General features: G+C 66.0%; 32 protein-coding genes and 1 long non-coding RNA gene across 84 annotated transcripts in view; 17 read left to right on the top strand and 16 right to left on the bottom strand.

Annotated features, from left to right (window-relative positions):
* Window positions 1–996: 996 nt before the first annotated feature.
* FAM166A (family with sequence similarity 166 member A) lies at window positions 997–4,372 on the top strand. 2 transcript variants are annotated; one of them, XM_032309011.1, is made up of 7 exons: window positions 997–1,084; window positions 2,182–2,396; window positions 2,480–2,745; window positions 2,832–2,958; window positions 3,280–3,374; window positions 3,711–3,828; window positions 4,187–4,372. In XM_032309011.1, exons 1-7 carry the CDS (start codon window positions 1,029–1,031, stop codon window positions 4,273–4,275), a joined length of 966 nt encoding a protein of 321 aa, XP_032164902.1. In that variant the 5' UTR covers window positions 997–1,028; the 3' UTR covers window positions 4,276–4,372. The 2 variants fall into 2 exon arrangements, with proteins under 2 accessions (XP_032164902.1, XP_032164903.1); XM_032309012.1 differs by lacking the exon at window positions 3,711–3,828.
* TUBB4B (tubulin beta 4B class IVb) lies at window positions 4,268–6,789 on the bottom strand. Its single transcript, XM_032309009.1, has 4 exons — window positions 6,566–6,789; window positions 6,162–6,270; window positions 5,962–6,072; window positions 4,268–5,468 (listed from the first exon to the last, which is right to left on the bottom strand). Exons 1-4 carry the CDS (start codon window positions 6,620–6,622, stop codon window positions 4,408–4,410), a joined length of 1,338 nt encoding a protein of 445 aa, XP_032164900.1. The 5' UTR covers window positions 6,623–6,789; the 3' UTR covers window positions 4,268–4,407.
* A 3,571-nt stretch (window positions 6,790–10,360) lies between these two features.
* On the bottom strand, window positions 10,361–17,179 carry SLC34A3 (solute carrier family 34 member 3). Of its 7 annotated transcripts, none has more exons than XM_032309000.1 (14): window positions 15,912–16,381; window positions 15,324–15,514; window positions 15,092–15,215; window positions 14,719–14,808; window positions 14,170–14,298; window positions 13,950–14,093; window positions 13,760–13,871; window positions 13,490–13,685; window positions 13,239–13,328; window positions 13,069–13,156; window positions 12,706–12,873; window positions 12,506–12,622; window positions 12,260–12,384; window positions 10,361–10,914 (listed from the first exon to the last, which is right to left on the bottom strand). In XM_032309000.1, the coding sequence occupies exons 1-14, from the start codon at window positions 15,994–15,996 to the stop codon at window positions 10,450–10,452; spliced, it is 2,124 nt and encodes a 707-aa protein (XP_032164891.1). In that variant the 5' UTR covers window positions 15,997–16,381; the 3' UTR covers window positions 10,361–10,449. The 7 variants fall into 7 exon arrangements, with proteins under 7 accessions (XP_032164891.1, XP_032164898.1, XP_032164895.1 ...); XM_032309002.1 differs by having other exon boundaries at window positions 10,821–11,460; window positions 15,912–17,179; XM_032309001.1 differs by lacking the exon at window positions 10,361–10,914 and adding an exon at window positions 11,467–12,076 and having other exon boundaries at window positions 15,912–17,179.
* A 535-nt stretch (window positions 17,180–17,714) lies between these two features.
* On the bottom strand, window positions 17,715–20,054 carry RNF224 (ring finger protein 224). Of its 3 annotated transcripts, none has more exons than XM_032309014.1 (2): window positions 18,637–20,054; window positions 17,715–18,439 (listed from the first exon to the last, which is right to left on the bottom strand). In XM_032309014.1, the coding sequence occupies exon 2, from the start codon at window positions 18,435–18,437 to the stop codon at window positions 17,736–17,738; it is 702 nt and encodes a 233-aa protein (XP_032164905.1). In that variant the 5' UTR covers window positions 18,438–18,439; window positions 18,637–20,054; the 3' UTR covers window positions 17,715–17,735. The 3 variants fall into 3 exon arrangements, with proteins under 3 accessions (XP_032164905.1, XP_032164906.1, XP_032164904.1); XM_032309015.1 differs by lacking the exon at window positions 18,637–20,054 and having other exon boundaries at window positions 17,715–18,189; window positions 18,339–18,421; XM_032309013.1 differs by having other exon boundaries at window positions 17,715–20,054.
* Window positions 20,055–20,155: 101 nt separating this feature from the next.
* CYSRT1 (cysteine rich tail 1) lies at window positions 20,156–21,734 on the bottom strand. The gene is made up of 2 exons (XM_032309016.1): window positions 21,140–21,734; window positions 20,156–20,841 (listed from the first exon to the last, which is right to left on the bottom strand). The coding sequence occupies exon 2, from the start codon at window positions 20,831–20,833 to the stop codon at window positions 20,408–20,410; it is 426 nt and encodes a 141-aa protein (XP_032164907.1). The 5' UTR covers window positions 20,834–20,841; window positions 21,140–21,734; the 3' UTR covers window positions 20,156–20,407.
* Window positions 21,735–22,646: 912 nt separating this feature from the next.
* On the top strand, window positions 22,647–26,194 carry RNF208 (ring finger protein 208). Its single transcript, XM_032308930.1, has 3 exons — window positions 22,647–23,129; window positions 23,690–24,496; window positions 24,704–26,194. Exon 3 carries the CDS (start codon window positions 25,233–25,235, stop codon window positions 26,028–26,030), a length of 798 nt encoding a protein of 265 aa, XP_032164821.1. The 5' UTR covers window positions 22,647–23,129; window positions 23,690–24,496; window positions 24,704–25,232; the 3' UTR covers window positions 26,031–26,194.
* Window positions 26,195–29,017: 2,823 nt separating this feature from the next.
* Window positions 29,018–39,480, bottom strand: NDOR1 (NADPH dependent diflavin oxidoreductase 1). The gene is made up of 14 exons (XM_032308929.1): window positions 39,238–39,480; window positions 37,790–37,867; window positions 33,120–33,217; window positions 32,107–32,205; window positions 31,923–32,024; window positions 31,636–31,845; window positions 31,339–31,460; window positions 31,026–31,246; window positions 30,820–30,927; window positions 30,500–30,614; window positions 30,220–30,366; window positions 30,022–30,140; window positions 29,853–29,947; window positions 29,018–29,764 (listed from the first exon to the last, which is right to left on the bottom strand). Exons 1-14 carry the CDS (start codon window positions 39,370–39,372, stop codon window positions 29,620–29,622), a joined length of 1,794 nt encoding a protein of 597 aa, XP_032164820.1. The 5' UTR covers window positions 39,373–39,480; the 3' UTR covers window positions 29,018–29,619.
* Window positions 39,481–39,498: 18 nt separating this feature from the next.
* TMEM203 (transmembrane protein 203) lies at window positions 39,499–41,504 on the top strand. The gene has a single exon (XM_032308934.1). It carries the CDS (start codon window positions 39,743–39,745, stop codon window positions 40,151–40,153), a length of 411 nt encoding a protein of 136 aa, XP_032164825.1. The 5' UTR covers window positions 39,499–39,742; the 3' UTR covers window positions 40,154–41,504.
* A 1,782-nt stretch (window positions 41,505–43,286) lies between these two features.
* Window positions 43,287–51,303, top strand: TPRN (taperin). The gene is made up of 4 exons (XM_032308928.1): window positions 43,287–45,171; window positions 50,264–50,504; window positions 50,582–50,688; window positions 50,798–51,303. The coding sequence occupies exons 1-4, from the start codon at window positions 43,369–43,371 to the stop codon at window positions 50,858–50,860; spliced, it is 2,214 nt and encodes a 737-aa protein (XP_032164819.1). The 5' UTR covers window positions 43,287–43,368; the 3' UTR covers window positions 50,861–51,303.
* Window positions 51,304–52,571: 1,268 nt separating this feature from the next.
* On the bottom strand, window positions 52,572–54,074 carry SSNA1 (SS nuclear autoantigen 1). The gene is made up of 3 exons (XM_032308935.1): window positions 53,959–54,074; window positions 53,286–53,485; window positions 52,572–53,053 (listed from the first exon to the last, which is right to left on the bottom strand). Exons 1-3 carry the CDS (start codon window positions 54,008–54,010, stop codon window positions 52,949–52,951), a joined length of 357 nt encoding a protein of 118 aa, XP_032164826.1. The 5' UTR covers window positions 54,011–54,074; the 3' UTR covers window positions 52,572–52,948.
* Window positions 54,075–54,076: 2 nt separating this feature from the next.
* Window positions 54,077–65,179, top strand: ANAPC2 (anaphase promoting complex subunit 2). 2 transcript variants are annotated; one of them, XM_032308927.1, is made up of 13 exons: window positions 54,121–54,293; window positions 54,497–55,119; window positions 56,003–56,135; window positions 57,110–57,284; window positions 57,631–57,750; window positions 58,142–58,259; window positions 59,147–59,328; window positions 59,677–59,818; window positions 60,157–60,232; window positions 60,319–60,522; window positions 63,786–63,915; window positions 64,094–64,329; window positions 64,429–64,700. In XM_032308927.1, exons 1-13 carry the CDS (start codon window positions 54,189–54,191, stop codon window positions 64,639–64,641), a joined length of 2,457 nt encoding a protein of 818 aa, XP_032164818.1. In that variant the 5' UTR covers window positions 54,121–54,188; the 3' UTR covers window positions 64,642–64,700. The 2 variants fall into 2 exon arrangements, with proteins under 2 accessions (XP_032164817.1, XP_032164818.1); XM_032308926.1 differs by lacking the exon at window positions 64,094–64,329 and having other exon boundaries at window positions 54,077–54,293; window positions 64,429–65,179.
* Window positions 65,180–65,735: 556 nt separating this feature from the next.
* Window positions 65,736–67,929, top strand: TMEM210 (transmembrane protein 210). Of its 2 annotated transcripts, none has more exons than XM_032308933.1 (4): window positions 65,736–65,990; window positions 67,123–67,258; window positions 67,459–67,488; window positions 67,685–67,929. In XM_032308933.1, exons 1-4 carry the CDS (start codon window positions 65,966–65,968, stop codon window positions 67,884–67,886), a joined length of 393 nt encoding a protein of 130 aa, XP_032164824.1. In that variant the 5' UTR covers window positions 65,736–65,965; the 3' UTR covers window positions 67,887–67,929. The 2 variants fall into 2 exon arrangements, with proteins under 2 accessions (XP_032164824.1, XP_032164823.1); XM_032308932.1 differs by lacking the exon at window positions 65,736–65,990 and adding an exon at window positions 66,726–66,979.
* A 64-nt stretch (window positions 67,930–67,993) lies between these two features.
* Window positions 67,994–69,990, top strand: LRRC26 (leucine rich repeat containing 26). The gene is made up of 2 exons (XM_032307761.1): window positions 67,994–69,589; window positions 69,678–69,990. The coding sequence occupies exons 1-2, from the start codon at window positions 68,371–68,373 to the stop codon at window positions 69,962–69,964; spliced, it is 1,506 nt and encodes a 501-aa protein (XP_032163652.1). The 5' UTR covers window positions 67,994–68,370; the 3' UTR covers window positions 69,965–69,990.
* An 849-nt stretch (window positions 69,991–70,839) lies between these two features.
* GRIN1 (glutamate ionotropic receptor NMDA type subunit 1) lies at window positions 70,840–94,751 on the bottom strand. Of its 8 annotated transcripts, none has more exons than XM_032307754.1 (21): window positions 94,026–94,399; window positions 91,344–91,478; window positions 88,933–89,109; window positions 86,497–86,559; window positions 85,628–85,728; window positions 80,888–81,009; window positions 80,638–80,812; window positions 79,249–79,393; window positions 79,068–79,151; window positions 77,358–77,499; window positions 77,126–77,253; window positions 76,502–76,666; window positions 76,296–76,414; window positions 76,063–76,175; window positions 75,840–75,988; window positions 75,581–75,738; window positions 75,110–75,271; window positions 74,826–74,935; window positions 74,571–74,716; window positions 73,220–73,330; window positions 70,840–70,952 (listed from the first exon to the last, which is right to left on the bottom strand). In XM_032307754.1, the coding sequence occupies exons 1-21, from the start codon at window positions 94,281–94,283 to the stop codon at window positions 70,884–70,886; spliced, it is 2,832 nt and encodes a 943-aa protein (XP_032163645.1). In that variant the 5' UTR covers window positions 94,284–94,399; the 3' UTR covers window positions 70,840–70,883. The 8 variants fall into 8 exon arrangements, with proteins under 8 accessions (XP_032163645.1, XP_032163647.1, XP_032163649.1 ...); XM_032307752.1 differs by lacking the exon at window positions 70,840–70,952 and adding an exon at window positions 70,959–71,320 and having other exon boundaries at window positions 94,026–94,751; XM_032307756.1 differs by lacking the exon at window positions 86,497–86,559.
* LOC116570546 lies at window positions 93,296–98,512 on the top strand. Of its 2 annotated transcripts, none has more exons than XR_004277469.1 (4): window positions 93,296–93,773; window positions 95,423–95,618; window positions 96,209–96,369; window positions 96,993–98,512. It is a non-coding gene; the product is annotated as an uncharacterized LOC116570546 (long non-coding RNA). The 2 variants fall into 2 exon arrangements; XR_004277468.1 differs by having other exon boundaries at window positions 95,449–95,618.
* Window positions 98,513–107,017: 8,505 nt separating this feature from the next.
* On the top strand, window positions 107,018–117,948 carry LOC116569824 (endoplasmic reticulum mannosyl-oligosaccharide 1,2-alpha-mannosidase-like). 2 transcript variants are annotated; one of them, XM_032306154.1, is made up of 13 exons: window positions 107,018–107,218; window positions 107,538–107,646; window positions 108,301–108,404; window positions 109,962–110,116; window positions 110,407–110,516; window positions 111,645–111,830; window positions 112,468–112,616; window positions 113,005–113,193; window positions 114,912–115,102; window positions 115,768–115,888; window positions 116,444–116,641; window positions 116,715–116,846; window positions 117,035–117,948. In XM_032306154.1, exons 1-13 carry the CDS (start codon window positions 107,105–107,107, stop codon window positions 117,245–117,247), a joined length of 1,971 nt encoding a protein of 656 aa, XP_032162045.1. In that variant the 5' UTR covers window positions 107,018–107,104; the 3' UTR covers window positions 117,248–117,948. The 2 variants fall into 2 exon arrangements, with proteins under 2 accessions (XP_032162045.1, XP_032162046.1); XM_032306155.1 differs by having other exon boundaries at window positions 113,041–113,193.
* A 779-nt stretch (window positions 117,949–118,727) lies between these two features.
* Window positions 118,728–122,384, bottom strand: DPP7 (dipeptidyl peptidase 7). Of its 3 annotated transcripts, none has more exons than XM_032306165.1 (13): window positions 122,242–122,373; window positions 122,056–122,169; window positions 121,835–121,974; window positions 121,581–121,744; window positions 121,286–121,421; window positions 121,131–121,212; window positions 120,881–121,047; window positions 120,529–120,682; window positions 120,156–120,274; window positions 119,908–120,064; window positions 119,748–119,812; window positions 119,151–119,221; window positions 118,728–119,036 (listed from the first exon to the last, which is right to left on the bottom strand). In XM_032306165.1, the coding sequence occupies exons 1-13, from the start codon at window positions 122,321–122,323 to the stop codon at window positions 118,901–118,903; spliced, it is 1,587 nt and encodes a 528-aa protein (XP_032162056.1). In that variant the 5' UTR covers window positions 122,324–122,373; the 3' UTR covers window positions 118,728–118,900. The 3 variants fall into 3 exon arrangements, with proteins under 3 accessions (XP_032162056.1, XP_032162057.1, XP_032162058.1); XM_032306166.1 differs by having other exon boundaries at window positions 120,622–120,682; window positions 122,242–122,372; XM_032306167.1 differs by lacking the exon at window positions 119,151–119,221 and having other exon boundaries at window positions 122,242–122,384.
* Window positions 122,385–122,640: 256 nt separating this feature from the next.
* LOC116569833 (vegetative cell wall protein gp1-like) lies at window positions 122,641–133,299 on the top strand. 5 transcript variants are annotated; one of them, XM_032306181.1, is made up of 2 exons: window positions 122,641–124,484; window positions 132,975–133,299. In XM_032306181.1, exon 1 carries the CDS (start codon window positions 123,367–123,369, stop codon window positions 124,447–124,449), a length of 1,083 nt encoding a protein of 360 aa, XP_032162072.1. In that variant the 5' UTR covers window positions 122,641–123,366; the 3' UTR covers window positions 124,450–124,484; window positions 132,975–133,299. The 5 variants fall into 5 exon arrangements, with proteins under 5 accessions (XP_032162072.1, XP_032162071.1, XP_032162073.1 ...); XM_032306180.1 differs by lacking the exon at window positions 132,975–133,299 and adding an exon at window positions 127,386–127,941; XM_032306182.1 differs by lacking the exon at window positions 132,975–133,299 and adding an exon at window positions 127,389–127,941.
* Window positions 127,596–138,413, bottom strand: LOC116569825 (endoplasmic reticulum mannosyl-oligosaccharide 1,2-alpha-mannosidase-like). Of its 2 annotated transcripts, none has more exons than XM_032306157.1 (13): window positions 138,162–138,413; window positions 137,678–137,786; window positions 136,919–137,022; window positions 135,207–135,361; window positions 134,807–134,916; window positions 133,493–133,678; window positions 132,707–132,855; window positions 132,130–132,318; window positions 130,221–130,411; window positions 129,435–129,555; window positions 128,683–128,880; window positions 128,478–128,609; window positions 127,596–128,289 (listed from the first exon to the last, which is right to left on the bottom strand). In XM_032306157.1, exons 1-13 carry the CDS (start codon window positions 138,273–138,275, stop codon window positions 128,077–128,079), a joined length of 1,971 nt encoding a protein of 656 aa, XP_032162048.1. In that variant the 5' UTR covers window positions 138,276–138,413; the 3' UTR covers window positions 127,596–128,076. The 2 variants fall into 2 exon arrangements, with proteins under 2 accessions (XP_032162048.1, XP_032162047.1); XM_032306156.1 differs by having other exon boundaries at window positions 132,130–132,282; window positions 138,162–138,388.
* Window positions 138,414–139,240: 827 nt separating this feature from the next.
* UAP1L1 (UDP-N-acetylglucosamine pyrophosphorylase 1 like 1) lies at window positions 139,241–146,428 on the bottom strand. Of its 5 annotated transcripts, none has more exons than XM_032306171.1 (10): window positions 146,069–146,427; window positions 145,213–145,417; window positions 144,868–145,043; window positions 144,377–144,549; window positions 144,073–144,266; window positions 143,509–143,649; window positions 142,787–142,972; window positions 142,166–142,232; window positions 140,938–141,057; window positions 139,241–139,853 (listed from the first exon to the last, which is right to left on the bottom strand). In XM_032306171.1, the coding sequence occupies exons 1-9, from the start codon at window positions 146,355–146,357 to the stop codon at window positions 140,974–140,976; spliced, it is 1,515 nt and encodes a 504-aa protein (XP_032162062.1). In that variant the 5' UTR covers window positions 146,358–146,427; the 3' UTR covers window positions 139,241–139,853; window positions 140,938–140,973. The 5 variants fall into 5 exon arrangements, with proteins under 5 accessions (XP_032162062.1, XP_032162063.1, XP_032162061.1 ...); XM_032306172.1 differs by lacking the exon at window positions 139,241–139,853 and adding an exon at window positions 140,189–140,736; XM_032306170.1 differs by lacking the exon at window positions 139,241–139,853 and adding an exon at window positions 140,189–140,763.
* A 4,488-nt stretch (window positions 146,429–150,916) lies between these two features.
* On the top strand, window positions 150,917–157,451 carry SAPCD2 (suppressor APC domain containing 2). The gene is made up of 6 exons (XM_032306177.1): window positions 150,917–151,493; window positions 154,021–154,133; window positions 154,559–154,705; window positions 154,978–155,085; window positions 155,206–155,322; window positions 155,394–157,451. Exons 1-6 carry the CDS (start codon window positions 150,917–150,919, stop codon window positions 155,520–155,522), a joined length of 1,191 nt encoding a protein of 396 aa, XP_032162068.1. The 3' UTR covers window positions 155,523–157,451.
* Window positions 157,452–164,963: 7,512 nt separating this feature from the next.
* ENTPD2 (ectonucleoside triphosphate diphosphohydrolase 2) lies at window positions 164,964–170,327 on the top strand. 2 transcript variants are annotated; one of them, XM_032306174.1, is made up of 9 exons: window positions 164,964–165,163; window positions 166,443–166,560; window positions 167,060–167,210; window positions 167,389–167,548; window positions 167,628–167,855; window positions 168,333–168,587; window positions 168,669–168,788; window positions 169,537–169,671; window positions 169,756–170,327. In XM_032306174.1, exons 1-9 carry the CDS (start codon window positions 165,047–165,049, stop codon window positions 169,957–169,959), a joined length of 1,488 nt encoding a protein of 495 aa, XP_032162065.1. In that variant the 5' UTR covers window positions 164,964–165,046; the 3' UTR covers window positions 169,960–170,327. The 2 variants fall into 2 exon arrangements, with proteins under 2 accessions (XP_032162065.1, XP_032162067.1); XM_032306176.1 differs by having other exon boundaries at window positions 169,543–169,671.
* Window positions 170,328–171,866: 1,539 nt separating this feature from the next.
* NPDC1 (neural proliferation, differentiation and control 1) lies at window positions 171,867–177,524 on the top strand. Its single transcript, XM_032306190.1, has 9 exons — window positions 171,867–172,157; window positions 174,681–174,827; window positions 175,899–176,033; window positions 176,130–176,303; window positions 176,392–176,458; window positions 176,544–176,628; window positions 176,707–176,786; window positions 176,937–177,033; window positions 177,156–177,524. Exons 1-9 carry the CDS (start codon window positions 172,046–172,048, stop codon window positions 177,222–177,224), a joined length of 966 nt encoding a protein of 321 aa, XP_032162081.1. The 5' UTR covers window positions 171,867–172,045; the 3' UTR covers window positions 177,225–177,524.
* Window positions 177,525–180,241: 2,717 nt separating this feature from the next.
* C12H9orf139 (chromosome 12 C9orf139 homolog) lies at window positions 180,242–181,361 on the bottom strand. Its single transcript, XM_032306178.1, is given in 2 exon segments — window positions 180,242–180,624; window positions 180,627–181,361. Coding segments are annotated over 2 exon segments (1,104 nt in total). The 5' UTR covers window positions 181,360–181,361; the 3' UTR covers window positions 180,242–180,253.
* Window positions 181,362–181,436: 75 nt separating this feature from the next.
* FUT7 (fucosyltransferase 7) lies at window positions 181,437–184,786 on the top strand. 5 transcript variants are annotated; one of them, XM_032306186.1, is made up of 4 exons: window positions 181,437–181,511; window positions 182,533–182,672; window positions 182,766–184,386; window positions 184,668–184,786. In XM_032306186.1, the coding sequence occupies exons 2-3, from the start codon at window positions 182,660–182,662 to the stop codon at window positions 183,788–183,790; spliced, it is 1,038 nt and encodes a 345-aa protein (XP_032162077.1). In that variant the 5' UTR covers window positions 181,437–181,511; window positions 182,533–182,659; the 3' UTR covers window positions 183,791–184,386; window positions 184,668–184,786. The 5 variants fall into 5 exon arrangements, with proteins under 5 accessions (XP_032162077.1, XP_032162079.1, XP_032162076.1 ...); XM_032306188.1 differs by lacking the exon at window positions 181,437–181,511 and adding an exon at window positions 181,807–181,893 and having other exon boundaries at window positions 182,556–182,672; XM_032306185.1 differs by lacking the exon at window positions 181,437–181,511 and adding an exon at window positions 181,810–181,893.
* A 290-nt stretch (window positions 184,787–185,076) lies between these two features.
* ABCA2 (ATP binding cassette subfamily A member 2) lies at window positions 185,077–206,535 on the top strand. Of its 8 annotated transcripts, XM_032306148.1 has the most exons (49): window positions 186,131–186,286; window positions 189,838–189,931; window positions 190,241–190,243; window positions 190,943–191,054; window positions 191,158–191,321; window positions 191,610–191,737; window positions 191,874–191,984; window positions 192,325–192,543; window positions 192,871–193,238; window positions 193,498–193,657; window positions 194,433–194,561; window positions 194,639–194,806; window positions 194,881–194,977; window positions 195,724–195,897; window positions 195,978–196,080; window positions 196,157–196,271; window positions 196,411–196,601; window positions 196,801–196,951; window positions 197,032–197,236; window positions 197,345–197,509; window positions 197,596–197,776; window positions 197,862–198,074; window positions 198,176–198,372; window positions 198,459–198,641; window positions 198,874–199,058; window positions 199,337–199,457; window positions 199,727–199,966; window positions 200,048–200,254; window positions 200,525–200,627; window positions 200,730–201,049; window positions 201,133–201,346; window positions 201,441–201,546; window positions 201,642–201,753; window positions 201,874–201,934; window positions 202,013–202,187; window positions 202,415–202,530; window positions 202,612–202,759; window positions 202,903–203,026; window positions 203,147–203,279; window positions 203,361–203,478; window positions 203,635–203,813; window positions 203,892–204,033; window positions 204,103–204,237; window positions 204,345–204,448; window positions 204,534–204,626; window positions 204,774–204,876; window positions 204,944–205,081; window positions 205,148–205,354; window positions 205,751–206,535. In XM_032306148.1, the coding sequence occupies exons 1-49, from the start codon at window positions 186,221–186,223 to the stop codon at window positions 205,784–205,786; spliced, it is 7,317 nt and encodes a 2,438-aa protein (XP_032162039.1). In that variant the 5' UTR covers window positions 186,131–186,220; the 3' UTR covers window positions 205,787–206,535. The 8 variants fall into 8 exon arrangements, with proteins under 8 accessions (XP_032162036.1, XP_032162039.1, XP_032162037.1 ...); XM_032306145.1 differs by lacking the exon at window positions 186,131–186,286 and adding an exon at window positions 185,077–185,595 and having other exon boundaries at window positions 203,892–204,237; XM_032306146.1 differs by having other exon boundaries at window positions 203,892–204,237.
* A 4,313-nt stretch (window positions 206,536–210,848) lies between these two features.
* Window positions 210,849–212,866, top strand: CLIC3 (chloride intracellular channel 3). Of its 2 annotated transcripts, none has more exons than XM_032306194.1 (6): window positions 210,849–210,977; window positions 211,652–211,846; window positions 211,930–212,055; window positions 212,185–212,291; window positions 212,374–212,549; window positions 212,635–212,866. In XM_032306194.1, exons 2-6 carry the CDS (start codon window positions 211,791–211,793, stop codon window positions 212,791–212,793), a joined length of 624 nt encoding a protein of 207 aa, XP_032162085.1. In that variant the 5' UTR covers window positions 210,849–210,977; window positions 211,652–211,790; the 3' UTR covers window positions 212,794–212,866. The 2 variants fall into 2 exon arrangements, with proteins under 2 accessions (XP_032162085.1, XP_032162084.1); XM_032306193.1 differs by having other exon boundaries at window positions 210,863–210,977; window positions 211,737–211,846.
* A 636-nt stretch (window positions 212,867–213,502) lies between these two features.
* Window positions 213,503–215,132, bottom strand: PAXX (PAXX non-homologous end joining factor). Of its 2 annotated transcripts, XM_032306196.1 has the most exons (7): window positions 214,890–215,122; window positions 214,752–214,812; window positions 214,449–214,498; window positions 214,178–214,368; window positions 214,030–214,098; window positions 213,801–213,885; window positions 213,503–213,691 (listed from the first exon to the last, which is right to left on the bottom strand). In XM_032306196.1, exons 1-7 carry the CDS (start codon window positions 215,006–215,008, stop codon window positions 213,652–213,654), a joined length of 615 nt encoding a protein of 204 aa, XP_032162087.1. In that variant the 5' UTR covers window positions 215,009–215,122; the 3' UTR covers window positions 213,503–213,651. The 2 variants fall into 2 exon arrangements, with proteins under 2 accessions (XP_032162087.1, XP_032162086.1); XM_032306195.1 differs by having other exon boundaries at window positions 213,503–213,885; window positions 214,890–215,132.
* A 3,921-nt stretch (window positions 215,133–219,053) lies between these two features.
* LCNL1 (lipocalin like 1) lies at window positions 219,054–222,701 on the bottom strand. Of its 2 annotated transcripts, XM_032306192.1 has the most exons (7): window positions 221,626–222,701; window positions 221,093–221,232; window positions 220,595–220,668; window positions 220,315–220,425; window positions 219,910–220,011; window positions 219,683–219,708; window positions 219,054–219,423 (listed from the first exon to the last, which is right to left on the bottom strand). In XM_032306192.1, the coding sequence occupies exons 1-6, from the start codon at window positions 222,055–222,057 to the stop codon at window positions 219,683–219,685; spliced, it is 885 nt and encodes a 294-aa protein (XP_032162083.1). In that variant the 5' UTR covers window positions 222,058–222,701; the 3' UTR covers window positions 219,054–219,423. The 2 variants fall into 2 exon arrangements, with proteins under 2 accessions (XP_032162083.1, XP_032162082.1); XM_032306191.1 differs by having other exon boundaries at window positions 219,054–219,708.
* Window positions 222,702–222,805: 104 nt separating this feature from the next.
* Window positions 222,806–225,969, bottom strand: PTGDS (prostaglandin D2 synthase). Its single transcript, XM_032306199.1, has 7 exons — window positions 225,775–225,969; window positions 225,001–225,140; window positions 224,830–224,906; window positions 224,073–224,189; window positions 223,839–223,940; window positions 223,244–223,269; window positions 222,806–222,954 (listed from the first exon to the last, which is right to left on the bottom strand). Exons 1-6 carry the CDS (start codon window positions 225,886–225,888, stop codon window positions 223,244–223,246), a joined length of 576 nt encoding a protein of 191 aa, XP_032162090.1. The 5' UTR covers window positions 225,889–225,969; the 3' UTR covers window positions 222,806–222,954.
* Window positions 225,970–240,690: 14,721 nt separating this feature from the next.
* Window positions 240,691–247,907, bottom strand: LCN12 (lipocalin 12). The gene is made up of 8 exons (XM_032308427.1): window positions 247,803–247,907; window positions 246,414–246,927; window positions 244,596–244,672; window positions 243,858–243,994; window positions 242,232–242,311; window positions 242,026–242,130; window positions 241,784–241,829; window positions 240,691–241,134 (listed from the first exon to the last, which is right to left on the bottom strand). Exons 1-8 carry the CDS (start codon window positions 247,905–247,907, stop codon window positions 240,789–240,791), a joined length of 1,410 nt encoding a protein of 469 aa, XP_032164318.1. The 3' UTR covers window positions 240,691–240,788.
* Window positions 247,908–250,055: 2,148 nt separating this feature from the next.
* C8G (complement C8 gamma chain) lies at window positions 250,056–252,029 on the bottom strand. Its single transcript, XM_032306198.1, has 7 exons — window positions 251,421–252,029; window positions 251,182–251,318; window positions 250,996–251,066; window positions 250,822–250,920; window positions 250,461–250,562; window positions 250,345–250,383; window positions 250,056–250,263 (listed from the first exon to the last, which is right to left on the bottom strand). Exons 1-7 carry the CDS (start codon window positions 251,556–251,558, stop codon window positions 250,250–250,252), a joined length of 600 nt encoding a protein of 199 aa, XP_032162089.1. The 5' UTR covers window positions 251,559–252,029; the 3' UTR covers window positions 250,056–250,249.
* Window positions 252,030–252,061: 32 nt separating this feature from the next.
* FBXW5 (F-box and WD repeat domain containing 5) overlaps window positions 252,062–254,749 on the top strand; it is a 4,538-nt gene continuing 1,850 nt past the window's right edge. The window contains exons 1-5 of one of the 6 annotated variants that reach the window (XM_032306158.1): window positions 252,127–252,215; window positions 253,180–253,395; window positions 253,719–253,876; window positions 254,237–254,411; window positions 254,518–254,666. In XM_032306158.1, coding sequence (XP_032162049.1) covers window positions 253,203–253,395; window positions 253,719–253,876; window positions 254,237–254,411; window positions 254,518–254,666 — 675 coding nt within the window. In that variant the 5' untranslated portion in view covers window positions 252,127–252,215; window positions 253,180–253,202. The other 5 variants (XM_032306161.1, XM_032306160.1, XM_032306162.1 and 2 more) reach the window with 5 other exon arrangements.

The raw sequence follows: 254,749 nt of genomic DNA on the forward strand, positions 1-254,749 counted from the left end.
ACGTGGGGCTCACGAAGGTAGGGGGCTCACGGCCTGTGCTCCGGGCCCCTCCCTTGGTGCACGGTGTTCTGCAGGGGCAGCTTTCGCCACAAAGCCGCTTTCACTGGACATTTGAGATACGCTGACGGCTGACCTCACACAGACGTCCTCAGCCACCTGTCCGTGGGTTCCTGTGAGCAAAAGCGGCCCATCCAAGTGGGTAACTTTCGGTAAGGACTTGACCCGTAGCCCCTCGCTGCTTTCCGGACAGCGCTCGTGGCCATGCTGGAGGGAGCATCACGCGCCCCTGCTATCAGCGCTGGTGTGAGGTTCGACCTTGCTCTGTCTCCTGACTGTGGGTTCTTTCATTAAGTTGTCCACATTCCGTGTTCCTACCCCAGTGCTGATTTTTCTTGTTTTTGTGAGGTTTTTACACTGATAGCAGATCTCGGCCTAAACCTGTTGAAATCTTTTTTTCCCCACTTGTAGTGCGCTTTTTCGCAGTTTTTTGTGTTTTTGACACATACTAGAATCTACTTGCCTTTTCCTTTGATACTTTCCGTTGTTTTTATAGTTAAGAACGCATCCCTATACAAAAAAATAAAATCAGTTATCATTTAGGGTGGAAAAAAGGACCCACTTCCAGGGGAAAAGACTCCAGAACAGAGTTCCAAGAGCCCTGAGGCACAGACACCTGCCCTGAGGGTCCCACCATGCCCAAGAAGCTTTCCAGGCCGTCTGATCTGAGGAGCGCGCTTGGGAGCGGGTAGCAAGAGTCCAGGCCCAGTCCCTTCCCAGCAGGGCTGTCCCCAGTTCTCTGAGCTCCCCGGGGCCTGAGGCTGACCCTCCCAGCCTGTGGCCTGTCTGGGCCTCGGAGTTCCACCAGTAACACAGGAGCACTCACAGGGTTAAGGAACAGTCCTGGACCAGGTAGGACCCAACAATGGCAGGCCCCTTCACAATGGTTTCCAGGCAACAGGTTTCCCTTCTCTGAGGAAAGGGGGTCAGTCAAGGAAAGGGGCAGGAGCCAAAGGCGCTGTTGAGGCAAGATGACAGCTACTCCGAAACACAACCTCTTCACGCCAGAACCGCACTACATCCCTGGGTGAGTGCTGGAGGAGGCGGGGGGTCTGCGGAGGGCAGGGGAGTGGGGCTGGGGCCACAAGGCTCAAGGCCACCTGGGAGGAAAGCACCAGAGCCCGTGTCTGGGGAGAGGGGATGAGGCCCCCGCCTCCCCTCCCTGCTGGCCCTGTCCTGAGAGCCCCACCAGATGTCCCACACACCTGTGAAGAGCGGGACACCAGGGACGGCCCAACAGCTGGCGGAGGTGGCTGCATCCACCCCGGATACGCCTGGAGTGCTGCGTGTCTTAGAGACACAGACCTCCGGAGCAAGCTGAGTGGCGGGACGCCAGGCCACCCCACTAGGGGCCCTAACGTGGAAACAAAAAGGGAGCCCCCCACGGCGTATCATGCATGCTCCTCCATGCAAGCGGCTCCCTGGGAAGGAAGGGCGGCTGCAAGGAGTCAGGCCCTACTTTCCTCAGTGGTTCTAGGGGAAACGCTGGGCCAGGCGACAAAGGACGGGCTCTCACCCTCCGGGCCCTAGCGCTGCTCAGCTCTCAGACTAGCAATTCTGCGTTCACTCTGGCAGTTTTTTCAAAACCACTCGCTCTACTGGGGTGATCATACCGGCCCCAAGGCTCATCCGCTTTGGGTCCTGCACAATGATCCCCACGTTACTTCCTCTTGTATCTTTAAATGATACTCATCTCAACGGTCACCTCCTCCCAGCAGCCCTCCTGCCTGCCTCTCAAGTCCTGGGCAAAAGTCTCTGCCAAATCCCTGCAACACTTCCCCAGTGGGACCACCTTGTGTAGACTGGGCTGTGCCTCGGTCCAGGCCTGGACCCTGTCACTTCCCTGGGAATGCGTTGAGGGGGCGGAGTTCCCTGTTCCCTCCTTCTTAAGCTCCTGGCCTGAGGAGGGCCAGGCAGAGGGTAGATGGCGACCTGATAGCGAGGAGGACAGTGCATCTCACCTGCGGGCCCCGCCTGCTCTCGGTGCTTGGTCTATGCCACCTGTCCGTGCCTCAGGAGCCTCAGAAGGCCGGTGCTCCTGGTCAGGCGGCTCTGCGCTTGGCTGGGGGCCGGCTCCACACCCCGCGCACGGGGGCCTGCCTCCCCCTCCTCTTCCCTCTGCAGCTACGCGGGGTTCTATCCGCAGCTGCGCTATCAGGTGGGGAACACCTACGGGCGCACCACAGCACAGCTGCTCACAGACCCCAGCGTGCAGAAGAGCCCCTGCTCCGTGCTGTCCCCCATATCCAAGCCCAAGTTCATCGAGGACTTCAGCAAGCCCAAGCCACCTTGGATACCCTGCCGGGACTTGACTGAGCCCTATGTCCCCCACTACACCGGTGAGCTGCCCGCCCACCAGTCCTGCCGGCCCCAGGCTCGGCCTCCTGCCTCTTGTCACTCACACCCCACCCTGTCCGCACAGGTCTGAAGCCCTACAAGAACTTTGAGATCCTGGGCCAGTTCCCACCCCAGGAGGGGAACGCCCAGAAGGGGCCGCAGGGCGTAGAGAGCATATCCAGGCAGGTCCTGCTGCCTGCAGGCTTCATGCCCTATGCCCCCTACCCCCCATGCCCGCCGGGCAGGAAGGGGGGCTCCAGAGACCTCGGACACCCAGGCCTGCGGCTGGCGTACGGAGAGGAGGCCTGGAAGAGCACCACCCCCGTCCTCGGGGCCCCTGGGCGGGACCAGGTAACTGGGAACAGCGCGGGACCGAGCCTCATTCAGCCAGTCCCAGCTGGGGGCTGAGGCAGTGACTGGCTCCCCTCTGGCCCCAGCTGCACCACTACAGGAGGGATGAATCCCCACCCCCTGCTCAGCAGCAGGAGACCCTAGACGTGGGCAGGTTCCACAGGCTGCCGCAGCTCGACCACCCCAACCTGATCCAACGCAAAGCCATCTCAGGTCCGTGCCCGGGAACTGGGTATGAGAAGGCTCACTGCTCCCCCGCTTCCCAAGCACTCCCGACTCCAGAGGCCCAGGCACCAGGAGAGTGAGGGCGAGTGAGAACTGCCTGGGGGTCTACCCCAGCCCTGAGAACAGTTCCTTAACAAGGCCGGAAGCCCCTGGCCACGCGTGGCCGCCTGGCCCCAACCGGCCACTGATGACGTTTAGGGAAGGGAAGGAGCCCCGACAGGCGTCCCTGGCACACGTGGGAGCAGGTGGGTGTGCCCCAGGGAAGGCAGGCGGGAGCCCGGGCAGCACCCTGACCACCTCCTCCCCTAGGTTATGCTGGCTTTGTCCCCCGGTTTGCGTGGGTGATGGGGGTGAACTACCGTGACGGTGTCGCACAGGCCATGGATGAGTTCAGCAAGAACCAGGTATGAGGCCGCCACCCCCAGCCCGTTCCCCAGTGCCCAGCCTGGCCCACACGGTGCCACCCAGTCCTCAGGGTAGACAGGAGCAGGGCCAAGGCTTGCCTGTCTTCCCCGGAGGGGGCTGTGAAGGGCAGCCCCCCTTAGGGGCCCCGGGGAGGAGGCTGCTCCTCCTCTGCATCTGCCTCCTCCGCACGCGCGTCTACATTTGAGACACAAGGGGCCCCTGAGGAGTAAGAACCCAGCCCCACAGCCCCCCACCTCCTGCGCCCCTGTGAGCTTCTGTTTACTGGTTATGAGCCAGATAAGGCCGTACGTGTCAGCAGCTGCCCGTTTCTCCAGTTCCTATTCAGAAACCCCATCTGTGCCCTGGGGGAGCGGCTGCCCAAAACACACTGGCCTGGCAACACCATCTACAGCAGCCAGGGCCTGATGCCTTTCTACATGGGCTTCATACCATGTGAGTGCGCAGTGGGCTCCTCCCCTACCTCCTCAGCAAGGTTGCAGCGACCAGGCCGCTCTAGGGACGAGCTGGAAGACCAGGGCTCCCCGCTGCCCCTGCTGTACCACTGGCACAGGGCCAGCTAGCTGTGTGGCCCCCGGGTTCCCACCCACCCTCTCATTCCCCGGTGTAAGGGGCTCACCTCTCCCTGAACCCAAAAGCCACAGGCACACAGAGGCCAGCTGTGTCCAGACCACGCTGGCCCTCCAGAGGTTCAGTGTGCACAGGCCGGGTGGGCAGGAGGCAAGTGCCCAGGGCAGCTGGAGCCTGGGTGCAAGGCAAGGCCTGGGGCTCAGCGGCAGCCTTGCCCCCGCAGCCATGCAGGACAACTACGCGCTGACGTTCGGCAATAGCACCCGCAAGGCCTATCGGAAGGAACTGGAGAGGCGACACCAGACACTATGAAAATGCTTTAATGGCGGCGTCTGGACAGCAATGTGACGTCAAGACAGGAAGGAGAGCAAGCGCACACAGAGAACAGGTTGTGAGTGAATAAAGCGTTCACACCGCTTCCACGCGCTTCACCAGGTAACAGCTCTAGGCCACCTCCTCCTCGGCCTCCTCCTCGAACTCGCCCTCCTCCTCGGCCGTGGCGTCCTGGTACTGCTGGTACTCGGACACCAGGTCGTTCATGTTGCTCTCGGCCTCGGTGAACTCCATCTCGTCCATGCCCTCGCCCGTGTACCAGTGCAGGAAGGCCTTGCGCCGGAACATGGCCGTGAACTGCTCCGAGATGCGCTTGAACAGCTCCTGGATGGCCGTGCTGTTGCCGATGAAGGTGGCAGACATCTTGAGCCCCCGGGGCGGGATGTCGCACACGGCGGTCTTCACGTTGTTGGGGATCCACTCCACGAAGTAGCTGCTGTTCTTGTTTTGGACGTTCAGCATCTGCTCATCCACCTCCTTCATGGACATGCGGCCCCTGAATACTGCGGCCACGGTCAGGTAGCGGCCGTGGCGGGGGTCGCAGGCGGCCATCATGTTCTTGGCGTCGAACATCTGCTGGGTGAGCTCAGGCACCGTCAGGGCCCGGTACTGCTGGCTGCCGCGGCTGGTGAGCGGCGCGAAGCCCGGCATGAAGAAGTGCAGGCGGGGGAAGGGCACCATGTTCACGGCCAGCTTGCGCAGGTCAGCGTTCAGCTGGCCGGGGAAGCGCAGGCAGGTGGTGACCCCGCTCATGGTGGCCGACACCAGGTGGTTGAGGTCCCCGTAGGTGGGTGTGGTCAGTTTGAGGGTGCGGAAGCAGATGTCATACAGGGCCTCGTTATCAATGCAGTAGGTTTCATCTGTGTTTTCTACAAGTTGGTGGACCGAGAGGGTGGCATTGTAAGGCTCCACCACCGTGTCCGACACCTTGGGCGAGGGCACCACACTGAACGTGTTCATGATCCTGTCCGGGTACTCCTCCCGGATCTTGCTGATGAGGAGGGTACCCATCCCAGACCCAGTCCCCCCACCCAGGGAGTGGGTCAGCTGGAAGCCCTGCAGGCAGTCACAGCTCTCAGCTTCCTTCCTCACAACATCCAACACCGAGTCGACCAGCTCCGCGCCTTCCGTGTAGTGCCCCTTGGCCCAGTTGTTCCCAGCACCGCTCTGACCTGGAAGAGGGCAGCCAGTCATTCTCTGCTGGGCACGCGGCCACCACTGGCCACCCGTGCCAAAAAGCCCAAGTAACATAGCTCGAGGGGACACACAGAGCTCAGCCTGCGGGCAGACCGAGGGCCCCCCCACGCAGATGAAGCGGTAACCCACCCCTCTGAAACTTAAGCTAGGGGTCAAGCAAGACGGCCCCCCCCAAAAGCAGCCCTGCCAATTCTCAAGGACAGAGAAGCGGCAAGCACAGCTTCCCGCCGCCGCCGTCTCCGTGTCTGCAGCAGCGGACGCGCGCCCGCTGGGCCCTGCTGGGGGACAGCTGGGCCTCCCTCCCAAAGCGGCTTTAGGAGACTGAGCCGCTCCAGGGAGCGGTGGTGTCCAGGGGCCTGAGCTTCTGCCTGGGGAGGGCAGAGTGGATCAGCACCACAGCTCTGCGCTGCTGACGGCGCTGACCTTGGGCACCCCTTGACCTCTGGGTCGCGCGGCTGTCGGGCTCACCGAAAACGAAGTTGTCTGGCCTGAAGATTTGCCCGAAGGGTCCCGAGCGCACGGAGTCCATGGTGCCCGGCTCCAGGTCCACGAGCACAGCGCGGGGCACGTACTTGCCGCCTGGGGCGGGGGGGAAGAGGGAGCGGACGTCAGCGGGGCCAGGGCCGCGGGCTGGCAGGAAGGCGCGGGGAAGGGGCGTGGTGGCTCACCGGTGGCCTCGTTGTAGTACACGTTGATCCGCTCCAGCTGCAGGTCGCTGTCGCCATGGTAAGTGCCGGTGGGATCGATGCCGTGCTCGTCGCTGATCACCTCCCAGAACTGCGAGGGACGCGGGCGGGCCGGGCCGGGGCTGAGTCACGCCGGCGGGGCCCCAGCCGGCCCCGCCCCGGATGGGCGCGGCCCTCCCCTCCCCCCACGCCGCCGCCGCCGCCGCCGCCGCGGCCAGGGCAGGTCCGTCCCGGGGGCCCGCGCCGCCGCTCCCGCCCCGACCCCGCGCCGGGCCGCAATGCGGGTGGCCGCCCGCCCACCCGCCCGCCCGCTGCCGCCATCTTTCCTGCCGCCCGCCCACCCGCCCGGGACAGTCGCGCCAGGCCCCCGGCGCCCCACTGCCCACCTTGGCGCCGATCTGGTTGCCGCACTGGCCGGCCTGCAGGTGCACGATCTCCCTCATGGCGGCGGCGGCGGCGGCGCTGGCGGAAGGACGGACGAGAGAGCCAAGGAACGGGCGCGCAGAGTGCTACAACCGACGCTCCGCCAACGCTTATATATCCGCAGCGCCCGCCCCCGCCAGCCTTCTATTGGGCTGCCAGGACGAGGCTGGCAAGCGTCCTGGTCTGATTGGTTGAGTTTCCCGTCAATCCTGCCGCCTAACGCCCACCTTCCCAACGCCGTTCGCTTCTTATTGGTCCGCTTCGGCCTCCGCTCTCCCTATCAAAACCCCCTTCCTCGCGCTGCAGCGCTCTGTCCATTGGCTGTTTCAAATGATTGATTTGCGCTTTCATTGGCTGGCTCCGGAGAGCACGCCGACCGAGGGCCGGCGTCCTGGTAACCGCCGCAGTGCCGCGGGGACGCGCGCGGGCGGGGCGGGGTGGGCCTCCCGGGGAGGGGGGGGCTGGCCTAGGGGCGGGGGGGTGCGCGGCTCGGGGTCTGCGCCCTGACAAATGCAGGCGGGACGGGGCGCGCACGCAAGTGGAGACTGCAGCCCCGGCCCGCCGAGCGCCTTCCCCGGGGTGGCTGCCCGGGTCCCGAGGGCACAGAACGAGGGGTCTGGCCCACCCCGCGGGGGCTCGGCGCGGAGGAGGGGGCGGGCGGGGGGGGGGTCCTCTGCTGCCCCCTCGGTCCGCACGCCCGCCAGCCACGGGGGGCGGTCAGGTGAGGGAGCACGTGGGGCCGCTGCCCCCGGGGCCCCGGGAGGGCGGGGAGGGGCGGGGGCCTCCCGGCAGCCAGCGCACTTGTTGTGGCGACGGCGCTGGCCGCGCGCCGGTCGCCTGGTGCCCCGGCCCCGGGAGCGCCCCGAGCCGCGTGGGGACGCGCCCCCCGGCCTCCGGCCCCTGTGCCTGCCCCGCGGCCGCCCTGCGCCGACAAATGCCCTTTTCGCTGATGCGAGCGGGGGCCTGGGAGGGGACGCGGCTCCGCGGCCTGCGGCCGCACGTCCAGTCCGCCGCTTCCGAGCCTGCCCCGTGCGTTTCTGACACGCCTTTGCGTCTGCCGGGAGCGACGTCCCTTGCTGCGGCCACTGCGATCTCAGCAGAGTCCAGTTTTCTCAGCTTCTTGCCCCGGGGGTGGTGGGGGCAGTGCCTGGGTGCCCTCTTCGGGTCCTGCCCTCCCCTCCGTGCTGCGGCGGGAGCGCGCAGCGCGGTCTGAAGGCGCGTTACCGGCCCAGCGCAGGGTCGGGACGGAGTCGGTGCACCGGGCGTGCGTCCCCGGGAGAGGGGTCTGCCGCGCGGCTCCGGGACTGCAGTGCTGGCCCCCGCGGTGAGTCAGCACCGGCCGGTGCCCGCCGGCCAGCAGGGCCTTAGGGGGCCGGCCCCCTCCCGCCCACACCTGTGCGGGAAGGTGGGGTCTTCCCCGGCCGGCAGGTGCACAAGCATCCTAGGATGGTTTCCTCCCCGCGCCCGCAAAGTGGCTGAGTGGGCCAAGCAGCCCCCGGCAGGGCAGGGCTCCGCTCTGCGGCGGTCGTAAATCACAGATCAGTGGGGTGAGCAGGAGAAGCTCCATGTTTCCCCAGTGCGTCAATGAGGTGTTCGTGGAAGGCTTCTCTGTTCACCCACTACCCCAGGCTGTGTGGCCGCAGGTCCCCACTTTCTGCCCAGGTGTGAGCCCAAGAGCTCTGAGACACCAGGTTGTCCACCTTGACCCTCCCATGGCCTCAGGGACCTGGACCGTGGGAACAAGAACTAAGAAGTCTCCCTGGGGCCCTCAGGCGTGAGCCCAAGGAGCACAGTGGCTGTGGCTGCACAGGGCTGGTGTGGGAAGGCCCTGCAGACCCCCACCCTGAGCCGGGGTGCTCCTGCCACAGTGTGGGAGCTGGAACTGCATAGGGCAGGAGGGCCAGCCCCAGTGACCTGGGCCCAGTGAGGGTCTGTGACCAGGAGGGATGCAGGGCAGAAAGGGCCAGACATGCAGAGAAGCCCAAGGTGGAGCCGTGGGAGTGCTGGGCACCTGGCCCTCCCGCCCCAGCCTGCAGCTGCTGTGGCTTCCACAAATGCAGGCTCTGTTTACTGGTGGCCATGGTCCCAGCGGGAGGGTGCCTTACCGCCAGGCAGGGGCAGCCGGCAGACAGTCATTCTCGGCCTCAAAGGACCGGCAGTCAGGCTTTGTGGCCGGCCTCACCCGCCCCGGAAGGAGGGGTGCATGGGGTACTTTCTTCCCCTCCCTCTGTGTCCCCGCTGTAGGGAGGGAAAGCTCCCCACCGGTCTCCCCAAGGAACTAGCCAGGCCCAGCCCCACTTCAGGGAACTTCCATCCATGGGACTAGGAGGCTGATGTGTCTCCCCCGCTCCGCCCCGGGGAATGTCCTGAGGTCGTAGAAGTCGGTTTGCGGGGCGGGGCGGGGGGGGGCTTGCAAGCTGGAGTGTATGAGCCTGCCCCTGGGTCTTGCTCCTATGAGCCCCAAACAGGTAGCTGACTCCCTTGGTAGTCGGGCAAGGAACCCCACACTTAGGAGCCCTGGAAAATTGCTGGGGGAGGACAGGGGACATGGGAAGTGAGCGGACTGAGAGGGCCTGGGGGACATAGGGGGTCTGAGGGGACTGAGGGCTGGGAGTTCTGAGGGGAATGAAGACAGGACCGTGGACAAGCATTGGCCTTAGGGCTCCCCAGGCCGCCTCCCCCCCACACTGGGTCTGGGTGGGCAAACCTGGAGGGCTGGGGAGGAGGTGCCCCTCCATCAGGGCAGCGTTCTCTGGACGAAGAGAAGGTGACTGCCCACAGCAGCATACTAAGAACTGGGGCCAGCTGAACCCGGGCTCAGGGTCCCCTCCACCTCTGGTCTGTGGGGGTGTGCTCCTCACTGCGGGCGTTCTGGGGTTCTGGGCCATAGACTTAATCCTACTGGAGAAGCGTCTCTCCTTGTGTTATTCTGGGGGAGGCGTGTTGTGGGAAGGCCTGTGCTGGGATGGGGGTACACCCAGACCACTTCCGGGAGCTTCCTCACCGGCCTGCAGATAAGCCTTACCAGTACAAGGAGGGGCAGGGAATAGGTAGGAGTCGCCGTGGGGGACATCACCTCAGGTGGGGAGACAGCACTCGGGCTCGCCGTCCCTCACCTGACCTCCTCCTGCCTCACGGCCGAAGGGTTTGGAGGGCTTGGTGGCCTGGGACCTGGGTGGGGGCAGCTCCAGGGCTGCGCAGGACCCAGTTCCTGGTGGATCCTGCTGCGGGTGGGGGGCACTGAGAACCCGCTCTGCTGGGCCTGTGGCAGCCCTCCAGCGGCATCTCCCCGGACTCGCCCTGTGCCCTGCCCATGGCGGGAGGGCAGTACGGTGGGGGAGCCTGGGGCCTCCCGGTGTTCACTCATCCCCTCACCCCTGGGGCAGCTGTGGGACCCGTGAGGCTGGCCCCCAGAGGGACTACCAGCACCACATGGCTCCGAAGGTGCGTCCCCTGCGGCTGGGCGGAAGGATCCCGGCCGCGTCCGACCACAGATTCTTCCTGAGGGATAATCTTCACGCACCGGACTGGCTGCCGCTTGGCACCTTCTGTCCCCAGAGGCTCAGGAGAGAAAACAGAGTGACAGCCTGGGACTCCAGGCTTAGCTGTGTGCCCACACCACCGGGGCTTGCGACGGGCCCCAAGTGTTCCCCGGGGGCGGGGGGTGTGGGGGGAACAGCAGGCACTTGTCCACCTCCGGTTCGCTTCAGAGGCTGGTCAGGGGCCCTCTGCAGGCAGGAGAGGGAAGACCACTCGCACCTGGTCAAAGCCTTGTTTATTTGCAAGGAAGGCAAGCCAGGTGACTCCGAAGTCGCCTGCTACCGGGAACCCCCAGGGCACCCTCCCTTCACAACTGCTGGGAGGCCAGGACCTCGGGGTTCTCGTAGCAGTGGGCCTCCTTGGCAGCGGCGGGGGGTGGACTGCACACCCTGCAGGGGCAGCAGCGGCTGACCAGGCGGTCCCAGGGCTCCAGGGAGCGGAGCCAGCGTGGGAGCCAGGCCCAGGAGCGCAGGCGGCGGGGCAGCCAGGCGGGCCGGTGCCGCTGCAGGACGTTGATCAGGACGATGAGGAGCACCAGCCCCACCAGGGGTCCCCCCACGGCAGCCAGCACCGTGCTCCCTGCCAGGGAGAGCCCAAAGGCGGCCAGGGGCAGCAGCAGGAAGCTGAGGAGCAAGTAGGCAACGGCCACCCAGCGGTAGGTGGCCGTCAGGTCCCCAAAGCGCTTGGCCAACGGGATGGGCAGCCGCAGGACGGGCACCACGTACCACAGCAGGATGCCAGCCAGGTTGAAGAAGAAGTGGATGAGGGCCACCTGGAGGTCCAGAGCGCAGGCAGGGCTCAGGGGACTGGGACCCATGGCATGCAGGTCCTCTGGAGGCTACCCAAGACCCCTGCTACTCCTCCCCACCCCCCACCCCAGCCAGAGGGTGCTAAGTCTGAAGCCTGTTGGAGGTCCGCTTGTTGGCCTCGATGGGCCGCCTCGGAGGGTAGAGTCCCGCCAGACATGGGTGTGCCTTCCGGTTCCGCCCCACTCCCCACAGCACACCTAGCGTTTGGGAGCCGAGTCTAGCCTCCTAGTGGGGGAAGCACATCACTAGTGGCGGCGTCTGCTCCTCCCCTGGGCCGGCTTAGCTTGCCTGCATCTCATGCCTAGTGCCCCCGCTCCTGCTTATCCATGAGTGGGCTTGGCCACCCAGCCCTGGGCTCTGGCCGGGCTCCTATGGGGAGGAGGTGCAGGGCCATGCGTGCAGGGAACAGAGCTCCTGCCAGGGGCTGCCGGCCTTGAGGAGTCAGTGTGGAAGGTGCAGTCCAGAGGGCTTCCTGGGGGGGGTGGACCAGGGCCCTGCATCAAAAGGGTCTGAGTGGACAGAGCAGAAGCAAAAATGCAGGAGAATGGTAGGGAGGACTTGTGGGTAGAAGCCCAGCAGGATCTGGACCTTCAGGAGCTGCCCCTCTCTGGGCACCTAGCTAGAGGCTGTGGAGGAGAGAAACTCAAGCCAGGGCCGCAGACCACCAAAAGAGCAACTTAGAGAGGGAATTAGCAGGGCTAAGAGGACTGGGCGTGGGGCACAGAGCTAGGGGACCAGAGGGAGGCGTCCTGGAGGCAGAACTGTGGCCGTGGGCAAGGGCAGCTTGAGGCCCCCAGCACAGGTGAGGCGGAACTTCGGCCGGAAGATGGCAGGCCGTCCCAGTAGGGACCTGTTGGGTTTACATGGCTGTTGGGGTGGGGGGAGTTCATCCCAGAGTTGGTGGACTCGAGGGCCTTGAGGACCCCCAGGACCAGGATGCCTTGAAGGAACGGAGCCAGCAGCCAGGGCTGGAGCTGGAGGACAAGGGTTCCTCGAGCGAGTTTGGACGGGGGCTGCCAGAAAGGAGGAGCAGACAGCAGCCCAAGGCCAGAGGATCCTTGGAATGATCCGGTCCCAGGGGAGGAAACGTGGGGGCTGGAGGTCCAAGAGATGTCCACGGGGTCCCTAGGGTTCGAGGAGGCTGCAGGTCTGATCAGGCAGCCAGAGGCGGGTCCCAGGAGAGCCGGGGCCAGGGCCAAGCTGCCCGCAGAGCCGGACAGGAGGGAACTGAGCCCGAGGGGAAGCCCCAGGCCTGGGGTCGGGGTGGAAGGGGCTGGGGGGCTGGGGAGAGGCAAGGGACGGCGGTACCTGGAGGGCACTGAGCAGCATGTCCGCGGGGCTGGCCAGGGCGGCCAGCAGGGCTGTGGTGGTCGTGCCAATGTTGGAGCCCAGGAAGAGAGGGTACGCCCGCTCCAGGCTGATCACGCCAACTCCTGGGGGAGCCAGAAGTCCCGGGCCTGTCCCCTGCGCTCACCCCTGGGGCCCTGGGCCCCGGGCCTGTCCCCTGCGCTCACCCCTGGGGCCCTGGGCCCCGGGCCTGTCCCCTGCGCTCACCCATGAGCGGTACTATGGCTGCCGTGAAGACGCTGCTGCTCTGGAGCACGAAGGTCAGGCCGGCGCCCACGAGGATGGCCAGGTAGCCGCTGAGCCAGCCGAACGGGAAGGGGATGTCTGCGGGGGGTGGGGGTGTCATTGTCTGCCCGACCTCCCTGCCCCACCCCGCCCACATCCCCATGTCCCCAGTCTGGCCGCACCCGCGTTGATGACCTTCCTCACAGCCTGGGCCACGCGGCCGCGCAGCACAGAGTTGAGCAGCTTGACGATGAGCACGAGGCAGGTGCAGAGCAGGAGCAGGGAGGCGGCCAGCAAGATGAAGCCCACGGCCAGGTCCGTGAGCGCAGTCCCCACGAACAGGTGGCGGCCTGGGGTCAGGGCGGGGGTCCGTGAGCTTAGGCCAGCTTTAGGGGCAGTCAGGGACAGGGAGGGGGCTGGGGGCCTGAGGCTGGGGGCAGGGACGGGGCTGGGGGCGGGGTGTGGTGGGGCAGGGACAGGGCTGGGGTCAGGGGCTGGGGCTGGGGGGAGGGCGCGCAGGGCAGTGGCAGGGCGGGGGGCCTCACAGGGCAGCTGCTCCACCACCACAGAGCTATTGCTCTCAGGACAGGGGCCAGAGGCAGTGGGTCCACAGTCGCTGCTGTTCCCTGAAATCTGGGGAGGTGATGCAGGGCAGACTCAGCTCCTGGGGCCCCAAATGACCGGCAGGGAGGGGTTTGGGGTCCCAGGTGCTCACCGTCAGCTCCCTGGTACCACACCATCGCTTGATGATGCTGCCGTTGGTGGCGTTGCCTGTGGCACTGCTTGTGATCATATCGGTGTCCAGCTGGGGAACAGAGGAGCTGTGACCACATGCTGGACCTTCAGGGCTCTCTCGGGCCTCAGGCACCCCCGGCCCAGCCCACTGTGCACCCCCAGGGAGGACCCAGGACGGTGCCAGGGCACCGCGTCCCCCAGCCCGGACCCCGAGGCCGCAGCCACCCTCACCTGCACAATGAGGTGTGTGAGAGGCTTTGTTAGCACCTTGAGGATGTCGGGGGCCTGCCCCCCGGGCTGCAGGCCGCCTGCGCCCAGAGCCAGCCCGCTGAGCCTCTCCAGCAGGGCCGTGGCGCTCTCCAGCGGCAGCAGGATCAGCACCGTGAGCCAGTTGAAGATGCCGTGGACGGCCGAGCCTCCGAAGGCCCTGTCACGCAGAGCAGAGTGGTCGGTGGCCTCAGCCGCGGCCTGGCCGGCAGCCCCTGGCCCCCCCCCACTCACCTCCGAAACTCATCCCGGTCCCCCGACTGTGCCATCGAGACGAGGGTGCTGGTGATGGACGTGCCCACGTTGACGCCCATGATGATGGGCACGCATGCCTGGACGGTCAGCACTGTGGGGGGGCCGCGTCAGCCTCCCGCACTCTGCCCGCCCGCCACCGGCCCGAGGTGGGGGCGGGGGAGGCACTCACATTTGGAGGCCACCATGCTGACCACGATGGAGGAGGACGTGCTCGAGCTCTGGACCAGCACTGTGACCAGCACGCCAATGACCAGTCCTGCCACGGGGTTGGACAGCACCACGTTGTCCTTAAAGATGTCTCCGGCCATTTTGCCTGTGTCCAGACAGAGGTGCGCTGAGGCTGTGCCCGACTGGCTGCCCGCCCCACCCTCAGACCCCCAGTCACTCACTGCTCAGCAGCTGGAAGGCTGAGCTGAGGATGTCCAGGGAGCAGATGAAAAGATAAAGGTTGCCCAGGAGCCCACAAGCCTTGAGGAAGCCGACGACCACGCGGAGCACCCTTCCGGCCACGCTGAGCTCTGAGGACAGAGGACAAGCTGTCCTCAAGCGGCCCCTCCCCAGCCCTGCCGTCCCTGGCACCCCTCCCTCCCCCTTCCTCTGTCTCCTGCCAGGGCAGAGCCTGGTTCTGCCTCCTTGCCCCTCAAGGCAGGGTCTGTTCCTGTGCACCACGGCCAGACCGACTGCCCCGGGACCTCCCAGAAACCTAACGGTCATTCGGAGGGAGAAGGAGGGGCCGGCTGGGCGGGAGTGACTCTCATCTGCAGACGCGACAGACAGCCAAGCCGAGGGAGAAGCGTCCCTGGGCTGACGGCCCGCACAGTAGGTTTCTATACAGCCCGTCGAGGCAAACCTTGTCCTGCTCTCTCTCCCTAAAGACCCTCTCCACGCTCAGACCCTGGGGAGGGAGAGCCCCATTTGGCCGGCTCCCCAGCACCCACCTTTCCAGGACTGGCCAGTGTCCTTCAGCTGAGGGAGAGCCCAGGGGTCCACCTCCCCCTCTTCCAAGACTGGGGCAGAACCGGAGGTCCCTGCAGGAGCCAAGAGGAAGCAGGGCCAAGGATACTCCCAGGGGCCGGGGGTGGGCAAGAGGGTGTGGAGGGGACTATGCTGTCAGGGTTTGGGGCAAGAAGCAGGAGCAGGAAGCAGAGAGGAAAGCGGGCCTCCAGCTTGTCTGGCCCTGACCAGAACTGTCAGGAGCCCCGTGGACTCGGTGGGAGATGAGCTCCCGGAGCCCCCTCCCCACTCACACAGAACGGGCTCTTGGGTGTCAGGGAGGCAGGCTGAGGCCTGACGTCCCGGGACTCCTGGTACCTGCATTTCCTAGACTCCGGTCCACCAGGCCAACTGTGTCCAGAGTGAGGGGGGGGACCTGGCCACCCGTGAGGGAATTCGGCATGGATTTCTGGCAGGGACAGACCCAGGCCCAGGCCTGGATCTGGTGGGGGGGAAAGGCAGGTCAGCCATGTGTCCTCCCCTTGTCCCACCAGGTCCTCCTGGGGTCCTCTGACCTGGGACCTGTCCTCCCCTCCGCACCCCTGCTGGCCTTGGAGACTTCCCACTTCCTCCAGCTACAGGGGGATGGCTGCAGTGACCTCCAGCAGTTGTCAGGCGAGCCCAGTCCAGTTTCGGGGGCAGAGTCGAGGGGGCCCCGGCTCCCCGGATCCCTTGCTGGTCCTGGCTGGAAGAAGACTTGGTGGGTGGCCCAGGGCACAGGGTGCCGGGTGCCGGAAGTGCCTGGGAGCAGGGAACCCAGCGATCTTGCTATCAAGTGTCATCAGGGACACTGCAGATGGTCCCAGCTTAGACTTTGGCATTTGATACCAAACGGTGACGTCTCGGCTTGATAAGGGCCGCACCCCCAGGGATGGGGGCAGGGCAAGGGGCTTGGGTGTTCCCAAGCCCCCCAAGGCTCCTCTTTTCAACCCTCTGGGTCTGGACCCCCTGTCTAGTCTTCTGCCCCAGCTTCTTTCCAGGCCCCAGGGACCAGGTCCTGGGCAACCTTCTGTCACCCCTCCCTCCTCTTTCGTCCTCAGCTCAGGAGGCTCAGGGTGGGGCCTAAGCCCTGGGCTAGGAGGTCACCCAGCCCTTGTCTTGGCGTCCCCGGCCCCCACCTGGTTCTAGAAGCTCCTACCTGTGAGGGTAGTGAGGGGGCACCTGCGGGGAGGAGACACAGGGCGGGAGCAACGGCCGGTCAAAGATCTGCTGGGCGCACACATGACCTGCTATGTACCAAGCCCCATTAATGTTTACCCAGGACTCGAGGCCCCAAAGGGGTACCTGTCGTAGCCCCAGGTGCCTGCCTTGTCTTGGTTCCACTATCACCTTGGAGCAGGTGGTCCAGACCCCCAGCCCAGCCCTTTTAGAGTGGGGCTTCTCTCTGGCTGGGCTCTGCGCCAGCCCAGGGCTGTTGCAGGGGTGGGTACGGGCTCATGAGCAGACACAGATGGGAAGTGACGACCCTGTGCCTTGCCCGCCTTCGGAAGGATAGGATGCTGGTGTTCTGGCTGGTTGGCCGGGAGGCCCCTGGGGAAGTCCATCCCAAGCTCTGCGGGCTTTCCTGTGCTCGTCCCTACCCCATCCAACTGTGGGAGGGAAGCCCTTTGCACCAGGTGGGTGGGGAGGGCCCCAGTCCCTGAAGTCACCCAGTTCGGATCCGGGTTCAGGGCAGGGCTGGGCCCAGCAGAGCTCCCGGCGGGCTCGGCCCCAGAGGTGGGCAGTTATGCTGGAGAGCAGTTGCGTCTATTGGCAAGCTAGGAGGCAGGACCCATCCCCCAGGCCACCCTGCAGCCCAGCCCACCGCCCACCCCGCCTGGACCCACAGACTCAGCCCATCTGTTCACAGGAGAATGACCCCACTGCCCAGGGGCTTGCGGGGGCCTCTCAGGCTCAGCCCCTCTCCTGCTGCCCCTGTTGGGGCAGGCATCTCCCCCTACCCCTTGGGCCTGGTCACCCCAGGGGGCCTGCTGGCCCACAGCACCCTGGTCCGGGTACTGCCCACCAATCGCCGTGTGCCCGGGAGACTTTGCCCCAGAGGAGGAGGAGGTCTCTGTCTTCTCAGCACATTCTCTCCTCTCTCCCTGTCCTGCACCCACTGTCCAGGACAGACCCAACAGTCCCTCCCAGAGGCTTCTGAGGGGCCATGGGACAGCTCCTTTCCGGGTGTGGATAGGGACGATGCAGCCTGACTTGGGAGGGTGTCTGTGTCCGTAGCCCCTGGCCCTGCTCTGACCCCTCGGAAGGGTTTGGAAGGGCCCATGTGGGGCCACTGTGAGGCAGCAGGGAGCCAAGGGCCAGGAAAAGGGCGCGTGTGGGGGGTGGCTGTGCAACCCTGGGCAGGCCCCCACCCTCTCTGGGCCTGGAGCTGGCCTCACCAGGGCCCTCTCCTCGGACACCTGTCATAGCAGGGACTTTGCGCCTGCAGGAGAGCCTCCTGGAGTAGCGGCCCACGTGCTGCTGGCGCGCGCTCCCTGCGCTTTGCTGAGCGAGTGATCCTCACAGGGATGCTTGCGGCCGAGGGTGAAGGAGGTGGTCTGTCTCTGTCTGGCTCACACCGCTGGGACGGGGAGACGGGTTCCAGCACGACCAGGCACAGACTTGGCCAGACCCCGACCCTCTGGCCTGCAGCCGGACACCCAGGGAGGCATCTTCAGAGTTGAGCCCAGGCCCAGGCTGGGCCTGCCGGTGACCGCAGCAACCTCCCCCTACACACAGCCCAGCTTGAGGCCCCGGAATCCTGGCCAAGACCAGCAGGAGGTCACCCGCACCTCTTTGCAGAGTCTCCTAGTAGTGGGGGCACAGCTTCCAAGCTGTGGCTGCGGCCTGGGGAAGTCCGTGGAGGGCAGCCTGCCCGATGCTCGGCCCCCAGGCTGCTCCAGGCTGGCTGTGCCGCGGGTAGAGGTTCCTGGGATGGGCTGTGGGCAGCAGCTCCCCTGCCAGGAGGGGCAGCCACCAGCGCTCAGACCTCGGGACCGCCAGGGGCGTCCCAGCAGAGACCGCAGCAGCCCCGGGCCTGGGGGAAGTGGGGCTGGGGGCCTAGGGTGGGACAGAGCCTGGCCGGCTGCTGAGTGATGGCGGCACTGCCCTTGGGGGCTGCAGGGGGCTCCCTGCGAGATGGCTCCCGCTCAGCCCTCACGGCCAGGAAGGCGGCCAGGTCGAGGTCCAGCAGGGCCACTCCTCCCCGGGGTGTGGGTGTGCTCTGGCGGCACTGTGGGCAGGGGATCCAGCGCTGCTCGCCCGCTGGCGTGTCCAGCCGCCGCACGCACGCCTGGCAGAAGGTGTGGCCGCAGTAGAGACGGTGCGGCAGGTGGCCCGCGAGGTCGTAGGCAGAGCAGCAGATGACGCAGTCACCCCGCCGGGACCCCGCGGCCGTCCCCTCCTCAGAGGCCCGGGGCCTGTCTGGCTGCAGCATCCTGGGGGAGGTCAGGGAGCTGCAGCCTACCCGGCCTGCTCCAGAGGCCGTCTTGCTCGCCTGACACCAGGACTTGGCTCCGGAGGATAGGAGCCCGGGGCTCCAGGCAGCCCCTCTCCCCAGCCTGCCTAAGCCCCGGGCCTCTCTTACCTGCATCCGCTCTGTGGCCAGCTCTGCCCAGCAGGAGGACGTCCGGGGAACTGGGAGGGGCCCCAGAGCACCCTGCAGCTCCCGCCCTGGGGCTCGCATTACTGGCAGAGCACAGACGAGTCAGCAGGGAGGCGGGCGGCGGCTGAAGGCGGTGTGGGCTCCCCTTTCAGCCACAACGCAACTGGATCCAGCAGCACCACCAGCCCGGGGGAGATAAGCGCCCCCCGGTGCCCGGATGTGGCTCCGTGGGTACCCCCCCACGCCCGGCTTCCCAGCTCACCCTGGTCCCTCTCCCCACCTTGGCCAGCCTGTCCCGCCTCCACGCCACCCCGATGCTCATGGTCCCCAAGCCTGCTGGCCTTGCCCTAGGGGATGCTGCTTTAACTCCCTGATCAAGCATCACCCCTTCCAGGTAACCTGCTGGGACCCTCAGCAGCTCAGAGCCCTGGGGGGTCCCGTTCTCCCCAAGCACAATCACAGTGTGTGTGTCCACGCCGATCTGTCCCAGCACCTTTCTCCTGCCGGGTCTGGGTCTGTCGCGCCCCCATTACAGGGCCACGGTCAGCCCCATGAGGTCCACGGAGGTGCTGAGGCAGGGGTATGGAGAGCCCCACTCACACACTGTGGCTAGCCCTGATCACTCCCGTTAGAGGCCACCTCCCCGCGCCGCCGGCATCTGCCCGGCTATGGCTCCTGGGCCAGCACAGTCCCCTTGACGGCGGGCATAGCAGAAAGGGGTGTGTCAAGATTGGGCAGGACGGGTCCGGGACCCTCACTGCTCAGCTGTAAGGAAGCCAAGAATCCGCGGCGCCTCAGTCCTCCTGCCCTGGCAGTCCGCAGCCGACCTGACCGGTTCAGCAGGTTGCTGCGGCTGGCCTGGGTGGGGCCATTCTCTGGTGGAGGCCGGCCACGGGGCAGGGGCCGGAAACCTGGCCCACCTGAGAGCCTGCACAGGCAGACCAATGACATGGCCACCCACACCCAGAGGCAGGTCTTGCCCTGTGGACAGTCACCCTGGGTCAGGGGAGGGCTGGCACCGGGACCTGTCCATCCTGCAAGGCCAGCTCGGCTTCCTCCTCTGCTGTCTCTGCCTGGCCCTGGACATGTCAGTGTGCCCAGCACAGGCCTTCCCGCTCAGTCCTTGCCCTGGCATCACAGCCTCACCTCAGCAGTGAGATGACCCCGCGCCAAGCAGCATGTCTCCCCCGTGTCCCCCCAGGCCGGCATGTCGCGCTTCTCAGACAAATGGGAGATCAGTCCCCTGAGGGGCCTCCCCCGGCAGCTCCTTTCCTGCTCCCCTGGCTCCAGAGGTGCAGGCCTGGAGGCAGGTCAGCGGGTGGGCCGCCGGCTTGGGGGACACATGGCACGTGTTTACGGACTGGCCGTTTCGTGAGGAACCAGAAAACCCCTGGGCTAAGGTAGGGCCCTGACTCATGGATGGGCAGGCCCTGGCGCTGGCTGCCTGGGCTCCCACTCCCAGAAACCTGTCAGAGCCAGGCCCACCCGCATGGTCCTGTCAACGTGGTCCTCCTCCTGAAGGCCCCTCTCAGGGCCCCACCCCGGTGCCACGTGTAGCATCCTCCTCCTGCCTGGTCCCCCGCCTGATCTGCCTCCCCACCCTGGCCTCAGCCCCGAGGAACGCAAGACAGCTTGAACCCAGGCCTGGCTCCTGTCCCTCCAGTCCAGTCTCTGGACAGACCCAAGACCTACGGCTCAGGGGGGCTTCCCCATCGCTGAACGCCCCACAGAGGCTGAGGCCAGTGCCGGCAGCAAGCGCAGGACCCTCTCCCAGGTGCAGCAGTAAAGAGCCACCAGAGCAAGGCTCACTCTGCTTTATTGCCTGGGCCGTGGGGCTCGAGGGAGGTGGTCAAGGGAGTCCCCACGGCTGCCCTTGCCGCAGGGGCCCAGGCTCTCCAGCAAGGGGCTAGAGCTGGGCGGTCGGCCCCCTCGGCAGGTAGCTGCTCCCATCTGGGGTGGGAAGTGGCTAATACCCATGACAGTGGTCCGGCGGCCGCCCAAGCCACGGTGGGGGGTTCCACCACAGGCCCCACGGCCACGTGGGTGCTGGGCTAGGAGACGATGCAGCAGCAGCTGTGGCAGCGGCAGAAGCGAGGGCAGTGGCAGCAGGAGCAGCAGGGGCAGCAGCAGCAGTGGTGGGCGATGTCGTCACCGCGCCCGATGGGTGGCCGGCCGGCGTAGGTCAGTCCTGCCGGACGCTGCCCACCACTGCAGGGGTTGCTGGTCTGTGGCCAGGCCTGGTGTCCCTGGATCTGGCCAGTCCCCTTGGACCCCTTGCCACCTTTGCTCTCTAGGGCCGCCTCGGTGGGCTGCAGGAGCCGGGTGGGCTCTGAGGGGCAGGACCCCGCAGGCAGAGGCTGTGACCCCCAGGAAGAGGAAGCCGCTTCCAGCTGCTGCCCCAGGTCGGGCCGAAGGTGAGCGCGGGGAATGCTGACCTGGGCATACGGGTTCTTGACGACCATCTCGTGTGGGTCCATGGCCCAGCCTGGCAGGGGCAGGCAGAGGAGACAAGATTGGCTCTGGGGAGGGAGACAGCTGCAGCCCGAGAGAGTGCCCACCCCTCGGAAAAACCAGGCTGGGGAGATGCCAGAGTGCACCAGGCCTGGGTATTAGTGTGCCCGTGTGTGGGGGTGAGCAGAGTGTGAGGGCCAGCATCTCCCAGCTGCCCCCCCACCCTGCCCCGCAATGGGGCTGCAGATGGGCTGGGGAGGCTGAGAGAGGCCGTCTGGGCCGTGCCCACGGCTGAGCCCCAGTGCAGGGAAGCCCCTAGGCCCAGGACCCACCTGAGGTGGTGACGGCAGCAGTCTACCCTCTCGTCCTGTGGGTCAGGTCCAGTGCCTATGAGGTGAGCCACTGGCAGCTGGCTGCCTTTTCCCTCCTGGGGAGGGGCGGAGTCACGGGTGGAGCTCAAAGATGGGGTTCCCAGGATCCCAGGAGGCCCCGGCTCAGCCGGCACAGCAGCTACCCACCCTTCCTCCTGTGGTGGGTGGTGGCCCCCGCCGGGGCTCCAAGGGGCACTGACAGGCTGGGTGACTCAGCCTCCACGCATCTGGGGCACGTCCTCAGCCCTCCAAAGACCCGCAGCTCCTCAGGAAGGAGGACTGGAGGTTGGCCTGACGTCAGCCTCAGCCCCCAGGCCTGCTGGCAGTCTGGAGAACCCCGCCATCACTCACACACCTCAAAGCCCCTGCTTTGAGGCAGGGGACGGGGGTCCACTTCAAGCCAAGCCTCTTCTTGGCAGACAGAGACCAAGGTGTCTGAGACCACAGACTGCTTGGAGGTTTGTGTTTTTTAACCTATAAAAAAGGTTTGATTTACACACCTTGGCTACGACTATTCTTAAACTTGGCAACAACAGGGGCTTCACTGGCAAGTGATACTTCTGGCTCATTTCTCATGTATGTACGTATGTTTGTATGTAAGAGAGAGAACGTGATCCCAGGGTCCTGGGATCGAGCCCCACATCGGGCTCTCTGCTGGGCAGGGAGCCTGGTTCTCCCTCTCTGTCCGCCTGCCTCTCTGCCTACTTGGGATCTCTGTCTGTCAAATAAATAAATAAAATCTTAAAAAAAAAAAAGAGAGAGAGAGAGAACGGATGAACAGGGGTTAGGGGCAGAGGGACAAGTGGATTCCCCGCTGAACAGGAAGTCTGATGTGCGCTTGATCCCAGGACCCTGAGACCAGGACCTGAGCTGAAGGCACACTCTTCGCCGCCGGAGCGACCCGGGCGTCCCTTCTGGCTCATTTCTGGAACCGCAGTTTCCCTCCGCGGGTGAGCGCGGGGACGGGGAGCTCCTGCCCCACCCGCGTCTCCATCCTTGGAACGCATTTCTCCTCCCACCTTCCTCTGTGAGGCGGCAGGCAGCCTGCCACACAGGGTCGCCGTGTGTTGGGGTGACGGCGGATGGGAGCGCTTGGGTGTGGGCCTGGCACTGGTGACCTTCCCCAGAGCGATGTGGGCAGCAGGGTGGGGCCAGGACCCGCGCCTCCAGTCCTGGTGCGCAAGGGAATCCCAAGGAAGGGCGGGATCAAATCAGACGTGGCTCAGAGGCCAGGGTGACCGGGGTGGCCTGCGTAAGGCCAGTCAGACCGGTCCGGACACGAGTTCTACCGATGTGGCTCTGGGAGAGGAGGGAAGTCCGTCCGCGGCCGCGGACTCCGCAGGTGTAGGACAGACGCTCATTGCGCAGGCTCAGGAAGCCCCGCCCACTGCCCCTATAAGACTCCGCCCCTTGCTGCGAGGCGGAGGGTGGCGCATGCGCACAACAGGCCTGGGGCTGCCGGTGAGAACTTTATTCCCCAGAAGCCTCAGCGCTCAAAGGTTTCTCTGAAGACCCGGTTCGGCGTCTGCTGGCCATGGACGGCCCAGAACTCAACCTGGGCTGCCCAGCTCTGACCCGCGGGTCTCCGGCTCCCGGGGCGCGGACTTGGGTGGGCTCGGGGAGGTGGGCCAGCACGGGGCGGGACCTCACGTCCAGGGGCGGGGCCTCGGGGCAAGGGGTGGGGCTCTGTGGCCGGTGTCTCCTTGGGTGCGCGCCCCGAGGGTCGCTGGGAAGTGGACAAGTGGGGGCCGAGGCTCGCCTCCTCGCACCGCCCTGGCCGGGTCTCTTTCAGTTGCCCCAGCTTCACGCCTGGGCCGGGAAGACCTCGCTGCCCGCTCTGCCGGCCACCTGCACACACCCCACAGCCCCTCTCCCTAAATGGCTTTGGAAACTGAGATCCGCGGACACTAGGCTGAGGTCGCACAGAGCTGCCAAGTCCTCTAAGGCCCAGGTTCGCTCCTCCAGCCTGCTTTGTCCGCGTGGGCTTCCTCCCCAGGAGCAGAGGCCTCTGTGGGCTCGGCTGCCCTGAAGGACCCCTGAGCAAGGCCTCCAGCCAGGTGTAGTGGGGCCAGTACAGAGGAGAGGGGCTGATAACTGTCCAGGGTCAGGCACAGGGCCCGGTGCTGGTCACGGGAATGCTGGCAGGCCTTGTGGTAGCTGGAGCACGTCAGGGGGTGGCACTGTGGACCCCCGCCCCGCAAGCTGTGGTCCCCTGCCCGGTAGTTGTCACCATGTTCTCTGCTTTGTCTCTCACCTGAGGGCTCCCGCAGAGGCTATACCCCAGGGAGTCAGGGAGCCTGGCTTGAGGAGGAAGCGGAAAGGAAAAGGGGCCTCTGTGCTGGGTGGGGTCCGGATAGCACAAGTATGTGACAGCAGGGCACGTGCTGACTTGATGAGATGCCAGAAAGGGCCACCCCACCTTGGGTGCGTGTCCCTAGCGGGCTGCCCCACTGGCCTGTCCAGTTGTCCTTCTGACCTTCTGCATACCCCTCACCCCACCTGCCTGTCCAGCATTCCGGTCCTCGGAGCCCGCCCTCAACTACCGTCCAGCCTCTCCACCCACTCCTCGGATATCTTGCTCACCCTTGTTCACGGTCACGCTGTCCCTGTCCCCGTTGAGCACAACCTGGGTGCACTTGTGAGCCAGGGGCATGAGCACTGGGGACAGAGTGGAAGGACAAGCAGAGACCCTGACTCGGGGGGCTGCAAGGGGATGACACATGGCTGTCTCCGGGTGGGGCCCTGGGAACCAGCTTTCCTGAGACCCCTCTCCACTCCTCTTGCCTTCCTCTCTCCGGCACTGTGAGGCCCCAGGCTTTGAAAAACAGGGTTTCCCTTCTAGAACGGGAGGAGGGCATACTTGACTAGGACCCAGGTTCGGCCAGACAGGACTCGGGCCGAGAAGGGCGACGCGGGGGTCCTGATCCACAGGCGGCTCGCTGGGGCGGGCAACCCCGGAGCGGGCGCCAGGCCCGCGGCGATGGAGGGGCGGCTGAGCGACTGGCCCCGCCCCGCGGACCCCGCGCGGGTCCCCAGACGGGGGGTGGCGCTGCGGGCGCGGGCGGGCGCCGCGCGCACTGCGGTCCCCGCGCCTCCGCCGCAGAGCGCGCCACGCTCCGCACGCACCTGCCGCCGCGCCGCGCTGCCCGGAGCCCCGCGCCCCGCGCCCCTGGGAGCCGCCGTGCCGCGCCATCGCCCGAGGTCGCCGCCGGAGCCGCTGGAGCCGCCGGGCCGAGGAGCGGGCGTCGCATCCGGGCCTGCCTTTGAGCCAACCTCTGCGGCGGCGGCGCGCGGCCCGGGGACGCCAGGCTGGGGCAGGTGAGCTCGGGCGGGGCGGGACGGCCGCGGGGTCGCGCGACTCGCCTTCCTTTCCCACCGGGGAAGGGGTGGGCCTTGGGGGCGGGGGCTGGGAGGGGGCTGGGTCCGGAGTCCAGCGAGGGTCAGGGTCAGAGGTCGGGAGCCCTGTCTTTTGTGCAGGGTGAGGGTGGGCCCGGGCGCTGCCCTCACGCTGTCTTTCACCTGCAGCTCGGGCCTGGGCCAGGCTTCTCCTCTGCTCCCACCGCCGCCGAGCCTGTGGCCTGGGGCCTCCCGCAGCCAGGGCTCCGGCTAGCTGCCTTCCCTGGGCGCCCTGTCCTGGAGGCGTGGGGCCCACCTAGCCCCTGCCTGCCCGGATGTCCCTGCTCAGGGACTGCTGACCTCGGCTGCAGGGGGAGCTCCCCCCACGCCCCCTCGCCAACCTCAGCAGCCAGAGACCCTGGGTGAGCCCCTGGGCCAGACCCGCAGCCCAGGGCAGCCTCCCATACCCCCCTGCCCCCGCCTCCCTCCTCCTCCCCCACCCCTTCCTCCTCCTCCTAGGACTGGACCCGAGAAGCCACTGTGGCCACTGGGGGGGGCCCTGCCCCCCCAGCTCTCACCGGCCGCCCCCAGGAGCCCTCGGGGCGGCCGGGGTCCCTATCAGGCCTGGCGGGACCAGGATGCTGCTCCCTCTCCTCCCCCCCGGCCTCACCCAACACCCCCACCCACCCGAACACCCAGTCTGACTGGAGACAGCCGGATGCCGGTTGACCCCGGGCCCGAGGTGGGCAGTGGCTGGCCAGGCCTCCTCATGTCCTGCCTGAAGGGTCCCCATGTCATCCTCAAGATGGAGGCCATGAAGATTGTTCACCCCGAGAAGTTCCCCGAGCTGCAGGCGGCCGCCCCTTGCTTCCCACCTGCACCGCGGCCCACCCCAGCTCTGGCCCCCAAACGGGCCTGGCCCTCAGACACAGAGATCATCGTCAACCAGGCCTGTGGGGGGGACGTGCCTGCCTTGGATGGGGCACCCCACACCCCTCCCTTGCCACGACGGCCCCGCAAGGGCAGTGTGGAGTTGGGCTTCCCCCGCGTGGCGCCCGCGGACGAGGTCATCGTGAATCAGTATGTGATACGGCCTGGGCCCGCCTCCTCGGGGCCCCCTGCCACGGCGGCGCCAGCTTCGGGGGAGCCCCTGGAGTGCCCCACCTGCGGGCACACGTACAACGTCACCCAGCGGCGGCCCCGAGTGCTGTCCTGCCTGCACTCTGTGTGCGAGCAGTGTCTGCAGATCCTCTATGAGTCCTGCCCTAAGTACAAGTTCATCTCCTGCCCCACCTGCCGCCGCGAGACTGTGCTCTTCACGGACTACGGCCTGGCTGCACTCGCTGTCAACACGTCCATCCTGAGCCGCCTGCCACCCGAGGCTCTGACCGCCCCGTCCGGGGGCCAGTGGGGGGGTGAGCCGGAGGGCAGCTGCTACCAGACCTTCCGGCAGTACTGTGGGGCCGCGTGCACCTGCCACGTGCGGAACCCACTGTCCGCCTGCTCCATCATGTAGCCGGAGCCCCCCCCGCGCCCTGGCCTGCCAGCCCGTGCTCGCCGCTTCTCCAGGGATCCGGCCCCGCCCTATCGCCTGTTGACCCCTCGCCCACCACAGCTTCTGGCCCTCCCTGTGTGGCATTGTCGCTGCAGCCAACTCTGCCATTAAAACTCTTTGCCAAAGTTTGTACCTCGTTCCCTGAAGCCTGCTCTTGCGGCCAGGGCCCAGGGCTACGGCCCATACAGGGTCCCGCCTGGAGCTGCCAGAGGGAGGCCCGGTGCCACTTGGGGTCAGCCTGCTCTGCTTGCTGGGGCCAGGCTGGGCCAGGTGTGTGTGGGCTGGGCCGGGTTATGTGTGTGCGTGTGCACACGCCTGCGCGAATGTCCCACATGTCTGTGCAGGGCCAGCCTGCCTCCTGCGTGTGGGCACAGGGTGGCTGTGTCCTCTGCACGGGCCCTGGATGTGGGGGCAGCTGGATGGCGGACACCTCAGTCCGTCAGGCTCCTGGTATGCACCAGACCCTCTGAGTTGTGTGGGAATGGCCTTGGAGGCTGTCTGAGGTGGCCAAGACGGTGGTGGGGTAGGAGGACCCAGGGGCCTTCGATCCTGACTCCACGGCCTGACTCTGGGAAGGAAGCTTTGTTGGGGGAGGGAAGGCAGAAGGGCTGGGGAGACCTGCGGGGGCTGCAGAAGGGACAGAGGCGGTAAGAACATGGTGGCCAGGTTTCGGTAGCAGGTGCTGTGTATTGAGAGCCGTTTCTCGTGCTGGGCAGAGCACTCAGCGTGTCACCCGTGACCCTGGGCGGTCGTGCTGATTGTGTCTGTCCTTTAGATAAAGGCCCCAAGCTCAATGACAGGAGGTTACGGGGCACTCAGGGGTCTCGGGTCAGTGCCATCCAGTCCGAAGGCCTAGTTGTTCAGGGACGGGTGCCCGACGCCCAGCGGCTCCCGCCAGCCCCTTGGGTCCTGACCCAGTGAGTCAGGAAGCTGTCTGTAGCCTGAGCTGGCATGGCAGGCACCCCTCCCCTCTGTTGCCCTGCCCTTCAGGGCATACACACTGGCTCTTATCTGGAACGCAAGGTGGGGGCCCCGCAGCCCCTCCAGGACCCCACCCTTGCCAAGGAGTCCGCTCACTACCAGCCTTCTGGGTTCACTTTCGTGTCCGCCGTGTCCCTCTTGCAGATGGGCCGGTGGGGCAGGGAGAAGTGGTGAGGACAGTGAGCAGTCGGTATGGGGCCTGGCCACAGGCCTCCTCCAGCACTGCCCGTGGGCACCGGTAGTCCGTGGCAGGCGGCAGGGTGGTCGGAAGTCTCTGGCTCCTGGGTGGCCTGGCCCCAGACCTGGGTCTGGATGGAGGCCAGTCTCCGGCTGTTCAGTTCGGTCATCAGGCCTCAGGGCCAGCCTGGGTCTCCTGGTCTGGTGGCGGCCAGGACTGTCTGAGGCCCCAGAGGTGCCGGTCGCGGGCGTGGGAGGCCCCGCTCAGCGGCCGGAGCGGTCTAGCAGCATGAAGAGCAGCCCCAGCAGCATGAGTGGCGTGAAGACCAGCAACAGACCCAGCAGCTCCAGGGCCAGCAGGCCCGACAAAGCGAGGCGGCGGGGGCAAGGCCCTCGTTCCCGCAAGGCCCAGAGCCGTGCACCCAGGCAGGGCGGGCACGGTAGGAAGGGCAGGCAGCCCTGGCCGCCCACAGGCCCTGCCAGGAAGCGCAGCTGGTAGCGGTGCTCTAGGGAGGCCCAGGGCCCAGGGCCCCGGGGCGGGGGAGGAGCGGGGGGCGTAGGGGGCGGGGGGCCCTGGGGCCCATCTGCCTGCAACAGCTCCTCCTGCAGCCGGCAGATCTCCCACTCAAGCATGGGCGTCTTCTGGCGACACAGGGGGCAGCATACCTGGCCCAGGCTGGCGCTGGGGGCTGTGCCCAGCAACTGGTGCAGGCAGCCCACGCACAGGCCGTGGCCACAGTGCAGCAGGGCCAGGCGGTGCTCACCGGGCCCATAGGGCTCTGTGCAGATGGGGCACTCCTCCTTCCCCAGGCCCCCCGCCTGCCCTGCCGCGTCCTCCTCCTCTGCCTGTCCGGCCCAGGGGCAGGCTGTGGCTCTGGCCCCCAGCAGGGGCTCACTGTCTAGAGCCCCAGGACCCTGGGGGTTCCTAAGAACCCTGCCGTCCAACTCTTCGTCTGCCAACACTTGGCGTGGGGGGGCTAGGCATTCAGGGCTGAGAGAGGCTGAAGGCAGACCACGGAGTCCAGAGCTGAGGTCACAGGGGCCATGAGTGGGGGCCCTGGGGCAGGAGTCCAGATGGGTGGGTGCGGTCCCCAGGGTGGCAGCCAGGGTGGTTGGGGCTGTGAAGGTCAGCGTGGCCCTCTGGACACGGGCAGGGTCTGGCACTGACCTCAAAGCAGCTGTAGCCTAGTCCCAGCGCTGGGCTCCTTGCCCCGCCCTGGAAAGTCGCCGGCACTTGGGCCCCAGCACTTGTCCCGGGCTCCGGACAGCTCTTGGGCCCACGGGTGCTGTCTTCTCCGGATCTGCCCCGGCCCAGACGCGGCCACCGCCCACCCCTGTGTTCACAGCTGACGGACAGACACACAGACTCCAGGCAGCAGCTCTGTAAGTAGACCAGCCAGCCTGACTCCTCCTACAGGAATTCCCCTGGGGATCCTGAGGGCCCCTCCCAGGGGTGGGGACCATGGCTGCCCCGCCCCCACCTTCCCTCCCCAAGCCAGGACTGCTACGCCCGGGGCAGGCAGGGAATGGGCAGTACCCATCCTTCCTTCCAGGGCTGCCTAAGGCTGCCCTGGGCTTGACAGAAACTGGGCAGAGCTGTACAAAGTGGGCAAACAGCCAGCACACATCACAGCAGAATCAGACCCTAAGTACTGTAGCAAAGATGGCAGAGCAACGGTGCAGTGCCCACCACGGACAGCCGTCCCATCCAGACCCACTGCAGGCCCCAGCAACCTCCCCCCAAGGTACCAAGACAGTCAGAAGGAAGAGCATGTCAGAAACAGCCAAACAGAGCCCATGACCTTTTTTACTGAGCCTTTCCAGGACTGGGGCGGGGAAAGTCTGACTGGCTGGGGGCCTCCTCCCTCTGCTCTGACCCTCACTGACTTCCAGCCTGGCCAGAGCCCCGTGAGGCCCTGAGGTGGCACCAGGTGCTTGGTGGCAGAGGGTGGCTGGGAGCCCGTTGTCCCCGAGGGCAAAGGGAGGTGGCATGTGGCACTCCCAGAGACCCTGCACCACCTCCAAAGGTGCCCTGGGGTTCCCCAGCCCCCAGGTTCCTGTGTCGTCTGGAGAGTCCCGATGGCCATCAGGCTGCCCGCTCCTTCTTGAGGCACCGTCCCCACGCAGGGTGGCGCAGTCCAGGGCCCACCCTGACCAGGACCCATGTTGGGCCAGTGGGAAGAGGCCAGCAGGAGCCTGGAACCCTGGATGGGGGCATGGCGGGGTGCCACACGGGCAGTGGCGTCGGGGCTGAGGACAGAGCCCCAGGTAGACCAGAGCGAGGCTGTGCAGGGGATGGGGCGGGGGGGGGGGGAGCGGAGAGGGAGGCGGAGAGGTTGGCGGCCTCCTAGAGGGCGGTGGCTAGAGGGGCCCAGGCCAGCAAGATGGCTCCTCAGGCCCAAGTCTCACTCTGGAAACGCAGTGTCCGCTGGAGCCTGGCCAGGTAGGCGCCTGCATCAGGGCTGGAGAGCCCGCCCTCCTCCCGGAAGACAGACGTCAGGGCTTCCGACACGTCTGCGGGCATGCACTTGGCATTGCTGAAGGGACAGGCCAGGAGGGCTCAGCGCGTCTGGGACCCCCCCCGGAAGGGCTGGCCGCCATCCCCACCCAGCGGCCCAGGCTCACCCTGCCAGGTAGAAGTAGGCGCCCTGGTGCTCCAGCAGCTCCCACACCAGCGGCCCGAGCTCCCGGATTCGATGTTGCACATACACCTTCTGCTCCTATAGGGACATGGCAGGGGGCGGGGGGTGAGACTGCATTGCGGCCCCCTCCCCACCCCTCCAAGCACACCCACCTGCTCCCGGGAGAAGGCTGTGAAGAGGGTGAGGCAGCCCCTCTTCTCCAGGTCCAGCCACTCAGCCCCCCAGTAGAAGTCCTGGTGGCGCGAGCGGCAGCCAAAGAACAGAAAGTTTCCTGGGGGAACACAGGGTGGCCTTGAGGCTTGGCTCTGCAGGCCCCAGCCGCTGCCTTGCCGGAGATCCTGTGCGCTCACCATTCCGGCCCTGGGCCACGCGCTCCTGGACAGCTGCTCGGAAAGGGGCCACGCCAGTGCCAGGGCCCACCATGATTACAGGTGTGTCTGGGGTCTCTGGGAAGGTCAGGTCCCCGGGCCGCACCCACAGCGGCACCTGGACAGGTCCTACGGCAGGAGAGAGGTGGTGTGAAGGGGTGCGAGGACCAGTGCCCTAGCCTGGCACTGGCCGTGCGGGACAGGGGAGAACGGAGGCCCCAGGCCCAGTCCTCTGCGCGCCCCTCCAGAGAACGGGGGTCACCTTGCCCGGGATCCAGCGAGGCCAGCCAGGAGGAGCAGAGGCCCCGGCGGCGCTCCTTGAGGCGTGTCTGGTACTGCACCACAGCCACGAGGATCTGCAGCCTGGATGGGCGAGCCTGAGGGACGGGACGCTGGCTGCCGGCTCCACTGGGCTCTCCTGGCCTCCGTCCGCCCTGGCTTCAAGCTCGACCCACCCCCCCGAGGGCTGGGCCCAGATGTGGGGCAGACGTGGAGGAACGGGGCCCCCCGCCCCCCATACGCCTGCCTGCGGCCTACCCAGCGTCCCTGCGGCCAGCTCTGGGCCCTGCCCCGTGGCCTCACCAGCAGAGAGGAAGCGATGGAGAAGGCCCGCGGGCGGATCGGGGGGATGAGGTCCAGCAGGTAGTCCGCAGGGATGGCTCCCGCCGTGTGCGGGAAGTCGCACAGCACCTGGGCAGACACGGCCTCGGGTGGGCACGGCCGGCACGGCCCCTCAAGGCTGGGGCTTGGAGCCCTGGGCCCGCCCGCCTGCCCACGGCTGCTCACACCTCCAGGATGGTCCTGCGAGGCCGGTTGCAGTAGGCGTACAGCTCCTCCTGACCCTGGGGGGAGCTGAAGTACAGCAGCTTCTCCCGCTCCAGCTCGTGGGGAGAGAGACAGGCCAGGAGCTCGAAGAAGGAACGGCGGGGCACGCTGGCAATGTCCAGGTAGTGTGACACAAGGTGCCTCACGGAGCAGGGCTGGGGCAGCCGTGCCGGGCGGGGCACACCTGCAGCGGGAGGACAGGGAGGCTGGGCAGACCCCAGCAGGGCAGGGAGAACGCGTGCCCACGGCTGCACCCCCACGGGGCCCTGCGCTCACCTGGCTCCTGAGGCAGCAGCGTGAAGGTCTGATCTGGGTCCAGGCCCAGCACCTGGCAGAACTGCCGGGTGTGGCTGGCCGCGTTCTCGGGCAGGATCAGTACCACGTCGCCGGCTGCAAAGCTGTGCAGGAAAGCCTCTGGCAGAGTGGGCCGGGGTGCGCAGGGCACCGGGGGTGCAGGAAGGGTGCCGGCAGAGGGGTCCTCGGGGGCAAGTGTCTCCCCGCTGTCTGACCCGCACCCCCAGCCCCCCAGCCCCGGCCCTTGGCCTCCGCCCATTGGTGTCTCAGGCCCCTCACCTGAGCCCCGAGCCTGTGATGTCAAACTCGATCAGCCGAACGTCCTGGAAGTGCGAGGGGCCGGTGACTCTCTCGTTGCTGACCATGGGTGCCAGGAAGGGCTGCTGCTCTGAAGGTGGACCTGGAGGGTCTGTGCCGGCCCCAGGCTGCTCCTCAGAGCGTATCATGGGGGCCTCCGGGAGGAAGTGCACGGTGAACTTGGGGGGCAAACTGTGGAGAGGGTACACACTGGTCAGGCTGTCGTCAGGGCCCAGGCTGCGCCGCTGCACCTGTCGGCCCACACTCACGGGACTCCGGCGGGGATCACACCAAGGTCAAGGGGCACGGGGTACAGTGCCAGCACCTTCTCCCACAGATCGCGCAGCCAGGGGTCGATGGCAGCATCAGGCCTGGAGCGAGAGCAGGTGCGTGCGAGCCTGGGGGGCCCTGCTCGTGGCTGGGCCTGCAGGGGAGGGCCTCCACCCCACTCACCCCAGCTCATGCTGGTCATTGCCCAGGCACACGGGCAGGAGGGCGCGGCCCCCGAGCTGCAGCAGCCGACGGTGTAACTTCTTGGCCACAAAATTGAACCTTCGGAGAGGGAGCGAGGCTTGGGTACACCCAGCCCCGGCCGCAGGGCAGTGAAGGGGAAGCAGCCCCAAATGAGCCCACGGGGCCTCATGGGCTGGGGAAGGATATGGGCAGGAGGGGCTCCCCACCCCCACCCACCCTCCAGCCTGTGTTTGCCACCGTGCCCAAGTGTCTGCGTGAGGCACGGAACAAGACCACCACCCAGCAGAGGACTGTCATGCTGCCGTGGCTTCCCGTCGTCCTCGGCTGAGCCCTCCCAGCCCTGCGCCGGCTGCGCCTGGCTTTGCAGGCTGTGGCACCCGGCGCCGGCACCCGGTCGGCCTTCCCTCCACCCCTGCGCCACACAGCTAGAGGCTTCCACGTCTCAGTGACCTGACAACGGACATTCCCTTCAACGCAAAGCCCTCGGTGCTGCCCTGAGAAGGAAAGCAGGAGTACTCTTTGCTTAGGACGCGGGTGTCCTGAAAACCCGAGGGAGAAAGGCCAAGGAGGCCACACGGTGCTACGGAGCGGCTCCCGGGGCTGGGCGGGTCTTCTGTGCCCCTCGCTTGTTCCCACTGCTCTCTGTAAGCCCACGTATCTCCTATGTGTTTCTCTGAGAGTGGGGAGTCAGTGGGCCTTTGCTGCCGTGGGTCCCATATCAACCTAGGATGCTGGGCAGGTCCAGACATCTGCTCCTGCCCTAGAAGACCCCCCCCTTTGCTGCCTGCCAGTTTCCAGTCTGTGCCCCAAGCACTCTTTAATACCCAGATGCTCCCCGGTGGTCACTGCGGAAGCAGGACAGGCAGCCTGGTCCCCGCCCAAGGTCCAGCGGGAGCCCTGGGGGCCAAGTCACCATTCCCGGTACTGGGACACTTTGTGCTCGACCTGGAGGACAGTTCCTGCAGGCCAGTGGCTCTCCTGCCCCTACTTACTTGGCATACGAGGAGTCCCCGAGGCCCAGGACAGCAAAGTCTGTCTGACAGAGGGAGGTCGGTGGCAGATTCTTCCGGAATATGAACCTCCAGAAATTCTGCAGCCAGAAGCCAAAGTTAGAGGAGAGAGGCCCTGCTCTGAGCAACGGGTGGCAGGGCCAGGTAGAAAGGAACCGTCTCTTGGAGCCACGCTGTTCCTCTAGACCTTTGTTATTAAAACAACACCACTTTTTTATTCTATTACAATGGGGTGGGAGGGGGAATTGGGAAAAAGCAGAAAAATCGCACAAAAGAAAGTTGCCCCAGGGGGCTTGGTTTCATCTCCTGCCTCCCTCCTGAGATAGAGCCCCAGGCCGGGTACTGAGAACTGCGCGAGATACACTACCAGATACACTACCGCTGCCTCTCCCTCCCTCTCACAAATAAATTAAAAAAAAAAAAATGATAAGGGGCGCCTGGGTGGCTCAGTGGATTAAAGCCTCTGCCCTCAGCTCAGGTCATGATCTCGGGGTCCTGGGATCAAGCCCCGCATCGGGCTCTCTGCTCGGCGGGGAGCCTGCTTCCCCCTCTCTCTCTGTCTGCCTCTCTGCCTACTTGTAATCTCTATCTGTCAAATAAATAAGTAAAATCTTAAAAAAAAAAAATAACAAACAAACAAAAAAACAGTGAGCTGCCCCAGAGCCACCACCAGAACGTGGAGCTCCACCCCACTGGGGCAGAGGGCCCCTGGGACTAAGGTTCCTGAGGTCCACCCCAGGAAGGCCACAGCTTCTTCCCACCGCTCTCTCCAGGTGGGGGAAGCACCCGCCCCTGCTTGGGTCTCCCCGCGGGTGGCTTACTCCTTCAGACTACAGTCCTGTGTCCTGGACGCCCCACCCACAGCTCCGAAGCCCAGGCTGCCACAGGCACCCCTCTGGGCCGAGATGTCAGGCCCTGCGGCCCGTCAGTGGTCGGTGGAAGGGGAAGTTTCTCTCCTTTGGAGCCCACTCCTGGCCCCGAGCCCACATCAGTGTGCTTCACACTCACTGCCGCCCCACGGCTCCCCACCTCACTCACTGTGCTGGCCAAGGACCCAGAGCTGCCCCCAACCCTGGGCACCCTCATCTCCATGCATCTGCCCATCCCAGCAGCCTTACACCCGGACCCCCAGGGTCACAGCCCAGTGCCTCTCCTTCCTGCCTGGGGTCCTCATGGGAGCATGTCTTGGGCCACTCTGTCCCAGCCTCCAGGCATACTTGCCCAACATGGTGACGGAGTCCCGTCACCTTCAGCCATGGAGAGCAGAGCCCCGGCGACACCTGCTTGTGCGCGGCAAGACGTCAGGGCGCTCCGCCTTCCTTCTGCTGCTTATCTCCAGAAACAGAGGCCCTCTGCGGTACCGGGACTCTGGCCTGTCCTGGCTCTGCCCGCTGCACTGGGGACTGTGCCCGGTCTGCCTCCCGGGGCCTCTCCAGCGCGCACCTCCTTAGAGACCGGTTTCCTGAAGCCCCTTAGGCGCCGAGAAGAGGCCCAGCCAAGGGACACTTCTTGCAGCTCTGCATCCGAGCACGTCCATGTCCTCCCTCCGCAGGGGCCCGCAGGTCTGCGGGGCACGCTTCCACAGGAAACCCTCTTACCAAAGAGCCCGAGCCCCTGCTCCAAGCTGGTCCAGCCGGGCCACGGGGGCCGAGAAGCCAGTGTCCTCCCGTGTCCTGTGGTCTGTGCCCAAGGGCTGCAACCACCGCCGCATGCCTTGGCCGGAGCCGTTCCTCCCAGGCAGGCCTGTCCCGGGTGCCCTTCTGGGACACCGTGACTCTCCTTGGTCAGTTTCTTCCCACCCTACGGTTCACCTTCTGAGGTTACTCAGATGACCTTAGGGTTTTGATCTGCTTCGTGTCCTAGCTCACGGTTTGTTCAACTTTCCAGAAGATCTCAACTCTAATCTTTTCAAGTTTTCCGGTGTTTCCTCGGTTTCCAGGCTTGTCCTGTTTCGCGCGCTCTTGTTCCGTGGGTGCGGGCCCTGGAGGGTCTCCCCTGCCTCTGCTCCTCCCGCTTCTGTCCCTGGAAGCATCTCGGTCTCTTTCCACGGTTGTTCCTCGAGGGCATGGCGGTTCCTCCTGGTCTCCTTGCACTTAAGAAGCTGACAGGAAACCGTGAGCTCAGGCCTGTCACCCCCTGTGGGTTCCCGGCCAGGACCCTGCTGGGTTTCCCACTGTGGTGACTCCCTTTCCTGACAGAGGGCTCCGCCTGTCCACTGCCTGGGAGCGCGTGCCTGACCTCGGGGCTCTGAGGACCAAGGCCAGGCGTCCAGAGCCTTCCCGTTCAGTACACAGCCGGTCACCGAGCCGGGTCTCCAGCAGGGACCAGCCCCCTCCTCCGTGTCCCTGGGACTTCAGTCTGCAGCTTCTCCGAGGAGCCTCCGGGCCCTGCTTCAGCTGGGGAGGGCTCTGTCCTGACCTCCTCCACAGTGGGGTCTGTGCCTGCCGCCGAACGTGTCCACCACGCCCGGGGACGGCCGTCGCCTCCTTCGTGCTGTTGGCGTCTGATACCCGGTCCGCACCCCAGCCCAGCTGACCTCCCGGATGTCTTCATCTCCCCTTCCCTCCCGTGCCTCCTGCTTCCGGTCCCCTCAGATCCGGCTTCTCCCGTTCCTCTTCCTGTCCAAGAGGCCGCTCCGGACTGTGTCGGAGTCACGGCCCCAGGCCTCCCGCACTCTGCCGTACCACTCGGGCCAGGACCCTGCTCTTCAGTCTTAAGCCTCTTTCTCCCCGTCGCCCCACCCCCAGCATTTTTTTTTTTTTACTTGTTTTTTATTTTTTCACCCCCAGCATTTAACAGGTCTTTTTTTCTTTCTTTCTTTCTTTCTTTTTTTTAAAGTTTTTATTTATTTAGGGATGCCCGGGTGGCTCAACTGTTAAGCGTCTGCCTTCGGCTCAGGTCATGATCCCAGGGTCTTGGGATCCAGTCCCATGTCAGGCTCCCTGCTCGGCGGGGAGCCTGCTTCTCCTTCTCCCACTCCCCCTGCCCGTGTTCCCTCTCTGGCTGTGTCTCCTCTCTGTGTAATACATAAATAAGATCTTATTTATTTATTTGAGAGAGAGTGAGGAAGCAAGCAAGGGAGCACAAGCTGGGGGAGGAGAGTCAGAGGGAGAAGCAGGCTCCCCGCTGAGCCGGGAGCCCGATGTGGGGCTCAACCCCAGGACCCTGGGATCATGACCTGAGCCGAAGGCAGACGCTTAACTGACTGAGCCACCCGGGCGCCCTTTTCATTTAATGTAGAGACATTCCTAAGATCCTCTCCACTCACTTAGCTGTTGGCCCCGTGACCCACTTCTCTCCCTGTAGGTTCCTCAGACTGGTCTCCCCAAAGTCACCAGCAATCCCTTTGCTGATAAACCCCGCCAGTGCTGCTCAGGCCTTATCTTACTTTACTTCTGTGCAGCTCTGAGAGCTGGAAGCCTTCCTCTCAGGAGTCACCTCTGTGCCCTTGACCTTGGATTTGGTACACTCCCTCTGTTTGCTGCCCTCCCAGGCTTTCCTCCACCTCTCCTGCCCTCGGTGTTCAGGGCCACCTGTCTCCGAAGAGAGGGAGGAGCTTCCTTTTTCAAGCCTCACCCAGGATCCTTGCCAGAGCTGCCCCCTGACCTTGTAACCCCACCTGAACGACACCTAGCCCTTGACCCCCCTGGTCTCTATCTCCGTGCCTGGAACTTCCATCCATTCCGGCCCCAGTCCCCGTTTGAGTCCACGTCCTCTCGATCTCACCCTGCCATCTCTGGGGCGCCCCTCTTCTTCTCTTCCGTCTGCCGCCCTCCTGGTCCAGGCCGCCAGTCCTGCCCGTACCATGTGTCCCCTGGAACTGTTCCTGCTCCACAGCCCGCCCTCCCTACTGACAAGCGGCCGTTCTGCTGGAGTGTCCCCAGTGGATCGCACGGCGTCTCACATCGGGTCCGTCCCCCTTGCTGTGGCTGCCGGGCTCCCTGGGATCAGTTCCGGCCTCCCGCCCCGAGGCTCCCCTTGCCTCTGTCCCACAGAACCGCTTCCTACCCTTCCTGGAGCTGCTCTTTTCTCGGCTGCACAGGCTGCTCCTTCTTCCCGGGCCAGCCCCCACGTATCCTCAGGACTGAGCCTACATGCCTTGCTTCCAGAAAGCTCTCCCTGAGTGCCCAGGTTGGGCCACACAGCTTTTACGAATGCCCCCGTGACACCTGGTACTTTCGCCGGCGGCAGGGATCTCCTAGCACCGTAACCGCCTGTGACGGTGGTTGCTTTTGCTACGCCGTGAGCGCCGTGAGGACAGAAACAGGCTCGCGGCCGGATTCCCAGCCCTGGATCATGCTTGGAGTAGGTGTGCTCAAAAGATGTTCAAAGAATAGAAGAATGTTCTGGAAAGGTCTAACGGTTTTGAAATACACACAGAGACCCAGGCCCGATCCACAGACAGCCCTGGAGAAACTATTAAGGGTTAAAATGGAGATCAAGGCGATTCGGTGGCCTGTGAAGCGTTTATTAGCGAGGACAGCCACAGCCCCCGGCTCCTCCCGAAGAGACCCTTCCAAATCCATAGCCAATGGGCAGCAGGTACCGGAGGGGCAGGTTTCCTGTGCTTCCGGGACTCCGGCCAGGGACAACGGAGGGAGGGTCCGCGCAGTGACCTGAGCGCCTGGGCAGAGCCTTCAGGTCAGACTTACCTTCATGTTGTCGGGAGGGTCCCCTTGGCCCGCAGTCGCACAAACAAATATCACCAGGGGCTCCCTAATCAGATTCACCTCAACGGAAAGACACACGTGTAAGACCTCGCGCTGCAATGACTAGGCATCCCCCGCTTCCCTCGGGGCGGCGGGGCCGAAGGTCTCGGTGAGCGCCCGGGAGCGGCCGGCCCCCTCCCCGGCAGGGTCCCCACTCCCCCGCAGGGTCCCCCCTCCCCGGCAGAGTCCTTCCTCCCTGGCAGGGTCCCCCCTCCCCCGCAGGGTCCCCCCTCCCCGGCAGGGTCCCCCCTCCCCGGCAGGGACCCTCCTCCCCGGCAGGGTCCCCCCTCCCCGGCAGAGTCCTTCCTCCCCGGCAGGGTCCCCCCTCCCCGGCAGGGTCCCCCCTCCCCGGCAGAGTCCTTCCTCCCCGGCAGAGTCCTTCCTCCCCGGCAGGGTCCCCCCTCCCCGGCAGGGTCCCTCCTCCCCGGCAGAGTCCTTCCTCCCCGGCAGGGTCCCTCCTCCCCGGCAGAGTCCCCCCTCCCCGGCAGAGTCCCTCCTCCCCGGCAGGGTCCCCCCTCCCCGGCAGGGTCCCCCCTCCCCGGCAGAGTCCTTCCTCCCCGGCAGGGTCCCTCCTCCCCGGCAGGGCCCCCCTCCCCGGCAGGGTCCCCCCTCCCCGGCAGGGTCCTTCCTCCCCGGCAGGGTCCCCCCTCCCCGGCAGAGTCCTTCCTCCCCGGCAGGGTCCCTCCTCCCCGGCAGGGCCCCCCTCCCCGGCAGGGTCCCCCCTCCCCGGCAGAGTCCTTCCTCCCCGGCAGGGTCCCCCCTCCCCGGCAGAGTCCTTCCTCCCCGGCAGGGTCCCTCCTCCCCGGCAGGGCCCCCCTCCCCGGCAGGGTCCCCCCTCCCCGGCAGGGCCCCCCTCCCCGGCAGGGTCCCCCCTCCCCGGCAGAGTCCTTCCTCCCCGGCAGGGTCCCTCCTCCCCGGCAGGGCCCCCCTCCCCGGCAGGGTCCCTCCTCCCCGGCAGGGTCCCCCCTCCCCGGCAGAGTCCTTCCTCCCCGGCAGGGTCCCCCCTCCCTAGCAGGGTCCCTCCTCCCCGGCAGGGCCCCCCTCCCCGGCAGGGTCCCCCCTCCCCGGCAGAGTCCTTCCTCCCCGGCAGGGTCCCCCCTCCCTAGCAGGGTCCCTCCTCCCCGGCAGGGCCCCCCTCCCCGGCAGGGTCCCCCCTCCCCGGCAGAGTCCTTCCTCCCCGGCAGGGTCCCTCCTCCCCGGCAGGGCCCCCCTCCCCCCTCGCCCGCTCCTCCCTCCAGGTGCTGAGCCGAGCCACTGCCCCCAAGTCTTCCCGCCACAAACGAAGGGCCCGCGGCCGGACAAGACGCGGCGCCCTGCGGTCGAGGGCTCGGACGCGGCGCTGGCGCCCCAGGCAGCTCGGTCTCCCCGCCGAGACCCCAGGGCGCCCTCACCACTGAGTAAGAGTCCAGGGCCTGCACCCGGCACTCGAGCCGCCGGCGCCGAGCCTCGCGGCCCAGCCTCTCCGACACATCCTGAGCCGTGCCTGTCTGGCTGCCGAAGAGCACGAGAAGCCCCGGGCTCGGCATCCGGGCGGCCGGCCGACGCCCGCACCCCGGCACCGCGCCCCCTCACACTCGCGCGAGCCCGGGCGGCCCGGACCCGTTTGGACTTCCGACTTCCGGTGGCGGCCGGAAGTGACGCCCTCAGACCGCGCCCCGCAGGGCATGGCGTCCGGGAGAGGCGGGCGTCCGCTAGCGGCCGGTACGGGGTCTCGGGCTGGGGCTAGGGTAGTGGCGTCACGCCAGCGCCGAGGGCCGGGACAGCCGGAGCCGCTCCCTGGCCGCCGCTCGCCGCAGCAGCGACGGCAGCAGGCGCCGGCGAGGCCCGCGGGGAGAGGAGGCGCAGCCCCGCCGGTGGGACGCTCGGCCGCGCCCGGGTCCGCGCTCAGCCGGCGCGATGCTCTTCTCGCTCCGGGAGCTGGTGCAGTGGCTGGGCTTCGCCACCTTCGAGATCTTCGTGCACCTGCTGGCCCTGCTGGTGTTCTCCGTGCTGCTGGCGCTGCGTGTGGACGGCCTGGCTCCCGGCCTCTCCTGGTGGAACGTGTTTGTGCCCTTCTTCGCCGCCGATGGGCTCAGCACCTACTTCACCACCATCGTGTCGGTGCGCCTCTTCCAGGACGGAGAGAAGCGGTTGGCCGTGCTCCGCCTCTTCTGGGTCCTCACGGTTCTTAGCCTCAAGTTTGTCTTCGAGATGTTACTGTGCCAGAAGCTGGTGGAACAGACTCGGGAGCTCTGGTTCGGCTTGATCACGTCTCCAGTCTTCATTCTCCTGCAGCTGCTCATGATCCGCGCCTGTAGGGTCAACTAGCCCCGCAGAAAGGCCGGAGAGGGGACTCTGCATACCTAGGATGCTGGACCCCAGGCTGAGGTCCTACCTCCCTCGCACCAAAGGAGAAGTCTGGGTCTGAAAGCAAAGCCAGCTCCCGTCCTGGCCAGTGCCCAGTGTTCTCTGTACCAACCATGTCTAATACGGCCCCCTCAGCGGGGCTGGAAAGAGCAGCCTTGGTCCTTAAAATGTGTTTCTCGCTATTTCATGCTTTGAACAGCGAATCTTTGAATTGAGATGCCGAGAAGGACCCCGGCCAGAGAGTGCAGAATTCCTCTGACAGTTGGAAACTGCATATATGTAAGATGTCCTGATGGGCTCTGAGTATTTTCATGGATCTTGGGAAAGGACTCCCTGTGCAAAGGCTGCAAAGCCTGACTCAGGGACTCCTCTGCCCCGCAGCGCTCCCCTAAGAGCTCGCTGCCCTGTCCATCCGACAAGACTTACTTAGATGCTTGAGCTCTGAAAAGCGTAAATGAGCTTGCATCCCCTTCCCTGAGCTACTGGGGGAGGATGGCCCTGTCTTTATTCCAGGCAGACAGAAGTACGTTGAGTAAGCATGATTGGGACCCTGTACTTGGAGATCTGTCGCCTGAGAGAACTTTGCTTATAAAGCACCGCTTGGCTTCCTGTCCCAGCTGATCGCAACTTTTCTACCACCTTGTGGCCAGCACTGTTAGCACACCTGGGACAGATTTAGGCCTTCCTAAGGGACGGAGGAGAGTAGCATCTTTAACGCTCATAGGCATTGAGACCTGGAAATGGTCTTGGCTCACATTTGTTGGCCTGGGGTCTTTAATGCCAGTCAGGTGCCAAATGCGAACGTTTGCTGAGATAAAAATAAAATAAGAATGTTTTGCTGAGATGGGTAGTGATTGCCTGACCTCTTGAGGGTGAAATCACATGAGTGCTGAGATGCGCCCCCCTGTGTTCACTTAGCTGGTTACAAAGCTGACTGTGGGAGACTGGAATGCACTAGGGCTTCTTTGGTGCGTGGGGGCGCTCCCTCTGAGAAGTTTGTCTTCCTGGCCTGGTGACCAGGGTAAAGACAACATAGGGTAGGACTGTGTTGAGGACTGCTGAGTAGTTTGTGTGGCACCAGAGCCTTGTTTTCCTGCCAGTGTGTGGTCCTCGTAGGCCTTACTGTGCAGCAGGGGTCAGACTGTGGCCTGAGGGCTCTTTTTGTACTGGGAGTACATTAGCTGAGAGTGATTTCTACATTTCAAAGGGTTATAAAAACAAAATGTGACAGAAAATGAATGTGGCTTGCAGTTGGCACTCTTGGCCTTTTGGGTCAGATCATTCTTTCATTGGGGCGGGGTAGGGGTGCTGTTCTGAGCATTGTAGCGTTTCACCTCTACTCAGTAGATGCCAGGAGGCCCCCTCACTCGTAGCAAGTAGAAGGATCTGCATACATTAACAAGTCTGGGAGACAAAACTGTCCCTGATGAGAACCGCTAGCAGAGACATTTGCTGTCTGGCCCTTTACAGCACAGGTTTGCAGACCCTTACTTCAGTGAAACAGCTTTGGGACCCTCTGCCTGGAGTGGATGCTGAACGGCCTGAGCCACTGAGATGCTTGTGTTGGAGACTGGTCTGGTTTGTACCACGGCTACAACATAGCTTTCTACCGAGGACTGGCATATTTGTGTCAAAATCAGAAGCTGAACATTGTCAGGGTGTTTTCTTTATTTTATTAAAGTTTATTTATGTAATCTCTACAGCCAGCATGGGGATTGAACACAGGACCCCGAGATCAAGAGGCGCATGCTTTTCTGACTGAGCCAGCCAAGCACCCTGGGGGTGGGTTTTCTTTTAATGTTATTTTTAGGTTGCATGTTTTGTCGTATCCTGCTTCATTCTATAGTTCAGAATTGAGTGATCCTGTTGGTATAGAAGTAATGGGCATAGGAAGGCTTCGTTTCCTTTGGAAAAGTGATTTGACCAGAGTCCTGAGAAAGAGAAGCGTGACTTCTGGAAGGCTGAAATCCAGTGTTTTCTCGGCTTAGCAGAGTGGAAAGGAGTAAGTCACTGTTAAAGAGTGGTGGTGTGGACCACCATGGGACCCAGAAGCTGAGGAGGGCACCCCAGGTTGAAGCCTGCCCCCAGTCTGTCCAGAGCCCCAGTGTCCTTGGAGCCCTGTCCCCGAAGGGTGGGTGCTGTTGCACGCAGTAGTGCTATTACTGAGCAAGTGCTGAGTGCAGGAGAGGTGAGGGGGAAGGCAGGCAACAGGCCCCCTTGGCTCCCCTGCGCCTCCAAGTATGGTTGGTTCTTCATGGCACGTGGGCGAGGAAGCTGTGCCCTTAAGGTCATTGGCACCCCTTCCAGCCTTGGGATGAGGGAAGTTCAGAGAAAGAGGAGTGGTGTGGGGACGCAGGGCGGAGTGCACAGCCTGGCTCCCGCGGCTCTCCGCACCGGAGAGCTGTGTGCGGGGAGCCTTCTCTGCGCCTCCTCGCAGCTTCTGCCCTCCTGCCCTGCTCGGGGGGCCCTGGCTGGCGAAGTGTGGGGAAGGGCTTCTCCCGCTTGTGTAAGCAAGGGTGAGTTCTCGGGGCTGGCAGGAGCTAGGGGTGCCTGAGAAGCATCTCAGCGCTGCGTCAGGCTATAGCATTGGCATCTCCGCGACGTCCCGCGGAAGAGCTAGGACCACAGGTGGGCAGTCCCTGAACCAGCGCGGACAGCTCTCCAGTCCCGGGCAGGCCCTTCTTCCACTGGGTTCTGAGCGTGAGGAACAGGTGGACTGGGTACGGGCACGATGAGGAAGGACCGAGCCCGGCCAAGGTCACCCACCTGGCTGAGCGCGGGGATCCGGAGGGCACCGCCCGCCTAGACCCACCCCCGCCGGGCTCCGCCCTCCGGTCGCTGAAGGCCAATGGCGCAGAGGCGGAAGCGGGGTCGCCAATGAGCGGCGAGGGGTCGGGGGCGTGTCCAGGAGGGCCTTTCCCCAATGGAAGCCGGCTCGGGAGACGGGCGCTCTCCAACTAGGCCCTCGGGGAAAGAGAGGTCAGGGAGAGCCGCCTCCAATCAGCGCGGCCGGCCGCCCTCCCCTGCCATAGGTGGGCCCGCGGGCCGCAAGGCGGGTCCGAGCCGGCCCCTCCCCGACCGACGGCGGCCGGGGGGCGTGGCCGCGGCGCGAAGGCCGGCGGCGGGCGGCGACCGCAGTTCCCGGCGCGCGCTGGCTCCGGCGCCCGCTCCGCACCATGGCCGGCCTGGGGCGGCCGGGCCCAGGGCCCCGCGCCGCGCTGCCCGCCTGGAAACGGGAGATCTTGGAGCGGAAGCGGGCCAAGCTGGCCGCTTTGGGCGGGGGCGCGGCGCCTGAGACCGGGGCCGAGGCGGGCGCGGCGGAGCCCTCGGGGCCGGCGGCCGAGCGGCTCGTGCTGGCCGACAGTCTGGGCCCGCTGCGCGAGAACCCGTTCATGCGGCTGGAGTCGGAGCGGCGGCGCGGGACGCGGGGCGGCGGCGGCGAGGGGCCGGCGGGGGCGCGGCCGGTGCAGCAGCTGCTGGACCTGTACCACCGCGTGCCCGGCGTGCGCACCATCCACGCCGACAACATCCTCATCATCGAGTCGGCACCGGGCTTCCCGCCCGCCGGCCCCGGCCCCGGCGCCGGCCCGGCCGCCCGCATCCGCGCCGCGGAGGTGCTCGTGTACGAGGCGCCGCCGCCGCCCGGGCGCGTCAGCCGCCTGCTCCAGAAGTTCGACGCGCCGGTCCGCCGCGGGAGCCCGGAGCGCGGCCGCACCCCGCCGCCGCCCCCGCCGGCTCCCGGCCCCGCCGCCTCGCGCGTGGGTGAGCGCGCAGCCTGCTTCGAGCCTGAGCGCCGTGGTACAGGCCCCGGGGCGCGGCGCAGCGACTTCCTGCAGAGGACCGGCAGCAACTCATTCACCGTCCGCCCTCGGGGCCTGCACCGCAGCGCTGGCCCTCGCCTGCTCCCGAACGAGCCTGCAGCCCCCGAGACCCCAGCCGGCGCTGCCAACGGCCTCGCGGGCTCCGCACCTGGGCCGGGCGAGTGGAAGCCAAAGGTGGAGTCGGGGGATACCCCGGGCCACCCGCCCCCCAGCCCGGGGACCCCCAGTGCCACTCCAGCCGCGTCCCTGGCCTTGCCCACACCCAACCCTGCCAGTGCCACTCCTAGCCAGCGCCAGTGGGTCTCCGCGGCCACCAGCGCCAATGACTCCTTTGAGATTCGGCGGACCTCCAAGCCAGACATAGACAGGATCCCTGCTGGGGACCTGCAGGCCCGGGCCCTGGCCAGCCTCCGTGTGAACTCCCGAAACTCCTTCCTGTTCATCCCGAAGCGCAAGGACTCTGCCCCCGCCCCTCCTGAAGGGAGGCAGGCCGGGAGGCTGCCTGAGAGAGAGGTTGGCTGGTCCTCCCAAAGCCTGGAGCTTGAAGCCCAGCTGGTGCCTGGAAGGGACAACGTGCCTATTGGAGGGAGGAGCCCCTTGGGGGTCGAGGAGGGGGCCTGCGCCAGGCCAGCTACTGCCCTCGTGGACCAGGCTGTTGGGCGGCAGAGGCTGTCCTCACCATCCCTATGTCCGCTGGCTGCCGACGAAGCTAAGCCTGCCCAGGGCCTCGGGGTCCCCAGCCTGGCCAAGAGCGGCACGGAGCCTGGGAGGCCCGGACTGCCTGTTACCTTCATCGATGAGGTGGACTCGGAGGATGAGGTTCCCCAGGAAGCCAAACTGCTCTGCTCGGGAGCTGCTGGGCCTCCTTGGTGCCCCCTGCACCCCGCCGGGCCCGGGCACCCATCAGGGCGCCGGTATCTAAGTGGCAACACCTTCACCGTGGTGCCCAAGAGAAAACCAGGGTCCCTGCAGGCCAATGGGGAGCCCAGTCCACAGGAGGCTGAGGAGGACGACGCGGGCGACTCGTCAGTTCCCCCCACCGCCCTGGGGACCACACTGAAGAAGCGCTACCCCACTGTGCACGAGATTGAGGTGATCGGTGGCTACCTGGCCCTGGAGAAGTCCTGCCTCACCAAGGCCGGCTCCTCGAGAAAGAAGGTCAGTCGGGGAGCAGGGGAGAGAGGTGACACCTGGCTTGGCTAGGGGGTGGCTTCTGTGGGGACCAGAGGAAACCCCGGACTGGGCGGCCATGCTAGCTCCAGGAGGGCTGAGCTGGGGAGGGGCGATCCCTGGTCTGGGCTCCAGGAGAGCCAGCACCAAGGCGGCCTTTTTGTTCCTGTGACTGCACCTGGGGTTGGCGGGGCAGACCTGTCTCATCGTGGGTCCAGCTGGAAGAAGTAGTTCTGGGCCTGTCGGTTCCACCGCGGCCCTGGCTTTGAGGGTGTAGCCTGGCTGGGTCTTCTGGAGTCCTGGCCTACGTGGGTCGCAGGTGCCAGGACAGAAGTGGGAAGGCGCAGGAGGTCAGTGATTTGGGTGTGATCAGATCCCTACCCCGCTGTCAGCCTCAGGGCGCAGCACTGGGAACTATTCCATGGGGTACGATCAACTCCCCTCGAAGGCACGTGGCCTGGAGCTTAGCAGGAGCTGGCTTCACGAGAGCGTTTCTTGACCTCCTAGTGTGTGTCAGGCCTGGGGGGTGATGCCGGAAGCAGCGTAGACCCTCCCCCTCACCGGGGAGGCTGGGCCACAGGTGCAGAGAGACGCAGCTGGGGGACCAGGACTCCTGCTGGAGTCTTAATCCCCAGCGGCCCAGTGGCCCGGAACCCTCTGGGCACAAGACAACGTTCCTCAGATTCTTCCTGGTCATTCTAGCACCTGAGTCTGGCGCAGGGGCAAATGCCACAGCCAGCCCCACCGGACCCCGTCCGCAGGTGCGGGAGGATGGGCCTTCCCCTGGAACTGAGACGGCACCTAGCAGGCTTCTCCGGTGGCTCACCCTTGAAGCCACCTTTGCCACCACCCTCAGTTTCCTCAGGATGATGGGGGTGGTGATGTGCTCTGTGTCACTGAAGCCCCCGTCACCGGTGCCTGCTGGTTGTCTAAGCACGTGAGCCACCTCCTCCCTCCGCCGTGGGCTGGCCTTGCCCTGCTCTTCCTCCGCATACCCTCCCCTCCTGGGTGAGGGCGTTGGTGCTCCCGCCAGCTCCATCTGCTGGGACAGGCATCCACACCCACCTGCCTTGGCACTCCCGGTGGGCCCATCTTGCCTGCCTGACCTTGACTCACCCTTTCTGTAGTGCTGTGGGCCACAGCCCCACCTCCCTGCGCCTGCTCCTGATGGTTGACCCTGAACTGGGAGGCAGTTCCTTTCCATGCTGGCCCCAAGAAGTGGAGGTGATAACAGCCCCCCACCCTGTAGGTGAGGAACCTTAGGGTGGCTGGAGGTCGTGGAGCTTGTGGAGCAGGAATTGAGTGCTAGTTTCTGTCTCTAGAGCCCCCATTCACTCCTCCCGCAGCTGATGACAGCACTGTGGGGTCGTTTGTGGCAGGGTTGGGGTGAGAAGGCGGGAGGAAGCGGTGGGAGGAAGCAGGCGCTGGCCCCGAGTGGAGAGCAGTTCAGACCAACCTGGCCCATATCTCTGTGCCAGCCTGAGGGCGCTGGGGGTCCAGATGGATTGCCTGGCAGCACGATCTGTCGGAGGTGACTTCTGGCTGTGAGCACTGCCCCACCCCCTGCACCAGCTGCCCAGCCTGGGAAGAGCCAGAACCCCTGTTGCGTGGGGCCAAGGCGTGGGGCTGCCCAGGCCTTCGGAGCAGGATGCTGGCTTGGGCTTGGGCTACGGGTGTGCTCCGTTCCCCGACTCAAGCCTCTGGGCATTCCTCCTGCTATTCTTCTGGGCTCCGGGCTGCTGGACCACTCCAGCCAGCGGGTGGTTTGGACCATTGTCCTGGTGCCCGCATCCCGACTGGGGACCTCAGGGCCCGCTGCTCACCTTGACCCCCACATGGCTGGCTGACCAGGGTGGTGGGAGGTGCTGGGGCCTCTCCCAGGCGGTGCTGAGGTCCGGCTCTCCTGGGCAGCCTGCCCTTGAGCTGGCCGGTCAGTGTGGGCACAACCTGGAGAGTTACAGGCCTGTCTGGGGTGGCGGCGGTGCCCAGTGGACAGCGCACCCAGGAGGCCTGCCTGGGGGGGACTTGTCCCTACTGGTTGTCTCTTGGCAGAGTGGCAGATGTCCTCTCTGTCCCTCCCCTGATGGCCAGGCAGGGGCTGACCACTGTGGGGCCTGGTGGCCAGGCCTCCTCTCACCTCTGCCCCAGCCCACAGGCAGCGGCTGGGGGGACCATCCAGCTGGTGCCCTCCCCCGCCTCCCGCAGGGTCGTTGGCTTGGTGCTGTGTGGGCCCCGTTGCAGGGGCCACCTGGCCAGGCTCCTGAGGGTCTGGCCCTCCTCACCTCCCGACCTGTGGGTCCTCTGCCAGCCCGAACGAGTGCACATCCCCAGAGCTCAGTCTGTGACACCCTGGGCCATCTGGTCTCAGCTGTGGAAGAAGTGCCGCCCCAGCACCCTGCTTTTACCGGGTGGTCCTTAGGGCTGTGGTACGGCCGCTGGCCCTCGGAGCCCACTTCCCCACTGGCCCTTTCTCACCCTTCCCGCTCCCCCTAGGGCTTCTGCAGTGGCTTTCCAGAGCCAGAGGCCACGGGAGCACCTGCTCCGCCGCTTCCCCTCCCCCTGCTGGAAGTTCTGCCCTGGGCGGGTGCCGCCCTAGACTGGGAGGATCGGGAAGCTGCTGTGGGAGCTCTGGCAGAGGCTGTGTGGGGCGGCCTCCCAGAGGGCAGACTGAGTGGGGGATGGGAGGAGGCCGAGGGGGCTGGGGAGCGGGGGCAGGGCAGTCCCTCGCTGCCGGCAGGGACTGGTTGGACCCAGCTCCCAGACCAGAGTCCAGCGTGGACGCCCTTTGGTAACGCAAGCTGGGTGTGTACTGGTAGGGCGGGGTGAGGGGGGCAAAGGGCCTGTGGGAGCTGGAGGCGGGCCAAGCCAGAAACCACCTGCAGGCTACAGGTGAAGCCCCCCCACCCCCGCCAGGTGTGCCCAGTGCCGGCCCCTGGCCACGCCCGGCTCCTCTGCCCCGAGCCCAAGGCCAGCCCCTTCCTGGCAGCATTCGTCACAGGGTGTCCTGTGACCCAGCGACCTGCACCCCCAAGGAGGCCTGTGAGCCCCACTGGCTGCAAAGGGTGGAGACTGAAGGGGAGGTGGGATGTGACCCAAGCCCGGGGCCCCAGCTGGGTGCAGACCGTGGCCTGGGAGACCACCCCGCCCCTGCCTGACCAGGCCGTGCCAGGCTCAGTGCCCGTGTGTGCCCAGCCCCCTCGGTCTCCCCACTAGGAGCTGGTCATGTGGACAAATGAGGGCACGCTGATCCGGCCGGGCCCTGGCAGCCGGCCCTTCCTGTGTCTTCCGCGGTGGGGGATGGGCCTGGAGGGCCCAGGGTCGTTGAGGACAATGCCATGGACCCAGGGGTGACTGGAAGCCCTGTTCATGGTGGAGCCTTGGGGCAGGGGGAGGTCCCTGGGTTGGCAGTCCCATCCTGCCCTGGGCTTCTGTCCTGCTCGGCCCAGGGGGAAGCAGCTGGAGGGCTGGGGCGGGCCTGGGGGGGCAGGGCCGGTAGAGGGACGGGACGCCTTCAAGTGACAGGGACAGGTATTCTGCTCTTGCTTTTGGCTAACCTGGGTGGTCTGCACCTGTCTGCTCTTATCCGTGACCTCTTGTATGGGCGGCGGGCTAGGACAAAGAGGACGGGGCTTGGGCCCGAGGCTCGCCCAGCGGAGGTCCGTGTGTGCGCCACGCTGGGACGGGGACGCCCGTGGCCGTGGGGGTGCGCTCGTGCGGCCACGGGGGAGCGCGGGGGGGGGACAGGAGCAGGAGCCCTTGTTTCTGGACACCGACTCCGCCGGGTGCTGCCCCCCGAGGCCGGTGCCGCGGGTCCCTCTGCTGCCCAGGCTGCAAGTCCAGCCTTCCTATGAGGCCCCTCCGTGTCCTGCTGTCCCCGGGTCCCATGGTTCTCTGCCTGGGGGCCCAGCTCCTGACTGTGGCTCCTTCCAAGGCAGGAGGAGGAACCTGAGCTGCCTGCTGGTGTCCGTGCTCAGGAGTTTAATGTTTCGAGCTGCTGCAGGGCTGGTCCCATCTGCTGCAGGCCGACGGCTCTCGTATTCATTACCCGCCCGCTGGGCCTGGCTGGGCGCTGCTGAGCAGGCCTGGGGCTCTTGTGGGGAGGGGGTCCTGGGTCAGGGCGGGCGAAGGTCCGGCTGCAGTCCTGCTCGTTGCTGACCCCGCTTCCTCTCAGGACCAGCAGCCTGGCCTGGGCTCTGAGGCCGGTGGGAGGGGAGATGATTTGCTCAGGCGTGAAGTTCTGCGCGGCCTGCGGCGTCGATGAGGGCACGAGGGCCAGAGGGCGGTGCAGGTGGGAGGAGAGGCTCACCACAGCCCCACGGGGGGCAGCTCTGTTCCAATTCTGAGGCAGTTTGTGAAACAGGGTGATGGCCCTTGGTGCCACCTTCCTGGGGCTTAGGTGTGCCAGCCACCCTGCTTTGTCACCTCGTGGGGACCCTGGGGCTTGGGTGTGCCCAGTCCTTGCCCAGCCATGGTGGTCCATGCTGAACTGTGCCTCATTCAGGGGGCTGGTGAGCCAAGATGTGAGCTCAGCCCTGGAGAGAGGCCCTAGCCGACCACAGGGACTGCTCACCACTGGGAAGGCAGGGCCTCGAAGTACATTCACCTGGACCCTGCTCCTGCCATACGCAGAGCCGCTAGGAAGGCTGTGTGGCTGGTGCTGCCCTGAGAAGGCAGACCTTCCACCCTGGGAGCTGCCACAGAAGCTCTGGAGACCCCGAGACTTTGGGCTCCCGCTGGGGCTACGATCTGGTCCCTGGGAAGGGTAGGTTACTTGAGATGACGAGCCCAGGCCTGGGATAGGAAGCAGACGGTGGGGCCCAGGACGCAGGTTTCTGGACACACTGGCCCTGGGTTGCCATGGGCATCCGGACCCGATCCTCCTGGGGTCCTTCTGGCCTGGCCCTACAGGATACAGGTAAAGGCGTGGTCTCTGATGAGGGGCAGCTCCTCCTTCTTTCGGGTCCTGCCCAGGCCTGACAACCTCTGCCGTGTTCTTTGGGGTCGCTGGGCCCAGCTGTCGGGCTCAAGGTCCGCTGGTGGCCAGGTAGCCGGGCCCCGCTGATGTGCCTCCTGCCCGTAGATGAAGATCTCCTTCAATGACAAGCGCCTGCAGACGACCTTCGAGTACCCCCCTGAGAGCTCCCTGGTGCAGGAGGAGGAGGCTGAGGCCCAGGAGGAGGCCGAGGAGGAGGAAGAGGAGGAGGAGGAGGAGTACAGCTCGGATGGGGTGGTGGAGAAGCCCTTTGCGCTCTTCCTGCCCCGAGCCACTTTTGTGAACAGTGTGGGGCCTGAGAGCCCTCGCCTGCCGGACGGCAGCTCAGGTGAGTGCCCACCTGTGGAGTGGGTGCCCCAGGGTTTGGCCTGGGCCACACGTCCACATGTGCTTCTTGGCCCACAGGCCTGTCCAGCTACACTCCAAAGCACTCCGTGGCCTTTAACAAATGGCAGCAGCAGACACCGGCACAGGCTCCGAGGGAGGCAGAGCCAGCACCCAAGGAGATCATGGTGAGTGGGGCTGGGGCTAGGAGGGCTGACAAGGGACGGGGGCGCGGTGGGGGGGTTCTCTCTAACCTCTGGATGAGCCCCATCAGCTCTCTGTGTCCCTCTCTCTCAGCTCACCCCTGCCAGTCAGAATGACCTCTCAGACTTCCGCAGTGAGCCTGCTCTCTATTTTTGACCCCGGCCCTGCCAGGATGGCCAAGGCTGAGCCCTGGGAGCTGGGCAGTGCCCAGGAGCCCTGCCCTCGTTCTGCACCCCCTCCTGCCCCGTCAGGCTCTGCCCTGCCATATCCCACCCTCCCTTCCTGGGGTCTCGCAGCTGTGCTGGTGCTCGGCCTGAGTCTAGGGCCCTGGGGGCTCCTACCTCCCTTGGGGGGAGCCTTGCCCTCCAGCCCTGATTCGGGGGCACTGCCTGTGGAGGACCGACAGGGTCCTGCTGGACACCATGCCCAGCAGCTGTCCGATGTGTGTGAAGGACTAGCTTGGCTGCCTGTCTTCTGGAACTTCAAGCCATTCCCTGCCCACAACCCCCAACAGCAGACCTCAACCCACCCCCTTTGTGACGAATGGCGTCTTTACTTGCGTTGGACGAGGAACTCAATAAATAGCACCGGACAAGGCCGCCTCTGCTCTCCCATGTGGTCCTTGGCCTGAGAAGCAGGGAGTAGTGGTGGGGTCTAGGGGACTGCCTTGAGCCCCTAGCAGTGGGGAGGAGGGTACAGTGGGAGCCTGGCTAGGACGTCGGTGACCAGCTGCGGGGATGGCCCAGTGTCGCCCCCCACACGCCGCAGTCCTGGTGGTCCCGCCGTTCGCTGCCGCAGTCCCAGTTGCTCTGCCCCCATCCCAGCCACCCCCTGGTCTGGGAGAGGAACCTTCCCGTGAGCACATCTGGCCTCTGGGGCCACCCTCTCCCATCCAGGGCTGACGTAGTGGGAGCTGGGGGGCGGCACCCTGGCAGGACGGGAGTGGTTTGACTTAAAGGCCAAGCACTTGGGAGGGGACGAGGAGCGGGCAGGGGGTGGGCAGAGCCTCCTGTGTGGCTTGGAAAGTTACCTGGCCCACAGGAAGCAGCAAGGCTGTGGCAGGCAGACGGCTTCCCTGGGCTCAGTGCGAGCGGTAGTGAGAGGTGCAGAACCGCACGCTCAGCTATGGCCGGGAGCTGGGGCTCTCTAGGGTCCAGGCACTGAACACAAGGGGGTCCCTCCGGGAGAGCCAAGCCCGTAAGAAACACTGCGTGGGCCAGCTTGGGAAGGACAGTGTTCTTAGTGTGTTCTTCTGGGTGGGGTGGGCCAGGCTTTCCCAGACCCTCTCAAACAATATGTGCTTCCCAAACCTGCCTGGCCCCTGGAAGCAGTAGCCGCAGGGACCCCCCACAGGGGCTGACAGGCAGCAGAGATGGTCCCAGAGGGGACTCAGGATGGAGGGCTGGGCCCCAGGCAACGTGTAAGGCTGGAAGTGGGCGTGCTTGGTGTGATCTTCCCTGTTGGGAAGAAGAGTCACTGGGCTGAGCGAAGTTCAGAATCCTGGAGCTGGGGCACAGCCCTGTCTGGAGGGCCTGTGCTGAGAGGGCATCTCCCTGAGCCAGGCCTTGTGCTGGTAAGAGGGCATGGCACAGACCAGGACCAACAGGCAGATCACCCCCTGGAAAGTAAGGTAGGCTAAGTGGAGTTGGGGGAAAGGGGCCAGCAGCCCTGGTGGGGAGAAAGGGTGGGTGACAAGGTCACAGGAGATGCTCAAGTCTGCCTTCAAAGCCAATAAGGCTTGTTACAGGAACAGCCGCTCTGGGCTTTCCCTCTCAAAGACGAGCCGTGCCACAGCTGGGCAGTGGCTCCTATTGATTCTGGGTGTATCGGGCAGCCCTACACTCAAAACATAGGCCGCAGCCAGTAGTCCAACTTTTACAAACACAATCTTTACTGACAGTCACAGGCTACCATAGCAAACCCCAAGATGGAGGGCCCCCGCCCATTCCCCTGGCCTGGGCACCAAGGTGAGTGCGCGGCCATGGTGCTGAGACTAGGGAGGCAAGGCCTTTCTGGCAGCACAGGTGGGTGTGGGGACCCCAGGCCCCGAGCAGAAGTGACCCAGAGCCTGCCCTCCCCAAATCCTGCGTGGGCCCAGGGCCAGGACTCCAGCTGGTGGGCTGTCCTCGCCACCCGGGGCGGGTGGAGCTTGGCAATGGTCTCCTGCTACCCGGAAGAGTGAAAGGAGGCAGTCGTGGAGTCGACACAGTGCTGGAGGCCAACCTGTCGACCGCCTGCGTCCGGTCAGCTGTCCTTGCCACCGCTCTTCTGCTCGGAGGCTGTGGCCTTGGTCAGGTTCCCAGCTTCCCTCTTCAGGACGCTGAGCAGAGTCTGCGAGCTCTCCAGGATCTGGAAACACGGGTGACGCTTACCACGGTTCCACCCGTCAGGAAGCTCTGGCCACACCGGAGGAGGGAGCCCCTGAGGAGGGTTGGGCAGGGCCAGCAAGGCCCCTGTTGCCTCTGAGACTAGCCCAAAGCCCCTTCCTCACACCCTGGGAAGCCAGACTAGGTTAGCTCCCGCCGCCGGCAGGCAGCTCGCCGGCCCCCACCCTCCACCCCCGGGGGGCCAGGAACCCCACCTTGAGGTAGGCGGCCTCAGTCTCCGCGATGGTCCGGTCGAACTCGTTGCGGGAGGCGATCTTGCGCGCCAGGTTCTCATTGACCCGAGCGAGCTTCTCCGTCAGCTGCCTCACCTCGTTCTGCAGCCGCTGCTTCTCGTCCTCCTCCTGCTGGATCTGCCGGCACAGCTCCTCGCGCTTCTGGCACAGCTCCTCGATGCCTGCGGGGACGGGGGCGGCCGGGGGGCAGGCGCTGGGACCCCGCGCAGGAAGCGGGACGGCGGCTGCCGCCCCCCTCTGGAGCCCACCGCCTGCCAGCAGGGCAGCGTGCTGCAGGGCCCAGGACTGGCCGGGCCACCTGCCCCCGAGCCAGGCCAGTGTCCCACCTCCTAGGGGTTCCAGGGTCAAGGGACGCCCCGCACAGACCCGCCGGCGAGCCCCTGGGAGGCAGTGCGCGCTCCAGCCGTGCGTTCCCGCGCTCGCCGCGCACACACCTAGCGCCCTGCGGCTGCGGCCCGGCCCGGCGGCTGCGGCCCCGCACGGCCTCCGGCGCCGTCCGAGCCGAGACCCCCACGCACGGGCCGTGCACCCGGCTCGGCCCCGCACGGCGGGCCCGCTGCCGCCTGGGCCTGCAAGCCGGCCAGCCCCGCGCCCTCCCAGCCCGCCCGGCGCACCCCGCCGCGCGGCCGCTCACACTTGACCAGCTCGTTGTTGTAGTTCTGCAGCGCCGCGCCCTGCTGGGTCATGGTCGCCGCCGCCGCCGCCGCGACCACTCCAACCGCCGCTACCGCCCCCCGCCCCCGCTCGCGCCTGCGCGCGGCCTTCCGACCGCGCGCCCTCCGCTACGTCACCGCCGCGCGCCTCCCGTGTGCGTCATCGCCGCGCGCCGCGCCTGTCGGCTCCGGGAAGCGGGTGGGCGCACAGATGGCGGCGGCCGGACGCGACGGCGACCCCGGGCCTGCAGAGGAGCTGGTGGTGGCCTGGAACACCGTGAGCACCGGACTGGTGCCGCCCGCCGCTCTGGGGCTGGTGAGGCCCCGGAAGAGGGCAGCGGGCCCGCGCGGGGTTCCCGGGACGTCCAGCCAGGGGTCCGTTAGGCGCCCCGGGCAGCCCTTCCCCTGCGTCGGCCGGAGCTCCCCCTGCGCTCCGCGCCTTCCCCGCTGGTTCCCGCCTGTCTCCGCCCTTCCCACCCCCACCCCTGCGTCCCGTCCTCACGGCCTTGTGCTCTCCAGGCGTCCTCCCGGACCAGCGGAGCGGTGCCGCCCAAGGAGGAGGAGCTGCGGGCGGCGGTGGAGGTCTTGCGGGGCCACGGGCTGCATTCGGTCCTGGAGGAGTGGTTCGTGGAGGTGCTGCAGAACGACCTGCAGGCCAACATCGCCCTGGAGTTCTGGAACACCATCTCCCAGCGCGAGAACTGCGCAGACGAGCCCCAGTGCCTTCTGCTGCTTCTGGACGCCTTCGGCCTCTTGGAGAGCCGGCTGGACCCCTACCTGCGCAGTCTGGAGCTCCTGGAGAAGTGGACGCGCCTGGGCTTGCTGATGGGCGCCGGCGCTCAGGGGCTGCGGGAAAAGGTCCACACCACGCTGCGCGGCGTCCTGTTCTTTTCCACTCCCAGGACCTTTCAGGACATGATTCAGCGCCTCTACGGCCGTTTTCTGAGAGTGTACCTGCAGAGTAAGAGGAAGGGGGAGGGGGGCACGGACCCCGAGCTGGAGGGGGACCTGGACAGCAGGTACGCGCGGCGGCGGTACTACCGGCTTCTGCAGAGCCCGCTGTGCGCGGGGTGCGGCAGCGACAAGCAGCGGTGCTGGTGCCGCCAGGCGCTGGAGCAGTTTCACCAGCTCAGCCAGGTCCTGTGAGTACTCGAGCCTCTGTTCTTCCAGACTCTCACTTACCGCCCTGGGTCCGGCTGGCTGGCCGTGGCCCAGGGAGGGTCCCCGGGATCTCTGTGCTGGGAGCCTGTGCGTCCTGTCCCGGACACAGGTGTGTCTCTGCTGCTCACACCGGCGCCAGGTTTCACGCTCTGCGTGCCCTGAGCGCCTACGTGATTCCACGTGCCCTGGGCCACACAGATGTCTGCTGCGCCTTGCGTAGGTTCTTCAGGAAAGGGATGGCCTCTGTTTTCCTTCTGATTGCCAACAGTCGGTTTGCTGGTTTGTTCTTTCCAGTACAAGCTGGGGATTAGGCCAACATGCTGGGCAAGCAGATGGCTTTTCCAGCCTTTTAAAGTGGAAGGGACGTTGTCGTTAAAGCCGCGTTCTGACCTGTGGGCCTTTTGTCCCTCGTGGTGGTTTGTAACGGTCTTGTCTTCTCAGGTGAGGCAGCAGCAGACAGCGATTAGGGAGGGGTGGTCCTGTTGCCAGTAGGGCAGGGAGGCCCCGTGTGGCTTCTGCTGGGTTCGTCCCAGATGAAGGACGCACAGCACCGTGCTTCGTCCTCTTGAGTGCCACTGCCCTTGCTGACCAGGGTCTGCAGCAAAAGGCCAGACTGGGGATGGCTGCGTCCATGGGGCACATTTACCTGCAGTTCCAGAGCCGTGTTGAGGAGTTGAGGCTTTGGCCCTGAGAACCACACCCACTGCTCACAAGGGGAAGGCCGGTGTCTCAGCCTGGGCAGAGAAGTCAGCTGGCACGGGCAGGGCTCTGCCCTGCCAGCAGCTTTTCTGGAAGGTTGTTACTGAGGGCACCGGGGGGAAAGGAGTGTGGTGTGCGTGCCCCACAGGCAGGACTCTCCTCCAGGCACAGGCTCAGTCTGTTGGAGCGGGTCAGCGCCGAGGCTGTGACCAGCACCCTGCGCCAGGTGACCAAGGAGAGGATGGAGGACCGATGCCGGGGCGAGTACGAGCGCTCCTTTCTGCGAGAGTTCCACAAGGTAAGGGCAGCCCCGCGGGCCCTTTCCCTCGGAGGTTGTAGACAAGGCTTCTGGCAGACCCGACCCCTGGTTTTAGAAGCAATGGAAGTATGGAGACTTGGGTGAGCTAGGGCCTGGTTGGTGGGTGAAGCTGTCTTGGTGCTGGGTGAAGGCTGACCCTTCCCATTCTGCCCTGATGACAGCGAGAGAGAGCCTGTGACGTGTGCAGTGAGGTCTGTGCAGAATTCCTTGGCTAGAGGCAGTGCCAAGGTCTGGGGTGTGCCGGTGACAGCTCTCAGGGCACCCATGCTGTCAGGGACATGGTCTGAGGCTCTGCTCTGGCTGCCGCAGAGTTGTGGAGGTGCCGGGTCCCACCACAGGGGACTGTCCAGCCTGCTGCTTTTTTTTTTTTTTTTTTTTTGCCTGTCCTCTTCCACTGTCTCCTGAGAACACAGATCAGCCGTGATGGGGAATCAGAGCCAGTGCCCTTGCAGCCGTGGTCTCTGATGGGCGTGAGCCCGGAGGCCTGGCTGGGACACCTGGGTTTCCCCCAGTGGCAGGACATCCAGAGAACCACTTGGGACTTGGGGGGGATCGTATGCATTCTGGAGTCCACGTGGCCATGTTGCCAAGTGCCCATGTGCTCAGAAGGGTCCTTAGGCTTGTGTGCACGTGGCTAGTTGGGTACATGGTCCCCAGGCGGTGTCTGTCCATTGAGTCAGGTGAGCACGCTCTCCGTGCCCTGCGTCAGAGCCACTGTTGCCAGAGATGTCTGGGCACTGATGTTCTGAAAGTGTGGGGCACAGTGAGAGGAGGCCTGGGCGCCCCTTTGGGCCCATTATCCTGCTGATGTGTCCTACTGCGCAGCAGGCGGCCTTAGGGACGCCCCAGGACTGGCTGCAGGGTGGCTAGCTAGCTGTGTGGCCTCTCGCGGTCACTGCTGGTCGGGCTCGGGCTCAGTTCCTTACCTCCCCATCCCTGTGCTCTTCCGACAGTGGATCGAGAGGGTGGTGGGCTGGCTGGGCAAGGTGTTCCTGCAGGATGGCCCGGCCCGACCTGCGTCCCCGGAAGCCGGCAACACACTGCGTCGCTGGCGCTGCCACGTGCAGCGGTTCTTCTACCGGATCTACGCCAGCCTGCGTATCGAGGAGCTCTTCAGCATCATCCGAGGTCGGCCCCTGCGCGCTGGAGGAGCCCCCACCGTCAGCGTGGGCTGCCCCAGCTCAGGGTCAGGGCAGGGGTGACGGGGCAGGGGTGACGGGGCAGCGGACAGCGCTTCTGGGTGTCCACGCTCCTCCTTCCAGCTTCATGCCCCTGCGCTGTCCTTCTGCACCACGGGGGGGTGTGGGCTTAGGAGGGTGCAGGGGTGACCTGGATCCCCTAGCAGGTGTCCCGCAGTGTTGCTGAGCGGAGGTCTGGCTGCTCAGCCTCGGGGCCCTGCCCACTTGCGTCCTCACTTGCGTGCACAGTGCGTGCGTGCTGGCGCGTGTATGCAAGGCCTGGCGCGCTTCTGCAGACTTCCCGGACTCCCGGCCAGCCGTCGAGGACCTCAAGTACTGCCTGGAGAGAACTGACCAGAGGCAGCAGCTGCTCCTGTCTCTCAAGGCTGCCCTGGAGACGCGTCTCCTCCACCCAGGTGCCGAAGCTGCAACCCAAGGGTCTGGCCTCCCTGCGCCAGGGGATGTGTAGCGAGTGGGTTTGTGCAGTCCTTGGGAGAGCCGGGGTGCTCGGCTTGGTCCTCCCTCGAAGGAGTCGCAGGGAGGGCGGGCTGTGGCCTGCGGGCAGAGGGGGTGCATGATCCCCACAGAACAGGCCACGCAGGGAGGGGGTTTGGGATCCAGGGACGTTCTGGGGAAAGCCGCCGAGAGTTGGGGGAGAAGGGGGCCGCTTCCCGCATGTCACGCTGGTACCCTGGGGAGTGAGGTCACAGGGGCAGCTGGAAGCCCACCTGGTTGGGGTGCACCTGCGTGCTGTCGGGCCAGCGCTCCGGGTGCTGCGCGGACGACCGGCCTCCCTCCTGGCCGTAGGCGTGAACACGTGCGACATCATCACCCTCTACATATCGGCCATCAAGGCCCTGCGTGTGCTGGACCCGTCCATGGTCATCCTGGAGGTGGCCTGCGAGCCTGTTCGCCGCTACCTGAGGTGAGTGTCGCAGACAGGCCCTGGGGAGCGGCTCCGACATGAGGCCCTTGTCTCCTAGCTCCGTGTGTACAGCCAAGTTCCCCCTAGGTCTTGGTGGCCCCCAGGACACCAGGGACACTCTGTCCTTCCTGTTGGGTCACAAGGCCTGGTCGAGGCCAGGGCCCTTCCTGTTGCTGGTGCCTGCCACTGTAGCTGTCGCCCAGTGCGCAGACACTGCGGCCCCGCTGTGCACCCTGCCCTCTGTCGCCAGCACAGAGAGGCCCCAGCTCAGCTTTGCCAGGCTGGCCAGGCCCCCAGGCTGAGGAGGAGGGGGGATCCTGGGCTCAGCCTCGCCTGCGGTGAGCAGCAGGGACTGTTGGGTGGGCTGCTCGAGAGCGTGTCTGAGCGGGTGCCGTGGCCCAGCTGCCTGGAAACACCTTGGGGTGGTAGAAGCTCCGGGGTCTCGGTGCGAAGGGCCTGGTCTTGTTTCTGTCTTTCTTTAATGATTTTACTTATTTTGAAAGAAAAGGAGGGAAAGTGCATGCACCAGCCGTGGGGCGGGGGAGGCGGAGAGGGAGAAGCCGAGCCCTGCTGAGCAGGGAGCCCACCGCCAGGCTCCATCCCAGGACTCCAGGATGGTGACCTGAGCCGAAGGCAGGCCTTAACGACTGAGCCCCCCGGCACCCTGGTTTGGTCTTACTGTTTCAGTTCTTGGTGTTCCCAGAAAACGGGGGTCTTTATTTCAGTCATGTCCGTTATCGTTACTACCTTTCCGGACGCGGTTTGGTAGACTTACCTGAAGCGTGTGGCTAACAGATGCGGCTGCCACGGGGGAGGTGAGGTGGTACGGGCCAGCGCGGTGAGCTGGGACAGGCGCTGAGAGGGCCAGCAGCACGCACGTTCGACAGGACGCGGGAGGACACAGTGCGGCAGATTGTGGCTGGGCTGACGGGGGACTCCGACGGGACAGGAGACTTGGCTGTTGAGCTGTCGAAGACGGATCCAGCGAGCCTGGAGACCGGTCAGGACAGCGAGGATGACTCTGGCGAGCCGGAGGACTGGGTCCCCGACCCCGTGGATGCTGATCCAGGTCAGTGCCCGCCAGCCCTGCCCGACCCCGGGTCGCGGGGGAGACTCCAGTAAGGCAGACGCTCTGGTCTTGTGTCCTCACGAGCCCTGAGGCTTGAGGGCGTCCGCTGTCCCCGCCTAAACCAGCCCCTTGCCCAGGGTGCTTCCGCGGGCCTGAGCGGACCCACAGCGGCCTGTGTCCCCGTCCCAGCTGCTTGGAGAACAGATTCATAGGCGGCGTGCGCACCACCAGCCCGCCCCACCCTGGGATCTGAGCGTGGACTTCGCCGGCTGGGTGGGGTGGGCCCCGCCTGGGTGCGGATGGTACTTCCTCAGCACTCCCCCCGCCACCACCCCCCGTGCTGTGCAGGCAAGTCCAGCTCCAAGCGGCGCTCCTCGGACATCATCAGCCTTCTGGTCAGCATCTACGGCAGCAAGGACCTCTTCATCAACGAGTACCGCTCGCTGCTGGCCGACCGCCTCCTGCACCAGTTCAGCTTCAGTCCCGAGCGGTGAGGCTTGCGGTGGCCGCTGGGCAGCTGCCCTGCTCCGGAAGGAAGCTGCCTCGTGCTGCCAAGCGAGGACGGGCCTGTGCTCAGCCACGGTCCTGGAGGCTGGCGGCGGGGCGGCGGTGGGGGGGCAGGGCGCAGCCCAGGAGCTTGGGGAGCCGGGTGCCCGGGGACCCCCAGGTCTCCGCTGGGATGGAGCAGGCCCAGGGTCTCGATGGTAGCACCTGCACTTCCCCCTCTCCTCCTGGCCTGGGGGTGCCCTTGCACCCCAGGGGGGACTGCCTGTGCAGCATCTCCGGGTGGGGGACACACCGCAGACCCCCAGAGGTGCATCTTTTCAGGGAGATCCGCAACGTGGAGCTGCTGAAGCTGCGGTTTGGGGAGGCCCCGATGCACTTCTGCGAGGTCATGCTGAAGGTGGGCTTCTGGGGCTCCCAGTCCGCTGGGCCAGCCTCACCCCCAGCCCAGTCCTGGGGCCTCTGAGACCCCCCCTCTTCCCCCAGGACATGGCAGATTCCCGTCGCATTAATGCCAACATCCGTGAGGAGGATGAGAAGCGTCCCGCAGAGGAACAGCCGCCTTTCGGGGTCTATGCCGTCATCCTGTCCAGCGAGTTCTGGCCGCCCTTCAAGGACGAGAAGCTGGAGGTCCCCGAGGACATCCGGGAGGCCCTTGAGGTTTACTGCAAGAAGTATGAGAAGCTGAAGGTACTGTGCACACCTCCCTGGGTCGGGAACCGGGGGCAAGTGACCCTTCCAGCCCCGCTGTGCAGCAGCAGCTGGGTGCGGCCCCTCCCTGCGGTCCTCTCCAGAGCCCCCTGCCTCTGTGTCGGGTGGGGGGCGCACGGGGGGGTGTGTCCTGCTCCCTCCGGGACCCAATCACCTGTGCGCGCGGGGGGCCTCCCCACCCTGTACTGACAGGGGCTGCGTGGCCCTGCCTTCCCACCCTTCTGGGCTTCCTCTTCGCTGTCTACCCTCTGGTGTCTCCGAACCAGCGGCCGGGGTGCCGGGGTCATCCCAGGGAGAGTCAGGGACCTCTGTCTGCATCCGGGACTTCTCCAGTTACCTGTGAGGGATTTGACTTCCAGGACCCTGCTCTGTCCCTGCCACTGTCTAGCTTGCTTCCCTAGAAGCTGCCTTCCCAGGCCCCAGGGCGCTAGAGGACCAGGATGGTGCTGTCTGCTCTTGGGGCCCTGAGGGCCTAGGATCGGGCAGGAGGAGAGAGGGGTGCGCTGCAGGCCGTGTGGGGTGGTTCAGGCTTGGGAGTGCAGGTGGCAGGTGGACCCGTGTCTAGAGAGAGTGGGGGGCTAGGGTGCCTGTCGTAGGTTTCTGGGGACTGGTAAAGCAGGTTCTGGGGCACTTGGTCTGAGTTGTGAGGGGCGCCTGGGCTCCCGAGCAGAGGACACAGTAGGTGTCTGGGGAGCAGGGCTGGAGCCCTAGGGGCATCTGGAACACTCCAGAGACGGACCATCAGCCGTCAGGACGGAGCCCTGGGAGGGAGACCAGTCGGCGGGGGCCGGAGCAGCTGGGAAGAGGGGCCAGCAGGGCCGGGCAGTGGGAGAGATGGTGGGTTCTCCACGTTCTAGGCCAAGGAAGCTCGTCCCGGAGCGAGGAGGGCTCCCATCCAGAGACCGGCAAGGGCAGGAGCAGGGCAGGAGGTTCTGGAGTGGGGAGGCCAAACGGGGTGGGGCCGCATTCGGGGCAGCACTGCACAAGGCTGCGAGGGTCTGTGTGGCTCTCACCGGCTCCCGCTGGGCCACTGGAGCACCGCGTGGTTTCTGCTGCGGACTGTGGTGAGGTGCTCAGTCCAGACCCTGCCCACAGTGCACCCCAACTCTCCCTGGTTGAGGACGAGCACAAGCTGTCTGGCTTCTGGCTGCCTTGTTGGCAAGGAGCTGCTGCTGGGAGCGGCCCCACGACCTCCGGCCGGGGTCTTGCCGTGGGTCCCAGGAGGGCTCAGCCATGTCCTTCTGCTCAGGCCTGACGTACCTGACTGATGGCCATGTTGCAGCCTGCCTGTCCTTAAGAGCAGTTGGATACTGGGGGGGCGAGGGCGGGCTGCAGGGCCATGTTGGAGGTCAGGCCTGTGGCCACAGTGTCTCTGCCTCCCACCAACTGAACTCTTGGCCCGAGGATCATGCTGGACACGTGTGGGTGGCCGGGCAGCCACAGAGTACCCTTAGCCGTGCCTTCTGCTGCTGGGCCTCGCATCTGCCCCACTGTGGGCTGGAGTGGTGGCTCTAAGGTCCCTTGGAGCCAGAGAGCCTGTCCGTGGCTCTGCTGGTTGTGATTTGGGCAAGCTGGGGCTTCTCCCGTTTTCTCTCTGCAAAGTGGGGTTCGCTCTTGTCTCCCCCTTTAGAGCTGAGGGGTTGTTGAGAGACTCTTAGCACTTGGCCCAGAGTGGCTGTGTCAGTGTCCTGGGGCTACTGAAACAAAGTACCACAAACAGAGCTTAAGACAGTGCAAATTTATTGTCTCAGTTCTGGGGCAGCTAAAAGTCCAAAATCAAGGGCTCGGTCGTGGGGCTATTCTCTCTCCAGAGGCTCCGGGGAGGCTTCCCGCCTCTTCTAGCTTCTGGTGGCTCCAGGCGTCCCGTGGCTTGTGGCCATATCCTTCAGCTTCTGCCTGCGTTGTGACGCGGCATTCTCCCCACGTGTCTCTCTGTCCAGATTCCTCCTCAGAGGGCACCGGCCGTGTAGGGTCAGGGCCCGCTCTGTCAGAATGAGCTCGCTGCGGGTAGGCCTTCAGCATCTTGTTGGGGGACACAACACCCAACGCTCCACTCTCCAGCCTCCCTGGCACCCGTGTCCTTTCTCCGTGCAAACACATTCAGGCAAGGTCTGTAGAGTCCTTACCTTCCCAGCACCGACTCCAAGCTCACAGCAACCCCAAGATCCAGTGTTGAGTATCATCTGAATTGGGGGAGAGCGCGATGGTGCAGCCCATTCTGGGCAGGACTCCGTTCTAGCTGCGAACTTGGGAGAGCGGACAGGGAGTTGGTGCTTCCAAAGGGCATCTGGGAAGGTTTGGGCCGATTGCATTCCAAGAGGAAGACCTCTGAAGGAAGGAAGGGGTCGCAGGCCCCAAGTCAGTCAAAAGCCAGTAGAAGAACTTGGGTGACCTCATGGCTGTGTTCCTAGCCTGCCGGCCAGGGCTCTACACCTCCCGCGTGCGCGCAGAGCCAGCCTCAGGAGCCAGCCGGCTCCCCTCCTTCCGTGCAGGCTGTTGCCTGATGCTCTGGGGCCCCGTGCACCGTCACGCACCCCCTTCCTGCCAGCCTGTCTCTGTCCGGGCTCTTCTGCAGCTGTCAGTGGGCTCCGGGGTCAGAGCGCGGGTCTCTGGTGCCCTCTGGGCTCCGTCTCCTACACAGAGCAGGTTTGCGGCCACCACGAGGCCGCCCTCCCACACTTCCCTCAGCCTGGCCTGTGCAAACGGGCCTCGGCCACTGTGTGGTGGGGTTGCACGTCCTCCAGTTTGACGGCTCCTCGGCGTGGCTTTCCTTCCCACGTTCCTTCAGGGCAGTCTGTGCATTGAGGGAGGGGCTTTGCAGGCCTTACTTGGAGTCTCAGCAAGTGGCTGTGTCCTTGTGGCCTCTGCCTCCGTCATCACACTGTCCCCCCCCCCCCCCCGCCCAGGGGAAGCTGGTCATGTTCCGTCGGGGCCCCTTGTACTTCAGATGACCTCGTGTCACTGGCCCCACCTGCGATGACCCCCTCTCCAGCTCAGGTCACACTCGGGGGAAGGGGTCAGGATGCGGACATGTTTCTCAGAGACAGATCTGTCTGCAGTGCTCGCTGCCCCTCCCGTGCTCAGTGTTAGGCAAGCCGGGGAGCAGGTGGGAGTGGGAGCCAGAGCCCTGTCCCCTCCTGCTGCTGCTGCTGACAGCCTGGTAGGGGCAGGTCAGGGAGCCCTTCCCTCACAGTTCCACGGGGCTCCGCCGGGCCGCCCACGCTAACTCCGGCCCTCCCCAGGCCATGCGGACCCTCAGCTGGAAGCACACCCTGGGCCTGGTGACCATGGACGTGGAGCTGGCCGACCGCACCCTGTCTGTGGCCGTGACTCCTGTGCAGGCCGTGGTCTTGCTGTACTTCCAGGACCAAGGTGAGCCCCTGACTTCTAGCCAGCCTGCCCCCGCCATGCCTCCCCGGGGGCCTGTGCCACCCATCTGCTAAGCACCTACTGACCTCTGGGAAGCCGGATGGGGCCCCGTAGCAGGGGTGGAGGGCGGGGAAGCTCGGCCTTGCCCCATGGGTGCAGTGGCCCCGGCTTCCCTGCGCAGCCAGCTGGACCCTGGACGAGCTGAGCAAGGTGGTCAAGATGCCCGTGGCGCTGCTGCGGCGGCGGATGTCAGTGTGGCTGCAGCAGGGCGTGCTGCGGGAGGAGCCGGCCGGGACCTTCTCCGTCGTGGAGGAGGAGCGGCCACAGGACCGGGACAGCCTGGTGCTCATCGACAGTGATGAGGAGAGTGACTCGGGCATGGCCTCCCAGGCTGACCAGAAGGAGGAGGAGCTGCTGGTGCGGCTGGGGAGCTGGGGGCGGCTGTGGTGGGGGGCGGCCATCTGGATGGGCAGGGTTCCGGGGGGCCTGACGGCCGGCGGGCGTCTGTCTGCGCAGCTCTTCTGGACGTACATCCAGGCCATGCTGACCAACCTGGAGAGCCTCTCGCTGGAGCGCATCTACAGCATGCTGCGCATGTTTGTGGTCACGGGGCCCGCGCTGGCCGAGATCGACCTGCAGGAGCTGCAGGGCTTCCTGCAGAAGAAGGTGCGCGACCAGCAGCTCGTCTACTCGGCTGGTGTCTACCGCCTGCCCAAGAGCTGCAGCTGATACCCCCCGGGCCTGCCCAGGCCCTCGCAGCGCGGAGTAAAGCAGATGGTTCTCTGTCCTCTCCCTGTCCTGGTGGCTTTGTGGGCCCATCACGATCCTGTGGTCCAGGCTCTCCCTCCAGACTGACCTCCCCACCCCCATTTCGCAGGACCTGGCTCCCTGGGAGCAGGCGAGGGGAAACACACGGGTGGCCAGGCCCCCGTCCTGGCCTGTACCCCTGGGTTGGGCTCCAGACCCAGAGCCTCAGCACACAGGGGTTCCTAGGCCACACCAGCTGGTGACAGCTCACCTCTGAGCCCAAAGCTCAGGCGGGAGCTCACACTGGAGGGTTCCAGCCCCGAACTGCACTCTGGCCTTTGGAAGGAGCCCTTGGGTCCCCAGCCCTTTTCCTGGCCTGAAGGTCCAGGGGTGTTGCCGGGACGCATGGACGCCATTGGAACGCGTGAGATGGACAGGCAGCTGGGCGTCTCCTCAGGTCTCCAGCAGGAGGGGCTGGCTGTTTGTGGTTCACAATAAAGTTAGTTTCTGTGCCCTCAGACACGTGATTAGGAGAACAGGGGAAGACTTCTGTGAGTCCAGCCTCTAGTGCAGCTGGGAGGCCCATTGTGTCCAGAACACAGGGGGGGCCTGTCCAAGGGGCTTCGGGGGACCTACCACTGCCCCTGCCCCAGAGGTCCCAGAAGGTGGGGAAGGGTGTTGGCCCCACCCGGGCTAGTGCCGCGGCCTCCAGTGCTGGGAGCTCCGCTCTAGCTGGGGCCGCTGACCTCCCAGGCGACAGAGGCCCCTGGGAAGGAGACTCCACCGTCCCGCTCCTGCCCGCCCGGGGTGCACTTCCAGGCCTGGAGCCATGCCTGCTGCCCCTGCACACCCTTGGGGTCCTCCCCGGCTGTCTTCCAGTGCCTACACCACCTCTCCTCCTGGGCCTGTTGCACAGGGGCCCTGAGGTCGACCCTCTTCTGGGACTTCTCCTTACCCCAGAGCATTGTGTTTGCCATGGGTTTGGAGGACAAAGTGGTGGAAACTAGGCATGTCGTCTTAGCAGGCAGTGTCTCCCTCCCTTGGTCTCTCTGTGCTGTGGTCACTTAGAAGAAGGGGCTTCCCTGTTTCCTTCAAATTCTGGGTGGGTGCCCTGGAGCCTCTGACACCGGCCATTCCCTCCACACGGAAGGCCACCTGGCGCGGGGCGGAGTGTACCTTTGTCGTCCTAACCAGGGTGCAAACCTGCTAGACTGGCCTGGCAGGGGGCGGTGTCCACTCCTGGTCTCAGCGCTTCTGCTTCCTGTGCCTTTGGACGTGGTTTGTGGACGAATGTGGTTAAAAAGCTATGTCTTGGGTTACAGCATTAACAGGTACACAGGTGTGCCAGAAACTGCTGGATGGTCCCTGACCGCTCCCCTAGGAGGGGTCACTTGTGTCAGGAATCAGGGAGGTCCCCAGTGGGCAGGGGTCAGCTGGGGCCCCCCTGCATCCCTGCCCGTGGTACCCTGTGGGATCAGCCGTTGAGGGGGCAGTTCCTCCTGCTGCCTGGTGGTTTGCTTGGCCAAGTCCTTAGGGGAAGAGGGAGGGGTGCAGGAGGCCAGGGGAGCGGCTGGGGTTAACTCTGAAGATGCCACAGCCTGCAGGTGGGCCCTTCGGGCAGCGCTTGGCTGCTTGACAGAAGGTGCACCACGTCCGAGCCAGCTGCCCCCAGGGGAGGTGGTTCTGGGAAGACCTGTGGGCAGTGCCCCCCACCTCCCTCGGGGGTGGAAGGGCCCCGGAGGTTCCCCTGGACCTGAGCACTGGTGGGGTGTAGGCAAGATCCTCCTCAGGACAGCCAGTGTGAGGGAGGGCAGTGAGCACAGGTGTCCCCCTGGATCCCTGCTTGTCCCAGCCTCCGGGGATCCTGAGACAGAACCAGGCCCTCCCCTCCCCCCACAGGTGTTCCAGGTCACTGTCTCCGCTTTCCTGGGGCCTCAGCATGGGTGTCCTCCCCTTCCCCAAGAAGCACCATCCCCAAGGCCAGGGCAGCTCCATCCTTGCCTTGGTTCTGGGTCCAGCAGGGCACTCTGAAGTGGCTCCCAGGCCCCTGTCCACCCTACCTGCCCCACCCCAGGGCAGCCTGCCCAAGACTCCTCCACTCCGGCCCCCAAGCACAAGTGACGCGCCAGCTGAGGCCCTGCCCCCACCCGCTCCGCTTCAGAGCCCCACTGTGAGGTCAGCGCCTTCCGATGGGTTCCGTCCAGAGGTGTGTGGTGGGGCTGGGGGCTGGACATGGCCCCCTGTCCCCAGCCTGACTCCTGCCTGGTTGGCAGCCCCCTTGGCCGGATATGTTTGTCCCTTTTGCTCAACCCTGCTGCAGGTGCCTCCTCCTGCCCCCAGCCCTGTCCCTGCGAGGGCCCCTCCCGCAGCCTTCCGGTGGCCGCCAGGGGGAGGGGCGGCCCTGGGGGTCCTCCACCGGCGGGTGACGAGGGCCCCTCGGCCACATGGGCCCTGTCTCTGCAGCTGGGACGTACTGCGAGTGCAGCCTCGGCCTCAGCCGCGAGGCCCTCATCGCCCTGCTCGTGGTGCTGGCGGGCATCGGCGCCAGCTGCTTCTGTGCCCTCGTCATTGTGGCAGTTGGTGTCATGAAAGCCAAGAGGTGCATGAGCCCCGGGGCCGGGATGGTGGGTGAAGGCCACAGAGCTGCGCTGGGGGAGGGGCGTCTGGCCCTGGGAGGGATGTCACCAGGAGCTGGGGGACCCCATTTCCCAGGCCAGGTTGTGGAGAGGTGGGGACGTACTTCCGGCCTGGAGGCCAGCCCCACTGTTCCAGGGTTCACTCCTCCCTTTGTCCCTCCAGTGAACCATGCCCCAGACACATGAACAGCAGGTGAGTGACCTCAGGGGAGGACCCCACAGGTGAGCCCGGCTCCTGCTTCCTGCCCCCAGGTGGTGGGGGGGGGGGCGGGGGGCGTGTCCCGTGCTTTGGGAGCATGAAGGAGCACTGACAGGAGGCCCAGGACTGCCCCGGGAGGCCTGTGATGGTGGCTGCCTGCTGCCAGCCTGGCCCGGCCCCTGTCGTGCAGGTTGGTGGGGCACTACGGGGTCCAGGAAGATCGCATGGATCTACACACCGTGCAAGTGGGGCCTCACGTCATGGACCCTGACCTGGAGGTCTCTATGATGCCACCCCTGGAGGAGCAAGGCCTCATGACCGTCCCCATGGACCCCATGTCCCCAAACGTGACTGTAGTAGAGGAGCCGCCCCCTCTCGCCCCCCCAACCTGAGCAGGGCTGCAGGCAGCCTGGGGGAGGGGAATTAAACAGTATCGAGTGCTTCTGCCGTGTCCTCCCTGCGGGCTCCTCCTCCAGCGGCTGTGCAGCTGCGTCACGGTGGGGAGGGGTTTGCATACACCCGGGTCATCTCCTGCATCCCCGGTGGGGAAGGGTGCCCAGGGCCTGCACAAGGCACCCACTGTCCACCCTCCAGCGCAGGGAAGCACAGCCCTGGTATTTCAACCTCTCCTTGCCTTGGCCTCGGCATAGCTCCTCCCCACATCTTCCTGCTGCTGTGTCCTGTGAAGCTAGCACACCGCCGCCTCCGGGGGCCCCTGTCCACCCCACCCCCACACCGGGAACCTCAGGACAGGATGTGCAACTTCGAGGACTCCAGAGGGAGCAGTGTTCGACAGGAGAACTTGGCCAGGTGCCTGTGCCCTACCCAAGCTGTCTCCTTGAGGTTCTAAGCCAGTTCTTAGCCAGTGGGGCAGACATGACTGTCCTCCTGCCTCGTACCCCGTCCACCCTCCGGCTATCCCCTGGGCTCCAGCCCCCTTACTGTGCTCCTGACCCCACCAGTAATCCACTATGGGGATGGGACCATCCCTATACTGGGGGTGGGCAGCACTGTGTGTGCTGGGGTCGCTTGGCTGGGCAGGAAATGGGCAGGGACTGGGGAGAGCAGCAGGGCTCACGGGGTCCCATTCCACGTGTGGCATCAATGAGTTTGGTGGGTGTGGGTGTCGTCCAGTGGCCCAGGCCTCAGTGGGGCACAGGGTGGTGGGGACCCCAGGGCAGGAGGGCAAGGCGTCTTGTCAGCGCTGCAGCTGGCACAGAGCCAAGAGGAGCCCAGCTCCGGGACAGGTGGCTGGCGGTGCAGGGCGCTGGCTGGCTGCCCCGCCCCCGCCCTAGGTGCAGGACTGGCCTTGGAACAGGAACTGCCGGCACTCGGGCCGGAGATTTAGTATTTGTGCAGGCGCGGCGGAGACCCGCTGGCTCCGCGGACGCACAGGCAGCGGGCTCCTCGCGCTGCCCCATGCGGAGGCCCGCCCTCCCCTCGCGGCGGCCGCCGCCGCCGATGCTGCTGTTGCTGCTGTCGCCGTGGCCAGTCTGGGCCGAGTCGTCCACCGCGGCGGCCACCTCGGGAACCCCAGGCACCCCGTACTGCCCCGAGGCATGCGCGCGCGCGCCGGGCGGCCTGGTCAACTGCTCCGGGCGCGCTCTGCCCGCCGTGCCCTCGGGCCTGAGCCGGGGCGTGCGCGCGCTGCTGCTGGACCACAACCGTGTGCGCGCGCTGCCGCCCGGCGCCTTCGTGGGCGCCGGCACGCTGCTGCGCCTGGACCTGCGCGAGAACGGGCTGCGCTGGGTGCACGCGCGGGCCTTCTGGAGCTTGGGCGCGCTGCAGCAGCTCGACCTCAGCGACAACTTGCTGGAGGCGCTGGCGCCCGGCACCTTCTCGCCCCTGCGCGCGCTGCGCTCCCTGTCGCTGGCAGGCAATCGGCTGGCGCGCCTGGAGCCCGCGGCGCTGGGCGCGCTCCCGCTGCTGCGCGCGCTCAGCCTGCGGGACAACCAGCTGTCCGCGCTCGCGCCGGGCCTGCTGGCCGGCCTGCCCGCTCTCCACGCGCTGCACCTGCGCGGCAACCCCTGGACCTGCGGCTGCGCGCTGCGCCCGCTCTGCTCCTGGCTGCGCAGGCACCCGCGGCCCGCGCCAGGTGAGGCCCCGGGGCGACCGGGGGAGGGGGGCCGACACTCGCGGCCACAGTCCCTGCCGTCGTCTGACTCGGCGCCCGTGTCCCGCAGAGGCCGAGACGCTGCTCTGCGTGTTACCGGGGCGCCAGTCGCTCAGCCCCTTGACCGCCTTCACGGACGCCGCCTTCAGCCACTGCTCGCAGCCCCTCGGCCCGTGGGACCTGGCCGTGGTCTACGTGCTCGGGCCCGTCTCCTTCCTCGCCAGCCTCGCCGCCTGCCTGGCGCTGGGCTCCGCGCTCACCGCCTGCCGCACGCGGCGCTCCCGCGCGGGTGTCCTCAGCCGCCTGAGACCCAGCGCCCGGGACCCGGGGCCCCCCGCCGCCTCTGCTCGGGCCTGAGCGGGCCTTGGCTGTTCTCGAATCTTCCCCCTGTCCCCTGCCCTTCTTCTCGGTCCCTGAAGGCGTCAACAAGCGACACAGAAATTTTCGTGACATTCCTTTAGACATCACCACTGCACAAACCGGGTCGGGGGCAGCGCGCGCCGGGCCCCTGGGCGGAGGGGCAGCGCGCGGCTGCGCACGGGCCGCACGGGGAAGGCACGCGCTCAGCACTGGAAGGGCTGGGCCTGTACAAGTCGGAGGGCAGGGCTGAGGACGGTCCCAAGCCAGCGCGTGTGGGGAAGCCTATCCTGGGCTGCAGGCTGGAGGAGGCGGAGAGCTGGCTCGGCCCTCGCGGACACCGGAGGAAAGGGTCAGAGGCAACGGAGTACCCCAGCGCACCAGTGGGAGGCAGCTGCCTGCTGAGGGTCCGGGTCAGCCCTTGGGGAGGGGCAGGGCCAGCGGGATGGATGCGGGCCGGCCGAGAAGAGGCGAGAAGGGTAAGAAAAGGAGGGGGTGGAGCCGAGGCTGCCCAGAGCAGACGCTGGAGGCCGGGGGGGACCCAGCCAGGTGGAGCCTTGCACCCCCACTGTGGCTCTGGTAGTGGCTGGGGAAGGTCGGGGCTTCAGTCTCTGCTCCAAGCCCCTCCGGGGCCAGGGTAGCCCCTCTCCCCCACTGCTTAGAGACCCCAGGGCCCCTGCCTCTGCCGGAGTGCCCTGTGGCCCTGCCCAGCCAGCTCAGCTCTGGCCTGTCCTCAGCCGCTCTGGTCCGAGCCTCGGTCCAGCAGGGGCTGCCCGCCAGGCAGCAGGGCGGACAGACAGACGGGAGGCCCAGGGTGGGCAGTCTTGGGCGGGCGGGCTTCCCTCAGGCCTTCCCGAGCAGCAGGACCCATCAGTGTCCTTGGCCGGGCTAACTGGGCAGGTGGGCGCCTCCGGGGGCCTCACACCACGGTGCTGACCGAGGGATCTGAGAGGTTGAGCGTGCCCGTGATATCAGTGGGATGGTACTGCTGCAAAATAGAAATACACAGACAAGGCAGCCCGTTAGCCCCCATGCCCGGGGGCTCGCGCAGGGCCGGGACGGGTGGGCCGGCCAGCCGGCCGACCGGCGGGCGGGCGGGCGCGGCCTGGGGGAGGCTGGGGGGCGCTCCTCCCCCTGACCCCGTCGTGCTCCGGGACTCTGCGTGGGCCGGGCCGCTGTCCCGTCCATCTGTCTGTCTGTCTGCGGGGGAGGGGGGCAGAGGAGGGCGGGCAGGGCGTCTCAGCTCTCCCTATGACGGGCACACATCTGCAGCTGGCCCTCCTCCCTCTCAATAGCGCGTCGCGGCAGCACTGTGTCTTTTTGGTTTTGCAAAGCGCCGCGTCCACCCCCGGTGCTCTATAAATAAGAACCAACAATCAATACCCGCTGGCCCCGCTGGCCGCCAGGGGCCCCAGCCCTGAGCGCCCAGTGCTGCCCTGGCCCAGACCGGCCACAGGACAGGGCCAGAGGATCGTAGCGGCCGGACCGACCCCACCCCTCCCAGCAGAGCCCCCCACCCAGGCCTCCCTCCAAGCAGGTGCCCAGCCTGAAACAGGATGGGAACTGGGTTGCCCTCCCCCGCCCAGCCCCTCCAGCTGGCAGCACCCCCAGTCACCCCGACAGGCCAGGTCCAGCCCCACATGCCCCGTGGTATCAGGGCCGGCCTGGGAGATGGTCCCTGGTGCCTGCAGAGGCTCGGGCAGAGTCTGCTGGGATTGTGTCCCCGGAAAGGCACCTCAAAGGTCTCGGAGTTGCACCTGGACCGGCTAAGGGGCATGAGGGTTTTCTTTGGGTCGGGGGATTGGGGAGAATCAAGGATGCCCTCACAAAACAGCCTATGGCCTGTGTGACTTCTGTGCTCCTCTCTGGAAGTGCTATGAGGGTACCCTCTCCCCAGGCCTGCCCACCACCTCCCCTCTCTGGTCTTGGGTCTCTTCCTGAACCCCTTGGCAGGGCCCTGGCTCAGGCTCTGTCCACTTTCTCGGGCCTGTGAAGCCCCAGGCTGTGCTCCCAGCTCCCAGCCCCTCACTCTTCACCTGCCCTCCCAGTGCCAAGCCCCTCCTGGGAAACAGAGCAGGCAGGCCTCACGGGCCCCTCGCGGGGCACCCTGCAGCCTCGCCCTGGCCTGGGATCACTCTGTGCCAAGCCCTGTCTGTGTCCTGGAGATCTGCCCCCTTTCCAGTGCCCTGTGTGTGTGTGGCTGGCTGGGTGGGTGCAAATCTCGGTTCCACCTCGGAGCATAAGCCGCTGCAGGATGGAGGCCAAGCCGGGCCCTGGACTGCCGGGAGGCCAAGGGCAGTGCTAAGTCTGGGCCGCCCCCTCCCCACCTTGGACCGGGGTGCCCCTAGCAAGTCTGGGTCCATTTTAAGGGCTTTATTCCAAGTGTGCACAGCTGGTGTGGTCACAAGCTGCCCAAGGTAAGAGGCCTCTTCTGATGCCCTGTGGGGAGGGGCTGGAGGGTCAGGAGCTTGTCTCCCTGGAGGGCCCTCCTGCCCGGGAGCCTCAGTGACTCCGGCTCTGCAGGCCGAGGCTCAGCCTGGGGTGGGCTCCACCCACTCTGGTGCCTCCCAGTCCCCGCCTGACGGTCCCCTGCGGCTGGGGGCCTGTTCCACTTCCAGGCCCCAGCCGTCCACCCAGATGGAGCCGGCCCGGCCCCCAGCCCCGGCCCACACAGAGACCACATGGAGGGGATGCAACAGGCATGGCTCTGGTGAGACACGTGAGACAGGTGTCTGGGTGGCGGGGCTGGCGGCTAGACAGATGGGCGGATGGGACAGCACAGCCACCCCTCCCTGGGGGTCGCAAGGGGGTAGAGAGGGCAGTGGGCTCCCCTGGGCGAGGCTGGAGAAACGGGTGTAACAGAGAGGTGGCGTGGCCTCCCGACAGGTGAGGAGTCCAGGACCGACTGGCTCTGGGCTCCCGGGGGCCCTGGGCTCAGAGGCCGACTGGCTGACCAACGACATGACACAGCTTCAAGATGGCGCATGGCGTCATGGCAGACCAACGCAGAGACACATGGGGAAAGAGGACCCAGTGAGGGCCAGTGGGAGAAAGGACCCAGAAAGGTCTAGAGAGAGAGTGAAGACCTCGTGTGCTGGGCAAGTAGAGATGAAGGCAGAAGGGCCACAGCGGTCAGAGGTGGGGGTGGATGTGATGGTGAGGGTCGGGGAGCGGGCACGCCTGACGCACGGGACACAGACACGGGGGCGGGGCGAGATCGGTCGGAGACGTGGGACGGGGCGTTCTTCCCCTTACCGTGTCTTTGGAGGACCTACGTCTCTTGAAGCTGGAAGCCAGGGTGGAGGTGATAGCCCTAAATGTGGCTTTCTTTTTAGGGTCGGGCTCTGCTCTACCACTCTTTCTATCCTAAAATGAATATGTATAAGTGATTAGACAGCTAAGGCTGGTGGCCACACCTGCCCTCGCCTGCTCCTCGGGGGCTGCTGCCCAGCCTGGCCGGCCACTCGGGCCCTCGCTCCTGCCTGCCTCCCTGTGCTGGACAGACGGACCAGCAGCCGAACACGTGCAGCCTCTGCTCCTGCCGGCTCTCGGGCCTGACCTCGCTTGTGCTGGGGCTGGGCTTCCGGGGCCAGGGAGCGGGGGCGGGGAGTCCTGTCTGGCTCTCTTCCTGGGAGGTCGGCCGGGCTCCCTGGCTCCTGGGTGACCCTGGATTACAGGTGTCCCAAGGAGGAGGGTCCCCCAAGCACTGGAGGAGTCGCCCCTTGGGCCCTGCCAGCCGTCCTGTCCCCTGAGGGGGACACCAAGATTTAGGAAGGGGCTAGGGGGCCAAGGCAGGCGGCAAGATGAACTGGAGAGACAGATGCAGGCAGCTTCCGGTCCTGGCCTGGGGTCTGATGGCCAGGATGGCCCTGTGCCAGCTGGTGAGAGCCGTGACCAGGTCCCAAGAGCAAGAGTCGGCAGATGAGAGGTTTGGGGCCCCAGCAACCCGTCCCCCCGTGGCCCTCCCTCTCTGAATGTCAACTTCATCCCCGGACACAGGCTCTGGGGAGGCGCCCAGAGAAAGAGAAGACATGAAGGAAGCCAGAACTGGGCTGTGTGGCATGAGCCCACAGGCCCGCACAGGCCCCAGGGCCTGCCCTATCCCGGAGGAGCTGGGGCTGCCCCACGGGCAACCTGTTTCCTGCTGGCAGCAAGTTCCCACAGACACGGCCTGGGGTGCCGGGCAGGGCCAGCTGGCCCGATTCAGGCTGGAGTCATGGAGCACAGAATACAGCAGGGCAGCAGGGAAGGGGGTCCCTGGCGGGTGCCGAGGAGAGGCATGGGGCGGCGAGGGCAGAATATGTCTTGGACTCACGTGCTACACCCAGGTGGGTCCCTGTCTTACCCTGCCTCAGTTTGCCTTCCTAGAATGGGTGCCGGCGGGCGACTCTGGAGACAGAGGGGCCAGGCGGAGGCTCGGCGCCGGGCTTTGCAGGGGGCCGCCACCTGCGGGTGGCCCCCCAGCAACGCTGCCCCGGGCTGTGGCTCCGGTCCTGCCCGCACGGGCTCCGGGGAGCCTGAGCCAGTGCTCCGGCCTGTGGGATGGAGGAGGGCCGGGGCCGGGCCGGGCCGTGGGCACCAGGCCTCGGAGGGTGGCATGTCCTACCTGCAGGTTCTTCCTCCACACGTTCACGGCTGCAAAGGCCAGCTGCATCTGCTTCCGGCGAGCGTCCTTGTGTCGCTTGTAGGCGATCTCAATGAAGATCAGAAAGATTCCAGCCACGATGCCCCCAGCCACCAGCATGAAGACCCCTGTGGGCCAGGAGCCAGCACCTCAGCCGTTGGCTGGCCGGTCTGTGGGCCCCTTGGAGAGCCCTGCCAGTGTCAGCAGGGGCGCCGAGGGACATGGGGAGAAACCCACCTGCCATGTTCTCAAAGGTGAGGGTGGCAGGGGCATTGCTGCGAGAGTCACACTCCTGGTACCGCACCCACGTCTTATCCAGATCCTCCATGAAGCCGTTCTCGTGGGACCTGGGAGGGGGCGTCCTGGAGTGGGCCACGCACCGGGGCTGGGGCCTGGACCCCGGTGCGGGAGGCAGCGTCTGCGTGTCCCGGTGGTAGGGTCTGGCTCTGGCGAGGGTTAGCCTCCGGTGGGAGCCTCTTGGGGAAGGGGGAAGGGCAGTAGGCTGCGGGTAAGACACTCACTTGAGGATGGACAGGGAGACGTTCTGCTTCCAGGGGCTGTCCTTGCGCATGCCAATGCCGAAGCCCGAGCGGAAGAACAGCTCGCCGGTGGTCACTAGGTCGCACTTCTGTGAGGCCTCAAACTCCAGCACCGCCGAGTCCCAGATGAAGGCGTGAAGCTTGCTGTGGGCGGGGCTGGGGTCACAGGGGCCCCGCACGACCGGGCCGCCCTCGCCTCTGCACCTTGTCTTCCTTCGTCCCGCCCACCTGGGAACCTCACCTCGGTCTCCATCCTGTGCTTCCCATCCGGCCTGGACACGCCACTTCCCAGTAGGGTTGGATGGCCCTCCCCTGCCCCTCCCCCTCACTTGTCCTGCCCGCCCACCCCCCTCATTTGTCCCACACACCCATCCCCCAGTTTGTGACGCCTGTCTGGCCCCCTCCCTTGTTCCACCCGTTTGTCCCCCCAGCGTCCTGCCCATTCCCCCTCACTTGTCCCGCACGGCCTGGATGGCCTCCGCAGCGCTCTCATAGTTGTGTTTCTCCATGTGTCGGTACATGGTGCTCAGCTCCACCTGCCGCCGGAAGTAGATGTCCACCGAGCTCTGCTTCACCGTCGCATAGATGAACTTGTCGGAGGGGTTCCTCAGCTGCAGGGTTCGAGGGCAGGCTTCAGGGCTGCTCCTGGGGCCCAGCCAAGGCAGAGCTCCGCTGACCTCACGCTTCCCGCCCCCTGTGGGCCAGGCCTCACCCGTGGGTCGTTGATGCCCGTGATGCGCTCCTCCGGCCGGTCCAGCACCAGGAAGGCCGCCAGGTTGGCAGTGTAGGAGGCCACAATGATCATGGCGAAGCCGGCCCACACCATGCCCAGGATGCGTGCTGAGAAGCTTCGGGGGGCGCCTGCAGGCAGAGGAAGGTCAGCTCCTGGCTGTTGGGAAGGGGCAGAGCCGGAGCCAGCCGGTTCGTGGCCTCACCTTCCCCAATACCCGAGTTGAGCAGAACGCCCCAGGAGAACCACATGGCCGAAGACAGGGTCAGCGCGTCCTCTTCCTCCTCTTCACTATTCACCTTGAACCGGCCAAAGGGGCTGCGGGGCACAGAGGGCAGGCGGGAGAGGGCGGCAGGGACAGCCCTGCCCCGCCCCCTCGCCCCGCTCTGCCCGCCCCCCCCCCAGTTGGAGGTGTCTGGCCCCCGGGGCCGCGCTCACCTGAAGCGGTCCAGCAGGTACAGCATCACGGCCACCACGTGCACCGACAGCCCCACCAGCAGCCACAGCGTGCTCTGGAACGGCTGCATGAATGAGTCCAGCGTGCTGCGGGGGATCTCCTGCAGGTGGACAGGCTGTCAGCGGCCCCCCACCCCCCGCCCCGAGCTCACCTAGGACCTCCTCTCGCCCCGCCGGGTCCTGCCCACCTTCTTCACCAGAATGGTCAGGCCCTGGTACTTGAAGGGCTTGGAGAACTCGATGTACTGTGCACGCTCGTTGTTGATGGTCAGCGGCGCCACGATCATGTCCGCCTGCCCGCTGAGCAGCTCGCCCATCATCCCATTCCACTCCTTCTTGTTGCTGTTGTTCACCTGCGGGGCGACACCGCCGGTGGGCGCGCGGCCGCCATCAGTCCCGCTCCAGCGACCCGCACCCGCCCCAGCTCGACTCTGGGGTCCACCCACTCCAGACCCCACCCCCGTCAGCGGGGCCCGCCCATCCCCGCCCCTCCCGCGCCCGCAGGCCCCGCCCATCCCCGCCCACCCGTCCCCGGGCCCCGCCCATTCCCGCCCCACCCGCGCCCGCAGGCCCCGCCCATCCCGTCCCCCGGGCCCCGCCCATTCCCGCCCCACCCGCGCCCGCAGGCCCCGCCCATCCCGTCCCCGGGCCCCGCCCATTCCCGCCCCACCCGCGCCCGCAGGCCCCGCCCATCCCCGCCCCAGTCCGCGGGCCCCGCCCATCCCCGGGCCCCGCCCACCCCAGACCCTGTCCCTAGCCAGACTGCGTCCCCTCGGACCCGTCCCTCGTGGCACCCAGCAATCCACGCGTACCCGCTCTTGCGTGCCGAACTTGCCATCAGCCACCAGGTGCACCTCGTAGGTGAAGTTCATGGTCCGCGCCAGCTTGATGAGCAGATCGATGCAGAAGCCGTAGCAGCACTGAGGCACAGTGTGGCGAGCTAGAGGGGCCAACAGAGGCCATCATCGCTGGGCTCCCGGTTCCCCCGCCCCGCCCCGCCCCGCCACGCCACGCCCCGCCCCCGCGCCCGAGCCCCGCGCTCACGGCTGCCTGGCGACGTGTCGTTGGGCCCAGTGCAGATCACTTTCTTGACCGGGTCCCCATTGACGGTGAACTCCTCCTTGCATGTCCCGTCGCTCAGCGTGGGCTTGACGTACACAAAAGGCTCCTGGTGGATCGTCACAATCTGCGGGGCGGAGGGGAGGGGCGAAGACCCAGCCTGGACCACTCCCCCTAAGCTCCCAGATTGCCCTGGATCCCTCACCTTCAGCCACTGCCCCTCCTGCCCCTTGTCTTCCGTGGTCACCGTCAGCGACACCTGCCTGCTGTCCCTGGGAGGGTCCCCAGACTACTCAGCGTTTAGAAGGCACGTGGCCTCCTGAAACACTGTCCCCTCCTCTTGGCCCCTTGTCTTCGGGGTATTGGCTTAGGCATCAATCCCTCCGTCAGACTCTGCTGGAATGCCCAGCCTGCCCAGCACCTTCTCTGATTTCTCAGAGATGAAAAACTCCCTGTCCTAACCCAGGGCACCCATCCTTCCCCCCACTGCCCACCATGAGGACAGGGGCCTTGTGTGGCATCCACTCCGAATCTGCACAGGACCCCGGGCCCTGGTCCCTCCCGGCCCTCAGCCTCCACAGCAGAGGGAGGGAGGGAGAAGCAGCTTTGCTGCTTTCCTCTCTCCTCTGCGGTCACTGTGCTCTCTCTCCTGTAGCGTGTCTGAACCCAGGGCCCCCTTGAGGCTCATGCTGGGGTTCTCTCTTCCTGTCTTTCATGGGCCCAGACCCTGGAGGTGAGGACACAGGGGGCTGACGAGGGCCCCAGAGGAGGTGATGTTGGAATTGGGTATATAGAGTAGGCAGGGTCAGTCTGAGGGGGACGGTCTCGTGGCACACGGGGGTCTGCAGGGATGGGCTGTTCACAGTCTCGGCTGCAAGGGCAGCATTTGACATTCCCCTTCTGCGGACTGGGAGCACTGGGAGGAGCTTATTGCTTTTAAACTTTCATCATGTTTTTCTTTAAAAAATACATGTTTGTGGTTTTGAAAAATTGCTGTGTGTAAAGCCATCTGCATCTGGCCGGCTGAACGGGCCCATCCAGCCATCACTGGGCTCCTACTCTCAGACTTTGCAATACGGAGTATCCACCTGCTTCGGAGAAGACAACTCTGCCTGCCATGACCGGGGGACGACCGTGGAGGAGGGGTGAGGCCACAGGAGCAAGGAAGGGAAATCTTGAGAGGAAAGGCAGCCAAAGAGGGGCTCCCAGACGCCCAGGGGGAGAGCCCAGGAGGGAACAGCCTGCTATGGGGACTGGCCAGGCAGTGGGGGACAGGGTCAAAAGGACAGTTCGACTGGGTCACAACGGGAGGCTGTGAAGCCTGGGCACGCAGGTGGCGAGAGCCACCCAGAAGAGTGATGAGGGGCACGGAAGGAGCATCTCAAGACCCAGGACTCAGGACAGAGAGTGCGGGAGCCAGAGTCCACTGAAGAGCCACCGGGTGGCCTCTGTCCCCACCAGCGCCTCCCCAGGAGAGCCCGTCCCACAGGCCTCCCCGACTTAAGTGGAGAACCCGTGGGGCTCTCTCCTCCCTGTTCCTCTGTGGTGCCGGGTGTGGGTGACCGCAGCCAGGTGCCTGCCATTCCCCACTTCCTTCAGTCACTGTCGCTGGCCTGACGGTCCCCTCCTCTGGGCCCGAGGAGCTGGCTGGAGAGTCGGGCTGTGGACCCTGGCACAGAGCGGCAGACTGCCCACCTTCAGCCTGGTGGACATCTGGTACCCTCGGGGCTTCTCTGTCTCTCCACCCGGCCAGATGATCTTCCTGTCGTTGGGGATGACCTGGGGGTGGGAGTATGAGATGGAGGGTGGCCGCGCAGGGGTCTTGGCCCCAGGACCCTAAGGCCCCAGCCCCCACCCCCTCATGACCCCCACCTACGTGGGTGCCATTGTAGACGCCCACTTGCACCAGCTTGCGGTTCTGCAGGTTCATGATGCTGTAGTTAGCAAACTTCCGGTCCCCATCCTCGTTGAACTCCACTCGGCCAGTCACCCCGTCAGCATACTTGGAAGACATCAGCACTCTGCAAGGGGGCGGCGTGGGCAGACTTATCAGCAAAGCTCCTCTCGCTGGCCTTCCGAGGCCGAGCCCCTTCTTCTGCCTCAATCCCAAGAAGAAAAGATCAGCAGGCGTCAGACCCTCATGCTGGGCATCTGGTGGACGGCATGCCCGGCTGTCAGCACCGATGGATAACACAGCTATGGTCGCCCAGCGACTCCTGAGCGCCAGACCCTACTGGAGGGCTTTCTGCAGGGTGGGACGTTCCCTCCCAGCAGCCACCCTTGCTTCTCAAACGAGGAGGCGTAAGCTCAGGTAGGAGCCAGTAGCCTGTTCACCAGCAAGTGGGCGAGGAAGGGCTGAGGTCCTGTCTTGTGTGCGTGCCACACGCCTCTGCGTCTGTGCACACATCACATGCTGCAGGGACCTGCGGTGGCATGTGTGCTCCTGTCGTGGGCCTCAGAACTGTGTTCTGCACGTGCTGCTCAGTGTTTGCAGCCGGTGGGTGGTGGTGGTGGTGGCGTCTGGTGATGGGCAGAGCGGCATAGTGTCCAGGACGCTGCGAGTTAATTCCTGCCCCCTGTGGCCATCCACTTGGGCATCTGGCCAACCCTGGCTCTCTACAGGCTTGGGTTCCATCCTGGGGGCCTCCTTTGTCTGATCTGCTGGGCCCCTGGAAGCCCCCTGTCTCCCCCCGGAACAGGAGCTTCCTCCCAAGGGTTGTCAGCCGGGGTGGGTCGCAGGGTCGCAGGTTTGGCCGCAGAGTTAAAAGGCGGGGCCAGGAGCAGTGGAGGCAGCGGCGACCGCACTGACCTCCGAGGCGTTCATGTCAGAGTCGGAATGAGGCGGGCGATTAGCACAGTGGAGGCGGGGGTGGAAGAGAGTTGGGGGAAAAGGAGGGAAGTGAGGAAGACGACCGGGCGCCTGGGGGGCTCTGGGTTAAAGCCTCTGTCTTTGGCTCGGGTCATGGTCTCAGGGTCCTGGGATCGAGCCCCGCATCGGGCTCTCTGCTCAGCGGGGAGCCTGCTTCCTCCTGCCTCTCTGCCTACTTGTGATCTTTCTCTGTCAAATAAATAAATAAAATCTTAAAAAAAAAAAAAAAAAGAGGACTGCCTCGGTGGGGTGTCGGCAGCGGGACCACCGGCCCGGCCCGAGAGAACTACTCCCGCCTCCGGAGAGGCCCCGCCCACCCAGGAGAGGCCCCGCCCATCCAGGAGAGGCCCGCCCACCCAGGAGAGGCCCCGCCCACCCAGGAGAGGCCCCGCCCACCTCTTGAAGAGCGGCCCGGTCTTCCAGATGTTGGTGTTGCCCACGCAGCCGCGGGGCGGGTCGGTGATGTTCTCCTTCTCCAGCAGCTCGTGCACTGCCTGGGCCACCACGCCCACCGCGTCGCTAATGTGTGCGGACTCGTTCTTGCCGTTGATGAGCTGCAGTCCGATGATGCCTGGGGCCGGGGTGGTGGGCTTAGAGTCCGCGGGGGCGCCCGGCCCACCCGCACCCGGAGAGGCCCCGCACTCACCGTCCGGGGCGTAGCGCAGAGCGTTCCCTGAGATCTCGCGCTCCCCCACCAGCCACACGTACCCGGAGCCCGTCATGTTCAGCATCGCGGCTGCCCGGTACACGGTGGCAGCATCGTCCTCGCTGTGGGGCAGAGCGGGGTGACGGGCCAGGACTCTAGCCTTTCCCCACCCGGCCTGGGGCTGCTCTCAGTTCGCACGTACTCTTCTGGAGTCTGGGCGCCCCCCAGCCCCTCCCCCAGCTATGCCCTTGCCTGGAAATAGGCCTGGAGACACTGCAGAGGTGACAGGCCCAGCACCACCGCCACCTCCAGCCCTCCCTGCGTCCAGTGATGGTGCAGAGGGACCGGTACCGGCCTGCATCGCCAGCCCACACCTGGGCCGGGAGACCCTCCCCTCCCCGCCCACAACAGCGGGAAGGGCAGGGGGATGGGGGTGGGACCCAGACCCCCAGAGTTTCTAGCCTCTCTTGCTGGCCTCCTGCCTTGGGGAGCAGGGTCAGGAGTCATTGCAGATTGCCCACCAGTCACCAGGTGCCAGGCCCTGCTCTGAGCACTTTACAGATTCTCGTATTTACCGTGACGTTCCCATGCAGCGGGAACAGTGCTCTCCCTGTGGGTCTGTGTGTGCACAGCCACCCCAGAGTCCATGCTCCTGCGCCCTCCTGGACAAGCTGTGCGCCCTCTGGCTCCCCCACACATGCCGGACAAGGGGCCAGGCATGCTCCAGGTTCATCCGATGGGGGTGGGACCCCGTGCCGAGAACTGCCCTCCCCCAGGGCAGCGAGAGCCACTGCCCCCGCTCAGGAGGCTGCCCAGAGCCAGGTGCCAGCAGGATGCAGGGCGGGGCCTGGCCTTGGAGGCAAATGTGATCCTGAGCTCTCGGGGTGTTCTTACGGGTGATTCCCTGTGCACCTGGTCCTCGTAGGCTCTCGTCGGGACATCAGGACAAGCATCCTGGGTCTGGTGGAGCTATGGGGGCCCCTGGGGTTCCTGCCCCTGCTCCTACCCTCCCTTCTCTGCCAGTCTGGACCCAGCCCCAGATGGGCCTAGAACACAGCTGACATTTGCTACTGCAGGGCCCAGAGGGGTTGGGCAGACCGTCTGAGTGTTGGGTTATTTTCACAATGACTGACCCTGGAAACTGAGGCAGCTCTAGACTCCCTACGGGGTCTGCTCCCAATTTTCTCAAGGGTTAGCCAGCGAGGAAATGCAGACCTTCCGTGCTCCCTCTACATGACATGCTCCTGTCAGATGTAAGCCACACACAGAGAGGTGCCCCGGGCGGCACCACCCCCGTGACCAAGGACAGCCTCCAGCCTGGAGGCCCAGCGAAGCCAGCGCTGTGTCTGCAGGGGCACAGGCAGCCCACTGGAGCTGGCAGAGAAGCCCGTCTGCACGACACCTTCAAGTCTGCGACATCTGGCTGAGCAGACTGGGCGCATGCCTGGGCTTGTGTCTGTGTGAATCGCGATCACTGGTAAAAAGTTGTAGGCAAAACCCTGATCATCCCATCAGTCTGAGGGAAGCAATCGGTCCCAGAAAAGACAATCTCCGGAAGGTAAGAATGAACTTTGAGAGATGAACTCTCTGCCCTCCGTAGAAAATTGCTCAAAAATTAGGACTGGCTTGTGAGGTCTCTCCCGAGTGTGCTCTCAACGGCCTCACGAAGGCAGAGCCAATGTGTCAGGGGAGCACCAGGGCCAAGGAGACCTTCGCATGCTGCCCGCTAGCCTCCCTGGCTCCTGGGGACCTGGGAATGTGGGCAGCCCAGGGCCCTCTGTCACCTCTATTCCCAGGAGCCAGCTGTGAGGGGAGGGGTCCCTTCCAGTCTTAACATCCAGGAAGGGGCCTCCTGTGGACGCGAGAGGGGCCTTGGCAGCTGTGCGGCTGGTGTGCGTGCTTGGCCTTGTTGATAGTGTCGGTACACGTGTGGGGCAGGTGTGTGCACACAGTGTGGCACACATGTGGCGTGTGTATGTATGCATAACCACACAGTGCACCGTGCATGTACATATGCGTGTGGCATGTGCACGTGTGTAGAAGTGTGCACTGGTCTGTGTAGAAGTGTGTGTGGTGTATGCCGTGTTGTGCCTCTATGCGCACGGATAGTGTGTGTGTGTGCATGTGTGTGAATATCTCGTGTGCATATATGTACGGTACAATGTGTACGTGTGTGTGGACGCTTGACATGTATTGTGCATGGTGTGTACATGGTGTTTGCACGCGTGTGGGTGTGTACACAAGCAGTGTGTGTGAGTGTGTGAGTGTGCTGTGTGCCTCTGGGCACGTGCACGCAGGTTCATTTGGGCGTGTGTTCATGTGTGTCGTGTGCATGTGATTGTGTGTCGTGTGCATGTGATACGTGTGTGCGCGTGTGTTGTGTGTGTGCATGTGATGCATATGTGCACGTGTGTCGTGTTTGTGTGTGCATGTGATGTGTGTGTGTCATGTTCATGTGTGTGCATGTGAGGTATGTGCTCTGTGTGTGTGATGTGTGTGTCGTGTGCGTGTGATGTGTGTGTACCATGTGCATGTGATGCATGTGTGCACATGTGTCATGTTTGTGTGTGCATGTGATGTGTGTGCATGTGTCGTGTTCGTGTGTGTGCATGTGAGGTATGTGCCATGTGTGTGTGCCGTGTGCATGTGATGTGTGTGTGCCGTGTGCATGTGGTGCACGTGTGCACGTGTGTCGTGTTTGTGTGTGCATATGTGTGCATGTGATGTGTGTGTCATGTTCATGTGTATATGCATGTGAGGTATGTGCCGTACGTGTGTGTCATGTGCATGTGATGTGTGTCATGTGCATGTGATGCGTGTGTGTCATGTGCATGTGATGCGCGTGTGCACGTGTGTCATGTTTGTGTGTGCATGTGATGTGTGTCGTGTTCGTGCGTGTGCATGTGAGGTATGTGCTGTGTGCGTGTGATGCGTGTGTCATGTGTGTGTAATGTGTGTGTACCACGTGCATGTGATGCGTGTGTGCACATGTGTCATGTTTGTGTGTGCATGTGATGTGTGTGCGTGTGTCATGTTCGTGTGTGTGTGCATGTGAGGTATGTGTCATGCATGTGTGCCATGTGCATGGGATGCGTGTGTGCTCTGTGCATTCGTTTATGTGGTGCAGACAGAGTCCGTGTGTGTGTGTTTCCGTGTGTGCAGCTGGCAGACAGGACCACGTGGCCTGCCCCAGACGGAACTTTTCGCTGGATCCACCCCTGCCAAAGCTGTCCTTGAGCCTGGGGGCCGGCGACGCACGGCAGGCCCCTCCCCGCCCGCACTCGGGGGCTTGGCAGTGAGGCATGGGACTCTACAGAGCAAGGGAAACAACGGAGAAAGCGGCCAGCCCTCTGCTGGGAGCTGGGCGCGGCGGGGAGTCTGCAGATGGCTGTTGCCCGTGGCTTTCCGGCCGTGTCCTGGCGGCCACTCCGCTGATAAGGGGAGGGCTGAGTGGGTCTAGTTCAACGTGACCTCACCCTTCGTACAAGCGCCCAATGGCTGGACATCTATGTTTGGCATGAGTTCCTCGGGTCACTCTGTCCTGGTTGAAGGGGCCTGCTGGTAGTCAGCTGACCATCCGTTTGCCCATCTGTCTGTCTGCTGGTCTGCTCACCCGCCCATCCTTTGATCCCGCCAAATCCCCTGAACCTCTCTCAAGCCCCATGAGAAATGAGGGGGTAGAAACCAATTGGGGAATCAAACGGGAAGATCTGCTGGGGCTCTCCCTGTGGGCTCCTTCTGGGCAGGGCTTGCCCTGGGAGGGAGGGGCAGCCCCCTGACCTTGCCTGGGCCTGTCCCTACACCTTTCTCGGAGTCCTCCCCCCAGTGCCCAGGGTCGGGTGGTTGGCAGGAGCCCGGGTCCGCCAGGGGCAGACGGGATGAGCTCCCAGCCGTGGTAAGCATGGAGCTCGCCTCCGTCTAGCCCATGGAGCCTTCGGGGCTCGCCCCCCACCCCAGCACCAGGAAGCGGGGCACCGGGCTCTGTGTCATGGGTTTGTTGACTGAATGTCCTCACGGACACCTGCTGCAACGCAGAGGACTGCTTCCTCCTTGTGGCCTGGCGGACAGCAGCATTTGGGGAACACTCCTCTGGGCCGGGTGACCCCATTTTTCTCTCCACTCTGTTGGGAGTCTAGGGGCACTTCTGGGAAAGGGCAGACTGTGGTGTGTCCCTGTGGGCCCTCCTGGCTCTTCCTTTTTCTAGTCCAGGGGCCTGGATGTCCCCTTCCCAGGGGGAACTTAGCCATTTACAGAGAGACTTTTGCTGAGGTCTCATTTCCAAGGTCAACCTGGGGGTCAGGTCCTGGCTGCCTGCAGCCTGGTTTCCACAGGTCCCTAACCGGTTCCTTTTCCTACTGCCCACTCCAGCCGCTCCAATCCTTCTGTCCTAGCGCTCTGGCTCTCTCCCTGCTGTGGCCTCTCCTGGGTTCACCCGCACACCCACATGTCCTTTCCCTGGCGTTTGCCTCTGAGCCCAGCTGGGTCATCTCTCTCCCTCTGGACCTGTTTGTGTTCGGAGAGCAGGGACTCGCCCATATTCCATCTCAGAGCGACCGGGAGGAGGACGGGCGGACCCGGGGAGGGCATTGCATCCACGGGGTCTCCAGGTGTCCGTGGGGGGAGGGGGTGGGGCGGCTCTCCTCGGCCATGGCACTCGGGAAGCTGAAACTCAGCATCAGCCCCACAGTGCCCCGGGCCGGGCTGGGCCTGGGTGAAGTAGGGGGCGGGGCCCAGCCTCACCTGGCGGAGAGGATGATGACCCGGGCCTCGAGCTCCCGTGCCTCCATCAGCAGGGCCGTCACGTTCTTGGTCCCCGGGTCGAACTGCAGCACCTTCTCCGCCTGCGGTGTGAGCGGGAGTGTTAGCAGGCGGCCGGGGCAGGGCCCAGGGCCTCAGGGGCGAGAGGCGGCTGTGGCTGCTAGGAGCCCAGAGACAGCTTAGCTAGGGCCACCGCGGCCCGCACCTGTCACCTGCACTGTGCACCTGCCTGCCCGGCTCCTGCCTGGCCTGGCCTGGCCTCGCGTGCTGTCCTTCTTCGGCCTGCTCGCTCTCCTGCACTCACTCCAGCTCTCCTGTCCTCACCTGTGCACTGAGCATGCAAGCGGAGGTGGGCCGAGACTCAGAGGATGCGTGCAGCGGACAGGAAACAGAAAAGAGTTTTGGAATGCAACCGGGAGCAGAGATAGGGCCGACTTTTCCAAAACCACGGGAGGTCCTCTCGGGCCGACCCTGCAGGCCCCTGCGGGAGCAGCTGGACCAACAGGGGCAGGCGGGCGGCTGGGTGGGCGGGTGCCCTCCTGGGTTCCTGGAGGAAGCCCTGGGGGTCCCGGAGATTCGCATGCACTTCCCGGAGAGCGGCTCCTCCTGCGGCCGGCCGTGCCTGCTTCTCGGGGCAGGCCCGGGCTGAGGCCGCGGTGGGCGGGCCGCGGGCACCCAGGCGGCCTGCTCCTGCCCTGTCCTGCCTGCGGCTGCCTGCCTCACGACCTCACTCTCCTCAAGGCTCAGGCCCGCGGCGCGGCGCAGACGGGCCGACAGCGGCCCCGTGGCCGAGGCGCCGGAGGCCAGGGCTCCCTAGTCGGTGGGTGGCGTGCACGTCCATGCATATATACCTTGGGTCCGCGCTTGTTGTCATAGGACAGTTGGTCGAGGTTTTCATAGTTCCTTTTTTTACTCTGATGAATAATGTGCACAGAGAAAATATGCAGACACAGAAGAAGATTATAAACGGTTGAAAATGACGGCGCTAAAGCAACCACACCACCTCCTCGGCGCGTGTGCAGACGGGCACGTACCTGGAGCTCGCAAACACCGCGGCCCGGGCAGGGCTGGGGGCCGGGGCACTGGGGACGGGGTGGGGGGCCGGGCCGCTGGGGCTCCCGGCTGCGGAGCTGTGCTCTCAGAAAAGGTCACACTTGGGAGGAAGGGCACCCTGTCTGTCCCAATACCAACGAGTCCCTCTGGGGCCCCACGTGCCCCCCACCAGCCCCTGCCATGCACCTGCCCTGCAGTCCCCGCAGTACCAGGCCCGCCCCGGGCAGTCCTGCATGGGGGTGACAGTGCCTCCCTCACGCCCTGTCCCCTGGGTCCCTCCTCCCTTGTCTCCCCTAGAGGCCCAGGTGCCTGTTCTCACTGACGGGCATGGGTACACCTGTCGGCCCACTTGTGCACGCGAGAGTGAGTGTGACAGGGTTGTGTGTGTGCACCTGTGCACACAGGGTGGTGTGCATCTGTGGGCATCTGTGTGAAAGTCTACACAAGGTTTTTGGTGGGGAGATGAGGGCCAGGGCACACTCGTGTGCGTGTGCATGTGTGGGCAGGCACATGTGGCAGCATGTGTGCAGGCACGTGTGTGGGTGTATGCAAGCATGTGTGTGGAGACGTGTGTGAGAGCACGTGTGTAGGCACATGTGTGCATTGAGGGCACGTGTGCAAGCAGGTGTATGGGCACATGTGTAGGCATGTGTGTGCATGTGTGTGCATGTGTGTAGGTGTGTGTGTACATGGGGATACAGGTGTGCGAGCATGTGTGCAGGCACGTGTGTGTGTGTGTGTGTGTGCATGTGTGAGCCGGGGCATGGGTGGGCCCATGTGTGAGTTGGTGGCTGAGTGTGTCTGTGGGCTCCAGGCCCGTGGGCTCGTCCAGGTGCAGTCTCTGGCTGGGGAGGGTGTGACATGGGAGGGTCGTCTTGGGAATAGCACATCCCTGCAAGCGTGAGTGCACATGGGTGGGGAAGCACGGACATGGCTGGTAAGTGTGTGAGTGAGCGTGTGCAGCCTCCAGTGGGCCTGCCAGGAGGGGCCTCGGCCTGCCAGGCACTGGGAGATGCTGTCTTGGGAGGTATGGGGGCCCTTGGCACTGGTAGTCAGCCCTCCCTCTTAGACTCCGACAATCTCCGCCCGCGGGGCCCCCCCAGGACCCTCTGAGTCTGCCCTCTGGCTTCACCCACCCCAGCCGGTGCCCTCGACTCCCTTCAGGGGCCTATGGGGGCCTGGGGTGGGCACTAAGTTGGTTGAAGCCAGCTCTGACTTCAGGGACAGAACATGCTCCCCGCCAGCCCCTCGGTCTGGCCTCCCCGCCCGCCGCAGCCTAGGCCTCCCCCCGCTCTTCCCCGTCCTAACTGAGGGCCGTGGCCCTGGGGTTGAGGGCTCAGGGCTCTGGCCTACGTGAAGGCGGGACCCTGGGCCTCCTCAAGCGGGCCATGGGGGCGGGCACGGAAGGGGCCGGGGGTCACCTGGACCCCCCCCCATAACTTGCCCCTCTGCTCCCTCTGCGCTCCCCCGGAGTGGGGGCCGGGCTGGGGCTGTTGCTGAGTGTATCCAGAGCCGGGAGGGAGCCCAGCCTCACGAGGGGAGTGGGGGGCGACAGCCTCGGGGCTCAGTCGGGGGAGTGGGAGGCCTGAAGGGGGCAGAGCCCAGGCCGAGGGGAGGGGGCGGCAGGTGTCGGTGGATGAGGTCTGGTGAGGACAATGGGCGGCTGAGCGGGGAGGGTGGCCGGGGAGGGGAGGTCGTGGAGTGCGGGGAGGGAGAGTACGGGCTCCTTTGGGGGAGGGGCACGAGGCACGATTGCGGCGGCCCTAAGGCCAGTGGGGCTGGGGGGGCGGGGGAAAGGGGAGAGGGGCGGGTAGGGGGCGGGGCCACACGGGGCGGCGCCGGCGGGGGGGGTACTGCGTGGGGGATGGGGGGCGGACGTGGGCGGGGCGGGGGCGGGGGCGGGGCTGGGGGCGGGGCGGGCCCCGCAGCCCCGTGCGGAGGGGTGCGGAGGGGTGCGGCGGCGGGCGGGGTGGGGTGTTTGCGGAGCTCCAGGTGGTCCTGCCCTCGCCCCGCAGGGACTGACACGAAGGAGATTCGGACTAATGGCAAAGCGAGTGAAATGAGCCGAGAACAGGCCGGGGCGGGCGCTCGCCAGACGTGGTGGTGCTGACCATGCACGATGGAAAGAGAGGGTGTCACACACGGGCCACAGACACAGGCCGGCGGCTCCTGCTCCTGCCGCCGCGGCGCCTCGGCGGCTCCTGCTGCGCCGCCCGCCCGCCGCCCGGGCTCACCTTGGACTCGCGCTCCTCCAGCAGCGTCTCCAGGCGCTTCTGCGCGGCCCTGCCCTCGTGGTCGTCGCTGACCAGGAGGATGACGTGGTTCCAGCTGTACACGCGCATCATCTCGAACCACACGCTGGACTGGTGGGAGTAGGGCGGCACGGTGCGGAGGAAGCTCAGGTGGATGCTCTGCGGGGACAGGGGGCGGGGCTGAGGGGCTCTGCGGGGACGGGGGGGGGGCGCGCGGGGGGGGCGCTCTCCCCACCGAGCAGACCCCACACCCAGGGGACCCTGCCTCCTCCTAGCTCTACCCTCACAGCACCCTGGACACCTGTCAGAGTCAGGGACCCCGCCCCCACTGCTGCCTCCCCCCACGCCCTCCGGTCTGCGAAACGGCAGCTCCCCGCGGCTCCAGACAGACATGAGGTCCCCGGGACTGTCCCCAGGACTGTCCCCGGGATGAGCTCCCCTGCTCCTTGGTGGCCTCCCCCTCTCAGAGATCCCCACTGGGGCTTCAAGGGGCGCCTTCCCAAATCCGCAGAACCGTAGTGTTTGCCAGAAGTCTTGATTTGGGGATAACTACTTCTTGTCTGCAAGTCCAGAGGTGGTTGTCTGCTGACCCTGCCCTCCTCTATGTCCCTGTAAGGGCCAGCCCAGGGCACGATGGGACAGGAGCGCGCCGCAGGCTCCCTCCTCCATGTCTACCCAGGAAATGGGAGTCCCATGCTGATCTGTGGTCCCTTTGCCTCCAGCCCCCACCCACTTGTCAGTGTGGCAGCAAGGGGGTTGTAGTCGGGGTGCTGGGCTGGCTCTGACCCAGGCCTTCACGGTCTGCGTGCTGGGCACAGACTGGCAGTGGATTGGGACCATGAGTGGGGCCAGGGCGGACTTGTGAGGTTAGGTCATTAGGTTTGACCTCACGCTGGACCAGGGACTTGGACCGCGATCTGAATCTGGGCTACGGTTCTGCCCTGGCACAGGGCACCTCCTCCCAGCCGCTTTCCTGGGCAGAGCACAGTTCCTTCCTCTTGCATATGAGGGGTCTGGTGCCAGAGAACTAAGGAGGTTGGAGGGCACAGGACAGGATCCCCCACTTGTCTGGAACAGTTTGGATGCCTCAGCTACATGCTGGGTCTTCCAGAGCCTCAGGAAGGGGCTGCTGCTCCAGCCTCCAGCCGGCCTCTTCCCCTGGGGGCCTCCTGGAGAAGCTCTGGCTCTGGCCTCACTTTCCCTGGCCTGTGGACAGACCCATCCTTGACCTCCCCAGACCTCCCTGGCCCCGGCCGGGATGACCTCCATGCCTTAGGAAGCTTTATCTAGAACTGTGAGCTCCTGGAGAGGATGGGAGACCGGGAGGCCCCCAGCACGCGGCGCCTCGCCTCATCCTTCCTGATCTGTCTGCAGGGAGGGAGCCCAAGGTCTGGAGGAGGCTGTGGGGCCCTCCCAGCCTCTTGGTGGCTCTTGGCTTCCCCAGCTCTTGTGCCCAGATCATGGGCAGACGCTGTGGGAGAGCTGTGTGACTTAGAGCGAGTTCCCCGCCTCTATGGGATACCAACTCGGTGACCTCGACTCTTCCAGCTGCTGCTTCAGGCCTGGACAGCTCCAGCCAGACCCCCATTCCCCCCGGGGACCACAAGTGTCCTATATTCTGCTGAGTGGTGATGCTGGCCGCCCCGGGACCTGCAGACCCCAGACTAGCCTCTCCTGCCACGAGCGCATCCTCTGTCACCCTGCGCCCATGTGGACATCTCTTCCACATGAGCCCTGCGGCGGGAAGGGCTGGGACCCACACCCTCATGGCTGTGTGGTGCAGCCCTGCCAGGCTTTTCCTCCAGCTCTCCAAAATCCACCCGTCTGCGGGGACCTCTGCTGCTTCCGAGGGCTCGTTATTGGTGCCTGTCACCTGCCAGAGTGAGTGTGTGTCCGTGTGTGGGCGTGAGTGCAAGTGCATGACTGTGCTGATGAGTGTGTGTGTGTGGAACATGAGTATGGGAGGGTGAACACATTAGTGTCACTGTAGGGTGTGTGTGTGCGTGTGTGAGCCTGTGTAACAGCACCCGAGCGTTCCCGGGAGTGTGTGTGTGTGTGTGTGTGTGTGCACGCGGGCTTAGTGTGGCGGTAGGGGTGTGTTTGTAGTTGTGCGTCTGTGGGAGTCCGAGTTCTCCTGCTAGGAGAACGCGCATCAGCGTGTGTGTGTTCGGCTCCGTGTGTGCGTGTGAGTGTGTGAACATGCGTGAGTGCGTGAGCTCTCATCTCTTCCTGCTGCTCCTCGAGCCCAGAGCCCGCGGTCTGAGCACGTTCGTGCCTCCACCCTGCCCCCCTCCCCAGGGCAGCTGCCGGTGGCCCTGGGCGGCAGCACTCAGCCACTGGGTCTGAACACAGGAACAGAGCCGGCCGGGTCCCCACTGAGTGGTCAGGCTTACCTTGTCTGAGTAGATGGACATACGGGTGGTCAGCCCCAGGACGGGGATGCGGTAGAAGCCGGCTGTGTACGAGACGGGGGTGGGAGTGAAGTGGTCGTTGGGGGTAGGTGGGTGGCTAACTAGGATGGCGTAGACCTGTGGACACAGGGGACAGGGTCAGCTCGAGGTGGGGGTGAGGTGGGAGGGGCACCGCCCTGGAGCTGGCTGCCCAGGAGCAGTGGAGGCTGAACTCAGCAGGCCAGGCTGGGGAAGTCCAGGGGCCTCGTGTGTGCGTACGTGCTGCCCAAGGGGCACGTGCCCCCGGCAAGGGGACAAGACCCTGTAACCACCCTCAGAGAGGAGGACAACCGACAGCCGAGGCAGAGGCAGAGCAAGACTCCAGGGAGCAGACAGGACACACAGAATGATGGACCTCCCCGGACTTTCCCTGGGGGGCCTGCCTTCACCCCCTTTCACTGGAGGGACTGCCTTGGGGTGTGTATTCAGACCTTGAGAGGAAGGACAAAGATTGTTCTTGGGATGTCCCTAGAGCCGCACGTCGCCCCATGGGGTGGCCGGAGTGGCTGGTCCTGCCGCATGCTGACCAGCTCACCACGCCACGCACTGTCCCTCCTCCTGGGTGCAGAGGCCAGGGCTCCCGAAACGGAGAGCTGCCCCGGAACGTCTCCATCTAATACTGCAGACTGCGCTCTGTCAGGAGAAGCCGGGCGAGGAGCCACGGAGCCCTCGGTCCTTTTGCAGGTTCTTCCAGGGCCCGGCTGAGCTCAGCCTGGTTTGAACAAGACCCAGTCCTGACTTTGAGCTCTGACTACATCCTCAAGGAAGGGAAGGGAGTTGCCGGGGTGGGGGTTGCAGCCTAGCCTTCCTGCCCAGGCCACGGCCGGCTCCTGCGGGCAGATTTAAAGCCAGTGGCTCCGTCCTCCAAGGCAGGGGAAGGGGGGTGGCGTGGAGCCGAGGGCTTGGCAGTTTTCTGCCAGCCTCACATTAGAAGGACCCGTGTCTGTCCCGACTCCGCCTTCCCGTTGTGGCCCCAGGGCCTACCTCTCCCTATATCGCCACACTAGCAGCGCCCTTGCCCTTCGGCTGAGCTCACGGACGGGCAGCTGCTGCCCTCACCTTTGCTCCTGGCACTGGCTGTTCTCTGAGGGAACAATGCTCACAGACAGTGTAACTGGGAACGGGAGGAGGGGTCCCCAGAAAGGGCTCTACCTGGGTTCCCTAACTCCACGTCTTCACGTCTCTCCCTCATTCCCGATGGGACACGTGACTTAAGCTGCCGGCCACAAAGGCTCCCCCCAGTCCTATCTCGACTGCTCAGGGCTGGGAGCAGGGAGGTGGCTTGCGAGGTGGGGAGGGGAGATCCCTGAGAAAGCTCAGCCCCTAGCCTCTGCCTCTTCCTCCCCGGCCCTCACCTCCAGTCTGCCCCCAAAAGTGCCTGGGCTGTGCGTGAGTGTCTGCCCAGGCAGGTGTTCACAGGTGTGTGCTGGACTACACGTGTGTGTAAACGTACACCCAACATGTCCGTGTGTGTGTGCATGCGTGTGCATGATGGCGCCCGTATGTGAGCACGTGCACCTGGGTGTGCTGAGCACTGTGTGGCCCTGGAGCGTGGGTATCCGTGGGTGTCGTGGGTGTCGTGCGTGTCCGTGTGTGTCGTGGTGTCCGTGGGTGTCCGTGGGTGTTGTGGGTGTTCGTGGGTGTTGGTGGGTGTCTGTGGGTGTGCCTGTGTGTTGGGCAGGTGGGTGTGAGTGAGCATGTGCAGTCAACTGTGATGCCAAGGTACGTGAGTGTGTGCTAGTGCAAGTCTAGGCGTCTGTGTGCACGAGCACAGGCGTGAATGTGTGCACATGTGAGTGTGCCTGCCCGCCGATGCCCACAGATGTGGGGTGTGTCAGGTGAGCATTCATTCCGCCCAGCGTCAGCCCGGCGCTTACATAAAGGCTGCATTGCAGTGCTCCCGTGGATTCACTGGGATTCAGCAGGCAGCACGGCACAGGGGCGGACAGCTCCGAGGCAAAATCCTCAGAGTCATGTCCTCCCCCGCAGCGCTGGCTGTCAGCGGCTCCCACGCTGTGCCCTGACGCCTCCCACAAGCACAGTCCCCACTCCCACCCTCCAGAACACCCTGCCTCAACACCTGGGCCATTTCCCATCTCAGTCAAACCCATGGGCGGGGGAAGGGGAGAGAGGGAGGGAAGGAGGTCTAGACGCTCTGAGACAAAGATGGCCCCAGGCCCCATCCTGCTTGAAGACGGGCGCGCAGTGCGCGCTTGTGTCTGGGAGAGCACTTCTGCCCATAAGCCCTGGACACCCACCCCTCACGGACACAGTGATGAAACAAACCACGAAATTCTTGCCCCACATCTGCTCACAGGGCTCGACTGGAGTCCTGGAGCCCTGGAACCTTGTGAAGACTGACCAGCGTAGCAGGTGGCCAGTCGTGGGGAGGCAGGGACCAAGATGGGGGACTGGTGTTTGGCTGCTGGCGAGACCAGCCGTTTCCAGCAGGAGCCGGCTGGCATAGGGGTCCTCTCCTAAGAGGGCTAGGAAGGGGTGGGATGAAACTGGGACACGGGGAGGGACGGAGGGGGGAGGAGGGAGGAAGGTGGAAGGTGTGGGGGGAGGGGTAAGAGCTGCGCAGAGCGGGGTTGCGGGGGAGCCCTGGTGGGGGGTGGTGGGCACCTGGCTGGAGATGAGGTCCTCGCACACCGACAGGGCCATCTGGATGGCGTTGGGCTTGTGGGTGACAGAGGTGGCATTGAGCTGGATCTTCCAGGAGCCATGCCGCTTGTTGGCCTGGTTCACGGCCTCACGGAACATCTGCTCGTGCTTCCGCGTGCTCAGCACAGCTCCAATGTTGACGATCTTGGGGTCGCAGGCGGCGCGGGCAAAGGAGCAGGAGAAGAGCAGGGCGAGTGTCAGCAGTCGCATGGTGCACATGGGCTCCGGGGAGGGCCCTAGCTCTGGGCAGCGCGGACACGGGGCCCTCGGCGCATCCCCAGCGGGGTGTCCCGGCCGTCCTGCGCGCGCCCGGTCCCGCGGGCTGGGGACGACGCCACGTCTTCCCGCGGAGCCGCAGTGCCCCGGGGTCTGCGGCACGGAAGAGGGCCCCGGAGCCGACGGCCGCGGGGCTCGGGGCCGCGCGCGGTGGGTCCCACGCCGGGCGGAGCGGCTGGCGCTGTCCGCGGTGCCGAAGCGGGTCCCGGCGCTGCTCCAGGCGCCCGGCGCGGACAGGACGCCGCAGTCGGCGGCTCCTCCGCGGGCTTCGCTGGTCCTGGTCCTGGTCCTGGTCCTGGTCCCGGCGCTGCGGCGACCGCGGCAGCTGCGGAGCCGCGAGCGGGGCCGGCGTCTCCTGCTCCGCCCGCCGCCCCCGCTTCCCAATACGGAGGGGCGCCTCCCGCGCCAGAGTGTGCGCCTGCGTTGGTGCGAGCATTTACGAGAGCGCGGGGGGGGGGGGGTGCTGGGCGCGAGCGTGCGTGTGCGCGCAGGTGTGTTTGGAGGGGTCGCTGGACCGTGGGTCGCTGGGAGATGAGTTCACAGAGGTTCGTGGGGCTCGTGTCACTGCAGCTGCCTGGCATGTCTTTTAACATGACCAAATGTGTCCTGGCAGTTTGTGTGTGTGTGTGTGTACACGCGTGTGCACGAGTCTTCACGCATAGTCAACGATATTTCGGGGCCTGATTCTGCTGGCCGGAGACCTGGGGGTGTGGAGAGGCCCTAAGCCATGCCTCTGGGGGAGGGACTGTGAGACTCCCCTCTCCAAAAGGCTCAAAAATAAGGGAGAAACCCCATCTGCCTGGCCATGGGATTTGGACCCTCCCCCCGCCCCAGGGTTGAGAAAAATAGAAAGGGTGACAGTGGCTGCCTCCCACGTTGACCTGGATCTTCCAGGAGAGTCTGGGGGTCTGGACCCAAATCCGTTATGGAGAAGCCAAGGCCAGAGGGAGTTGTGTTTGTAGTGGATACGACCAAGGTTAGACATCAGAACGCGCTTGTTCTGGTGAGGTGTGTGCCAGGGTAGATGTCCCATACCCCTGCTTCTACTCTTTCCCCACCCCCCTCTCCTCATTCACTCCCAGCCCCCACTCCTCTTGCCCCTTTCCAGAACCTCCCTCGTCGCTCTCACCGTCAGGATCCTAATTCTTTGTCCCTACACCCCCGGAGAGTGCTTCACTTCCCTAACTCAAAGGATGGCTGAAGCTCCGCCCCTGCCAGTGACATCACTGTTTCCAATAGCAACTGAGGATTCTGCAAACCCAACTGCAAAAGCCCCCAGTAAGGATAAAGCAGGGCCATCCCCACACCTAAGTGATGTTCTGAGCAGTAGAGAGGGGAGACACCCTTCCCTGCCTCCCTGTGGTTCTCACCAGCAGGCTGACGCCCCCCCGCCTTCCCCGAGTCAAACACAGACACCCAGGGACATCCCTGGTTCTGAGAGGCAGGGGCTTGGCTCTTGGGATGCTCCTCTTCTCAACCCCTTCTCTCTCAATGTGAGGGAATCACTGCTGCGGGGCTAACTGATCCACAGCCTGTCATGGCCCCCCACCCTGCTCCAGGATTGAGGTCCACCGTGGAAGCAGCACCAATCTTAGACACGCTTACTCCCCGGTGGGCTCACAGAAGGATCTGTTGGTGGGTGCTTGGGAGCCCAGAGCAAGCCTCACTCCACAGGGTCTGTGTCTGGTCTCCAAACTTCTGTGGCCTGTGGCCTGTGTCCGGTCAGAGCTTGGAGGCTGTGTGGGTGAAGGAAGACTGGCCGCCAGCTCCGTGTGGCCCAGACAGCTCCAGAACACTTGGGAGGGAAAGAATTCAGCAGGGGCTGCAGCCCAAAAGCCTGGCCCCTCCCACCCCCCTCCATTTGCTAGGTGGGTGCTGCAGCAGCTCCTGCAAGCCCTGGAGAGGCCGCTTCTAAATATTCAGAGCTCCGAGAGCTGGTTTCACAGGCTGGGAGATTCAGGCTGGCTATGGCGGAAGCAGTTACACCCAGGAAATCATCAAAGCCTGCAAACCAGCGCTTATTCTGAGGGTGAATTAGCCAGCACACCACCACCTCCCCTAGGTGGCCGATGCCCTTGCTTTTGTCCTGAGCCCCAGGTGCACCTTCCAAGCATTCAGGGATGGTGGGGGGAGGCTGTGACTCCCCGCCAGACCTCGGCCCCCTCCCCTGAGTGTGTCTCTCCTGGGACCTGCCCTCCATTTTACTCTGTGGCCTTCTCCCAAGGGAGGGGTGCAGCCATAGAGGGCCTGGGCCTTGCTGTGCCCCGATATGACAGATGAACCTGCCTGGACTTGGACCCCTCTGAATCCACTTTAGCCAATTCTGTCGGGAGGACTCAGGGGCCTTGGGGCGGTGCCACTGGCCTGGGTGGAGAGGGACGCCCGGGTGTCCTCCAGGCCTTCCCCTGGGGAGGTGCTCCTGTGGAGGGAGCTGCTCCTGTGGAGGGAGGTGCTCCTGTGGAGGGAGCTGCACCCCATTGCCAGCCCCCCAACCAGCTCCAGAAGGCACTGTCAGTCACAGGCCCAGTCCTCCTAAGCCTCAGTCGATTGGCAGGCTGGCCGAGGGGTTGTCACAAAACCCAAGCAGACCACTCAAGGTGCTTGCCTGGGATTCCGGCTGGATGGGAAGCTGGATCTCCATCCTCTCTGCAGATGCCACTCTGAGAACTGGGGTCAAGAGCCACTTGTGGACACATTCTGCCAAGCGGCGACCCGTCCGAGAGGAGGACGATGACGCCAGGGGGTAGGGTGCGGAAGCTTTGCAGGCCCCTTGGCCATGGCCGGCCCAAGGCCCAGAGGACGGGCCTGCCTTTGGTGTTCACCTGCGGCGAAGGCCTGCCTCCACATCAGGACTGGGGAAACAGGACCGACTGTCAGACGTGGACCGGGCGGCGTCAGGCTCTCTGTGCCCTGATCGCGGAGGCCTGAGGACCGTCAGAGTCCTGCTTCGGACACCAGTGATGCTTGTTTGCTCTCGTGCTGATTCCCCTCGCCCACCTTGACCCACCTGGTTCTACTGCCTGCCTCCGGCACCACAAGGTCCCTCCTGTCCCTGTTCCCGTCCTCTCTGACTCGCCAAGTCCCACTTTCCCCAAAGGCCACCTTCCCAACATCACAAAGTCCCCCACAGACCCCACTGTGGACAAGACCGAGCATTCAGTTCATGCGGCAGATGTTTGTTGAGCAGCTGCTACATTCTGGGCACTGCCCCAAGGGCTGGGGGTACCACAGTGGAGGACTTAGCAGGTACCTTGGGCCATGAGATGCAGGAGGAGGAGGAGGAGGAATCAGAGTGCGAGGTCAGAGTGACGGGGCCATGTGCTGGTTTTCACGTCTGTGACCGTGCTGATAGGCGTCCCCTCAAGGGGGCCCGATGCTTCTCCCCTTGACTACGGACTGGACTTGGCGACTTTCCTACTGAATGGAATGTGGCAGAAGGGATGGTGTGTGGCGTCCGAGGTTAGGGTTAGAAAGGGGAGCGTCCGTCTGGCGCTGTCTCTGGCCGTCTGCTCCGGAGCAGGCCAGCCGACCGGCATGCCGGGAGGAGAGTGGGCAGTCCTGGGAGAAGCCAGCGAGCAGCGCAACCCACGCCAGGAGCCTCCTGCCCATGGCCAGCCCCGACTTGGAGACTCCAAAGGCCCTCCGGCCCCTGCCGAGCGTTCACATGACCACGGTCCTGGTTAACTTGCTGGTGGTCATGTCACGGGAGACCTTGAGCCTGAACTACCCTGTCCAGCTGCTCGAGAATTCCTGACCACAGAAACTGTGACGAACAATGAATGTTTATTGTAGTTTCAGATGCCAAGTTTTAGGATAACTGGTTATGCAGCAACAGATGACTAGTCAATAGCGGTTGTTTCTCTAGGTTCCTCCTCCTGTAAAAGATGTCTGAGGAGACATCTGAATGAAAAGAGAATGGAGGCCAGGCAGCCGTCTGAGGAAAGTGTTCCTGGGAATGGCAAGTGCAAAGGTTCTGGGGTGGAAATGTGGCAGAGGGAGTGGGGGACACTGGTCGGGGGGAAGCCAGAGAGGTGATCGGCCAGATCCTGGGGGACCGAGTAGGCCCTGAGGAAGCCTTCAGCCTTACTTTAAGTGAGCTGAGACGCCACTGGAGAGATTAGATCAGGAGAGTAACACAATTCAGTTTTTGGTTTTTTTTTAAAGATGTTATTTATTTGACAGATCACAAGCAGGCAGAGAGGCAGGCGGGGTGGGGGGGGAAGCAGGCTCCCCGCTGAGCAGAGAGCCCGATGCGGGGCTCGATCCCAGGACCCTGAGATCATGACCTGAGCCGAAGGCAGAAGCTTAACCCACGGAGCCCCCCAGGCGCCCCTCAGCTTGTTTTTTAGAAAGGATCCCTTGGCTGCTATGTGGAGAACTAGCGACCAGCCAGTACATTATGGGTCACCCATGGGCCGGTGACAGCCAGCGGGTGACAGACGCGGAACGAGGCAGGTGGGCCACGAGGTCCTTGTCCGTGGTGGTACCGCTGACCAAGAATGGAAAGGGGCAGGCCCACAGGTCCTCTGAGGTAAGAATCAAGACTTTAGGATTTCTATAGTTTCCACTGAGCACTGCTAGAGAGTCTCCAGATTCGGATGGGCTGTTTGTCTTTCCCTTCAGTAAGACACGGTTTCCCTCGCGATTTCTTCTTCGATTTACTGCGTATGTGGGAGCCCGTCATTTCATTTTCAAATATTTGGACATTTTCCTGGTATTGATTTTTGCTGTAATTTCAGCGTGGCCAGAGCACACACACTGAGACGTGTCTTCTGGTCCATAATATGGTTTTTCCTGGTGACTGTCCTATAGAGACTAGTGGGAACTGTGTGCCCTCGGTAGTTCTCTGTGTGGGGCGAGTGTTCTAATAAACGTAAACGTGGTTCACTGGGGTTCTGATTAGGTCTCCCGGGTCCCTCAGGCCAGTGAGCCTTCTCACACACTTGCTGGCCTCACGTGGGTTTTCTCTCGGGAGGCGTCCATTCAGGCCTGTTGCCCATCTGAACTGGGTTAATTTTCTTCTTAGTACTGAGCTGTAGGAGCTCTTCACACATTCTGGAGAAGTCTTGTATTAGATACATGTTCTGCAAGTATTTTCTCCAAGCCTCTTGTGTTTTCATTTCTTAGCATCATCTCCAAAGTGCAGGAGTTTTAAACATTTTGGTAAAGGGGCACCTGGTTGCTCAGTGGGTTAAGCGTCTGCCTTCAGCTCAGGTCATGGTCTCAGGCTCCTGGGATCGAGCCCCGCGTCAGGCGCTCTGCTCAGCGGGGAGCCTGCTTCCCCCCCCCCCTCTCTGCCTGCCTCTCTGCCTACCTGTGATCTCTGTCAAACAAATAAATAAAATCTTTAAAAAAAATTTGTATGTGACTACAAAGGACCCAAAACAAACTTGGAAAAGAATGTTGTTAGACGCCTCACCCTAGTGGATTTCAAAACTTAGTGAAGCTGTGTCGTGAGGACACTGTGGTCTGGGCACGAACACACAGATCAGTGCTCCAGAATCAAGGTTCTAGAAATAACCTTCTCACTCAGGCCCGTTGATTTCCTCCCTGCCTGCCTGCCTTCCTGTCTCTCTTCTTTCTAATATGTATGTATTTGAGAGAGAGCGAGCGAGCGGGGGGCAAGGACAGAGGGAGACTCTCCCGCAGACCCCTGCTGCGTGCGGGGCTCCACCTCAGGACCCGACATCAGACCCAAGCTGAAACCAAGAGCCAGACTCAACCGACTGAGCCCCCCATAGGTGGCCCAGGCCACCTGATGTTTTAAAGGCAGACAGGCGGGATGCCTGGGTGGCTCAGTGGGTTAAGCCGCTGCCTTCGGCTCAGGTCATGATCTCAGGGTCCTGGGATCGAGCCCCGCATCGGGCTCTCTGCTCAGCGGGGAGCCTGCTTCCCCCTCTCTCTCTGCTGCCTCCCTGCCTACTTGTGATCTCTGTCTGTCAAATAAATAAATAAAATCTTTTTTTTTTTTAAAGATTTTTTTATTTGTTAGAGAGAGAGATACAGAGCGCAAGCACAGGCAGACAGAGTAGCAGGCTAGAGGCAGAGGGAGAAGCAGGCTCCCCGCCGAGCAAGGAGCCCGATGTGGGACTCGATCCCAGGACGCTGGGATCATGACCTGAGCCGAAGGCAGCTGCTTAACCAACTGAGCCACCCAGGCGTCCCTAAAATCTATTAAAAAAAGAAAAAAAAGATACACATGTCAGTTTCTGCTACGACCCGATAAAGACCGCACTGACTTTAGAGATTAACTTCTGGGAAATGAGCTTCAGGGTACCGAGCCTTCGGGTCCATTTACTCAGCAACGTTTTGTAGATTTTAATGCACAGGTTTTGCACTTATTTTGTTAAATTGATTCTTTAAATATTTATTCTCTTTGATGAAATTATGAATGGAATTGTTTCCTTAATTTTGTTTCTGGCCTAGTTCACTGCTAATATATAGAAATAAAATTGACTTTGGAGGGCGCCTGGGTGGCTCAGTGGGTTAAGCCGCTGCCTTCGGCTCAGGTCATGATCTCAGGGTCCTGGGATCGAGTCCCGCATCGGGCTCTCTGCTCAGCAGGGAGCCTGCTTCCCTCTCTCTCTCTCTCTCTCTGCCTGCCTCTCCATCTACTTGTGGTTTCTCTCTGTCAAATAAATAAATAAAATCTTTAAAAAAAAAAAATTGACTTTGGAGCATGGATCCTTCCAAACCCACTCACTCACTCAGCAGTGCCGCAGCGCCTGAGCACCTCCCCCAGGGCCGCGCTGGCGATTAGCAGGCTGCTCTCCTTCCTTTCCGGTCTGGAGGCCTTTCTTTTCTTGCCCGACTGAACTAGACAAAAGCTCCTTGCCTTGTTCCCACTTTTCCAAGGGAAGCATTCTGTCTTTCACTGTCAAGCGCGATGTGAGCTGTGGGTTTTGGAAGCTGGAGGAAGCTGGAGGAATCCTGATGAATGGGTGTCGGGTCGTGTCGAATTTTTTTTTAAATATTTTATTTATTTATTTGACAGACAGAGATCACAAGCAAGCAGAGAGGCAGGCAGAGAGAGAGAGGAGGAAGCAGGCTCCCCGCTGAGCAGAGAGTCTGACTCGGGCCTTGATCCCAGGACCCTGAGATCATGACCTGAGCCGAAGGCAGACGCGTAACCCACTGAGCCACCCAGGTGCCCCTCAAAATGCTTTTTCTGCATCTATTGAGATCACAGGGTAGTTTTTGTACCTAATTTTACTAATATAGTATATAACATTAACTTTTGGATGTTAAACCAACCTTACATTCCTGGGATAAATCCTACTTGGTCACAACGTACAATCCTTTTGATATGTTGCTGAATTGTTTGCTAATGTTTTGTAAAGAATTTTTGAATTATATTATAGACATCACTTTGTAGCTTCTTATGATATCTTTGTCTTGTTTTGGTATCAGGTTAATGCTGGCCTCATAGAATGAACTGGGGAATGTTTCCTCGTCTACTATTTTCTGAAAAAGTTTGTGAAGAATTCGGGTTAATTGTTCTTCAAATTTTGGGTATAATTCAGCAGCACGAGGCTAGACTCTGGGTGGGGGGACAGAGAACAGAGGAAGGTTGTCAAGTCACTAATCCGATTTCCTTACAGACATACTGGTATTTTCTGTTTCTTCTTGCATCAGATAGAAGTTTTGGAAACTTGTATCTTTTTAAGAATGTGTCCATTTCAGAGGCACCTGGGTGGCTCAGTGGGTTAAGCGTCTGCCTTCCACTCTGGTCATGATCCCAGAGTCCTGGAATCGAGCCCCACATCAGGCTCCTTGCTTGGCGAGAAGCCTGGTTCTCCTTCTCCTACTCCCCCTGCTTGTGTGCTCTCTCTCGCTGTGTGTCAAATAAATAATTTCTTTTTAAAAAGATTTTGCTTTTGGCTTTGACGTACAGCCTGTTGGGCCAGCAGCACCCCTGGGGAGATGCGGGCAGGTCAGAACCCCAGAGTAGTCAGAGTCTGCATTCTAAGAAGATCTGCAGGTGTCTCCCAGCACACAAGGGTCCCCTAAACACAGGCACGGGGCCCTTGGTTCGCTTTTCCGGTATCTTTCTGCCGCCCGTTTCGTTTTTTGCTCCATATTCCGGCAGATTTCCGCTTTCTCCTTCCAGCTTACTTACCCAGGTTTTGTCAGCAACAACATTTCTCACTTCCAGGAGCCTTCCTTGTTGATTTTCTCCCAGCAATCTCTCCTCTGGGGGATGGGCCACCTCCTTGAATCTCTCTGGGCATTTAACCCCACTGACCCTGGCTTCTGAGCCCGGCTTCCTGGGGTCCTGCTCTCGGGGCTGACGCGGGTCTCTCTCCCCCAGCCGCCGCTGTCCTTCACCAGAGTCAGCCTCGGCCGAACCCTCCTGGGTCAGGAGTGGGCTAGGCTTTCCCAGGCGCTGCTGGCAGCCTGTCTGCTGTTGAGGAGAGACTGCCGGGCAGTCTCTCCCCCAGCTGTACAGGCTGTAGGACCTCTGGGGCAGTGGGGGGCAGCTGCCTGAGGCTGCCCAGTCCCGAAAGGCTAGGGTGAAGGGGTGTGATGCACATGGAGCGGAGCAGTCAAGAAGGACTTGCCGCCCAGCCGCGGGGAGTGCGGTCAGCACACAACCCCAGCCAGCAGCTCCATGGCCGGCCGACTGTGCCCTCCCCATCCTATCCAGTGCTGAAGCCCAACAGCTTTCCCGTGTGCCAACTCCACCCAGAGAACCCCTGCTGGGAGGGGTCTGGGAACATGGGCCGTCAGATGGGGCCTGGGGTCTGGGTTGGGCCCCGCTGGTGCTGAGCACACTCACGTCTGACAGGGAGATAAGGAGCACCCGGGGGCCAGGAGCAGCCACTGACTGCCAGGTGGGGCCTCCGGTCACTTACACAGACCGTGGCATCCTCTGCAGGGCTGCTGGAAAGAGCCCAAGCCTGAGGACTCAGGACAGCCAGACCTCAAGGACAGTTAGCTGCAGCCATGGTCAGAAGCCTGGGTGGGAAGCCAGCGGCCCCACACTTAGGATGCAGATGCCCCAGAAGCTGGACACCCGGACTCGTCTAACCCTTCTGAGCCTGCGGACTCGGCCGCATCCGCCCCTCCTCTCCTGAGGGAGACGTCTGGCCTCCTCCCCTGAGATCGTAACTCAGAAACCTCTTCCCCTCTTCCCCGTGAGGTCCTTGCTGGGTGGAGTCCAGCGCAAGCCAGCCGGTCTGGTCTGCACCCGACTAAGGAGCCCTAAGATCCTGCCAGCAATGGGAGGGGAGCTGGGGTCAGGCTGTGGGAGGTGCCCGGGGTGTCCGACAAGGGACGCACGATCACCAGAGGCAGGATTCTGCCCTTGGGAGCTTCCTCCCGAGATGCTGGATTCGAACCTTCACAGGGACCCTCAGGACTAGGCTGGGACTCGCCAGGAGACGTGAAATGGAGAAGCCACTACTGTCACAGCAGAACAAAGGCAGGACAGGAAACACAGGGGAGCTGGCACGCTGGGAACGGATGGGGGGGGCCTTCAGAGACCCAGACGTGAACCCCAGACGCGAGGGCCACCAGCTCTGGCAGGGTCCCCGTGACCAGCTGACTGGCTATATAGAGTTTGGGGCCCTAGGGGGTGAGTCACACAGACCGGAACTACGGAAGGCCGCCATGCCAGCGGCTGCGGGCTGGTGTCCCGGAGAAACATCACCAGAGCCTGCACAGAGACACCACTGAGAGTAACCCCAGGCAGAGAAGAACATGGCTCTGCAGAACTCAGGACAGGAATGGTCAGGAAACTTCTAAATTCTGAGAACTGGAAAGATGAAAGGTTCCAAGCTAAAACTGTGGGCAGGAAGGAAGAAAAGGGACTGAAGACCCCAACTAGGAGCTTGGACTCTCACCCCATCCCCTTCGGGCTGCTCCCTCCACAGGTCCCACAGTCAGACAGGGACCTGGGAAGAGCCGCCTCTCCCCCAGCAGACAGGCCTGGCCCAGGGGGAGGAGCCAGGCACCAAAAACCGCCCTTGCCTCAGGCTGCAGAGGGAAGGGGAGTCACCCCGCCCGCTCCCACACTGTCCCTGGCCAGCATGACCTCGTCTCCGCCTGGGTCCTGCCTGCCAGGGCCTGGGACAGGTCTGGACAGGGATCCTGCCCTTGGGCTGTAGCCTGGGAACCCAGGCCTCCAGGACAGGCCCAGGCTAAGGAGGGGGGACCTCCCACTTTAAAAGGACTGTCACTGTGATAACCAACGTGGTGACAATGACTTTCTATCGGATCACACCACGGCAGTGGTACTAGCCTGGGTGCAACTCCAGCGGGGATTTCCAGTCTCGCTCAGCCTGGATGAGGAACAGGCCAGGAGCCTACGCCTTGGCCTTGACACACCGGACTGCGAACCCCAGACCCGAGAAAGAAGACACAGGAGAGTCCACCAGGGCGGGGACTCTCCCAGTGTCCCTGCGGCCAAGGAGCTGCCCGCTCCCTCCTCCTCTAGCCGCTGAACCGGGTCAGGACCCAGCCCCCACCCTCCCACGAGCCCCAGCCCACACATAGCCGGCGCACCTGAAGCTGGTTCCTCTGAGCTTCCCTTGGACGCCTCGGCCCCCCGGCCACGTCAACGGTGGGTGGGTTCGGGCTGCTGAATTTTACGCGCTTCCCCCACGACCCAGTGGGCCCCACGCCTGCGGCCTCACGAGGCGGTTCATCAAGCTGAGGTATAACCGGCCAGGGAGCTCCGTCCCCCGGCCGGCTGGCCAGTAGCTTGCCACAACCTGGGTGCTCAGGCTCCTCCGGGTTCCCGGCAGGAGGCACAGCCTCTGCTCCTGCGCCCACGGCCCCCCCACCGCACCCCAGCACCCTGACCGAGGCCGGGGGAAACCCACAGGCCCTGGCCCTGAGCGCCTGCCTGGCCTTGCTGCTCCGGGCCCGGCCCGCTTTCCTCCCCCTCCAGAGAGCAACATGGGGGCCCCACCCTCCCCACTGAGATGGAGGGCAGCATGCACTGCAGCCGGCCCGGCCCTGGCCCCTCCCCGCCCAGGGCAGCCCACACCCCTGCCCAAGCTGTGCTTTCCCCAGGGGGAGGACGTTCTCCCCCCGCCCCAGGGGTTCAGATGCAGCGGCCGCCTCCAGCGGCTTGCCGGCCGGCCGGTAGACCTGTCCAGGCACCCGACCTGGGCTCGAGGGCAGGGCCACGCCCAAAGCCCAGAGAAGGACTTTGCTCCACCCAGGCTCTGCCGGTCCCCCGCAAACCTCAGAATTGAAGCGTGTGCCTCAGGGGCCTTCTCTCAGCTGCTCCACAGCCAAGCAAGGGGCCCGGACGGAGGAAGGCCCGCCGGGTCAGGGGTCCTGCCCACAGCTGCAGCTCCTCCCCTCCGCAGCTGAACGGCCCTGCCGCCTCCTTCCTACACCCGCTGGAAACACGACTGCGGAACAGCTCGCTTTGAAGGGCGCGGTTTATTTTAAATTCCTTACACCTTTACAAGCCGTTTCCAACGCCGCACGGAGGTGGGCGGGGCCGGGGCAGCCGCCCTGGCGCCCCGGGACTCGCCGCTCACAGGATCGGGGGGCGCCACCGGACCAGGAACGCGAGGAGGGCCGCGCAGGGCTTTCCCCCGGGGGTGCGTCCCCGTGCCCACTGCGCACCCAGGAGGCAGGACGGGCCCTCCCCACCATGCTGTCCCTCAGGCCACCTTGAGAGCCTCGAATCCCGGACCAGCCGTCACGCCACTGACTTCTCCACGGAGGACTGCCGGACTCCCGGGTGCGCCCCGGGCTGGGGGCGGGGAGGAGGGCGCCTTTCCAATAAACTCAGGACGCGCTGATGCGTCCCCGGCCCGGCGAGCGCGGTTTCTGAGCAGCGCGTGTCGGAACGGCCACCCGCGGGCCGCGGCTCGGTCCATGCCGGGGAGCGAGAGCCCACACGCCGAGCCGCGGCTGCACCTGCTCGGGGCTGCCCCGGGGACCCCTCGTGCCCCCGCCCAGCTCTTCCCCCCGGCCTCCGGGCCGTCCGAGACCAGCCCGCGGGCCCGCCACCCGGGGGTGGGCCCAGAACCCGCCCCGTCCCTCGGCCCAGCGCTCCGGGGCGGGGCTCCCGCCGACCGCACGTGCAGGGAGGGATGCGCTCGGGCACCGCCGGCCCCCAGCTGGGTGCGGGGACAGACCCGCGGCGGCGGCCTCTAGGAGGCAGGGGGACCGGACGGCACGAGCGCCGCCCTGGGGCAGGCTCAGCCACGGTGCCGCGCGGGAGGCCCACGCGGAAGGGCCGCAGCCGGACCGCGGGCCCGGGAGCCCCGCAGACCCTCCTCGGCGCCGCGGGCCCGCTCCGCACTTCCGCGCGTCCGCGCACAGCGGGCTGCGGGGGTGGCCAGCGTGGCCAGCTCGCCCCGGGGACGGCCCCGGAGAGCCGCCGCCCCGCTTGCCCCGACTCCGCCGCGGCTCACCTAGCTCTGGGCCGGCCCGTCCGGCCGCGACCGGGACTCGAGCCCCGCAGCCGGCGGCGCCGGGCGGCGAGCGGGGCGCAGGCGCGGGCCGGCAAACGTGGAGGGCGTGAGGTCCCGGCGCACGGGAGGTCGTGCGCAGGCGCAGTGGGACGTAAACAGAGGCGCGCGCCGGGGCCGCGAGGGCGGGCGCAGGCGCAGTGGGGCGAGGAGGGCGCGGCGCAGGCGCCTTGGCCGCGCTCGCGATGGGCGGGGTGTGGACGGCGCCGCGATGGCTGCCCGCGGGGGTCGGGCCCGCGGGGGTCGGACCCGCGACGTCCCGGGCCCCGGTCGGAGTCCGGCCTCCTGACGCCGCCAGTGGGCGGGGCCGCCGCCGCCGCCGTCATGTACCCGCCGCCGCCGCCGCCGGCGCCGCATCGGGATTTCGTCTCGGTGACGCTGAGCGCCGGCCGGACCTACGACGGCAGCAAGAGCCGGCGGCGGCGCTCGTGCTGGAGGGTGAGGCGCGGGGCGCGGGGCGCGGGGAGCGGGGCGCGGGGCGCGGGCAGCGGGGCGCCGGGAGCGGGGCGCGGGGAGCGGGGCGCCGGGAGCGGGGCGCGGGGCGCGGGGCGCCGGGAGCGGGGCGCGGGGAGCGGGGCGCCGGGAGCGGGGCGCGGGGCGCCGGGAGCGGGCCGGGGCGCGCGGGGCCGGCCTGCCGCCGCCTCTCCGGGGCCGCGGGCTGTGCGGCGTGGGGGCGGCGCGCGGGGCTGGCGGCGGGTGGGCAGGGCCGCGGCCGCGCCGCTCTCAGTGAGGAGCCTCCCTGCCCTGCGTCCCGCAGAAGTGGAAGCAGCTGTCGAGGTTGCAGCGGAACGTGATCCTCTTCCTGCTCACGTTCCTGATGCTCTGCGGGCTCCTGTCCTACGCCAGCGTGGCTGACCAGTGGCGAGGTACCGGCTCCACGAGCGCCCCGCGGGGGTCTGCGTGGGTCCCCGAGGGCCGACGGGCCAGAAGCGGGAGGTGGAGGGGCAGCGCGCTGGCGGCTGTGGGGCTGGCAGGTGGCTGTGCGTTTCCCCGGGTGCGACGGCTTGCTCGGCGTCTGGCTGAGTCCCGGCACCTCCAGGCCCTGGGCCTCGCAGAGAGATGGAGGTCGGGAGGTCGCAGGCCCGGTCCGGACGCGTCCGGGGAACTTGCGCACACGTCTTACCCAGGGTCTGGAAGGGGCCCCCGGGCGGAGACCTGGGGAGCCTGTGGGGAATGCTGGGGAATGTCTCTGGGGGGGCCCTGGCCTGCAGCACGGAGGCTGAGGAGCGGCTGCGGGGCTCAAGGCCGCGGCCTGCTCCCTACGCTTTGTGGTCCCGGGAAGGGAAGAGCTGAAGGCCACGTCCGTGTGGGCGTGGGCCGGCGAAGGACCGGCGCTACCAAGGGCTTTCAGAAAGGCTGGATTTCCTCTGGCGTCGTCGGATTCGTTTCCAGGGCTTTCCCCGGGGCTCACGCTGTCCTCTCGTGAGGAGTCTCGCCGGTCTCGACGGGCTGCGCCACACGCTCGGAGTCGGCTCGGGGCCGAGTGGGCTGCTGGGGGTAAGACCGCCTCTCTCCTTTAGCGGGGAACGGCCGGTCCGCGGAGGAGTGGAAGAGGAGACCAGCGGACCCGCCCGTCTTGCCAGCTCCGCGGAAAGCAGAGGACCTCCCGGGCCTCTTACCGCAGGTACGTCGGGGGACCTACACGTGGGGTCGTCCCCGGGCTCCGTCCCGCCAGCGTCTGGGAACAGTGTGTGGCGTTTCGGGTAGACGGGGAAGAGTTCTCTCTGTCCCCGTCTGGGTGACGTCTGAGCGTCACGCTCCTTGTGCTGGGCCCGTAGGATGACCCTTGGGGCGGGAAAGAGGAATACTCTCTGCTTCGCTCCTGTGGAACGCCTGCTGGCGCGCCAGGTCCTGGGTCTGCCGGCGAGCAGAACGGACCCGTCCCTTGCCTCGAGGAGCTGCGGGCTGGCGGGGGCAGGCAGGCGAACCTCCTGCGAGGCGAGAGCAGTCGCCGCCGGGAGGGATAAGGCTGGCGCCGGTCCCGGGGTCGGGGAAGCCGCTGGGAGACTCTGCTGGTTCTGGGCAGGGTCAGGAGAGCCGGGCTGGAGTTGGATGAAAGTGCCCAAGGCCCGGGGAGCTGGGCTTGCTCAGGGACTTGAAGCTTCAGCGGGTCTGGACAGGGCAGGGGGCCGGGATCTGTCCAGGCCGGGCCCTGTGGGGCTGCCCTGGGGAGCCGCAGGAGGCCACGCTCCAAACTGTCTCATTCGGGAGCTGTGTGTGAAAAAGCGGGTGTTCTCCCTCGTAGGGAGGGCAGGCGGGCGTTTCTTCTACTCTTTCTGGTCCCTCCCTCGCACCCGGTCTCCGCCCTAACGGTTGGGAAGGCAGAGCCAGCCTGGCGTGTTTCCCCACGGAGAGACACGTTTCCAGAGGTGTGTGGGGAGGTCCGTGATCCAGTCTCTGGTGTCCAGCAGGGGCCTGGACGGTAAGGGGTTAATATGCACACCTCCCCTGGTCCAGGCCTGGGGACTGGGAGCCCCTCGTGGAGGCCACTTGGACTTTGTCTCTTGCTCGGACTCCAGCACTGGTCCCCCAGACCTGGGTCGGCCTCGGTGCTCTGTTTCGGCCAGACCCCCTTCTCCCGGGCACGTCAGTCGTGAACGTCGTCACAGATCCTGTGGACGCTGAGAAGCAGAGGTTTTTCCCGATTCCCAAGGGGCCTTCCTCCCGTCCTCTGGGGGAGGCGCCTCGTCCCGCCCTCTGTCGAGCACTGGCTGCTCCCCGGCCCCAGTGCTCCGTCCCTGGACCCGGCGCCCTGCCCTCGCCACAGCATCCCGAGGGTGAAGCGCAGGAGTCCCGGGGCACGGGCCCGCGGCCGTGTTCTCTCTGCGTCTCCACGCACGGGGCCGTGGTCCTGACCCTCTCTTGCTACCTTTAGGGTCTGTGACAGCCTGGGAGCATCCCGGGCCAAGAGTTCAACCCGCCATCCAGGGCTGCGCCGGCCCGTTGGCACACTTCCATCCCTGTCGGCCAGGGCCGGGAGATGGCGAGTCGGGATCTCCCGGCCAAATCTGCGTGTCGTGATGAGACCCAAAAGGGATTTCCTCCGGGGCCGTGTGCTGCCAGCCGGTTCACACACTCCACGGGGTTGGGCCTGAGCGGGGAGCGTGCCGGCGGGGGGGAAAGGAAAGGCAGCCCACAGGCAGTTGAGCTGTTTTCACGGGTGATTCTTGTTTTTATCTAGAAGCCTCAAAGGCATTTCCGACGGGGACCTCCCAACCTGCAGATTCGAGCCCCCGGTAAAGGCTCCGAGGACAGGAGGCAGGACGACACCAAGTGGAGGGACGAGGCAGTGGGTGACGCGCGTCGGGAAGGAAACCCACGGAGAACGGTGGTCAGGTACGGGGAGCGTCAGAGACGGGGCTGGACGTGCAGAAACGCTGAAGCCCGCGTGTCTGGCGTTTTCTGAAAACCAAAGAGGAGGAGGGTGAGCGCGACGTCTGAGGTACACGTTGCTCTCAGAGCAGGCAGGGTCCAGGGCGGGACCCGGGGCGGGGGGCAGAACCAGCCTTCTGCTCGCCCTGCCCAGAGTGGCGGGCAGCAGGGAGCCCCGCCGGGGGACCGGGACCCGGGGGCGTTTCCGTCTCCGCCCGCAGGCTGGCTGACTGCTCCTCCTTCTCTCCCTGAAGCTGGAGGGGAGCGGTGATTGAGCCGCAGCCGGGCACCGAACTTCCTTCGAGGAAGGCGGAGGCGCCCCCCAGACCTTCCTCCCAGGCCCCCAGGATTCAGAACCAGGCAGGTAAGACCCCACGGGCACCCTGTTGGGCCTCACCTGGACATTCTGACGAGGAGGGCGCGTGGACGCCCAGCGGGGGAGCACCTGCCGTCCCTCCGAGTGCTGGTCCCCCGTGACGCCCGGGCAGGCCGCAGATCTCTTGAGAGCCTGGAGAGGACACGGGGCTCCTTGGCGGCCCATCGCTGCAGCCCCCGGTCGCCCATGTGGGCGAGAGACTCGTTTCCCAGCCTGAGTCTGTGCCACGGGGGTTGGGGGGTGGTGCCTGGGGAACGTGGGGACGCAGCCGCCCCTCTGCGTCTCGGGTCCCAGCAGGTCTGCGCGGTCCGACGCGGTGGCACCGGGGTGGAGGGCCTTCTGGGCGCAGGCGTGTCGGGAGGCCCGTGCAGAGCTGAGGCGGGGCCGCTCACGGCCAGGGCCATGGGCCTGGTGGAGCAGGGGCTCGTGCCAGGTCAGCGAGTCTGGGGCCCAGGCTGTGACCCTCCGGTCCCGATTGCTGTTGCCTCTGAAGGAAGGGGGACGTGTGGGGGACGCCGAGCGATCGTGTGGCTTAGAGGACAGACGGCAGCGCCGCGGGTGTCAACACGGATGGCCTCAGACCACACCCACGTGCGGTGCCGCCATCGACACGCACGGTTGTGTCCACGTGGTGGCTCCGTCACTCGTGCCCCGTCCTCCCCGGTGTGGAGGGCAGAAACCTCGTCTCCCACACGAGTCGCGAGGGCACCCCGGAAAGGCTCCAGGGCGGCCGTGGGTGCACCTGCTGCGCGTTAGGTCGTCCTCGAAAACGCCCGGGGCCGATGAGGTGCGACGGGGCACCGGGGAGACGAGGCGCTCCCGTCCAGGTCGGCAGCCACCAGCACGCCCGACGCTCCCGAGGCCGAAGGGCACGGCGCAGCCATCGGGCGCTCAGCGTGTGGCCCCCGGGCCCCCGGCAGAGGCACACGGGAGACCACGCTGTCCCGTGCTGGCCCCAGAGGCCTCGCCGCCCTGGCAGCTGCGTCCAGCCGTGAGGACCCGTCCTTGGGCGGCGTCCGCTGCTGCTCCCCCACCCCGTTCCGTGTGGGGCTGCCGAGGGGCCCGGTCTGAACCCGGACCGGCACCGGTCCTGGCGACCTGCTGTCTTTCCTCCAGCCTCCCCGAACGAGCGCCAGAGGGCCGTGATCGACGCCTTCCTCCACGCGTGGGCCGGGTACCGCAAGTTTGCCTGGGGCCACGACGAGCTGAAACCTGTGTCCAGGTCCTTCAGCGAGTGGTTTGGCCTGGGCCTGACGCTGATTGACGCCCTGGACACCATGTGGATCTTGGGCCTGAAAAAAGGTACCCGCTCCTTCCCTCGCTCGCGGCCAAGTTCTCCTGGGGTGACTCTGGGGCGCGCGAGCTGGGGGCGGGGGCCGAAACGCTGCTGTTCCCATCTGGCGCGCGCTCCCTTCTCGTGGGGGCAGGATCGGACGCGCTGGGCATGGGTGGTGGCTTTCCCGCCTGACGTCCGGCGTCCAGGGCCGGTTCCAGCCGGTTCCCCTGTCGCAGCCTGAAGGGGCCCTGTGGCGTTCGGCGGCACGTGATGCCAATGGCTGTCCGCGCCCCACGTCTCTCCCTCACGTGAGATCGGGTGGCCCGGGGATCACGCGTCGTTGGTTATTTCTGAGCTGGGACTTCAGAGGCGTGTTTTAAGTTGTCTGAGGAGGCCCGAGGCTCCCGCCGAATCACTCAACGTGGCCCTCTGTGCCGGGACCGTCTGCAGTCGACGGCCCGTCCTTGCGCGCGCGCGGCCTCCCTTTCTCTGCGCCTGAAGTCCCGGGGGCTCCTCCCCTCTCCCGGGACCGGACATGGCGAGCCTGCGGGGGGCGGGGGAGAGAGACAGACGCGGGAATGCACGGGGCCCCCGGGTGAGAGGTCACGGGGGCGCGCTAGGCCCCGCGACCCGCTCCCCTCCCCACACCGTTTCGTGTCACAGAGTTTGAAGAGGCCAGGAAGTGGGTGTCTAAGAAGCTGCGGTTCCAGAAGGACGTGGACGTCAACCTGTTTGAGAGCACGATCCGCATCCTGGGGGGGCTCCTGAGCGCCTACCACCTGTCCGGGGACGACCTCTTCCTGAAGAAGGCTGTGAGTGTCCCGGCGCCCGCCGGAGGACGGGCCCGAGTGAGCGTGGGCGTGCGAGGGGCTGTCACTCGGCTCCCGGGATCTGGGGCGGGGGGGTGGGGAGGGGTCTGTCCCCAGCGCTCCCGCTCCTGGGCCGGAGTCTTGTTGGCGCACACGCGCGTGAGCGGCGTCGCCCTGCCTGTCGTCCCCACGGCTTGCAGGGACGTTCTCTCGGAGCTCCCCAGGGCCAGCTTGGTTTGGTGGCCACGGAACGTGGAGGCCGCGCGGGGCCAGTAAAGTCCCGTGTCCGTCGCGTGACTGGACAGGAACGGGGGATGGGTTGGCACCGGGGGACGGGGGCGCGTCCGCCGGGCGGCAGGGAAGCTTGATTGCCCGCTGTGCTGCGCGTCAGGAGGACTTTGGGAATCGGCTCATGCCTGCGTTCCAGACGCCCTCCAAGATCCCGTACTCCGACGTGAACATCGGCACCGGGGCCGCCCACCCGCCCCGCTGGACCTCGGACAGCACGGTGGCCGAGGTCACAAGCATTCAGCTGGAGTTCCGGGAGCTCTCGCGCCTCACGGGCAATAAGAAGTTTCAGGTACGGAGGGGCCGCGCCGCCCGGGACGCCCCCTCTCCCTTCCTCTCCCCTTCCCCGCGGTTCGTGGTGGCCGGGGACAGCAGAGGCCGGGGCGTCGCGTCGGCACCTGGGGGCTGAGTCCTCGCCCCGGCCCTGCCCTGCAGCAGGTGTGTGTCCTCGGGGTCCCGGCCGCCCGCCTCGCGCATGCCGCGGGGTCGGGGGCCGTGGCGCCCGCAGGGAGGCGCGTCCAGCCAGGTCGGCCGGAGGCAGGGAGCTGCGCTGGGGCTTTCCTGACCCGCACGCCCGTCCTGGGCCCTTGTTGGCAGCAGGTCCCCGGCCCTGCCTGGCGGAGCCGCTCTCCTCGCCGTGGGGGAGGGGGGCTTCGGGACGCGGCACGGCGTGCCGGCGGTTCTCCCTTTGTTTAGAAACACGGAGCCGTGATTGGGGTGAAATAGTGACTCTCCACTGTCCGTGGCACCGCGTTTCCCCTCCCCCACCGCGCAGCCGTGGGCGAGCTCTGACGCCTGCACGACTTCCTCCCCGTCGGAGTGGGCCGCGGCCGCGAGCCCTGTGCCCCGTGCGTGTGGGGCAGTGGGGGCTCTCGGTTCTGATCGTCCCGCGCGGTGAGGTTCTGCGGCCCGGGCCGCCCGTGTTGGGCTTGGTCCCAAGAGGGACGTTCGCATCCGCGGGGAAGGTGCCCACGGGTTACGTCTGTGTCGTGGCGCGAGTCCCACATGTTCTTCCCGCCCCCAGCGGTACCCCGCCACGTGGACGGGGCCCGAGCCGTCTAGGTCCTGGCCGGCCCCGCCCGTCGGGTTGTGTCCCACGCGGGTGTCGCGAGAGGCGCGCCCCCAGGAGCAGGTTCCCGCCACGCTCGGGCCCGGCTCTTGCGTGGCCGCTGGCGCGTTGTCGGTGGGCCTGCCTCGGGTGGCCGCGGATCTGCTTTCTGGGTGTGGCGTTCTCCGGACACTCGCTGGCCCCATGGGTGTCCTGGGGAGACAGGGGCGCGCGGGGCCCTCCCTGCCTGTCCACAGCGTGGCGGCCGTCCCGTCGGCGGCGCCTAGTCCAGCGGCTCCGCGTGTGTCCTGCTCCTGGGGCGTCAGCCGGGCACGTGCCCGTTGCTGGGTCTCCGTGGTGGCCTGCGACCCTAGAGGACTCTGTGGGTGGGCGTGGGCGCGTGCGTCTGGCGGAGCCCAGCAAATGGCTCCCCGCGTGGGCTCCTGGGCGCGGTGACCGAATGCACGCGAAGCCCGGGAGCAGAGGTGCCGTCGGGGCCCGGCAGGGAGCTCGGAGCAGCCCAGGCGGGCTGGCTCTTGAAGCGTGCGCAGGAGCTCCCCCGGGGCGGCGAGCCGCGAGCCCGGGCGGGAAGCCGACGTGCCTGCCTTCCCTCCAGCCGGCGGGAGCAGCCGGCCGCGCCTGGGCAGGGGGTCATGGGGGCCTGGCCTGCGGTCATTGGACTCGGCCTCCCCATCCCCCGTCCCCGCCGTCTGCAAGATGAGTGGGGCCCTCGGGGCGGCCACACGTGCGGGCACGGACCGGGTTCCCTCGGGGCCTGGGTCCCTCTCAGAAGCCGCTGTGGGCGGCAGCTGGGCAAGGGGCGCCGTAGGCTGGGACGGCGGCCTGCTCCCTCCTCGGCGGGGAGCGGGTCCGTCCCGTGGGGGTGGGGCGAGCAGATGCAGCCCCTCTGTGCAGCCCGCCCGCCCCCTCGCTCACGCCCGCTCTCCCGTCGTCTGCCGCAGGAGGCCGCGGAGGAGGTGACGCGGCGCGTGCACTCGCTGCCGGGGAAGAAGGACGGGCTGGTGCCCATGTTCATCGACACGCACAGCGGCCGCTTCACCCACCCGGGCGTGTTCACCTTGGGCGCCCGGGCCGACAGCTACTACGAGTACCTGCTCAAGCAGTGGGTCCAGGGCGGAAAGCAGGAGCCCCAGTGAGGCCGGGTTCTGCCGCGCGGCGGGGGCGGGCTCCCCGCAGCTCCCCGTGGCTCCCCTCGTCCCGGGGTCCCGGTCGGGCAGCCGCCGTGCCGGCCCGCGCTCGGCCCCTCCGCGAGGAGCGTGGTTCCTCCAGGCACAGCCGTCGTGTCCAGGAGGAGGGGACCTGGCTGGTCGCCGAGGCCCAGGCTCCCCAGCGCCAGGCGGGGCCCGCGGTCGGGGCCTGTCCGAGGGGCCCCTAGCTCACCGGCTGCGCGGTCGAGGAGGCCACCGTGCACACGCCCCCCAGCAGAGGGCGGCCGGGGCCGCCTGGGCTGCACTGTATGGTGTAGGAGGCAGAATCGCCCCCCGGGAGGGAACCGGAACCCCCCGACGATGGAGCCTGGGGCTGACGCCCCCCAGAACCCCCGGGGCTGCGGGCAGAGACCGGGGCGTCACACCGGGATCCGGGGGCTGTGCGGAGGCCGGTCTCGGGCCGTCCCTCGGGGCGCTTGAGGGGAACGCCCCCAGCTCCGGGCCAGCCTGGCGCCGCCTCAGACAGGGCGGGGCTCTGAGCCACTAGGTGTGCTGGGTGGTTCACAGCCACGCGGCCGCTCCTGGGTGCCGGGGCGAGGGGTCGTGCGCCTGGCTGGCCTGAGCTGACGGGGCCTGCCGCCCTGCCCAGGTTACTGGAAGACTACCTGGAAGCCATCGAGGGGATCCGAAGGCACCTGCTGCGCCGGTCTGAGCCCGGAAAGCTCGCCTTCGTGGGGGAGCTCGCCCACGGCCGGTTCAGTGCCAAGATGGTGAGCCTGCGCTCCAGCCGGCCCGGGTGGGCGGGGCTTCAGCCTTCCCCCCGCCCCCCCAGCAGTGTCCTGAGCTGCGAACGATTTGTGAGCCAGGACGTTGCAGAAAGCCCCGAAGTTCTGGCCGTGGGCATGCGCCTGGGTCGTGGCCTGGGCTGGGGTGGGGGCGGCAGGAGGAGCTGAGGGGGACCCAGGGTCTGCGCTGGGTCCCTGGCTGCACCCCCTGGGTCCCGGGCACCGCTTCCCCGACCCCCACCGCTTCCTGGGGACCCTCACTCTCCTGCGGCAGCCCTTCGGTGTCGGTGGGGGAGGGGGGAGACCCGGGTCAGCGTCTGCTCCCCGGGAGGCGGTGTCTTTCCCCCGCCTCTCCACTGCTCGCGTGCAGCGTCGCGTGCTGGGCCTGTACTTGAGTCGCTTGCCCGAGTGGACCCTGAGACGTCCCCGCTCGGGCTCGTTGACTCCTGGGGACACGGGAGGCACCATCCCCGGTGTCACCGCCACCCCCCCCCCCGCGGCCACAGACTCCGCCGTGGTGAGGACCCGCTCTGATTTCAGGACCACCTGGTGTGCTTCCTGCCAGGGACGCTGGCTCTGGGCGCCCACCACGGCCTGCCCGCTGACCACATGGAGCTGGCCCGGGCGCTCATGGACACCTGCTACCAGATGAACCGCCAGATGGAGACCGGGCTGAGCCCCGAAATCGTGCACTTTAACCTGTATCCCCAGAACGACCGCAAGGACGTGCAGGTCAAGGTGAGCCGGGGCCGGGCTCTGGGTGTGGGGGCGCCGTCGGGGCCGTGTCTGAGCTCAGCCCGTGTCCCGCCAGCCGGCCGACAGGCACAACCTGCTGCGGCCCGAGACGGTGGAGAGTCTGTTCTACCTGCACCGCCTCACGGGGGACCCCAAGTACCAGGACTGGGGCTGGGAGATACTGCAGAGCTTCAACGCGTACACACGGGTGAGCTGCCTGCCCGCCGCCCCGCCGGCCCCGCCGGCCCCTTGGGGCAGGCTCGCCGTGGCCTCCGGAGTCGGGGGCGCCTGGGGCTCCGGGGCTGGGGTGTCCCTTGGTCCCGTCCCAAGGACCGAGCCCGTGTAGGGAGCCGGCTGTGGCCGCAGCCCGGACGCCGCCGTCTCGGCCCTGTGCAGGTCCCCTCGGGCGGCTACTCCTCCATCAGCAACGTCCAGGATCCCCTCAACCCCCAGCCCAGGGACAAGATGGAGAGCTTCTTTCTGGGGGAGACGCTTAAGTACCTGTATCTGCTCTTCTCGGACGACCCGAGCCTGCTCAGCTTGGACGCCTTCGTGTTCAACACCGAGGCCCACCCCTTGCCCATCTGGGCCCCGCTGGACGGGGCATGACTGCCCCGTGGGCCCCACCCCAGCATTTCCCAGGTCTTTTGTTTATGGAAGCCTGTCTGTAGACCCCTGGTTTGGGTCAGTCCACTGTCCTTGGCCTATGGCCCTGTAGTGTCCAGTCGGCCAGCTGCCTGTGGTCCAGGCCTGGGTGAATGGAGACACCAGAGGTTCCCGGGCCTGAGCATCTCAGGGCCTCACTGGTGGGCAGGACCACTGGGCATCCTGTGTGAGCCTCTTACGATGATGGTGTTATAATGTCAGCCCCGTGAATCACGGTGGTCCCGTCCACTAGGGGAGCCTCCTGCTTCCCGAGGAAACTGGAATCATGACTCACATTCCTTGTACCTGAATGTCTTACTGTCAGCCAGTGCCCGGGCTTCACGATCCCAGGTGACTGGTCATCTCCCCGGGGTACGCTGGGTACCCCCCACATCGTGGCAGTGACCAGAGCTGAAGGGACAGCCCAACATGTGACTCAGCCAGTGGTCTCAGAGCTTGCGATGTGCCCGGACCCAAGGGTCTGAGGGCATCTGTGACCTCCTCCGAGTCCGGGCACCTGGCAGGCTGTGGCGTTTACTCGTTGGACTCAGGGATCCTCCCCCAGCCCTGAAGGGGCGGGAGGGGCGGGTGGGCGAGTGCGTCCTGCTCCCGGACCACCTGGTAGAATGGACTTTCTGGGCAGCATAAAAGTAGGTTTGCTCTTATCTCTGCTGTGTGGAAGACTGTGTGTGCTCAGCTGGGGTCGGGGTCTAGCCATTGTGGTCTCGGCACACCTCGCACTCTGTGCTCGGAGGTCAGGTCTCCCACTGTGACCAGCAGCCTGGGGACCCAGCGTGGACATGAAGTCCACGTTCCTGTGGTACCTGATGCCCTGCCCTTGCTCATCCCGGCGATGTTTGCGTCCTGGGCTCCGTGTCCGTAGGTGGAGGTGTCCCTGTAGCCCCGCCACCTGGTCTCGGGAGCCTGCCACTTCACCCCTGAGTCCTGACTTGGGGCGCTTTTCCAAAGACAAACCTTGGTTTCTGGGGGACCCTGTTTCCTGGGACCAGGTAGCCTCACAGGCGCAGATCCTCTCTCTGGGACACTGAGCTGCCAGGGTCTCCCCTGCTAGTGGACGGTGCCTTCGGCGGCCCAGGCTCCCAGTGCCTGGCAGGACCTGGGTTCTTGGCCGTGTTCCCGGTTGTCTCAACACTGCACGTGTCCACTGGCTGCCCGTGGGGCTGCTATGTGCTCCTGACCCGACACCTGGTCTCTTGCGCCGGGAACGGGGTGCGCAGCCTGTCTCCCAAGTGGGCTCGGTACCTCACCTCCCATTGCCATACACCTGCCTCTCCGAGCCCAGGGGTGGGATAGGGACTGTGCCCCGCCGCAGAGGAGGAGCTGCAGCCCCAGGCCCGGTCCCCCAGAGGCACGGCTGCAGAGGGTGCTGGGAAAGACGCTTGGGCTGGCTGCGGGGCCCTCCCGACCATGCCGAGACCACACGTGAATTGAGGGCTCTGTTTTATTAACCGTGCGGCTGCTTTGCTAGTCTGTGTTCACGTTTGCTCCCTCAGCCCACACCGCACTAACCGGGCTGCCCAACGCTTCCGCAGCCGCTCACCCCACAGCCCTGAGATGCTCCCCTGGAGTCCTCTCTGGGCGTCGGCTGGGGAGCACTCAACCTCCGAGTCCCCCACGCTGGGCCGGCTGCCGCCGCTGATCGCCTCTGGCTGTTTCCACCCACTTGTGGATGAGCCTGGCCTCAAACCCACGAGCCTCCTGGACAGACGTGGGGTCTTCTGGATGAGACGCTCTAAGGAGCAGGCAGGGGGCTTGAGTGGGGCAGCAGGCTGAGCCCTGGCCCTCCCCGGCCCATCGGCCAACTGGTCCAGGCCACACGCAGCACCCCTCCCGGGCAGGACCGCACCTCAGGTCTAGGTGATGGGCGCCCCCCTGGATGGTGATGGCGAGGACTGACGCACTCAGGTTAGTCCGGATCTGTCGGAGGATGTCCATCTGCTGGGCCGTGGGCCTCGGCCCAACACACCCCTGCATCCCACCCACCCGCTGCGGCCTGCCGGGGGCTGTGTCCCCACGGGGGTGCAGCTGAAGCAGGAGCTCCCAGGGACAGCCTGGCCTCGAGCTGCCTCGTCAGGAAGGAGAGCTGGAGCTTAGGGCACCAGCGGTCAGTTCACACCAAGGGGAGGGGGCATCTGGGGGGCTCAGTCCGTGAGCGTCTGACTCTGGGTTTCGGCTCAGGGCCTGACCCTGGGGTCGTGGAGTCGTGCCCCATCAGGCTGTGCTCAGCGGGGAGTCCGCTCGTGATTCTCCGCCTCCCTCTGGCCGCCCCTCAAAGGTCCAAGGGGAAGAACCAGAGAAGGGAGGAGGAGACGACCTGAGAGGGAAAGTGGAGGCCGCACAGAAGCCAGGTGCGCAGGCTGGCAGACCCACGGGGAGCGTCCAGCACGGCCCCCAGGCTGGCCAGAGCCGAGCGTCCCGCAGCAGCCCCCAGGCTGAGACTCACCCCACCCCCTGCCCAGGGGTCCAGGTCACCGTTGGAGAAGAGGATGTTGCTGGCAGCTTTGAGGTCTGCAAGAGACAAACATGCGGGTGGGGACGGGGCCGGATCGGGGAGCCCAGTCTGCGTGGGGCGGAGGGAAGGGGGCTTCCGTCTTGAGCCTCACCGTCCCCGCCGAAGCTGGTCTGCAGCCAGTCCCTCCGGGGCCACACACCCCACGTGTCCAGGCAGTACTGCTGGCGGAGCGCCTCCGTGAAGGGCAGCTCGGGGAAAAGGTCTGTCACGTTGTTGCTGGAAAACGTCAAGTTGATCTCGGTGCAGGCCTGCGGGATGCCCCACACCGAGGTCAGGAGGGTGGGGGACCGCATCGGGCACCTCCGTCCGGGCAGTCCCACGCGGCCAGCAGCCCCATACCTGGTAATCCCAGGCCCTGGCGTCAGAGCCGGAGCCGCAGCCTGTGGGGTCCGCGCAGGTCTGGTACTGCTGGTAGATGTCGTAGCAGGACACGGTGCCCGAGGAGTTGTACACCAGCCCTGGCGGACAGGGGCGCTGGGCCGGGGCCGGACACTCACCTTGCCTCTTGGAGGGGCCAGGGCGCCCAGCGAGGTGTGGAACTCCTGGGGTCCGTGCGGGCAGCTCCTGCGCCCCTCAGGATGGCCCCCCACGATGGCCCCCCACCGCACACAGGGCAGGGCGTGGCTGGGAGTGCTGCCCGCCCCCGCCCAAGGCCTCTCAGAGAACCTGTGGAACGGAACCTCCCCGCAAGCTGGGCCAGGGACTGACTGCTTGGGAACGTCGGTGCTCTTCGCCTCCGCGTGGCCTGCGCCCCCAAGCCATGTCCACCCCCGACACTTGGCGCAGGGCCGAGGGGCAGACGCACCAGCCAGGGCTCGCAGCCCCTTGATCCTCTGGCTCTCACTCAGCAGCCGGTCACAGCCGACCTGGGGAAGCCGACCAAAGACCCCCGCTCGCCTACGGCCCCCCTCCCAGTTGACCCTGCCCTGGTCCTGGGCTCCAGAGTGGCCGCGAGCTCTTGGGCCGTCCAGCACTGGCCATCCCACGGGCACTTCTCTGTCCTCGGACACTGCCCTGCCCAGATCCCTGCCCGCGTTTCCCAGTGTCGGGAGCAAGCCTCTTGCCTTGACTGGGTTGGCGGGAAGGTGCCCGATGAAGTCGGTGGGGTACGGGTAGTCCATCATGGCCAGCACGGTGAAGGCATTCCGGGCAAACCCGAAGAGCTGGGTCAGGTCCTCCCGGCTGGACAGTGGCTGGCAGGTGCCGAACTCCCGGCTGACCGTGTGGTAGGCTGTCAGGAGGCGGCGGGACCACGCGGTTTGGGTGTGGGTGGGGCCAAGGGAGGGGCCGGGGGAAGGGGACAGGCCTCCTCACCTCCCTGCGAGAACAAGTCCTTGATCTGCCGGAACGCGTCCCGCACGCCCTGGGCACACTTGGGACTCTGGCCCTCAAAGTCCTGGAGAGAGAAGGGTTGTGGCTGCGGCTGCCACGGCCTGGCCCAGCCCCGGGGCCCCAGAACCCTGGCTTACTGCTGAGACGTCCCGGAAGAACTGGTAGGAGTCGCCAAGGCCGGCCACAGCCACGACGGGCGCACTGGCCGCGAGCGCGCCGGCCACGAGATGGGGGTACTTCATCCTCATGTAGGCGCTGAGCATCCCCCCGTAGCTGGGCGGAGACACGGGGGGCTGGGCCGTGGCGGCCAGGACCCCGGCCTCCCCAGCACCAGCCCCCATGGTGCCCCCGGGAGGCCCTGAGACTTCCAAGCCCCACAGGGGCCACGCACGCTTGCGTGGCTTAGGGAGCAGCAGCAGGGCGAGGACCCACCTGCCACCAAAGGCGATGACGGGGCTGTCGTAGGCCCCAAGGTCGTGCTGCAGAGCGCGGATCAGCCTGGCGAAGTCGGCCAGGGCCTGCTCCACCGTCAGCAGCTCCGTGTGCCCGCGCCGCGTAGACCGGTCGCCGAACGGCAGTGACTTCCCATAGTAGCGCTGCAGGGGGCGGCGGCGGGACTGAGATGGGCTCCCCCCCCCCCCCCGCCGCGCCCGCCCTCCCGGCCCGCGCCCGCCACCAGCACCCACGTGCTCCGCGAAGACGACCAGGGCCTCCTGCTGAGCCGCCAGCTCCTGGATGAAGCCCGAGTTGTTGGCGAAGGACCACACGTCCCCCTCATTGCCCGTGTAGAAGAATATGGGGCCCTTGCCCTTTCTCCAGAACTTCTCTGTCGGGCGGAGGCAGGAAGGGGTGGGTGAGGCGAGGGGCAGGACCCCCGGGGCCCGCGACACCCCCGGGGTGACCTCACCTGACACCAGGAACCGCTGGGGGAAGGTCTTGTTGCCGAACCTCTCGAAGTTGAAATGGTCCAGGAGCTGCTCAAAGTAGCCCTCCTGGAAGTCGCTCTCCGGGGCTCTGGGGGCTGGAGGGGTGCGGTGCTCAGCGCAGGGGTGCGCAGGGCGGGATGGGGGGATGCCCGCGGGCCCGCACTCACCCCCAGCCTCCAGGCAGCGCGGCCCCAGCACCAGCAGCAGGGTCAGGGCCCAGCGCAGGGCAGGCCACGGCCGAGCGCCCATCTTCTTGGGGACCGGGATGCGGTCATGTGACTGCCACGCTCACGTGACTGCAGGGCGGAGGGGTGGCGGTTGCTGGGCGCCGCCCGACCTTCCCGCTGCCCTGCCTACCGGGCCTTCCGTCCTGGGTCTCAAGGTTCCTGCCATCCGCCGCGTCACCACGGAGACAGTCCCCGTGGGGACGTGGGAAGCAGGAGAGGGCTCGAGGGCCTGGTGCCGGGACAGGGGACGTGTGCTCTGCACCCCCCAACTCACCCTCCAGGGGCCACCGCCCAGGGCTCCAGCGCAGGGTGAGCCGCAGGGAGGCAGCGGCCGGCCCGGCTGCTCCTCCCGGCGCCTCCCCCACAGGGCTGACTCGAGGGCCGTGTGGGCGCCCTGGGGAGAGGAGCGGGAGTCCTGGGAAGGTGGGTGGCAGCGGGAAGAAGGGGCCTGGGGCAGAAGGCCAGCAGCCTGAGCAAGGGGCCCGGGGCTGTGGCAGGGGCGCGGCCACGCGGGCAGGTGCTTGGGCACGTAGCCATGTGGCTGCTGAGCGCCCGGTGTTGGGGGCAGGGGCTCCAGGTCCCCGCTAGGACCTAGGGGTCCTCTCACACCCCCGCCCCCCCACCGGCTGCCGATGAAGGACAGGCCGGCAGGGACACGGGCCTGGACCTGAGTACAAACCACCCTGAAGAGGGTTCTACGCCCACCGGGGGAGGAGCCCTCCGGCCCCCCGCCCACCCCCCAGAGGCGACCGGAAGCTGAAGGGATGACGGGCTCACGGGCCAGCAAACCCACAGGCCTTTGTCCTCGGCCACTCAGTGAACCTTGCTCGGCCGCCGACCACGGTCTGGCCTCCTCCCGTTCTTCAGGCTGCGACCGAGAGCCACCGGCAATCCAGGAACACCTCCCGGGGCTCCTCCGTCAGACTGGGGCCCGGGAGGGGCCGCCTCTCCCCCAGCAGACGGGCCTGGACCCGGGGGAGGGGCCAGGAACCAGAACCACCCGTGCCCCAGGCTGCAGAGGGAAGGGGAGTCACCCCGCCCGCTCCCACACTGTCCCCGGCCAGCATGACCTCGTCTCCGCCTGGGCCCGCCCTGTCTGGTGCTGGGACAGGCCTGGGCTGGGGTCCTGACCTCGGGCTGTGGCCTGGGAACCTAGGCCCCCAGGACAGGTCCGGACTGAGCAGTGGGGACCTCATGCTGTCGCAGGACTGTCACTGTGACAACCAGCATGGTGACAATGACTGTCCATCGTGTCACACCACCCCATGGGTGTGGTCCCCCATGGTCACCAAGTGCCACACCACAATCCCTGCAGAGTCCCTGTCCCCGCTTGTATGTCCCTGTGTCCCTGCCCCCCCGCCCCTATTCCCATGTCCTGTCAGTGCCCCTATCCCTGTGTCCCCGTGTCCCCATCCTTGTGGCCCTGTGTCCCCACAAGCCCGTGCCCCTCTGTCCCCGTGTCCCTGTGTCCCCGACCCTGTGTCTCTGTTCCCGTACCCTTGTGTTCCTCATGTCCCCGTGTCCCTCGCCCTCTGTGCCCAACCCTGTGCCCTCGTCCCCCTGTCCCTCTGTGCCCACCCCTGTGCCCCCCTTCCCGTCTCTGCGTCCCCGTCCCATGTCCTAGTCCCTGCGTCCCCGTCCCATGTCCCAGCCCCTGTGTCCCCGTCCCATGTCCCCGCCCCTGTGTCCCCGTGTCCCCGTGTCCGGTCCCTCTGTGCTTACCCTCGTGTCCCCGGCCCTGTGCCCCCCTGTCCCCCTGTCCCTACCCCTCGGTCTCTGTGTCCCCATCCTGTCTGTGTGTCCCCAATCTCCCGTGTCCCCGTATCCCCGTGTCCCTGTTCCTGTGTCCTCGTGCCCGCACCCAGGGCTGCCTGTCCTGTGTTGAGTAGAGAGGTGCCCGTGCAGGGTCTTCGTGGTCTCTGGAGGGTAGAGGCCAGGACAAGACACGAGGACTCGCAGCTCCTTCCCCCTGGATGGCAGCTTCTCCTCAGGCTGGTCCTGCTCCCACGCCCTCCTCCAAGCCCAGGCTCCAACACTAATACCCCAACCGCAGGCTTACCATGTTCTCCCTCCAAACCCTCCGGGCAGCGCCTCCATGCCTGGGGTGGCACCGGAAGACCCAGACAGGTGCATGCGGATTCCCTTTGACTGTCCAGCCACGCCCAGTGGCCCTGACCACGCGGGTACGTCTGGGGGTCCAGAAACCCTCCTCCCAACGTCATGGGGGCCAAAGCTGGGTCTTGATCCTCCATCCAAAGCCCACGCATCTGGGGAACCAAGCGCGGTCCCGTGTTTGGGGTTCATAGTCTTCTTTTACCGAAATGTATCTGGTTTTGGTATCAAGGTAATATGGGCCTCACAGAACCCGTTCGAGTGCGCCCTCCTCCCAATATCCTGGAAAAGTCTGAGAAAGATTGGTGCGAATTCTTCAAAACATTACTTTTGAAAAGATTTTTAAAGTAGTCTCTACACCCAGCGTGGGGCTCAAATTTGTAACCCCCGAGATCAAGGGTCTCACACGCCAGGAGGTGCACCAGCCGCGCCCCGACTCTTCGAAGGTCCGGTGAGGCCGACGCGGCTTCCCTCCGTCAACGACTGCTTCGGTCTGCGTGTTCTCAGTCTGTTGACGCTTCCTCTGTCTCGCTTGAGCTGACTGAGTTCGTCTGTCCGTCCTAAAGATTACCCAACCTGTCGGCGTACGACTTTTTGTCACAGTGTCTTCCAGCCTTTGCCATTTCTGTAAGGTCACTGGGAACGCCCCTGCTTACGACTCTGGTTTTAGTTACCTGCCTGCCTGCTTTTTGTCGTCACCTTAAAGATTCATCAATTTCGCCGATGTTTTCAAAGAACCGACTTCCGGTTTGGGGACTGTGCTGTCTCCCGGTCCGACCCCTCTGTCCCGCGCTCGGCTGTTGGCTTCCTGTTTCCCAGCTCCTCAAGGTGCACAGCTTGGCATTCATCTGAGATCTTTCTTCCTTTACTATTTTTTAAGGAAGTTCTACACCCAACGTGAGGCCTGAACTCATGACCCTGACAGCAGGAGGCTCGTGTCTCATCGACCGAGCCAGCCGGGAACCCAGTGTCTTCCCTCTCCCACGTGCGGGCATTCAGAACTACAAACTTGTATTTGAGCGTGACTTTTTCTGCCTCCCATAAATCCTATATTTAGTGCCTTCGCTCTCATGGATCTCAGAATTCTGAAAATTTCCCTTCTGTGTCCTCTCCGACCCACTGAGCGTGTTAATTTCCACAGATCTATGAATTTGCCCGTTTTCTCTCTTATTTGTCCTCGGACTTCCAGCTTCGTTCCACTGTGGCTCAAAGATACTATTTTTTCACAATTTTTAGAAACACAGGAATACTGGTTTTGCGTCCTGACCTCCGGCAGAGCCTGGGGAGTGCTCCCCACGCAGCTCAGAAGAGCGGGGACCCGACTGCGGCTAGGCTGCCGCCCGCCCGCTGCTCTGGCGAGTTCTCTGGGCTCCTCGCGGGCTCGACTTCCTTCCCGGCCTGCCGCCGCGTGTTCGCCGGGGTGGAGAGGCAGGAGCAGCCCCGGCTGGCGGCGCAGTCCTCCCAGCAGACGCCAACTCCACACACTCACCCCCCCCCGACCTTGGAGCGGCTCCCACGACCCCTTCGGGTGGCTGCCGTCATACACCGCGGCCCAGAGTGTACACGTGTCGCTACTGGACGTGTGTCGCTGCGGCGTTGAAGACTGGACTTGCAAACAGAACCCGACCCTGGCTTTTGGACCCCCCACGGCGGTCTTTGACAGACCCCCTCCTGCCTCCCTCCCGAGGGCCCTTCCGCTCCCATCTGACGGCTCCCACGACCGCATCGCGCACGCCAGGCTGACTGGACACGAGGGCCTCGGCTTTGCTCTGGGAAGATCTTAAATTCTCCCACGTTTTGAGAGTCAATTTTGCTGTATACAGAACCTTTGGTTGAAAGCTTTTCTTTCATCAAAGTAGGTCATTCCACAAACTTATGGCCTTTTTTTTTTTTTTTTAAGATTTGAGAGCGAGCGAGCGCCCGTGACGGGGCAGAGGGGCTGGGGACGAGAATCTCAAGGAGACCCCCTGCCGAGCAGGGGGCCCAGCCTGGGACTCGATCCCACAACTCAGTACGATCGCAGCCTGAGCAAAAAGCACGAGTTGGACACGTAACAAACAGAGGTACCCAGGCCCTCCCGTCACTTTGGGGAGAAAACGGCTGTTGACCTGAGGACGTCTTGGGCATGACACATGGCTTTTCCTGATGCGCAGGATTCTGTCTTTCGACACGGTCTCTGCCGCACGTCTCTGAACGGATTCTACAAGGAAGTCACTGAGCTCTTGCGTTTGTACATCTGCATCTTCTGACATCAAATTCAGGAAACTTTCCGCAATTTCTCAAATATTCTCATGCCCCTTTCTCTCTGCTGCGACCTCCAGTGGTGCACGTGTGCACCCACTTGGATGGGACCCTGGAGGTCACCGGGCTCTGTCCACTGCTTTTTGTGCTTTTCTCCCCATCCGCCCATTGTGTGGCTCTAGTCCTACCCCTGGGCCTTTGCACGATCCCGTCGGCACTGACCTGCACTCATGAATCTCGCGCTTGCACGCTTCAATCTGAGACTCTACTCCTTTACGTAACTTCTTAGGCACATGCTCAGGCTTCGCACACATTTCTGGTTTCTTTTACTTCCACGTGCATGTTCTGACTCCGTGCAGTACATTTAAAAATGTTCTTAGTCTTTTTCTAATAATTCTCAAAACAAAACTTCCTTAGGGATAGTTTCGAGCACCTAATTGTGTTGTTCAGCGACCCATACTGTTTTCTCCTTGCGATGCTGGTGTCGCTGTCGCTGGAAACTGCTGGTCATGGTTCCACCTGCTTCTTTATGTTTCCAGGGAGAACCGGAACTTTAATGGCCGCTGCGGGCTATGGACACCCACCCCCTTCTTCTCTGACTAGACTGACCGTCCCCCTATATCCACGCTCTGTTTCACGAACCTTTGTAGTTAACAAACTGTAGCAAAGGTTCAGGAAATACGCACCTGGGTAGCGCCTCCTCACCCACTGTTTGCTGTGTCTTTCCGCAGCAGCTGACGAACGCCGTCTGCCCCGGCTCTGACGACGGCACCTTGTGCGACGACGGGTTGGCCGCGCACGCAGATCACGTGTGCTCGGAAGACGGCAGGACTCTCGGGGACGGAGACCAACACTGCCCTGGCAGGAGGCCCGAGGCGTCCCAAAGAAACAACAGCATTTCTACACGAACACGACTCGCGAAAGAGATCCACTGACCAACGTGGGAAACAAAAAGCTTTTATGCTGCCCGGAAAGTCCATTCTACCAGGTGGTCCGGGAGCAGGACGCACTCGCCCACCCGCCCCTCCCGCCCCTTCAGGGCCGGGGGAGGATCCCTGAGTCCAACGAGTAAAAGCCACAGCCTGCCAGGTGCCCGGACTCGGAGGAGGTCACAGATGCCCTCAGACCCTTGGGTCCGGGCACATCGCAAGCTCTGAGACCACTGGCTGAGTCACATGTTGGGCTGTCCCTTCAGCTCTGGTCACTGCCACGATGTCGGGGGAACCAGCGCACCCCGGGGAGATGACCAGTGACCTGGGACCATGAAGCCTGGGCACTGGCTGACAGGAAGACGACTGGGTATCCGGAATGTAAACATGATTCAAAATTCACAGGAAGAAGGAACGAGGCTCCTCCAGTGGACAGAATAGCCCTGAATCACAGCAAGGAGGTGCAACGTCTGAGACACTGGCCGAGGGGCAGTCACGCCCCGTCCGGCGGGGCCCAGATGGGCAAGGGGTGGGCCTCGGTGTTGAACACGAAGGCGTCCAAGCTGAGCAGGCTCGGGTCGTCCGAGAAGAGCAGATACAGGTACTTAAGCGTCTCCCCCAGAAAGAAGCTCTCCATCTTGTCCCTGGGCTGGGGGTTGAGGGGATCCTGGACGTTGCTGATGGAGGAGTAGCCGCCCGAGGGGACCTGCACAGGGCCGAGACGGCGGCGTCCGGGCTGCGGCCACAGCCGGCTCCCTACACGGGCTCGGTCCTTGGGACGGGACCAAGGGACACCCCAGCCCCGGAGCCCCAGGCGCCCCCGACTCCGGAGGCCACGGCGAGCCTGCCCCAAGGGGCCGGCGGGGCCGGCGGGGCGGCGGGCAGGCAGCTCACCCGTGTGTACGCGTTGAAGCTCTGCAGTATCTCCCAGCCCCAGTCCTGGTACTTGGGGTCCCCCGTGAGGCGGTGCAGGTAGAACAGACTCTCCACCGTCTCGGGCCGCAGCAGGTTGTGCCTGTCGGCCGGCTGGCGGGACACGGGCTGAGCTCAGACACGGCCCCGACGGCGCCCCCACACCCAGAGCCCGGCCCCGGCTCACCTTGACCTGCACGTCCTTGCGGTCGTTCTGGGGATACAGGTTAAAGTGCACGATTTCGGGGCTCAGCCCGGTCTCCATCTGGCGGTTCATCTGGTAGCAGGTGTCCATGAGCGCCCGGGCCAGCTCCATGTGGTCAGCGGGCAGGCCGTGGTGGGCGCCCAGAGCCAGCGTCCCTGGCAGGAAGCACACCAGGTGGTCCTGAAATCAGAGCGGGTCCTCACCACGGCGGAGTCTGTGGCCGCGGGGGGGGGGTGGCGGTGACACCGGGGATGGTGCCTCCCGTGTCCCCAGGAGTCAACGAGCCCGAGCGGGGACGTCTCAGGGTCCACTCGGGCAAGCGACTCAAGTACAGGCCCAGCACGCGACGCTGCACGCGAGCAGTGGAGAGGCGGGGGAAAGACACCGCCTCCCGGGGAGCAGACGCTGACCCGGGTCTCCCCCCTCCCCCACCGACACCGAAGGGCTGCCGCAGGAGAGTGAGGGTCCCCAGGAAGCGGTGGGGGTCGGGGAAGCGGTGCCCGGGACCCAGGGGGTGCAGCCAGGGACCCAGCGCAGACCCTGGGTCCCCCTCAGCTCCTCCTGCCGCCCCCACCCCAGCCCAGGCCACGACCCAGGCGCATGCCCACGGCCAGAACTTCGGGGCTTTCTGCAACGTCCTGGCTCACAAATCGTTCGCAGCTCAGGACACTGCTGGGGGGGCGGGGGGAAGGCTGAAGCCCCGCCCACCCGGGCCGGCTGGAGCGCAGGCTCACCATCTTGGCACTGAACCGGCCGTGGGCGAGCTCCCCCACGAAGGCGAGCTTTCCGGGCTCAGACCGGCGCAGCAGGTGCCTTCGGATCCCCTCGATGGCTTCCAGGTAGTCTTCCAGTAACCTGGGCAGGGCGGCAGGCCCCGTCAGCTCAGGCCAGCCAGGCGCACGACCCCTCGCCCCGGCACCCAGGAGCGGCCGCGTGGCTGTGAACCACCCAGCACACCTAGTGGCTCAGAGCCCCGCCCTGTCTGAGGCGGCGCCAGGCTGGCCCGGAGCTGGGGGCGTTCCCCTCAAGCGCCCCGAGGGACGGCCCGAGACCGGCCTCCGCACAGCCCCCGGATCCCGGTGTGACGCCCCGGTCTCTGCCCGCAGCCCCGGGGGTTCTGGGGGGCGTCAGCCCCAGGCTCCATCGTCGGGGGGTTCCGGTTCCCTCCCGGGGGGCGATTCTGCCTCCTACACCATACAGTGCAGCCCAGGCGGCCCCGGCCGCCCTCTGCTGGGGGGCGTGTGCACGGTGGCCTCCTCGACCGCGCAGCCGGTGAGCTAGGGGCCCCTCGGACAGGCCCCGACCGCGGGCCCCGCCTGGCGCTGGGGAGCCTGGGCCTCGGCGACCAGCCAGGTCCCCTCCTCCTGGACACGACGGCTGTGCCTGGAGGAACCACGCTCCTCGCGGAGGGGCCGAGCGCGGGCCGGCACGGCGGCTGCCCGACCGGGACCCCGGGACGAGGGGAGCCACGGGGAGCTGCGGGGAGCCCGCCCCCGCCGCGCGGCAGAACCCGGCCTCACTGGGGCTCCTGCTTTCCGCCCTGGACCCACTGCTTGAGCAGGTACTCGTAGTAGCTGTCGGCCCGGGCGCCCAAGGTGAACACGCCCGGGTGGGTGAAGCGGCCGCTGTGCGTGTCGATGAACATGGGCACCAGCCCGTCCTTCTTCCCCGGCAGCGAGTGCACGCGCCGCGTCACCTCCTCCGCGGCCTCCTGCGGCAGACGACGGGAGAGCGGGCGTGAGCGAGGGGGCGGGCGGGCTGCACAGAGGGGCTGCATCTGCTCGCCCCACCCCCACGGGACGGACCCGCTCCCCGCCGAGGAGGGAGCAGGCCGCCGTCCCAGCCTACGGCGCCCCTTGCCCAGCTGCCGCCCACAGCGGCTTCTGAGAGGGACCCAGGCCCCGAGGGAACCCGGTCCGTGCCCGCACGTGTGGCCGCCCCGAGGGCCCCACTCATCTTGCAGACGGCGGGGACGGGGGATGGGGAGGCCGAGTCCAATGACCGCAGGCCAGGCCCCCATGACCCCCTGCCCAGGCGCGGCCGGCTGCTCCCGCCGGCTGGAGGGAAGGCAGGCACGTCGGCTTCCCGCCCGGGCTCGCGGCTCGCCGCCCCGGGGGAGCTCCTGCGCACGCTTCAAGAGCCAGCCCGCCTGGGCTGCTCCGAGCTCCCTGCCGGGCCCCGACGGCACCTCTGCTCCCGGGCTTCGCGTGCATTCGGTCACCGCGCCCAGGAGCCCACGCGGGGAGCCATTTGCTGGGCTCCGCCAGACGCACGCGCCCACGCCCACCCACAGAGTCCTCTAGGGTCGCAGGCCACCACGGAGACCCAGCAACGGGCACGTGCCCGGCTGACGCCCCAGGAGCAGGACACACGCGGAGCCGCTGGACTAGGCGCCGCCGACGGGACGGCCGCCACGCTGTGGACAGGCAGGGAGGGCCCCGCGCGCCCCTGTCTCCCCAGGACACCCATGGGGCCAGCGAGTGTCCGGAGAACGCCACACCCAGAAAGCAGATCCGCGGCCACCCGAGGCAGGCCCACCGACAACGCGCCAGCGGCCACGCAAGAGCCGGGCCCGAGCGTGGCGGGAACCTGCTCCTGGGGGCGCGCCTCTCGCGACACCCGCGTGGGACACAACCCGACGGGCGGGGCCGGCCAGGACCTAGACGGCTCGGGCCCCGTCCACGTGGCGGGGTACCGCTGGGGGCGGGAAGAACATGTGGGACTCGCGCCACGACACAGACGTAACCCGTGGGCACCTTCCCCGCGGATGCGAACGTCCCTCTTGGGACCAAGCCCAACACGGGCGGCCCGGGCCGCAGAACCTCACCGCGCGGGACGATCAGAACCGAGAGCCCCCACTGCCCCACACGCACGGGGCACAGGGCTCGCGGCCGCGGCCCACTCCGACGGGGAGGAAGTCGTGCAGGCGTCAGAGCTCGCCCACGGCTGCGCGGTGGGGGAGGGGAAACGCGGTGCCACGGACAGTGGAGAGTCACTATTTCACCCCAATCACGGCTCCGTGTTTCTAAACAAAGGGAGAACCGCCGGCACGCCGTGCCGCGTCCCGAAGCCCCCCTCCCCCACGGCGAGGAGAGCGGCTCCGCCAGGCAGGGCCGGGGACCTGCTGCCAACAAGGGCCCAGGACGGGCGTGCGGGTCAGGAAAGCCCCAGCGCAGCTCCCTGCCTCCGGCCGACCTGGCTGGACGCGCCTCCCTGCGGGCGCCACGGCCCCCGACCCCGCGGCATGCGCGAGGCGGGCGGCCGGGACCCCGAGGACACACACCTGCTGCAGGGCAGGGCCGGGGCGAGGACTCAGCCCCCAGGTGCCGACGCGACGCCCCGGCCTCTGCTGTCCCCGGCCACCACGAACCGCGGGGAAGGGGAGAGGAAGGGAGAGGGGGCGTCCCGGGCGGCGCGGCCCCTCCGTACCTGAAACTTCTTATTGCCCGTGAGGCGCGAGAGCTCCCGGAACTCCAGCTGAATGCTTGTGACCTCGGCCACCGTGCTGTCCGAGGTCCAGCGGGGCGGGTGGGCGGCCCCGGTGCCGATGTTCACGTCGGAGTACGGGATCTTGGAGGGCGTCTGGAACGCAGGCATGAGCCGATTCCCAAAGTCCTCCTGACGCGCAGCACAGCGGGCAATCAAGCTTCCCTGCCGCCCGGCGGACGCGCCCCCGTCCCCCGGTGCCAACCCATCCCCCGTTCCTGTCCAGTCACGCGACGGACACGGGACTTTACTGGCCCCGCGCGGCCTCCACGTTCCGTGGCCACCAAACCAAGCTGGCCCTGGGGAGCTCCGAGAGAACGTCCCTGCAAGCCGTGGGGACGACAGGCAGGGCGACGCCGCTCACGCGCGTGTGCGCCAACAAGACTCCGGCCCAGGAGCGGGAGCGCTGGGGACAGACCCCTCCCCACCCCCCCGCCCCAGATCCCGGGAGCCGAGTGACAGCCCCTCGCACGCCCACGCTCACTCGGGCCCGTCCTCCGGCGGGCGCCGGGACACTCACAGCCTTCTTCAGGAAGAGGTCGTCCCCGGACAGGTGGTAGGCGCTCAGGAGCCCCCCCAGGATGCGGATCGTGCTCTCAAACAGGTTGACGTCCACGTCCTTCTGGAACCGCAGCTTCTTAGACACCCACTTCCTGGCCTCTTCAAACTCTGTGACACGAAACGGTGTGGGGAGGGGAGCGGGTCGCGGGGCCTAGCGCGCCCCCGTGACCTCTCACCCGGGGGCCCCGTGCATTCCCGCGTCTGTCTCTCTCCCCCGCCCCCCGCAGGCTCGCCATGTCCGGTCCCGGGAGAGGGGAGGAGCCCCCGGGACTTCAGGCGCAGAGAAAGGGAGGCCGCGCGCGCGCAAGGACGGGCCGTCGACTGCAGACGGTCCCGGCACAGAGGGCCACGTTGAGTGATTCGGCGGGAGCCTCGGGCCTCCTCAGACAACTTAAAACACGCCTCTGAAGTCCCAGCTCAGAAATAACCAACGACGCGTGATCCCCGGGCCACCCGATCTCACGTGAGGGAGAGACGTGGGGCGCGGACAGCCATTGGCATCACGTGCCGCCGAACGCCACAGGGCCCCTTCAGGCTGCGACAGGGGAACCGGCTGGAACCGGCCCTGGACGCCGGACGTCAGGCGGGAAAGCCACCACCCATGCCCAGCGCGTCCGATCCTGCCCCCACGAGAAGGGAGCGCGCGCCAGATGGGAACAGCAGCGTTTCGGCCCCCGCCCCCAGCTCGCGCGCCCCAGAGTCACCCCAGGAGAACTTGGCCGCGAGCGAGGGAAGGAGCGGGTACCTTTTTTCAGGCCCAAGATCCACATGGTGTCCAGGGCGTCAATCAGCGTCAGGCCCAGGCCAAACCACTCGCTGAAGGACCTGGACACAGGTTTCAGCTCGTCGTGGCCCCAGGCAAACTTGCGGTACCCGGCCCACGCGTGGAGGAAGGCGTCGATCACGGCCCTCTGGCGCTCGTTCGGGGAGGCTGGAGGAAAGACAGCAGGTCGCCAGGACCGGTGCCGGTCCGGGTTCAGACCGGGCCCCTCGGCAGCCCCACACGGAACGGGGTGGGGGAGCAGCAGCGGACGCCGCCCAAGGACGGGTCCTCACGGCTGGACGCAGCTGCCAGGGCGGCGAGGCCTCTGGGGCCAGCACGGGACAGCGTGGTCTCCCGTGTGCCTCTGCCGGGGGCCCGGGGGCCACACGCTGAGCGCCCGATGGCTGCGCCGTGCCCTTCGGCCTCGGGAGCGTCGGGCGTGCTGGCGGCTGCCGACCTGGACGGGAGCGCCTCGTCTCCCCGGTGCCCCGTCGCACCTCATCGGCCCCGGGCGTTTTCGAGGACGACCTAACGCGCAGCAGGTGCACCCACGGCCGCCCTGGAGCCTTTCCGGGGTGCCCTCGCGACTCGTGTGGGAGACGAGGTTTCTGCCCTCCACACCGGGGAGGACGGGGCACGAGTGACGGAGCCACCACGTGGACACAACCGTGCGTGTCGATGGCGGCACCGCACGTGGGTGTGGTCTGAGGCCATCCGTGTTGACACCCGCGGCGCTGCCGTCTGTCCTCTAAGCCACACGATCGCTCGGCGTCCCCCACACGTCCCCCTTCCTTCAGAGGCAACAGCAATCGGGACCGGAGGGTCACAGCCTGGGCCCCAGACTCGCTGACCTGGCACGAGCCCCTGCTCCACCAGGCCCATGGCCCTGGCCGTGAGCGGCCCCGCCTCAGCTCTGCACGGGCCTCCCGACACGCCTGCGCCCAGAAGGCCCTCCACCCCGGTGCCACCGCGTCGGACCGCGCAGACCTGCTGGGACCCGAGACGCAGAGGGGCGGCTGCGTCCCCACGTTCCCCAGGCACCACCCCCCAACCCCCGTGGCACAGACTCAGGCTGGGAAACGAGTCTCTCGCCCACATGGGCGACCGGGGGCTGCAGCGATGGGCCGCCAAGGAGCCCCGTGTCCTCTCCAGGCTCTCAAGAGATCTGCGGCCTGCCCGGGCGTCACGGGGGACCAGCACTCGGAGGGACGGCAGGTGCTCCCCCGCTGGGCGTCCACGCGCCCTCCTCGTCAGAATGTCCAGGTGAGGCCCAACAGGGTGCCCGTGGGGTCTTACCTGCCTGGTTCTGAATCCTGGGGGCCTGGGAGGAAGGTCTGGGGGGCGCCTCCGCCTTCCTCGAAGGAAGTTCGGTGCCCGGCTGCGGCTCAATCACCGCTCCCCTCCAGCTTCAGGGAGAGAAGGAGGAGCAGTCAGCCAGCCTGCGGGCGGAGACGGAAACGCCCCCGGGTCCCGGTCCCCCGGCGGGGCTCCCTGCTGCCCGCCACTCTGGGCAGGGCGAGCAGAAGGCTGGTTCTGCCCCCCGCCCCGGGTCCCGCCCTGGACCCTGCCTGCTCTGAGAGCAACGTGTACCTCAGACGTCGCGCTCACCCTCCTCCTCTTTGGTTTTCAGAAAACGCCAGACACGCGGGCTTCAGCGTTTCTGCACGTCCAGCCCCGTCTCTGACGCTCCCCGTACCTGACCACCGTTCTCCGTGGGTTTCCTTCCCGACGCGCGTCACCCACTGCCTCGTCCCTCCACTTGGTGTCGTCCTGCCTCCTGTCCTCGGAGCCTTTACCGGGGGCTCGAATCTGCAGGTTGGGAGGTCCCCGTCGGAAATGCCTTTGAGGCTTCTAGATAAAAACAAGAATCACCCGTGAAAACAGCTCAACTGCCTGTGGGCTGCCTTTCCTTTCCCCCCCGCCGGCACGCTCCCCGCTCAGGCCCAACCCCGTGGAGTGTGTGAACCGGCTGGCAGCACACGGCCCCGGAGGAAATCCCTTTTGGGTCTCATCACGACACGCAGATTTGGCCGGGAGATCCCGACTCGCCATCTCCCGGCCCTGGCCGACAGGGATGGAAGTGTGCCAACGGGCCGGCGCAGCCCTGGATGGCGGGTTGAACTCTTGGCCCGGGATGCTCCCAGGCTGTCACAGACCCTAAAGGTAGCAAGAGAGGGTCAGGACCACGGCCCCGTGCGTGGAGACGCAGAGAGAACACGGCCGCGGGCCCGTGCCCCGGGACTCCTGCGCTTCACCCTCGGGATGCTGTGGCGAGGGCAGGGCGCCGGGTCCAGGGACGGAGCACTGGGGCCGGGGAGCAGCCAGTGCTCGACAGAGGGCGGGACGAGGCGCCTCCCCCAGAGGACGGGAGGAAGGCCCCTTGGGAATCGGGAAAAACCTCTGCTTCTCAGCGTCCACAGGATCTGTGACGACGTTCACGACTGACGTGCCCGGGAGAAGGGGGTCTGGCCGAAACAGAGCACCGAGGCCGACCCAGGTCTGGGGGACCAGTGCTGGAGTCCGAGCAAGAGACAAAGTCCAAGTGGCCTCCACGAGGGGCTCCCAGTCCCCAGGCCTGGACCAGGGGAGGTGTGCATATTAACCCCTTACCGTCCAGGCCCCTGCTGGACACCAGAGACTGGATCACGGACCTCCCCACACACCTCTGGAAACGTGTCTCTCCGTGGGGAAACACGCCAGGCTGGCTCTGCCTTCCCAACCGTTAGGGCGGAGACCGGGTGCGAGGGAGGGACCAGAAAGAGTAGAAGAAACGCCCGCCTGCCCTCCCTACGAGGGAGAACACCCGCTTTTTCACACACAGCTCCCGAATGAGACAGTTTGGAGCGTGGCCTCCTGCGGCTCCCCAGGGCAGCCCCACAGGGCCCGGCCTGGACAGATCCCGGCCCCCTGCCCTGTCCAGACCCGCTGAAGCTTCAAGTCCCTGAGCAAGCCCAGCTCCCCGGGCCTTGGGCACTTTCATCCAACTCCAGCCCGGCTCTCCTGACCCTGCCCAGAACCAGCAGAGTCTCCCAGCGGCTTCCCCGACCCCGGGACCGGCGCCAGCCTTATCCCTCCCGGCGGCGACTGCTCTCGCCTCGCAGGAGGTTCGCCTGCCTGCCCCCGCCAGCCCGCAGCTCCTCGAGGCAAGGGACGGGTCCGTTCTGCTCGCCGGCAGACCCAGGACCTGGCGCGCCAGCAGGCGTTCCACAGGAGCGAAGCAGAGAGTATTCCTCTTTCCCGCCCCAAGGGTCATCCTACGGGCCCAGCACAAGGAGCGTGACGCTCAGACGTCACCCAGACGGGGACAGAGAGAACTCTTCCCCGTCTACCCGAAACGCCACACACTGTTCCCAGACGCTGGCGGGACGGAGCCCGGGGACGACCCCACGTGTAGGTCCCCCGACGTACCTGCGGTAAGAGGCCCGGGAGGTCCTCTGCTTTCCGCGGAGCTGGCAAGACGGGCGGGTCCGCTGGTCTCCTCTTCCACTCCTCCGCGGACCGGCCGTTCCCCGCTAAAGGAGAGAGGCGGTCTTACCCCCAGCAGCCCACTCGGCCCCGAGCCGACTCCGAGCGTGTGGCGCAGCCCGTCGAGACCGGCGAGACTCCTCACGAGAGGACAGCGTGAGCCCCGGGGAAAGCCCCTGGAAACGAATCCGACGACGCCAGAGGAAATCCAGCCTTTCTGAAAGCCCTTGGTAGCGCCGGTCCTTCGCCGGCCCACGCCCACACGGACGTGGCCTTCAGCTCTTCCCTTCCCGGGACCACAAAGCGTAGGGAGCAGGCCGCGGCCTTGAGCCCCGCAGCCGCTCCTCAGCCTCCGTGCTGCAGGCCAGGGCCCCCCCAGAGACATTCCCCAGCATTCCCCACAGGCTCCCCAGGTCTCCGCCCGGGGGCCCCTTCCAGACCCTGGGTAAGACGTGTGCGCAAGTTCCCCGGACGCGTCCGGACCGGGCCTGCGACCTCCCGACCTCCATCTCTCTGCGAGGCCCAGGGCCTGGAGGTGCCGGGACTCAGCCAGACGCCGAGCAAGCCGTCGCACCCGGGGAAACGCACAGCCACCTGCCAGCCCCACAGCCGCCAGCGCGCTGCCCCTCCACCTCCCGCTTCTGGCCCGTCGGCCCTCGGGGACCCACGCAGACCCCCGCGGGGCGCTCGTGGAGCCGGTACCTCGCCACTGGTCAGCCACGCTGGCGTAGGACAGGAGCCCGCAGAGCATCAGGAACGTGAGCAGGAAGAGGATCACGTTCCGCTGCAACCTCGACAGCTGCTTCCACTTCTGCGGGACGCAGGGCAGGGAGGCTCCTCACTGAGAGCGGCGCGGCCGCGGCCCTGCCCACCCGCCGCCAGCCCCGCGCGCCGCCCCCACGCCGCACAGCCCGCGGCCCCGGAGAGGCGGCGGCAGGCCGGCCCCGCGCGCCCCGGCCCGCTCCCGGCGCCCCGCGCCCCGCGCCCCGCTCCCGGCGCCCCGCGCCCCGCGCCCCGCTCCCGGCGCCCCGCTCCCCGCGCCCCGCTCCCGGCGCCCCGCGCCCCGCGCCCCGCTCCCGGCGCCCCGCGCCCCGCTCCCGGCGCCCCGCTCCCCGCGCCCCGCTCCCGGCGCCCCGCTGCCCGCGCCCCGCGCCCCGCTCCCCGCGCCCCGCGCCCCGCGCCTCACCCTCCAGCACGAGCGCCGCCGCCGGCTCTTGCTGCCGTCGTAGGTCCGGCCGGCGCTCAGCGTCACCGAGACGAAATCCCGATGCGGCGCCGGCGGCGGCGGCGGCGGGTACATGACGGCGGCGGCGGCGGCCCCGCCCACTGGCGGCGTCAGGAGGCCGGACTCCGACCGGGGCCCGGGACGTCGCGGGTCCGACCCCCGCGGGCAGCCATCGCGGCGCCGTCCACACCCCGCCCATCGCGAGCGCGGCCAAGGCGCCTGCGCCGCGCCCTCCTCGCCCCACTGCGCCTGCGCCCGCCCTCGCGGCCCCGGCGCGCGCCTCTGTTTACGTCCCACTGCGCCTGCGCACGACCTCCCGTGCGCCGGGACCTCACGCCCTCCACGTTTGCCGGCCCGCGCCTGCGCCCCGCTCGCCGCCCGGCGCCGCCGGCTGCGGGGCTCGAGTCCCGGTCGCGGCCGGACGGGCCGGCCCAGAGCTAGGTGAGCCGCGGCGGAGTCGGGGCAGGCGGGGCGGCGGCTCTCCGGGGCCGTCCCCGGGGCGAGCTGGCCACGCTGGCCACCCCCGCAGCCCGCTGTGCGCGGACGCGCGGAAGTGCGGAGCGGGCCCGCGGCGCCGAGGAGGGTCTGCGGGGCTCCCGGGCCCGCGGTCCGGCTGCGGCCCTTCCGCGTGGGCCTCCCGCGCGGCACCGTGGCTGAGCCTGCCCCAGGGCGGCGCTCGTGCCGTCCGGTCCCCCTGCCTCCTAGAGGCCGCCGCCGCGGGTCTGTCCCCGCACCCAGCTGGGGGCCGGCGGTGCCCGAGCGCATCCCTCCCTGCACGTGCGGTCGGCGGGAGCCCCGCCCCGGAGCGCTGGGCCGAGGGACGGGGCGGGTTCTGGGCCCACCCCCGGGTGGCGGGCCCGCGGGCTGGTCTCGGACGGCCCGGAGGCCGGGGGGAAGAGCTGGGCGGGGGCACGAGGGGTCCCCGGGGCAGCCCCGAGCAGGTGCAGCCGCGGCTCGGCGTGTGGGCTCTCGCTCCCCGGCATGGACCGAGCCGCGGCCCGCGGGTGGCCGTTCCGACACGCGCTGCTCAGAAACCGCGCTCGCCGGGCCGGGGACGCATCAGCGCGTCCTGAGTTTATTGGAAAGGCGCCCTCCTCCCCGCCCCCAGCCCGGGGCGCACCCGGGAGTCCGGCAGTCCTCCGTGGAGAAGTCAGTGGCGTGACGGCTGGTCCGGGATTCGAGGCTCTCAAGGTGGCCTGAGGGACAGCATGGTGGGGAGGGCCCGTCCTGCCTCCTGGGTGCGCAGTGGGCACGGGGACGCACCCCCGGGGGAAAGCCCTGCGCGGCCCTCCTCGCGTTCCTGGTCCGGTGGCGCCCCCCGATCCTGTGAGCGGCGAGTCCCGGGGCGCCAGGGCGGCTGCCCCGGCCCCGCCCACCTCCGTGCGGCGTTGGAAACGGCTTGTAAAGGTGTAAGGAATTTAAAATAAACCGCGCCCTTCAAAGCGAGCTGTTCCGCAGTCGTGTTTCCAGCGGGTGTAGGAAGGAGGCGGCAGGGCCGTTCAGCTGCGGAGGGGAGGAGCTGCAGCTGTGGGCAGGACCCCTGACCCGGCGGGCCTTCCTCCGTCCGGGCCCCTTGCTTGGCTGTGGAGCAGCTGAGAGAAGGCCCCTGAGGCACACGCTTCAATTCTGAGGTTTGCGGGGGACCGGCAGAGCCTGGGTGGAGCAAAGTCCTTCTCTGGGCTTTGGGCGTGGCCCTGCCCTCGAGCCCAGGTCGGGTGCCTGGACAGGTCTACCGGCCGGCCGGCAAGCCGCTGGAGGCGGCCGCTGCATCTGAACCCCTGGGGCAGGGGGAGAACGTCCTCCCCCTGGGGAAAGCACAGCTTGGGCAGGGGTGTGGGCTGCCCTGGGCGGGGAGGGGCCAGGGCCGGGCCGGCTGCAGTGCATGCTGCCCTCCACCTCAGTGGGGAGGGTGGGGCCCCCATATTGCTCTCTGGCGGGGGAGGAAAGCGGGCCCGGGCCCCGGAGCAGCAAGGCCAGGCAGGCGCTCAGGGCCAGGGCCTGTGGGTTTCCCCCGGCCTCGGTCAGGGTGCTGGGGTGCGGTGGGGGGGCCGTGGGCGCAGGAGCAGAGACTGTGCCTCCTGCCGGGAACCCGGAGGAGCCTGAGCACCCAGGTTGTGGCAAGCTACTGGCCAGCCGGCCGGGGGACGGAGCTCCCTGGCCGGTTATACCTCAGCTTGATGAACCGCCTCGTGAGGCCGCAGGCGTGGGGCCCACTGGGTCATGGGGGAAGCGCGTAAAATTCAGCAGCCCGAACCCACCCACCGTTGACGTGGCCGGGGGGCCGAGGCGTCCAAGGGAAGCTCAGAGGAACCAGCTTCAGGTGCGACGGCTATGTATGGGCTGGGGCTGGTGGGAGGGTGGGGGCTGGGTCCTGACCGGTTCAGCGGCTAGAGGAGGAGGGAGCGGGCAGCTCCTTGGCCGTAGCACCCTTCGAGGTGGATAGAGGGATACTGTCCCCTTCTCTTTGCCTCATGTGTGCATCTGCAGCAAAGCTGGAGTGTCTGGTGTCCCTTGGGAGGTGGATCTGCATACAGGGCTAGAGATGCCACTGGTCCTCAGGTCTCTACTGGAACAGACATGGGGTCACTGCTCTCTCCAGGGATGCCACACCTCTGTCTCCCACAGGCCAGAGAACAGCTAAAGAGCCCTCCTCTGTCCACAGCAGCTTTTGGGTATGTGTTCCACGGAACCAAGGATGGGAGAGGCCCCACCCTGGTGGAGATCCCCGTGTCCCCACCTCTGAGGCCCTGGGGTTTGCAGTCCTGGGAGTGAGTCAGGGCTGCAGGACACTGGTCTGGGTCTCATCCAGGATGAGTGGGGACCGGAGCTCCCGGCCTTGCAGGTACGGCTCCAGACCCTGGAGACAAGGAAGTCATGATGTCCGCTATTCAGCTCTCAGTCCTTAAGGGGGTTACAAGTTCACCTTGAGCCAGTGTGGGGTAGGGTGAGAAAGGCTTCCAGGAGCAAGGACTGGACGCCATTTCTAGCCCCAACCCCTGATGAACCCTTTGGGCAAGCTCACACCAGATCTTCTCAAGAGGGTTGGGGCCAGCTTTCGTCACTCAGCAAGGCGTCCATAAATCTTCCTGGCTGGAACCCCAAACTCTGACCCCACCTGATACTCCCCTGCTCCTCCAAGATTATGACAGCATTTTAACTCACCACCCACCCCATCCCTGGAAGATCCTCTGTATCTTAAGAAACTATTTGCCGGGGGGCGCCTGGGTGGCTCAGTGGGTTGAAGCCTCTGCCTTCGGCTCAGGTCATGATCCCAGGGTCCTGGGATTGAGCCCCGCATCAGGCTCTGTGCTCAGCAGGGAGCATGCTTCCCCCCCCACCCCGCACTCTCTGTCTGCCTGCCTACTTGTGATCTCTGTCTGTCAAATAAATAAACAAAATCTTAAAAAAAAAAAAGAAAGAAAGAAAGAAAGAAACTATTTTCCGGAGCTCCTGGCTGGCTCAGTCGTTAAGCAACTGCCTTCGGCTCAGGTTATGATCCCAGGGTCCTGAGACTGAGCCCTGGGTCAAGCTCCCTACTCGGCGGGAAGCCTGCTTCTCCCTCTCCCACTCCCCCTGCTTGTCTTCCCTTTCTTGCCGTCTCTCTGTGGAATAAATAAACGCTTTAAAAGGTGGGGGGGGCACCTGGGTGGCTCAGTGGGTAAAGCCTCTGCCTTCGGCTCAGGTCATGATCTCAGGGTCCTGGATCAAGCCCCACATCGGGCTCTTTGCTCCGCAGGAAATCTGCTTCCCCCAATCTCTCTGCCTGCCTCTCTTGTGCCTACTTGTGATCTCTCCCTTTGTCAAATAAATAAATCTTAAAAATAAATAAATAAATAACAACTATTTTCTTATCAGTAAACTGAGTCAGAGCTCTTTCTGCCCTAGCACCCACTTCTCTCCAGTGCCCCCCTCCGGATCACACATGGCCCACCCCGGAAAGCCCATGTGGGCCGGTAGGCTCTCACCTCTCCGGAATAGGACACCAAGGGCGAGATCTCACAGATGGCGGGAGGCTCTCTGCTGCCGGGCGGGCTGTGGGAGTCCATGGGTCAGCACCTGTTCCTGGGCGCATGTCCTGGGGCTGTCCTTGCCTGACCCTGCTCCCAAAGCTCTTTTCTCAGCTAAACCCCCTTTTTCTGCATACTCCGAGCCCTCAGCAGACTGCCTCTGCCCAAGCGACAGGCTCTTACTTAGTTGGGAAAACAGCCCACAGCACCTGGGCTTCCAGATGGAGGAGGCGGCTTCAGACAACCAAGGACACAGAACCCTACTGTCCTGTGCTTTGCCGGCCCTGAAGTGTGACTTGCCTTGCCAGCTTCCACATGTCCCGCCTCGGTCTTGGTCAGGAAGGGTGGCAGCCGCCCACCCGTCCCCAGGCCCTGGGCTGACCTCAAGGGGCTGGGCCCCAGGCTGCAGGCAGTCTCTGTATGGCCGGACACGGCCCCTGGCCACCGCACTCAGCGTGGTTCAAGCTCGAGCCCCAGCCACGGCAGAACCAGCCGCGGCAGAACCAGCAAGGCTCTGGGGCTGGGGGCTGGACCCTGACACCCTTGTCCTTAGGGGAGCGTGCTGAGACCCACACTCACCTAGGCAGTTCCGGGAGCTGGGCCCCGCCAGCATCCAGGAAGCGGGCCCCTGCCCGCAGGGCCCAGCGGTAATGCTGCATGAGCAGGGCACGCCGGGCGGTGGCGGGGTTGTCCCTGGCAGCTGAGGCTGCGTTCTTCAGCGGAGAGAACTCCTCCTCCCGGGACACCTCAAAGGCCACAAAGCTCCTGTGCGGGAAAGAACTAGTGACTTGGTCCTAGTTCTAGGTCCAGAGGCCTTGGTCCTGGGCAGGTGCAAGCTGCACCGGGTTCCGATGACTAAGTGGGGGTCACCTCCATGGGGAGGCCCCACCGGGACCGCATATGTCTGTGCTCCTCATTTCCCTGGGGCTGCATGAAGGCCTTCCATCCCCTCCAGCCAAACCCCCAGATCCTCGGACCCCAGGGTGAGGGCCAAACCCCCGAAGTCCCCACCCAGCTGGCCCGGAAACAGCTTCCTCACTGCAGGCCAGGAGCAGCCAGAGGGCTCCGGAGGGGCGCAGGTGTCTCCCGGCCCTGAAGACCGCGGCCATCCCAGACGCCGCCAGGCTCACGCCATAGGGGCTGTTTCCTCTGGCCTTCTCCCTGGGCCTGCTTTGGCCCCTATTCCCCACTGCAAAGGGGCACTCCCACTGCGTCCCCCGCCCAGCCCAACAAGGCCTCAGAACCCACCACCGATACAGAAAGAGAAAAAAAGAAAAAAACGAATGACTTCTGCCACTAACTTAGCAAACTGGAACACATCAAACACAAACTTCTCCATCTTTATCCCGTTCGGTTTTATCGGCTTTACCGGATTTCCCTCCTCATCCACGTATGGGACCTTCTTCACAGCCACGTGTGGCTTCAGCAAGGGCTCAAACTCGCTGGGGGCACAGGAGGTCAACAGAAGGAAAGACAGTTCAGATGGGATGTCCCGGGAAGCCCCATCCCCACCTCTCCACACACCCGGCCACCCAAGACAGCTGGCAGGAGCACTGGGGGCTGAGCCCGGCCTCTGGGAGGGCGGGGGTATCCCTTCCACCCGCCCCCACCCCCCACTCCCCCCAACCCCGCCCCACCAAGTCCGAGAGGGATGGACAGGCCCCACTGGCCACATCCCTGCCCAGATGACATGGCAGGGGGCGAGCCACAGGGTAAGAGCTGGTGCCGGAAAGCAACGGCCTCCGCACGGAAGAGCAGGCCAACGCGGCCCAGGGCCTTACAGCACCCGCTGGGGCTCTGGGGCCCCGGTCAGTGCGGGCGACACGCCACTCTGGCCAGCACCGGCGGCCACCTGCGGAGCACACCTGCTGACCATCCGGAGGAAGTCTCGCGTGAAGAAGTGGTTGCAGATGTTGCCCAGGCGGTAGAGCAGACTCCCGTCGGGCCCGCGCAGCTGCGCAGTCTCGGGGCTGATCTCGCTGTACTCCACCACCTGAGGGACCCCGTCCACCTGGCACACCACACCCACCGGCTCCTCTGGGTACGCCTTTTCCACCACCTGCGGCCAGGCCAGGGCTGGGAAGGCTGGTTGCGGCGGGGCCAAGCAGGCCGGGGACGGGGGCGGGGCGGGCTTGAGGGGGCGGGGCCAGGCCGGCGGGGCGGGCTCACCTTCGCCCCGCAGTCTGCGCCCCGAAGCACGCAGAAGCCGATGAAGACGGGGTCAGCCAGCCGCACGAGGATGTTGTCCACACAGTACACGTGCACGAACTCCACTCCCCGACGCTCCATGTCCTCGAGAATCTGGTGGTCTGACAGGGCACAGTACAGCCCCCCGTTGCCATCTGCAGAGGGAGAGAGGGACCATTTTCGAGGGATCCCCCTGGGCTTCAGCCTTATCTAGTCCAGGGCATGCTGGAAGCAGGGGAGGCCCCTTGGGGCTGGACCTTGTACCCGAGGCAGCTCTCCGTCACTCTCCAAGTAGCACTCTGGTTGTTTCATGTGACAGATAGGAACCAAGGCCCAGAGAGGAGAGGCCACTCACCCAGGACCCCACAGCCGTCAGGCATAACATTCTGGCCTCTGCCACAGTCCTCCCGACCTCTAATTCGCTCCTTGTTCTAGGCCAGGCGGTCCTTCCTGGGCTCAGGGGTGTGGCATACCTGGGGCCATGGCAACTTTGTCTTTCTGCTCCAGGATGGCCTTGCCGTCGAAGGTCACTGCCGGCAGCATGTGCTGCTCAAACATGATCACGTTGCTGGGATCCAGGTGGAAGAAGTCATGCTCCCTGAAGAACTTGGCCGTGGGCCCCAGTGTGAACTCACTGGTCATGATGTACCTTCGAGGAGAGGCGGGGCTGAGCTGGCCACTGGAAGGGCCCAGGGCCGCTGGGATACGGGGCTCCGACAGCGGCTGGCCTGGGGTCCGGGCCGGGGTTGGGATTCAAGTCTGGATGCTGCGGGGGCAGGGGATTGTTCTGGGGACCAGGTACCGCAGAGAAGGCGCACCAGGGGACGATGCAGCGGGTCCCGTGGCGCTGGCCAGCCAGCTGCTCCACCCGCCGAATCCGTTCCGCCTGCAGCTGATACAGGGTCTTCCCGCTCGGCAGCCCCACCTCGTACATGCCTTTGGGGTAGGTCACGCCCAGGCGGGTGCCCTGCCCCCCGGCCAGCAGCAGCACGGCCACCTTGTTCAGGGAGATCTGGCGGAAACCTGGAGGGGCGGGGTGCCTACCATGAGGGGACACCTGGGAACCGCCACATAAGCCCCCCGTTCACCTCGGAGCAAGCCACACATGTGTCTAGGACTTGAAGACTTCTGACAGCCACAGAAGAGAAATTCCCAGGTAACATTCTGATCCCCTGTGGGCCAGGTGGGGCCCCACCTTGTCCTGGACCCACCAGGGGTCTTGATGATGTGCTTCAGGGTTCATTCCCAGCCTAGGTCCCTCAGAGGCAACACCAGGTCAAGCTGGTCAGAGCAGTGCAGCGGGGGCCTGGGCAGGCTTCCCTCCAGGAGCGCCAGCCTCACCTGTCAGGCCAGGAGGCCAGGAGTGCACCTGGGCCAGCGCTGATGCGAAAGGGAGCCTGAGCACCTGCGCGAGGATTCCCTGCGGCCAATTCGCCTGTGGGCTGGGCGGCTGGCCAGACAGGTGCGCCTGCACGAAGCACTCTCCCGAGGGCCAGTCCTCCGGGGGCGGCAGCACCCTGGCCGCGTTTGGAGCCCCACAGCCCCGTCGCCAGCCGAGAGTGAAAGGGGGCTCCACCAAGGAGTAAGGCGCGCTCGACTCCTCCAAGCACAACCTCTCCGGTCAGCCCCGCTCTGGGCCAGGCCCCCTCCGTCGGCCAGGCCCGCCCCGCTTACCTTCCTCCTCCCAGAGTCGCCGCATCTCCGGGTCGCACCGGCTCGCGCTGCCCACGCTCTCGGGGGGCAGGGGCCGCAGGCGCGCGGCCAGGTCGGGCGGCGGCCCCGGGGGGTGCGCGCAGGCCGCAGCGGCGCGCCGGCAGTGCTCGCGCAGCGCCTCCGGCTCCAGCGCCCCCAGCTCGGCCAGGAGCGCGGCGCGGGGCCCCGGCGGCAGCTCGGCGCAGAAGCGCAGCAGGTGTTCCTGGCCCGCGCGCTGCAGCCGGGCGCGCACCTCCCGCTCCGAGGCCATGTCGCCGCCACCGGCCGCGCGGGCACTCGTGACCCGCGCGCTCCTACGGGCGTCACGGGACCCAGCGGGCGGTGACGACCCCGGAGGGGCGGGACCGGGCCGCCCCGCCTCGACCCCGCCCCCGAGCCCCCCGAGCGCCCCGCCCCTTCCAGAGCGCCCCGCCCCTCTCCGGCTGTGACCCCGCCCCTGTCCGGGATCTCGCCCGCCGCACCCTTAGGAGGGGCCGCGAGGCAGGGCGCTAGGGACGCCTGAGGCGTAGGGCCCGGGGAAGCCCCCTCCCGGGTCCCGCGAGCTCCCCGGCCCGGGCGCGTGAGGGCTGACTTCGGCTCCACTGCACCCCGCTCTGAACCCACAGCCCTGCCGTCCGGGCACCTGAGGGCGAGGCTGGGGTCTGTCCCCGCACGTGGCCGTGTTGGACCGCGACTGCTGGCGGCTGGGCCGAGCCAGACCATCGGTAGAGTCGGGAGTCTAGAGGCCACCAAGGACCCCCAAGAAGGCCGCCCTGCCGCCTTGGGGGCTCCCCCCTCATTGCCGGGTACCCGGAACGGCTCAGGAGCGGCCCTTCGCCCCGCCATATTATGTTAACTATCAGACTTTAAATATCTTGCTATTTATTTAAAAATGTATTGATCAATTGATATAGACATCTTACTGTTTATGAATGCCCTTGGGAAAAATGGTGAGTAGCTTTGGCCATTTGGGGATAAAGCTTTCTTCTAAAAAATTAGTTTTTTTAAGTCTAAAAGCAATACATGTACAGAGTTAAAACAAATTCAAATGGCACTTTGGGACCCAAAATGAAAAGTAACATCTCTCTTAGGCCTGCCGCAGCTAAGCCCTGTTCAGGCAACTGTGTCTCCCCGCACGTGGGTTCTACACAAAGGGACTCCCACAAACCCCCTTCCTGGGTTAGGAAGTAGAGCTTCCCACAGCCCCGGGTGTGGGGGGGGGCCCACTCCAAGTCCTGGTGGACCCGAAAGAAGTTACCTTCCAAGGATAACCTTGGGCCTGCCTCGGCCTTCGCACTTGCTGCTCCTCCTGCCTGGGCTACTCTTTCCCAGAAAGTGACTTCCCGGCCCACTTCTCCAGGTCTCTGCTCATGTGTTGCCTCCTTGGGGAGACCCTCCCAGGTCACGTTGGCTCAGTCAGCATCCTCCCATTCGTCTCTGTTCCTTCCTGCTTTTCTTCTCTCTCTTTTTTTTAAGATTTTATTTATTTATTTGACAGAGAGAGATCACAAATAGACAGAGAGGCAGGCAGAGAGAGAGAGAGGGGGAAGCAGGCTCCCTGCTGAGCAGAGAGCCCGATGCGGGGCTCGATCCCAGGACCCTGAGATCATGACCTGAGCTAAGGCAGCGGCTTAACCCACTGAGCCACCCAGATGCCCCGCCTTCCTGCTTTTCTGTGTTCTCCACTGCCCAAGTGCCCCAAGGAAGGGAAACTCCGACAGCTGGAGGTAATTTGGCTCACTGCTCTGCCCCTTCACCTTAGATCAATGCCCAGCACACAGTATGTGCTCAGTAAATGTTTGTGGAATGAATGAACGAGTGTTGGATCCCACACCTAGCTCAGTGCCTGCGCTACATCAAACGTTCAGGGAGCGCTTGCTGAATGAACAAATGGTCTGCTTCAATAGTTTGGGTAGCCGAAGGGCACATGTTAGAGGTGGAGGTGCGCGTGGGGCGTAGGGAGCCCAGCAGCAGAGTGGGGGCAGAGTCCAGAGGGCTCTCAGCCCCTCATATGTGCCCTTGAAGGCAGTTATCACATGATCTCAAAGCTCATCCTCAGAATAGCCCCCAAATCTCGCTTCAAGATGCGGTGTGGGGCTGAGATCAGAAGGGTTCGGACAGTTGAGGCTGGGCAGCCGGAGGCACCTGAAGGGCCAGAGAAGGAGAGCTGGCCCACCTGGACAGATGGCAGGGGCCGCCAGTGAGGGACAGGTGAGTAACAAGCTCCTGGACAGCCTGGCAAAGGTGGGCTTGTGACCCAGGAGTCACCTCCCTTGTGCCCTCATCCAGAGGGTTCAGGCGAGCCAGGGTCCAGAGGCCAGCACAGGCCCCCAGTTGTGCCTGCAGCATGGGGACCAGAGAACCTGGAACAGGCACAGGGACTGTGTAAGGGGACAGAGGGCTCCACTGTCCACCTCCACGGAGCTCGAGGCTGGCACAGTAAGAACGTAACTACAGCTGGGACTGGCACCTCAAAAACCACAAGGGCCCCACTTGGTCTGGGGGTCTGGGAAGACCCTGGGGGTGACAGTGACACTGAAAGGTGCGGAGCTAGGAAAGTGTTGGGTCAGGCTGGAAAGTGGGGTAGAAGGAGGAAGTGGTCAGAATGCAGGATGGGAAGTACACGAGGACCATGCCTCAGTCCCACCCCCACAGCTGGCACTGACTCCAGTGTCTTCGTACCTTCCAGCAGTGCCTCGCCAGGGAAGCCCATCAAGAAACCCACAGACCCAGGGCCTCCTGTCCCATGGTTCCTGACGCTCGGAGAAGACCTTCTTTTTTCAGCACGGTGGGCTCAGGCTCACAGGGGCCTGGCCTGGGTGTTGCTGCCCCACTGTCCCACTGTCTGTAGCAGCAAGGCTTGCTGCTGCTGACCACTGGCCTCCACACCCCCAAGAACCCCCACAGAGCTGTCTCCAGGCCTCCCCATCCCACCTAAGGGTGGGGCATTTCCACTGTGACTTCCAGGATGAGGCTTCCCATGTGTGGGCTACCCACCAAGCCTCCAGTGTGGGCCAGACCGATTCTAGGCTGTGGGGTGGCCCTGTCCTACTTCCAGAAAGCACAGGGAGGCACACATGGGGAGAGAAGCACCATCACGAGAAGAAGGCAGCCTCATGCTGTGAAGATCAGGACACATCACTTTCAAGGTGTGGGTCAGGTGCCCGAGTGGAGCGTCAAAGGATGCAGAGTGATCAGCCCGGAGCAGAGAGGGAAAGGGTGTTCCCGGTGGGAGAGCTACCGTGTGCAAGGGCCCAGAGGTGGGGGCGGTTGCGGATCCTAAGCATGGGGGCCCCGGGCAGGCTGTGCTGGAAGGAGAGTAGGAGAGGGAGACAATGGCGGATCAAACAGCTTGAAATGCTGGAACTTTGTCCCGTCCTGTCACTAAAGGGGAAGGCAGGGGTGGATAGGACTCCATGGGGAACCCCAGGCTCCAGCTTTCTAGGTCCTTCCAAAATTCCTTACCACAATGGAACCCCAACTTCAAGGGCTGTGAAATTAATAAAGGGAAGCCTCGTTTAAAATGGAGTCAGGAAGCCCTGATGGGAGGAGCTCTCACGAACAGAGCACCTGGCCCCGCTGACCTCGCATTCCTGGGCAGGAGGAAATTCAATTCACTACCCTAACAGGAGGAAGTTCTCTCTTTTTTTTTTAAAGATTTTATTTATTTATTTGACAGAGAGAGATCACAAGCAGGCAGAGAGGCAGGCAGAGAGAGAGGAGGAAGCAGGCTCCCTGCTGAGCAGAGAGCCCGATGTGGGGCTCGATTCCAGGACCCTGAGATCATGACCTGAGCCCAAGGCAGCGGCTTAACCCACTGAGCCACCCAGGCGCCCGGAAGTTCTCTTCTTGCAGACACCGCCAGCTAAGCCCCAGCCCCCTCCCAGACTGGCCAGACAGACAAGGACTGGATCCTGGCTGGAAATGAAGCAGGGGCCACTGGGGACACAGGGCTGGCTGGCCTGAAGAGTCGGAACCACTGGAGAAAGTGTCCAGCCAGAGGAAGAGGCCCGAGCAGAGGACTTTGGAAGCGGAGGAGAGCTGGTCGCCAGATGGGGATCTGGGGACACAGGAAAAAGTGGCTTTGTCCTGCGGTAGGCAGGAAAGGCCAGGCTATCCCCAGGGACAAGGCGAGGAGCTAGCAGCAGTGTGGACAGAGAGGCCTCTGTGAGGGGAAGCGCCCAGCTGGCGGGAGCCCACAGACCTCTTGGGACTGTCCCGGTAAATGGGCCCCAGAGTCGGGGTGCCTGGGCCAGGAGACCCCGAGTAGGGAGCGAAGAGTCCCCAGGGAAGCCAGATGGGGAAGGTGACTCCCTGGAGGAGGTGTGCTTCCCGTCCTTACCCCCGCGAGGTCACTGGGGACAGGTTTTCCGTAGGCCCCGCCCCTCGGAGAGGGCCGAACTGCGGCGAGAGGGCTGCGGGTGGCAGGGGGAGCAGAAAGGGGTCCGCTCGGGGGTCCCTCCCCGACCCGCGAGGCCGAGGGGAGGCCGAGCTGCGGGACGCCCGCTCCCCCCACCGCCCGCCGGGGCGGGGCCTCGGCGCTCCCCGGCCGCAGCCCGCACGGCGGCGGGAGCGCGCGGGGCGGGGCCCGCGGGGGAAAATCAAACCAGGCTGGCGGCCTCTCAGCCAATCCGAGAGCAGACGGGCCTGCTTCGGCCAATGGCCGCCGCGAATGCTAATGAGCGCTGACGCCACGAGGAGGGTCCATTCAAAAAGTCGCCGCTATTGTCGCGGCCGGCCGCGCGGGGACCGAGCCGGGGCCGCGGCCGGGGACGCCGCCGGGGTCGGAGCCGGGGCCGCAGCCGGGGCCGCAGCCGGCGGCGGCCGCCCATGGCCGGAGCCGCGATGGCCGAGGCGGGCCGCGGGCCGCCGGCCGCGCCGGGCACCGAGGGGCTGCCGCGCGCCTTCCTGCAGAGCCTGCGCACCCTGTTCGACATCCTGGACGACCGGCGGCGCGGCTGCGTGCACCTGCGCGAGATCGAGTCCCGCTGGCAGGGCGCCGACGCGCACGAGCTGCCCCGCGGCGTGCTGGAGGGCCTGCGCCGGGTGGCCCCGGCCAGCGGCTACCTGACCTTCGAGCGCTTCGTGGCCGGCCTGCGCACCTCGCTGCTGAGCGCCGACGGCGGCCCGCGGGGCCAGGCGCGCGCCCCGGCCCGGGGGGGCTGCCCGACGCGGCCCGGGGGTCCGCCGCCGCCGCCGCGCCTGATGTTCGCGCCGGCCGACGAGCCGCGGACGGTCCTGGAGAGGAAGCCCCTACCCCTGGGCTCGCGGCCCCCGGCGGCCGGCCCCGGCGGCGCGGCCCGGAGCCTGGAGAAGCTGTGCGGGCCCGCGGAGGCGGCGCCCGGGCCCGCGGAGCCGGAGCGGCCCCAGGGCGCGGCGCTGGAGCGGAGCCCGAGCGCGGACGCTGGTGAGTGCGGGGCGGCCCGCGGCCCCGCCTGGTAGCTGCCCTCCGCCCCCCACCCTGCCGCCGACCCCCGCGACCTGCGCCTCAGGCCGGAGCCGGAGAGGTGCTGCGGGTGCTTCTCGTGCCGCAGGGGGCGGAGGCGGGCCGCTGAGTGAGCCCGAGGGCCGTGAGCGCCCAGAGGGAAGGGGCCTCTTGCCTTTCCCGGTGTGCTGCGAGGCCAGGAGGCAGGGAGCCCCTCCTCCGCCACCGTGGGCGAGGCCACCGGGGCCAAGGGGCTGGGGGGTGACTCCAGACTCCCCCAGGAAGTCGCCCTACCCATCCAGAGCTGAGCACTGGGGATTCCTGCCCCACACCTGGAGACACTAAGGCCCTCAGTCGCGTCTCGGATAGCAGCCTAGGCTGAGGAGTTTCCCTCTAGTTCAGAGGAGAGAGGGTCCCCCGGACTGAGAAGGCCCCCTCCCACCTTTCGTGGGTCCTTACTTTGGCAGCTCTACCAAGAGGGCTGGGCTCACTGCCTTCCCCACGAGGCAGGATGGACTCTCCCAGGAAGACCTGGAGGGGTTGCCAGGAAGCTTGACATGGTAGGTGGGTCTCCAGCCCAATCTTCAAGGCCTACCAGGCTGACACCAGAGAAGGACCCAAATGCAGCAAACTACTCCCTGCCCCTGCCCCTATCTGAGGGGGTAGCCAGCCGGGTCCTTGCCTGGCTTCCGTGCAGTGGGCAGTGACAGGAAGATGGCTGGATGACCCCTGTGGGCCCCTCCAGTGTCTGCTCTGGGAATAGCAGCTGCCTTATGGATGGGGTGGGGTCCCCTTCCCACAGAGCATTCTGCCTCCTTGCAGCACCCCCACCACTGCAACTGCCAGCCCTTCCTATGCCTTCACCGCCCCACCAGCCTCACTGGGCCTCTGCCCCAACCGTGCCCATATTCCCCAGCCCCGTGACTGGCTCCCAGGCTCTGTGACAAAGCTGTCCCCCAGCCCGTCGCAGGGTGGGGGCTCTCCCTGCTACTCAGTGGCCAGCCCCTCTGTCCCCATGGTCTGGGGAGGCGGGAGGGCACTCCTGGGTGCATGGCTGGAGCCGTCCCCAAGGCTCCACATACCTGAAAATCAGTGTGGGGTTGGGGTTTGGGGACCTCCGACCTGTGGCCCAGCCATGCTCTGTCCTGGGGCCCTGGGTGGCCCTAGGTCACCTGCTGTGCCTTCCTGAGGATTCGACACAGGGCTGGGCAGGTGACACGTGCTCATCATGGGGCAGCTTGAGGCTCAGGCCAGCCTCTCACTGTCCCCTTTACAGACAGAGGCCCAGACCAGAGGCGTGGCATGTGTGTGGAGTCCAAATCGGCACTCCTAGATCCCCCAGCTTCCCAGGAAGGGAGAAACCCCCACCCCGGGGATCCAGGGCCCCCTTCTTTGGCCCTGTTGGAGCTCAGTGCACCCAGACCCAGTGGGTACAGGCTCCTGGCTCAGGCCCAGATGGGTTCAGGGCTGCCTGCACCTACTGGTCATCCAACAGAACACCCAGGGTGCTGTCATCTGAAGTTGCCCCCAGACCAAGCCCAGGTGTTCTGCGGCAGTTCCCCGCCCCCCAGCGTCCCTCCACTGTGTCTTCTCTGCCCGCCGTGTAGCACAGGCAGGTTGGGACGTGATTTCTGGGCTTGCTTGTAGCCTGTCCGCCGAGGCTGCCTGGAGGCCTGCCCTGTCACCTGGTGCCAACCCGGTGGACGTGTCCGCTTCTTGCATCACCCCCCACCCCCTTAGCCAGTGCTGGGGGCATAGCCTGTGAGGATGAGCCCGGTGTAGGGGGACAAGGCCAGGGATCCACTCCCCCCCTTGTGTCGTCCTGCGTACACTCCCATCCCCCAGGGAAGCCAGCTGGACCTGCCGGCCCTTCACCCCCAAGCCGACTCCGCTGCAGGGGTCCCTAAGCTGTAGGAGCTGCTAGGTTACGTCAGAGTGAGGTGTGTGCCGGCCCAAGGTCGTGTTTTACCCTTCCTGGGAGGAGTTCGGTCTGGGCCCTCCCACTTGACCGGCACTGACTCTAGCCACCCTGGCAGACCAGGAGAGCCGGGAAGCCCGGGGCCCTGCTCACTCGCCCTATTCCCTTTGAGCCCCTGCGGGTACACAAGTCCTCTGGGCACGGGGGGGATGCCCAAACTGGGCGATGCCCTTGCCCTTGGGCACTCGTGCTGGGGCACTCTGTGGGCACACACATCTGTGTTGTGTGTACAAACCTGCAGCCTCAAGGGCCACACGGCCCTCCCAGTATGGGGGTGTGGGGATCGAGTGAGGAACTGGACCCCACAGAGGCAAGGTGTGTACAGGGCTAGGCGGTGGCCTAGGGATAGGTTGAGATGGGGGGGCTCTGTGCAGAGGCCCCGAATTGCCCACGAGCCCCGAATTGCCCACAAGCATGCCCAGAGGCATGTCGGCCTGGACACCCAGCTTTGCACTGCCAGGCTTGGGGTGGAGGTGTTGGGCCTGACTAGGCAGGCCTGGAAACGAGCCAGAGTCTTGCCTCCCTCCACAGGTGCACTGGCCTGCAGGCCCCGGGAGCTCGGCCTGGGCGATGCCCTTCGGGTTCCCCGTGCCCGAGGGGAGCGTCGGAGGCACACCATCACCAACGGCGTGGACTGTGACCTGGTGGGTGAGGGCTCTGGGGGATTGTCCATGTTGCCTGGGATTGGACTTGGCCCACGCTTGGTCTCCTGGACCAGCCCTCCTCCTGGGAGGTAGCCACCAAGCCTGGGTTCCGGGGGGGCTGGCATGGCAGTTGGTTATAAACATGTCTCCCCTCGCGGGCTTGAATCCACTGGAGGGACGGCTCAAGGCCAGATGAAGAAGGCCTTCAGGGAGGAGGGGGCCTGGGTGTGCGGCGGCTTGCGGAGCACGCACGGCCCCTCCCCGGAACGGCCCAGCTCGCCTGCTCCCTGGGAGAAGGTGCACGGGGGGTGAGGGCAGGTGGTGTCCTATGGGGTGCAGGTGTGGGCAGGTCAGCGCTGGTGGGGCTGGTCTGCCGTGTGTGGCCGGGGTTCCTCATGAGCACGTGGCCTCCCCGCGTGTGGCAGCTGAAGCAGATGCAGGAGCTGGAGCAGGAGAAGGAGGTGCTGCTGCAGGGCCTGGAGATGATGGCGCGCGGCCGCGACTGGTACCAGCAGCAGCTCCAGCGTGTGCGGGAGCGCCGGCGCCGCCTGGGCCAGAGCAGGGCCCGCGCCGTGAGTGCTGCCCCAGGGCTGCCCGTCCCTGTCCTGAGACCCATCGTGAGCACGGGTGGTGCCAGCGTGCTGGGACCCCTCCAACACACACGCACTGCGCATGCCCTGGGGCAGGCGTCCCCCAGCGGTGACACCCATGGGCTCCCTGTCTGCTCTGAGCAGTCACTCGGGTGGGGGCCGGGAGCGGCCCCTGTGAGGGTCCCCCCGGGGCACGGTGGCTGATCTGTGGCCGGTCCTGCTCGATGACTTCCCCTCTCCTGCTTCCCTCCCAGGACGTGGGCGCTGAGGGGAGCCCCCTCCCGCTGGGCCAGCTGCTGCCCAAGGTACAGGAGGTGGCCCGGTGCCTGGGGGAGCTGCTGGCTGCGGCCTGTGCCGGCCGGGTGAGTGTCCCCTGTGCCACCCGGCACCTGTGCCCAGCGTGGGGCCACCCCCCCTTGCCCTGGAGGCTGTGCCCGGGGATGCCAGGCCCGCTTGACCTGCCTGACCATGCCCTCCCACAGGCTCCACCCTCATTGTCCTCGGGGCCCCCGTGCCCGGCCCCCACCTCACCTTCAGCCCCGGGCTGGCAGCAGCAGACCGTGCTCATGCTGAAGGAGCAGAACCGGCTCCTCACCCAGGTGAGTGCGGGGAGGGCTGAGGGTGGGGGCCAGAGGCCTGCGGGACCCTGACCGACCTCCTACCTGCCCAGGAGGTGACGGACAAGAGCGAGCGGATCACGCAGCTGGAGCAGGAGAAATCCGCGCTGATCAAGCAGCTGTTCGAGGCGCGCGCGCTCAGCCAGCAGGACGCCGGGCCCTTGGACTCTACCTTCCTCTAGCTGCTGGGGGGCCCTGACCCGCTCTCGGCCTGCCGTGGTGGTCAGCACGCGCAGGCCCCTCTCTGAGCCCCACTGGGCTGAAGACCACCTGACTGGCCTGGACCCCGTTTCCATCCCCTCGCACCGTCTGGGCTCTCCTGCAGCCCCCGGCGGAGCCGGTGGGTGGGCCGTGTGCGAGAGCACCCCACGGCCCCAGAAACGGGCTCCCTCCTGGCCTCGGGGGGCTGAACCGGGCTGGGGCTGCATTGTGCTGACAGCCTGAAGCTGTGGCAGTCGCCGTCAGTGGACCGCGGGGGACACCACCCAGTGTTTGCCGGATCTCAGGCAGTTCTGCCATGGTCACAGGTGGCCTGGCCTCTCTGACCTGGGGTGTCCAGTGGAAGGTGCTGGTCCCACTAGGCTGCACTTCTGGCCGCAGCCAGCAGAGGGTGCCTCGTACACAACGCCTGGAACTGCCCAGCCGTGGCCAGGGCCAGGGCTGGTCTCCTGCGAGGTGTGCGCCCTGGGGCCCAGCAGGAGATTGGGTCCAGGAGCCCAAGGCCATCTTCCCTCCCTGAGGGGGTGATGGAAGGGGTGTCTGGTCCTGGGGGAGCTCCGGGGGTGAGCTCTCAGAGTTCACACCTGGGCCGAGGCGGCCTGCCTGCTCCCCCTCACCGACCCCAGGCCTTAAAACAACATGGGTTAATGCTCACGAGCCCGCAGAGTGGCCTGTGACCCATGCTCTGGGCCTTGGGCCCACCAGGCACCCTGGCCAGGGCGGGATACGGTCAACAGGGCAGCTGTGGTGCGCCCCTCCCCCAGGGAGGTCTGTCCCCACAAGAGATGTCAGCATGGGCCTCCCAGGTGAGCCCCCCAGGTCCCCTGCCAGGGCCTGCTCACATGACTTGAGGTTCCCAGGTGTAGGGACCGCCCTGTTCCCACCCCTAGCTTGGCATCAGACTTGGAAACCCAGAGGGCTCAGGAAGAGACGAGGCAGGGCCCTTGTCAGGGACAACTCCCCAGCCCTATACCAGGCCCCCCAGAGGGGAGCCCCACCCCAGGAGGGGCCTTGTGACCTGGGCCCCAGTCCCCACAGGAACTCACCTCCCACACTGAGGACAGGACATCCCCGTTGGGTTGTGCAGTGGGGGGCCCCAGGCATGGGGTGAGTATGGAGAGACCCCATAAACCCAGGGAGTTTAGGCACGTGGACTCCCGCGGCCACAGAGGGTCCTGGCTGCGGAGGAGGGGTCCCAGGTGCAGAGCAACTGTCGGCTCCCTGCCAGCTCCAGCTCTGGGCTCCCCACACTGTGCTCAGGGCTTACAGAGGGTGGGGGACTGTCCAGCATGCAAGCTGCCCTCCTTGGAGGATGGGGTAGGGCTCTTCTGGGGCCCCAAAGACCCCCAGGCCTAGACCCATGCAGGCTCTAGGGGAGGGGAACCAAGAGGGGAGTGGGGCCCTGAAAGGTGAGACAGGGCCCCCAGCACCCTTTGGGACATTCAGGGCAAGGGCCAGTCCCGGAGAAATCGTCCCAGCTGGCCGTCTGAGACCCGCCCACCAGGAGCTCTTGGACCCGCTCTTCGCCCTTCTTCCCAAGACCAGTCCCTCCGCACCAGCCCAGACCCTGAGCCCACCGTCGCACTCGGAGTCCCTTCACAGGCTCTCCAAGTGCAACCAGTGACATTTCCAAACCTGAGCACTAACCCCGCCCTTGCTCTTAACCATCCCGTGCCCCTGTCACTCAGGGCAGCCCCCAGGCTCAGCCTCCACCACCCTCCCCAGGCACGGCCGGTAGCCGGCCCCCAGCCCGGCAGCCAGCCTCCACCTCTGGTCTTTGCAAATGTCTCCTAGAACACCCCCTCCCCGCCTCACCCCCCTCACCCGGACCCAACCCTCCTCCACAGAACCCAGCAATGGGAGGGGCTGTAACCCTGAAGCTGGCGGTCTGAAGCCAGGCGCTTGTGGGCCCGGACACCACAAGAGAAGAAATCCAGGTGGCCCCAGGCTGGCAGGTCCCAGACAGCTGGCAGAAGCACTGGTGACATCCGGGGCTAAGTTGGGGTGGGGGGTGCTGTCTTGCTGTGACGGTGACGCCATCCCCGGGCTGCACCCTCTGTCGTGACAACTGAAATGTCTCAAGGTGTTGCCAAATGTCCGAAGGCGGACGGTGGTCGAAACGTTGTCCCTGATTGGGAATCACTGTCCCAGGGTTTCATGTAGGTCAAGTCCAAGGAAAACAAGCATCTGAGTTAAGAAGCTTGTCCACCCACCGGGAGCACGCCCACCGCGAGAGCCAGCAGAAAGAACAGATTCCGTACATATTTCAGATATTGGAATTATCAGACAATATGCAGTAACTTTTATATGTTGAAAGAAATAAAAGAGATTCTTGAAATATAAACCAGGAATCGCCTTCATGGTTTGTTGTTCTGTGAAAGCGTGAGCTGAGTCGGTAAAGACGCACAAGGAAGCAGGGAGCAGCAAACAGCCCGTGGAAGTGACACTGAAAACTCAGTGGACTCAGCCTCCGATGGAAATCTTCAGCTGGAGACTCCGTGAACCAGGAGAGCTTAGGACGGGAAGGAGAACGGGCCCAGAGGGTCAAGGGCACTCCCCTGCCTGCACTCCCAGAAGAGGACAAGGAAGGCGGGGCGCTGCAGGACGGAAAGTGGCTTCGGTTTTCCAGAACTGTCTAAAACCCCCAGTTCTCTGATCCAGAAATCCCAACAAATGCCGGCCAGGCTGGGTAGGAAGAAATGCACCTTTTCTCTCACAAGATCATGAAAGAACCCGAGGACGAAAGCAGTTGCCCACCGGGAGCTCGTCAGAGGCCAGCGGGAGAGAAGGCGGCGGCCACGGCCCAGAGGAACGCTTTCCCGAAAGAAGGCTACATAAAGGAAAACATTTCCTCCTCCCACACCCCAAAATGAGAGCTTGCCACCCACGGGAATTCACGAAAGGAAATTCTGGAGGAAGGACTTCAGGAAAAAGGCCCACGTCAAGAAGGAGCCCTAAATAAGGGTGAGTCAGCTACCGCCGCGGGATGACCTACCTTGAGGCTCAGTGCTGTAAAGCAATGGCTGTTTCCTCGTGGGTGCAGACCTCAGGAGTGGTCACCCTGGGCGGTCCAGCCTGGGAAGTTCTGGGGCCGCAGGTGAGGTGTCTGCAGGGGCCACCATCAGGAAGGGCCGGCTTCCAGCAAGGCACCCTCACAGAGCTGTTGGCCGAGCACCTGGGTTCCTCGTGTCCATGTCCTCACGGCACTGTGTCCGCTTCCCCTAGCACAGATGACCCAGGAGCGGCCCCTAGGAGAGAGCCACCCGTCTGGGAGGACCTGGGCTCAGGGGTCCCTGAGTCACAAGGTCACCTCTGTCTCACCTCTGATGGTCAGAAGCCATCCGCAATCCAGGCCCTCCTCGAGCGGCGTAGGAGAGGAATCGGACGCCCCCTTTGCAGGGAAGGAGAATCGGGCGATCTGTGGACGCATTTTAAAGCTGACCCAAGGGTATCCCTTGGTGCACGCAGACACGAACCGCAGGCGCCGCAGCAGTGACAGCGGCCTGGGGGCCCAGGAGAGAACTGCGGTCACGTGGCAGTGGCGCACGGGGTGGGAAGACAAGCTGAGGCGTCCTTGGGGCTCGAATTGTTCGTAAGGAAAAAGACACTCAGTTTAGCTTTCATTCAGGATGTGCATTAAAGTCACCGGGAGAGCCGGGTAGAACAGCGGCCTCCGGCCCACGCCTTCCCGGGAAGGGAGGGGGCAGGGCACGGTCTTAAGAGAAAAACACAGCCCGGTGCTGGAGGACCCCTCACTGTCCCCTGACACTGTGCACTGTCCCAACATCTGTGAGTGGGCGCAACTCGATTTTTTAAATTGACAATTAATTATCGCAGCGTGTTCACGGTTTCAGAGGCAGAGATCGGTTTCTTCAGCTCCACAGGTGTGATGGGACCATCATGTGCCCTCCCGGTGCCCAGCCCCGTTACCCCAGCCTCCCCCACCTCCCCTCCAGCAACCCTGTTTGTTTCCCCCTTTTTTGTTTTTTAATTTATTTTTATTTAGTTATTTGACAGAGAGAGAGAGAGAGGTCACAGGCAGGCAGAGAGAGAAGAGGAAGCAGGCTCCCCGCCGAGCAGAGAGCCCGATGCGGGACTCGATCCCAGGACCCTGAGCCCACGACCAGAGCCGAAGGCAGAGGCTTCACCCACTGAGCCACCCAGGCGCCCCACCCCCACTTTTAAAAAAAGATTTTATTTATTCACTTATTTGACACATAAAGTGGGAGCGGCAGGGAGAGGGAAGCAGGCTCCCCAGCGAGCAGGGAGCCCAGCATCTGCGGGGCTCGACCCCAGGTTCTTAACTTCCACATGAGTGAAATCCTATGACAATTGTCTTTTTCTGACTGCCATATCACTCAGCGTAATACCCTCTAGTTCCATCCATGTCGTCGCAAATGGCAAGATTTCATTTCTTTTGATGGCTGCATAGTATTCCATTGTGTATATAGACCACATCTTTTTTTTTTTTTTTTTTAAGATTTTATTTATTTATTTGACAGACGGAGATCACAAGTAAGCAGGGAGGCAGGCGGTGGGGGGGTGTGGAGCAGGTTCCCTGCCGAGCAGAGACCCTGAGATCATGACCTGAGCTGAAAGCAGAGGCTTTGACCCATTGAGCCACCCAGGCGCCCTGTGCATTGATTTTTAAAAAAGATTTTATGTATTTAACTGAGAGAGGGAGAGTGAAAGGGAGGGAGACAGCACGAGATGGGGAGCGTCAGAGGGCGAAGCAGACTCCCGGCTGAGCAGGGAGCCCGATGCAGGACTCGATCCCAGGGCCCCGGGATCATGACAGCAGTTGAAGGCAGTTGCTTAATGAGTGAGCCTCCCAGATGCCCCTGTGCATTGATTTTATATCCTGCCACTTTGCTGAAATCCTATCTGAGTTACCGCAATTTGGGGATAGAGTTTTTGGGTTTTCCACAGAGTATCATGTCATCTGCAAAGAGTGAGATCAACTCTAGTTTAATTGTCAGATTGGAGTTTTAGAAATTCAGGTAGCTGTTTTGATGCCTAAATAAGGCATCAAAAACAAAAACAGGAAAAGCTGGAACAGTTGTTATTAATATAAAACTAAAGGGAACCCTGGGTGGCTCAGTGGGTTAAAGCCGCTGCCTTCGGCTCAGGTCATGATCTCAGGGTCCTGGGATCGAGCCCCACATCGGGCTCTCTGCTCAGCAGGGAGCCTGCTTCCTCCTCTCTCTCTGCCTGCCTCTCTGCCTACCTGTGATCTCTGTCTGTCAGATAAATAAACAAAATCTTTTTTAAAAAAAAGAAACAAAAACTAAAGTTGTTACCCTTTGCAATGGTTAGTTAATTTTGTGTGTCACCCTGGCTGGGGTATGGGGCCCAGGCGCTCAACCGAAGCCCTATCGGATGTCGCTGTGAAGGGACATGTCAGTAGGACTCCCATTCCCATCACGAGACTTGGAGGGAGGCAGATCACCCTCCAGAACGTGGTGGGCCCCACCCAATCAGTGTAAGGCCTCAGGAGACAAGGGTAATGTCCCCAAAGAGGAAAGAATTCTACGCACAGACGCTGTTTGGGCTCAAGCCTGCAACAGGACCCCCGCCCCACCCCACTGAGTCTCCGAGCTGCTGACCTGCCCCACGGACGGCAGACTCGCCGGCTCCCACCAGGACATGAGTCCGCTCCCCCAGATCCGAGTCTCGCTCGCAGAGACGCAGAGAGCCCGTCTGGCTCTGACACACAGCACGAGCCGGCACTTGCGTTGGCGGGCGCTGGTCCCAGGGAAGGAACGCGTTCGTGCCGGAACATGTACAGATAGAGCAGCCATGCCAGGGCTCCCGACGTGCCAGGACGACGGAGAGAGACCGGCGACCCACCATCACAGTCGGAAACGGTAGCGAGACGCCAGGCCGAGCGTCCTTCCGTCAAGCTCTGCCGATTAGTGAAGGAAGAGGAAGTCCGAGAGCTGCGGCTCTTCTCTGGAGGAGACGTTCGTGCTGCTGGTCTGGCCTTGAAATCCCGGCCGGAGAGCTGCTTTGCAGGAAAGGGGAATGCGGTGTGGGCCGCCCCCGCAACGCTGTGAGCCGCCCGCCCTCGGTTACTCCACTGCCGGGCAAGCCACAGGAGGGGGACGCAGCTTTAGGAGGGGGAGGAGGGCGTGTGAGGAGGTCCCGAAGCCGGCGCACTGGAGCGAAGCAGGGGTTCCAGGCGATGCCTGCTGGTGAGCTGCCGGGGCCGCTTTCTCGAGGAGAGGCAGTGCGCGGCCCGCCCCGGGGGCCCCGTGGGGTCCCGCTGAGATCCCGTGGGCTCCCGTGGGCTCCGCGACCGCGCTTCTTCTGGGGATCCCCCTTCTGGCCTCGGGTCGCTGCTCTGGCGGGGTTTCTCTTCACGAACGGTGCCACCACAACTGGAGTGTAGACCCAAAGTCATGGGTCTTGTGATCCCGACACAGGCTCTAAAGATTTCCGTGGAAGAGCCCAGAGCGCCAGGAACAGAGGTGGGGAGCGGGGACGGGGCTGTGCTCCCAGACGGGAAGACACACCCGCGCGGCCGGGCCGGGGGCAGGTGCCGGTGCCAGAGCTGGAGGAGGCCCCGCGTCCTCGGCCGGGGGACAGGGCGCGGTGGCCAGCGCTCCCCACACACCAGGCCCGAGAGGCTGACCCGTGGCCCCAGGGCCGGGACAGCCGGTTCTCCGCGCGGAGGATGCCAACTGGAGCCCTTCCCTGGCGCCTCACACACAAACCACCCCCATGTGGGCCAAAGGCTGGCCCCGAGCAAACAGGAAAGCTGGAGAGCGTGACTTAGAGCATCCCACGGCCCACGGCTCGCGGCACCCACAAGACCACAGCGAGGAAAACGACCCATTCGGACGAATTCAGAACTTCTGGGACCTCGCAGCTGGAGGACGGCCGTGCGGCACATGCAGAAAGACAAACAACCTAGAAACTGGGCTAAGAATTTAGCAGACGCTTGGCGGAAGACAGGACGGACGTGCCACGCCGTCTCTTAGGGAGCCGGCAGACGCCGGGAAGATCTCGGACCTCATCTTCCCGGCGTCCCAGAAACCTCCACGCGGCGCGGTCCCCAACGCGCGCGGGGGTGCAGAGAAACGGACCCGGGAGCGGACGACACCCTCGTTCTGAAGACAAGAGAGGATTTGCTCAGAGCCGAACACGGACACGCGGCCCCGGCCTCGCCTGCCGGCACCAGCGCCCGCGGCCGCAGACTTAGCAGAAACAGGCCGCGGCGGGGAGCGCGTGGTGTGTAGTCTGATTTTTCAGGTTCACAGAGTGAGGGGTCTTTAGCAGCAAAGATGCTTCTGCCGCAGATGCCAAGACTGAGGCAGGCAGAGCCAAGATGTCAGCTAGCCTCCGCGAAGGTCCCCGGCCTGGGAGGTCCAGCTCCTCTGAGGACCCTCTCCCCGCACCTCTCTGCAACCGCATGCCTCTGCCGGGACCCAGGCGCCTGTGGCACATCTGGGGCTCTCCCCGGGGTTCCCAGAGGCCCCTCCCACGCAGAACCCCCCCTTCCTGCCCCCCCGCCCCCCTTCCACTCTGGAAGGAAGGGCGTCTCTGCACCAAGGAAGCATGTGGCCGGCCACGTTCTGTCTCAGAGAGAATGCGCTCCCAGGCTTCGTCCTGGCTGTTCCAACTCCTGGCCTGCCCTCTCTTCTGGGACTAGTCTGGGCCCTCTGCCACGAGCCCTGTGGCGTCCAGGCCTCCACTACCCTGGCCCCATCCTCTCATGGCTGGTGGGTCTCACGGCCGGTGGGACCAACCAAAACATCAGGGAGCCCTGCTCAGGGCTTTGGCTTTGTGGGATGAGGTGTGGGGGCTGGGGACCAGCATGTGGGGGACAGGCCTGCGGGCTGCCCGCCCTCGCTTGCCCCCGGGCTCCCTGTGGGCCGCTTTTGTCTTTTTCTTTTCAATCTAATCTGCAGGCCTCTCCCCCTTCTGAGCCTTCCCCGCAGAAGAAAGGCCTAGAAGGGGGAGGGGTGCTGGCAGGATCTGGGGCCTGGAGCCCTGTGCTGGCCACACCCAGAGACTCCGCTGGGGCCCAGCCAGATGGGGCTGTGAGGAGGCCGAGCCATCTCCGGGACTCCCACCCCTTCTGTTGTTGGGGTGCAGAGCTGAAAGAAAGGCTGTTCACTAGGCCTGTGACACCAGACCCTCAGCCTGGCAGCAACCCAGCCCCATTGTCGCAGCCGGCTCCAGCGGAGATGCTGCCTAGACCCTGTCAAAGGCCCCCCTCTGGCCCCCCACTGCCCCACCCCCAGACACTGGCGCTCCAGAGTGGTCTTGCCACGCGGCTCCCTGCTGTTTTGTGGATGGGATTTCTATTTTGCCCAGGGCGCGACATGGGGGTGGCCCGGGCCAGGCTAGTGCACAGGGAGGGTGGGGAGTGGAAGCCTAGAGGCCAGACATTTCACTAAGGGCAGAGCTGAGGTCCGGGGCTGGCTGATCGCTTGCCCCCCCACACACCCCCTTTCCCCTGCCAGCCGGGGACCTGTGAGTGGACGAACAGGTCCAGATCTCTCTCGTCTCCTCGTCCTGCGCGCAGAGGGCCCTCCTCCTGCTCCCTCCTGCCTCCCCCGCCCAGCCTTCGGGGCACCCTCCTCCCCATTAGGGATGGGCCAGACCCTGAGCCAGGAGGTAGGGCCTGGGATTTCCTCTCTCAGCTTGGTGTGTCTGTGACCATCTTGCCCCTTTGTCTATCTGTGCCCTCACCTATCACCTTGGGACCAGGACTGGGTGAGGCAGTTTGGCTGCTCAGCTTTGAGCCCACCCCCCCTCATCTTCCACCCCCGCACCTTGAAAGGCCTGCAGCGCTGCGGTCCGCGTGGTGTCTACGGGGCCCGACGGTCATACAATTGCGGCTACCTGCCATGCGGCTCCGGGCTGAGTCAGCACCACCGACCCAGGCTCTTCTCTGCTCTGAGGGTGGGGCGGGGACCTTGTCGGGGACCCATGTACTTCCTGTTGCTGGGGGGGGGGTCCTTTCAGGACTGGGCCAGGGAAGAGCTGGCCACTCCAGCTGCCTGACCCTCTGAACAAGGCCGCCTGGGAAGCAGCCCAGCCGACCCTTCGGTGCCAGGCCTTCGGGCCACGAGCCCACAGACTCCCCCAGAGAGGGCTGGGAGCGCTCTCGGTCCCGCCCGGGGGGGGGGCGGGGGACTCCGCGGGGGCCACAGGCAGACCCTGGTAGCCAGCCCTAGGGGCCGGGGGGGACCCGCGGAGGGGACGAGTCTCTGGGACCCGGTGGCCCGGAAGGAGGAAGGTGGGCGCTGGGACGCGCTGCGCGGGTGATTCAGCCGCAACTTCTCCCACCTGCGCCGGCCGGCCGGGGCGGGCGGGGGGCGGGCCGGGGCGGGCGGGGGGCGGGCCCGTGGGCGTGGCCAGCCGCCGCCCCAGCCCGTTCGCGCCCCGCCCCGGGCGCCTACCCGCCCGGCCCCGGCCCCGCGGTCCCCTTGCCCCTTGCCCCTGCACGACGCCTCGTCCGCCCGCGCGTCCGCCCATGGCCGGGAAGATGCTGTCGCTGCTGCCGCCGCTGCTGCTGGCCGCGGCGGGGCTGGCCGGGCTCCTGCTGCTGTGCGTCCCCACCCGCGACGTCCGGGAGCCGCCCGCCCTCAAGGTGCGCGCGCGGGCAGCCGGCGCCGTCTGCGGACCAGCGGACCCCGCGGCGGGGGCTCGGAGCCGAGCCGGGCCGGGCCGGCTGCGCCCGCGTGGCAGCCCGGGACCCCCCCCCCCCCCGCCCACTCCACCGTCCACCCGCGCTCCCGGCCTGGCGGGGCGGAGTCCCGGAAACTCCCCGGCTCGCCACGACCTCCGGGAGCCTGTCCTGGGCGCGGCCCAAGAGCTGTCCCTCCGCTCCCCCAGATGCGGGCCCTGGACGCCGCAGGCTGCGGCCGGACCCCTGGCCCCCAGCCCCCTGTGGCCCCCGGGGACGCATCTGGTCCAGGTTCAGCCACAGGTGCTGGGGCCTAAGGACTCCTCCTCATCTACCCGGAGACCCTGACAGCGCCTGGGCAGCCCTTGGGTGCCTAGCGGGGGAGGCTGGGCTGGTCCTGAAGGAGTTGGAGTGGACTAGGCCAGATCTGCGTCCAGTCTCCAGGAGCCCCGCCAACTCCCTTGACCCTTTCTTTATTGGACTTGTGCGAACAGGGACTGGTGTGGGCAAGTGGGTGCTCCAAGCCCTGGGGGGCCCAGGATGGGAGCCTGCAGGAGGGGTGCTCTGGAGCCAAGGGCAAAGAGGAGGTGAGGCTGGGTGGTCTGATCAGGGTTAGCGCGCTGAGGCTGCTTTGGGGGCTGGGGAAGAGGACGACAATGGCCCCTTTCTGGACTCAAGACGGCACGTTCTCCAGCGGGGCTCTCACTGGAGGAACCCTGGCCCTTGGGGTTGCGAGGAAGGCCCGTGCAGGCCCTCTCAGCTGGGCAGGACCCAGCTGTCACTGGGGCTGGCTTTGTCGCGGGGGGTGTCTTCAGGCATGCTTCCAGATCCTGAGGTTGGGCTGAGGTCAGAGAGGAGGGCACAGAGGAGAGGAAGACAGAGTGAGTGCAGGGAGCTCCTGCGGCCGCTTTCTCTCTTGGAACCTGGGGATCTCATGTCCCCAGGGCCAGGTTCCAGGGGTGGTCCCAGGACTCCTCTGACCCTGACAGAGCTCCTGAGCTTCCCTCACCAGGAAGGTTCCCGTAGTCAGAAGAGGACAGGCTCCAGGCCGTCCACCCTGCCTGCCCATTGCCTCCCCAGCCAACCTGCGTCTCCGTGGCTGTCCCTGCTGCCCTAGACCCAGCACTTCATTCTGGAGGTTCCAGCCCTGCCATGGGGTGGGATCGGGTAGAGAGCTGGGGGGCCAAAGGGCATGGCCTCAGGCCCCACCCCCAGCTGACCCTACCGTCACCCCCACTCCCAGTATGGCATCGTCCTGGACGCTGGCTCTTCGCACACATCCCTGTTCATCTACAAGTGGCCCGCGGACAAGGAGAATGACACAGGCATCGTGGGCCAGCACAGCTCCTGTGACGTGCATGGTAAGGTCCCCTGAGACCTAGGCACCCCTAGTCTGGACACCCACTCATTCTAGGGCCTCAGGGGCCCTCTCTGGCCTTACCCTCCAGAATCTCGATGCCTCCTTTGCTTGATGTGGCTGGGGCCTGCTCCAGGAAGGAGCTGCAGAAGCCTCCCAGAAAGAAAGGCTAGGGGCAGTTCAGAGGAGAAAGTAAGCCCCAGGCGGTGGCTGGGAGGTTGGGCCTTCCCTGGCCCAAGACCGGCACACACAAGCAGGCCCCTGAGGAGGGCAGGCCTCGTGCTTTGCCCTGGCACCTGTGTGCACACCCATGGGCAGGTGGCAGCCTGGGAGACCGGGTGGACTCCAGGAAGGTGGGCCCCTTTGTCTCTGAGGGCTGGAGCTGGAAAGGAGTGTCTAAGCCGCCACCTGGTTTAGGAGCCCAAGGTCCCCAATCCTGCCAGTCCATGGCTCACTTAGGGGCTGCCCTTCAGGATTGGGCCCATTTCTCTGTCTCCCTCTAGGAGGGGGGATCTCCAGCTACGCGGACAACCCTTCCAGGGCGGGCCAGAGTCTCGTTGAGTGCTTGGACCAGGCGCTTCGGCAGGTGCCCAAGGAGAGACACGGGGACACTCCCCTCTACCTGGGAGCCACAGCAGGCATGCGTCTGCTCAAGTGAGTGTGCCCGGCCCTGACCTTCCCCATCTCCACGAGAGGCTTAGCACAGGGTAGGCCCCTGCACACCACTCTGGTGCACACCCTCCGCGGTGGCCCTGGGCAGACACAGTGCCCGCAGCAGCAGGATCTCAGCTACCCGCGGAGGCTGTCCCTCAGAGTCCTCCCTGTGTTACAGCATGACCAGTCCAGAGGCCTCGGCCAGTGTGCTCGCGGCTGTGACCCAGACGCTGACCCAGTATCCCTTTGATTTCCGTGGTGCCCACATCCTCTCGGGCCAGGATGAGGGGGTGTTTGGTTGGGTGACCGCCAACTACCTGCTGGAGAACTTCATCAAGGTGGGCCTGATGGCCAGCCCAGTGAGCCAGGGGGCGTGGGGCCCACCTGCTGGCTGACCCCAACCTCTGCTCCCCACAGTATGGCTGGGTGGGCCAGTGGTTCCGGCCGAGGAAGGGAACGCTGGGGGCCATGGACCTGGGGGGCGCCTCCACTCAGATCACCTTCGAGACGGCCAGCCCGGCGGAGGACCCAGCCAACGAGGTCCAGCTCTGGCTCTACGGACAGCCGTACCGCGTCTACACGCACAGCTTCCTCTGCTATGGCCGGGACCAGGTTCTCTTGAGGCTGCTGGCCAGTGCACTGCAGGTGCCCCATGCCCCCCCACCCACCCGCACCACTGTGCCCTCCTGGAAGGAGGGGCGAGAAGAGATGGGAGCCAGGGGTCCAGAGCCTGGCCTGAGGGGCTTGCTCTAGGCAGCAGAAGCCAAAGCCGGGCTTTCCCCAGCTGGCAGGACAGATGCAGAGGCGTCTCCCAGTCACAAATGCCAAGCGGTGGGGGTGGGTCTGGACGTTGCCTGGCTGGGGAGGAAGGAGGGCCAGGGCTGGGTCTCCAAAGGCCTGGAGTGCCTGGCCGGGGGTGGGGGGGGTGCGGGGACGAGCTGTCCAGCAGACACGGGGCGTCATGGAGTGCACCTGAGCACAGAAGCGATGTTGCCCAAGTGGGACTTATGGGAAACTCACCAGGCAGGTCCTAGAGGGAGGCTCTGTGAAGAGTCTGGGCTGAGGGCAGCAGGCAGAGCCTGGCGAAGGGGTGATGCACGCCGCACCTTGCATTCCCCCCAGACCCATGGCTTCCACCCTTGCTGGCCAAGGGGCTACTCCACCCAAGTGCTGCCTCAGGACGTGTACGAGTCTCCGTGCGTGGCGTCCCAGCAGCCCCAGGCCTTCAACAGCAGCGCCAGGGTCAGCCTGTCTGGGACCAGCGACCCTGCCCTCTGCCGCAGCCTTGTCGCGCGACTCTTCAATTTCTCCTCCTGCCGCTTCTCCCGATGTTCCTTCAACGGCATCTTCCAGCCCCCTGTGGCTGGGAAATTCATCGTGAGTGCAGGGGAGGGGCATGGGGCTGGTGCCCTGTAGCGTGTGGGGCCTGTTCTCGGGGTGACCATACCCCCCTTGCAGGCCTTCTCTGCCTTCTTCTACACCATGGACTTCATGAGGACGGTGATGGGGCTCTCTGCGGCCACCGTGCAGCAGCTGGAGGCCGCGGCGGTCACAGTGTGCAAGCAGACGTGGAGGGAGGTGAACTTCCTTCCCGCCGCTCCAGGGCTGGGCGAGAGGGCCCGGCCGGCCGGCAGCGGGCCTCCCTGACCCAGATCTGGAGGACAGAGGGAAGGCCCTGCAGTGGCAGGGCCCAGCGAGTGAAGTGGGTTGGGGACCGGCTGTAGCAGGCAGGACAGCCAGAGCTCAGGGGTAGGGGAGCCAGGCTCTGAAGACGGCTTCCAGGTTTCCGGCTTCTGCCGCTGGTCAGACGCGTGTTGAGTGAAGGAGGTGGCGTTTTCATAGGTGGAGCGTGGGGTGCCAAACCTGGGGAGAAACAGCGTCTCAGGGCTCTGGAGGTGACAGAGGCCCCATCCCATCTTCTCTGTGTCTAGTCTCGGGCACACCTGGAGGGTGGGGAAGTGGGGGAGCAAAAGCCTCGCCCAAGGTCCATGCTGAAGGCCTGCTGCTTCTCCTGGGCCCCTGACCTCGCACTAAGGTTGCTGCCAGCCTGCTGCTCCCGGGGTGGCCATCCCTGCTGTCCCATCGAGGGCCCCCTCCAAAGCAGGGGCAGCCCACAGCCGTCCAAAAGTCATATTGTTGGTCCTGGAGGGGACCATCCTGCCTGGGGGTGGAGACCCCTTTGGCCGCTGAGCCATCTCCGGCCCCTCCTTGCCCATGGGTGTGTGCTGGGGTCAGCAGATATAGCACGCCGCTGCCGGCCACCCCTCCTCGTGGGCCAAGACCTCCAGTGGGTCGCCGGCCCAACGGTATCCCCCATGCGTCCCAGCTGCAGGCTCGAGCCCCGGGACAGCAAGCCCACCTGCCTCACTACTGCGCTGGGGCCATGTTCATGCAGCAGCTGCTGAGCCGCGGCTACGGCTTCCACGAGCGCACCTTTGGAGGGGTGACCTTCCAGAAGAAGGTGGGGGCCGGTGGTCCTGGGGCGCGGAGGGGCGGTCCCCACCCCGGACCGCACGGAGGCTGAGGCCATGCCCCTCGCCCGCAGGCCGGGGATGCCACAGTGGGCTGGGCGCTCGGCTACATGCTGAACCTGACCAACATGATCCCCGCCGAGCCGCCGGTGCTGCGCAAGGGCACAGACTTCGGGGCCTGGGTCGTCCTGGTCCTGCTCTCCGCCGTCCTGCTTCTGGCCGCGACCGTCCTGCTGCTGCGCGGGGCGTGCGCGGCCAAGGCGTCCAGCGCCATCTAGGGGCGGGCTGGGGGCGGCGGCCCTCAGGGACACCCCCCCCCCCATCCTAACCCCATCGCTGCCCAGACCCAGACGGGGGACGCTGGCTTATTCGCCCACAGGGAACGGGGTCCAGACCCTGCCTGCCCGCTTCAGCCCCCTCCAGCCTGCGGGGTCCCCTGGGCCTCCTCTTCCTGGGGGTGGGGGATTCAGACACCCCGCAGCCCTCAGCCGGCGACCCCGGGGCTGGGTGTGCAGAGAGTGGAGTTCGGGCGCTTGGAGCAGCCTCTCCCCAAGTCTGACTGTGTATGAGGGGGAGGGTCAGAGCCCACTGGCTGGGAATGCAGCACCTACTTGTGAAAATTTTGTAATAAAAACTTCTTTCCAGAGTCCTGGAGAGGACATCCGTAGGGTGGGGTCTCCTTGCCGCTGCCCGCCCTCTTCCCCACAGCTGTGCTGGCCAGGAAGACCAGCTGCTAGTCCCAAGGGTGGCTCCAGGCTCTTCCTGCTTTCTTCCTTCGTGGGTGCAGGCACAGAGCCGTGGGAACCCTGCTCCCTGGCTCCACAGCTGCACCCGGAGCAGCCAGGGGCCACCCGCCAAGAGAAAGTCCCCAAGTCCCTTGGGTCTCATCCAGCCAGCAAGGCCCCCACGGCTCCTCCAGGTCTGTGAGGACGGGCCCTGGCCTGGGACTGGCTTGGGGTGAGGGTGGGGAGGTGGAGGCGGTGGAAAGGGGCGGGACTGGCCGCTCTGTGCTGGAAGGGGCGGGGGGGGGGGGGGGGGGGGGGGCTCCGCCAGAAGTGGTGCTGGGGCGAGTTGAGATGAGGGCCAGGAGGAAGGCAGGGCCCCATCGCTCAGGTGGCAGCGCGTTGTGGGGAGGCTGGCTGCAAAGCCCAGGTGCCGCGGCGCCGGGACACACCTCCCTTCCTGCCTGGTGCCCTCTTCAGCACCCAGGGGAGGTACCAGCCCCCCATCTCCCCACCTCCGGGGCTCCTGCGGCCTCCTCCTGTGAGCACTGGTTTATCCTGGGTGGGGAGGCTAGCTTTGGGCTGCTCTCCTGCCCCCAACCTTTCCAGAAACTGAGCACAGACACTGCTTCTGTCTGGTCAGTGGCCCGGGGGGAGAATGGCTGTGCTTGTGCTCGCATGCCTGGGTTCTGCAGGGTTTCGGGGTGTCGAACGTCCAGAACCTGGAGGCAGCCAGCCCTCTCTTTGGAGCTCTGAGGCACAGCTGGCTGAGGGGAAGCATCCAGTGGCGGGGCTCACCCCTGTCCTCTCAGTGCAGTGAGTCAGAGGGTGGTTTCCCAGGTGGGGTGGGTGGGAGTCCTCTCTGGGGGCAGCAGGTGCCACGCCAGCTGCTCTTTGTCGCAGGGCCTCAGGGAGCTGAAGGCTGTCACCTAGGGACCGTGGACAGCTCCCAGCTGTCCCTCATCAGGCGCTCCGGGTCCCTCTTGCCCCCTGGTGGCCTCACTGAGACCAGCCGCCCCATTCCAAGCACCGCGGTCACCAACACCGGCCCCGTTCTGGGCGTGTGCTTGCTTTTATCACGCGTCTCCGAGGGCCCAGGTGCGTCTTTGCACGCACCTTTCTATCTGCGGGCGCCTGGCGTCCCCCTGTTCCCGGGGCTCGGGCCTGCAGGCCCAGGCAGGTCCCCGTGCTCCAGCCGCGTGGAGGTTGGGCGTTGGATGGGAATCGGCGACAGAGAGGGGACCCGCGGGAAATGCATCCTGGGGAAGCCCACCCCAGGCCCACCGGGTATGCAGAGGACAGAGAAGACCCCCGGCCGCGGAGGCCGCCGAAGCCGAGGCGCCCCGAGGGCGGGAGGGAGGCGGAATCCGAGTCGGAGGAAGGGGGCGGGGGCGCAGCCCGGAGGCGCCGCCCCGCCCCCACAGACGGAGCGCGCAGGCGCAGTCCCCGCGAGCCGCCCGCCGCCGCGCCTCGGTCCCGGATCCTTTGCCGCAGCGTCAGCGCCGCCGCCGCCGCCGCCTCCGCCCCCTCGTCCGCCGCCGCCGCCGCCTCCGCCGCCCGCGCCTCCCCGACGCGGCGCCCGCAGCCCGCGCCGAGCCCCGGGCCGCGCGGTGCCATGCAGCCCCGGCGGCGGCACTGAAGGATGGCGACACCCGTCCCTCCGCCCTCGCCGCGACACCTGCGGCTGCTGCGGCTGCTGCTCTCCGGCCTCGTCCTCGGCGCGGCCCTGCGCGGTGCCTCGGCCGCCCGCCCGGGTGAGCGAGTGCGGCCGGCGCAGGCCGCGGGGCGCCCCGGGGCCCGGGACCGCCGGGCCGCGCGGCGCCGTCGCCCGCCCCGCCGCCGCCCCGGCCGCAGGCCCCGCCTCGCCCGGGATGGGGTAAACAGGCCCGGCCTGGAGGGCTCCGCCGGCCACCGGAGGGCTCCGCCGGCGAGGGCTGCTCCTGGGCTCCCGGCGGCGACCCCGAAGTTCACGCGCGTCCTGTCTTGGTCTCTGCAGACGTGGGCTTGCGCTGTGTGTCTGTCTGGGGAGGGGGTCGCCGCGGGGAGTCGGTCCTGGGCGCGTCTCTGCGTGGGCGCTTCTTGGGCTTCGCGGGTGCGGGCCCGGCCCTGGGAGCCTGCCGGCCGCGCCGCTGGTGTCTGCCCTGGGGTCGGGGTCGCGGCACCGGGCTGCCTGTCCCCATGCCTCAGGTGGTGTTGGGCGCGAACCTTGTTTTGCTGCCCTGAGGGTCTGAATTGTCCCAGGCCTGGGGGCCTGATGGGGCTTCAGTGGAGGCAGGAGGTGCTGCCCTCCAGTTCCCTCTTCTGCACTGGGGGCAGACCTTGAGGGGCCCAGGGTCCTGGGAGACCCGCCCTGCTTCCCAGAGGGGCACTGAGGCTCCAGGCCAGAAGGTCTGCAGGAACCCAGAGTCCCAACTGCACCCCCACCCAAGGGCTGAACTGGGAGACTGCTCATTCACTTCTGGCAGGGCCCTAGGAGAGGGCCTATTCTTAGCCCATTTTACAGATGAGAAAACAGGTACCAAGAAGTGATGCAGTGGGATGCCAACCTGGGCCTTGTGGTTCTGTGTGTGTGGTCTCCTCCTGGCCACAGCACCCCCGCACGGGAGACTGGAGTGTGGCTGACCGAGGAAAATGGAGGCTGCCTGCAGAGAACCTGGCTCCGGGGCACGCAGGGTGGGGCCTCTGGAGGAAAGGCAGAGCAGCCTTGGGCTGAGCGTGGGGGTGGCCAGGTGCCCAGGTGCCCTCCCCGCTGCTCATTAGCATTATAGACTCTCCCAGATGCGGGGTGTGGTGCCAGCCACTCTCCGGCTGCCACTGTTCTGGGATCTCTTCCTGCACCCCGAGGCTGGAGTGGCTCTCTCCGCAGACTAGCCAGGCAGCACCCCTGTCTTTCTAGGCTGGGGGCGGGGGAGTGTAGGGAGGCCTCTGGAACCCAGAACCTGGAACCAACTTGGTGCTTTAGGTGCCAACCCCTGGCCTGCGCACTCTGGGTTCTCAGCACCTTGAGCGGGGACTGCCTGACTCCCCAAGCACCCTGGCTCGTGGATGGGGTCCAGACTGATCTGCTGGCCTAGGCTGAACGGCTAAGTAGCCCACTAGCCCCGCTCTCTGATGCTGCCGTCTGTTGACCCAGGTAGTACAGGGTGGGGGTCCCCTGGACGGGAGCCCGCCAGCTGCTGCCTGCTTCCAGGGCTGCCGGAGTTTCCTGCCTACAGCTAGGAGGCTGGGAGTGTCAGGTTACCAAGGAAACCAAGGCAGGCCAGCCAAGGTCTGGAGAAGGACAGAGCCAGCACTCCCTGATACCCCACGTACCTTGGGCCCAGTGGCCCTCCTGCAGGGCGGGCTGAGGCTATGCTGAGAGGAATAGTCCTGGGTCTCCGGAGACACCCCAGCCCAGCCTCCCCAACCAGGACTGACAGTCCTGCTTGGTGTCTTCCTAGATTCTCTGGCTCTGCTGCCCTGACACTGGGACCAGTGTTCCAGCCTCAGGGCATTCCCTAGCTTGGAGGCAGCTCACCTTCTGTATCCCAGAAGGGAAACTGAGGCATAGAGGGCTATTGTTTTCCATCCCTCAGCACTGGGATGAGAACCATTGGCCATCTATACAGGACACCACAGTTTGGGCCCAAAGTCAGGGACCCCCCCATCCCCGGCAGCATGACTGCGGGAGTGACCCTGGCCTGGTTTTTGTATCTCAGCCAGGTGAGATGTGCCGACCCCATCCTTGGTCTCCCCAAACCAGCAGCTTCTCTGTGCTCCGGAGGCCAGACACAGGAAGGAGGGCCTGTCTTCCCTTGTTCGGGCCACCTTCCAGCTCTGCTGTAGGGAGTGGGGAGACAGGATGGGACTTGCAGGGCGGCCCCGAGGTGGTGGGAAAGCTGGGTGGACAGCGTCTGCGGCTCCCCCGGAGGCAGAAAGAGACCCGGGCCCCGCCTTCTAGGGCTCCCAGCCTGGACGGAGGGCACGTTGAGACGGGAGGCAGGACCTCCCGGGCTGCCTGGCCCTGGACAGGACCGCTTCCGCACCGGGCTGGCTCAGGCCTGGAGAGTGGACTCTTGGGAGTGGGTGGGGCAGGGGAGTTCCGATAAGTGTGGGGACTGCTTGTCTTCCTGGTCCTGGTCTCTGGCTGTCGGGAGGAAGGGCCTGCCCAGAACAATGGCCGGAGCCGGGCCAGACTGGGTCAGCTCTGGGGGGAGGGGCTGCCAGGCAGGACAGCCTCTGCCAGGGCTGGGCCAAGCAGGGCGGTGATCTGGCTCTGCCTTTTGCTTCCTTTCTAGATGCAGCTGCCTGTCCTGGGAGCCTGGACTGCGCCCTGAGGAGGCGGGCGCGGTGCCCCCCCGGTGCGCATGTCTGTGGGCCCTGCCTTCAGCCCTTCCAGGAAGACCCGCAGGGACGCTGTGTGCCCAGGACACACCGGCTTGTGGGTATGGGAGAGAAAGATGTGCTTCCCCCTCCCCTGCCCTGATTCGGTTGTCACTCAGCCTCAGACCCCGAGTTTTGTTGGTGTGTGGAGCCCTTTATGTCTCCGAGGGGCCCAGGGATCTTTCCGGATAGCACAAGCCCAGAGCCTGGCAGCTGGCCGAGGCGTGGGGCAGTTAGCCCCTATCAGGGCAAGGGGCGTTTGGCGTGAGATGCTGGGGTGATCGCAGGAGAGGGAGAATCAGAGTCCCCCATCCCCCCCGCCCCGGGCTACCCTGGCTCCCTGCCCCATGTGTACTTCTCCACGGCTTCCTCACACTGTGCAATCCATGGGCCTTCCCTGCCAGCCTGAGCCCAGAAGGTCTGCACGGTCAGCTCCTCAGTGAGTTCAGGTGGGATGGGGCATTACAGAGAGAAGTCGGCTGGGGCAGGAGGACCTTCCCGGAGGAGGAATGCGTTCCTGGCAGGAGGCGGGCTGGGGAAGGAGACCCTGCGGGCCTGCTTCAGAAGGCGGCAGGCGCTCTGCTCTTTCCCTGCTGTGTAGAGTGTGTCCTTGGAGCCGCTGTCTGGACTGTGGGGCTGGGACCGGGGAGCGGGGGGCCCAGCCACCAGCCCATCCCGATATCTGCCCTCAGTTCCTACCCATTAACTGGTGGGGACGGGGACAGAATGGGGCTTCTTCCCTCTTCTTAAAGACTCGCTGCCTGTCTTGGCCGAGAAGGGGTGGGGTGATGCGTGGGTAACAAGCGGGGTGAGGGCAGCCCTCTGGCCTCGGTGCATTCCCTGACACCTCCGCTCCCTTGCCCCGGCTCCCACTTGCCTGGGAAAGCTGCTGCGCACATGGGCTGCCTTCAGCGGTCACCAAGGCAACTCGGGATGGCCAGGATTGCAGGCTGGTACCTAGTCCCCTGGCCGCCACCCGTGCCTGGGAGGAACCTGGGAGGAGGAGGAGGTCTGGGCCCGGGGTCTGGCGCCTGGATGCACCCCCGCTCCTCTGGAGGGCTGCCCACAGCTGGGGTGGCTGGGTTGGGGTTGGGGGCCTCTCCACCTGCCTGATGGGCCCTCACCGTCTCCAGGGGAGAGCCTGCCCAGGCCCAGACTGGAAGATGAGATTGACTTCCTGGCCCACGAGCTGGCCCGGCAGGAGCCACGGCACTCCATGCTCACCGCTCAGCCCCAGCCTGAAGCTGGACAGCGGCCGCTGGAGCCGGGTGAGACCCAGCCCATTCCCACCCCTCCCCCCCCACACCCGGCGGGGGCCTGACCCCTGGCCGATCCTAGTGTTCTAACCTGCCTTCTCTCTGCAGCGGCCACCCTGGGGCTCTCAGAGCGCCGCCAGGGCCCTGACCTGGGCCCCCCCTCCACTCGAGGAGCCCCCGCACCCACGCCCCACACCTCCTTGGGCTCCCCTGTGTCCTCTGTGCCCGTGCACGTGGCCCCCTTGGAGCCCCGGGGCGGGCGCAGTGACGGACTCGCCCTCGGTAGGTCTGGAGGGTCCGTAGGTCTCTGGGTGGGCAGGAGGCAGGGCCCCGCCCAGAAGGCCGCCCTCACCGCGCCCCCTCCCCACAGTGCTCGTCGTGGCGTGCTCGGTAGCCGGCGCGGCCGCCCTGGCCCTGGCCGCCCTGTGCTGGTGCAGGTGAGCGCGGGGTGCGCCCGGCCGTGGGCGGCGGCGGGTGGCGGCGGGCGGCCGCTCCGCGGGTCTCAGGCTCCGCTCCCCGCAGGCTGCAGCGAGACGTCCGCCTGACCCAGAAGGCCGACTACGCGGCCCCGCAGGCGCCCGGCTCCCCCGCAGCGCCCGGGATCTCGGTGCGTGGCCCCGCCCCGGCCCCGCCCCTCCGGCCCCCGCCTCCGCGGCCTGACCCCCGCCGCCCTCTCCCCGCGCAGCCCGGCGACCAGAGGCTCGCGCAGAGCGCCGAGATGTACCACTACCAGCACCAGAGGCAGCAGATGCGGTGCCTGGAGCGGTGAGAGGCCCCCACCCCGTCGCCCCGGCACCCGGGCCCCCACCTGCGCCGCCCCGGCTCCGGCCGAGGGGCGCCGAGCCCCCCGGGGAGGTCTGGGCCCCTGGCGCCCGGAGGGTGTGGGAGGCCCTAGCGATCCCGCCCCCTACCCAGGCATAAAGAGCCGCCCCAGGAGCTGGAGTCCTTGTCCTCAGACGAGGAGAACGAAGACGGTGACTTCACGGTTTACGAGTGCCCGGGCCTGGCCCCCGTGAGTCCCGCGGCGGGAGCCCTCGGGGCGGGGCGGCGCGGCGGGGGCGGCGGTGGGGACCCGCGGGGTGGGGGCTGCCCCGTGCGCCCCATGCCCCGCCTGCCTTACCCGGGCCTCCACAGACCGGAGAGATGGAGGTCCGGAATCCGCTGTTCGACCACTCCTCGCTGTCCGCGCCCCTGCCACAGTGACCTGAGGGCTGCCTCTCCCTTCTCCAGGACTGCACGGCCCGGGGGTGGGGAGGGGCAGGGCACAGCGGTTCCCGTTAAAGAGACCTTGTTCTCGCAGTGGGTGTGCTTGTGGCTGGGCCAGGGCACCAGAGGGGCGGGGGCGGGAACCCCTTACGGAGGAGACTTAGCGCCCTTCTGCCGGGACCTTCTCTTGCACCTGTCCTGTTGAGTCCTTACCCCCAAATGAGGGGACAGGGAGACCCTGAGACCAGGCAAGGATGAGGAATCCTGGCAACGATTAAAACACATTTCAAACCCGTCATCTTGGTGTGCCGGAGACTGACCTCCATCCCACCGTTTAGGGCCACGGTGGGCGGACGCTCGAGTGGAGGCCTGGGGCTTCCTCCGGCCCTCCCAGAGATGGCGGGGGCGCCTCCGCAGTCCCGCTTCTGCTTGCAAAGGGGGTCTCACCGCCTGCTGGGGAAGAGAGGCTTTGTTTTTCTACCAACACAGTTTCCTCCTACTCTCTTTCTCCTGTAGGCCTCACCCCTACTGAAACTTCTGCCTCAAGTAGGGGAGGAGTGCGGTATGGGCGGGGCGGGGGGCGCTGGTCTAGAGTTGGTACCATGCCCTGAAAGGTCCCAATCCACGTGTGCTGAAAAGAGCAGGGGTGTGAGGGCGGCGGGCACCCAACCTCCGTGTCTGCGACTGGCCGTCTGGGCCGGAAGGTGGGGCAGAACAGGACACAGCCCTGAGCGTGGGCTTGTGATGGGAGCCACGAGGCCCTGGGGCCCCTGCAGCCCACGGGGGGCAGGGAGTTCCGAGGGGCACAGGCTCCTCACAGGCCGATAGGGCAGGGCGGGCCGGGCCAGGAGAGAGGGGCAGCAGGGACCCGGAATGTCAGGAGGGGGTCGTGGCCCACCCCAGCCACCCACCCAGGAGCAAGGAGGTCTGTGGAAGGGCAGAGTGACCTTCAGAGTGGGGGCTGCCCTGTGCGACCGGGGGTACAGAGGCTGAGCGGGGAGAGGAGTTTGTGGGGCCCAGGGAGCAGCCGGCTCTCCTGCAGGCGAGTGCGGGGGTGGGGCCTGTCTGTCCCCCGTTGGTGGTGGGGGGACTGGATGCAGAAGCTCTTGGTGGTGTCTTGGGGAGGCGTCCTGAGAGGGAAAACAAGGTCCATTTGGGGCAGATGGTCCCTGAGGAGAGACGGTGGGCTGGGCTGGGGGAGATGGGTTTGCCCCTGCTTGGAGCCAGTGGCTTATCCTGAGAGTACCAGGGCCCGTCCAGACTGGGAGGTCCCTCCCCTCCGCTCCGACTCCTGGGCTGTGGCCTTGCGCTGGCCCTCAGCGGGGAGCCTGCTTTCCCTTTTGTGCCGGGGACGACAGGAGTGTTGGGGCGAGGACAGACGGGCAAGGATCACCTGTCCGCGGTCACTTAATCTGTGCCACAGGGAAGAGGACCACAGGGAAGATGGGGCATGGCAAGCCCCAGCTTCACTCCGGAAGGCCCAGGCCGTCCGGCTTGCGAACTGTCGGCCACATGCCCAGGCCGGGAGATTCCCCTTGATACTGGGGTCGGGCCCGGTGTCTTTCACACTTCCCGTGGGCCTGACCTGGGTGGAGAGCGGGCACCCCGCCATCTCTAGCTTCTCAGAGGTTCCCAACCTGTCCCAGGGCCCCAGGCAGGAGGGCCCCCCTTTTGGAGCAGCTGCAGTGAGACAGGACGGGAATGTTTGGGCCCAGGAAGGGAGGGCAGGGGCTGGTCCCCTCCAGGCCGTGGGGTCTCCCTCAGCCAGCTTACCTGGCACAGGGTGCTTCGCCGCTCAGCAGCCCACTGCCCCCACCCCCATGCTTCCTCTGGCTTCCGTCGACCTCAGGCTAGCCCAGACAGAGCCAGGCTCTGCTTTTGTCTAAACTCCCACAACCACACTTTCTCCCTTAGGCCCCGGAGAGCAGTGGGCTGTCCTGAGGTGGGGCCTAGGGTCCAGGAAAGCCCTATCTCCACAGGGACTCTGGAGACCCCAATCCTGGGCAAGGGGCCCGTTACCTTTCTCCACACCACCTGTAGCCTCAGTGCCCCCTGCTGCCACTCCTGCGGCCGTCGCAAGGCCGTACCAAGAGTGACCTTCTTGGTGCGAAAGGCTGATCTAGTCTGCCCTCAGAGCTCGCCATGCTTCAGCCCCTTGGCCAAACTTAACTGGCGTGACACCCTGTCTGAGCATGGAGGAATAATTTCCACAGCCAGCACAGACCCTGAGATGACACTCCTCTGCTGGGAGATGCCCCCACACCTGTGAGACCCTGAGGGTCAGAGCACATTGGGCACAGAATGTGGGGTGCCGTGGCCCCTGAGCCATGCCCCTACGAGGCGGGAACCTCTCCATCTGGAGACTCCAGGACGTGACGCGCTTCTTCTGCAGGTCACACTCACTGTCCTGTCCGCCGGGGTAGCTGGCGGGGCTGGTTCCCAGGCCCCCTGCGACACCCCCACGCCAGGTGCGCCGCCCACCAGGGCACGTGTGGTGCAGAAAGAGCTGAGCCAAGCTCGGGTTTGGGACACAGAGATCCTGCAGCGGCTCCTGCATAAGGAGGGGCATGTGGCCCCCGGCCCCAGGCAGGAGGGGAAGGAAGGTGCGGGGCAGGCACCCATGCGCCCAGCGGCTCCCCAAAGAAGAGCCGCCTCCCCCGCCGCCCGCTGCAGCTGGCTCCCGCACAGCCCTCGTGCTACACCCCTGGCCTGGGAGCCCCTCTGTGCACCCACCTTCCGAAGGTGTTCCCCGAACCCTCGGTTCATCTTGTCCTCAACCGTCAAGTGTGCGGAGCTCAGGGGTAGAGCGTTTGACTGCAGAGCTCGGCCGCCAGGGGGCCGTCTGGGCACGTGGATGGCCTCCGCCTTGCTCAAGCTCAGCCTTGGGGCGGGCGGGTGCTCTCTCCCTGGGGCACCCCCAGGCTGGGGTAAAGCCAGGTCTGCCCCCCATGGCCCTCGGTGCTGTTGCCTGCAAGGGAGAGGCGGTCACAGGCCAGTGGCCTGGCCTCCTCCAGTTTGCGCTTTCTTCAGCGGGTGCCCCCCAGGAGGCTGGCCCCGCGGTGGGACCAGGGCCGGGGCTGCGGGGGGGACAGTGCGCCCCTGACTCCCAGAAGCTCACGGGCTGTGGTGCTGGCGTGAGGTGCCCGCCTGGGTCCCAGTGAGTCACAGAGCGGGAGGATGAGGCCCCCACTTTCCCTTTGACTCGTGCGGTCCCCTTCGCCACTTAGCTCGAGAGCTCTCTCACTCTGACCTGTTTCTGGACCAAATCTCGGGGCCCCATTTCCCAGCCAGCACGTTCCCACGGCAGGGGCCCCGTGGTTGCCAACCTGAGCTGGCAGGGGTGTGGCGGGCGGGGGGCAGCAGACGCCGGGCAGAGTGGGAGGCTTGCTTGGCTTCCCACCCAGGAAGGGGGCAGTCTGTGGGTAGGGGTGAGGCCTGTGGCAGGGGCCCCGGCCAGCCTGGCCGTGCAAACAGGAAGGGCAGGGGCACCGGCAGCCAGAGGCGGGATCGGCTCCTCGCACACCTCACCAACTGCAGGGTGCCCGCCCCACGGAAAGGTGGGCTGGAGTAAGGCCGGAAGCCAGGGCGTGGCTCCTCTGCGGTCCCCCTGCCGGGGCAGAGAGGCCGGGGTGCGGCCGAAGGCCCAGGGCCCCTGTGGCCATCTTCCTAGTCGTTGAGCGGCTGAAAGCACCAAGACCGGCCATAGCTGCCGGCTCTCCTCGAGCCCCGGTGCCCACCCCAGGCAGTCAGGCCTGGCAGCTGCCAGTGCACCACAGGCCACCAGGCGGTTTCCGCCACATCCTACCGCCTGCCTCCCTCCCGGGAGATTGTGCAAAGCCCCACCGCATGGCAGCTCAGAGGTTTTGCCGGGTCTGTGGAGCCTCAGAGATGCCCACGGCCCCCTCTCCTGCGCTCGCCCATCTCCTCCGTGGGTGCCACGCCAGCTCCCCACCCCCACCCCGAGACCAGTCTGGTCCTCACCAACAGGCAGGAGCTGGAGGAGGCCAGCAACCCCAGGCACCCAAGAGGGAAGCAGGAGGGGGACCGCGGGGTGGCGGAAAGCCCCCAGGATGGCGAGGGGCAGCTGACCCAGGCCGTGGTTCCTGTTCGCGCCTCCTTCCATGACCCCCATCCCATGGACCTCAAGAACGTGAGCAGCCTGAGGCCTCCGGATGCAGAACCTGAGAGCCAGTCCTTGTCCTGCCACATCCGGGACCGAGAGGGGTCCAGCAGCAGCGGGGGGAGGAAGCCGGTGGGGCACCAGCTTGGCTGAGTGGGGAGCAGGTCAGAGCTCAAGGGAAGTCGGATCATGCTGACTTGCTCTCTCTCCAGCTCAGAGGAACTGGAGCAGAAGGGGAAGGAACTTGACCTCCAGGCCTGGGCCCCCAGGGCTGGTCCGAGGGTAGGGGTGGGGAAAGGAGAAAGCCTCTGGACTCCTGCCCTCTTTTTCCTGGACCAGGAGCCAGTCCCTACCTGCCAGCGTCAGGGACACAGCGACTCCTTCCCTTTCCAGTCTGGAAAGCCCCCTCTCTGTCCCCACCCCCATCCTGGGCTTCAGGGCCTGGAGTCCCCGAGGGCAGGCCCTGTCCGCATCCCCTCTCGGTGGTGTCAGCAGCTCGTTCCAGGTGGCCGGGACCACGGGACTTCTGTGGACACGTGTCCTTGGGTGAGGAAAGAAAGCACAGTGGTCAGTGGTCCTGCAGGGCCCCCCCGCCGGGGGCCAAGCCCAGCCTGGCGTCTGCCCCACGTGGGCCTGTGCTGTGGCCTCATGGGGTCTGACATTCCCGGGACCAGGGACAGAGACCTGCCCCCCTGGAATCTGGGCTCTAGGATGAGGTGTCCTGGAGGTGAGGTGGGGTGAGGTGGGGGTGGGGTAGCCCCCTTGGAACCCAGGACAGAAACCTCAGCCTCTTGGCAGAGAGCCAAGCACAGCACATCTGCAGCCGGAGGGTCTGGGAGCAGCATGAGCGGGCGCTGAGCGGGAAGTGGGTGATGCCACCACAGGAGGGGTGCCACGCTGCCGAGGGTCGGGGTGGCGGGCTTGGTGGGGTCCTTATATCAGGGGCCGCCTCCACCTGCGATGGCATCTCCCCATCTTGCCTGCCCGGCGGGTCATCCCCAGGCCTCCCAGAGCCCGGCAGGGGTGGGAGGCCTGATCTTGGGCCCTGAGGGTGCCCCTCCTCCCCCCAGCAGCCAGAGGATCAGAGAGGGGGGGTGTGGAGGGGGGTTGATGCCAAGGTCCCCTGGGGCGGGGGCAGGGGCGGGGCGGGGGCAGGAAGATAGCCTGCCCTCTCTGTCCCGGCAGATGAAAGGGCTTCCCTCCAGCAGGGCTGCGCAGGGGCTGTGGCTGTGATTGGACGGCGTCTCTGCCCAGTGGCTGCTGTGATTTGAGATCTCTGGGTGTCCTGGGTGGCTGACTCTGGGAGCTGCGGATGGGGACGGCTGGTGAGTGTCTGATCTTCGGGGAGCTGTGGGCTGGGGGGATGGGACCCACAGGCGACCGCGGGAAGACAGTGTCTCTTCCTGTGTCCCGTGTAGGGTGCAGCCCCTCCCAGAGGCTTCGGGCCTTGGGGGCCTTGGGGGCCTTGGCCGGAGCCACCCTCCTCTTCACCCTGTGGCTCCTGTGGCAATTCCGGCCGGCCCCCGTGAGGGTCCCCGCGCCCCCGCGCACGCTCCTCGTCCTCATCTGGCACTGGCCCTTCGCCGACCAGCCCCCCGAGCTGCCCAGCAACACCTGCACCCGCTACGGCGTGGCCCACTGCCACCTGAGCACCAACCACAGCCTGCTGGCCAGCGCGGATGCCGTGGTCTTCCACCACCGCGAGCTGCAGACCCGGCGGGCCCAACTACCCCTGGCCAGCCGGCCGCGGGGGCAGCCCTGGGTGTGGGCCTCCATGGAGTCGCCCAGCCACACTCACGGCCTCGGTCGCCTCGGCGGGATCTTTAACTGGGTGCTAAGCTACCGGCGAGACTCTGATATCTTCGTGCCCTATGGCCGGCTGGAGCCCCACGAGGGCCCCGCGCCGCCCCTGCCGGCCAAGAACGGGGTGGCGGCCTGGGTGGTCAGCAACTTCCAGGCGCGGCAGCGGCGTGTGCAGCTGTACCGGCGGCTGGCGCCCCACCTGCGCGTGGACGTGTTCGGCCGCGCCAACGGGAAACCGCTGTGCGCCAGCTGCCTGCTGCCCACCGTGGCCCGCTACCTCTTCTATCTGTCTTTCGAGAACTCACAGCACCGAGACTACATCACCGAGAAGTTCTGGCGCAACGCACTGGCAGCCGGGACGGTTCCCGTGGTGCTGGGGCCCCCGAGGGCCAACTACGAGGCTTTTGCACCAGCTGACGCCTTTGTGCACGTGGACGACTTCGGCTCGGCCCAGGAGCTGGCCTCCTTCCTGGCTGGCGTGAACGCCAGCGGCTACCGGCGCTACCTGGCCTGGCGAGACCGGCTCCGTGTGCGGCTGTTTGAGGACTGGAGCGAGCGCTTCTGCGCCATCTGCGCCCAATACCCCCACTTGCCTCGAGGCCAGGTGTACTGGGACCTCAAGGCCTGGTTCCAGGCCTGAGCTCTGGCCAACCAGGAGGAGGCTGAGGAGGGTGGCTGGGCGCCGGCGGTGGGGGTGGAAGGGCTGGGTGTTGAAATCAAACCACTGGGCATCCGGCCCCCACACGCCGTCAGGATAGTGCAGAGGCTGGGTTAGAAACTGGGAAGCAGAGATCAGGTGGGAGTGGGCTGGTCCGGGCAGCCTGGAGGAGGAGGCTGGCGGACACTGGAGCAGGCGTTGGGGTGGTGAAGGTGAGAGCGGGAGAGAGTTAGTGGAGGTGCATGTGGCGAGTTGATCTAAGATACAGGCTCCCAGGGACCTCTGAGGACCTCCCTCCCCACCTTGACAAAACCCCCGTGGGATCCTCTGTCCCAGACAGCGGTTGGGAGAGGCCAGGGGTTGGGCCTCCTGCAGTCTGGAGGGAAAACTCTGAGCCCCCAAACCTCCTCTGTCACCGAGGTCCCTTGGCTTGGGCCGTGCAGGTGCATCACCCACAGCCTGCACTGTGCTGGAGCCGGGTCCGGGGACGCCAGGACAAGCCGGCCTGCCTGCATCTCTGGGAGGGTCAGCGATCAGTAAAGAAAGGAAGACAAGAATGGCGTGTGCTGAATCTTGTCGTGTGTGCCCTCCCCCGCAGCTTTACCCACCCCGCCCCACCCCCGCCACACAGGCCTCCCTGTCCTGATAGGGTCCCTCCCCCACACCACTCTGCCTGTGCCTGCCAGCTTCCTTCTCCCCCTGCTACCTGACTGGCACGGCACCAGGGAGCTTTCCCTGACCCCCAAAAGGCCAAGGTGGGTGGAGAGTAGGGGGTGCTGAGGTCTGAAACCTGGACGGGGGCGGGGGGGTCAAAGGAGCCTGGTCCTGAAGGCCCTGGGATTTCATTTTCCGGCTGCAGGGGTGTCTGGGCAGTGTGGTGGACAGCACACGCGGGCAGCACGGGGTACTGAGTACGCTGCGGCACCAGGGGAACCCCTGTGGCAGGCTGCCTGTGGGGGCGGGGAAGAGAAGCTGGAACTGCAGATAGGGGCCCCAACAGGCTGCTCCCCTGGGGCAGAGGTCAGGATTTGTCCCTGCCCCAGATGGGGGTGGGGGGCAGTTGCAGGCAGGAAGCTGCCCTCCCCGTTGGCAGTGGCTTGTGGGAAGGGCCTGCCGGTCACTTCCTGGCCTGACCTAGCCCCACACGCTGACCAGGGATAAGGACGGGGGATTGGGCCCCCTCTGCCCTGCCCCATTGCAAAGAAGGAGCTGGGGAGGGGCATGTAGCTGTAGTCCCCCAAAGCCTGCCATCAGCTTAGGGGAGCCCTCTATGTGCACCCCGGATGTGCACCCCCGACTCTGGACATCCCGCGGCCTGCCCCTCCCGTTGGCAAGTGGGGAAACTGAGATTGGGAAGGGAGGAGGCGGCAGGGCTCGCGCTGGGTTCCCTGCCCTCTGCTGCCCTCTGCTGGCCACCTGGGCCGCTGCAGCCCCTGCGCCGACCACTCCACTCAGTGCCACCTGCCGCCGCCGGGCTGGCTCTCGGGTTTGGCCGAGAAAGGAGCCCCTCGCCGAGGGCGCGGCCTCAGTCTCCTCAAGCATCCTGGGCGCCCCGTCTGCAAGGAAACGGTCCCCGGGCCAGAGTCCGGCCAGGCCCATCCCGCCACTTGCTCGCCGAGGGGTTCATTCCCAAGGGACCCGGGGATTCCCGCAGCGGCGGGACAGCCCCCTGCACCCCCTCACAAGCGCCCACCCCTGCCTCAAGCGGCCTGGGTCAGGAGGCCGCTGGCGGGGCCGGAGCGCTGCTGCTTGAAGGCTGGACGGCAGACACTGGCCGGCGCGCACAGGTGGGATCTCCCGCCGGCGCCGAGCTGTCCCTCCCCCCGCGGGGCGGCTACCGCCTTCCAGCCTGGCGGAGACCCGGGCACCGGGACCTGGCTCTGACGTCCCGGCGACATTCCTGCCCCAGCACCTCCGCGCGGGGTGGGGGGGGGAGCACTCCCGCCCCCAGCGTCCCTTCAGGGCGCCCTGGGGCCAGTGGCCACCTTGGGGCGCCTCTGCAGATTCCTGCGGGGGTTCGGCTTGCCGGACAGACGCCCCCGGGAGAAGAGCGCGCCGGCGGCGGGGGTGGGGCTCGGGGGCTTAGACGCGAGCTCGGGGGCCTGGCGCGATGGGGGCGGCCCACGAGGCCGGCGGCCGGCGCGCGGGGCGGAGCTCCGGGACCCGCCCCGCAGGGCGGCGGGGGCTCGGGTCGCGACGGGAGCGGCGGGCGGCGCGCGGCTCCTTTAAGCGGGGGCGGGCGCGAGCGGCGGTCGGCGCGGGGGCCGGGGCGGAGCCAGCGCGGAGCCGGTCCCCGACGCCCCAGGCCCCGCCCCGCGCGGGCGATGCCGAGCGGCGCGGCGGGCGGCGGGGCCGGCGGGGCGCGCAGAGGAGCGGGCGGCGGCGCGAGGGCGGCCGGAGCGCGGCCCCGCCATGGGCTTCCTGCACCAGCTGCAGCTGCTGCTCTGGAAGAACGTGACGCTGAAGCGCCGGAGCCCGGTGAGCCGCCCCGCGCGCCTCCGGGCCTGCCCCGAGCCGGAGGGCGCGCGCACGGGGGGCCGGCGGCGCGCTTTCCGCGCGCACGTGCGGCCGGGCGGGGCGCGCGCAGACCCCGGGAGGGCCCCCGGGGGCGGCGGGCCCCAGCCCCCCGTCCCCGCCGGGACCCCGCGCGCCCTTGCGGGCTCCGGCCTCCGGGAAGGGGACTCGGCGGTGCCCGGCCCGCCGCCCGCGGCCGCTGACATTCGCGGTGCGCGGCTGAGTCACGGGATGGGCGCCCCGCGCGGTGCGCTCTTCGGGGCGAGCGGTTTGGGTCGGGGGCGAGCGGCCCCAGGACGCTGGGGTCGCGGGGGGCCCTCGTTCCCGGGACGGAGGGCTGGCCTGGGAGACTCTGTCCAGCCCAGGAGGTCCTTGGTTTCTGGGCCCAGCTTCCTCTGGAGCCCCTGCAGGGCCCCTGCCCTTTCCCTCCTGCACCTCCAGCTCCCTGCCCTTGGACAGACTCCCCCCCCCCCCGCCCTTCCCCCAAGTCCACTGGCCCTTGCTCCTGCTCTCGCACGAACAGGAGTGTCCTTGCTGTGCCAGCACTGGCCAGTCTGCATCCCTGCACCCTTTTGTCCTCTGGGGCAGCCCTGCCTGAGGCTGATCCACACTCCCATCTCCCCAACCCCAGCCCCCTCTGGGGGCCTGGTCCTGCTGATTGGAGCTGGGACCCCCAAGCACCCCAGCCGCCAGCGCTGTGTCTGGGGCAGCCAGGGTCCTGAGCGCACAGGACGCAGCAGCTGTCAGGGACAGAAGTCCTGGTGAGCCGCCAGCCTCAGGCCGTAGGGATGCCATCATGCTGGCCCTCACTCAGCACCCCTGCCCTTCGAAAGGCAGGGGCCCCTCCTCTGGTGCACAGGCACCAGAGAGGCCCGGGCCGCTCGGATTTCTGAATGGGCCCTGGGGATTTTCCACAAGGAGCCCAGGGCAGGCTGGGGTCCGGAGTGGGGGGCTTGAGGACAAAGCAGCCTCTCACCCTCTCCCCCTGACTTAGAGTCTCCTGGGGCTGATGAGCTCCCACCAGGGACCCTCCTTGAGAAGGGCTTTGAAGTGCATAGTACGAACCCCGGGACCACAGATAGGGCAGGGTGGCCATCATCAGCACGGCCTGGCAGGGTCCCTTGGGCACCTGAGCCTGGCGGGGAACCAGGGCCGAGTACACTCCCTGCCCACGTGCCTGGGGCTGGCCGGCCCTGGATCCCATGGATCAGGCCTGCAGCCTGTCCCTGCTTCAGATTTTGGGTTACTGGGGACAGCAGGGCAGGGCTCAGAGGAGAACGGGGAGCGGGATGTGGGCATGCATTAGCCCCAGGGTTCTTGGCAGTAAGGGCACCCCAAGGGCTGGAGGCAGAGGCTGGAATGATGGCCCCTGTAGCCACTGGGGATCTCAAGGCTCAGGGAAGGAGCAGTGGCCTGTGGGGGACTGGCAAGCAGGTGGGAGGTGTCCACGGCCCTCCAGCCAGGAGTGGCCCCCACTTGCTAGGTCACGCCTTCCCTAGAATCTTCTGCCCCTGTTCAGGGGCTGGTCAGGCCACATGGAGGTCCTTGACCTGAGGCCACAGCAAATCAGAAATTTTTCTTCGGGGGGCTAAGGCCTTGCTGGGCTTGTGCGGGGCGCCTGGGTGGGCCAGGTATCTGGCCCACTCCTGTTGGCCCCCCACTTTCTGGGGAGGGCCTGGGGCTTCAGGGTCAGACCTGCAGGCTCAGCGAGCAGAGGTTTGCTCTTTATGCTGTGGGCTTCTCTGGAGGGTGGGGGCATCCCTGGAAAGCTTGGTTTGAAGGGTAGGAACCAAGGGCCTCTGTCCCGAGGCTTCTCTGTCTGGGAGCGTCGCCTGTCCCCTCTTGGCCCGGGCTGCCGTGGCCTCACCACTGGACAGAGTCAGGCCGTTCCGTCTTCAGCTCCCCTCCGTTCTCCCCTTGACACAGCCGGAGGTGGCTCAGGCCCAGGGGGGCACCTAGGCCCAGGAACAGCATGGGGGCCCCCGGCTCATCTCAAGGGACCGGAGGTTGACTCCCTTGTGGGCCTGGTGGCGCGCTCTTCTGGGGCTCCCAGGTGAGGCTGAACCTGTGCCCGCCCGTAACCAGATGCCCCTCTGGCTGCCCGCCCGCCCGCCTGCCCAGCAGGCCTCCCTCCTCCCAGCAGCTCCTGCGGCCGTTGCTATAGCAACGAGGAGGTAGCCCTGGCCTGTTGCTGCAGTTACACGGTGGAGGTGCCCCGTGGTAGGGCGGGTGTGGGTGGGGCTGCTACCTTGTCCGTGACCCTGGCCACCTGTGATGCATGCAGCCACCCTGGCTCTGTGTCCGTGTGTGTGGCACGGGTGCCTGTCCCCAGCCCTGTGCGTACCCATGTTGCCTCCTTGGCTAGCCCTGGCCTGGCTTCTGGCTCGGGGAGGGGGTGGAGGCTGGCACAGACTGGGGCGGGCGTGGGGTGCGGACCACAGTGGGGTGTTCCAGACCACAGGGCACTATTGTCCGAGCGGGTAAACAACCGCGCAGCCCGGGCCCCGAGCCAGACGGCATGCCACCGGGGTGGGGGCCGTGGAGTCTGTTTTGCAGTGGGGGCGAGGATGAAGGAAACCTGGTCCTCTGAGAAGCGCTGGTGGGGTGAGGGTCAGGATGCGTCTTGGGGCTGAGCGGGGCTCAGGCCCCCCACAGAGCAGTGGGCCCAAGGTCCTCTTTCCACCTTCCCTCCCTGAGCTAGAAGAGGGGACAGGGTCACAGACAGTGAGAAGTCCTTCTGTTTTCCAGGCAAGACACAGGGAAGCCCGGGGCCTGGGGGCCTCTGACGTTCCTTTCCACCCCAGCAGGCTCCACCAGGGCTGTCCTTGGTGCCCAGCTGGGGGTGCCAGGAGCAGTCCCGAGAGTAGAGTTCTGGGGAGCACAGGCAGGGCTGTTGAGCCCATCGGAGCCACGTGGGGTGAGGGAGAGGGGCCAGGCCAGAAGAAGGAACTTAGGGGTGTCAGACTTCTGCGCAGGTTTTCCTGGAGGCTCAGAGGCCTGGGCCGGAGCCATGCCTCCGGTTATCCGGGCCTTGTCTTGTGGGGTGTGATGGCGCTGTCACAGTGAGGCGGGCTGGCCCTGCGGGAGTGTGGGAGCTGTGGCTGGCACCCAAGACCACCTCCAAGATCCTAGCTAGGAGAAGGTGGGGAAGGAGAAGCTGAGCTGGGCAGATTCACGGGTCCTAGTGGACCACAAGCGGACTGGCTTGTCCCTGCTGGCGAATCCCCACGGCACCAGAGCTTGGGTGTGCAAGAGGACAGATAACACTCATGCCCTCACCCATCGCAAAGGGCCTTGAAGAAAGGGGAGGCAAACTCTGTTGGCCCTGAAGGGCCTGGGTTGACCTCTTGTGGTCGCTGTGTGGGGCGGTGTGGGATCCGGGCTGGGCGGGGCTGGCCCTGCCTGCCAGGAAGACACCGATCTGGGCAGAGGAGGGCTCGGGTCTGTCCTGTCCAGCCCCGGGCCGGTGGTGTGGGGCTCCGGGCAGGTGGCCTGACTCAGCCCGCCCTTTCCAGTGGGTCTTGGCCTTTGAGATCTTCATTCCTCTGGTTCTGTTCTTCATCCTGCTGGGGCTTCGGCAGAAGAAACCGACCATCTCTGTGAAAGAAGGTGAGTGTCCCGGGGCGGGGGGGGGGGTGGTGGCAGGGCGGGAGTGGCAGGGGGCCCAGGGCACAGGGGGGCGGGCAGGGTGGGGCAGGCAGTTCTCACTGTGTCCCGCGTGGTGTCCTGGGTGCACGCGACCCCACAGCTCCCGCGCTGTCCTGGTGCGGTCCGTGCGCCTGCTGCCCTGTGTGGCCCCCGGCGTGCCTCCTGGCCGGGCTGGAGGACAGGGCCGCGGCCGTTCCTCACTGTTCTCCTCTGTTCTGTTTTGCCCCTCCCCCGCATGGTCTCTTGTCCTCCTCCTGGGCCTGCATGCAGTCTGTAAGTGAGCGAGCGGCCCTCCTGGTGCGGCCTGAGCGCGCCCTGCCCCCCGCTTGCATTAACAGCCTTTCCTGGCCTGGCCGGGTCCTGGCAAACCCCTTGCCCCCGGTCGGGGGCAGCTGGCACACGGGGGGCGTGGGGGGCGGGGGGGCCGAAGGAGACCTGGACCGTGGTGGCTCCCAGTCAAGCTTCTGGGGGTGGGGGTGTCCATCTCTCTGTGGCCGTCGCCTGGCCCTGCCTTGCAGGGCTGGGGCTGGGTCACCTGGCTGCTCTCCCCTCAAACCCTCATGGGCTCCTGAGTTCTCCCTGCTAACCAACTGGCCAGAGAGGTCAGAGGTCACTGCCCAGTGGGGGCCCCACGTGCTCCCCTGGGCCCTGTGGGCAGTGCCACACCTGAATTCTTAGGGAAGGTATCAGGCATTTTGGCCTTGGGTGGCTGAGGGAAGAGGGACACCCTGGGAGTTATGGGGAAGGGATGGCCGGACACCCTTTGACCTCTGACCTGCTGGGGTCATCTGCACCGGAACTCTTGGCCCTCTGCCCCGTCTGCTGTCTGAAGCTGCTTTTCCTCCCGGACTTTCTCTAACTTTCTCTATTTGGCCTTCATCCCCTCCCCTTTCTTGACTCCTTCCCTGGCCCTCTCCCGTCCGGCCTCTCGCCCCTGGGCCCTCTCACCCGCCCCGCCCCCGCCCCCCGCAGCTTTCTACACTGCGGCGCCGCTCACCTCCGCGGGGCTCCTGCCGGTCATGCAGTCTCTGTGCCCAGATGGCCAGCGAGACGAGTTTGGGTTCCTGCAGTACGCCAACTCCACGTGAGTGCCCCCGCCCGCGCCCCTGCAGTAGGCCAACTCCACGCGAGTGCCCCCGCCCCTGCCCCCCACAGAGGCCAGTGGGTGACCTCGGATGGCGGTGCAGGGTCACTCAGCTGCTGGAGAGCCTCAACCGTGTGGTGGAGGAAAGCAACCTGTTTGACCCGGCGCGGCCCAGCTTGGGCTCGGAGCTCGAGGCCCTGCGCCAGCACCTGGAGGCCCTCCGCTCTGGCCCAGACCCCTGGGAGAGCCACCTGGACAGACCTACAGGTACGCCCGGGGCAGCTCAGGCTGTGCCTCTGCTGGGGGGCTCGGGGCCCCGGCCGCCGTGTCAGCCGCGCTCAGATCCCAGCTGGGCCTCTCCTGTCCTCTGGCCGGCGTCGGGGCGTCCATCTGGGCCGTCGCTCTGGGTTCCTGGGGCAAAGGAGCTCTGGCGGACCCCGCTGAGCTGCCCTCCCCGTGGCCAGATCTGGTGCGGGCCCCTGGGCTCTGCGTCTGTTCCGGGTTCCTTTACCCCAGGCCCAGCTCGCCCTCAGCACTGTCCTTCTGCCTGTCCAGTGTCGTCCTTCTCTCTGGGCTCGGTGGCCAGGGACCCACGGGAGCTCTGGCGTTTCCTGATGCAGAATCTGTCGCTCCCTAATAGCACAGCCCAGGCACTCCTGGCTGCCCGGGTGGACCTGCCGGAGGTGAGGGGGTGGGGGCGAGCGTCTGCAGGGAGCACGGGTCTTCTCTGCCCCCCCACCCCCGCTTATAGGAGAGCAAGGAGAGGGGATCTGCGGCTCTGGGACCCCCTGGCCTGAGCCGCACCCCTCTCCCCTCCAGCTCTATCACCTGCTTTTTGGCCCTTCCCCTGCCCTGGATGTGGGGTCAGGACTCCCCAGGGGTCGGGAGCCCTGGAGCCGCCTGGGTAGCAATCCCCTATTCCGGATGGAGGTAAGAGGACCTGTTAGTGGGATGAGAACACACCGCCAGCCTCTGGGTGGGGGTTTCCGCCTGAGAGGGTGAAGAAAGGGGCCCCCTCGATAATTGCGAGCTTCCTCTGGGGATGAGGTCGTTCCCTGGGAGTCTGTGGCTAGCATGGGGGCGGAAAGCAGGAGAGTGATGTGTGTCCACTGTCCCCACCCACCGCCCATCACAGGCACCTGGGCTATCTCAGACCTGGCGCAGGCCAGGGTGGGAGGCAGGGGGAGACCCGAGGCCGTCTTGGGCTAGGGCCTTGGCTCCCTCTTGGTTGAGGTTCCTTCCTGGCTGTCCCCCTGCCCCCTGCCCCCAGGAGCTGCTGTTGGCCCCCGCTCTCCTGGAGCAACTGACGTGTGCGCCGAGCTCCGGGGAGCTGGGCCGGGTCCTCACCGTGCCCCAGGGTCAGCAGACCGCGCTGCAGAGCTACCGGGACGCTGTCTGCAGTGGGCAGGCTGCCGCCCGTGCCCAGCGCTTTTCTAGGCTGGCTGCTGAGCTCCACAACCAGCTGGATGTGGCTAAGATTGCCCAGCAGGTGAGGGCCTGCCTGCCTGCTGGCCTCCAGGCCCATGGCCCTGGCTGGAGGAGGTGTTGGGGCTCCTTGGGCCCACGGCTGCCAGGGCGTGTGCCTGTGGTTGGGTGTCCCATGCACCCCTAGTGAGCCATGCCCCATGTCCTCCCCCAGTCAGTTTCCCAGCCCCTAGCCAGTGCTCCCTGCCACCCCCCAGGAGGCAGACTGTCCCTCAGCCTCTCTCCTCCCGGTCTGTGTCCGGTGCCTCCGCCCGACCTCCCACCTTCGCATCAGCCCGGGCTGTGTTCCCTCCTGGGCCTGCATCTGCCCACCTTCCCCCTTTCCCATCAGCTGGGCCTGGACTCCCCCAACGCCTCGGCTCCCCAGCAGCAGCCAGCACCCCCGCAGCGGCTGCAGGCGCTGCTGGAGGACCTGCTGGACGCCCAGAAAGTTCTGCAGGATGTGGACGTCCTCTCGGCCCTGGCTCTGCTGCTGCCCCAGGGCGCCTGCGCCCGCCGTGCCCCAGGGCCCCCAGCCAGCGGCCCTGGAAGGACAGCCAACGGCACCGGGGCTGCAGGGGGCACGAGCTCCAACTCCTCCGCGGAGGAGGGCGCCCGGGCCGCGGCAGCCCCCTCCTCCTCAGACGCGCTGCAGGGTCAGTGCTCCGCCTTCGTGCAGCTCTGGGCCGGACTGCAGCCCATCCTGTGTGGCAACAACCGGTAGGTGGGCAGCAGGGGGGGAAGCAGATGGGGCGGGGCCTAGCTCCGAGGCTAGGCTCTGAGCCCGCACACCCGCCTCCCACTCGGGATCCCGGCCCCACTCCCTGCCCCTCCCGATGCACGCCTCCCACCCTGAGGTTCTGCCCCTCCCCCTCTGGAAGCCCCGCCCCCAGCCCCCGGCTGCCCCTCCCTCTGCCGACATGAACCCCCCCCCCCCCCCCCGCCCCTGACGCTCCACGCCCCCCTCCCCGGGAGCTAGCACCATCGAGCCGGAGGCGCTGCGGCAGGGCAACATGAGCTCCCTGGGCTTCACGAGCAAGGAGCAGCGGAACTTGGGGCTCCTCGTGCACCTTATGACCAGCAATCCCAAGATCCTGTATGCGCCAGCGGGCTCCGAGGCCGACCGCGTCATCCTCAAGGTTCGGGAGTCTGGCACGTTGGGGGCCTTCTGTCTCCTCCTGGGGCAGAAGTTGAAGGAGCTGGGCCGGGGGCCTCAGGGACCCCTGTGCAGACTGCGGTCTGCAGAACTGTCCTTGGAGGGGCTGCAGAGCTTGAGCTCTGACTTGGCTGGGGGACAGGGACTGGAGGACTGGGGGCGGTGCGCGGCACGTTCAAGATGCAGGGGTATGGTGGGGCTGCTGTGGGGGTGCCCTGAGCTGGCTAGTGAGGTACAGGGTTCTGGCCTGGCCGGGAATGGCCAGGGCGGGCAGTGCTGGTTTGGATAGAGTAGGGCCACTTGCAGAGACCTCCCAGGGCAGCCGCCGGTGGGCCAGATTTGGGTGGGGCAGCTGGGTGGTCTGCCAGGGCCCATTTCAGGGGAGAAATCCTGTTGGAGAGAAGTAGAAACTTGGGCTGGAAGTGACCCAGGAAGGGGGGAGCCCGTGGAGGGGCTTCTAGGACGAGTGCGGGGGTGAGGAGGGCCTGTGTCAGGGCTGTTCAAGGGACACGTGGAGAAGGGCCCAGGGGGTGAACTGGGAAAGCTGGAAGTCCGGCCGCCTGGGGGCGGGGCCTCGCCAGCACCCTGGGTGGCCTCAGGAAGGTGGGAGGGGCGGGTTTCCAGCCCCCGGGCGCAAGTCTGGCCAGAGTAGTGGTGGCTGTGGGCAAACTGGCCTGGGAATAGACAAAGGAGTGGAGGAGCCCTGCTCGCTGGGCTTTTCCTGTGAGCCCCGTGACCCATGCCCTCACCCTCTGCAGGCCAACGAGACCTTTGCCTTTGTAGGCAACGTGACCCACTACGCCCAAGTGTGGCTCAACATCTCCGCGGAGATCCGCAGCTTCCTGGAGCAGGGCAGGCTGCAGCGGCACCTTCGCTGGCTGCAGGAGGTGCTGGGGGCGCCGGGCGGGGGCGGGGCCCCTCCGTGTCCCGGGCCACCCCCTGAGCCAGTCTGTCCCCACCCCAGTATGTGGCAGAGCTGCGGCTGCACCCTGAGGCCCTGAACCTGTCCCTGGAGGAGCTGCCGCCCGCCCTGCGTCAGGACAACTTCTCGCTGCCCAATGGCTCGGCGCTCCTGCAGCAGCTGGACACCATTGACAACGCGGCCTGTGGCTGGGTCCAGTTCATGTCCAAGGTGGGGTGGGCGAGCCGCGCGGGCTCCGCTGGGCTGGCGCCCAGGGCCGGCTCCAACACCGCACCCCCCCCCAGGTGAGTGTGGACATCTTCAAGGGTTTTCCCGACGAGGAGAGCATCGTCAACTATACCCTCAACCAGGCCTACCAGGACAATGTCACCGTGTTCGCCAGTGAGCTGGTCCCCCGAGCCCTGCTCTTCTGCCTCTCGCCTCTCCAGCCCCCACCCCAGTCTCTCTCCCACTGTACTTGCCCCCTGTGCTGGGTTCCCTTCTCCAGTTTCACCCCACCCTGGCCCCACCTCCTCCCTGGCCCCGCCCCTCATCCCCCAGCCCTGCCCCCCTCCACACCCCGCCCCCTCCCTGCGGGCTGGGAGAGTGGGGGCCCTCCAACCCCACCCCAGCTCCCCAGCCCTGGCCCCACCTCCTCCCTGGCCCCGCCCCTCATCCCCCAGCCCTGCCCCCTCCACACCCCGCCCCCTCCCTGCGGGCTGGGAGAGTGGGGGCCCTCCAACCCCACCCCAGCTCCCCAGCCCTGGCCCCACCTCCTCCCTGGCCCCGCCCCTCATCCCCCAGCCCTGCCCCCCTCCACACCCCGCCCCCTCCCTGCGGGCTGGGAGAGTGGGGGCCCTCCAACCCCACCCCAGCTCCCCAGCCCTGGCCCCACCTCCTCCCTGGCCCCGCCCCTCATCCCCCAGCCCTGCCCCCTCCACACCCCGCCCCCTCCCTGCGGGCTGGGAGAGTGGGGGCCCTCCAACCCCACCCCAGCTCCCCAGCCCTGGCCCCACCTCCTCCCTGGCCCCGCCCCTCACTCCCTTAAGCCAATCCTGGCTGTGCTCCAGCCAGGACCCGCCCCCTCTCTGTCCCCGCCCCCCCAGCCAGCGGGGCTCTGTCCCTCCACCTGCTCCTCCTGTCCCCAGGCGTGATCTTCCAGACCCGCAAGGACGGTTCCCTGCCGCCCCACGTGCACTACAAGATCCGCCAAAACTCCAGCTTCACCGAGAAAACCAATGAGATCCGCCGGGCCTACTGGCGGCCGGGGCCCAACACCGGCGGCCGCTTCTACTTCCTCTACGGCTTCGTCTGGATCCAGGGTGAGGCCCGCTCCTGGGGCCAAGGTGACGGGGAGGGCCCAGCGGCTGCCCGCCCCACGGCTGACCCCTTCTGCCCGCAGACATGATGGAGCGCGCCATCATCAACACCTTCGTGGGGCACGACGTGGTGGAACCCGGCAACTACGTGCAGATGTTTCCCTACCCCTGCTACACGCGAGACGAGTGAGTGTGGGGGGAGGTTGCCCCGGCCCCCCCTGCTCAGGCTGAGCCCCTTCCTCACGCCCCTGCCCCACCCCAGCTTCCTGTTTGTCATCGAGCACATGATGCCACTCTGCATGGTGATTTCCTGGGTCTACTCGGTGGCCATGACCATCCAGCACATTGTAGCAGAGAAGGAGCACCGGCTGAAGGAGGTGGGGGCTGTGGGGGGGACGGAGGGGCGGGGGTGGGGGGCAGAGGTGGAGGGGACGGAGGGGTAGAGGCAGGTTAGTCCTTCCTGGCGTCCGGTCCCGTGGGCCGAGGCCTCCTGCCCCAGCCCGCACCTGCCCGCAGGTGATGAAGACCATGGGCCTGAACAACGCGGTGCACTGGGTGGCCTGGTTCATCACCGGCTTCGTGCAGCTCTCCATCTCCGTGACGGCTCTCACGGCCATCCTCAAGTACGGCCAAGTGCTCATGCACAGCCACGTGTTCATCATCTGGCTCTTCCTGGCCGTCTATGCCGTGGCCACCATCATGTTCTGGTGAGCTCCGAGTGGCTGACTGCAGGCCAGGAGGGAGCCGTGCTGGGGCCCTGGCAGAGTACCCCTCGCACTCACCCAGGAGTCCAGACACACCCCTCTTGGAGCGGCTCTGTACCCTGGGAGGGACGTGCTGGGAGGGCTCGGGGCCCTGCGCGAAGGGTTGTGTGTGGCTGATGGCCCGTGGTCTGCCCTGCCCTAGCTTCCTGGTGTCCGTGCTGTACTCCAAGGCCAAGCTGGCCTCGGCTTGTGGCGGCATTATCTACTTCCTGAGCTACGTGCCCTACATGTATGTGGCCATCCGCGAGGAGGTGGCCCATGACAAGATTACTGCCTTTGAGAAGTGCATTGCGGTGAGGGTCACAGCTGGGCGGGGGTGGGGTGGGGTCTGGCCTCCTGCCCTCGCTGACCACCCCCTGCCCCACCCCCTCAGTCCCTGATGTCCACAACAGCCTTCGGCCTGGGCTCCAAGTACTTTGCGCTGTACGAGGTGGCGGGCGTGGGCATCCAGTGGCACACGTTCAGCCAGTCGCCCGTGGAAGGCGACGACTTCAACCTGCTCCTGGCTGTCACCATGCTGATGGTGGACGCCGCTGTCTACGGCGTGCTCACGTGGTACATCGAGGCTGTGCACCCAGGTACCCGCCACCTCTTTGTCATGGGGAAGGAGAGCACGTGTGGCTCCCCGGGGGAGACAGTCACCCCAGGCCCCGGATCAGCCCCTCTTCCACTCCCTGCCCCCCCAGGCATGTACGGGCTGCCCCGGCCCTGGTACTTCCCGCTGCAGAAGTCCTACTGGCTGGGCAGCGGGCGCGCGGAGGCCTGGGAGTGGAGCTGGCCGTGGGCGCGCGCCCCCCGGCTCAGTGTCATGGAGGAGGACCAGGCCTGTGCTATGGAGACCCGGCGCTTGGGTGAGGCGGGTGCCGGGGTGGTGGCTGGGGTGCTCCGGGGTCTTGGGGGCCTGGGCAGCCTGAGCTGACCCCCTGCCCTGGTGCAGAGGAGATGCGGGGCATGGAGGAGGAGCCCACCCACCTGCCACTGGTGGTTTGCGTGGACAAGCTCACCAAGGTCTACAAGAACGACAAGAAGCTGGCTCTTAACAGGCTGAGCTTGAACCTCTACGAGAACCAGGTGGTGTCCTTCCTGGGCCACAACGGGGCCGGCAAGACGACTACCATGTAAGCGTCGGGAGCCCTTACCAGGTGGGCATCCGGGTGGGTCCCCTGCAGGAGGTGGGGGTCCTGACCCTGCCTGCCCGCCCAGGTCCATCCTCACTGGCTTGTTCCCGCCGACCTCGGGGTCGGCCACCATCTATGGGCACGACATCCGCACGGAGATGGACGAGATCCGCAAGAACCTGGGCATGTGCCCGCAGCACAACGTGCTCTTCGACCGGCTCACGGTGGAGGAGCACCTCTGGTTCTACTCGAGGCTCAAGAGCATGGCACAGGAGGAGATCCGCAAGGAGACGGACAAGTGGGTGGGGGCAGGGAGGGGCCCAGGCCTGCGGGGACCCCAGCATCCCGGCCCCCAGGGCCCAGGCCCACACGCCCGCCCCAACCCTGTCCCGGCCTCAGGATGATTGAGGACCTGGAGTTGTCCAACAAGCGGCGCTCGCTGGTGCGGACGTTGTCGGGCGGCATGAAGCGCAAACTCTCCGTGGCCATTGCCTTCGTGGGCGGCTCGCGCGCTATCATCCTGGACGAGCCCACCGCGGGCGTGGACCCTTATGCACGCCGAGCCATCTGGGACCTCATTCTCAAGTACAAGCCGGGTGAGCAGGGCGCGGGGCGGCCGTGGGCGGCCCCCACCTGGCCCTGCCCACCCCGGCGCCCTGACCCTGACCCTGGGCTCCCCCAGGCCGCACCATCCTGCTGTCCACCCACCACATGGATGAGGCCGACCTGCTCGGGGACCGCATTGCCATCATCTCCCACGGGAAGCTCAAGTGCTGTGGCTCCCCGCTCTTCCTCAAGGGCGCCTACGGGGATGGCTACCGCCTCACTCTGGTCAAGCGGCCTGCTGAGGCCGGGGACCCCCAAGGTCTGTGCAGATGCGGCCTGAGCCGGCTTGGGGCCCCGCCCACCGCAGGACCCCTTCTCCCAGCCCTGTGAGCTTCAGGGCTGGGCCTCTGCCGTTGCCCTGACGAGCCTAGCATGCCTGGTCGGGCCTGGGGCTCCTTCTCACGTCCGCTCTTGACCTGGCTGCGCCCCCGTAGAGAATCATCCTCCACCAGCCCCTGAGTGCGGCTCCTCTGTATTCCTTCTCTTCCTAGAGCCAGGACTCCCAGCCAGCCCCCCCGGCCGGACCCAGCTGAGCAGCTGCTCGGAGCCCCAGGTCTCCCAGTTTATCCGCAAGCATGTGGCCTCCTGTCTCCTGGTCTCCGACACGAGCACAGAGCTCTCCTACATCCTGCCCAGCGAGGCCGCCAAGAAGGGGGCCTTCGAGCGTCTCTTCCAGGTGTGGGCTGCAGCGGGCTCAGGGCCAGGGTCCCTTTCAGCTGTGGGCTGCAGCGGGCTCAGGGCCAGGGTCCCTTTGAGCTGTGGGCTGCAGCGGGCTCAGGGCCAGGGTCCCTTTGAGCTGTGGGCTGCAGCGGGCTCAGGGCCGGGGTCCCTTTGAGCTGTGGGGTGCAGCCGGCTCAGGGGCAGGGCCCCTTCCAGCTGTGTGCAGCGGGCTTGGGACCGGGGCCGCCCCCGCCGGGTCCCGGACCGCGCCGGGTCACACGCAGCCCCTCGCAGCACCTGGAGCAGAGTCTGGACGCGCTGCACCTGAGCAGCTTTGGGCTGATGGACACCACACTGGAGGAGGTGTTCCTCAAGGTGTCGGAGGAGGACCAGTCTCTGGAGAACAGCGAGGCCGGTGAGCAGTCCCAGAGCGGCCCCTCAGTCCTGCACACACACCCCCACCCCGGGGGCCTGACCCTGGGCCCGGGCGGTTCGCTCTTCCCCTGGCTCTGGGGTCCAAGGGCCCTGGGTGGGAACGAGCTGCCACCAGTCTCTGCCGGGCTGGCTGGGGCTGAGGAGCCCGGGCAGGGAGGCGGCCGTGGGACTGTGGGCTCCCCGGGGCAGGTGGGCGAGCATGGGGACTGAGCCCCACTTCTCCCCGCCCTGGCCCCTCTGCGGCGGCAGACATGAAAGAGTCCAGGAAAGATGCTCTCCCCGGGGCAGAGGGTCCGGCCTCGCTGGGGGAGGCGCGCGCTGGCGGCGCGGCCCGGTGCGCGGAGCTGGCGCAGTCCCAAGTATCCCTGCGGTCCGCGTCCCCCGTGGACTCTGCCCGCGGCGATGAGGGAGCCCCCTACGCGGACGTCTGTGGCGACGACCGCCCGCTCCTGGACAACCTACAGGACGCCGACAACGTCAGCCTGCAAGGTGGGGGGCGGCTAGGTGGGGCGGGCGGGGTCCCTGGGGGGTTGCTGGGGGCCGCCCGCTCAGCCCCTGCTCCCCATGCAGGAGCGGAGGCGGAGGCCCTCACGCGGGCTGGCCAGGGCAGCCGCAAGCTGGAGGGCTGGTGGCTGAAGGTGCGCCAGTTCCACGGGCTGCTGGTGAAGCGCTTCCACTGTGCCCGCCGCAACTCCAAGGCGCTGTCTTCCCAGATCCTGCTCCCCGCCTTCTTCGTCTGCGTGGCCATGACCGTGGCCCTCTCCGTCCCTGAGATCGGTAGGGCTGCTGGGCCAGGCAGGGGGACTCGGGGGCCAGCGCCCCTCTCTAGTGGGACTGTGATTCTTCCCCACTCCTGAGCACCCGCGCTGGAACTGGGCCCTCCATCCGAGCCCGCAGGCGCTCTGTGGGCTTTGTCTGGGACTCATGCCTCCTTGGGATCCAGACCCCAAGCTGGGACACTAAGGGTTTTGGGAAGGAGAAACCTAGGCCCGGGGGCCGCTGGTAGGCAGTCAGAGCGTGCTGAGGCTTGCCCGTGCACCCCTCCAGGCGACCTGCCCCCGCTGGTCCTGTCACCCTCCCAGTACCACAACTACACCCAACCCCGAGGCAACTTCATCCCCTACGCCAACGAGGAGCGCCAGGAGGACCGGTGAGGCCCCCCACCGGGCAGCTGGGGCGGGCAAGGGCTGGCTGAGGGCGCGGAGAGGGGTAGGTCTCTCCCCACCCAGACTCACGCTGCGGGTTCCCCCAGGTTGCGACTGTCGCCGGACGCCAGCCCCCAGCAGCTCGTGAGCACGTTCCGGCTGCCGTCAGGAGTGGGCGCCACCTGTGTGCTCAAGTCTCCGGCCAACGGCTCCCTGGGGCCCGTGCTCAACCTGAGCAGTGGCGAGTCCCGCCTGCTGGCCGCCGCGTTCTTCGACAGCATGTGCCTGGAGTCCTTCTCCCAGGGGCTGCCGCTGTCCAACTTCGTGCCTCCCCCGCCCTCCCCCGCTCCCCCTGACTCCCCTGTGTCCCCAGAGGAGGACCCGCTGCAGGCCTGGAATGCTTCGCTGCCCCCCACCTCTGGGCCAGGTGTGGGTCCTCCCAGGCTGCCGGGGGGCTGGGGGGCGGGGCGCGGCACAGGCCTGAGCTGACGCGGCCCGCTGCACCCACAGACAACTGGACGTCGGCACCCTCCTTGCCACGCCTGGTGCGGGAGCCCGTCCGCTGCACCTGTTCTGCACAGGGCACTGGCTTCTCCTGCCCCGGTGGTGTGGGTGGGCATCCTCCCCAGATGCGGGTGGTCACCGGAGACATCCTGACTGACGTCACCGGCCACAATGTCTCCGAGTACCTCCTCTTCACCTCCGACCGCTTCCGGCTGCACCGGTGAGCGGGGTGGGGGCCACCAGCCGGTTGTGGGCAAGGGGGAGGCCCACCCACTGCGTGTCGGGCTTCACTGCCCCTCGGCCTGCCTGCCCAGGTACGGGGCCATCACCTTTGGCAACGTGCAGAAGTCCATCCCGGCGTCATTCGGTGCCCGGGCCCCAGTCATGGTGCGGAAGATCGCAGTGCGCCGGGCAGCCCAGGTGAGCCGCGCGGCCCCGGGCCCTGCGGCGTCCGGCTCTAGCGCGAGGTGGGCGGGAGCCCACAGCGCTCTTAGGGCACTTCTGGGTCCCTCCAGGTTTTCTACAACAACAAGGGTTACCACAGCATGCCCACCTACCTCAACAGCCTCAATAACGCTATCCTGCGGGCCAACCTGCCCAAGAGCAAGGGCAACCCAGCGGCCTACGGTGAGCCTGCGGGGCGGGCCGGCCAGGGCGGGTGGGCCGGAGCAGGGCGGAGCAGGAGCTGCTGGGGGGCGCGGGGCGGGATGGAGCAGGTCCCTGAGGCTGCTTTCCCCTATGCCATAGGCATCACTGTCACCAACCACCCCATGAACAAGACGAGTGCCAGCCTCTCCCTGGATTACCTGTGTGTATGGGACGGGGGGCGGGGGTGCAGCGGCGGGACGGGGTGCCAGGCAGGAGCTGATGGCCGCCTTGCCCCCAGGCTGCAGGGCACGGATGTGGTCATTGCCATCTTCATCATCGTGGCCATGTCCTTCGTCCCAGCCAGCTTTGTGGTCTTTCTGGTGGCCGAGAAGTCCACCAAGGCCAAGCACCTGCAGTTCGTCAGCGGCTGTAACCCCGTCATCTACTGGCTGGCCAACTACGTGTGGGACATGGTGTGCCCCTCCCCGCGTGGCCAAGGGGGTTCCTGTCACCCCTAGACCCCTGCTATCCCATGACCCTGTCTCCTGCTAGGCCTACCACTTCTGGCCCCAGACCCCCAGCCCTGCCCTGGAGCCCCTCCCCCTGCCCTGGACCCCTCCCCCCCACCCTGGAGCCCTCCCCTGCCCTGGAGCCCCTCCCCCCGCCCTGGACCCCTCACCTGCCACTCTTGCTCTGGTAGCTTAACTACCTGGTCCCGGCCACCTGCTGCGTCATCATCCTGTTCGTGTTTGACTTGCCGGCCTACACGTCACCCACCAACTTCCCTGCCGTGCTCTCTCTCTTCCTGCTCTATGGGTAAGGGGGAGCAGGTGAGGTCATGGGACTGGGGCGGGGGCGGACCATCTGGTTTGACCACCTGCACCCACCCCCCCACAGGTGGTCGATCACCCCCATCATGTACCCGGCCTCCTTCTGGTTCGAGGTCCCCAGCTCAGCCTACGTGTTTCTCATTGTCATCAACCTCTTCATTGGCATCACGGCCACGGTGGCTACCTTCCTGCTGCAGCTCTTTGAGCATGACAAGGTGGGGCAGCGGAGGGGGGCACAGCCGGGCGGGGGGCACAGGGGGTGGGGGGACGGCAGGGCACAGCCGGCCATGGGGCGGGGAGAGGGCCACAGCGGGTGGCAGGGCCTAGGCTGTGCCTGTGACCCCCTGTGACTCTCCAGGACTTGAAGGTGGTCAATAGTTACCTGAAGAGCTGCTTCCTCATCTTCCCCAACTACAACCTGGGCCACGGGCTCATGGAGATGGCCTACAACGAGTACATTAACGAATACTACGCCAAGATCGGTGAGCGGTCCGCGGTGGGCGGTGGGCGGGCTGCCCGCCGGTGCCGCCTGGCTCCGAGATGGGCACTGCCAGGCGTGGGTGGAGCCCCCAGGCACATGCCCTGAGCCGGCTGCCCCACAGGCCAGTTTGACAAGATGAAGTCCCCATTCGAGTGGGACATTGTCACCAGGGGGCTGGTGGCCATGACGGTCGAAGGCTTCGTCGGCTTCTTCCTCACCATCATGTGCCAGTACAACTTCCTGCGGCAGCCACAGTGAGTGGGGACGTGCCGGGAGATGGGGCCTAGCAAGTTGGGGAGCACTGGGCGATGGCCCTGCCCACGCTGTCCCTGCAGGCGTATGCCAGTGTCCACCAAACCCGTGGAGGACGATGTGGACGTGGCCAGCGAGCGACAGCGAGTGCTGCGGGGGGATGCTGACAATGACATGGTCAAGATCGAGAACCTGACCAAGGTGGGCCCTGGGGCTGAGAGAGGGCTGGGTGGGGCAAGCCCCGGTGGGGGCGGGGCCAAGGTGGGGGCGTGTTTCCGGGCAGGGGCGGGGCCCAGGTGGGGGTGCGGTCCGCCAGGTTGGTCCCGTGCTGAGCCGGTCGACGGCTCCCGGCGCCAGGTGTACAAGTCGCGGAAGACCGGCCGCATCCTGGCCGTGGATCGCCTGTGCCTGGGCGTGCGTCCTGGCGAGTGCTTTGGCCTCCTGGGCGTGAACGGCGCCGGCAAGACCAGCACCTTCAAGATGCTGACGGGTGACGAGAGCACAACGGGGGGCGAGGCCTTTGTCAACGGGCACAGGTGCAGGCGGGCGCGCGCCTGGGGGGGGTGGGGTGGGGGTGGCTGCGGCCGCCGGCGCTGACGGCTCCGTGTCCCCAGCGTGCTCAAGGAGCTGCTCCAGGTGCAGCAGAGTCTGGGGTACTGCCCGCAGTTCGACGCCCTGTTCGACGAGCTCACGGCCCGGGAGCACCTGCAGCTGTACACGCGGCTCCGCGGCATCCCCTGGAAGGACGAGGCGCGGGTGAGGGGCGCGCGCGCAGGGGAGGGGCCGACGGGAGGGGCGGGCCCTGATGTGGGTTCTCGCCCCCAGGTGGTGAAGTGGGCCCTGGAGAAGCTGGAGCTGAGCAAGTACGCGGACAAGCCCGCGGGCACCTACAGCGGCGGCAACAAGCGCAAGCTGTCCACGGCCATCGCCCTCATCGGGTACCCCGCCTTCATCTTCCTGGTGAGCCGGGGCGGGGGTCGGCACGCCCGCAGCCCTCTGGTGAGCCGGTGGGGGTGGGGGGCAGCGCGCGCGGCCGGCCGCAGTGGCTGAGCCTGGCGGCTCCCCAGGACGAGCCCACCACAGGCATGGACCCCAAGGCCCGGCGCTTCCTCTGGAACCTCATTCTGGACCTCATCAAGACGGGGCGCTCGGTGGTGCTGACGTCGCACAGGTGTGTCCCCGCCCTTGCCGCCCCGCCCCCTGCCCGGCCCCCTGTGCCGCGCCGCCGCCCGGCCAGCCTGTGCCTCTGCCCGCAGCATGGAGGAGTGCGAGGCGCTGTGCACGCGTCTGGCCATCATGGTGAACGGGCGCCTGCGCTGTCTGGGCAGCATCCAGCACCTGAAGAACAGGTGAGCCGAGCCCGCGGCGCCGGCCTGGGGGTGGCGGGCCATGGAGTGTGTGGCGGGGCGGCGGGGACGCGACCCGTGGCGGCGGGGAGGGGGGAGGGACCCGGCTGCGCGGGGCCGGGCGCCCGGGGCCACAGGCCTGTCCCGCAGGTTTGGAGACGGCTACATGATCACCGTGAGGACCAAGAGTAGCCACAACGTGAAGGATGTGGTGCGGTTCTTCAACCGGAACTTTCCAGAGGCGGTGCTCAAGGTGGGCGGGGCCCCAGGGGTGGGGCTCGGGGGCCTGCCGAGCGGCCTCTGACCCCGCGTCCCCCCAGGAGCGTCACCACACGAAGGTGCAGTACCAGCTCCAGTCGGAGCACATCTCGCTGGCTCAGGTGTTCAGCAAGATGGAGCAGGTGGTGGGCGTCCTGGGCATCGAGGACTACTCCGTGAGCCAGACCACGCTGGACAATGTGAGTGCGGGGGTGGGGCGGCGGCGCCAGGGCCGGCGGCTGGCTCACCACGGTCCTGCCCGGCAGGTGTTCGTGAACTTTGCTAAGAAGCAGAGTGACAACCTGGAGCAGCAGGAGACTGAGCCGCCCTCGGCCCTGCGGTCGCCCCTGGGCCGGCTGCTCAGCCTCTTCCGGCGGCGGCCCGCCCCCACGGAGTTAAGGGCCCTGGTGGCCGATGAGCCCGAGGACCTGGACACGGAGGACGAGGGCCTCATCAGCTTCGAGGAGGAGCGGGTGAGCCACGTGGCGGGAGGGCTCGGGCTCGGGCTCGGCCTGAGGAGTGGTGTGAGGGAGGAGTCACCTGGGGACAGAGGGAGCTGTCTGAGACTGAGGGCTAGGGGCGGACACAGGAGACCCCGGCACAGGCAGGTACAGACTCACCGCAGACCCCGGGGCTGCCTGGGAACCTTGCAGGATTTCAGGGACAGGCAGAGCAGGGTAGCAGGGAGCAGAGCCAGGGCTGGGAGAGAGCGGGAAACGGGGCAGCCACCAGACTCAGCAGACAGAGACCACAGAGGATTCCAGGGAGACGGAGGAGGGGTTCCCTGTCCCAGGCCCGGGGTGGGGGGAGCAGTGGGGGGGTTTGTGGATGCCTCCCCAGGCCCGGCCTGCCTGCTCTCTGTCCACTAGGCCCAGCTCTCCTTCAACACAGACACACTCTGCTGACCACCAGGTGCTGGCTCAAGGACATGCTGTGGGGACAGAAGTCAGGCGGTGGCCGAGGCCCCACCCATGCCCCCAGTGCCCGCCCACAAGGCCCTGGAACGGGAGGTCCAGGACCAAGGGCTTCCTGCCCCCTCCAGCCCCTCACCTGTCCTCAGCCCTGCCTGAGGCCACTGCGCTGCCCTCCCCTGATTGTGCCAAAGGTCGGCCTGGCCCTGGGCTACGCACACCCTCACCCTGCTCTGCCTTAAAGCCTTGGGGTCGGGCCGGCCCCTAGTCTCTGCCCCTGTCCAGCTCTGCCCGCCACCCCTCGGGCCACTGGGGTGTCACAGGCCACCGGGTACCAGCAGACTCTGCTGGCCAGGCCTGATGTCCTGAATGGGCTTTGCTCTGACCCCAGGACTGATGGGCTGGTCTGGGGCTGAGGCCGGAACTGGGTTGGTCCCGTCCCCAGACCCTTATTTATTTTGCTTTAGGAAGAGGCTTCCTTCTCTTGCTGTCCTGCACGGCAGCCCCCACCCGAGGGAAGCCGTGGGCGTGGGCCAGGGAGGGCAGGACTCGGGCGGCAGGCCGGGCCACGGGCATGGAGCAGCTGGCCCCACTGGCCGACGGGGGCCGGCTCCCTGCCCGTCCCCTCCAGCTGCCGCCGCTCCCCTACCCAGCTTGGCCCCCCGCACACCCACCCACCCGGGAGCCGGACCTGTACATAACGCACAGACGTTTGTTTTAAAATAAATAAACAAAAAAGCCCATGCAGGCCTGCACGTGTGGAGCGGGGTGTTGGGGTGAAGATGGGCCCCCCTGACGCAAGCTTATGGTGTGTGCCTCACAGGCACGGATGCCATGTCCCCAAGCACTGAGGCCAGGGTAACGGGAAGGTGGCTAGGTCAGCCTGGAGGAGGACGGGGGCCCGCCTCCCTCTGAACAGCAGCTGGAGCCGGGAGACCTAGGAGGCAGGGCCTATCCCTGCCTCCCTCCCCTGCCCCACCCATACGGCCGACACCCGCCGCCGGGAGCCAGGTTCTGAGTGGGCCTCTTTGTGCCTTGTTGCCGACTGGGCGGCTGTGCCCTCCGTGCCGCCTTCTCCCTGCCCTGGAGCCCAGGGCCCACTTAGGGCCCACAGGCCGGCAGCGTTGCTGGGCTGTGTCAATCTCATCTGGGACGGGGGGCTTGCAGGAGGTGACCTCTAGCTGGGAGTCCGGGACGGAGTCCAGGAGGGAACATGTGCGAAGGTTGAGGGCAGCGTGGAGGCTCCTAGGAACAGGGAGGGGGTAGGGGGCTTGGGCCCGGCACCAGGGGAGCCTGGAGACCAGCCACAAGGAAGGGCCCCAGAATCTGTGTTCCTCGAGCTTGGCCATGGTCAGTGTCCCAGAAGAGACCCCTTCCAGGGGACTGGAAGGGACACCAGACTTCCCAGGAGGATGAGGGTCACGTTTCTCAAAACCCTTTCACCCTGGTTGGGGTGGGTGGTACTGGCAATTTCCCTTTTTTCTTTCTTGTTTTTGTTTTGTTTTGTTTTGTTTTAAGATTGATTTATTTGAGGGGTGCCTGGGTGGCTCAGTGGGTTAAGCCTCTGCCTGGGTGGCTCAGTGGGTTAAGCCTCTGCCTTCGGCTCAGATCATGATTCCAGGGTCCTGGGATCGAGCCCCGCATCGGGCTCTCTGCTCAGTGGGAGCCTGCTTCCCCCCCCCCGCCTGCCTCTGCCTACTTGTGATCTCTGTCAAATAAATAAATAAAATCTTTAAAAAAAAAAAAAAGAAGAAATATATCACTGTGGATTTACCAGTTTTTAAAAAATCAACATGCCATTCATTGCTGTCATCTTAAAGATTTTTCTTTTAGGATTTTATTTATTTATTTGTGTTAGAGCATGAGTAAGGGGCAGAGGGAGAGGGAGAAGCAGGCTCCCTGAGGAGCAGGGAGCTCGACACGGGGCTCCATCCCAGGACCCCAGGATCATGACCTGAGCCGAAGGCAGAGGCTTCACTGACTCAGCCCCCCAAGCACCCCATGAAGATTTTTTATTGTGGGAAAATACACTTAATATTTACTGTTTTAACCTCATGTAAGAGTCTAATTCTGTTGCTGTCATTTTTACACACAAACTACCCGGATTCAGCCAGTGGGATCCCCTCCATGGTGGCTTCTGTGTCCTTTTGACCTGCCCAGGACATTTAATTTGGAGACTTCTCTGTTACAATGTCTGGGTCTGCGCTGTGTCTCCCTGCCCCACATCTGGATTCGGCTGTTTTCCAAGGAGCCCTGGTTCCCCCGGGCGGAATGGTATTTGGGACTCCCGGCTGCACTCCGGGTGGGCTCCCTTGGCTCTCTCAGGGGGCAGAGCCAGGAAACGCCTGTGCACACTCCCACCAGGACGCCACTGCCGTCCCAGGGCCCCCTCCCCGTCCGTCCCCCTGCAGGTCTGTGTCTCCTTTCGGAACAGATGGCTGAAACATTGCTGGGAAGGGCTGGCAGCCAGGGGCCTCAGGAGAAGAGCGTTGCCGCTGCGTGCATGAGGCCCGGGCCGGCAGCTCCGGGGCCTGCGGGGCCGCAAGGAAGGGAGGGGTGTGAGAAGCACATCCCAGACCCGTGGGCCCTCCAGGGACTGCTCCGTGGATGCAGGGCTTCGGGGTGGCAGGGAGGTTTGCTCAGGGCCCAGGTGTAGCTTCTGGGTCAGTTAAGGTTGGTGACTATGAGCTTCTGGTCTCATTGACTTAAAAACATGGGTGTGAAGTCACAGGAGGAAATCCAGACGTGCCTGAGGACATCCTCTTGGCTTTTTGCAGAAGGCTGGGAGCAGACCCCGACGGGCATGTACTGACAGCGGGCTCGGCTTGCTCTGTCGCTGGTCTTGGGCTACAGCGGCTGTGACTTAACCACACTGGGCCTATAAAACGGCAGGAGCATGTTCCCTCACCGTCTGGTGGCCCGAGGTGCCCGATCAAGGTGTGGGCAGGGCTGATTCCCTCTGAGGCTGTGGGCGAGGGTCTGGACCACGCTCTCCCAGCTGCGGTGGTTTCCTGGCTTTGTCTACTGCCCTAACCTCTGCCTCCGCCCTCACACGGCAGCGCCCCCCCAACACCATGTGTGTCTGCGCCCAAATCTCCCTTTTACAAGGACACAGTCTGATTGGGGTAGGGCCCCTCCTGACGACCTCATTCCAACATGAAGACTCCTGTAAAGGCTCTGTGCCCTAACATCACATTCTGAGGTGCTGGGGGCTAGGACTGCCACCGTGAAGGCCGGGGCCACAATTCAGCCGCAACGCCACCCAGCCTGAGAGCAGAGAGGCTCCCTTCCTCTGTCCTCCCCTGTGGCCCTACCAGGACTCTCCCACGGATGGGTGGGGGGCTTGCCACCCAGGGACGGCATGGATCTGTTTATTTAATTCTATTTTTTAAAAGATTTTATTTATTTATTTGACAGAGATCACAGGTAGGCAGAGAGGCAGGCAGAGAGAGAGAGGAGGAAGCAGGGTCCCCGTGGAGCAGAGAGCCCGATGCAGGACTCGATCCCAGGACTCTGGGATCATGACCTGAGCCGAAGGCAGAGGCTTAACCCACTGAGCCACCCAGGCGCCCCGCTTGGATCTGTTTATATGTTCCAAGTGCATTTACAGGGACACTTACGGGCTGATTCCCAGGGGGCTGAGCCGTCTGGACAGTTTTGCCAGCCAACAGCAGCCCGAGCAACGCGAGCTCACACCCTCACTCTGCACACCTGCCCACTGCAGCCCCGAACCCAGGCTTGTCCTACTTTGTCTCTTGAAATAAGTGTGAAGTGAGACGCACTCCCACACATCCTGTGTTGGTAGATCTTTTCTCTGGACCACCTGGTCACTGGTCCGTTTCACGACTGTTTCTACAGATGTCTAAGGGTATTTTTATACACACAGAAATACCCACGGGAAGGCTGGTGAGCACCTGCGGCCGTGGGGGGTCTTGGGCCCTTCCCGGGGTCTGTGGCGCGTGCCCCGGGGAAGCTGATGAGCAGGCCGACAGCAGAAACACTGGGGCCCTGGAAGGGAGCCAGTGCCCAGCTCACCTGCAGGGTCAGCACCAGGCTGCGTCTGGGAGCCCTGAACCCACGCGGGGTCCCCGAGAGGCCCTGGGGGAGGAGTCAAAGGGGCGGGCAGATCCCCAGCTCCGCCACCTGGGGGCGGAGCCTTCGCAGGCCCCTCCCTCGGGACACGCCCCCCCCCCCCGCATCGGTGGTGGAGGAGGCCTGACTGGGGCGCAGCAGGTTCGGGGTGTGCGCACACAGCGTGTCCTCGTGGGTTCCTTGCAGCCAACGGCAAGGGCAGTCGGGAGGTTGTGGCTTCTAAACCTCCTGGTGCTTCTGTTGAAAAGTTAAGAAAGGGAAGAGCTGGGGCGCCGGGGTGGCTCAGCCGCTTGGGTGTCTGCCTTTGGCTCCAGTCGTGGCCCCCGGGTCCTGGGATTGAGCCCCGGGTACGGCTCCCTGCTCAGTGGGGAGCCTGCTTCTCCCTCTCCCTCTGCCGCTCCCCCCGCTTGTGCTCGCGCTCTGTCAAATAAATAAAATCTGAAGAAGAGGGAGGTGGAGAAGGGGGAGGGGAGGGGAGGAAAGCCTGCCTGGAACCCCACTGGAGGGCAGTAGGTGTGGGCTGGGCTGACCTGGGACCCCGAGCGGCCCGCGGCGCTCCTGGAATGTGGGCGGGCCTGGGGGCGGGGCTCTGCCAGACCCAACCCAGCGATGGGAGGGGCGTCCCTTTCCGGGAGGTAGGCAGACTGGGAAACTGAGGCTGGGGCCCGGCTGCTCATTTATTTCTCCGACGCGCTTCCCCAGCTTTCTGGAGGGAAGCCCGGCAGACAACAGGGGGGCTGCGGAGCTCATGGCAGGAGTGAGTCTGATCCGGAGCGCCCTCCTCCCAGACTGGCACCTTCTCTCCCTGCCTCCGAGGCCGTGGCCTCCGCGGCCGTGGCCTCCGCCTCCATCCCACACAACCCTGCGCACTTGGCACCCCCGTCACACCCTCATGCTTGGACGCGAGCACCAACCGCCGGCATGGGTGACTCGTCAGGGCGGGCCCTGGACGGGGCAGGGCGGGGCACCCCGGGAGTCTTAAAGGACTCTCCAGGCCCCCACCCCTGCCCCGCTGTCGCCGGCGCCGCTGCTGCCCCTGCTGCTGCTGCTCCCAGCCATGGCGGAGACTGCCAAGCTCCAGCTGTTTGTTAAGGTGCCCCTGGGCCGGGAGGGCGGCCTCTGGGATGAGTATGCTCTGCGGGGGGGCTCTGCTTTCTGGGGCAGGCAGAGGGTCTGCACCCTCTGGGAGTGGGCTCGCGTAGCTCTACAGAGACTTAGAAAGAGGGACCAGGACGGGGGGGGGGGGGGAGCGCCCAGTGAGCTGTCCCCAAGGGCATCGGGGTGCCAACTCCCAGCATTAGCTCCTGGACCCAGCCCAACCCTTCTGGAGAAAAAGCCCCTCCGTGGGGAGGCAACGATCAGGCCGCTGGAGGCCAGGCCCACGTGGAGCTCGAGGTCAGTGCAGTGGGAGGGGTCTGGGCCAGCTGAGCCCCAGATGCTCACATCCCAGCCCAGATCTGTGGATCCCTGTATGGGAACTGCCAGAGCCTGGCCTCCTCCCCACCTACCGGCCTGCAGCCAGTGTCCAGTTTAGCAGGTGAATCACTCGGAAAACAGCTCACTCGGCCCACCCCACCCCTGTGACCCGCCTGCAGGGCCCGAGCCCCAGGTACTGAAGATAAGGGTGGAGGGGCCGAGCTCCAGAGCTTGGGTCCCACCTCCGGGTCCCCGTGCCCCTTGCCACCTCCCAGGGACCCCAGTCAAGGGCTCTCAGCCGCCACTTGTCCGGGCTGTGCCCGGCCAAGCTGGAGCCTCGGACCGTTTCAGGCTCTTGACGGTGGGAGGCAGCGCTCTCTCCGGCACAGTTCTTAGGTCTGCTCTCTGCCCTGCTCCTCTACTGCCCGCACCCCAGGCCAGCGAGGACGGTGAGAGTGTGGGACCCTGCCCTTCTTGCCAGCGGCTCTTCATGCTCCTGCTTCTCAAGGGCGTGCCCTTCACCCTGACCACCGTGGACACTCGCAGGTGAGCCCCCGCCTCCACGGGGGCTGCTCCCTGGTCTCTGGCCCTCCTGACCACCCGCTTCTCCCGCTGCCTCATGCCCATAGGTCCCTGGATGTGCTTAAGGACTTTGCCCCTGGCTCGCAGCTGCCCATCCTTCTCTACGAAGGCGACGCCAAAACAGACACACTGCAGATCGAGGAGTTTCTGGAGGAGACGTTGGGGCCCCCTGAGTGAGGGCTCCGGGCCTTGAGGGGGGGTATGGGGCCCCCCAAGGAGGAGCCCAGGAAGAACGCTGCGGGTCTCGCGGGGAAGGGGGTATAGCCCGAGGGTCTGACCAGAGGTCCCCTACTTCCCCACAGATTCCCCAGCCTGGCGCCCCGCTACGGGGAGTCCTCCACGGCCGGCAACGACGTCTTTCACAGGTTCTCGGCCTTCATCAAGAACCCGGTGCCCACGCAGGACGATGGTGAGGTGGCTCTGGAGGCCCGGCGAGGGTGGGGGGAGTTGGCCCAGGCCTGGGTCTCACTGTGCCCCCCACCCCACCCCAGCCCTGTACCAGATGCTGCTGCGAGCGCTCACCAGGCTGGACGGCTACCTGCGCACGCCCCTGGTGCACGAGCGCGCGCAGGAACCCCAGCTCCGCGAGTCGCGCCGCCGCTTCCTGGACGGCGACGAGCTCACGCTGGCTGACTGCAGCCTGCTGCCCAAGCTGCACATCGTGGACGTGAGTGGCCGCGCGGGGCGCGGGGCGCGGGGCGCGGGGCGCGCGCTCCACAAGGCCCTGACCTCGATGCGCCCCTGGCCCGCAGACGGTGTGCACGCACTTCCGCGGAGCGCCCATACCAGCCGAGCTGCGCGGCGTCCGCCGCTACCTGGACAGCGCGCGGCAAGTGAAGGAGTTCAAGTACACGTGTCCGTCCGGCGCTGAGATCCTTGCAGCCTACCGGATGGCCGTGCGCCCCCGCTAACCCCTCCCCCGCCATCTCCAGCGACCACCTGCCCCCTCTCCGACAGCCCCATAAAGGCAGCTGTGCCCCAGGGAACGTGTCCTGACCTCCGAGGGACCAGAGGGCCCTCTATTTCTGCCACCGCCAAACCCCCACCATGACCCCACAGCTCCACCTGATAGCCCAGAAAGACAGGGGCAGAGAACCCAGTGGGTGGTTCTGCCCAGCCCTCCACTCACCCTATCAGGCGTGGCGGGGGACTGGATTGGGCTCCCAAACCAGTCAGGCCAGGGTGGGGCAGCAGGATGGCCAAGGAGGGTGGGGACCAGGAGCCCAGCCTGGGCACCTAGGGGCTCCAGGCCAGTGGGTGGGGCCAGCCCACATTCCTCAGCCCTGCCCCAGGGAGCTGCCCGCCCCCCCACTTCCACAGGGGCCAGTTTGCATGCAGTGTGGGATTCCCGAGGCTGGCGGGGGAGGGGGATCTGGGATAAGTGTGGGCCTGGAGTAGTTGGCAACGGGGTTCCAGCCTTGAGGAGCCCTGCCTTGCCTTCCAGGCCCTTGGCTCCTATGCAGACCAGGCAGGGGCAGCTGGGTGAGCCCAGAGCTAGGGACCCCCGCCCCTCCTCCGCCCCAGGGAGTGTGAAGGCTGCTGCAACAGCTGCCCGGCCACGTGCCAGGTCCCAGCGAGATCTCTGACCCCTCTCCCCCAGCCAGCCCCCAGGAGCCGGAGTGTGGCCGGTTCCTCCCTCCGAGGAAGCATTTATTCGACGGAGAAGGGGTGTGGGGAGCAGGCGTGCCCGACCCTCCGGCAAGACGCCTCTCAGAGGCTGTCCCCACTTCACAGGCAGATGGCTGGCGGGATCGCACTTTGCTGCACCCTCAAGGGCTCTCAAAGTCTACACCACCGGCTGGTTTCTTACTAGGAGAGAAGAGGAAGTGACGCTGTGGTGTTGTGCAGGGGGGGTGCGGGGGGTACAGCAGCACCCCCGGCACTGGAGGGAGGGACAAGTGGCCGAGTGGCTGAGTACCTCTTGAAGCCGGGGTTGATGAGGGACTCTCCTGGACACCGCCTCCTGACCCCGAGTCCAGGGCCGCCTCTCTGAGCATCTGGGTCTGAGGGAAACAGGACGGGAGGGGGGTCCTGAGTCCTGTCCAGTTTAGGGCCACAACCCCTTCTCCACACGCATCCTCTGGAGTTGGACTCTTGTTCCGGGGAAGAACACAGCCCCAGCCAAAGTCACAGGTGACAGGCCTTACCTGGTAAGAAGAGCTGAGGCCCCACCAGACAAGGGCTCTTTCTGGGGCTGGCAGCTGTCACCTCCGCAGCTGGGGAAGAAAGCCAAGAGTGCAGGCGCGAGCGGGGGCGGGGCCCAGTGAAGACTCTGGGCACAGCCCCCCACCGCACCTGCCAGCTGCCTCGTCAAGGTGCACACTTGGTCTGCCAGCCTCAGGGTCAGCGCCTGCAACCTGGAGGCTGCCTCTGGGCCCGGCAGCTTGGAGAGGGCAAAATCCAGTGCTGAGGGCCCCCCTGAAAGGGTGAGGGATGCTCGGTCCTCCTGCAGGACGAAAGTCAGAGCTCGCTGCTCGCAGGCTGCCCTAGGAATGGAGCGGTGCTGAGTGCTGTGTCCAGACCCCCCTGCTCCACACCCGCCCTTCCTCCCTGCCCAGGGGCTCACCTGAACCGGGAAGTGATATCCTCAGCCGCGCTCAGGCCAAAACGGGCTTTCTACAGGGCACAGGGGCTGGTCACCAGCTGCCCAAGACCCTGGAACCGCCCCAAAGCTGCCTGATCCAGAGCCACCCCCGGAGGCCGGGCCGATCTTGGGCCTACAGCTCCAAAGCTCAGGGAAGGGTGTCCAGACCCGCCTCCCCCAACCCCGGGGGGATCCCAGACCGCCCGCCTCCATCTCATAGGTGGTCCGCACTGCAGTCGGGGGTGCTGGGGGCTTCCGGGCCCTCCCGGGAGCCCCGCTACCCACGAGGGCCGCCAGGCTGTCCGCCGTGAAGCAGGTGCTCCATAGCTCCGCCGCGTCGGTCACACTGCGGGGGGAGCGGCTGTCAGACCGGCCGGCCCCCGAGCTGTCCGCGCCCCCAGCGCCCCGCGCGCCGCCACTCACTAGAGGTTGAAGGCGCCGGGGCCTCCGTCCTCTCCCTCCCCCTCGCAAAAGCACACGAAGCGCGGGGGTCCGGGGCCCGGTGGCAGCGTGCAAAGAGGCGGTGACAGCGGCGGCACCATGGCACCACGGCGAGCGGAGGGCCACCCACCGGCCCGCGCGCCTGCAGGCCTGGGGCGCGGCGCGGGAGCCCACCTCCGGAACGGGGGGCGGGGCGCGAGCGGAGCCCACGGGGCCTGCGCGGGGCGGGGCTGACGGCCCTGTCCCCGCCCCGAGCCCCAGAACCGCGCGAGGGTGGGGGGAGGGTGGGCGCGGCCGACCGAGTTTAGGGCGCGGGGCGGGGCCTGCGAGCCTGGGGCGGGGCTCTCCGGGCGGGGCGGGGCGGGGTCCCCAGGCCCGCGTGGGGGCCTCTGCCCGCCTCCCTGCCCCCCACAGCTGCGCGCCCGCCGCCCTGCGGAGTCCGGGGTTCCCCGGGTTTGCGCTTCGCCCCCGGCGGTGCCAGCGGCCTCCTGCTGCGGTTCCCACCGGCCCTCGCCGTCCGCGAGATGTTTCTCACGTCGTCTTCAGATCCGCCAAGCCGCACCCCGGCCCGGTGCAAAGGGAATAAACTACGCGACCCGTCCGTTCCCCGCCTTCGCCCGGCCCCTCTCTTGTGCCCGGCGTCCTCGGCCTCGGGCACACCTTCACCCGCGGACAAGGTCTCTGGTCGCCTGGGGCTTGTGAGATCTAACGGGACGACAAATAATAAAAACGTGCCACTCTCGGTAGCAGTTTGAGCCGTTTGAGCTCTGACCTGGACAAGAGGGGGCCGTGCGCGCCAGGACAGGGGATCGCGGCCGAGGGAGCCCGCAGAGGGAAGGCCCGCAGCTGGCACAGCACAGGTCTGCTCCAGGCTCTGCAAGAGGGCGAGGGTGCACCCTGGTGGCCACAGGGAGGCGGCTGGGGGCTGTTCAGGCCATACTGGTGCGTCCCCTGCAGGCCTGCAGCCCAGCCTGGCCCCGTTCTGACCTTCCCCTGGTTGACACCCTCCCGCTCCTGCTTCAAGACCTTTGCCTGGCCCACCCTCCCCCAGACTCACAGGCTTCCTTCAGATGTTCAGTCAAGGTCGCCTTCTCAGAGGCCTTCCCTAGTCCCTTACGTGGAGGTCCACAGCCTGCCCAGCATCTGCTGCGCTCTCTCCTGTTTTATGTACTTGTTTTCCAGACTTGTCCCCATAGACAGTCTATTCTGGTTTCCACACTGGGCCGGCGGCCTCTAAGACGGCCCCAGCCATCCCTCCTCCCGTGTGCCAGCTTTCACGGATCGGCCCCTGAGTGTGGGCTGCGCTCAATAACTTGCTTCCGGCCAGTAGAATGCTCCAGAAGTGGCGGGCTGTCCTTCTCCCTCTCGGAGTTGCTCACCACGACGTGTGGCCGCTCTGGGATCAAAGGACCAAGGCCTGGCCAGGGTTCGTGAGGGAGCTGCCACGCAGACCCCCTCCCAGGGGAGCCTTCCGAGGGGCAGTGTCCGCCAGTGGACAGCAGCCTCCTGAGAACTCGTGGGCCAGAGGCCCCAGAACACCAGGACCAGGTTCCCGACCCTCAGAAACTAGGGAGATGATATATGCTTGTTTGCTTTAGGCCACTGAATTTGGGGTAATTTATATTCAGCAGTAGGCCACGAATGCATTTATCTCTCCTGTCCCCCAGAGGTCCACAGGGCAGGCCTTTCTGTCTGTTTCTCCTGCCACAGCATTGCCAGAGCTCAGACACTGCTTGGCACAGAATATTCAGTAACTATTGTGGAGGAAGGAGTGCAGAGTGGGAGCGGCAGGAGGGTGTACGCGGGGGTGGGGTGGGGAGTGCTACCATGGATTTCTGTGTGCAGAGCCTGTGTTGAGCACCATGAGAGGCCGCTGAGGGCTGTAGGGGTGGAGGCTGGGGGACAGGAGAACAGCAGAGGGCTGCTGAGTCCCTCTGGGCAGAGCTGATGGACACGGGGCGGGGGCTCAGAGAGCAGGGGAGAGAGCTCAGGGCGAGGGAAGGAGGGATCGCGGCTGGAAGCAGGTGGTGAGTGTGGAAACAGCATCCCTGAGGCCGCTGGGCGGGGGCGCGGCTTTGCTATATGAACTGGGACGGACATGGCGGAGGCTGCCCTGCCTCTAGCGGGGGACCATCTCCAAGGATATGAGCGTGGAGTCCCCGGCCCCGAGGACCGATCGAAACATCAGCCCCTCCAGGAACAGTGCTTGGGGCCTGGACAATGTTTCCAGGAAGAACGGGGCAGGCTGAATGACGGCCGGTCAGGGTCAGCTTCCGTGGGGAAGGGGCCTGTGCGGTTGTGGGTGGGGGTCTTGAGATGGGAGAGTTTCCTGGCGCGTGTGAATGCGGTCCCAGGTGTGCTGAAGAGAGAGGCAGAGGGAGGTTTCACCAACAAGGGGAGAGGCAGTGTGGTCAAGGGGCCAGTGACGCAGCTACCGGTCGGGGCCGGTGGCCGCCACCTAGAGGTAGAACAGGCAAGAAGGCCTTAGTGGGGGTGTGGCCCTGCCCGCCTTGCGATCTTGGCCCAGGGAACCTGATTCTGGCCTCCAGAGCCACGAGAAGGTAAATGTTAGGTTTTAAGCCACCAAGTTTGTGATAATTTGTCACAGGATACCCAGGGAACTAGTTCAAGACCAGGAGCAGGGATTCGTTGCAAAACGTGAAAAGAAAACCGAAAAATCTAAGTTTAAAAAATTACACAAATATCTGGACAACGTGCTGGATCGCCAGGTCTTCAGCCCCTCAGGCCTCCTGCAGGGCTGAGTGAACTGGTTGAGGGCACAGGTGGGAGGCCAAGGGACGCGGCTAAGGAAGGCTCCAGCCACAGCGCCGGGGGCAGGGCAGCCAGGGCTTGGGGTCCCAGAGGCCTAAGGAGGGGCACACAGGGTGGCATCTGAACAGAAGATTCCAGCAGAGCAGAGTGAGCCGACCTGGCGGAGAGCCGGGGGGAGACACCCCAGGCAGGAGCCACATGCATCTCGGCTCTGTGGCCCCCTCGGGGCCACCTTGTTCAAGGGACACAAGCTGGTCAGCAGGGCTGAAGGAAGGAGGGTGTGTGGTGGGGTCAGAGGAGGGCCGGTCAGGGACGGCCTTCTTGGCCAGCCAGGGACTTCGGCCTTTCCTATCAGTGAGATCTGGGTCTTCTGCGCAGAGAACCGGCTGCGGGCTGCCCCCGTGCGCGGTGAGCGGGCGGTGCAGGGCAAGACTGTGAGCCCCAGGCCGGTCTGCAGGTGCCTGGCCGGGAGGTGGGGGGGGAGGGGGGGACGGACGGACGGACGGACGGACAGCCCTCCTGGGATCCAGAGGCCCCATGGGGCTGCCCCGCCCCAGAGCGGAGCCTCTCTCCGAGGAAAGGGTGTCCAGAAGGCCACGAGGGGCAATTGGCCTCTCCCCACTCCAGATCCTTCCCAGGAGAACTTCCCACACTACTCCCCAGGAGAGCAGGCACCCGCCTCTCCACTTCAAACCCTGGTGTTGCTGCCCTAGCGTCCTCTACCCCTTCTTCTCCTGTCCCCATGGAAGCCAAGTGACAAGTGACCGGCCCACCGACCGGCTGATGTGTCTCCCGGAGCTCCGACAACATCTCCCAGCGGACGCCCCTTAGGTGGCCAGATGGCACCTTGTCCAAGAGTCGGGAGCAGGGGTGGGTGGGTGGGTGAGCTCACAGGTCACACATGTGGGCGGGGACTGGGTCTCTGGACCCTCCACACACTCGTCTTGACCCCCAGGGCTTCAGTTCCAGACTGGGGTCAAGCTGGGGCCGGGAGGAGACAGAGGCAGGCCCCTGCCTCAAAGCGCCCACAGAGGGGTCAGGGGCTGGCTGTGGGTCAGGGCAGCAAAGGCATGGGCCGGGGCCAGGTGCCGGTGCAGGTGTGGAGGAGGCTGTTAGGGGCTCTCAGGCCGTGGGGGCTCTTTATGCCTGTCACATCCTACCCCAGAAGGACCCCAGTTAAGGCAGCGATTACGGCAGCGAATCTGGCAGGACAGGGTTGAGGTTTTATTTTAATTTTTGAAGATGTTATTTATGTATTTGTCAGAGAGAGAGACAGTGAAAGCAGGAACACCAGCAGGGGCGCGGGAAAGGGAGAAGCAGGCTTCCTGTGGTGCAGGGGGCCCGATTCTAGGCTCCAATCCCAGCACCCTGGGATCCCGGCCTGAGCCAGAGGCAGATCCTTAACCAGCTGAGCAAGGGCCACACCCCAGTCCAGGGTTGGGGGTTGGCGAGTGGCAGGGAAGGCCCCGGGGCGTCCCTGTGCGTCTGTGTCTGCGTCAACTTTCCTCCCAGCGGAGCCCAAGCTCCCCGCGGGGCTAAGGGCCGGCGCACGCCAGCTGAGCAGGGCGTCCCCCCCCCCGGCCCCGGTCAGAACCCCGTGGAAGAAATGCACAGCCGTGGGCTTCAGGAGATGATTTATTGTGCTGGGGAAGGGATGGCAGAGAGAAGTGGTGTGCGCTCTCTGGGGGAGGCCTAGCGTGCAGAGCGTGGGCCCCCATGTGGGCGCTCCCGGACCAGGTCCTTCCTTGCAAACAAGACAGCAGGCGGAGCCGGGTGAGCACCATCTTCTTGCCTCCTGCCTGGGCCCAGGCCGAGGGCCCCCACTCTGTTCCTCCCCACTGCTGCTTGCTGTCCCCCTTTGATTCCAAGTCACGGTCCCCACCTTGTTCCCAGGATGAGGACCCCCACTGTGCAGCTTTTGGCCAGGAGGGACCCTGGGGCATGGGGCACGGGGCACTGCACGGTCTGGGGAGGGGTGTCCAGGCCTGGCCCTGGGTACTCACCTAGGAGAAGGCGCCAGCACACTGGTCTGTGGGAGAGAGTGGGGCCTGAGGAACCAGCCAGGGCCCCTGCCCCGGGGGGGGGGGAGACCCCCAACCCTCCCTGAATAACCAAGCCTTGCAGCCTGTGCGCGAGCACCGAGCACCGTCTGGAGGGCGCCACCTGACCCCCCCCCCGTTGGAGTCTGGGGTCTCCCGCAGCCCTGAGCCGGCCTGGGGGCGGCTCTCACCTGATGAGGGCAGCAGGGCACCCTGGCTGGGGTTCAGGCCTACTTGGGGCGCCAGCTGCTGCATCTTCTGGGCGCCCTCAGGAAACAGCTCCGGGGCGCGGGCTGAGGGCAGGGAGCATGCGTGAGCAGAGGGGTCAGGCGGGGGTGGGGCTGGTCTGGAGGAGGATGGGGGGGCTGGGAGGAGGGGCTGGGTGGGGAGGGGTCCGGATCCCTCTACCACAGACACAAGGGTCCCAAGGAGACACTGGAGGACAGCGGGTCCCCCTGCGTGGAGTTGGAACTTGCGGCAACGTGGACAGCAGTCCCGACCAGCCTTGGGTGCAGGGCTCCTAGAGGAGAGGCCTGTGCCTGGGGACCAGTGGGGGCGCAGGGGTGCTGGGGGCACCTCCGGGCTGGGCTGCCCACCGTAGAGCTGCAGCCAGACACTCCTGACACCTTCCTTCTGCGTCTCCACGTACAGCACGGCGAAATGCTTGTAGTCGGTGGACACCACGCGGATGTCCGTCTGCGCCAAGGCTGGAGGGCAAGAGCCGGCTGAGCCTGCTGCCTGGGGGGGTTGTTTCCCACCCCCACGCCCCCACGGCCTGGCCCCGAGCCCTCCCGGGGCCCCCCACCCCACGGCCTGGCCCCGAGCCCTCCTGGGCCTCACCGCCCGCTCATCCCGCACGGGGGCACGCGCTCTCACCAGTGTCGCTGAACTGCCCATCCACAGCACCCTTAGTGAAGGTCGTGTCCACCTTCTGGCACCCGCCATCAGGCCTAGGGTGGGGAGGAACCACGGCGTCTGAGCGTCCTGAAGACACTCCCCAAAGGCATGGCAAAGCCACACCTTGGGCACTGTTGATCACGCAGGGTCAGCTGCAGCTCAGGCCGCCTGGCGCCCCGAGGCCCCCCTCACCCTGTGCTCAGAGGTGAGAGACTCACCCAGGGGCTGGGGACCGGACAGACAGCCAGGAGATGTGGGGTCTCCCCAGCAGACTCCCACATGCAGACACAGGGACAGGACTCCTCCAGGGCTGGGACACGGGCACAGGAATCTAAGCCCGCTGCCTGACTGCGCGGGGGGCCTGGGTCCGAGTTCCTACGGAGTCGGGGTTGCCTCTGGTCCCAGGCGGCTCACCTCTGGCCTCACAGTGGCCAGGTCTAAGGCCCAGACTGAGGAGGGGCTCATGGGGTCACTTACGTAGAGTACCCAAACTTGAGGGCCAGGTCACCGTTTGCCAAGGGGGTCACCAAGACCATGGGCATCTTCAGGTTGTCCTTGGAGTCTAGGAAGCCCTGGTCATCCGATGCCACCCCGACCACATACCAGGTGCCCTGGAACTACAGGGAGGGTGCAGGAAGAGCTGGGGGACAGCCCTGCACCCACCCCAACTCTGACCCAGCATGGCGGCTGGCGGCTGCTACTCGTCCTGATGTGAGGCCTCGGGAGTGGCGGTGGGCACCAGCCACAGACCGAAGCACAGACCGGCCTGAGGGGCTGCTGTCCTCCCCGACCTGGCCCACCCCCAGCTGATGGGGCAGGTGGATGGGGCTCTCTCCCCCGCCCCCCACCAGTTTGAGCTGAGCCTGGGCCAGAGAGTGGGGGGCAGGCTTGGGCTCTTCTGGCCTCCAGCCTCTCTGGGGAAAATGCCGGCCCCTGCAGCTGGACGGAGAAGCCGGGGTGGTCCACCCTGAGGAGAAGGGGGGCGTCTGGCATGGGGCGCCTGGGCCCACCTGGCTGGCGTCAAAGTTGGGCTGGATGGGGACCTCGGCCTGGCCTGGTGACAGCCCGAGCAGGGCGAAGACCCAGCCGGCCGCCAGCAGGTGCAGCATCCTGGACGATGGTTCTTCGTAGGACAGCTGAGGTGGCCTTTCCAGCCCAGGCTTTATGAGCCCTGAATGCCCTGGGGGGCTGGCCTGCTGGCCCAGGACCAAGCCCACTGAGATTAGGCTGGGATCTGGTTGTCCCCCGAAGGGACCTGGCCCAGTAGGGTGCTCAGAGACCCGCCCACCCCCGGTGGCCTTTCCTCCTGAGACTTCAGATCCGGCCAGGCCGGGGGAGATCTTCAGACAGGTTTTCTGAGATGTCTGCCCCCAGCTCTCCACTCGGACACACACCCCAGTCCCCCTCCTCCAGGAAGCCTGCCAAGAAGCTCTCAGCCTCATCTCTGGGCCTCACAACTCTTGGTGCCTCTGTAGGGCCTGGCTGAAGTCTTCCGGGGCAGGGGGCGCTGGGGGGTGAAATGTGGGGGCTGCTGCCCACTGTGAACCAGGGGGGCACAGGGCAGAGCAGGGCTGGTCAGGGAGGCCGTGCTCTGGGGCGCCAGGGCTCTGGTGAAAGTGCGGGGCTGGAGAACAGAGGACAGGAGGCCCCATGTGGCTGGAGGGGATGCGAGGGCGTCCCGTCATCAGCCTGCCCAGTCCGTCCCAGTGCGCGGGGTGCGGACAGGGGGGCCACCTTCCTCTCTGTCCTCTGGGTCCCTGATCTCCGCCCAGTCTGAGGTCCTGACCCCACGCCTTCAAAAACCCGGCGAGCGCAAAGCTCCCCGGGCCCTCGGGCCTCCAGACTCGGAGTGAGGGGGCAGCTGTCCAGGGTGGAGGAGGTGATCGGCTCCAGCCCAGAAGCAGCTGGCTGGAGGGGCTGTGGCGAGGTCAGAGCCGCGGTGAATTGGGGGAGGGCCCCGATGGGGCTGCTCCCTGCTTTGGACCCACCCCACCAGGAACAAACACTAGCGGCCCCTCGCCCACCCCTCAGGGGGTCATGAAGAGCCAGGCTCAGAGACTTTCTGGGAAGGTCTCTGGGAGGGAAACTGAGGCCCAAAGTGAGTGGGGTGTGGTCAGGTCCGCAGGGAGAGGGCCAGAGCCAGGCTGTGGGCAGCGAGGACCGCAGAACAGATGGGCAAGAGCTCGATGCTGATTTGCTTCTGGAGTTTATTCTCAGAGCCAGGAGGACGCCTGAGGGGGCAAAGGTGGGGGCAGGGACGAGCCAGGGCTGGGGGCTTCGGGGTCTTGGAGGAGAGAGCAGAGCAGGGCAGATGGCTGGGTCCTGAGGGCCGGGGTCACCTGGCAGACAGAGTGGGGCCAGTGGGTGGGGCAGGCAATATCGCCCCCGCTCCCCGGCTACAGGGGAGCGAGCTTCTCCAGGAACCCCCTTCCCATTGACCCCACCAGTTCCATTCCCAGCCTCCAGCTCCTCTAACCCCAGGAATCTCGTGAACCCCAGTGGAGCCCCTCCCCCTTGGGCAGCCCCATGTGCCTGGGACCACCCTTGCATGGGGGGTGGGGGGTGCCGGCGCTGGCGGTGTGAGTGGACACTGCTGGGTGAAGCCAGCCCCCCGCTGGCCACACTCACCTACTTGTGCTCCTCCATGCATTTATCTGCCAAGAAAGACCCCCAGGGACTGTGGTCAGTGCCCCAGGTCAGGGCCACTTTCCCCGCCCCCTCTTGGCAGCCCTGGAGAACTGGTCTAGTCGAGCACCCCCAAAAGTGCTGAGTCCATCACACTCCTCCAAGGGGGGAGGAGTCCTGTCCCCACCTGAGCCCGGAACAGGCTGCCTGCCTCAGGGAAGTCCTGGGCCCTGAGCCCCCGTGTGTTCCTGTAACACCCCCCCACACACCGGTTCTGTTTCTAGTGCCCGCCTCCCACCATGCTGGGGACCCTGTGTCCCGAGGGCTGCCCAGGGGCCTGGAACGCCAGCTGCTTGGTGAAACTGGGGAGGTGTGGGGGGGGGGGTTCCTGCAGAAGGAGTACCTTCCTGTGTCCCGCCCAGGGGCTGCAGGCCAAGGTCTGGGGTGAGAACAGGCTGCCTCCAGTCCAGAGGCCACAGTGTGCCGATCCCGGTCCGTGGGCGGTCTGGCCGGACGCACCCCGCCCCGGAATCAGGACACTGTCTGCCTCAGATCTGACCTTAATCCCCATCCCCATCAGATTAGCAACCCCCCTCACCGGTCTGCGGCAGGAACACAATGGTGTCCTCTGTGAAGCCCTGGGTCTTGGCAAAGGTGCTAAATTTCTCCTTTATCTCGGCCCTTGGGGTCTGGGTGCGGCCTGCGGTGGGAAGGAGAAGCCGCTGGCCTCTGGTGGGGGAGGACCCAGGCGGCCCCACCCCCGCGGCCTGGGAAGCCCCCCAGCAGGCAGCCGCCTCAGGCCGGACTGTAAGTCCCAGGGTGGGGTGCGTACTGTAGAGGGTGGCCATGTGGAAGTCCCGGCCGAGGCCTTTGGTGCCCGCGGTGTAGAGAAGCGCAAACTCGTCATAGTCTGTCGTCACCACCCACACGTCGTGGGTGCTGCCCCAGTCTGGGAAGCCGGGAGGGAAGCTGGGTTGGGAACCCTGATCCCAGACCTCCGGCCCACCTCTGCCAGGGAAGGGGTGCTCTCTCCCTGGGCCGGCTGTGGGAAGGAGCCGGGGAAGACCCCCCTCCGAGAGAGACAGGTGGCCAGCCCCCAGCTTCCTGCCCAGACAACCCTGAACTCTGCAGGTCCACTGTCCTCCAGCCAGAAATCCAGGAGGTCAGCAGATACACAGGGTCAGAACATTAGGGGTCACAGTGCACCCACAAACCATCGGCCAGAACTGGGAAGAAGAGGAAAGATTTCCCCTGGGGAAGCCGTCCCCAAGGAAGGGGGTCAATGGTGGGGTGGGGGGTGAAGAGGCCCCTGGCCCCCTCCTGGGCTGGGAAACCTTGGGGAGCAGTGAGGGAGATGGGGGCTACCATTATTGGGGGCAGGGAGGGGCCTGGAGGTCAGCCCCAAAGAGGACCCAGGGCCCGAGAGGGGGTTCGTGGACCCCTGACCCGAGCCTGGGCAGGTCCAGGTCAGACCAAGGGCTAGCAGACCCCCGTGGAGGGGCCACCAGCCCGCCCTCTGTAGTGCTGGCGCTGGGGAGGTCTCCCGGTGGGAGCTGGACCCAGGGGGTCCTTGAGGGGGCCCCACTCACGGGGGCTGGTGTAGCTGTAGCAGCCCGGGGTTCCTGCCGGCTGCAGCAGCAGGGTCCGCGTCTCACACTGCTCTTTCCTGGGGGCAGGCCACGGAAGGGGTCAGGGGTCAGGCCAGGGGCTGTCCCTAGACCGTGGCCCTGGGGCGGGGAGCGCCCGGCCTGCCGCCCCACCTGAGGAAGGTGGAGGTGAGGTTGAGGCCTCCGTCTGCAGTCGGGGCCACCACGGACACGCACATGGACAGCGCGCTCTTCTTCTCCCGGAACCAGCTCGAGTTGGAGGCGAGGCCCGAGGTGTACCAGCGCCCCAGGAACTGCGGCGAACGGACCCGCGCGGGTGGGCCAGGACCCTCGCGGGCGGGCCCGGCTGGCGGCGGGGAGGGGGGCGCGGGGATCCCGGGAGCCCGCCCCCGCTCCCGCCTCCCCTCCCCTCCCCTCCCCTCCCCTCTCCCCGACGGCCTCCAGTCGGGCCCCGCCCCCCCACGTCGGCCCGGCTGGTAGCTGGGCGGGAGGGGGCGATAGAGGCCGCCGGGGCGTCCCTGGATGGGGCTGGGGCGCGCGCGACGCTCGGGTTTGCGCGGCGTGCGGTTGGCCGTCCCCGTCGCGCGCTCGCACCGCGCGACCCGGGACCCAGGTGTGGAACGTGCGCCTGTTCCCTCGGGCGTCGTGAGCTTGGCGGAGAGGGGGACGCGCCGGGATGGCGCGGGCGCGCGTGTCCGCACGTGGCGTGTGCGCGCTCACGGACGCGCGTGCTTCCGTGCCGGCGGGGGAGCTGCGGCTCGGCTCTCTGGGTTGGCGACGGCCGCAGGCCCGGGGACCGGGGCCCTTCTGGTCAGCCTCCTTCCGCTCAGCTCCCTTCCCGGGAAGACAGCTCGGCCCCAGAGAGCGCCCCCCTCCCCCGACAGGGCCCTGTGCCGCCCGGGGGGACTGGGCAGGGGAGCCCCTCACCTTGTCCTGTTGGAAGTTGGGCTGCAGGGAGACCTGGGGCTGAGCCCCCGTCTGCAGGACCCCCAGGACCCCCAGCAGGACCAGTCCCATCCGCAGCGTGTGCAGAGCGGCCATTGTCCTGGAGCTGAATGTGTGACCAGGGCCTGTGATGCCAGCCGTGCGGAGGGAGGGAGGCGGCAGGAGGAGCAGAGGCCACTGGAGAGACCCCTATATATGGGCCTGGCTTGGCCTCCACCCAGGGCCCAAGGACAGCCCACTGGAGGCTCGTGATGCCTGATGCTGGGGGCGGACAGGGCGCTGGAGGCCAGCTGCAGCCTCGCCCCCCGCAGGGCTGCTTATGTAAGAGGCTCTGACCACGGCCTGGGCTCTGCCACCTGCCGCTGAGCGAGGGCAGAGGCTCCCGTGAGGCTGGTCCTCTCTCCAGTCCCAGAGATGCCGCCCAGCAGCCCGGATGGGGGTAGGGAGCACATGTCTTGGCACTGTCTTGCCTGGGACCTCTGAGCATGTCTGACCTGGGGCTGGGACCCCTCCTACAAGCCCTCCCATCATTCTCTCTCACTGCCCAGGGACCCTGGGGGCAGGGGGGACTTGCATTGTATGAGTTTGGTTCTGAAAGGCCCAGTGGGCTGGATGGTGACAGCCCAGTTGGGCCGCAGTAACCAAGGTAACCAAGTGGGGCCCGAAGGCCAGGCGTGCTGGGCACAGCTTCCCCCACAGCTGGCTGCTGGGGCTGTGGCTGGGGTCCCCCTGGGTACCCTTCTCAGCCTGGGGCCCCCCAGCCTGGGGCACAAGCCACTCTTTGTGTGAGCTTCCAGTTACACTGGTCCTGCCTGGCAGTCCGGCCGTGAGTACCACGGGGGACTCAGGCTGTTAACCCCTGCGCACAGAGATGGTGTCTCCCTGACCACAGAGGCCTCCCTGGGTGGACAGGCTGTCTCTGAGGTCCTGCGCCCTATTGAGCCCTCACAGGTGACCCTGTCCTTCTGCTTCGGCCTCAAGTCATCCCAGGCCGGCGGGGGCTCAGCGCAGGGCAGCTCTGGCCACTGTGAGCAGGAGAGCGTCTTGGGGGAGGCGAGGAGGCAGGGCCGGGCCCTGGGAGGGGAAATGAGGCAGGGGAAGAGTTCCTGTGCGGACACGGAGGGCTGGTGGCTGTGGTCGGGGGTGGGGGGGGCAGGGGCTGGTCATCTGCAGACACAGGCCCAGCCCATTCGGGGGGGTGCAGACCCCCGTCCCAGGGCTTCTGCCCAGAAGCTGGATTCTTGGCAGCCCTGGCCTCTGGCTTTGGACCGGCCCCAAGGCTGTTCTGAAGTGATCAAGGGGGAAGCGTGGGGTCAGGTCAGCTCCCTGAATGGGACCAGCATGAGCACGGCCACCCACCTTGTGAGGGCAGGAGGGTGGGTACCAGGCCCAGGGGTCCTAGCAGGGTGGGGACATCTGTACCGCAGTCCCCACCGGCTTCTGGCCCTGGCTAGCCCCTTGTCCTGGGGCCATTGCCGGGGTGAGGGGCTGAGCCTGTCCTGGTGGGACTGGCCTAGTCTCCCCTTGGGAGGCTGGGATCTCAGAAACCCTGGAAAAGCAAGTGTGGCAGTTGTGTGGAAGGGTTGAGAGTGGGCTGCCGGGTGGAGGGGCTGGGCAACCGCGGGTCTGGAGCCTCTTCCCCTCCCCGCACCTTTGTGCTGCGGCCCTGACATCCAGGCCAGGGACGTGAGGTGCCCTCCCTGGGGGGGGTGGTGGGTGCAGACTGGAGCACCCTAGGGGCCCCTCAGCTGGGCAGCCTTGGGGGGCAGCCGGGTGGGTTCCTGAGCTGGCAGGGGGCTCTGAGCAGAGGTGGGGTGAGGTGGAGAGACAGGAGACACCTGGGAGGGAAATGGGAGGGTGGGGGGCGGTGGTGCAGGGGAGGGGGGCGGCGGTGCAGGGGAGGGGGTGCGGCGGTGCAGGGGAGGGGGGCGGCGGTGCAGGGGAGGGGGCGGCGGTGCAGGGGAGGGGGCGGCGCTGCAGGGGAGGGGGCGGCGGTGCAGGGGAGGGGGCAGAGGCTGGCCTAAGACTCCCACCTCCACCCCGGCTCCTCGGGTGCCATCCACAGACTGGGCTGTGGGACAGCAGTCCGTCAGAACAGGCAGGATTTGGGGTGCTGACCCCAAGACTCTGCAGTGCCCCTGGGCTGTCCTAGGAATCGGCCTGGGAGTTCCCTCCAGGATGGGACAGGGGCAGGAAGAAGACTTCGGAGGAAGGCCTGGGGGACAAGCCTGCAGCCCCAGGTGGGCACTGGGCTGGCAGCCCTTTGGCCTTAGGGAGGTCTGTGGCTCTCTGTGTGGCCGGGCTGCAGGTCCCTTAGCAGCCCAGGCTGCCCTGAGACAAGGACATCTCCGCCAGTGCTGAGTCTACGCCTGGGGTGAGGCAGTAAGTTGACCCAGGGCGGTGGGACCCAGAGTCGGGGGGGAAGAGGTGACCCAGGACGCAGGATCCTGGAGATACGGGCCTGAGCAGCTCTCATCTGGGAAGGCTGGGCTAACCTGCCAGGAAGGGCCCTTGTGACCAGACCCCCGGGGGTCCCACAAATTCTGGTGGGACGAGGTCCTCCTGAGGACAGAGTGGCTCCCGGGAGCCCCAGTGTCCCGTCCTCAGACCCAGCGTCAGGGACCGCGTCCTCCCCCGCCATTTCCCTGGTGGGAAGCCGCAGGCCGGTTGTCCCCGCCATGCCCCTTCTCCCCCAGACGGCCACGAGCAGTGGGCCGGGGAGTGCTGCCGGGGTGGGCGTGGTCCAGAGGCCTGAGCCTGGGCCTCGGTTGCTCGGTCCCCCTATGGCCCAGGTGGCCTTCCGTAAATACGGTGGAGGACGGGGCCTGACCTCACACCCCCTCTCATGGAGGCCCCTGGGGCAGGGCCGGGTGGCCGCTCTTGTCTGGGGTCTCTGAGAGTGGGGTCAGGACTCCGGGAGGGAGTGGTCTCCTCCAGGAGACCCTCCAGGCCACCCAGCAGCTCCTGCTGGGGCAGCTCAGCAGACGGCTAAAGGAGCAGGGTGACCTGGTTGGGCGGGGACAGGGGGACCCTGGCTTGTGGCCATCTTCCTGAGCCTCAGCTTCCCCATCTGTGCGGAGGGCCTCAGGCCCCTCCCTGCCCTCTGCTCCGGACCCCCTCAGGCCCTCCCACAGGGGCCCCTCCAGGCCCTCACCCGTTCTTTCCTCAAGGTGACCCTGAGCAGAGGGAGGGGCAGTGGAGGCCTGGGCTTGTCCCAACCCAAGGGCCTGAGGGACAATTTCGGGGCTCAGGAAACAGGTGCCACAGGGTCTGTGGGGCCGGCAGGTAGAGGAGGCGGGGGAGCCGGGACTCCTGGGCTGCGGGTCCGGGTGTGTGATGGAGATCTGGGAGGGGGAGGGGGCGTCCAGGAGCCGCCGAGCCGCCGCCCCTGCCTCCTCCGCAGTCACAGGACCCCCCTGCACTCCTGCATTCCCCCCGCCCCCGTTCACTGTGCTCGGAGCTGAGCCCTGTGTGGTCAGCAGCTCTGAGCTGGCCGTCTCTGCTGCACCGGGGGGCCCCTGCTCAGCTGACATGGGGATGGGGGATGGGGGGTTCGTCCGTGCTGGACGCTGGCGCTGGGGAGGCCCCTCCTGGAGACCATGTGTGGCTTGGCGGGTCTCAGAGGGACAGGGTGGGCGTGGCTGACAGTGTGCGTTCGCGAGCCCGTGGCACGGGGGATGGTGTCTCGGGGCCCCTGCCAGGCCCACTGCAGCACCCAGCTCGCTCAGGACACAGATACGAGGCTGAGCACCCCCGGGGCCCTGCAGCCCAGGCGTGGGGCTGAGGATGGTCTCCTGCCTGAGGACAGCTAGGGCAGGAGGATGCTCTGACGGCAGTGGCTTTGGGACACGGGGTTGTCAGGAGTTGGCCTCATCTTGGAGAGGTCCTCAAGGCCATTGTTCTGCCTCTGGTCTGCCAGGTCGGATATAAGCTGGCGGCCAGGGCCTAGGCTTGACCTCATTCTTCGGGGGCGGGGGGGTGGGCGGGACAGCAGCGTCCCCCACAGATGGCTCTCCAGGGCTGAGGCTGTCCAGGCGCCCTGGTGACTTCTCACTGACCTGCGGCTCACAGTGTCCTCTGGCCTCAAACAAGGACCTCACAGGGACCTGTGGACCCCACCCACCTTCTGCTTGGCAGTCAGCTCCCCCCAGTCTGTGAGAAGGGGCCTTGAGGGGGCCCTGAGCTGCTGAGCAGGGGTGGCCCCCCAGACAGCTGGACCCACCCTGCCACGCTGCCCCGGGGCTCACCACCCGCAAGATGCTCTTGCTTTGGGAAGTGTCGAGGAGGCCGGCTGTTGGGTTCTCAGAGGGTTTAAGTCTGGAAGAGGCCGTGCTCTGGCTCAAGGAGAAGCTGCTAGAGAGAATCCCCGAAGGCCTTATCCCCTTCCCGGGAGCCCTCCCCAGATGCCATCAGTGGCATCTCTGGGCCGTACTGGGACCGAAGGCCACCTAGGGCAGGTGGCCAGGAGCCAGCACCTGCCTAAAGCAGAGAGCTGGGGGTAGCGTGGTTAGTGCCTCTGGGTCGGGCACCAGGACCCAAAGAGGAAGGGGGGGGAGTGCAAGGTCCAGCTCAGAGCTCCTCCCCGGCCAGGAATGCTCTCTGTCCCTCCCCTCTCTGACTCCCAGGCCCGCCCAGCCTCCACGGCCACGCTGGGAGAGATAGCTGCCAGGTTGCCAGGAGTCTGCAGAGAAGGGACAGGGGCAGAGAGGGGACAGGACAGGAGCCGTGCAGGAGAAGTGCGGCCTGCATGGTCTGGGCAGAAATCCAGAGTCGACCTCATGTGGGGCCCCTGAGTCCTGTCTCGACCTTACATGGAAGGGTGGCTGTCCCGTGGGGACCCTGGGTGAGGCTGTGCCTCGTTTCCAGACCCCGCCAAAAGATGGTCAGGGTAAGCTGAGGCCACTCCTGGCCAGCAGGAAGCCAGGGCTGGGGGCTGCCCCGGGAAGGGGTCCGGCCGCCGCCATGCTCCCGCACACCCCCGCCCCCCATAGCTGTGACACTCAGCACCAGGGCAGATGGCTTCCAGAAGGGTCCAGCGAGGCAGTGGTGGTGGGGGCCGGAGCCTGCCCATCACCTGTGTGAGGGCTGGGGGAGAGGGCCTTGGGCGGGTTAACAAATAGGCCCTCCTGGGTCCCCGTCAGCTCACCTGGGCGTCCCTCTTCCCAAAGACCCAGAAGACCGAAGGACAGTTTTGGGCAGAGCCTTGCTCGTTCAGGGACCCAGTGGAGTCTCCTGATTCTGGAAGATTTCTTGGCTCTATCACGGGGCCGCGTCAGGCTGGTCCCGGCGTCCACAGGGGTTCCTGGTCCCAACAGAGGAGAGCTGCTGCTACTATGGCCCAGGGCTCGAGTCCTTGGTCTTTGGCTTAAGCCGGCCCCTGAGGTGGGAGCTCCTGCCTTTCCCTGGGGGCCCAAGGTGACTCCACGGGGAGGCGACCAGAGTTCCGAGCAGGCCCAGCACCAGGGCGGTCACCTGGAAGGCCTGGGGAGCTCTGGGCTCTGTGGGGCCGGGCAGCGGGCACCCTGGGCATGGGCGCCCATCATGGCACCCGGGGAGGCCCTCCAGGGGCCTGCATGACCCTGCTCCCCGGGCTCCTGGCCGGCCTCTGCTAGATGCCATCCACGGTGGCTCTGTAGGTCCTGAGAGCCCAGGACCGCGGCCGGCCCTCCGGGCGAGGGGCCTCAGGGTTAAGTGAGAGGCGAGGACGCCCCGCTCCCACCCGGGCTAGAACCTGTGCTCTGGGAGCCAGCTGCGGCCTGGCCTGCCACCCTCGCCCACCCCGCGGGTCACCGGGCAGGCGAGCTGGCTCCTCCTGGCACCAAGCGTTCATTTCTGTTGGGGGAGGAGTGTGGGGACAGAAGCGCCTCGGGGGACAGGGCACAGCAAGGCCTTGTTGGGCAGTGGGAAGACACTCGCTCGAAGGAAAGCAGCAGCCCCGTCTGACAGCCGCTGGTCTCGGGCCTGGAAGTTACTCTGGCCGCGGTCTCCAGCGGGCGGGCGGGACCGGCCTTCGCCAGGGCTGACCCTGCCTCCCTTCCACGCACCTGCCCTCCCAAGGGGGTGTCCCGCCTTCTGGCCCGGTTCTGCTGGAGATCTCGCGTCTGCACACCCCTGCCCTGTCCAGGGGCCAGCTGGGCTCCCACCCCGGGGCGGAGGTGGGCCTGGGGTGAGGACTGGCTGTCCCGGGGGGCACGTGGGAAGGAATGTCCTGGGGCCAAGGGACCCAGGTCGGGCCTGCTCTAGTGGCAAAGAGAAGGGACACTGTGGGGGGCCTCCCACCCCCAGAGTTAGAGAGGGCGGTCGTGGGTCTGCAGGGGCCGGGGGTCAGGAGGCTGGGAATGTCCGCTGTCTTGGCTGAGCGGACGCAGGAAGGGAGTGAGAGGTGGAAAGGAGGCAGCGCGGGCTGTGGCTGCAGGGGCGGGGCCCCACGGTGGCTGTGCCCCGGGGGCCGGAGCCAGGAGAGCTGAGGTTGCAGACAGGGGAAAAATGAGGACAGGGAAGGGGCGGCTGGAACCATGAAGGGGCCCAGGGGAGGCTGGCCGCTGGGGTCAGAGGAAGGGAGGTCACAGGCGGCATGTCCTGGAGTCTGGCTTCTGGTGCCCACTCCCAGACAGAGGCTTGTCCTTTCCCGTGTGGGAGCACCGGTCGCGGAGCCCAGCTGTCCCAGAGCGGCCAGGACAGCCGTGCCTGGGACTTCGCCTGGCCACGGGGCAGGGAGGTTCAGCCTTGGATGAGCCCAGAGCCAGAAGAGCGGTTGGGATGGGTTGGGAGGGGTGAGGCTGGGAGGCAAGTGGGACTAGAGGCCGCACTGCCCAGATTGAGCCCGGGACCCCACGCGGGGCGGGGTTGGCGGGGCTGTGGTCTGGGCCCGGGGGCTCTGCTCCAGGTCTCCGGCAGTGCTGCGCCTTGTCACGCCACTGGCTGTTGGGGTTTCGGTCTGGAAGGATCTGGAAGGGGGCGTGGACACCCTGAGGGGCACGTGTGGGGCAGCCGTCCTGCCCGAGTCCGGCCAGACCAGGGGAAGAGCTTTGCCGGGTGGGGAGGAGGCGGGGTCCTTGGGCTTCTCCTCGGATCTGGGAAGGGGCGAATCACATCACGCTGGGTGGGCAGCTGCTGAGGGGCTCGTAAGGAGAGGCTTCTGGAAGGCGGCAGCCTCACGTGCCCCGCAGGCCGGGGGATGGGTGCCTTGCGGGTGAGGCCCCGCAGGCCCAGACCCAGGCTCGTGCCAAGCCCTCGAACGGTCTCCCGCTGTTTCCGCGGCCCAGGGCGGACACTACGGAGAGAGGCCAGCTACGGCCACGGTCACCTGTCGGTGTCGGGCCCAGGACAGCCTCCCCAGCCTCCAGCCCTCGCTGGTCGTCAGTGCTGCGGGGAGGCGGCTCCCGGGCTTCCCAGGGCAGCGTGGGCTCTGCCCATCCCCAGCACCCATGGGGAGGCAAGCGGGAAGGTCACGATGTCCTCCCAGCACTTAGGAGGTGAAGGCAGACCACGGCTTCAAGGTCGTGGTCCCCGTGTGAGGACAGCAGGGCCGGCACCTCTGCCGGCCCAGGAGGGAGACCTTCATCTCTGCCCGGACAGGGTTCCTCCTGCCCTCCTCCCGGACTCAGTCCCCAGCCTCTACCTCGGTGTGGGGTGCGGTGCCCTTGCCTCACTGTACGCACCCCCCCGGAAGTAAAGAGGTCTGCGGGGTCAGGGCTCTGAGCCCCGCAAACCAGCACCCGGCCATGAGGGAGAGGGCTGCACCCTCCCCTCCTGTGCCCGTGCCCAGGCTCTGTCCTGGCCCCTCTCCGCCCCTCCCTGCAGCCCTGAGAGCGCACGGACTTGGCCATCCCCAGATGGCTCCCAGCGGGACCCTCTTGGGCGACCGTGGCCCCACACTGGGGCAGCCCCCTGCAACCGGAGCAGCCCTGCAGCGTCTTCCAGCGCTGGCCCCGCGAGGCCAGTGGGGACCAGAGAGTGGTGGACGCCACGCTCAAGGGCCCCATTCACCAGCTGCCCCTCAGTCCCTGAGGGCTTTCTGGGAGGTGAGGCCCAAAGCAGGCCCCACAGATGCGGGTGAAGACCCCAGGGGCAGGGTGCCGTATCCTCCACCCTGAACCCCAGGAGAGGAGTCCGCTCCCAGGGACAGCCTCAGGCTCCCCCCAGCTCCCCGGCCACCAGCCCCAGGAGCAGCTTATGGCCCTCCTCAGTGGGGACAGAGCCAGGGAACCCTGCTGACGTGCACAGATGCTCCAGGGACATTGGCTGCCCAGGGTCTCAGAGGGCTGGCAGCTGAGACAGTGGAAAAAACCCAACTCCCAGTTAATCCACACAAACCCAAGAAATAAAATAACTTCCTTCAAAACAAAACAGCTTCCTGCCAGAGCATTCCTGCCTGATACAGGCTGCACGTCCCACGGGGAGAGCTTCCAGACGAGACACAGAAGAGATGTTTCAGAACAGAGGGATGGAATGTGCTCCTGTGCGTGTGTGCCCGCGTGCCCGCGTGTGCCCGCGTGCATGTGGGTATCTGTGCGTGTGTGCCCGCGTGTGCCCGCGTGCATGTGGGTATCTGTGCGTGTGTGCCCGTGTGCCCGCGTGTGCCCACCTGTGCCGGTGCATGTGTCTGCACATGTGCCTATGTGCACGTGTGTATGCATGTGTATCCGTGTGTATGTGCACGTGTGTAACATGTATGCATGTGTTGCGTGTGCACACACGTGTGTGTGGGTGCCCGTGTGCCTACATGTGGTAGAGATGGTGTTTCAGTGCCACCCCCAATAGCCTAGGAACCTTAGTTAGCTCACCAGGGAAGGCGGGTGTGCGGTCAGACCCCCACTTATGTTCCTCGGGTCACAGTGTCCCCAGGATGTTCCCAGGGAGGCAGAACCAACAGCTCCCCTTCCCAAGCCCCACTCCCATTTCCAGTCTGCCGGGGGGACATCAGAAGTGGTCTCCGGACGGCCGCCTGGAGAAGACCCCTGGGTCTTCCAGGAGACCGCGGGGAGTGGGTGATGCTGGACACGCTGGCACCCAGCCCTGGGACGGTGCAGACAGAGCTCTGGCCGCGAGCACTCTGGCTTCAAAAGCCTTCTCCAGTGAGCCCAGTCCTGAGGAAGGAAGGGGTGTGACCATGCGGGCGCTCTGGGTGCTGGGCAGGGAAGGCTGGTGAGACTCCTCGCACTCCCAGGGTCTGTGCCTTCCTGCAGCTCCCAGTCAGCTCGTGTGGGGGCGGGCTGGGGGCGTGTGGCCCCCCAGCACCGAATTTCCCCTCCAAGCTGGGCTCTAACCCCTTCGGCCCCACTGCTGTCAGAGGGCCCCGTGGAGGGGGCAGCTTGGTCCTGGAGGCCTCCTCCAGCCCCTGTTCCTGGGAACTTGCCCCCTCACAGAGCCCCCCCCCAAGCTGCACCCCCCTCTCTTCCCAGCAGAGGTTCCCAGACACACAGAAACGTGGACACCCCGGAAGGAGGCCCCCATTCTTCCCCACACGCCAGAATGAACAAAGGAATTCCTCCCAAGGCCTGCTGCCCCGGCACCGCCCTGCCGCACCCCGACGGCGCGGCCCGGCAGCACTCACGATCCCGTGTGTGGCAGCAACTCCTACACTTTGTGGGCACGCGCACGGGGGCGCCCATGAGGGGACCCGCGGGGAACCAGGCCCAAGTCACTCACAGTGGGGGGGTGCAGGGCCGAGAGCAGGCACAGGACCTCGGGGCCTAGACAGGCGGGAGCGGGGTGGGAAGGGCTGCAGCCAGCTCTGCACCCACAGGTGCGGGATCCCACACTGTACACGGACCCCCCGTCCACCTACTCCCTCCCTTCCTCCTCCAGGAAACAGGTCGTTCCGGAAGACCCTGGGGGGCTGCTCCAGGCACAGCAGGCCCAGATGATACCAGGGCTCCCGGGCAGGATCAAGAGACTTGCCCCAGCAGGCACAGGGCCCAGAGCCGGGGCCAGCTGCACGGTCCAGCCAGCAACTCTCCCAGGGCCCACGGCCACCCTGTCCTGGGCCAGTGTTCTGGGACGAGCCCAGCCTGGGCTTCCCGCCACACGGCCCCCATCCCTGCGGGACCTGAAAATGTCCTAACCCTGCTGCCCGGCTCCCAAGCTCTCTGCTCCGTGATGCCCCCCGAGCCTTGCCCTGTGGCTGGGCCCGGGCCCCCGTGCCCGCCCGCACTCCAGGCCCCCGGAGCGGACTGCTGTTTACTAAGGGAGGCGTGTGGGCCTCTCCGGCAGCGACGGCCGCGCTGTCTCCCGCCTCGTGCTTCCGTTTCTGCTGCGGTTACTCCACGGCCGGATTATTGTCGCACACGAATTTAGAAATCTCGTATGTTCGTGATGGGTTCAACCTACTTCATTATGAAATAACCAGGATTTCTTTCTTTCTTTTTTTTTTTTTTAAGATTTTATTTATTTGACAGAGAGAGAGAGACAGCGAGACGGGGATCACGAGCAGGGAGAGCAGGAGAGGGAGAAGCAGCCTCCCGCCGAGCAGGGAGCCCGATGCGGGCTCCATCCCCGGACCCTGGATCATGACCTGAGCCGAAGGCAGACGCTTCACCCACGGAGCCCCCCGGGCGCCCCTGTTCTCACCTTCTTGATGCCTCTTTTGGTTTTCATCAATTCATCATTTCACTTCTATTAACGTGGGGCATTGCGGGGGCACGTGTGTGTGTGCACGTGTGTGTGTGCACGTGTAGGGGCACGTACATATGTTAGCGGCTGTGGCCCATATTACAGCTTCAATTTGGCAAAGTGCGTGGACGCACTCTGAGTCGATACCTTCAATGCCCTCCACGTGGAGGCTGTTCTCCGGGCCAGGGCTGAGCCTCAGGGGACCCGCCTGCTGGTGGCCGGCCGCTGGGACTCCGGCCTCAGTCTGGGCCCTTCATCCAGCCCTGAAGCACTTCCTTTAGGGTTTTCCTTATAGGCCACCCCCTTTTTAAAAAGGATTTAGATTTGTTCGTCTGAGAGCAGAGCGGAAGAGCCGAGCCGGAGGCAGGAGCAGAGGGCACGGCGCACGCCCCGCTGAGCCCGGACCCCGATGCGGGGCTCGACCTCACCACCCTGAGATCGGGCCCCGCGCCGAAGCCAAGAGTCAGGCCCTCGGCCCACAGAGCCCCCGGCGCCCCGCCCTGGCCTCTCTCGGTGGCGGCAGCGCGGCTTTCTCCCCCGGCAGAACCTGCGAGCGGGGCGGGCGCGTCAGGACCTGAATGGGGGCGCCTGGGGGCTCAGTCACTTGAGTCCTGACTTTGATCTCAGCTCAGGTCTTGATCTCAGGGTCATGAATCCAGGCCCTGTGCTGGGCTCCATGCTGGGCCTGCTGAGAAAAGCAAGAAGAAGAAGTGCCCTTGGCCGTCGCCTGACCTGGGAGTGGCCTGGGGTAGGTGGCCCGGAGGGGACGCGAGAGACCACGCTGTGCGATCCCTCATCAGGCCCAACTCCTTCGCGGAGTTGGAATCCGACCCGTGGCCGCCGGGGCAGAGGTGGAGGGGGCCGGTTGCACGTGGTCACCCAGGAGCTCTCTGGGATGCTGGAATGTTCTGCATCACACGGGGCTGTGTTTACACAGGTGTCCGCGTGGTCCCGACTCTTCAGAGCAGCGGGCGAAGTCATGTCCGTCCCCGGGACTTCAGATCTGAGCCCAGACTGTATTTTTGTTTTTGTGGAGATTATTTACTTGAGAGAGAAAGAGAGCACAAGCGGGGGGGGGTGGTGCCCGCGGGAGAGGCAGACCCCGCCGAGCAGGGAGACCGAACCAAACGGAACCGGGGACTCCATCCTGGGACCCCGAGACCGCGACCTGAGCTGAAGGCAGACGCGGCACCGAAGGAGCCCCCAGGTGCCCCCTCAGTTCGTATTTTAGAAATAAGGTCTAAATAAGGACTTTTCAGACAAAACCTGAAGTAGTCACCAGCGCGTGTGCAGTGAAACACAGACACGGGGCAGGACTGAGCAGGAGGGACGGCAGAGCAGGGCCACGCGCGGGCACCACAGGCTCTGGGGACCGTGGTCTGCGTCACCCTCAACACGTCTTGCGGGTGGAAAACACAGAATTAAAACACAGGACAGGAATAGAGCAAAATCTCGGCGGGCAGCAGGGGCACGTGGGGGGCTCCGGCGGTTAAGTGTCCGACTGTGTTTCGGCTCAGGACAGGATCTCAGAGGCGTGGGACGGAGCCGGGCTCTGCGCGGAGTGTGGTGTCGGCTTAACACTCTGCCTCCGCCTCTGTCCTCTCAAAACCAAAGGTCGCGGAGGCGCATCTGAACTCTCGTGTTCACAAGAGCCGAGGGACCGGAGCGGCCCGAGCGGCTACCGACAGGCCCACGGGTGAGCAGGACGCGGCCCGGCCACACCTCGGACCGTGACTCCCCCTTAAAGAGGGGATCCCGGCCCCGCGGCCACGTGGGCGGAGCTGGAGCACGCGGTGCCGAGTGCGGTCAGCCCGGCGCGGACGGACCGGTTGTGTGTCGTGAGCGGAGACACCCAGGAGGCCGGAGGAGTCGGACACAGACGTGTGGCGGGGGCGCCGGGCGCAGGGTTTACAGGGACAGAGTCCAGCCCGGGAAGACGGACGAGCTCTGGGGACGGACAGGAGGACGGCTGCACAAGGGTGAACGCACTGATGCCTCAGAAGTGGGTACTTAAAGAGGGTTTAAAAACCCCAAAAAGTGAGATTTGCAAGTTAATAAAGAGAGAAAATGATGTCATAAAGAAATGAGTCCAACAGGTGGGCGACAGCACTTGTCTTCAGACGAGGGGACCCAGCTTGCCGTCTGGCGGCCCCGCCGGTGCCCAGCCTCCCTGCGCCCAGGCTGGTCCCACGGTGGCTGGAGTCCACATCTGCCCTCTCCCAGAGCTGTCCAAATGTCCCTTCTGCCCCTGCTGCCCTGGCGGGTCCCCACCATGAAGGTCAAGCACCCAGCAGGCTCAGGTGCAGACGTGGGGCCCCAAAGGGTCGCTTGGCCTTGCCGGCCGTCCCTTCTGGGGGGCTACTCTCCCTGGAAGGGAGCCCCAGAGGCTGGGGAGGGCTCCCCAGCAGCAGGCCAGTCTCTCAGTCTGTCCAGACACAGTCCTGTCTGTCCACCTTGCCACCCTCGAGACCATAGCAGCTGGGACGCAAGCAGAGTGACATGAGCCCACGGGGTCCCGGACCCAGAGTCCCCTCAAACACCACGCGTGGCTCAGCTGGGCTCAACGATGTCCACCTGGCCCCACCTCGGGGGACGGGGACACAACCCATGGCCCTCCCCCACGCCTGCCCTGCCTGTCCCATGGCGGCAGCACCCGCGGACCTGCTGGGGGGGCTTGGCTGAGAGAAATGGCAGACTGAGCCTCCCCGGGGGACTGGGACGCAAGCAGGGGCAGGAACTGGGAGGTGGTCCCCTGGCGGCAGGTGCCAGCACCGGGCAGCCCCCGCCTGGGGACCGGAGGAGCCTGGGAGCCTGGGGCAGCTGGACCCAGCTGTGTCCTTGGCCCCAGGGTCCAAGCCTTTCCCACTTTACAGGGTTTCTGCCTGTCTAGGCCAGAATGGGGAGGTTCCCACAGCACTGACCACTCCTAGGGACAGGCTGGTACTCGTGCCGCCCAGAACGTGGGGTTGGACGTCCTGCTGGACAGCACACCTGCTCTCACCAGCTCAGAGAGAAGCTGTGGGGCTGGGGGCCGTCGTGGGGGTGTCCTGGGCAGCTGTGGCAACGCTCCGCCCGCAGCTGCACTGACCCTGTAGAGAACCACGTTCGGCCACGGGGCCTGCTGGGACCCACACCACAGCCTCTCAGGAGTGGGGAGAGGGACACCTGCCCTCCAATGACAGGGCTGGGACAAGGGCCGGGGGTGGTCGCAGGCATCCTCCAGGGTCCTAAGTCCTGTGTGTCACTGAGGAATGGGGACACCCCAGGGACCCAGGCCCGCAGGCAGGGCTGAGGGAAGAGCCCGGGGGTCCTGAGTCGCTCAAAATCATGACGTGCCCTCCGGACTAGTACACAAGGCACCTTTTCTCCTTCCGCAGGAAGTGAAGACTAGGGTTGCGTGCAGGGGTCTGTTTCCCTGGCTGTAGCCCTGCCCATTCCCCTCTGCCCAGCCGTGGCCCCTCCTCTCCGGCCTGAGCTCCCGGCCCTGTCTGCCCCAGCCATACTGGCCAGCTCTCCGCCGGCAGGTGGGCTCGGTGGGACACCTGCCCGTGGGCCCAGGGAGGGCGCGCCGTGGGTTGGGGGGACACCAGCGGGACGGGCTACGGCTGGAGAAGGGCTAAAGGAGACCTCTCCGTCAGGACGCTGGGGCAGCGGGCTTCCCCCCGTCCCAGATCTCCGGGGCCCATCTGGGGCCTGGAACGCTCCTCTGGGAGGCAGCTCTGTGCTCCCAGGACCAGGGGAAGCCCTAGGCGGCTCATGGATGTCACTGTCACAGTACAGGGCTTTGTGTGGCCTCCACGGAAAAGGCTGGGAGGAAGGTGTGACCCAGACCACGGGGAAGGGCCCCTCCTGCCACCCAGGGCTGAAGCTGACAGGCCAGGTGGCCGCCAGAGGGACAAAGACTGGCCCAGGGCCAGGGCCAGCCCACCTGCTTTCACCCCTTCTGCTGACTCTGCCCTGAGGGAAGAACAGGGCCAGACCAGGTGGGCGGGGGGGGGGGGGGCACTCAGGCCAAAGAAATGCAGTCTGGCACGGAGTGAGAGGTCCCCATGTTCCTTGCTCTCTGGTGGGATCAGCTTCCCCACAGGCCCTGGGCTTGGCCTGCTGCCCCCTGCTTGGAGCTCCATGGGGCCAGGATGGTGGGGCGGGGCGGGGCGGAGACTGGTCCTATCTGGGACAGGGCAGCTGCCTCTCAGATGTGCACAGACGGTTGGGGTCCTGGGTTAGGGCTCTCTGCACCTGAAGGATCCCTATACCCGGTGGGGGTCCGGCTGGCCCCCCACAACAGGAAGCCAAACCTCTCTGCCCAGCCCTCCCCCGCCCTCCAGGCCGGGGCAGCTGTGTCTACGCTGCTCCTCTTCCGGGCCCCCCCGCTGCACCCCTCATGGCAGTTCCTGGGGACTGGGGAGGCTCTGGGGACTGGGGAGGTGGGGAGGTCTATGAACTCGTGTCTCTGGGGGCCACGCGGGCAGGACGGAGGGGACCCGCAGTGACCCGCAGTGACACACTCCCGAGGAGACTGGAGGCTGCGGACGGGCCTGGTGGGCAGGGGTGGGCATGAGTGCGCTCGGAGGGCCCGCCCCTACTCGCACTTCCCCCCCAAGGTCACGGTGGCTCACACGGCTGGACCCCGACACAGAGCCTTTATTCCTCGCTGCGAGCAGGGAGAGGCATTGCCGTGGGGGAGCCGCGTCCACCTTCAGCAGGTTCCCGGCTGGGGTGACCACTCTGACGGGAGAGACAGAGGCTCAGATGCAGGAGGAGCAGAGCCGGGACAGAGCTGGAGGTGGCATGAGAGCCCGCAGCTCCGGGGAGGGGAGAGGCGCCGGGGCCAAGGGCGGGAGGGGGCCCGCAGCTGCCGGGGAGAAGGCTCTGGTGCGGGAGGCTGGCCAGGGACGGAGGGACAGATACTCCAGGGTGCCACCCTGCCCCCAGCCCCCAGGCTCGCTGCAGAGGTGCGGCGGGGCCCTCCCAGGCTCGTGCTTGTGAACGCTGTGTCCCTGGGTGTGCACACGTGCACGCACGCGTGTGTAAGCAGGGCGTGTGCCCGCGTCAGCACCGCGTGTCTGCCTGTGTGCCTGTGCTTTACATGCGGTCACACACGTGGGAAGGGCCGGACGTGGGAAATGCTCCTGGAATGACAGGAGGGGGCCCAGGATGCGGGACCCCGGGCAGGGGCGGGGGGCGGCCCGGGACAGGGGGACCCCGGGTGGGGGCAGACACCAAGGAGTTGTGAGAAACCTCCTTTGAGCTCAGGACCCCGCAGGTAGACCCTGCACGCAGGCCACACGCCCCCATGGGCTCCCATAGGGCTCTCGAGGGCCATGGGCGGCCCGTGCTGGGTGCAGACCCCTGCGGCTGCCCGAGGGCCCGTTACCTGTCAGGTCCGGGAAGACGACGTTGTCGTCCGACAGGCCCAGCGCCTGCAGCAGGCAGACAAACTTGTCCAGCACCGCCGTCTGGATCACCCACACCCTGCCTGGGGCCGGGGGACAGCGGCGCGGCCTTTAGCCGTGGCTGTTGCTCTGGCGGTGCCGGACCCCTGCACTCCACCCCCCCCCCCGCCCTCCCTTCTCTCCACCCCCACCCGCTGGACCTCGGGCGCCGGGCGGGCCTCACATAGCAGGGTGACCCTGAGGACGCTCTGGCCGCCGGACTGTCTTCTGAACAGCATCAGAGCGAACACGCTGTAGTCAGTGTCGTACACCTGGACCTCCTCGGGCTCTGCCGGGACACAGGGGAGGTAACGCCGCAGCACGAGGCCCTTGCCCTGCCTGGGCGCCCTCCCCAGGCCACCCCCCTGCCTCCCGCGGTCACCCTCTCACCCTCCCTGCTGTCCACCGAGAACCCCCCGGGCTTTGCTGCCGGAATCAGCACGTAGGACCAGGAGACACAGCGGCGGCCCCTGCGGGAGCGGGGGAGAACACAAGAAGAAGGTTCTGGAAGCTGGCCAGACTTCTGGTTTCCTTCTCTCCCTCAGGGGAGGGCCCCGAAGCCGGTCCCCGCCATATCTCAGTTGTGCACCTGGAGGAGACATCTGTCGGAAGCCACGGGCGCGGCCCCACACAGGAAGCTTTGCCGCCCTCCCCAGGGAGGCTGTGCCTCCTGGAGGACGCGGTGTGGGCTCTCCCTTGCCGTCACACGTCCCCTTGGAGCCTCTGCGCGCCCACCCACTGGCCGCTCCTTCCCAGCCTGGCTGGGCCCCTAATGTCTGTGTATGTGCGATGGCGACAGAAAGGTGTTTCTGGTTGCAGGGTCCCCTTCGGGAGTCCTGAGTGGGCCCGGTGGGCATCGCGACTGGCGCCCCTAGCCGGCAGCCCCAGACGTCGCTGAGCCAGATGGGGAGAAGCCGGGCCGGCCGGGTAGGCCCCCCAGCTCGGGCTCCAGGAGGCCCTCCCGCCGTGCAGGGGCCTCTCCGGGTGACACACCTGTTTTGAGAAGCAACCAAGTACAGTCCGGCCTGCCGGTGGGGGAGGGGGGTTGCCCCAAAGCCTTCTCGGTCCTCCTGCACTTGCACTGGGTGCTCTGTCCCCTCCTCCCCTCTAATCAACCTCTGACAGGAGCCAGGCCAGTCAGGTGCCCCCAGGAATCTGAGATGCTACAATGGGGCGTTCTGGGGTGGCGGGGCCCGTGCAGCTGGCAGGCTGGGGCAGGGGCCAAGGGAGACCCTCAGAGGAGGCTCTCAGCTCTAGGACCTACCTTGGTCGGCGTGAGAGACCCGCCTCGCTTACGGTCCCTGTTTCATATTACTCAGACCCAAAGAGCCCTAACCAGAGAGGTTCCCAGACCCTCTCTCCCGTGTAGCCAGGCAGGTGGGCAAGGAAGCCTGCCAGGCCTGCTGAAGATGTGGTGAGGGTAAAGAAGCCCTCACGGCACCGGTGGCCCCAAAGGGGGACGGCACCACCCTCATCTCATTCCCAGGGGCCGTCCATCAAGACTCCCGCTTCTTCCCAACCAGGGGGGAGGCACTTCTTTCGGACAGACCAGCCAGAGCCCCTGTCACCCTGGATGCAGCAACAGGTTCAGGAGGATCACGTGACTCCAGAAAACCTGGTCAGAGGCCGTTGCCAGGCTGACCAGGATGCTCTCTCTTTTTTGGAATTGGGAGCCCTCAGAGGGCCATCAGCCCAGGCTAATGTTTTATCCCTGCGAGGTGAGAACTTTCCCAAACAGAGCTCTGGGACAGACAGAGCTGAGGGAGAGAGAGGGAGGGGCTGAAGGGGCCCTGATCACACTGTTTGAACTCCTGGATCCAGCTGTACCTGAACTCCATAAGCCCTCGAGGCTCTTCTGAGTCTGTGATCCAGTAAACGCACCCCTCTTTTGTGTGTGCCCCAGAGCTGGCTTAGGTCACTGGCTGCCTTTGTTGAACCAGGGCACTGGGGCCCATGCTGGCCTCGAGCCATGAAGCCAGTAGGTTTCAGGGGTACTGGCCAGGGATCCTCACTCACCGGATCATGGCATACGACACTTCAAGGCGGCTGTTCTTATTTTGCTCGAACACTGCAGTGAATGGGTTCAGCAGGAATCTGTCCATCTTCCTGTGGGTGCTGCCCGCTAGGCCGACCACAAACCATTCCCCCTGGAACTGTGGGAATCTGAGGTAGGCAGAGCCCAGGACAGCCCAGGGGCCCTCACCAGGCGGTGGCTCCCCATGAGCACCGATGACACCGGCAGGGCTGGGGTGAACTCGCGCAGCGCCTGGCATTCTCAGGCCTTAGTTGATGGAGATGTTCCCACCGCACAGGGACTAGCCAGGGTTACAGGAGGGAACAGCTGGCCCAGGAAGGCCTGTCCAGCTGTCCAGGGACCTTTTCTGTTGGACGTCAGGAATCTCTGTGGGCGGATCTGAGGCCCGGCTGGGCTCCCGGGACGGTGCCTTCCCCGCCACCATGGCCCTCCTTGCTCCCTGCACTTGGACGCCGGCTGACTTTCTCCCCTCCCTTCAAGCCCCCAGACCTGGTCTTCCTGGAAGTTCCGTAACACGGAGGGAATGCCTGGCTGGGTGTTTGAGGTCTGGCCCTTCAGGCCTTTTAGCAGGGCGAGCACTGCCCACAGGGCACAACAAGGCCCCATCCCAGGAGGGACGGGGGGAAGCAAGTGGGCCTGTGGCTGCCGACTCAGACCCTCCCCTCCTTATGGGCCCCTCCACAGGTGCCCCTCCCCAGAGGCGTGCCCCTTTCGCGTACCTTCTCAGAACTGGCAGAAGAGGTGGCCGCAGAGGGCTTGGCGGCAGACTGGGCAGGGGCGGGGCCCTCTTGAGATCCTGCCCGCCAAAGACGGGGGGCATCTGGGTCCCAGCCCAAGGAGACAGGCAGAAAATGGAGGGGCTGGGGGTGCTTGCTGGGTCCACTAGCTCCCAGGGATGTCTCTGCACCTCGCTTTCTGAGTCCGAAGTCCCCCAGCTCCAACCCTCTTTGGAACCCCTTCCCAGTGCCCCACGCCTGCGGTGCCTCCCTGTCCGGGCCCTGCCTCAGGAGCCTTCCTGCCACCAGGTGGAGGGCAGAACGTTCCATCCCACACAGGGAGCTTGACCTTTTCTTAGTCCCGAAGATCAGGGGCACGAAGTTCTTGTGGAACACTGAGTGCCGAGCCCAGGCCTGCCACCCCCGCACTGCTCCCCACGCCCTGAACCCAAGCGTGGGGCAACAACAGACCAAGGGGCCCTACCGGCCCCAGGGGCAGGGGTCACGGCCGCTCAAAGTGACGCCAGACAATGGGGTGGTGGGCAGGCAGCCAGAGCCCTCGGATCGGGATGACTGAGGGGTGACTGCAGGGGCCCCTGTGCCAGAGTGAGGGCAGGGGGCAGGCAGCCCAGTCTAGTGGGCGTGGGGCTCCCACACACTTGGCCTGGGGGCAGGAGGGCCTGGGCTCTGGGCATGTAGCCCGCTCGGCCACCCCCAGAGAAAGATCCTGAAGAAACAGCCAGAGGTAGTCAAATGTGTAGGTGCTGGGCTCTAGGAGACTGGAAGGATGTGTACCTGACCTGTGAACCCCTGTCCCAGGCCACCTCCTGCCCCCACCTGGGTCCCCCCTGTCCTGGGCCACTTTTGCCCCCACCCAGGTCTCCCGTCTTGGGCCATCTCCTACCAAACAGGTTACCCCTGTCCTAGGCTACCCCCTTAACCTCCTGGGTCCTCATGTCTTGGGCCACCTCCTGCCCCCACCCAGTTTCCCCCCTATTCTAGGCCACCTCCTGCCCCAACCTGGGCCATCTTGCCCCCCCCCTCACTGCGCTGCCCCTTGTCTCCCCCCCTCCCCCCCAGGTCTCCACATCCTGGGCCACCTCCTTCCCTCCCCCACCCTTGGCTTCCAGCAGTCTGTCCTGAGGAGGGGACCCAATCAGGACACGGAGAAAGCACTGGTCCCCCAAGGACAAGGAGCTTCAGGGCCCGGCTCTGTCCCAGAGCCTCACACTGCGTGGAAGGGCGTGGACCGCCTGGTGCTTCCTCCTCCGGGAGCGTTTCCCATTGCCAGGGAGACCATCAAGGCCTCTCCGGGTCAGCTGCAGGCCCCAGGACAGGGGACGCGCAGGGGTCCACCAGCATCTCCCGAGCCCGCAGGGCAGCCCCCCCCCCCCGCCCCCGTTCCTTGAGCTCGCGGCTCTGCTGCTCCGGGGGACTCGGGCCCAGAAGAGGAGACATGCGAACCGATTTCCCCGGAACCTCCCACAGGAGGCCTCTCGGTCCAGCAGAAGCTGGGGTGGCGGCTCCGGCCCCGGACGCTTTGAACGCCGCGCCCCACCTCCCGCCGCGCGGGCCCCACGTGCGACCCGCTCAACACGGGCAGGCCGGCCCCTCTGCGCCGGCGCTCTGGGGACACTGGGGGCGGGACACCCCTCCCCCGCCCTCCCGGCCGCAGCGGAGGGCAGGCGGGTCCCCCGCGCCGGAGAGCAACCCCGGGTCTCGCTCCCGGGAGGGCCCCCCCTCCGCCCACGCCTCCGGGGCCAGCGGGGAACTCGGCTCCCGGCGACTCCCGCGGCGCTGGGTGACTCTGGTGCCGCCTACCGTCCGCCGGGCGCCTTGCAGGCTGGAGGCGGACTTGCCGAACCGCGCTCCTCCCACAGTCCCTGCCATTGGGCGAGGGCGGGCACGTGACGCCGGCGGCGCGCCGCGCCGTGTGCAAAGGCTCCGGGCGGCCGGCAGTGGCGGGGCTGCCCGCGTGCCCGCGTCGTCGCCGAAGGGCGGCCGGGGCCGCGGGTACAGCCAGTCGGGGTGGCCGCGGCGAGGGCCGGGACGCCGCCCCCAGCCCACCCTCCCGGGAGCCGGGCCTGGCCTCCCCGCAGCCCTTTCCCCGCCGGCTGCCTGGCGTCCCCTCGCTCCGGCCTCCGCGGGACCCTCCCGCGCGCTCGCCGCGCCCGGGGCCGCCCCTCCCGCACAGCAGCAGCCGGAGCCCCGCCGCCCCCCAGCACGGCGGCTCCCCTGTTCGCTCGCCCCAAGCTCGGGCGCGGTGCTCTGGGCGGGCTGGCCCCGCCCTCCCGAGCGCCCGGGGCCGAGGCCGAGCGGGTGGACGGGGACCGACCTGCACCGGGGAGCGGAGGGGCGCTGGGTTCAGGGCATCCCCGAGGGTCCGGCGCGGCCGCTGAGGCCCTCAGCCGGGGGCGGGCGCAGTGCTGGCCAGGAGCAGGCCCTGCGGAACGAGCCCGTGCGACGGTCCTGCCGTGAGCCGGAGGGAGGTGGTGGGTCCCCTGGGCGGCGGGCCCTGTCCAGCCCCGGCCCCCACAGGCAGGGGTCCTGGCCCACCTGTCCACTGGGGCTGCTGTGTGCGCAGAGCGCGGGCACCCAGCGAGAAGGGCCGGCAGTTCGGGGACAGCCCACGACGCGCCTGCCTGTGGGACCTGGGCGCGGGGGGCCTGGGACGCAGCCCCCTCGTGTCCTGCCGAGGCCGGAGGGCTCCCAGGACAGTGCTCCAGCGGCAGGAGCCTCCTTTCCCGGAGGCCCCCAACCACCCCTGCCAATTAAGGGCAAGTTTGTATCCCTTTTTAGGAGGTATTTTTCTTGGGGCGCCTCCGTGGCTCATTGGCTCGATTTGGGCCGAGGTCATGATCTCTGGGCTGTGGGAGTGAGCCCGCGTCGGGATCCCTGCTCCGTGTGCAGCCTCCTTAAGATGCCGCCTCTGCCCCTCCGCCCCCCACCCCTGCTCCATCTCAAGCGCCCTCCCCCTCATTTTCTCTCCAGAAAAAGTACTTTTCTTCCTTCTGAGGTGTTAAAAATCACCTATTACAATTAAAAGGCAAAACACAAATCACAATGTTTTTGCATAAAAACGGTTCAGTTAGAACTACAATTACTTCACCTAGTTTGTGACAATTAGAGTTCATTGAACGTTTTTTGTGGAAATAAAATGCATGGCGACAGTAACTCACACCCTCACCCCCAAGACCCAGAAGGACAGGCCTGGGGAGCCAGAGGGACACTGGGCTGCTGTGAGGCCTCAGCCCGGTGGTCACTTGGGAGGGTCTCTGGTGCCGCCGTGTGGACCTGCAGCCCTTCTCGAAGCATCCTTCCCCGGAATCCCTGAGTGGGGGGTATGTCAGAACCCCCCCACACCCCAGAGCAGAGGCCCTCATTTTGTTTGGGGCCTGTGGGGCCAGGCATGCAGGGGCCTCTCTGGACACTCTGCCGACTCGGAGCCACGGCCCGGCCCGGTACAGGTGCGCGGTGACTCCAGCGGGGGTGGTCAGTGGCTCTCTGGGGCCTGTAGGGAGGCTAAGGTTTCCCTCAAAGCCCTGGGAGCCATGGCCCGCTGCCTTGCTGTCTTCTCCTCAGCCCTATAGATCCGCCTTTCTGGGAGGCCCATGGCAAGGGACAGAGGGTGGGCACTGTGCAGTCTGCGGGGTCGGGCATGGTCCACGGCCACCCACTGGAGACAGGGAGCCCCTACAAGGCTGCTGCTGGGTCTCCCCGCGGACACCCGCCCGTCCTCCTGGTCCCAGTGGGCCACATGGGAACGCAGAGCTGGGACAGAGTGGTCCCTGCGTTTCCCCTGGGATGGCCTGCTGCTCACCCTTATTCCCTCGCAGCCCGGGGAGGAAATGGGGGCCAGTGGGGGGTCCCACTGCCCGGCGCCCCCTCAGCCTCACCCACAGTCAGTGGTGAGCTCTGTACCTCGAACGTCCAGGAGCGGGCAGCCGTCCCACGTGTGAGCCCAGCTTTGAGAAACCCTCGTCAGATCGATGCCCGGGGCCCGAGACTGCGTGGCTTGGGGCCAGTTCCGGGCCCAGTTTTGGCCAAGCTAATGTCCATTTCCCTGGACGGACCTTCCAGCTGCAGTCCGGGCCCAGCCTGGGGCTGCCCTTTGCCCTCAGACCCTCCCCACGTTCTCCGGAAGGGAGGCCACCCTCACCCCCGTCCGCGTTCCCAAGGGGACATTGGGGAGGCTGAGGGAGAGGCAAGCACCCGTCTCCGGGATGGACATGTCTGTCCAGAAGCACCTGGGTAAGCGCTGTGGGCCTGGATCTCGCCCCGCAAGGCGTGGGGAGGCCGAGGAGGGGAGGGAAGGGAGAAAGCTGCCCCCCCCCGCAGAGGAGGCGTCCTCAGAGCCCAGGCACGCCTTCCCGGAGCAGGGCGCCTGCAGGCCCCTCAGGGCACCGGGTGGGCGTCTGTGGGGCAAGGTACCTGCTCCCAAGCCAGCAGAGCTGTCGAAACTGGCCAGTGCCCTCCAGCCAATGCAGAAGATGGTTTCACGAGATGGGGGGTGAGGGTGCTGGGAGGATCTGGGGCGTGTTCTCACTAGGAGGGGCTCCTGGCACCGGGTAAGGGCCGCAACCCCCTCCTCTAGTCCCGGGGCAGCCACCCGGCAGGACCCCTAGGCAGACCTTGACCCTGGGGGGAGGGCATATGTGGGTGACTCGAAATTGTTTAAGTGCCCTTTGCACTCTTGGAGTAGCTTCTGTTTCCTCTAGGGTCAGTTCTCCCCGGTCCTGACTCTTCTCTCCCAGGGCTTTCCCCGTGTCAGCAGCCCTGGCAGGTCGGCCGGGACCTGGGGTGTGGAAAGCACGTGCAGCCTGCCCTGGAGGGTACTGGGGAGCCCCCGGAGGCAGACCTGCCCCAGCACTCCACATCCCCGCAGCAGTCTGGCATCCCTTGGAGGGCCCTCTCCAGGCAGCCCCTGCCCGGCATGGGCTGGACATTGTTACCCTATTTTCAGCCCGTCCCTCTCCCTGCCTCCATTCCCCATGGGTCTGCCGGTCCCTCCCCAGTGGCCTGTCCTGCCACAGGCCAAAGGGCCACTGAGACTCTGGACCCATGCCTCCCAGGAAGGAGCTCAGGGTCAGCGGGACACCAGGAGAACCTGTGGGGAGGGCTCCTGATCCCTCTAGAAAAGGCCCCCCACCATCTGGGAGGGGGGCAGGCTCTGGTCCTGGGCCTACCCCGGGCAGCCCAGCAAGGCTAGCAGGGCACGTGTGCCCATAGCCTGGGAGCAGGGAAGGGCAGCTGGGACCACAGAGCAGCGGCCCAATTAAGAGGCAGAGACCGGGGCACTGGGACAGCAGGGACCACCCTGCCTCCCTGGGGAGGGTTTTTGACCAGGGAGCCAGCCACGTGCCCCTCCCCAGCCCACCCAGGGGAGCAGCCCCACGTGCCTGTGAGAAGATGGGCAGACAGCGGCCCCGGTGCGGGTCCAACGGGAAAAGGAAGAAATCAGGGGCCAAGACAGACCGTGTTTAATGAAGGCCACGTTCCTGAGCTCTGGGGGTGATGGGCAGCTTCAGGGCACGCAGGGAGAGTGACCCCCATGGGGTGGCCCTGACCTGTGGGGCGCCGGGGCTCAGTGAGGGGGTAGCAGGTGCCGCCACCGTCAGGGTCTTCGCTCCTTCGAAGGTCAGGGCCGCTGCCTGAACTCACCTTCTTGTTTCTGCGGCAGAGACGAGACTCAGCCAATGAAGGAGCGAGGGTGCCCCGTCACCGCGCCGCCCGGCCAGCACTGCCCACTCACCATCTAGGACGTGGAACTGGTCTGCGGCCTCGCAGAAACCTGAAGGCCCAAGCAGGGGTCAGGCTGGGGCAGGGCACACGGCGGGAGGGCAAGGCCGGCTGCTGGGGGAGGCTTACCGTACTTGGGGAAGAACAAGACGTGGTCCTCGGTCAGGTTGGCCCTCTGGACGTGCTGCTCAAACGCACTCAGCGCCGAGTCACTTGGAGGGAGCGAGCGGGCTGTGGGGCACACAGGGCTCCTGGGCACGCGGTGAGGGGCACGCCGGGCACAGGGGTTGTGTGCTTGGGACGCACCCATCCCCCTCCACGTCCCCTCTGTCCCCACACCGGGGTATCCACTAGGGCCCCTCCCTGACCCCTGCTCAGCTGAGGTCAGAATGCAGGGAGAGGGGACAAGGAGCGTCTGTGTGTCCCTCCGGCCTGCCCCGCACACAAGGCCCTGAGTGTGTGCGGGGCATGGGCTCCCACAAGGACGCACTGTACAGTTTCACCGACAGCCTCCGCTTCCGCTCCAGGTACAGGATGGCAAAGCCCTCATAGTCCGTCTCTCCGACGACCACGTCCACCGCACGGGCGCCTGGAGCCGGGCAGAGTCAGCGGAGTCAGCTCCTCCCCCCCAGCCCCGCCCCCATCCCTGCTGCCCGGGCCTCACCTGGAAGCAGGAAGCGGCCCGGGGCTCCCGCGTCTCGGTAGAGCTGCCGCACCTGCCAGCAGATTCCATCCCTGGGGGGCGGGGGGCGCACAGCAGGCTTAGGGACCCCAACCCGGGCAGGGCCCCACAGGACTCTGGTCCAGGCCACAGCAAGGGTGGGGGCAGGGGTCCTCGCTGGGGACTCACAGCTTCTGGAAGGTGCTGACAGCCATGGCTGCACGCTGGGGAGCCACACGCAGTAGAGTGGCCTCAACCCGGTGGCCCTGCTCCTGCAGGAAGCTGCACGAGGAGGCCACAGCCACAAGGAGCCACGTCCCTGCAAACTAGGGGCAGGCCATGTGAGGGCACACGGGGATGAGCGGCTGCCTGGCCCCGGCCCCCCGAAAGCTGGGCGACATCCTGCCCTCCCACCTGTTCTCCTCTACCTGCTGAGCGTCAAAGTTGGCCTTTGGCGGGATGGTGCTGATGGGGGACGGGGGCTGAGGAGGTCTCCGAGCCCTCTGGCTCAGGGAGTCCCCAGCCAGGAGCAAAGTCAAGAGGAGTGCAGTCCTGGGGGTCAGCATGGCGGTGGCAGTAACGGTGCGGGGACTGGGGGAAGCCAGGCCAGGATGGCCGAGTCCTGGGTCAGAGTCCACTGTCCAGTTCCGCCCAGAAGCCTGGCACAGGCAGTCGGCGACGTCCACCACCAACCCAGTAAGTCCCCGTCGGTCCTCCTGCCTTACCGAGCACCTGCCCCGCACCGCCCTGCCCCCCCGCCCCCGCGAAAGTCCACCCCCAGCCTCCTCGACTCTGCATTTCCCGGCAGGGCCCTGGCGCCATATCCTGTTTACAAAGTCCGAGTTGACCTCTGGTTCCTTGCCCTCGACCCCCTAACCCAACGGCCCGAGCAGCTGGGAGAGGCGGGGCGGGGTCTCGAACCGTCAGAGTGAGTGAGTCTCGCCCTCAGCCCAGCCCACGGGCCCCGGTGCGAGGGCGCCGCCCCTCCCGGCCGCCAGGGGCGCTGCTGGGCGCGAGCTGGAGTGCGCGCAGGCGCAGCAACGCCGAGGCGGGCTGCCGGGTGCTCGGCGCTCTGCGGCCATCGATGCCTCAGGGCTCGAGGCGTCAGCCTGGCGGGCGTCATCATAGAGACGCGGCGGCCGGAGCGGCGGGGCGGAAGCGGGTCGGCCGGCCGAGGCCGGGCGCCGGGGCGGGGGCAGCACAGCCGGGCGGAGGCGGCCGCGGTGAGTGCGCCCGGCCCCGGGGAAAGTCGTCGTCCGGCCCCGGACCCCCGGTTTTCCGGCCCCGAGGAGGGTCGCAAACCGGCCGCGTCCGGTCCCCGGCCCCCCGCCCCCCACGCCCAGCCCCAGTCTCCGGGCCCTCGGCCTCGGCCGCGCCCTCTGCCGATGAATGAGTGGCCGAGGCCGCCGGGCCTGGGGCCGAGCCGAGGCCCCGCCCCCCGCAGCCCCTCGGAGGGGAGGGGGGAGGGGACGTAGGGCCGCCCCCGCCCCGCCCCCACCTCGCCCGGCAGCGACAGCGGCCGCGCTGGCCCGCTGACCGCCGGGCAGGGCTCCCCCAGGCCACAGGGCAGAGGCCAAGGGCCGGCTGGTGCCCCTGGTGGCGTCTGGGGCAGGCGGGCCGGCGCTTGTCCCGCGGGCCCCAGGCCTCTGCTCCGAAGGACCTCGGTCCCACGCTGACAGCTCTGAAGCCTTGGGGCTGCCAGGTCAGAGTGGCAGGTGTGCGTGGGGGGCCACCGGGTCTTCGTTTCTCGGGCTCGGAGCGGTCACCAACCCAGGCACCCACATGTGTCTCCGGGCCCCCGCGCGGGAGGGGGTCCGAGGGCCCCACCCCACCACTGGCCTCTTCTGGGCTGAGAGCAGATGTGGCGTCCAGCTCAGGCTGGCCGGGGCTGGGAGGTGCTGAGCGGGGTCTGCTGGCCGCCCGGAGCTGCCTGTTCCAGGGAACCACTGGGACCTGCGGGGACACCCGTCAGGAGTGTGGGGTCCAGGAGTGTAGCTGTCCAGGGCGCTTGGAGGAGCCGCTGGACCCTTAGGCAGGTGGGCAGGGCCAGCTGGCCCTCTACACAGGCTCAGTCCGATGAAAGTCCCAGCAGGGCACTGGCCTCAGCTCAGCCACGGGGCCCCTCCCTTGGGGCCAGTATCCTCTGCCAGTGCAACCGGCAACTAAGGGACCACGTGTGGGTTTCAGGGCTGCCTGGGCAGAATGTCACAATGGACGAGGGGGGCACACCCCTGCTCCCTGACAGCCTCATCTACCAGATCTTCCTGAGCTTGGGCCCAGCGGACGTACTGGCCGCCGGTCTGGTGTGCCGCCAGTGGCAGGCCGTGTCCCGGGACGAGTTCCTGTGGAGGGAGCAGTTCTACCGCTACTACCAGGTGGCCCGAGACGTGCCCCGGCACCCAGGTCAGGGCCTGCACGTGGCCCCACAGGCCACCAGGCTGGCTGGGAGGGCGGGAGGCAGGGCCATTCACATGCTGCCAGCTGAAGCCACAGCACTGGTCCCCCACTGCCCAGATCTCCATAGCGGTCACCAGGGCACCGTGCGGCCCTCACATGGATGGGGAGCAGCCGGGTCACGCCTCACTACAGTCCTGGCTGGGAGGCAGGGGCTTGGGGGTGCCAGGGGCACCCCTGCAGCTGAGGTGATGTCCCCTACGCTGTCGGGGTGCTGGCCTCTGTGGGAAAGGAGGCTCAGGGCCCCAGCGGTGACCACCCCCCACCCCCAGCGGCCACATCCTGGTACGAAGAGTTTCGGCGGCTCTATGACACGGTGCCCTGCGTGGAGGTCCAGACGCTCAGGGAGCACGCGGACCAGGTTCTGCACCTCAGCTTCTCCCACTCGGGCTACCAGTTCGCCTCCTGCTCCAAGGACTGCACCGTCAAGGTGAGCCCGGCCCCCGGCCGCTGCGGCCCACCGGGGCGGCCCACACTGCCCGTGGAGGAAAGCGACTTGCGCTCCAGGGTCAGGAGCCACACGGACCCACACCCCTCGGGTCAGCGGGCAGCCAGGGCCAGGAGCCAGCCACACGGACCCACACCCCTCGGGTCAGCGGGCAGCCAGGGCCAGGAGCCAGCCACACGGACCCACACCCCTCGGGTCAGCGGGCAGCCAGGGGCAAGGAGCCCCATCCTGGTGATGGTTCCGGGGCCTGAGCTCAGCTGGGAGGGGGGCTTGCAGCCTGGGCCCTGGGGTCCCGTGTAGGGCGGGCTCAACAGGCCCCCGGATGACTCCGCCCCCGTGCAGATCTGGAACAATGACCTGACCATCTCGCTGCTGCACAGCGCGGACATGCGGCCCTATAACTGGAGCTACACCCAGTTCTCCCAGTTCAACCAGGACGACTCACTGCTGCTGGCGTCCGGGGTGTTCCTGGGGCCCCACAACTCCTCATCGGGTGAGATCGCAGTCATCAGCCTAGGTGAGGGCCGGCGGTCAGGGCCACCCCCACCCTCCTCCTACAAAGCCCTGTGCCCTCCCCCACCCCGCCCAGCCCCTTCCCACAGCCCTGCCCCCGCCCCCCCCAGACAACTTCGCTCTGCTGTCGCGAGTGCGCAACAAGCCCTACGACGTGTTTGGCTGCTGGCTGACGGAGACCAGCCTGATCTCGGGGAACCTGCACCGCATTGGGGACATTACCTCCTGCTCAGTGCTCTGGCTCAACAACGCCTTCCAGGTGCGGGCCGGTGGCCCCCTGCGGCGGCCCCCTGCGGCGGCCCCCTGCCTGGCCTGGTGCCCACCTGCTGTCTCCCACCCCAG

Source organism: Mustela erminea, chromosome 12 (genome assembly GCF_009829155.1).
Source record: "Mustela erminea isolate mMusErm1 chromosome 12, mMusErm1.Pri, whole genome shotgun sequence".
NCBI classification, from domain to species: Eukaryota; Metazoa; Chordata; class Mammalia; order Carnivora; family Mustelidae; genus Mustela; species Mustela erminea.

Coding starts and splice junctions, on each gene's coding strand:
- RNF208 (XM_032308930.1), top strand. CDS start 25,233: ATGCCGGTTGACCCCGGGCCCGAGGTGGGCAGTGGCTGGCCAGGCCTC.
- ENTPD2 (XM_032306174.1), top strand. CDS start 165,047: ATGGCCGGGAAGATGCTGTCGCTGCTGCCGCCGCTGCTGCTGGCCGCG. Junction 166,561..167,059: donor CAGCTCCTGTGACGTGCATG/GTAAGGTCCCCT, acceptor GTCTCCCTCTAG/GAGGGGGGATCTCCAGCTAC. Junction 169,672..169,755: donor GGGTGACCTTCCAGAAGAAG/GTGGGGGCCGGT, acceptor CCTCGCCCGCAG/GCCGGGGATGCCACAGTGGG.
- NDOR1 (XM_032308929.1), bottom strand. CDS start 39,372: ATGCCGAGCCCGGGGCTTCTCGTGCTCTTCGGCAGCCAGACAGGCACG. Junction 30,615..30,819: donor CCATCGCTTCCTCTCTGCTG/GTGAGGCCACGG, acceptor CCCGTCCCTCAG/GCTCGCCCATCCAGGCTGCA. Junction 30,141..30,219: donor CGTGGCCCAGGGCCGGAATG/GTGAGCGCACAG, acceptor GTGTTCCCCCAG/GAAACTTTCTGTTCTTTGGC.
- FAM166A (XM_032309011.1), top strand. CDS start 1,029: ATGACAGCTACTCCGAAACACAACCTCTTCACGCCAGAACCGCACTAC. Junction 1,085..2,181: donor GAACCGCACTACATCCCTGG/GTGAGTGCTGGA, acceptor TTCCCTCTGCAG/CTACGCGGGGTTCTATCCGC. Junction 3,375..3,710: donor ATGAGTTCAGCAAGAACCAG/GTATGAGGCCGC, acceptor CCGTTTCTCCAG/TTCCTATTCAGAAACCCCAT.
- SSNA1 (XM_032308935.1), bottom strand. CDS start 54,010: ATGACCCAGCAGGGCGCGGCGCTGCAGAACTACAACAACGAGCTGGTC. Junction 53,486..53,958: donor CAACAACGAGCTGGTCAAGT/GTGAGCGGCCGC, acceptor CCGTCCCCGCAG/GCATCGAGGAGCTGTGCCAG. Junction 53,054..53,285: donor CTGAGGCCGCCTACCTCAAG/GTGGGGTTCCTG, acceptor CCGTGTTTCCAG/ATCCTGGAGAGCTCGCAGAC.
- LOC116569824 (XM_032306154.1), top strand. CDS start 107,105: ATGTACCCGCCGCCGCCGCCGCCGGCGCCGCATCGGGATTTCGTCTCG. Junction 108,405..109,961: donor TCCCGGGCCTCTTACCGCAG/GTACGTCGGGGG, acceptor GTTTTTATCTAG/AAGCCTCAAAGGCATTTCCG. Junction 116,642..116,714: donor GCAAGGACGTGCAGGTCAAG/GTGAGCCGGGGC, acceptor GTGTCCCGCCAG/CCGGCCGACAGGCACAACCT.
- UAP1L1 (XM_032306171.1), bottom strand. CDS start 146,357: ATGGCCTCGGAGCGGGAGGTGCGCGCCCGGCTGCAGCGCGCGGGCCAG. Junction 144,267..144,376: donor GCGCAGACTGCGGGGCGAAG/GTGAGCCCGCCC, acceptor GCCTGGCCGCAG/GTGGTGGAAAAGGCGTACCC. Junction 142,973..143,508: donor GATGTGTTCCAGTTTGCTAA/GTTAGTGGCAGA, acceptor TTTCCCGCACAG/GAGCTTTGTGGCCTTTGAGG.
- TUBB4B (XM_032309009.1), bottom strand. CDS start 6,622: ATGAGGGAGATCGTGCACCTGCAGGCCGGCCAGTGCGGCAACCAGATC. Junction 6,073..6,161: donor GTACTACAACGAGGCCACCG/GTGAGCCACCAC, acceptor CCCCCGCCCCAG/GCGGCAAGTACGTGCCCCGC. Junction 5,469..5,961: donor GCCAGACAACTTCGTTTTCG/GTGAGCCCGACA, acceptor GCCCTCTTCCAG/GTCAGAGCGGTGCTGGGAAC.
- TPRN (XM_032308928.1), top strand. CDS start 43,369: ATGGCCGGCCTGGGGCGGCCGGGCCCAGGGCCCCGCGCCGCGCTGCCC. Junction 50,505..50,581: donor CCTGCCGGACGGCAGCTCAG/GTGAGTGCCCAC, acceptor CTTGGCCCACAG/GCCTGTCCAGCTACACTCCA. Junction 50,689..50,797: donor CAGCACCCAAGGAGATCATG/GTGAGTGGGGCT, acceptor CCTCTCTCTCAG/CTCACCCCTGCCAGTCAGAA.
- SAPCD2 (XM_032306177.1), top strand. CDS start 150,917: ATGGCCGGAGCCGCGATGGCCGAGGCGGGCCGCGGGCCGCCGGCCGCG. Junction 154,706..154,977: donor GCCAGAGCAGGGCCCGCGCC/GTGAGTGCTGCC, acceptor CTTCCCTCCCAG/GACGTGGGCGCTGAGGGGAG. Junction 155,323..155,393: donor AGAACCGGCTCCTCACCCAG/GTGAGTGCGGGG, acceptor CTACCTGCCCAG/GAGGTGACGGACAAGAGCGA.
- CYSRT1 (XM_032309016.1), bottom strand. CDS start 20,833: ATGGACCCACACGAGATGGTCGTCAAGAACCCGTATGCCCAGGTCAGC.
- C8G (XM_032306198.1), bottom strand. CDS start 251,558: ATGCTGACCCCCAGGACTGCACTCCTCTTGACTTTGCTCCTGGCTGGG. Junction 251,067..251,181: donor GTCAGCACCTTCCAGAAGCT/GTGAGTCCCCAG, acceptor CCCGCCCCCCAG/GGATGGAATCTGCTGGCAGG. Junction 250,563..250,821: donor GCTGTCGGTGAAACTGTACA/GTGCGTCCTTGT, acceptor TGTGCCCCACAG/CCCGCTCGCTCCCTCCAAGT.
- SLC34A3 (XM_032309000.1), bottom strand. CDS start 15,996: ATGTGTGCGCCCAGCAGATCTTTGACCGGCCGTTGCTCCCGCCCTGTG. Junction 15,216..15,323: donor GGAAGTGGGAAGTCTCCAAG/GCCAGCAGGGGT, acceptor CCCCCCCACCAG/ATCCAGGCCTGGGCCTGGGT. Junction 12,874..13,068: donor GGTGGTGGAGCAGCTGCCCT/GTGAGGCCCCCC, acceptor CCCTGACCCCAG/GCCGCCACCTGTTCGTGGGG.
- LCN12 (XM_032308427.1), bottom strand. CDS start 247,907: ATGCTTCGAGAAGGGCTGCAGGTCCACACGGCGGCACCAGAGACCCTC. Junction 244,673..246,413: donor TGCAAGGCGCCCGGCGGACG/GTAGGCGGCACC, acceptor TTTGGCGGGCAG/GATCTCAAGAGGGCCCCGCC. Junction 242,131..242,231: donor CTCGGTGGACAGCAGGGAGG/GTGAGAGGGTGA, acceptor GTGTCCCGGCAG/AGCCCGAGGAGGTCCAGGTG.
- NPDC1 (XM_032306190.1), top strand. CDS start 172,046: ATGGCGACACCCGTCCCTCCGCCCTCGCCGCGACACCTGCGGCTGCTG. Junction 172,158..174,680: donor TGCCTCGGCCGCCCGCCCGG/GTGAGCGAGTGC, acceptor CTTCCTTTCTAG/ATGCAGCTGCCTGTCCTGGG. Junction 176,304..176,391: donor CAGTGACGGACTCGCCCTCG/GTAGGTCTGGAG, acceptor CCCTCCCCACAG/TGCTCGTCGTGGCGTGCTCG.
- ANAPC2 (XM_032308926.1), top strand. CDS start 54,189: ATGGCGGCGGCCGGACGCGACGGCGACCCCGGGCCTGCAGAGGAGCTG. Junction 57,285..57,630: donor GCTCTTCAGCATCATCCGAG/GTCGGCCCCTGC, acceptor GCGCTTCTGCAG/ACTTCCCGGACTCCCGGCCA. Junction 59,819..60,156: donor TTCAGCTTCAGTCCCGAGCG/GTGAGGCTTGCG, acceptor GCATCTTTTCAG/GGAGATCCGCAACGTGGAGC.
- ABCA2 (XM_032306145.1), top strand. CDS start 185,092: ATGTGCACCCCCGACTCTGGACATCCCGCGGCCTGCCCCTCCCGTTGG. Junction 191,055..191,157: donor CTGCAGTACGCCAACTCCAC/GTGAGTGCCCCC, acceptor ATGGCGGTGCAG/GGTCACTCAGCTGCTGGAGA. Junction 194,807..194,880: donor GGGTCCAGTTCATGTCCAAG/GTGGGGTGGGCG, acceptor ACCCCCCCCCAG/GTGAGTGTGGACATCTTCAA.
- GRIN1 (XM_032307752.1), bottom strand. CDS start 94,283: ATGTGCACCATGCGACTGCTGACACTCGCCCTGCTCTTCTCCTGCTCC. Junction 85,729..86,496: donor ACAACAAGCGCGGACCCAAG/GTATATATGCAT, acceptor CTCACACCGCAG/GCGGAGAAGGTGCTGCAGTT. Junction 77,500..79,067: donor AGATGTCCACCAGGCTGAAG/GTGGGCAGTCTG, acceptor TCCGCCCCGCAG/ATTGTGACGATCCACCAGGA.
- TMEM203 (XM_032308934.1), top strand. CDS start 39,743: ATGCTCTTCTCGCTCCGGGAGCTGGTGCAGTGGCTGGGCTTCGCCACC.
- LCNL1 (XM_032306192.1), bottom strand. CDS start 222,057: ATGAGGCTGAGAGCTTCTTGGCAGGCTTCCTGGAGGAGGGGGACTGGG. Junction 220,012..220,314: donor TGTCTGGCTGCAGCTCTACG/GTGGGCAGCCCA, acceptor CCCTGCCCTCAG/CCCGCGCCCCGGAGCTGTTT. Junction 219,709..219,909: donor TGCCCTGCTGCCCTCATCAG/GTGAGAGCCGCC, acceptor TCTCTCCCACAG/ACCAGTGTGCTGGCGCCTTC.
- TMEM210 (XM_032308932.1), top strand. CDS start 66,892: ATGGCCCCCTGTCCCCAGCCTGACTCCTGCCTGGTTGGCAGCCCCCTT. Junction 66,980..67,122: donor TTTGCTCAACCCTGCTGCAG/GTGCCTCCTCCT, acceptor CTGTCTCTGCAG/CTGGGACGTACTGCGAGTGC. Junction 67,489..67,684: donor CCCAGACACATGAACAGCAG/GTGAGTGACCTC, acceptor CCTGTCGTGCAG/GTTGGTGGGGCACTACGGGG.
- PAXX (XM_032306195.1), bottom strand. CDS start 215,008: ATGGTGCCGCCGCTGTCACCGCCTCTTTGCACGCTGCCACCGGGCCCC. Junction 214,499..214,751: donor CGGACAGCCTGGCGGCCCTC/GTGGGTAGCGGG, acceptor TGTGCCCTGTAG/AAAGCCCGTTTTGGCCTGAG. Junction 214,369..214,448: donor GATATCACTTCCCGGTTCAG/GTGAGCCCCTGG, acceptor CTCCATTCCTAG/GGCAGCCTGCGAGCAGCGAG.
- LOC116569833 (XM_032306181.1), top strand. CDS start 123,367: ATGACCTCGTCTCCGCCTGGGCCCGCCCTGTCTGGTGCTGGGACAGGC.
- DPP7 (XM_032306165.1), bottom strand. CDS start 122,323: ATGGGCGCTCGGCCGTGGCCTGCCCTGCGCTGGGCCCTGACCCTGCTG. Junction 121,213..121,285: donor TCTTCCGGGACGTCTCAGCA/GTAAGCCAGGGT, acceptor TTCTCTCTCCAG/GACTTTGAGGGCCAGAGTCC. Junction 119,037..119,150: donor GCCCATCACCTAGACCTGAG/GTGCGGTCCTGC, acceptor CCTGCTCCTTAG/AGCGTCTCATCCAGAAGACC.
- LOC116569825 (XM_032306157.1), bottom strand. CDS start 138,275: ATGTACCCGCCGCCGCCGCCGCCGGCGCCGCATCGGGATTTCGTCTCG. Junction 134,917..135,206: donor CCACGGAGAACGGTGGTCAG/GTACGGGGAGCG, acceptor CTCTCCCTGAAG/CTGGAGGGGAGCGGTGATTG. Junction 128,290..128,477: donor GCTTCAACGCGTACACACGG/GTGAGCTGCCTG, acceptor GGCCCTGTGCAG/GTCCCCTCGGGCGGCTACTC.
- RNF224 (XM_032309014.1), bottom strand. CDS start 18,437: ATGCGAGCCCCAGGGCGGGAGCTGCAGGGTGCTCTGGGGCCCCTCCCA.
- CLIC3 (XM_032306193.1), top strand. CDS start 210,942: ATGGCGGAGACTGCCAAGCTCCAGCTGTTTGTTAAG. Junction 212,056..212,184: donor GAGACGTTGGGGCCCCCTGA/GTGAGGGCTCCG, acceptor ACTTCCCCACAG/ATTCCCCAGCCTGGCGCCCC. Junction 212,292..212,373: donor GGTGCCCACGCAGGACGATG/GTGAGGTGGCTC, acceptor ACCCCACCCCAG/CCCTGTACCAGATGCTGCTG.
- PTGDS (XM_032306199.1), bottom strand. CDS start 225,888: ATGGCCGCTCTGCACACGCTGCGGATGGGACTGGTCCTGCTGGGGGTC. Junction 224,907..225,000: donor CTCACCTCCACCTTCCTCAG/GTGGGGCGGCAG, acceptor GCCTGCCCCCAG/GAAAGAGCAGTGTGAGACGC. Junction 223,270..223,838: donor TGTGTTCCTGCCGCAGACCG/GTGAGGGGGGTT, acceptor CTTTCTTGGCAG/ATAAATGCATGGAGGAGCAC.
- LRRC26 (XM_032307761.1), top strand. CDS start 68,371: ATGACTGTCCTCCTGCCTCGTACCCCGTCCACCCTCCGGCTATCCCCT. Junction 69,590..69,677: donor GCACCCGCGGCCCGCGCCAG/GTGAGGCCCCGG, acceptor CGTGTCCCGCAG/AGGCCGAGACGCTGCTCTGC.
- FUT7 (XM_032306184.1), top strand. CDS start 182,711: ATGGGACCCACAGGCGACCGCGGGAAGACAGTGTCTCTTCCTGTGTCC.